Raw genomic sequence first — 235,727 nt, 5'->3', positions numbered from 1 at the left:
CAAATCAATAAAAAGGCAAACAAGTTAAAAATGGCAAAAGACATAAACAGTAAATTCATACAGAAGAGGAAATATGAAAAGATGCTTAGCTCCCTGAGTAATCAGGGAAATGCATAAAACAGTACTGAGATATTGTTTTCTCATCTGTGAGATTGGCATGAGTTTAAAAGCCTGATGTGGGACTCCCCTGGCGGTCCAGTGGTTAAGACACCGTGCTTCCACTGCAGGGGGCACGGGTTCAATCCCTGGTCTGGGAACTAAGATCCCTCATACCGTGCCGCACGGCCGAAAAAATAGAAAAAAATTTTAAAAGCCTGATGCATGTTCGTGAGGAGGTTGGGCCTGTATACTCAGCTAATGGAAGTGTAACCTGGTACAGCCATTTTGGAAGAGAATTTGGCATTCTATAAGGTTGAAGGTGTAATACCCTTCAATCCAACAATTCTCTAGGTATAAACACAAGAGGATTTCTTATATTGATAACATGTATACAAAGAGACATGTACACAAATGCTTATTTTGGTACTGTTGGTAACGCCACAGAATTCGAAACACCAAGTGTCAATCAATGAATTGGTGAATAAATACTAAAATATTCATTTGCTGAGTGTAAGGCAGAGAAAATGAAAGAGCTAGATGTATTTGTTTCAGTGTGAATAAATCTCTTTGGTTGGAGTGATCATGTTTGACTTTTATAATTTTCAATAGGAATGTAATAAGCCAAATGAGAAAGCCTTTGGAGGAAAGAGAGAAAGTTCTGGGATTGCCAAGGGAAAAGCATTTTGTGGATGAAGTTGTTTTTTCCATTAAAATAGGATCATTTAACTTTGCCTCTCCTATCCATAACGCAAATTATCTTAAATTCCATTGGAATGATACCTTCTTTAAAGTAACTTTAAAGAAGTAGTTTAGTAAGTAACTTACTAAAGTTTCTTACCAGGAGAGGTCAGCATTTGCATGGAAATATCTCCTCTAAAGTAGAAAGACGAAGAGACAGAAAAGTGAACTTTTTGTATTTAGATGTATTCCTATCTGAAGTGGATTCTGGTAGTACTGACCTTAACGGCCTTAGTCAATGCAAATTGTAAGTAAGTTATTACTACAGAAAATGGTATATACATATAGTCCTGTGTTAGAATACTTCCTTAGTTCTGAGCAACTCAGCAGGTCCATCCACATTACAGAAGTCAGGAAGGCTCAGCTGGACTTTGGTGTTTTTTTCTTTCAAGGAGCTCCTCTAATGGCTGTCTATGTCAGTTTAAAACACAAGTGATACAGACTTACACCAGGGGGAATTACTAAGTTATGACTATTTCATGAGGTTTTGTGACCTTCACTCTAGCATGTGCTATTTTTATTCATAGCTCTTAGAGGAAAACGAAGCACTTTGCCCTCAGGGCTAGAAGAGGCCTCTGCCACTTGGTTCTGGTTAGACTTTCCACTAAAATGTTTTTTTGCCCGACTCTAGCTTCCTTCCTCCCACTTTGTAAATGGAAAGTCGTGAAGAGGTTCCTGTTTTGATGTCAGCACCAGACCCACACTAAATCGTCAGTGATTGATGGCAATGAATCATAGAGGGGGTGGCTAAGAGAGCATTTTTGTTCAAACGTCTCTCCCACAGTGATTAGCACACTGCCTTGGACTTGAATATCTGCCTTAATGAAAACAGAAATCTGATCAATCCATTCCTTCAGTGGCTCCAAATAGCTTTCAAGACCTAGTTAAATTAGCTCCACATTCAAAGCTATTCATAGCATGGCCCTGCCCAATCCATCAGCCTTATATATTGATATATTCCTATTCATAATAAGTTACTATATGCTAAGCACACATCGTATGCCATCATTGTCTTTTATACTTTATATACATGATCTCATTGATTCCTTTTTGAGATATTGTATGCAAACGAGGAAAACAAGACTCAGAGAATTAAAAAATTCTTTACACGACTAGGATTTGGACTTGAGTGTTTTTGATTCTAAAGTCATAATTATATATTGCATTTCTCTTGTCTCGCCTCATAACCACATACTCTGCAGTCAGACTGAGCTACTCTTAGTTCTTTTTATGTCTAATAACTTTCGTGTACATTTCTGCTTCTTCCGGAATGCCTTTCTTCCCTGCTCTAACTAGTCGAATCCTTCTTGTTTAAAGCTCAGCTTAATCATCACTGCTGTGGTTGACCCTCCCCGATCTATTCAACTGTGTTCATGGCCCCTGCTCTGAGGACAGAGTAGTTTTTCTTAGCATGTACGTGAGGGAGTACGGCAGAGGATTCGGGAGTTAACTGCTGACGTTACTCTGGAAGAAACATTGCTCTGGTTCTTCAGAAAAGAACGTGTGGAAATCCACTTTTAGCTTGCACCCCAGCAAGGAAATGTGTTCAAAATAAGGGAGCAAAATAAGTCCATCTCCTTTGACCCCGAGATATAATTACTAGGAGAGGGAGAGTACTGATTGAGCAGTAACTGAAGTTTCAAGAAGGAGCTCCCAAGGTAGAGTTGCAGGGCTAAGAGAATAGAAAAAGATATTACTCGGGTGAACAAATCAAATGGGCAGCTGTGTTTAAAGGTTAGACCTGAAGTGAACTCTGAGCCTTTGCAAATACAGGAACCAAAAGGGCCTTGAAAGTGAGGGAAAACAACTGCTACCCAAACTACAGGGAGGACTTGTGTGCTCAGAATGGGCAAATCAGGAGGAAGCAACACTCCTTTCTTAAAATTCTTTCCATAAGGTAGCTAATGGCTATTTTGAGCATGCTACCTGGGAACAGAAACTTTGAGGGGTTATATCTCCAACATGCTTTTTCATTTCTTTCTCAAAAATTGGGAGCTAGATTTTCACTTAGGTTTGTACCATGAGCATTGCCTTTCTTATTTCGCAATGGCTTCTTCCTCTTTTTTTTTATTTTTTAAATGTGCATCTTGTACAGTTTTCTAGTTGCTGAGACTCTGGAAATTTCCCGGCAAATTATGGTTCCATTTTCTTAAGAGCAAGGAATTCTTTAAAGATATGGCCTTATTAGTTTCCCATTTCAAGTAATTTATTTTTATCACTCATCTTGAAAAAATATATGAGAAAAGGAAGGGAATTAGTATTTACTGGGGATATGCTAAGTGCCAGACAACTCTTTCACATGCATTATCATAACCCTGCTCCCCCAGGGTTTCCCAAATTTAAATGAAGAATAGACCTCTTTTTAAAAAGGAAAACATTTCCACAGACCCCTTGTAATGATTAAAGTTATTTTATGTTTCTTAAGTGAACAAACATAAAACTAAATACAAACAGCTCATGTATATGGCATTTATGTAACTACAGGACTAAAAGCAAATATACACATTAAATAGAAACAAAACTTCAAATGACATAAATAATAGACAATGTAATTTTGTTAAAATAAAATTGAGGCTTGCAATAAAAATACAATATTGATTCTCATAGTGCAGTTTTTTTTCACTTTGGCATTTCTATCTGCTGTGTGATGATTCCATTTCACATTACTGCTTACTCTTTGAACTACTGTGAAAATCCGAGATTTTTACAGCACATCATGATATGATTTAACCTTTGCTTGGCCCAAATGATTATTTCATTATGAAATCCACCTCTGTTCTTGTTTCATTACAATAAAAAATCAATCATGACAATAAAAATAGAACTATGTCCACTCCTCAAGGGTGGGTCTGCCTTTTTCACTGGTGTATTCTTGGTGTCTAGAACAGTGCCTGTCACATAGTAGGTGCTCAATAAATGTTTATTGGATGGAAGAGTTAATGAACAAAAAACACTTGAGGCCAATACATTATTACCTGTAAGGGCAGTTTCTGAGATCTTATGGTGATAATAGATTGTTCGATGGTCGTCCACATGATTCACAGTGTGCTTATATTGCTGAGATAATATTTTGAGGCATTATTTATTGATTTCTCTCTGTGTTTTCCCTCTCCAGCCCTTCCCTTTCTTCCTGTCCTGACTATTCCAGCAGGTACTTGGTTAAGTCCTTGCTTATCCTCCATCCGTACCTTCAGATCCACTCTCCATTCTTCTCCAGCCTGATCTGTGCCCTTGGAGGCTGCTCATTATGAATTGTATCACTGGTCCCTCTTGTCTTTTGGCTTCTGCTTGGATTTGGCCAGTGGGAGGCACTGGCATGAGACTGAGGGACGTATCTCAGTGGCTACTTGTTTGGACATAAGCCCTTGCTCTCACACAGGCCCCCATGCTTTGGTGTTTGGGGCTCTGTGAAAAGACACAGAGTTGAGACAAAGCCCTGGAGATGTGGGGTGAGGGGAGCAAGGAGACCTGAAGTTAAGTTGTTTGTCCTCCTGGTGGAATGGTAGACTCAGAAATTAAGTTTAATTGTAGAGAATTAAGTACTATATTTATCCCTGCTTAAATTTGCAGATTGAGATTCATACCCTCCATGGTACTTTTTTTAAAGGTTATCATTACAGTGGGAACTCCAAACTTAAAAATTGCCCCAGTGAACTCAATGGACCCCATCCAGGAATCCAGTTTGAAATACACTACACTATGTCATACTGACCTTTGGGTTACAAAATTCTAAAAGCTGGTTTCCGTGTGCATGAACAAATACTGTGACTAAAAGTTACACTCTGGAAGCTTCCCTGGTGGCGCAGTGGTTGAGAGTCTGCCTGCCGATGCAGGGGACACGGGTTCGTGCCCTGGTCCGGGAAGATCCCACATGCCGCGGAGTGGCTGGGCCCGTGAGCCATGGCCACTGAGCCTGCGCGTCTGGAGCCTGTGTTCAGCAACGGGAGAGGCCACAACAGTGAGAGGCCCGAGTACCGCAAGAAAAAAAAAAAAAAGTTACACTCTGGGAGGCAGCAAAACATAGTGGATAAGAATGAGGAATCTGGATTCAGATTCCCGCCTTGCCACCCACCATCTACGTGACTTTCAGTAAGTCTGTGCCTGTTTCCTCATCTGTAAAAGTACACAGAACTTTGAGGATTAAATAAGATAACATGTAAATAACTTAGAAAGGTGCACATAATAAGTTCTCAGTCAGTTTATGGTAATTATTACTCTGATCTCAGTAGTCACTCAAACACCGCTTCATTTCACTGTTTACTTGCCACTCACCCTGCAGTGCACAGCAGAAGGCACTCATGAAAAAATGAATAAAGGGTTTATCTGCTTCCAAGCAGATGGTTAGCCATTCACCAAAAAAAATCCATTTCTTCTTTTTCTTTGGGCAGACAGCTACACTACATTCCTTGCACCCTTACAAGTAGGCATACAATGCAATGAAGTTCTAACCAATGGTTTGTGAGAAGTTTTACATGTCACTTTTGAGCTAGAGTTTCTAAAAGGCAGGGTTTTTAAGTGCCCTCCTCAGTGTCTTGATGCAGATGACAAGGCTGTAGGAGATGACACAGACACAAAATGGATGGAGCCTGGTTCCTGAATTGCCATGTGGAGGAGAGCTGCCAAACAATATCTCCTTCACAGTGAATTCTGGGAAAAAAAGAAACTCCTGTGGTCTTTGAGCCATTATACGTCTTTTGAGGGGCTGTTTATTATAGCAGCTAGTGTTATCCAAATTAATATACTCTTCTCATAACTCTAACCATGATGGAGTACATGGAAAAGGTGGATATTTGCAGTCAAATATGTTGTCTATTTGGATTCAGATTTTCAGGAGGGAGAGGGTGGGGCAGAAACTAGAAAAATGGGATCCTTTTATATCTTGTTTTTTCCTAAAGCCAGACCCCTCCCAGATCCTTCTGGTCTTACCCATGGTGTTTCACCCTGGGCAGTGTTTCCCCCCACCTCTCTATCATTTTCTTCTTTATGAGAGCTTCCAGGCAGCAGTCTCCTCAGCTCAACCACGAATGGCATCTGCAAACAGCGCTGGCCCCTTTTTCTATCTGGGTCATGCTGTGTGTGTGTTTCTGCATTTGTGGGATAAAGAGCTCTTCCTGACCCTTTGGTTCCTTTCCCAAATGATCCACTGGCAATTTGTAAAGTGAAAGGTTGGTCTTCCAACAGCCCATAAGTAATGTGACTTACTAATCAAAGGAATATCATCATACACAAGGCACTTAACCGGTTTCATTGAAAACAAGGTTTATTGTTATTTGGGGAAAATATTTTAAAATTCCAGATTAACTGTGTATCTACTTCTTGAGACAAAATACCTTACTTTCAGTGAGCACTTTCTAGAATGAAAGGCCCACCCCTTCACTAAATGGCAAAACCACGTGGTAGTTTCCATAGTATTTGGTCACCAACCTCCAATCTAAATTATGTATTTGACAGAGACACTTCTTAGGATACAAAAAAACACCCATTGGACAAATCTGTATATGACCCTAGAATGGCCTATCCAGAGTGGGCTCAAGTGGGCTCATCCCGAGGGTGCTGCTCCGATTCTGGGCAGCCCAGGAAGGCCTGGCTTGGGTCAGTTTCAGCGTGGTTGTGCTCTAGGCTCTGTCTGGAGGCCTCCCTAATGGGAGGTGTTGGTGCTGTCCATTCCTCTGCCTTCTTCAGGGCACTGCCAACCTGCAACCTTGGCTTGAACTAAAACACAACTAAAAACAAATTGTAGGCACATTTTTACCTGGAGTTGCCAGCTGTCCTGGGTTAACCATTCTTATCCAATAAGCAAGCCTGAATCGTAGAGAAAAATAAGCACTTCAGAAACATTTGGAAGTTTCTCTCTTTCTCTCTCTCTTTTAAACTCCTCAAACCTGAAACGAAAAAAGGGCAATACTTCTAAAGTTGCCATAGGTAGATTCAAGCTACATTGATAATTTTTGCTATCAGGACTTCATTTTACATCTTAAAACAATATTCCAACTCTGAAAAAAATTACTCTTTTGGCAGGTTTTCAGGAAATAAATGCTTAACCATGTTAGATTTTAGAAAAAAGGAAAGAAAATGAGTCACTCAATACTTTGAAGCATCCAGTAACTTCTAAGTCCCTGGAAAAATCAACACAAGGCAGACCTCTTGCGGATTTCTTAACTTTTCTATTCTCCTAGAAATACCATCTCAGCTGGCTGGAACACAATTTGTGAGCCAGGATTGGCCCAAACCAAATTGCGGTTTTTCATTTTTCTACAGCAATGGCATTCAAACTGGTAATAACAGCCACAGTGTAAAGTGTACCCTCCAAAACTGGGCAGAGTGGGAGCTGGCACATGGATGTTTTTCTGACCTGCTCTGTAGAGGGTGTCATGTTCTGGCCAGTCGCTAGAGTAGTAGTGACCACCCACTGGGCAAAGAACCTATAGGAGAAACTATGTATTCTCCAGCCTAGCACTACTCTCTGGTTTGGCAGAGTGGAGTGCCAAGGAAAAGCACAGACTTAAGCACCAAAGAGCCTCACTCATATCACATTCCTGCCCTGAACCTACCACAGTGGGAAACTTAACCAGCCACCTGCTATCCATTTACCAGCACAGTGGAAAGAGAGATCATGGGATCTTGGTGCTGGATGGAGATGGACTGCTGCCATGTTGTACCCCCTCTCAGGGTGGCCTTATAAAGGCTCACTTTATAAAGAAGGAGAAGTACCCTGAGATACAGATTGATATGAATTCTTGGGCAAGAGTGAATGGCTTGACTGCTTGGTCGGGGCCCAGAAGGAACAAAATTGGAAGGTCCATGGTGAGGAAATCTGGGTAAGAGGCATGAGGATGTATCTACGGTTGTGGGCACAGAGTATGTGTATCTTTGTATCCTACATTAATGCCCACCAGAGAACCCCCACTGCAGAGGGAACTCTCAACCTCAAGGTAGACAAGATGTCTCATCTTGTGGATGTGGACAGCTAGTGATGAGCCTTGGGGAGACCAGACCACCCACTTGGTGGCAGAATGATGTCAATTTCAATTTGTCCTTTCCAGAATTGATATACCTACCCTACCCACATGTCTCTATTAATAGCACCACCCAAGGGCTCACAGAATTCCTGATCTATTAAAGATGGCACCCTGCACAGCATTGTGGCAAAGGGCACATGAACACGAGGTCTACTGGTCTCCCCAGAGATCTGATCAACCAGAAGTAGCTAGTCTAATGGGAGAGTGCAAAGACTGTTGAAGGCTCAGCTAGGGTTCTAGCCTTGGGGTAATAACCTGCGGAGTTAGGGTGCTGTCCTCCAGGGTGCAGTATATCCACTAAGTCAGTGGCTATAGTGCTATGCTCCCAATAACTAGAATTCACAGGTACAGGAACCAAGGGATAGAAATGGGTGTGGATCCTCTCAGGATCACTGCTTATCAAGCTTGCAACTTTAGACTCTGCCATTTTAAAGGTTCTGGTTTCCACAAGGGGAACACCAAGCAGCAGTTGAACTTGAAGCTGTGACTATGTCAGGTCATTTTAGGCTCCTCATGTCAGTGGAAGAACTGGCAAAGAAAAGAATTATCCCCTTGGTGGGCAAAATTGACCCTAATTACCATGAGGCATAGGATTGCTCCTACATAATGAAAGCATGGAGGAGTTGACTGGAACCCAGAGGACTCACTTGGGTGTCTCTCGGTGCTTCCATGCCAGCAATAACAGTAAGTGGGCAACTTCAACAGCTATGGTTTGATGAGGCCAAGGCAACTGAGGACCCAGGGCTGAGGTTCTGGGTCAGCCCATCAGGCAGGAAGCCTCAGCTGTCTGGATTACTGGCCAAAGGTGAGTGAAATCTAGAGTGGGTGGTGGAGGAGGTAAATGAAGGCTTTATCTTGGGATCTGCTTTCCAGGGAACTCAAGAAAGACCCCCAGCTTCTGGCACAGGATCTAGAACATAGTAGGGAGGCCCTAAGAGGTGGACTATATGAATCTTTGATGAATGTATGAATGAATAACTGTGCCTTGTGCTCTGTGGTAAAGATGCTCAAATTAATTCACATTTGAGAAGTGCTTAGGGATCTCAGGGAAGGTCTGTATGTTAACACGTGACACCCACAGCCCCTGTTCAGCAGGGTTCACTCACTGTTCCTCCCACCGAACCAGGGTCTCATGTTGAAAGCTCACACACAGCTTTGGAAGTGCACCAAAGCCCCTCTGTGCTTGCCTCCCCAAGCCACTGTGTCGCCAGCAGGAACTCATTATTCCTCAGAGTCAGAGCGACAGAGAGAAACACGATCCTTAAGGCTTAACCATTTTCTTCCCCCCAAATAAAAAAGCCAAGTCACACGTGGCTATAATTTGGATGCTGTGTCACTTTCACACTTTATTGCTCCACACATAAGCCAGTTGAATGTTTTTTAAAGTGACTGAATGAATTTAGTTTTTAAATTATCCCACGTACCTTACTCTGATAAATTACCAAACTAGATGGCAAGTGTAATATAGTTACAGCGTTGACAGTGGTCTAAGGCTCAGTTCTATGAAAAATTGCTTCCCCTCCGCCCCTTCATCTCTCTCTCCTGGGATTGGTTGGTGGGAGATGAATTCTCCAACAAATGAGCTATCTTCCTTTTTTTTTTTTTTTTTTTTTGCGGTACGCGGGCCTCTCACTGTTGTGGCCTCTCCTGTTGTGGAGCACAAGCTCCGAACGTGCAGGCTCAGTGGCCATGGCTCATGGGCCCAGCCGCTCCGCAGTATGTGGGATCTTCCCGGACCGGGGCACAAACCCATTTCCCCTGCATCTGCAGGCGGACTCTCAACGACTGTGCCACCAGGGAAGCCCGAGCTATCTTCTTGAGATGTAATCGTAGGCCTGGAAGGACTTGGAGGTGTTTTTGCCTAGTGCCCAATGCCAAAAGCAGAGGCTCTGCAGATAGGGTCAGAAATCTATCAGTCTTTCACTCTATTCCCATCTTTTTTGCTTTTAGTTCTGACATTTTACAGCCTGGCTCACTGATTCTCAGCTCTTACATTTCTAGTCCACTCTCGTATGCTAGAATTTTGGTGGCATTTGTGAAGAGATTGAAATACTCAGAACAACAGTAAACAAGTAAGCAATAAATTACCATGCAGCTACTGCTCGGGTTTAACACTTCCTCAAGGTGTTATGTAAGCATCCACAGTCATTGCCTCATTCACCTGGCAGCTTTTCAGGCCATGTTGTTGTTTCAGAAGACCTTTTTACTGTCCTTGCCTTTTGCTCACATGGTTAGCATGGTTAGCATAAAATTTGCCTTTGGTACTAGCCTGATAAAAATATATGCTTTACCGCCTTACAGTAAGTTCCACATAGCTCTATATTGCTTTTCACAGCCTTGTCACCTCTGTGTTTCATTTTTTGAACAACTCTGTAACAGTAAGTATTGTAGTTGTGCCCAAAATGAAATTTATATGTTGATCAGTATTTGGCCACATGTTAGTAATGGATTTGTGAGATGCCACCGTACTATATGTGACCTACCAATTAAGAATCCTGGGTCTAGCTAGTAGTGAAGAAAACAGTATGAGTTATGAGTTATGAGATTAAAGCCTTGAATGTTAAGACCTGAAACCGTAAAACCCCTGGAAGAAAACAGAGGCGGTAGGCTCTTTGACATAGGTCTTGGCAATGATTTTTGGTAATCTGACACCAAAAGCAACAAGCAAAAATAAACAAGTGGAACTATATCAAACTAAAAACTTCTGCCCAGCAGAAATGAAAAGGCAACAAAATGAAAAGGCAACCTACTGAATGGGAGAAAATGATTGCAAATCATAGATCTGATAAAGGGCTAATATCCCAAATATAAAAAGAACTCATATAACTCAATAGCCAAAAAAAATCTGATTAAAAATTAGGCAGAGGATCTGAATAAACGTTTTTCCAAAGAAAACATATGAATGGCCAGCAAGTACATGAAAAGATGTTCAACATCACTAATCACCAGGAAAATGCAAATCAAAACCACAATGAGATATCACTTCACAGCTGTCAGAATGACTTATCAAAAAGATAAGAAATAACAAGTGTTGATGAGGATGTGAAGAAAAGGGAACCCTTGTGCATTGTCTGTGGGAATGTTAATTGGTGCAACTACTATGGAGAACAATATGGAGGTGGCTCAAATTAAAAATAGAACCATCATATGATCTAGCAATTCCATTTCTGGATATTTTTCTGAGGAAAACAAAACCCTAATTTGAAAAGCTGTATGCAGCACCCATGTTTATTGCAGCATTATTCACAATAGCCAAGATATGGAAACAGCCTAAGTGTTCATCAATGGATGAATGGATAAAGAAATTTTGGTATATATATATATATACAGTGGAATATTATTCAGCCTTAAAAAGGAATGAAATCTTGCCATTTGTGACAACATGGATGGACTTTGAGGGCATTAATACTAAGTGAAATAAGTCAGACAGCGAAAGACAAATACCATATGATTTCTCTTATATGTGGAATCTTGAAGAAAAATGACAAAAACCAAAAAACTGAGCTCATAGATACAGAGAACATGTTGGTGATTGCAAGAGGTAGGAGGTGGGGGTGAGAGAAAGGGATGAACTTTTTTTAATAGATTGAATAAATTGAACTCAAAAAGTCAAAAAGAATATTATATTTTCCAAGCTAATGTAACCACTAACATAATGTCAAAATAATGTCTAAATAGCAAAACAAGAAGTAGAGAAGGGGGCAAAACAATATTTGATCCAAAAGAAGACAGGAAAGGGGAGAAAGGGAACATGAGAAAGTGAGACACGAAACACGTGATGCTTGATTTAAATCCAAATACACGACAATCACATTACTTATAAGTGGACTAAATATTTCAGTTAAATAACAAAGATTAACCACTATACACCTTTTAGAATAGCCAAAGTCCAGAACACTGAAAACACCAAATGCTGACAAGGATGTGGAGCAACAGGATCATACATTGCTGGTGAGAATGCAAAATGGTACAGCTACTTTGGAAAACAGTTTGGCAGTTTCTGACAAAACTAAACATACTCTTACCATACGATACAGCAATCATGCTCCTTGGTATTTACCCAAAGGAACTGAAAACTTATGTCCACTCAAAACCCTACACAGTTGTTTATAGCAGCTTTGTTCATAATTGCTAAAACTTGGAAGCAACCAAGATGTCCTTCAGTAGGTGAATGGGTAAACTGTGGTACAGCCAGGCAATGGAATATTATTCAACACTAAAAAGAAATGAGCTATTAAGCCATGAAAAGACATAGAAGAAGCTTAAATGCATATTACTCTTTATTAGTAATATGATAAATAGTAATTGAAAGAAGCCAATAAGAAAAGGTTACATACTGTATGATCCCAACTATATGACATTCTGGAAAAGACAAAACTATGGGGACACTAAAAATATGTGTTACTAGGGGTTCCTGGGGAGGGGGAGAGGGATGAATAAATAGGTGGAACACAGGGGATTTTTAGGACAGTGAGACTATTTTGTATGAAACTATCAATATGATGATGGCTACATGTCACATGAACCCTAATGTAAACTATGGGCTTTAGTTAATGTAGCACTATTTGTTCATCAATTGTAACAAGTGTAGTGCACTAATGAATGATGTTATTAAGAGCAGAAACTGGGGGAGGGGGTGGTTGAGAGGGGATATGGCAGCCCTCTGTACACTCTGCTCAATTTTTCTGTAAACCTAAAACTGCTCTGAAAAATAATGATTAAAAAAATTTACAAGTTACGTTTTTAAGACAAAATTATCCAAAACTTGGAAATAACATAAAAGGATGAATATATATCCGTGCAGATGTCATTCTGTCGCATTGACCAACAAGCCCATCAACGGGCCATCAGAACCTTTAGGGAATGAAACTTTGGCAACTTAATGGCTCAAACGCTGTAAAGCTGGATGTTAATGAAGATAATTGATAAGCTGCCAGTGATTTTTGACCAGTAGAGAAGCAGATGATTTCTGTCTGGCTGAAGACAACTCCAAAGGTTATGGCCCTATTGTCCTGTTAGTGTAGCTTTGTATCTAATTTAGCAACTAAAAAAAAATTTATTTTTATTTTTTATTTTTTCACTTTGTAATTCTTTTTGTAATTTTTATTTTATATTGGAGTATAGTTGATTTACAATGTTGTGTTAGTTTCAGGTGCACAGCAAAGTGATTCAGTTATACATATACATAAATTTATTCTTTTTCAGATTCTTTTCCTATGTAAGTTATTACAGAGTATTGAGTAGAGTTCCCTGGGCTATACAGTAGGTCCTTATTGATCATCTGTTTTATATATAGTAGTGTGTGTATGTTAATCCCAACCTCCTAATTTATCCCTCCCCCCACCATTCACCTTTGGTAACCATAAATTTGTTTTCTAAGTCTGTGAGTCTGTTTCTGTTTTGTAAATAAGTTTATTTGTATCATTTTTTAGATTCCACATGTAAGTGATATCACATGATATTTGTCTTTCTGTCTGACTCACTTCACTTAGTATAATAACCTCTAGGTCCATCCATGTTGCTGCAAATGACATTATTTCATTCTTTTTTATGGCTGAGTAATACTCCATTGTATATATATACCACATCTTCTTTATCTATTCCTCTGTCGATGGACATTTAGGTTGCTTCCATGTCTTACCTATTGTAAATAGTGCTGTAATGAACATTGAGGTGCATGTATCTTTTTGAATTATGGTTTTCCCTGGATATATGCCCAGGAGTTGTTATTGCCCTGTTAGTATAGCTTTGTATCTAATTGAGCAACTTTTTTTTAAAAATAGACTTTATTTTTTATTTATTTATTTTTTAAATTGAGTTGGCCAAAAAGTTCCCTTGGGTTTTGTTTTGTTTTTTACATCTTTATTGGAGTATAATTGCTTTACAATGGTGTTTTAGTTTCTGCTTTATAGCAAAGTGAATCAGTTATACATATACATATGTTCCCATATCTCTTCCCTCTTGCGTCTCCCTCCCTCCCACCCTCCCTATCCCACCCCTCTAGGTAGTCACAAAGCACCGAGCTATCTCCCTGTGCTATGCAGCTGCTTCCCACTAGCTATCTATTTTACGTTTGGTAGTGTATATATGTCCATGCCACTCTCTCACTTTGTCACAGCTTACCCTCCCCCTTCCCCATATCCTCAAGTCCATTCTCTAGTAGGTCTGTGTCTTTATTCCCATCTTACCCCTAGGTTCTTCATGACATTTTTTTTCTTAGATTCCATTATATATGTGTTAGCATACGGTATTTGTCTTTCTCTTTCTGACTTACTACAAAGAAATTGAATAGATAGTACAGAGGATTCCCTTATACCCTGCACCCAGTTTCCTTTATCTTAACATCTTACATTAGTATGGTCCATGTGTTATAATCAGTGAACCAATATCGGTCCATTATTATTAACCAAAGTCCATACTTTACTCAGATGCCCTTAGTTTTGACCTAATGTCCTTTTTCTGTCTCAGGATCCCATTCAAGATACCACATTACATGGAATTGTCAGGTCTCCATAGGCTCTCCTAGGCTTTGACTGTTTTTTGTTCCTTGTTTGTTTTTGATGGCCTTGACAGTTTTTAGGAGTACCAGTCAGATATTTTTTAGGATATCCTTCCATAGGAATGTGTCTGATGTTTTCTGCACGAATAGACTGATTTTATGGGCTTTTGGGAGACAGACCAAAGGATAAAGTGCCATTTTCATTACATCATATCAAGAGTACATGCCATCCATATGATTTATGACTGTTAATGTTGGCTTTGGTCACCTGGCTAAGGTAGCACTTGTCAGGTTTTTCCATTCTCTGCCCTCCCTCCTAGTAACCACTGATCTTTTTACTGTCTCTATAGTTTTGCCTTTTCCAGTTGCTATTATTGGTGACCTCTTACAAGAGAGGTTGTCGAAAGTGCTACCTTGCTTTTAAAGCTCCTTAAGATGATTCTGTGTGCCCTTCAGACTCTTATCAAGTCACATTAAGGATATTGGTATTGTAGACAGAGTGGTGGGAGAGTGGGGTGGAAACAGTGCTGAGTTTGATGACCCCTCTGCTACTCAGTGCCCAGTCCATTAACACTTCAGCCTCAGCTTCCTCATTTTGTAAAGTAGGAAATGTCATAGCAGCGCAATGATACTATAAGTGATAAAATATCCTAATCCACTGAGATGTTTGTCTGAAATAAAATTATATGTGTGAAACACTTCCTAAGCTCTACAGAAAGATAAATTATTACCATCTAGTATAGGGGTTGGCAAAATTTTTCTGTAAAGGAACAGATAGGACATGTCAGCGTTGTAGGCTATCTGGTCTCTATCGCAACTGTTCAACTCTGCCATTGCAGTTCAAGAGCAACCATGGACAGCACTTAAACCAATGAGCACAGCTGTGTTCCAATAAAACTTTATTTATAAAAACACGCAGGGGGCTGTATTTGGCCCACAGACTATCGCACGCTGACTCCTTGTCTAGAATATGCGTGGAAAGACACAAACCACTCTGCCCCCTTCCTCCTGAAATCTCTTCCAAATATAGTGCTGGTGAGGACATTCAGTAATTTATTGGGAGTCTTGATGCACAGACTACAAAGACCCTAGGTGGATTGAGTCCATACACATATGATATACATAAATAAATGATGGAATAAATTAATAAGAGGGGAGAAGAGACAGATCTCAAGGCTTGATCCTGAGGCCAGATGCACCACTGTGGTACTGCTGATTTTGAGGAGCTCCAGGGAGTGGTGTATCCTTGAACTGAAGACTAGAACGTCAGCAAGGATATACAGTGCTCAGCCATCACATAAGACGCCTGGGGAGAGAATGGTGCCAATTTGCAGAAAATAGGAAAAAGGGGGTGTTCGGGTGAGTTGGTAAAGGGGTTTGAGTAAGGACATCAGGGTGCCCCTATTCCCCAAAATTCCCACAAAAGAGAAGAGCTGAAAGGGCTCCTGCTCTGAAGACAGGCTAACAATTGCCATCATGGAGGAACTCTTTTTTTCTTTTTAATTTTGCAAAGTTTTCTAAGTAGGTAGTGTCAGTTTGCAAGCCCCCCCGAGCTGGGTGCTAAGCATGTGGAGTCTTCGTTATCTCACCCTGGGAGGGCTGGCTGCTGCCTTGTCTCGGAGGACAGATTTTATTATTTTTTTTTTTTTCTGGAACTGCCTCCTAAATGCCTTGTGACAGCCAAGTTCCCAAGGCCAAGGGCCTCACTCTGCTTCATTCCACCTGTGCAGTTGCAACTGGGAGGAGATGTGTGGGAACTGGCTGAACTTTCTGATCAGTTTTTCCCTAAATCTAAAACTGCTCTAAGAAAGTAATGTCTATAAAGATAAGGAAAAAATGGTCCACTTATAAATGTCATCCCCCCTTATAAATGTCATCCCCCCTTTTACCTCCTATCCCCAGATTCCTCCCCACAATGACTAAGAGTCCACCTTTGGAGACACACTTCTTTGGGTGAAGTATCACCTTCCCAGCCTTTCTACCGAGGTTTGTCTCCCTCCCTGTCCCTTCCTCTGTCTCTTGTATTAGTGGCATTGGGTTTTTATTATTGAGATTTGGTTATTCTGGTGCAGACCCTGTAGGGTGAGGCTGGATCTTTTCTGAAGGTTGAGATCTGTGTCTTGTGAATAACTGGAGACAGATGTTTCCAGTGTGGACCCATGGATCTGTAGGCAGGAGAGGGGCACTTTGGGGGTCTAGATGCCTAAAAGGTGCTTCTGGACAGGGGGTTTTCAAGGTGATGTCAGGGGGTACCCTGGAGTGAGGAAGGGAGCAGTCCAGGTGAGACCTCTCTTCCCTGGAATCCTCCATGGCTGGCAAGCTCTGCTTGTCTAGCAACTGGATGCTCTCTGTGACTGTTTATCTTTTATTGTGCTCTAGCCCTGACTGTAAGCTTTCTCCAGAGCTTCTAACCTAGAGAATGAAAGGGAGGGGTTTGGTCAATGCTTGGATGTGAGCATTGACAGAGCAGTGTCCCCCTCCTGCTGTGATGACAGCAGGGATCCATGAGGCCCCAGGAGAACGTGAAGCTTAGGGACACATCAGGCTGTGTGGTCCAGGATGTTATCCTTCAAGTGCTAATCTTGGGGATTGGTTTATTTTCTTATGAGAAGTGGTATTTTCTTATATAATCTCTAATACTAAGTAGGAGATTATTTCTCAAAAATAGCAACAGGGCTAGACATGGAAGGATGAGAATCCAGAGTTCATGCAAATGTTCAGACAGATCAGCCTTGCCTGCTTTTCAGTGGTGCCCAGTGCCTTCCTGCGGGGGTTTCCGGTTGCTGGGAACAGCCTGTCTCTGGCAGGTCTGCTCCTGGGTAGGTTCAACCCCAACCTGTATTTGGGTAACATGCTGGGTTACTGGCCTCCCCTGCTCTGGCCTCACGTGGTGCCCGTTGTGGCAGGGTGCGTGTCAGCGAGCTGAATTAGGGAGGAAAACAGTCCCCATGGGAGGTGGGAAGCAGCAACCCCAAATGCCAGGGCCAGCTGACCAAGCTGCCAGTTCTTACTGCAGACTGTGGAATGCAGTGCATTTGATCCTGTTGCCTGCGATGGAAGACGAAAACAGGAAAAGGTAATGCTGGGGCTCTATGATTTCAAAACACTTTGGCCACAGAGTTGAAAAGTGAGCACAAACGATCTTGAGCAGATGATTTTTTCATGCCTTCAGAAGAGTATGTGCAGTGCCGCTGGCTGCTCCTAAGCTGTCATCATCTTAAACTCAGGTTTCACCTGCCGGGGTGGGGGGGGCAGGCGGAGGACTTCAGGACTTCAGTGGACTTTAAGGCAGTGCTTTTTCCACTGAAAGAACTCTTTCAGATGGACTCTGGGGTTAAAAAAAAAAAAAAAAAGGTAACAGCTTTCTCTTGGCTGATCCTCTTTCTTTTTCTCTTCCATTCTATGTGTCTATGTTTCTGTCTCCTATCTTTCTTCCTCCCTCCCTCCTTCCTTTCTTCTTCCCTTCCTTCCTCCCATCTGTCCATCCATCATTTAATTTTGGGGGGCTTTTTTCTTCTTTCTGAGAAATGCCAGGCTCTGTATGAAGGTGCTGGTCATTATTCCTTGTGCCTGTTGATTTAGGCCTCTTGGTATACTTCACCCAGTGAAGTTGTAGGTATAGGGTTGAAATAGGTGAAGTTCTGGTATAAACTGATTATTTCTTTGCAGAGTGTCAATCAAGTGGCATCTTATAGGACCTGAAATCCAGACTATTTTATGAAATGGACTCCAAACTATACCTTTCGAGTAAAAAGAGCTTATTTTCACATAGTATTGTCCAAATGGAGGCATGGCAAATAGTTGTTTAGAAACAAGTTGTTATTACCATCAATAACAAGGTAGTGTGTGTCTACAATGTCCATGATCATTGTATATGCTGATTAAACAAGAGAAAAATCATTATTCATTTTACTATCTATGAACATCATGGCGGAAGGTTGGAGCTAGGAAATCTTTTGGCGGGGGCAGGATTATAGATTTTTAAGAGCATGTTAGCAAGTCCACTGGGGACTCTTTCTTGCTTTTTGTCTGTTTGAGCAGGATTTCCCACAGCATCAGGCTTCCGTGCTGTTCCTCTTGTGCCCCTTTCCTCCCAGGTCTCAGTAAGTGGGACCTGGAGCTGCCTCATGCAGCTGAGTTCAGCCAGCCTCTCCCATATCCTGTCTGACCTTCAGCTCTCCTTTAGTTGGCCTCTTAGAGTTTGGTTGAAGTTCCAGGAGATATGCTTCCAGTGGGATTTGTGTGGGGCAGAAAGTCATATTTCTACAGGTCATGAGGAAGGAGGTAGAACCTGTGAAAAAACTACTTATGATGGGGCCAGAGCCTTTCCATGCAGCCAAGCATCTGTCCATCCATGCTTGCATCTATCCTTGCAACTATTCATGCATTCATCCTTCCATCTGCCCCTAAAACAAAGGGAGGACACAACGGTATATGAATTCATTCTATTCATTTTGGGTAGATACGATTTATATGCATAAAAAGACTAGTGTATTTCATGCAACTTTTCAAAAAAAATAATGAACCTCAAATGGAACCTCATATGAAATAAATATGTAGCCATCCGGATAGTGATCTGGAGCTACATTTGGTCTGCAGGTACCCTCCTTCCATCCACTGTGGCCCCTTCACAGGATCCCTGGGCTCCCCAGAGCACAGTTTACAGACTGCTGTATAAAACAAAATATTGGTGATGTGGTACAGGTGGTGGGTCTTGGGGGAATTAAGGAAAGAGAGAGCTCACTGGGGGCTTCAGACTTTTGAGGAAGTGTCTTGAAAGAGATGGTGTCCTTGAAAGGGGAGTCATGTTTGGACCCATGAAGAGGAGGGGGGCACACACTAAGTGGCAGGTAGAGGCCAGGGATTTGATGAGCAAGGGCCCTGGAAATGGAGGTGGGGTACAGGTAGGAGGGGTGTCAGTCAGGGTCCAATAAGAAAAAGATGGCACCCTCAGGCTGGAACCAACTGGAAGCCAAGAGCCAATGAAACCCATAAAGATCTACCTTCCAAAACCCAGAGAATGGTGAAGAAGGGGTCTGGAGGGACAAATAGAAAATAACCACATAGAGAGCTGCTGGGTTAGAGCTAAAGGACTTGTATCAGTTAGCTCTTGTTCCAGTAATGCTGTGTGATAAACAGCCCCCAAATCTCAATGGAATATATATCGCATTAGGTGTTTATTCTCACAGGTCTGTGGGGTGGCCCAGTGGCTCTGCTTCAGGCTCTGAAGGCTGGGCTGGCTCTGCTTCTTGCTGCAGGTCTGTCTTGGCTGGGGCAGCTTTGCGCCATGTGTGTTCACTCTAGAGCCCTGGCCACAGGGGCAGCAGCTACCTAGAGGAAGCCCTCCTCAAGGTGATGGCAAATGTACAAGAGGGCAAGCACAGTTACCCTAGGATTTCTCAAGCCTTTGGTCACATCACATCCACCAATATTGGCCGAAGCAAGTCACCTGGCTGAGCCCAAGTCAAGGGGGCAGGAAGGTACCCTCCTCCCAGAGAGGGGAATTACAAATGGGTGGATACAGGGAGGTATGGAGAATAGGAGCCAGTAATTCAATCCACCAGAGTCTCCACAGGAAGGCAAGTTAGAAAATACAGTTGACCCTTCAACAAAGGGTCAGGTTAGGGGCACCAACCCTTTACACATAACTTGTGGTCCTCCCTCCATATATGCCATTTGGTTCCTCCATATCCATGGTCTGCATCTGCTGATTCAACCAACTGTGGATCGTGTAGTACTGTAGTATGTATTTATTGAAAAACATCCACGTATAAGTGGACCCATGCAGTTCAAACCTGCGTTGTTCAAGGGTCACCTGTATGTTGTACAGGAGGGGAATTGGTGTGGGTGGGTTTGGAAGGTGCAACTACTATTTATACTGCTTCCCACCCATAGCCATACTCCTTTCCTTTTATCATAATAGAATTTTTAGCTTGGCATGTGACTGTATTTCACGGCTAAAGCCGATATTTCCCAGACTCCTTGCAATAAATGAGGCTATTTGACTAAGTTCTGGCTAAAGAGATGTGAGTGGAAATGATGTCTGCAATTTCTGCCTTAAAGGGATGCAATTCTCTCTCCACCTCTCCCTCAAGCGTGCTTCCTGGAATGTGGGTGTGGTGCTGAGCCCTCTTGGACCCTGCGAGTGCGGGTGATGGCTTCAGGATGGAAGAACAGGAATATAGTAGGCGGGTGGCTCCCTGGGCTGCTTAGGTTCATATAGTTAGATAGAGGAGAAGAAGCCTCCATCTCATTTAGGCTGGCATTATTTTGGGTCTTCATTTCAGCAGCCAAATCTGTAATTAATACAAACTGATAGGAACCTCTACTCTTATACCTAATTGAAGGGTTAACACAGAGAGAGATACCAATTAATTTTTTTCAGCACTTACTGGACTAAGAGAGAAGAGATGATCACAATTTAAATTTTTCTCCATGTCACTCCTGTCTAGTATTTTGAAAGGCATGATCAGTGAGTTAATTGTCAATGCAAATTCATCCTAATGATAACAGGACAAGCAATACCACTTCTGAACCAGTTCTGGACCAATGCTGGTTCTGTCCATGAGCAGAGGGCCTGGTGGGAAAGAGAGGTGTGGGGAGAGAGCTATTTGTCACTTGTTTGAATATGCCTCACAAGCAGGAAGTAGAGAGGAGGATTCAAACCTGGGTCTATTTGGCTCCCAAGCCTGTCCCCCTTCATTTGATACTAATTATATCAGAGAACTCTGTGAGACGTCCAGTTACTCTAGACTCTACGGTGGTTTCTCCAAACTGGACCTCTTTAGACATCCATGGCATGGGCGCCAAGTGGACTTTTGCCTCTTTGCTCACTGATAACGAAGAGATTGGTCTAGTACTTTTATGTAAAGAGCACGAATCATGATTCCTCCATTATCTCCCTGCTTCTGTTAGAGAGACCTGGTGGCTTGACTGATTTCTTGTGGCAAAGAACAAAATACAACCCAGAAAGCCCAGACTCTCAGGAAGGTTACTGTTGGATCATAGGAGACAGCATGGAGGGGTGGAAGCTAGGTGGCCATGGGTTCAAATCCCAGTTCTTGGAACATTATTTAACCTGTCTGATCTTCAGTTTCCTTGTATGGTAGTTGGAGATAGTAGGTGTTGTTACAGCTACTCTAGAGCCAGCACTTTGTGCTGGTTTATGTCAAGCCTGGCCTAGCTCCCCTGCTCTCAGGCACAGGAACTGTTTTTAAGAATCTTATAATTCCCTGCAGCTTGCAGGCGTTATTTAGTGGGTCACGGCAATGAGTGATGATTAAAGAATACAGCAAACTCTGGCACCAACGGTTGGAAGACTGGCCAGAGAGGACTAACCCTTTTGTTAAAGCCCATTTAATGACCTGCCTGGTTGAGTTGTTGGCGGGAGTCTCCTTGCTGGCAGCTGACTCCCAACCAAGTTGTACGGGTGATCCCTGTTTTACCTAATAAGTCCTTGGAGGAAAGCTGGAGGCTGGGATACAACCCTGCCTATGGCAGGCAGGGCTGGACTGAGTTCATTCATAGACTCATTCATTGAAAAGTTTGAAAACCAGGGGCTCTGCTTCTGGAGAATTAAAGTTGGTTTTCTTAAGCCTGCTTTTCTTTGGACTTCTGCCCACCTGGTGTAACCTGGGCATGCTATGTACTTATTTGAACAAGTATATCTAGGAGGAGAGGAAAAAGCATGAACGGGTGGAGTGGAATCTCTTTAACATCTGCTCTGTGATTCATAAAATAAGTGTGATGCCATGCCACTAAGGGATGCTTTCCAGGAAAATGGAGCTATGGTACAGAGAAATACCTTCTAAAAAATGGCAAAAGTTCACCTATACTTACTTCTAAAACTGTTCAGTATAACAGAAAAGAGATATTTGATTACACAGCCATTTAGAAAAGGTTTCTAAAGCTTTTCCCTGACTCAAGGCCATATTTTGATAAATGAATCTGCTTTGCCAGTTGATTCTTTTCACTCAATATTCCATTCATAATATGTATATTACATATATATCCAAAATAGTGGATGTATAGTAACCAGTTGTTATCAACATGAATTGCTTCATTTCTCCTGCTTGGCTTCTCCCATTCGTCAGTTCTCTTAAGATTTCATTGCTGACTGGCCATATTCACCTTTCTCTTCTTTCTTTCTTTTTTTAAAATAAATTTATTTATTTAATTTAATTAATTTATTTATTTTGGCTGCATTGGGTCTTCGTTGCTGCGTGCGGGCTTTTTCTCTGGTTGTGGTGAGCAGGGGCTACTCTTCATTGAGGTGCACAGGCTTCTCATCGTGGTGGCTTCTCTTGTTGCAGAGCACGGGCTCTAGGCACGTGGGCTTCAGTAGTTGTGGCACGTGGGCTCAGTAGTTATGGCTCATGGGCTCTAGAGCACAGTCTCAGTAGTTGTGGCACACGGGCTTAGTTGCTTCACAGCATGTGGGGTCTTCCCAGACCAGGGCTCAAACCCGTGTCCCCTACATTGGCAGGCGGATTCCCAACCGCTGCACCACCAGGGAAGCCCACCTTTCTCTTCTTAATTCAGTAATATTTAAGCCTCTCAGCTAATCTGTAGATAATCTAACATAGTGTGTGGGTTTTCCTCCATGTTATCTGGAGCACTTGTGTGTAGCATTTGGCATGGAAGAATCAGCTCTTCCTTCAGGGTGCATTTGTTTTGAAAGGATTCAGGCTAGAAGTGATGCTTGAGCTGAATCTTAAAGGAGGTACTTTCCAGGTAACAAAGGTAGGGAAGGGAAGTTCAGGTAAAGTATGGGGGTAAGAAAGAGCATGGAGGAAATTACAGGTGGCTTGCAAGGTTGTTCTGGCACATGGCAAGGGAGGGCAGGGTTGCAGCTGGAGGGGAGGCTGGAGGTGCAGCTGAGGACCTGGTCACGAGGGCCTTATCTCCCCTGCAGGCAACTCAGAAGATTTTAAACTGGGGGTAAGGGTTAGAATGGACTTAGATTTAGGGACATAAGAATGAGGAACCTGATCAGATTTGCACGACAGGGATGTGGGCAATGGGCAAGTCTTCAAATTAGCCTCAGTGTCCTCATTCCTAAAGAAGAGAGAAAGGTTTTGCACCAAGGTTAGAAGAGGTAATGTATGTGAAAGTGCTAAATATATTTAAACTTTTATTATTATTATTGGACTTCTTTGAGCCATGAATGAGTTAACATACTTAGTTTAAGAGATCAGTTTTGTCATCTGAGGCAAAATACACATGCTTAATATTGTTACCTGATTTATATAGGGATATATGATTGATTGGCTGCGTTGGGTCTTCGTTGCTGCGTGCAGGCTTTCTCTAGTTTCAGTGAGCGGGGGCTACTCTTCATTGTGGTGCACGGGCTTCTCATTGCGGTGGCTTCTCTTGTTTCGGGGCACAGGCTCTAGGCACGAGGGCTTCAGTAGTTGTGGCTCATGGGCTCTAGAACGCAGGCTCAGTAGTTGTGGTGCACGGGCTTAGTTGCTCTGCAGCATGTGGGATCTTCCCAGACCAGGGCTCGAACCCGTGTCCCCTGCATTGGCAGGCGGATTCTTAACCACTGTACCACCAGGGAAGTCCCAGGGATATATGATTTATGTAGCTTTCTATTTCCTTAAACATCTGGTTTTTAAAATGGGAGCAGGTCTTACTGTTTGTTGTCTGCTTTAAACTCTAACTGCTAAAATTGGAAGGATATGGGAAGACCTGGTGAACGCTGCTCATGGAAGAGGAAAAGAAAGGGTTTTTTTCTTTCTGGTTGTGCACTCATTCTTTCAAGTCATTTAAAAAGAAAAAGTTTCCATCTTCTCCTAGCAACTCAAGTGCTTGAAGACCTCATGACATTTTACCAAAACTCTCCTCCCAGAAGGGCATCGGTGGTGAGTAGGTGAATAGAAACATGGTGTATAAATAGCTAAATATACAGAGGAGTACATGAGGCATCTGGTAATGTGTGATTTTCATCTGATTTTACTGTGTTATTAAGACGAACCCTGCTTCCTAAAGAAAATAAGAACATTTTCAGAGCTCAAGTCTGAATCCTGCCTCATTCCTTGGTGATGATGTGACCCAGGAAATGACATCACCTCCCTGAGTGCCCCCCTCTATAAAATGGGGAGAGTAGTAAGGCCTACTTTTTAGGGCTGTTGGGAGGATGACATGAGATCATCTGATTGAAGCCTGACAAATGATAAGCACTGGGTAAGTTGTTATTAGGAACACCCTCAGCTGTGGGAGCCAGCACCATTCTCTTCTGAGCATAGCCTCAGACGTTCAAGTTGCTTCGGAACATGAATCTTAACTGACACCTAAGAAACCAGAATAGGATGAAAAAGCGGATAGAGCTTAGTCTATAGAAGGTCTTGAGCCTGAAGAGGTACCAGCGTCCAGTGCCTGTCTTGTGTCATAGGGCCCAGACAACAGCGGGTCCTACCAGCCCGACCAGACTACATGGACCGGACAGGAGGGCATAAAGGTGCTGAGGAGGTGACCATTCCTGGGCTGCAGAGACGGCATGAACGGTGACCAGGGCAAGACAACACAGTCCACACAGCTGCAGGTGTGAAAATCAAACTCTGTCTTTATTCTTTTACCATTGTATGTGGGATAGGTAGCAGCACTGCTGGGGAGCTCCTTGGGAGGAGAGGAGAGGGAATCTGTTGGATGGAAATCTTACCTTTGAGCATCAGTTACATCTAAGCCTGTTTTCAGCACATTTCATGTTAGACTTTTCAATGGCAAGTCAAGGAGTAGAAGGTAGATGGGCTCAGACAAAAGGTTCTTTGCAAGAGTTCAACATAGTGGCCAAGATTTTATTCTTGCATTTCATCATGCATGTGCCTTGGAATTATGGTTTTTTTGGACTCTGACTTAAGAAAATATAAACTTTCCAGGTAGTGTTTAGCTGTCCCCATCTTTCTAACATTTCTGCCTCTGGCCGATGTGATGCCATACTTTCCTGACATTTAGTATCAGCTCTGGTATGGGTCTGATACCAAGTACATCCATACCTCAGCCATAAAACAGGACCTTCTAGATGGCCAGATTCAGGTGCTCCGCCCTTCCCAACAGATGCCTCTCCACCACCCCTGACTCCGCCAAAAGGAAGTAAAAGCACATCCTGAGTTGACCACTTCCTCTGAGCCTGGCAGACACACAGCAAGAGTCTTGGCTGGTGATGGGCTTGATGCATGGCCCACTTGACTGAGCCACATATATGCTCAGGCTTGACCTACACTGGCAAAATCTGCAAGGACACTTCTAGACATTTCAAGTGATTGATTCCTCTGAGGAAATGATACATTAAAAAATATACATATACACACATATTTAATTATTTTTTTAAACCACAACTGAAAAAAATTCTTTGCCACTGTGTAGAATTAAATCTGACAAGAAACCCTATGCGTTTTTATTAGTACCATTATTGTTTTCTTTGGCTTCATGTACTATATTGGTAAAATAACAAAAAAAAAGAAAAAAAAATGTAAAAAGGCAAATATTTTGTACAAAAATACAAAGTTTTAAAAGCTCTTTAAGTATATTTCATATTGTTACTAAGAGTTGACCTATATATCTGTATGTCTGCATATTTTTCCTACATGTGGGATTTTAGAAATGTAAGGTACTGTTTACACAGTATATGATTTCAGTTCTTCCTAAAGCTCAACAACCAATGATAATCTTTTTTCTGATTGGAGCATTCCATACTCTGGAAGACATGATTTGCATAACTGTACGATTACTGGCTGAGAAAAATCTATGTGATTCAGTCCATTTGCATACTGAAAATCAATGTATCATACTGGGAGAACACTTTTGTTCCCAAGTCCTTAAGTAATGGCAGATGGTAAAGAACGTTGGTTGTCAATTTTTTCAGTAATTGGTTTTCATTGCTTTTTTTCAATCTGGTGAGAAGGTGATGCAATGAGGAAGAAGTATCTTTTGCCTTTGAGAACTGTCTGAAAATTTGCTCTTATTATTATATCACAGTCCATTATAATTCAGGTGATAGTACTAAAAGAAAGGAAAAAGGATGGGTGTTAGTTTTTCTTAAAGAACAATGTTAATGTGTAATTCAAAAAAGGAACATGTGTTTTTATAGGAAACATTCCAAATACATCGTTCAATAATTATTTTTTTCAAATAAATGCCTAGAAATTCTTACTCAGATTAAATAAAAGGTAAAATTCACTTTGAAAGAGCCTATTCTGGGGAATCCTAGTCCCAGCTCAAATCCCAAATGGCCAAAGAAGGCTAACAAATGACAAATCTGGGTCACTTGTCACACTCTACTCTAATCTCTTGTTGAGATATTTGTGTTCTTTTCCTGAAACTGACCAGGATGGGAGCTCCTTACATGTCTGGAGACCTCTAGCACTTGGACGAGTGCTTGACACACTAGAGGTTTTCAATACATGACTGTTGAATGGATAAATGCAAAATTTGTGCCCCAGTTACTGTCAAAAATAATTTGAGCAAAATATATTTTTGTCATCAACTTTGTTTTTAAAAATTGAGATAAAATTGACATATAACATATTAGTTTCAAGTGTACATGATTCCAAATTTGTATATATTGCAAAATGATCACCACAGTAAGTCTAGTTAACGTCCACTACCACATGTAGTTATAATTTTGTTGTTGTTGTGATGAGAATTTTTAAGATTTACTCTTTTAGCAACTTTCAGATATATAACAGGATTATTAACTATAGTCACCATGCTGTACATGACATTACATTACCATGCCTTATTTATTTTATAACTAGATGTTTATACCTTTTGAGCCCCTTCACCCATTTTGTACACCCCACCACTCTCCGCCTCTGACAACCACCTGTTTTCTGTATCTATGAGTTCCATTTTTTTCTTTAAGGTTCCATATAAGTGTGATCATATGGTGTCTGTCTCTGTCTGACTTATTTCACTTAGCATAATGCCCTCAAGTTTAATCCATGTTGTCACAAATGGCAATATTTCATTCTTTTTTATGGCTGAATAATAATATTCCATTGTATTTATATACTGCATTTTCTTTTCCCATTCATCTATTGATGGACCGATTGCTTCCATATTGTAAATAATGCTATTGTAAATAATGCTCCAATGAACATAAGGGTACATAAGGGTACATATATCTTTTCAAGTTAATGTTTTTGTTTCTTCAGATGAATACCTAGAAGTGGAATTGCTGGGTCATATGGTAGTTCTATTATATTTTTAATTTCTTGAGGAACCTCCATACTGTTTTTCCATAGTGGCTGCACCAATTTACATTCCCACCAACAGTTCATTAAGTGTTCCCTTTTCTCCACATCCTCGCCAACACTTGTTATTTCTTGTCTTTTCTATAATGACCATTTTGACAGGTGTGAGGTAATATCTCATTGTGGTTTTCATTTGCATTTCCTTGATGATTAGGGATGTTGAGCAGCTTTTCATGTACCTATTGGCCGTCTGTATGTCTTCTTTGGAAAAATGTCTGTTCAGATCTTATGCCCATTTTTCAATGGGATTGTTTGGTGTTTTGCTATTGAGTTGTATGAGTTTTTCATATATTTGGGATATTAGCACCTTATCAGTTCTATGATTTGCAGATATTTTTTCCCATTCAGTAAGCCGACTTTTCATTTGTTGATGGTTTTCTTTGCTTTGCAGAAGCTTTATAGTTTGATGTAGTCACATTTGCTTATTTTTGCTTTTGTTGTCAGATCCAAAAAATCATTGCCAAGATCAATGTCAAGGAGATTATCACCTATGTTTTCTTCCAGGAATTTTATGGTTTCAGGTCTTACATTTGAGTCTTTCATCCATTTTGAGCTTATTTTTGTGTATAAGAGAGTGGTCCAGTTTCATTCTTTTGCATGTGGCTGTCCAGTTTTCTCAACAGCATTTATTGAAGAGATTGTCCTCTCCCCACTGTACATTCTTGGCTCCTTTATCATAAGTTAGTTGATAAATAATCCATATGCATGGATTTATTTCTGGGTTATATATTCTGTTTCACTGATCTATGTATCTGTTTTTATGCCATTACCACATTGTATTGATCCCTGTAGCTTTGTAATATAGTTTGAAATCAGGGACTGTGTCTAGCTTTGCTCTTCATTCTCAAGATTACTTTGGTTCCATACAAATTTTAGGATTGTTTGTTCTATTTCTGTGAAAAATGCCATAGGAATTTTTCTAGGGACTACATTGGATCTGTAGATTGCTTTGGATAGTATGGACATTTTAACAATATTCTTCCAATCCATGAGCACAGAATATCTTTCTATTTATTTGGGTCTTCTTCAGTTTCTTTCATCAATGTCTTATAGTTTTCAGTGTATAGGTCTTTCACCTCCTTGGGTAAATTTATTCCTAGGTATTTTTTCCTTTTTGATGCAATTGCAAATGGTATTGTTTCCCTAATTTCTCTTTCTGATAGTTTGTTATAGTGTATGGAAACACAACATATTTTTGTATATTGATTTTTGTGTCCTGCGACTTTACAGAATTCATTTATTAGTTCTACAATTTTTTTTTTGGTGGAGCCATTAGGGTTTTCTATATATAAAATATCATGTTACCTGCAAATAGCGACAGTTTTACTTCTTCCTTTCTGATTTGAATGCCTTTTGTTTCTTTTTTTTGCCTAATTGCTCTGGCTAGGATTTCCAATACTATGCTGAATGAAAGTGGTGAGAGTGGGCATCCTTGTCTTGTTCCTGATCTTAGAACAAAAGTATTCAGCTTTTCACCATTGAGTATGATGTTAGTTGTGGGCTTGTCACAGACCCTCTATAGAGAGTTTCCCTCTACAGGGAATCCATTTGAGAGTTGGGTTTTTTTTTTTTTTAATCATAAATGAACACTGAATTTTGTCAAATGCTTTTCTGCATCTATTGAGATGATATATGATTTTTTTCTTTCATTCTGTTAATGTAGTGTATCTCATTGATTGATTTGTGGATGTTAAACCATCCTTATATCCCTGGAATAAATCCCACTTGATCATGGCGTATAATTCTTTTACTGTATTGTTGAATTCGGTTTGCTAATATTTTGTTGAGGATTTTTACATCTATAGTTCATCAAGGATGTTGGCCTGTAATTTTCTTTTCTTGTAGTGTCCTTGTCTGGCTTTGGTATCAGGGTAATGCTGGCCTCATAAAATGAGTTTGGAAGTGTTTCCTCCTCTTCTATTTTTTGGAAGAGTTTGAGAAGGATTGGTATTAATTTTTCTTTAAACGTTTGGTAGAATTCACTAATGAAGCCATCTGGCCCTGGACTTTTGTTTATTGGGAGGTTTTTGATTACTTATTCAATCTCTTTACTAGTAATTGGTCTGTTCAGATTTTTTTATTTCTTCATGATCCATTTCTTCATAGATGGTATGTTTCTAGGAATTTATTTCTCATAGGTTGTCCAATTTGTTGGTGTATAATTGTTCATAGTGATCTTTGTATTTCTGTGATACCGGTTACAGTGTCTCCTCTCTCATTTCTGATTGTATATATTTGAGCCCATATTTTTTTCTTGGTAAATCTAGCTAAAAGTTTGTCGATTTTGTTTATCTTTCAAATACCAGCTCTATCGTTAATCTTTTCTATTATCTTTTTAGTCTCTATTTCATTTATTTCCACTCTGATCTTTATTTCCTTCCTTCAACTAACTTTGGGCTTCATTTGTTCTTTTTCTAGTTCCTTGAGGGGTAAGGTTAGGTTGTTTATCTGAGATCTTTTTTTCTTGATATAGGATGTATTGCTATGAACCTCCCTCCTAGAACTGCTTTGCTACATCCCATAAGTCTTGATATGTTGCATTTTCATTTGTCTCACCATATTTTTTACTTCCTTTTTGATTTCTTCCTTGACCTACTGGTTGTTCAGTAGCATGTTGTTTAATCTCCTCATATTTGTGATTTTTCCAGTTTTCTTCTTGTGATTGAAGCCATATCAAGCATCTTTTCCAGTCACAATGATATGTGACTAGAAATCAATCTTCTTCTTAAATTTATTGAGACTTTTTTTGTGGCCTAACATGATATATTCTGGAGAATGTTCCATGTGCACTTGAGAAGAATGTGTATTCTGTTGCTTTTGGATGGGATTTTTTCTATCAGTTAGGTCCACCTGATCTAATGTGCCATTTAAGGCCAATGTTTCCTTATTGATTTTTTGGTCTGGATGATCTATTCACTGATGAAAGTGGGGTACTAATACTGTACTGCTGTCTATTTCTCCCTTTAGGTCTGTCGACATTTGCTTTTTTTACTTAGGTGCTCCTATGTTGGGTGCATAAATATTTACAAATGTTATATACTCTTGTTGGATTGATTCCTTTATCACTATGTAATGACCTTCTTTGTCTCTTATTCCAGTCTTTGTTTTAAAATCTATTATGTCTGATATAAATATAGCTACCCCATCTTTCTTTGGGTTTCCATTTGCATGGAATATCTTTTTACATTTTCACTTTCAGTCTGTGTGTATCCTTCATCTGAAGTGAGTCTCTTGTAGGCAGCATATAGATGGGTCTTGTATTTTTATCCATTCAGCCATTCTATGTCTTTGGACTGGAGAATGTAGTCCATTTATGTTTAAAATAATTATTAAAATATATGTATTACTTGCCATTTTGTTAATTGTTTTCTGGCTGTTTTGTAGTTCCTCTATTTCTTCTTCTCTTGCTCTCTTCCTTTGTGACTTGATGATTTTCTGTAGTGGTATGCTTAGATTCCTTTTTTTAATGTATCTACTATAGGTTTTTGCATTGTGGTTATCATGTGGCTTACATACAACAATTTATATTTATAATAGTCTATTTTAATAACTTAAGTTTTAATGCATTCTACAACTGTGTTTTTACTCCCTGCCCCCACACCATTTTGTTTTTGATGTCACAATTTATATCTTTTAATCTTGTGTATCCCTTAACAAATCATTGTAGTTATAGTTATTTTTATTACTTTTGTCTCTTAACCTTCATACTAGCTTTATAAGTGTTACTCCACTACCTTTACAACATTAGAGTATTCTGAATTTTACTATGTATATGTAAAGGTAAATATATTTTGACCTTTACCAGTGAGATTTATACTTTCATATGTTTCCCTGTTTTTAATTAGCACCCTTTCTTTTCAGTGTAAAGAAGCCTCTTTAACATTTCTTATAAGGCTGGTCTAGTGGTGATGAACTCCTTTAGGCTTTGCTTGTCTGGAAAACTCTCTCTCTCTTTCAATTCTGAAGGATAACTTTGCTGGGTAGAGTATTCTTAACTGGAAGTTTTTTTCTTTGAACACTTTTAATAAAACCATTCCACTCCCTTTTGGCTTGCCAAGTTTCTGCTGAAAAATCAGCTGACAGTCCATAGGGGTTCCCTTGTATGTAACAAGTTATTTTTCTCTTGCTGCTTTTAAGATTCTCTCCTTGTCTTTAACTTCTGACATGTTAATTATAATGTGTCTTGGTGTGGGTCTCTTTGGGTTCCTCCTATTTGGAACTCTGGGTTTCCTGGATTTGGATGTCTGTTTCCTTCCCAGGTTTAGGGAAGTTTTCAGCCATTATTTCTTCAAGAAGTTTCTGCCCCTTTACCCCCCTCTTCTCCTTCTGGGCCCCTATAATGTGAATGTTGGACCACCTCATGTTATCTCATAAGTACCTTAAACTATCTTCACGTTTTTTCATTCTTTTTTCTTTTTGCTTCTCCACTGGGTGTGTTCCACTGCCCTGCTTTTGAGCTCACTGATCCTTTCTTCTGCTTCATCTAGTCTTCTACTGAACCCTACTAGTATATATTTTTCAGTTCAGTTATTGTATTCTTCAGCTCTGTAACTTCTATTTGGTACATTCTTATATTTTCTATCTCTTTATTGAAGTTCTAACTGTGTTCATCTATTCTTCTCCCGAGTTCAGTGTGAGCATTTTTAAAACTATTATTTTGAACTTTTTAATAGGTACATCACTTATCTCCATTAAGGACTTTTTATAAGGTTTTATCTTGTTCTTTCATTCAGAACATATGTATCTTTCTTCATTTTGCTTGACTCTCTGTGTTGTCAAACTAGATAAAACAACCCTCTTTCCCAATCTTGAGGGAGTGGCATCTTGTAGGAATGAACCTTATCTTTCAACCCTGCCCTAGCTCTTGCTTGTCCTTCAAACCACTGTGATTGTTCAAGCAGCCTTTTTTATTTTTAGTGGCTCCTAGCATTTGAGTGTGCCAAGACCTGTCAGTGCCCCAAAGGGGAGGATCTCAGTCAGCAACTAGAGTCTTGCTGATAAGAAACTAGACCTTCAGGCAGCAGCTTTTAAAGTATGCAAATATTTATAGTCTTGTGGGACTGAAATGTATGTCCCACTGGCCACCAGAACTGGGTGACCTAGAGGTGTCTCCTGCACAGTTGTTGCAGAAATCAGGGTGCCAGACAAGTGTACAAGCTCCATCCTGGGAGCTACCTGCACCCTGTCATGAGGCAGAGGGAGGTCACAAAGATGGCATCCACCAGCCTTTGTCCCTGGAGGGCACCTCAGTAGGTCCCTAGATGAGCCAAACCAGAAGCCTACCCCTCTTGCTGAAGCTCCAGGACAAGCAAATAGGCCTCTTTCACAGAAATACTGGGGGTATGATTCAGTTTGCTGTCTGCACAGTCCCCTGGGGATAGCAGCTGGCCAAGAATGATTTATTTGTTATAGTCTCATGGGACCCAGGAATGCAAGCTCACTGGCCACTAGAGCCAGGAGATCAAGGGGTGTTCCCTGGGGGGCAGCTGCAAAAAACTGGGCATCAGACGTGTGTAAAAGCTCCCCTTGGGGTGATACTGGTGCTGTGGAGCACAGCAGAGGGAGAGCACAAAGATAGTGCCTGCCCTTCAACGTCTCCCACCAACTTTCAAAATAAAGACTTTATGAGATAGAATTACATAATATTCACAAGATTGTATAGTTTAGAGCTATCTAAACATGTTCATCATCCCTAAAAGAAACCCATACCTATTACCATTCACCCCCATTTCCTCCTTCCCCCACCACAAACTTTCAAATCTAGTTCTGATGAAGAAAACTTAAGATGCTATGTCCTGAAGAGGGTCATGTATTTAATGAAGCTTTACATAAGTACCTTTTGAAATGAAAAAAAGAATCTCCAAATGCCTCTTAGGCTTATGAGCTTATAAGGAGGCAGAGAAACTATATCCCTACATTATCTAACACAGCATCTGGCCCATAGTAAATGCTCAATAAATACATGTGGAATTGAATGCTTGGCCACCTGAATTATCCGTACATGGAACTCTATGAAAAAGACTTAACACTGGTGCCATATGTTAAATAACAATTGACTGACAATATTATAAGGTAATGACCTAGGCCTTTTAGTCTAATATTTATTGAGTACTTCCTCTACATTAGGCACATTTATTAACTTATTTAAGTCCTCACAACAACCCCATTAAGAAGATACTATTATTTCCCTGAGGTTCATAGCTTGCCCAGCTAGTAAATGGCAGAACCAGGACTGGAACCCGATTACCGAGCCTACATTCAGATCCCTTATACTCATCACCTCTTGCCCTTTAATAAGATATAAGCTCAGAGGCTCTCTCTTTAATCCCCTCTGCTGCTTACCTGTCTCCCTGTCTTTTTCGCAAATGAAGTTATTGAGGTCCACACATTGGAAGTCGTTCCACTGCCCAGCATAAATCAGCCCAGCACAGTCTTCTCCAGGCCCGTGGCCATGACCCCAGTTATCTGGCTGTCCAGCTTTCCAATTTCTTTTAAGAAAACAGAAATCAAGTATTATTTGCAAAGTCACAGAGAAGTTTTCTTTACCCAAGAGCAGCAGAGAAAAGTAAAAAACAAAACCAAGGCCTGTCATTTGTCCGGGAATGAAAATGCACTGTTTAAAAAGCTGTGCACACTCTGATTCAGAATAAGCAGCTGTTTTGCAGAGCACTGTGTTATGCAGCATCTCCCTGCAGCCTTGTTATCATTGCCACAGTGCAATCAGCTCACTGAGCTGCTTCATCACGTTGCTGAGAGAGTAAATCTGTCTCCAGCACAGTTAGATGAATGGCAGCTTTCTAACGTGCCCTGGAATGCTGACTGCTGGGCATGTGGGTGTATATCTGTGTGTGAATGTATATGCATTCTGAGGACCACACACACACACGCACGCACACACATTCTTGGAAGAACCCAGAGGGATCCTTGTACGTTCTGATATCTCTAACAAGTCAGAGTCAGGCAGAGACAGCGAAAGACCCTTGATATACACTTACAAGAACCTACAATTAAACACTTGGTTATGGTTTTCTGGCTAAGTTGTAGATAGTTAATTGCTATAGAAAGAAATAGTAATTTATTCTTACTGAAAATGACTTATACATCTCACTGCCTTTTTTGGGAGAGAGACAAGTTTTCTTTAGGATGAGCTCATTTGGGGCTTAACTTGCATGCTGCTGCTCAAAGCACCCCTTTGCCAACGTTTGCTGTTCCTGACTCTATTTCCAAGCAGTCAATTAGATGTGCTTCCAAGACTCAAAACTTGGAAGACTACGTTTTCTCTGAGAACCAGGTCTTTGCACAGAAGCTTGTGGTTACCTCCTAAGAGGACAAGCTTGCCTCGTGCAGAGGGTCCGAAAAAACATCTGCAGTAGGAAGTGCTTCCCATAAATGATGACTCATTACCCAACCAGCATCATCTAATAATAACTCACTTTGGTCCGTGCTTCATGTTCGTATCAGAGTGGCTGTGGCTTTGGCCGCTAGAGAGAAATCTTCCACTGTACAGACCCTGATAGCAGGAGAAAGTTCTACAGCAAAGAAACACTTCTCACTACTAAGATTTTCCTTTTCTGAGGCCAGGCTCTTACCAGGGTCACCTGGGGACAGAGCCCAAGTTGCCCTACTTCTTTTGACGACAAGACCAGCAAAAATCAGGGCAATGGGAAAGGAGAGTTGAAATTTACAGTTAAAGGGTGTAACAAGGTAGCGTGGACTCCCCCAAACCAACTGTATATTTTGGGATATTTTATAAAATGAAGTGACCTCACTTAAATAAATCTAGTGATGAAGAGATAATTTAGATGAAACCATCAACTGATGAGAGTAAATGCGGGACGATACTCAGGTGGAAGTCAGAAATAGTCATTCGTTAACTCATTCATTCGACAGATATTCACAGAGCACCAACTATGTGCCAGGGATAAAGAATGCTAGCTGATGGCAACATGGCACTGTGGAGAATAGAGTCCCAGCCCTCTCAGAACTTACATCACAGGCAAGAAACAAATGAGGTAAGACTCTCAGACTGTCACAGTGATGCCAGAAAGAGATGAAGTTGGAAGGAAACTTTCAGGCAAGCTTTTTTGTGTGTGTTTCCACCTTGCAGGACCCTCCCGGAAATGTCAACAATGCCTGGGCAGTTTGATGTTGTTGGTGTACACTTTGTTCATTTCTGTAGTTATACGAGGGGGTTCCATTCCAATTTTGTTTATCAAATTTGAGATTGTGATTCTTGATGCATACTGACAGGACATTTAGTATTCTTTATCTCCCAGTTAGTTGGGAAATCGCATAAATAGGAATTCTGATAGAAGATCTGTTTAATATTTTCCCCTTGCATTTCCTTGCCCTTTTGAGTAGATAAAAGGGATTTATAGATGAGACAAAAAGAGAACTGCTTGATAAGAAAGGAGATTGTCTTTATCACCGTTCTCCATTCATTTTTTCCAGGTCACTGGAATTCTTCACATGCAGTGCTTAAAGCAATCCTTCAGGACTAAAGGTAGAAGGCAGCTGTGAGTGGAGTGACTCCAGTGGGACCAGCATGGATGTGCGGTGGAGTAGCCTGAAGCCAGGCTGCAGGAGCAATTTGTCTCAAAGACTAAGTCTCACAGCATCTCTTTGGAAAAGCTAAAATCACATGGAATGATTTGTGGCAAATCCCCCCAGTCTGCATGCTTGTAATAGAGCAGAATGTGTCAGATAAATAGAATGTATATATTTTGGAGAAGAATTTCAGCTTAAATGTTGCCTAAACCTCATTCATAGGTAGATTCTGGAAAGAAGAATGGCTGAAACCTGGGCGCCAGATCCTTGAATGCCACAGTATAACGTACACGTCACAGAAGTGGTTGGGTAGCAACGTGTGTATGTACTTGGACACCGTATTCTGAGTACGCTGGGGACCGTGGAAGCATCTGGAGTCCCTCTTCCAGGGAGCTGGAATCACTGCAAGCACCTCAGCCAGTGGGTGTGAAGCACCCCCCAGGATTCTGGGTTTCTACTTATGGAGGTAGAGCACAGACTCTCAATTTTGGGAACAGCCCCTTCCAACCTCACAACTTAGTATTTCTCATCAACCACAAGATTGACTGAGGCTTCGTGGCTAAGAAACTTCTGCTGGTAAGAGCCTGACCTCAAAACAGGAAAAATCTTAGTAGTGAGAAGTGTTTCTTTGCTGTAGAATTTTCTCCCACTATAGAGGTCTGAACAGTGGAAGATTTCTCTCTAGTGGCCAAAGCCAGTGCCACTGATAGAAACATGAGGCATGACCAGAGTGAGTGAGTATTGAAGTAGATGATGCCAAAGGTTCCCTTCTGGTCCTTACCATTCTACGGTTCTATATTCTAAAAATGTAGTATTTATATACACATTTTTACATAAATACAGAAGGGCAACCCATGTTTTGTCTTTGCAGTGCAGAGATGAAAGCTGTTACTCGTAACTTGACAGCATACTCCCGTTAAATGACATCCTGTGCAGGGGACCAAGAAATGGACAAGAGGAAGAGAGGAGCTTCAAGTGTGTTTTGGGAGACTCTCAGGAAGCACAGCACATCTCTGGTGATCTAAGGTGGGCAACTGCAAGCAGGGTGGGCAGGAAAGGCCTTCCAAGGCTCCCTTACAGTTCTGCTCTGAGCAAGTGGGCAGAGTCTCCATCCCATGTGTGTTTGACTGCCCCGTGCCTACCAGGCAGTCTCCATTGACAGTGATGACCTTTGCCAAATGACACACCGGCATTTATTCCATCAAGAGTAGAAAGACCAGCTTTGACATGCTCCTGATTTCACTGGTCTTCTCCCTGGTTTGTCTGTTTTCTATTTCATGGCTTTCCAGTCGTTATTATTTCCTTCCTTTTGCTTGCTTTGGGATTAATTTGCATTTCTTCTTCTACCCTCATAAAGTAGAAGCTTAGGTCATTAATTTTCAACTTTAAAATATTTTTCTAATATAAGCATTGTAAATCTATAAATGCCCCTCTATATACTGTTTTAGCTGCATCTCACAGATTTTGATACGTTATGTTTTCATTGTCTTTGAAACATTTGCAAATTTCCTTTGTGATTTCTCCTTTGCCCCATGGGTTATTTAGAAGTGTGTCTTTAATTTCCGAATATTTGGTGATTTTATAGACATCTTTTTGTTATTGATTTCTAATTCAATTTTGTTTTGGTGAGAGAACATACACTACATAATTCCAGCACTTTTAAATTTATGGAGACTTGTTTGATGACCCAGCCCATAGTTGATCTTGGTGAACATAGCATATGCACTTGAAAAGAATGTGTATTTGTAGTTGTTGGGTGAAAAGTCCCATAAATATCAATGAAGTCAAGTTAGTTGATAGTGTCTGCTATATCCCTCTTGGGTTTTCTATCTCTTCAATACTTGTTCTATTAATTACTGAGAGGAGAGCATTGAAACCTCCTTTGAAGCCCTGCTCTTCACCGTATCCACATTTAGGGTCAGAGTGTCTGTCTTCTTGATTGTGACAGGGTCCTGGAAATCAGACTGTTTTTACATGAGTAGAAGAACCGTACCTCTCACTCGTATTGTGCCCCAAAGTCCAGAAAAGATCCTCCAAACCAGCACAGAGGCTGGGTCATGGTGGACACTCCAGGATAATTCACTGAATGTTATCATGGGACTGTGGGCCAGTGGATCCCAATGTCCAGTCAGAGGACTGGTGCTGGGCAAGAATGAAGTTCTCACAGGTCTGTGGTGAAAAGAGAAAAATGAGGACAAGTCTGTGTGTATGTGTGATGGCCAACTGTCTTTTCTTGGTTTTCTTGTTGTTTTCGTGCTGAGATTTGTTGATAGGTGATTTTTTTTTTTTTTTTTTTTTTTTGCCTGTGCTGTGTAGCACGTGGGATCCTAGTTCCCTGACCAGGGATCGAAGCCGTGCCCCCCTGCATTGGAAGTGTGGAGTCTTAACCACTGGACCGCCAGGGAAGTCCCTGTTGATAGGTGATTTTTAAAACCCATGTCCTTAGTTGGGCAACTAAAATCTTGGCAACACGAGTCAGCCCTGTAGTCTTTCTCTTGGAATTGTATTGGCGTGTGGACCCAAAGCATTTGGAAACCTGTCCTGGGGACCATCCTGAGACATCACAGATTGCTTCTCATGCCATCCTTTTCCCTAATCGTCATAAGATTTAGTGAGTCAGGTCGTATGTTTCATGGGAAGTAAACCTTCATTCAAGTCCACGTGTGCCCTAAGCTTCTGGCATCCAATCCACATCACCGTTGCTTTTTGTCTGTTTATTCCAGCACTGTCTTTCTCAACCAGCTCTCAGTATAAAAATGGAGTGGGGGCAAGAGGCAGAGGAGAGAACCTTTTATCCCTTGTCTGTTTCCTCTTTAACAGTCCCCTCAGCAGCCTGAAATAATTTCACAAGGGGTGTGTGTGTGCGTGTTGGAGAGAAAGGATAAGAGTAAAGTAGGGAGACTGACTTCTTCTGTAGCCTGGACAAAGTACGGGGAGGTGCCAGGTCCAGAAACCACTGTGGGTGGCAGGGGAAAGGGAAGTGGATGGACCAGGCTTGGAGGCCACAGAAGCAGAGGAGGAGGGTACAGGTGAGTCTGAGTAGATGGAGAAGTACTTGGGGTGCTGTAGCGTGTTGGGGGACCCCTGAGAGCCTAGAGCCCCATCCCCAGGCAATGGCAGGGAACGTTCTTCTTGTCTTCACAAACCTGTCGTGAGTGTGTGGCATCTCCTTCAGGACATGGTATAATACATAACTGCTAGGAAGTGTTATCCTGCAATTAGTGACTAGTATGAAAATGATGACAGTGATGACAACAGGAGTAACAATTCTTGAGCACTTCCCATGGGTTCAGTGTCCTCAATGCTTGATATACATTATCTCATTTAACTGTCACAATACTGACACTGGTCCTTCTGGAATCTTCATTTCTAGATGAGGGCATGGAGATTCCACACACTTGAGTAACTTGCACAAGGTCACGAGCTGTTGAGTGCTGGGTCCGGACCTGGAACCCAGACCTTATTGACTCTAGGGCAGGTACTCTCTCCCCTCGCTACACTAACTCTTTTTCTAGTTTGTACTGTGCTTATTATTATATGTCAAGTTAAATTAGCCTTCGGCTATTGAGGCCTCATAATATGTCTGCCTAATTTATTCTTGCTTTTAAAATGTGATCCCGGGGACGAAGTGAGAGAGTGGCATGGACATATATACACTACCAAATGTAAAACAGATAGCTAGTGGGAAGCAGCCGCATAGCACAGGGAGATCTGCTCGGTGCTTGGTGACCACCTAGAGGGGTGGGATAGGGAGGGTGGGAGGGAGATGCAAGAGGGAGGGGATATGGGGATGTATGTATACGTACAGCTGATTCACTTTGTTATAGAGCAGAAACTAACACACCATTGTAAAGCAATTATACTCCAGTAAAGATGTTAAAAAAAAAAAAAAAAAGTGATCCTGGGGTTTTTTACATGTCTATGTATTCCTTTGGGTGGAAAACTAGAAGCACAGTCTGGGCTGTGGCTGGGAACAGAGCTCCCAGGAAGGTGTCTGGGGATGTGAGCCTTCTCAGGTCCCAGGTACCAATTCTGGCACTCTCCTCCCAAATCACATAATTCCTGCTGGAGCCTGGGAGAGACGAGGAAACTTCCACCTTGGGAGAGCTGGCATAGGCCGTACTGTTCTGTTCCCTCTCAATCCATTCCATGTGGGCCAATCCAGTTTTTGCTTAGAGGAGGGCTTCAGATTGAATTTCTTAGTGAGTCTAACCCAGGCCTTTTTCGTATTTATGGTTGTGAGAAAAGTGGAGGGGACTGAGGGTTTTGTTTTTTTTTTTCCAGCTCCCCACTGACTCGCTTAAAAAAAAAAAATGATCCTGGCACTCTAGACTGTCAGTCACAAATTTCTCTTTCCCTTAGTAGTGTCTGCCTCCCGTCCCCCTCTCCCACTGGTCCGATTTTAGGTGACAACTCTCACAACTGTTTTGACTCTCCTGAAGCATATCTCTGCTGTGCTGGCTCTCGTCAGAAACATGGCTGGTGAGCTCCGACCATGATGGGGAGCCTGGGGCTTCTTTGGCCTTCATGGCAGCATTTAAAGAGCCCGCTCGGCCACAAGTGCCATCCTGGGTGGTTTTATGAGTCTCTGGTGGTTTATTTTGTTTGTTTTTTGTTTGTTTGTTTTTGTAGAAATGAAAAAAATTCACTCCATGAAAAGAAAAAAGAAAACCCCTATTTTTACAGCATATTGATTCTCAACCATAATTTCCCTACATGGAAATAAACATGCAGCTGGTACCTGGAGCCTCAGTTTGAGGAACGTGTAGGACACAAGGTCGTTCAGGAAGAAACTGTAGGAAGTCAGTCTGGCAAGAGGTGAAAACATAGACCAGTGAGAGCCTGACCAGCAATCTGGAAGTTTCTGAGACTCACTTATACTCTAGAGGTGTCCCATCCAGCCACTTCCACTCGTTTTCCTGCTCTGAGTCTGTGAGGCCAATCCAGTAGTTCTCTCTCCCTACCATCTGCTTTTTGATCCATTGCTGAAAAATAAATCAGAAACGGCACATGACTATTTCTTGAACAGACGTTTGGGGGACTTTCCCCTCAATGTTCAGAAAAGAAGGACACTTTATAAGAGGATGTTTATCAGACTTTGACAGAGAAGCATAATGAGATTTGAATAAGATAAAGCTGTCTCAAAAAAAAAAAAGATGTTTGTCAGAACTTGTGCACTGCTCTTGCTGTTCTCTTTTTATTGCACTTGTTTTGCACTGTTTTGGGGGCTTTGACATTTTTTCCTCTTATAAGTTTATAAGCAATATTTAAGTGATGCTCTTTCTCCCCTAAAGTATCCAGACCACTCAATGAATCCCACCCGGCTCCACCCCCTTCCACCACCCCTCCCTCCCACGTTCTAAGAACAGTAACAGCCACGGCAATATTGAGTGCTTCCTCTGGGCCAGGTCCCATGTCCAGTGTGTCACATACAACGTGTCTTTGAGCCATTACAACCACCAACCTAAGACAGATGACAAGTGGCTGAGCTGGGATCAGGCCCAGGTCTGTATGTTTTGAAGCCCAGGTACCTGACTACTGTCTTATGGATGCTCATTCCCAGTCAGTTACTGCAGAAGCGTCTGTTTTCAGGGTCATGTCTGCCAGAGACACTTAAGGAAAAGGAAGGAGGCCACTGGAACAGTGTGGCATTAAAGAAAGAGCATTGGTATTGTTGCTAGTTGGACCTCAGTTTCAATCTCAGCTCTGCATTTACTTGTCTCATCATGTATTAATCATTTAAACTTTGCGGGGCCTCAGTTTTCTTATTTGTTAGATGGGGGTAACATTACACATAAGCTCTAGGGATGTGGTGAGGTTTATAAGAGAAAATGCCTCATACAGTGCCTGGCACACAGTAGCGGCCTAGTGAGTGGTCACCATCGGTATCATGTGTGGGCTCTGCCCTAGGGCCTCCTCTGCTCTTCCTGACTGTGCCGAGGCCACATGTCTGGTCCCTTGCACCCCTCCCCACCCCTACGGTGCTTTAGGCCTCTCTGCCTCTCTCTCCACAGGGTCTTGGTGCCGGCCTGCCAGGCTTACGGCTCTTTCAATGGCCACCGGGAAAAGCCACACACCTCCAGGCTTGATAAAGCAAGACCTTCCAAGTGGAAGCATAAGGACCTAATTCCCATGCCATGAATGCTTCTTGTCACTGGATAAATAGCCCAAATCTCCATAATGCAGCCTTCTGTGTTTATGTGACTATGAATTCTTGATATCTTTGAATCCTCAGTAAGCACGTACTTTCCAGGTGTCATGATCTTTAAATTAAGTTTTCCCCAACTATAAGTATGCTGCAGACATACCTGTTCCTCTCTTGTGTTTATGAAAATGAGATGTGAAGACTTGTCTTCACAGGCAAGTTTTGCGTCCTCAAAAATTTCTTTTTCAACCGAAAAGTAGTAGCATTTGTCTGTGAAGTTCTTCCAGTGAGGCGGGCAGCCTAGGAATGCAAAGTTTAAAAGTATTGATTAAAACACAAACACACACACACACACATACACACACAGAGAGAGAGAGAGAGAGAGAGAGAGAGAGAGAGAGAGAAAGCACTATGCCTTTCCTCAGCTGTGTTTAAGAGGCACAGCTATGGCCCTGCTTCCCCACGTCTGTGTGCCAAGCCAGTGACTGACGTTTGGGGACATGCTGGGAGCAAAGACTAGTCCAGGAAAGTGGCCTGAAGAATACACAGTCGTTAAAACTACATAATCTGGAAAATATCTACCCTGAGCCTTTGTTCCTCTGTGTCTGGATTCGTCTTTACAATGACAGAAATAACAGACACAGCCACAAAAAGCAGCACAGGCACAGATGTTCAACGTCAGTCTGGAATCAGGTGGAACCTGTAAACAAGTGGCTGGGAGAGCCCAGAACTAGAACTAGGCTCACGGAACAAACATGACTGAGCTGGACTGAAGGAAACCAAGTGGAATCGGGTGTGGGTCAAAGGAGAGAAACACAGGCTTGGTTGCAGACCCAACACTCAGGGTTTGACCAAAGGTTTCACTATCAAAGGACGAGAAGGCGCCATAACATCTTCTCAAAAAGAAATACGATCTGGCTTCAGGAACAGAAAGCTCCATCTGCACGTTAACCACGGGTCATCCATCCCCAGGTGAAGGGCATAAAATGAGGACAGGGACGGGTCCGGGGTGGCCAGCCTCGGACTTTCCTGAAGGAAATGTTTGGGACCAGTTTGTCCCCGAGGACCCCACTCAGCTAATCATAAACAAGTGCTGGAGGGCCTGGTGCTGTTTAGAGAGAAACACAAGTGCCTGAGCGCCACCGCCTGGCACGGGGCCATGGGAGCAGCGGGGGCGGAGGCCACCCTGTGCGATGCCTTCACTGCCAATAAAACGCGGTGTGGGGGGGCGCACACTGGGGGGGACACCCTTCCCCGGGTACGAGGGGCTCAGACTCACCGTTGGCCTCGGGTGCTGCGGTTGGCTCGCTCTGCAGGGCCAGGGGCACCACCGCCCCTGATGGGCCTGGGGGACCGGGGGGGCCCTTGGGACCCGGCATGCCCGGCACCCCAGGCAAGCCCGGCAAACCCCTCGGCCCGGGCACCCCAGGCTCCCCCACGGTGCCCTGCAGTCCCTGGAAGCCGGGGGGGCCCTGGGGGCCCGGGAGTCCGTCCTTGCCTGGTGGGCCGGGAGGGCCTGGGTCCCCACTGGGGCCCTGAGGGCCGGGCTTCCCGGGGGACCCGCGGGAGCCTTTGGGGCCCTGCAGGCCTTTGGAGCCTTTGCCGCCACGCTCTCCAGGGGGGCCGACCGGCCCGATCGGGCCCCTCTCACCGGCCTGGCCGGGAGGGCCAGGCTCCCCCTTCTCTCCTTTCTGTCCCTTGTTGCCAGTGGGACCCGGGGGTCCCTGCTGTCCTCTGTCACCTTTCGGACCCCTGGGACCAGGAGGACCTAAAACAAAAAAAAGACAAAAGGCATAAATGTGAAATCCATGACGCCTCTGGTCATCTGGGACCAGCTTGTCACCAGTAGGAAGGCTGTATGGGTTGAGAGCGGGACGCCCTCCCTCTTATTTCCTCCTCTTTCCACTGATGTGATGAATATTTATGAACTACCTGTTATATGACAAGCACCATGTAAGGTGGGGGAGAAGGGGTTGAATTAGACCAAAAAGATGCCATCGAGTGTTGAGGGCTCTTATCCTGTAATTCCTGCACCACACCAGCCCCGGCCTCTCCTCTCTGCTCCTCCACCGGTGCTCCTGTCCCCTTCAGCGGTGCTGCGGGCACACTGCTCTCCTTAGGGCTGAGCCTCACCCTGGACCAGCGTGCAGGGACGGGCGGTCTCCATGAGAAGTGCTCTTGGGGCCAGAGCTGAGGAGGATCAGTTTCATGTTTTCCAGAGAGTCTAATGATGCAAATAGGGAAGGTGGACTAGAGGAAAAAAGAGATGGACCATCTAATTGGCAAGGGAGAAAAAAAGACACCATTTTCCACCAAAGGAGGAAAAAGCAGTTGCCCCTAAAAAAGGTTGGGAGAAGAAGGCAAATACCTGTTCATCCCTTCTTGTTCCAAAAGGAAGTTCACATAACATGGGATTGTTTTGTTTTCTCTGAGCTCTCAGGGGTAGGTAAGGTAACAGGGATGTCACACAAATACATCACAACAAGGATTTGTATAGAAAATGACAGTGTGAGGCACTTTCACATACATTATGTCACCTGACCTTCGTCTATGACATAGAATTCCCACAGCACATCTGAAGACATGCAGGGCCACAGACACCAAGCTCTTTGTTCAAGGTTGCTTAGTGACTCAGGACAGATCTACCCAGGGGAGTAAGACGCGGACAGTCACCATCTGGGAGAAGAGCTGGGACAGGAATTCAGGGCTTCTCGTGTTGAAATGGATGCATTGTGGAGGGCACTGTGCTCAAATATTCTGCTGCCTGGAATCTTAGAGTCTGAGATCTCACTATTCTTCGTGAATAAGTGTAAGAGCTTCACACCCATTCTTTGGACAGAAGCAGAGAGCCTTTGAGGCTGGAAGGGCGGAGGTGCGGGGGGAAAGGCAGGGTTGGTGGGACTCTGCACTCCCACAGTTTTTCCTGTTCCCCTGCACCAGCACACCCCACTGGCTGGTCGGGATGGAACAGTGAAGCAGCCTTTCCCACCTCAGTAGGGGGGATCTCTGCACCCTCCCATCCCAGGCCCTAATGGACATCACTACGCCCACGTACCATCCATGGCCAAGTCCAGCCTGCCATCTCTGCCGTCCCTTAGCAGGAGCCTAGGTCCTGGACTCAGCTTTCCTTACTTGAGGCTACCCATGACGCTGCCCCTGGACTTACTGACAGGACCCTCTACGGAGCTGTAAGCGAGTTTATGCCAATGGCTAGCACTGGCTTCAATGCGTTCTTTCTAGGGTCATCTACCCCATAAGTGGGAGGCTTTGGGATGAAGCACCCTCTCCCTGAACCCATTTCATTGATTCCTGTCCACCCGCTCCTGTTGACTCCTCTCTACCATCAGCTCCTCTGGGCTCTGGGTCCTTATCTCCATCTCATAGTCGGATGGTCCATCTTCTCTGGGATGTCCCGCCAGCACCCGCAACCTGGTGTGTCTACACTGACCTTGTCATCTCTGCTGTTCACGTCCTCCTCCCGCCATCCCTTATCCCACTGCATCATTACAACCATCTCATCACCATCCTAGTGTGAGTGTTCTCTCTCTCCTCTCTCCCTCCTGCCCCTCTCTGTCTTTCTGGTAGATTTTCACAGTAACCTCTTTTTTTGTGTGTGGTACGCGGGCCTCTCACTACTGTGGCCTCTCCCGTTGCGGAGCACAGGCTCCGGATGCGCAGGCTCAGCGGCCATGGCTCACGGGCCCAGCCGCTCCGCGGCACGTGGGATCCTCCCAGACCGGGGCACGAACCCGCGTCCCCTGCATCGGCAGGCAGACTCTCAACCACTGCGCCACCAGGGAAGCCCCACAGTTACCTCGTAACTGCTCTTCCTACCTCTGATTCCTCTCCATTCATCCCACTCTGCATCTTTCGCCTTCTTTACACATAACTCTGGTCTCCACCTGCTCCAGAATATTCAGCCCCTTCTTGATCACCTGATGTCAAGGCTTTCATGACCTGGTCTCACATGTGTTTATTCCATCCTCCCCTGCACTTATGCAAATTTCTTCTCTTAGAATTTTCTCTGCCCATATCCATCTGGAGAATTCCTGTTCACCCACCATGTAATCCTCCCAGGTCACTCCAGATGGAAGTTTTTCCTATTTCTATGATTTTTTAGTCCTTGTTTGTTCTTTGAGGATCCTTCCCCATCTAGTAGCTAGATTATAGGCCATAGTCATTACCCAGCAAGTGTTTATCAAATCAATGTGCATCACAGATCAAAAAGCCCAGTGCACTAATGCCAACATTATGGGCCCCAGCAGAGATCAGAAGGGAGAGATATTGGGGGAACGGTGTCCTGCCTGGTGTCCCTCACCTCATTCCAAGAAGTACAGCTCCACTCAATCTACATATCAGGTTGACCCTGGCTGCCAGTATGGAATCACCATGGGGAGATGTCTTTCCTGACTCTACTCACACTTCAGAATTGATCTAGTGGTCTTTTATCCACAATCTGATTTTTTTTTTCTGTTTAACTTGATGAGGCTTATTAAACAGCCAAGCCATTTAGTAAAGACATGGAGGGTGGGTTTTCATTGCCAGATAAGTCTCCTTTAAAAAATAACTTAGAGGGCCTCCCTGGTGGCGCAAGTGGTTGAGAGTCCGCCTGCCGATGCAGGGGATACGGGTTCGTGCCCCGGTCTGGGAGGATCCCATATGCCGCGGAGCGGCTGGGCCCATGAGCCATGGCCGCTGAGCCTGCGCGTCCGGAGCCTGCGCGTCCGGAGCCTGTGCTCCGCAACGGGGGAGGCCACAACAGTGAGAGGCCCGCATACCGCAAAAAAAAAAAAAAAAATAATAACTTAGAGGCTTCCCTGGTGGCACAGTGGTTAAGAATCCACCTGCCAATTCAGGGGACACGGGTTCGATCCCTGGTCTGGGAAGATCCCACATGCCGCGGAGCAACTAAGCCTGTGCGCCACAACTACTGAGCCTGAGCTCTAGAGCCTGCGCACCACAACTACTGAAGCCTGCGTGCCACAACTACTGAAGCCCATGCACCCTAGAGCCCATGCGTCGCAACTACTGAGCCCACGCACTGCAACTACTGAAGCCTGCGTGCCTAGACCCCGTGCTCCACAACAGGAAAAGCCACCACAATGAGAAGCCCGAGCACCACAACGAAGAGTAGCCCCTGCTCACCGCAACTAAAGAAAGCCCACACACAGCAACGAAGACCCAATGCAGCCAAAAATAAATTTTAAAAAATAATAAAAATTTAAAAAAATAAAGAGGGCTCTCACTTTTATTAAAAAAATAACTTAGTTCCTTTGTGTAGTTGAGAAATAGTGTCTTACAGATTATTAGTGGGTAAGGTGGCATGTGTGTTCCTCCACAACAGATGTAGCATTATGGAAGATTCTAGTGGAACAATACTGACAATAGGCCAAAACGAACACACAATATTCTAATTTATTTAGAATAAGGGCAAAAATAAAAGTAACTTTTTTTTTTCCCTCAGCTACTTCTGTTTTCTTTATGTTCTATGTTTAACCTTAAGAAATCCAAATAATGAGGAAGGTCTGTTGGGAAATTCAAGTGCTTTAGAAATTCTTTATCCTTATCCTCTTCGTGGATTTGCCAATAATCACGTCTGGGGTTGGTGCTATACTTGCAAGTTACGGGAAATGAGTTCACTTGCAGCCATGAAATAGTACCCGTTCCGGGGCCTGTCTCCCGGTTCTGAATGTTCTGACAGGGACTTATATTTGTTCCAGAACACCCTCCTCTGGTTTCCGACAGAATTCCAAAGACATACAACTCTCTTTGCCTCCTCACATGAATCCAAGACCTCCCTTACCTGAGGTGACAGCTTTTCGTGAATCTCATTTCTTTCTGGGGTCGGGTAGTTTATTGTATTCAGCTGTTTCCCTCTGAACCGAAGTTGTGCTTGAATGGCCCTATCTCCTCCACATAGAATCGTGGCTTATTTTAAGAACAGCATAAAAACACGGATCCCACAGTCAACACAAAATACCAACAGATGCTAATTTCCAGATCTTGAGAAAGAAGGGAATAAGACACTGGGAGAAGATGCAAGATTTTGCCTTTGATAAAGTCTAAAATCCTATTTGTGATGGATTTCCTAGCTGGATTAGCATAAAAACTGAATTTTTCATATGAAGCACTACATCCATCATAAATAGGTTATCTGTCTCTCTCTTTAAGATAAAGTTTTATATTCATGGCTGTGGATAAATTCCTAGCAAGCATACTATTATCAATGCATGTCTTCATCCCCAGCTGCCCCATCTGCAGAGCTAGAGCAGGAGGCTGGCGCTCTGCCTACAGATGCTGGGCTATGTGAAAACGTATTCTGTGTGTCCCATACCTAGGGGATTCATTCATTCATATACTTGGCTCATTAAGACAGTACTTTGCTCCTTAAGACCTAGATATTTGCTAATCATTTCTTTTTAAAAATCACTAAGAAAAAGAGCTAAAACCATTTCAGAAGTCAGCACTGGATCACCCTACAAAGCTGATCATTAATGCCATGGGTGTATCTTCCTCTAGGACCTGGGATGTTGGTATTGCTTTTGGCATCTAGATGATCCCAGGCTTTTAGGTATTACTTGAATCTTTTATTAGGCAGCTATTGAAGTGAAAATAAAATGAAATAAAATATAAGCCATCCATAGTGCCTTAAAACTGAGAACACTGAGATAAATGATGAGGGAGTATTTAAGAGCTCATGTGATAACAATTTGAATTCAGAGTCAAGAAAATGTAACACTACATGTGAGGCAGACACGATGTCTCATACAGAAGAGCAAACTGGAGACTTGCCCTCAAGGCCAAGTGGGTGGCTGGCTTGGGATTCTGAAATGCCAGGATACCCATGTTGCTGATAAAGCCACCAAAGGCTCCAGAAATGCCTGTATATAACCGACACCAGAACTTGGAGCAACCGTGTTTACAGTGCCTGCTAGCAAAACCTTCTCCCCAGGTTCCCAGGCTCCAGAGCAGAGCCTTGAACACACGAATCCCCTAAACAAGCAGCTCCAAACAGGACAGAAGACTAAATCACTGTGCCATTTCTGCTTTAACAACCAAACTGCAGGCCTTGAGAAGGGCCCAGCCTGTGTCCTATGCCAGAGATAACTTTCCAATTCGTTTTCCAACAAAACTGCTGGTGCTTAACAGAAAGTAGAGAAACCACTTTAATTCTTACTGCCATTCAACATCTTGGAGAGACTGTTTTAGAGCCACGAGTGGTTGGGTTGGAAGACAGAAGAAAACAGTAATATAATCTGACATATTTTTCTTATTATTAAAAAAATCTACTTTGCATGCAATGAAATTAATCAAACATTTATTTAACACCCACATAGGAAAAAGTGGTCCTGCTTCACTTAGGTGAAAAGGAATATACAAATTAAAAGGAAATTTAAGAGTTTTTTTTGGCAATCATTTTGAAGAAGAATTTGATTCTTGACCTCATGTTCAAGACAGTCAGGCTTCTGGAAAGCCATGGAAGCTTTCTCTCCACAGAGGAGGATATATTTAAACCACTGTTTCTCACCAACTGGCCACCGTCTACATCGATGACTTTGAGTTGCCTACTCTTTTTTTTTTTTTTGCGGTATGCGGGCCTCTCACTGTTGTGGCCTCCCCCGTTGCGGAGCACAGGCTCCGGACGCGCAGGCTCCGGACGCGCAGGCTCAGCGGCCATGGCTCACGGGCCCAGCCGCTCCGCGGCATATGGGATCCTCCCAGACCGGGGCACGAACCCGCATCCCCTGCATCGGCAGGCGGACTCCCAACCACTCGCGCCACCAGGGAGGCCCGAGTTGCCTACTCTTAAGGTTCCCCAGACAAGTGGTCTTGTTTGGGAAAGAGTATCAAGAGGGGGTGGGGTCGACAATGAGAGGAATCAAGGCCTCATGCCTGATCCACTTTGCTCCATGCCCTGTCCTGCTGTGTGTGCTGTCCAGCCTTCCTGTGCATCTTTCAAGGTCCAGATCAAATGTCAGTCTCTCACTGAAGCCTTAACTGATAGCTCTCCTGAAGATAAACTCTCGTGTATTCAACCTCCCCAAACATGCCATCTTTCTCCTGAATCATCCGAGGGCAGCAGGGTACCATGTGGAAGCATGGGTTTAGGGACCAGACAGACCCGAGTTTAGCACTACCTACCACTGACTAGCTGCTTGATCTTGGATTAGTTACTCAGGCTCTCTGTGCCTCAGCGCCCCCCCTGCAAATGGGGATGCTGACGATTCCTACCTTAAGGAGCTGTAACAATGAACAGAGACAACTTATCCAAGTGCTCACTGGCATGACTGGCATGTTGCAGACACTCAATAAAAGTCGATTAGGGACTTCCCTGGTGGCACAGTGGTTGGGAATCCGCCTGCCCATGCAGGGGACATGGGTTCGAGCCCTGGTCCTGGAAGATTCCACATGCCGTGGAGCAACTAAGCCTGTGCGCCACAACTACTGAGCCCACATGCCTAGAGCCTGTGCTCCGCAACAAGAGAAGCCACCGCAATGAGAAGCCCGCACACCTCAACAAAGAGTAGCCCCTGCTCGCCACAACTAGAGAAAGCCTGCGCACTGCAACAAAGACCCAACGCAGCCAAAAATAAATAAAATAAAATAAATAAATTTATTTTTTTTAAAAAGTGGATTAGAAAATGAGTGAAAGCCAGGGGTCGGCAGCACCGAGTGTGATTCCTCTCCTGGGCTGGGCACCAGGAAGCCAGCAGTTAAGTACTTTTGGACCCACATGGTACAACTATAGTCCTTGTGCACATGAAGTTGTTGTTTTCCACGGCGATGTGCTGGCTGGGGCTCCAGTGGAGGGAAGACTTGGATAGGAACTGAACAAACTCACTCTTGGGTATGAATATTAGCTAACCCCCTGCCAGGCACTGTACTATTTTATTTACATTATCTCATTAAGTACTTATAACTCTAAAAGGTAGATGCAGATGGGAAAACCAAGGCACAGAGAGGCTAAAGAAGTTGGTACTCGTATCCAGGGCTATCAGGCTCTAGAGCTTTTGTTCTCACCCACTAAACCTCATGCTTCTTTCAGATCAGCAGGTGCAGGGAACTGTCTGATTGCACTAGGAGGATGTGACTTACACCTGCATGGCTTGCAGAGAATAGCTCAGGATGTGAGGTGAACTTGCCACCCAAGAGTGTGTGTTATGAGTATGAAGTCCTCCATGTGCCTAATTAGGATAAAAAGCATTACATTATTGGTAACAAAAAAAAAAAGGCTTTCTTAAGGTTTGGGGGTTTATGGATGTAGAGATAATTGTTATCAGGATTCAACATATGACTTAATATCTAGTTCCACATTACCATCTGGCTTCAGTGCCATCTAATCAGTCAGCTTCAGCTTTCACTTCCTAATGAGGCAAGTGTCTCCTGTGGCTGAAATGTCCCAGAAGCATTAGGATTCTTGGTGCACGTCACCAAGAATTTCCTGGAAAGCATCAGGGTATTCTGAATCTTGCAGAGGCAAACCCAGCATAAGCCAGTGTTAATCCCATCCTGCTCCTTCCTGTTTTATCCCATCTGTCTCTCATCCTCAGGGGTGGGATGTGCGTACAGAGAAAGAGGAAAGGCGCTAGAGATGCAGGGTGGGAGGAAACGCTTGCATTTGGAAGTGGAGGTCTTCCCCCAGTCTCTGGTTCTCTTGGAATCGCCGGTGGGCATTCCCGTCCTGGAGGAAGTTGAACACATTGAATAGAAAGGGGGTGGCTTGGCTTGAGAAGTTTCTCAGGTCAACTCACAGAAAGCTCAGGTAATGAGAAGACCAAGGATAAATGTAAATGGGAAAGCATATGAAAAAAAAGAAAATACCATTCAGAGACCAAACTCTGAGGCCTTTCAGAGACACTGAGCCAGGAACCTCACCCTAAGTGACTTCTCCCACTTAATACGTCTAAACAGACCTCTCTTTCTGCATCTCCTGGTTGGTACTGCCATCCGCCTAGATGCTCAAGCCAAACACTTAGGAGACACCCATTCCTCCCTTTCCCCTGCCCTCCATGGCTGATGCATCCGTGAGCCTCGTCTACCTGCAGGCAGCAGCCCCTAACCCCGTGTTCAGTTTCTGTCCACAGCACCCCGACTCCTATGATGTACTGGTGCCTCTTGGCTGCCCCTTTGGGCTTGGGACACTTCGGGGAGGGAAATCCAGTGTCCTGTGCACCAAACGTAGTCAAGAAGGGATTGGCACAGACTCCAAACTGCACAGCCCCTCCAGCCCGGGGATTCCTCACCCTGGTGGGCACGGCCTGTTGTCCAGGGAAGGGCAGGGCTGTCCTTGATTCTACCTCCATGATTCCTCCTGACTGAGGAGACCCACCCCTGTCATCTCCACTGCTACCATCTAGCCCACGTCACCCATGACTGGTCCATCTCCCCTCACTGGACCCCTGCCTCCAGGCTCACTCCCCCAGAATCTGTTCTCCCCGCAGAGAACATTTATTTTTGTATTTAAAAACGTAAATATTTTTATATTTAAAAATATAAATCAGGTCATGTCACCAACTTCCTTAAAACTCTCCTTCACACTTAGAATGAAATCCCATCTCCCTGCTCTCACAGGCTCCCTCGGGACGGCTGGGAGGGGGGCGTGCACTTTCTGTGATTATCAATGGGGTTCGCACCATGGGCTTTGCACCAGACACACTGGGCTCAGATCCTGTTTAGCTACTTATCATTTCTGTAAATTTAAGCAAGTTCCTTAAACCTCTCAACGCCTTAGTTTCCTCATCTATACACAGGTGATGATTTTCTGAGTACTTGCCATAGAGAGTGGGTGTTAGGACTCACCAGGATGGTTCATGAAAAGCCCTCATTCCTCTCACACTCAATATCAGCTGATAAAAATAATCAGAACAATGGAAACATTAACTAATTTAAAGCCGGGCTCTGAATCTTCAACCATGAGCTTTTCATACCCTTCCTTAGCTGTTAAGCTGCACTGTCTGTAAACTAAATATGTCAGAAGTTTCTTTGTACAAGAGAAGTTAACAATTAAACCCATGGAATAATAAAACTATGAAATTTATAGCTAGAAAATATCCAGAATACCATGATAGGATTGCCTAAGGTATAACAACTTTAAGAGACAACTAGAAAGTTCTTATTTTCTGAGGTTGCACGTCTGCTGAGATCTGCCCTCATCCTGAATTTAGGTTGAGAAAGAATAGGAAAAAAAATAAATCAAGCACTGAAGAACTTTCTGGTCATTTGAAAGCCCACCTCTTTATTCAGAGTATCACTCATACCTACAATACCCTGATGGGCACTGTCCAACCTCTCCAGAGGTGGGGCATGCCTATGGTTCAGGAAACCCATTATAGTCTCAGGCAACACCAATTTTTATAAGGAACATTATATAAAACCAAAATTTATTTTCCTTTAATGAGTACCCACTAGTCTTTGTTTCACCCTCTGGAGCACCTCAGATGTCATTTAAAATCTCTTCCACATGCTGGCCTTTTGAATAGCTGTAAACAGCTGCCTTATTCCCCACTAAGCTGTCTCTCCTACAGGTTAAAGTTCCCAGGTCCTTCAGTCCTTCCTCACAGCACATCATTTCTAGACCCCATCATCCTGGTCATATTTTTCCGAGCATGATGGTCTGTGAGCACCCCTGTTGAAAGGGGCTCCCCAACATACGCACTATCCTCCAGGAGTGGTTTTGCCATGCTGAAGGGAGTAAGATATCACCTCCCTCATTTTGGAAATCATAGTTTTATTAATACGGCCAAAGATCACATTAACTTCCCTGGAAGACACATTTAGTTGCTTACAGTCAACTAAAATCCCCACGCTTTTCCTGCACACTTCCTCCAAGCCATGTCCTCCCATCAACACTGGTATTTGGTCTTTTCTATGTACGAGCAGGTTTTACATGTCTTCCCTATTTATTTCACTTAGTTGGCATCTCTTTACTATGCCAGCCTCTGCAGATCATTTTGGATTATGATTCTATCACCCATTAAATAGTATATACAGTTTCATGTCACACAAGTATTGGATGACCAGGTCGTCCACATCCTCAAGCGAGTCCCTGCAAAGCTGTTGAGCAGGTCCCTGCCATCTGCCACCCAGATCCGCCTCCAGGCTCAGAGGGGCTCATGAACTATCACTCTTTATACTCAGTCATTCAATAGTATGGCAGTCACACCCCAGGGTGACTCCCAATGACTCATGCCCTCGTATAATCCCCTCCCCTTAAGTATGGAACCTCTAACTTGCTTCTAACCAATAGAATATGGCAAAGGCGATGGGATGTCACTCCCTTCACTAGGTTACATTATATAAGACTCTGTCTTTGCCAACTAGAGTGAGAGAGACTCCCTTGCTGGCTTTGAAGAAGCTGTAATGTTTTGAGATGGTCACATGGCAAAGGACTGGGGGTGGCCTTTAGGACCTGACAGCCGATCTTACAGTCCAAGCAGATGAATTCTGCCAAGAACGTGAAGGAGTGTGGAAATGAGTCTTTCCCCAGTCAAGACTGATGAAACCACAGCTCCTCGCTGAGACAGTAGCTGGGTGAAACCCTGAGCAAAGGACGCACCTGAGCTGTGCCCAGATTCCTGACCACAGAAACTGTGAGATAAGAAGAGGGTGTTTTAAGCTGCTGAGTTTTTAGTAATTTGCTATGCAGCACAGAAAATGAATACAACCAATAAACCCATCTAACTGGGCTATAAACCAGCACTGATTGCTCCATCTTGTTCAAGGGTATCACCGCCAAGTGCCTTGGTGAAATCCAGATATGCTATTTTTCATTCTCCTAGTTTAAACAATATACTAACTCTGTTAATGTGAGGACATAAGATTAGGTTCACCAGTCTTCTTCTTAGTGAATTAATTCTGATGATTATTGCATTCCTGAAAACTCAAAAATTATCCTTTTCATAATCTCCTCTCAAATTTTTCTTGGGCTTGAAGGCAAATTCCCCATTCTACACAGTGTGTAGACTCTACCTTTATCCCCTTTTTTTGAAAATCAGGATTACTTTTGCTTATAGCCAGTCTCTTTTTGCCCTAAAATTCTCCTGATTTTAAGCTACATGAGGGCAAAGACCAACTGGTTTTCTTTGTACACCCCAGAGCGCCGAGCACAGCATCTTCCACTCAGTACTTTCAACTTAAACCCTGTGAAAATAGTTAAGACTGAAAATACTATTAATATATGGTTGCTGCAAATCTTCAGAAGTAGGCTTAATCTAATCCAAAGACTTTCAATTTATAGGGATGATCTGGTTGAGAGCAAAACTCAGATTTTTATGTAAGTCCATTATTCCCCTCCTCTGTGGTGTTAACAGTTACTGTAATGGCCAACCATCCATCTGCTCATGACACTTAGAAGTAGGAATCTCTTAATGGTAACTCCATGATCTAAAAGAATTAATCTTCCTTCCAAAGGAGCCTGATTTATAATGTCACTAAAATAGCTAGGCACTAAGAAAATCCAAGTTAACCAATCTTTCATCCCACAAATGTTTAATGGAACACATTTGAGCACTGTCCACAAATTCTTAGTTATGCTTCCTTTCAAGAAATGGAGCTTAATTCCCTTCCCCCTTGGGTGTGGGATGGACTTAGTGACTTGTTTCTAAATTAGAGAATGTGGTGGAAGTGATGGTATGTGACTTTTGAGGCTAGGTCATAAAAGGTGTCGTGGCTTCCTTCTTTCTGTTTCTCTTGGATCACTTGCTCTGGAGGCAGCCAGCTGCCATGTTGTGAGAACACTCAAGCAATTTCACATGGTGAGGAACCGAGGCCACCTGCCAACAGCTGACAAGCCAAGAGCCGTGTGGATGAGCATCTTGGAGGCAGATCCTCAGCCTCAGTTAAGGCTTCAGAAGACTGCAGCCCTGGCCAATATCTTAACCACAACCTCATGAGAGTTACTAACCATCTAGCTAAGCTAAGCTGCTCCTGAATCCCTGGTCCATAGAAACTATGAGATAATATATGCTTATTGTGTTAAATTGCCGAGTCTTAGGGTCATCTGTTACACAGCCATAGATAACTAATACAAACACAAATTCAGAATTTTCACTTACCTTGTAGTATTGTAAAATTCTTGATGAGCTGACCATGCTTGGAGTCCACCAGCTTCATTTCTTCCATAATCACTGATAAGTTGGCCACTTCAGTGTCCAACCTCGACCTCATCAAATCTTGTTGCATCCTGAGAGAAACAGAATCCAAACGGATGTTGGCCAGTGTGTTATTCAAGGAGGTCAGATCATCTGTGTGTTTGGTCAGCGTATCCGTGCACGTGGTCCTGACTTCATTCAGGTTGCTGGTCAGTGTCCGTAGGTAGTGGGCCGTGTAGCTAATGTTGCTAATGATGTTCACAATGTCGGTCTCAAAGAGCTGGAAGCGCTCCTCCAGCTGACTGAACTTGACAGCCGTTCTGTTCTCTGCATCCCTGTGTACATCCTGCAGATCTTTCAGGTTCTGCTCATTGGCTTGGGAAGCTGTAGTGATGTTGTCCATCTGCCCTGCAAAGGAGCTGAGCTGGCTGTTCATGTCCTCCAGGGTGTCATTGTTGGCTTTGGCCAAGGCAGAGTTATTGGCAGCCAGCGTCTGCAAGCTCTGCACTTTCTCCTTTAGCCAATCCGTGTCCTTCTTGGCTTGAAGGAAAACCTGCTGCAGGTTTTGGAAGTCATTCTTGATTCGCTGGATTGCCTGGCTTGTGTCTTCCAAAGAGCGCTGCAGATTTGTGATGAGGTTCCTTTGCTGCACCTGGGTCAGGTTCAGGTTGTTGAGGTTCATGATGACCACGTTGTGAGAATACATCTGGCTCTGCAGGTTGCCCTGAAGCACACTCGTGTCTTGCTGCAGATTTGTGACATAGCCGTTATATGCCTGGAGGGTTTTGTTTACAGTGGTGATGAGGAAGGAGTTATTCTCCAAAGTTTCTTTCAGTTGACTCTGCTGGTCCACCAGTGCATCCCCGCTCACCTGTAACTTCTCCAGCGTATCTTTGTTCTTGCTAGTCTTTTCTGTAATCTCACGAAGTTGCTGACGAAGATCCAGAATGTCTGACCTGAAGGTGGAGAGTTCTGAGTTGGTGCTGAGAGCTTTCTTCCCAGTTTGGTCCCCTGGAATAAGACACGTGTTACTCAGATTGGTGGCATGGAGAAGTGTTCAGGTGAGGTCACAGATCCCAGAGACCTAACTGGGATGTGCTCTATTTCATACATAAAACTTGTGGGATATGCAGACTGCACTGCAGTAGTAAAATCCATATCTCTGTTAAAACTGGGTCCTCAGAAATTGGAAAGGCTACTGAGTACTAGGACAGACTAACTTGGGTGAACACTTATCTCAAAGGAGGGGGAATTTGCCTGATTCTAGAGCACTGGGAAGGACGTCAAGAAGGCAATAATCTTCTGTTTAATTCACCAAAATTCATTTTTTAAAAATTGAAAAAAATCACAGGATAAGAATAGGCTGGGATCTTTTATTTTTTTAAATTAATTTCTACAATTTTTTATGAGGTTTAAAATATTTCAAATAGGAATTTACTGAGTATTTCATAAAAGAGCTTTTAATAAATGGTATTTGTGGTTCTTTTTGATCAGGATTGGTCTTCAGGTTTTATGTGGCACATAATAATGTTTTCTGGGGAGTGGAATTCAACTCCAAAATTGGTCCTTAACTTTAAAATTTTAAAGTCTTTGAATTAAATCATGAGGAAGGATTCAACACACAACATGAAAGTTTAAAGTCTTTCTGGGTGAATGTGACTTTAGAGCCATGTCATTCTAAAAAGCTGTGGTCATTTACATAGAGTTGAGTTAGGGGATTCAACTTAATAGTTCACTCTCATTGCAGATTACCTAATTTTTTCAGGTCGCTTTCCACTGCTGTGAGCTTGTCATCATAGGTTTGGCGAGATGTCTCCATGCCACCTGTAACACTGTCCATTTTCTCTACAACTAAGATTTGGAAATCAATGGATTAATACACACACCTGCCCATATTTTATCTTTCAGTTTCAACAAGACAGCATTTCATTACAGAATAAAGGAAACAGAGTGAAAGAAAAAGAGTATAAAAGAAATTAAATATAGGGAAAAAGCCATTCTTTTAGAAAAATAAGCAACGTACTTGTCACAAACCCCGGTGGTAGTTTACTTGGTTGAGAACTGTATGTTCTTAAAAGCTGTTCTCAGGATTCTGTATTGGGTTGGAGATTTTAGAAATTGTATGGAACTCATTAAATATTTTTTGTATTATAGAAATCCTCAATCTGTGTTATTTTTTATATTAACTTCCATAGGTGGAGGCATAACACAAAATGTTGTCACTCATCAGACTCCCTATCATTCTTGGTAGGTGTAACTCGATTATATGGAAGGAGATTCCATGGCAAAGAACATCTAGCTCAAGTCTATACATAAAGTCATTGTAAAAGGGATGCAAAGTCAAGGGTGTTTGCTACTCTCTGTCATGAGTTCATCACTGAGGCTTGAAAATCTGCTTCTCTGTAGTGACAAGTGAATGTTTATCAGTTCCCAAGAAGATGCCTAAGTGGGTTTCCAAATAATAATTTACTAAGAAGACTTTTTTCCCAGCATTTTCCTGATTGCACATGATAGGGAAAGTTAGTGATGCAGTGTTAAATTAAAGCCACTGTCATTATTCGTTCTCAGAAGGCAGTAATTCTCCATGGTTATGAATTTAAGTTTAACATTCTAAAATGTCTGGGAATTGTCTCCTAAAGCAAAAGAAACAACAGCAAAAAAAAGGGACCTAATTAAACTTAAAAGCTTTAGCATAGCAAAGGAAACCAGTGACAAAGTGAAAAGGCAACATACTGAATGAGAGAAAATATTTGCAAATGATATGACCCATAGGGGTTAATATCCAAAATATATAAACAGCTCATGCAGGTCAATATCAATAAAACAAACATGCCAATTAAAAAATGGGCAGATTTATTATACAAACACCAAACTTACTGAATTATACTTTATTGTAATTTAGAGAATGAGTATATAACATATATGTATACACACACACACACATATATATATATCTTTTTTTAATTGATTTATGGCATCCTCGATGCTTCCCTGAATTCCAAAGTTGCAGTGTCAGACTCACTTTCATCTATTTCCTTCTCTTTATACCAGCCTTCATCTTTCGTATTATTGGAATAAAAATATGCAGGTCACTAAACTCTAGTCCATAAAGAAGAAAACTCTTACTCTCCCTAACAGTGATCCATCCTATGTCATAATCTCTTTCGTCTTCTACCTTCTCTAATATTGTACCTCTTCATATAAACGAAAACCTGATTCCTTCCCAATAACACCACTTCCCTGGAGGTCCTCCCTAGTGGGGACTGTAGGTATTGACATAATTGTTTACCTCTGGCACATCTTGATCCTTATCTTTGAAATATCTTTTAACCCTTTCCTCCTTTTGAAATCAGCATCACCCAATTTTAATCTACTTTTCTATCTATGAGGCTATAAACCACAGAACTTCAAGACATGGTGTACCTTCTCTCTGATGTCAGCATCTTTTTCTTCTCATTCTTTCAATGCAACATTTCTTGAGACTTCAGTGTTTCCCTATTCATCTGGAATGGAGGCGTTGCAACAACTGTCTCTTGCTCCTTACAACTCAAGCCATGTCACTGTAACTCATCTTCCAGGAGACTCCCCCACCACCAAAAAAAAAATCCAACCAACCAGCCAACCAAACAAAAAAACAGGCACAAGATCTGAACAGACGTTTTTCCAAAGAAGATATGCAGATGGCCAACAGGTATGTGAAAAAAATGCTCAACATCGTTAATCATCAGAGAAATGCAAATCAAAACCACAATGAGATATCCCCTTACACCTGTCAGAACGGCTGTCCTAAAAGTCTACAAATAACAAATGTTGGCAAGGATGTGGAGAAAAGGGAACCCTACTACACTCTTGGTGAAAGTGCAAATTGGTGCAACTACTATGAAAAACAGGAAGAAGGTTCCTCAAAAAACTAAAAACAGAACTACCATGTGTCCAGCGATTGCACTGCTGGGTATATATATGAAGAAAATGAAAACACTAATTCGAAAAGATACATGCATCCCAATGTTCACAACAGCATTATTTTACAATAGCCAAAATATGGAATCAACCTAAGTGACCATCAACAAAAGAATGGCTAAAGAAGATGTGGTACGTATCTATCTATATATATGCATATATATACAATGGAATATGACTCATCCATTAAAAAAGAATGAAATTCTGCTATTTGCAACAACATGGAGGGACCTGGGGGGTATTGTGTTTAGTGAAATAAGTCAGACAGAGAAAGACAAATACTGTATGATATCACCTATATGTGGAACCTAAAAAAATAAAACAAATGAATATATATATATACAAAACAGAAACAGACTCACAGGTAGAGAACTAATGTTTACCAGTGGGGAGAAGGGAGGAGAGAAGGGCAAGATAGGGATTAAGAGATACAAACTATGTATAAAGTAAATAAGTAACAAGGATATATTGTACAGCACAGGGAAATATAGCCATTATTTTGTAATAACTTTAAAAGGAGTATAACCTATAAAAAATTGAGTCACTATGTTGTACACCTGAAAATCAACTATACTTCAATAAAAAAATAAAGATAGAAAAAAATAAAGTGTACTAAGTGAAAAAATAAAAATAAAAAATAAATTTCAAATAAGAATATATCCCTCCAGAAGTAACTCCTGTGAGATCCAACCTCTAGCAGCTTGGGATCAAGTCTGACTGTCCCTCTTGGTATCGATAGCTTTTAAAAAAATAATGACTAATTTTTTAAGCATGAATATGTTTTATATATTACTTATCAGCCAATGGACCCAGTCTATTTTATTCAGCAAGCGTTCCACCCACGTGGGACGGTGTGAGAAGATTCTCCAGGCTCCCATCAGGAAGCAGAAGTATGTTCCCACGCGTATGCGTGACCTAAAGTGAACCAGGCTCCACAGCTCCCAGCACCTTCCCTGGAGAAGCTCGTCGTGCTCTATCTCAAGCTTCTATATAGTCTGGTCATAATGAAATGTGTGCTTTGCACCAAATGCTCTTTCTCCCCCAAGCCTTTCCATGCATGCTTCTCCCCACCTAGAATGTTCTTCCCCGGCCTCTTCCCCAAGTTAAGCCCTCCTTGCTCTTCAAGACTCAGCTGGTCACGTCCTGTGGGAAATCTTTGCTGAAGTTTATGTTGCAGGGGTCTCTCTCCCGATTACAGGACTCTCGTCACTGTGTTGTCATGGTTTCTCTACTCTAAGACCCTTTAGGGCAGGACAATTTGTGTTGGTTTTATCTGCAGCTCTTAGCTCAGTGTGTGGCGCGTAGTAGGTATTCATCACATACTTATTCATTACACCATTTATTTAAATAAATGAGAATCTGCCTGCTGGCTGCTGACGCCTGTGGAAAAAAATCGACTGAGCTAGAGGTTATGCAAACAAACGTATAAACCAACCAATGCAGGGAGGCCTCGGCACTGGCAATGAGTATGGCATTTAGTTGAATAATTATCATTTTTTAAGATGACTATATAAACACAGAGGTATAGTTATAATAATCTGAGGGTTGTCTGATAGGCATGCACATTCCTAAATCCCTGGAAAATGGGAAGAAGAAAATGTTTCATCTGCATTTTAGCAAAGCTACCCTTTAAAAAAAAAAAAGAATGTTTACAAGTTTAGGTTCAGTTTTGATCCTCAAATCAAACACATGCCTCAGTCTGTCCTCAAACCACATACAGGATCTTAAGTCCTGACCTTTTTTCCTGGAAGCCAAAGAAACCTCTGAATATGCTGACAGGCAGTCATTTTCTACCCTCTCTAATTTTTCTTCCATTTTACTTTTTAAAAACACAGAACTGTCGTAGACAGATAATTCAGGTTTGTATAGAGTAAAAGGAATAAATACATTCATTAAAAAAAAAAAACAAAAACCTGTTAGGTTTCTCTTTGGTGCTAGGAAACTCTTTGCCCCGCCCACAAGGATTATGAATCGGTTACATGCACCAGTGCCTGTGTGTCTGTGTTTAAAAACACAGGATCTGGGTATAAAGCTGCAAACTTGAGGGCTGCAAAACTGGCAGCTTGCTACCTGCTTTAAAATACTAGACTGATGGAGATCCAGAAGTAACACTTGCTGTAATAGCACATAGCATTTTCACTGTTTTTTACTCTTAACTCATTAGCACAAATTCTCTGTCAGGAAAATAGTGGCAGACCATCCTCTCTGACCCTGGAAACTCCCCACCTTTGGAGGGAGACCTCAGTTTGTAGATTGTTCTCATATGAGGAAAACAAACATGAAACACAGAAGGGTCACGAGCAGTCTGTTTTTTCACAGGCTCCCCTTTATTGGAAAGTGTTTCTCGACAGATTTTTTCCTTCAAAATATCATTGCTTTAGGTGTCATATCTGAAGTGTTGCCCTTCTTTAAGTACCCAAAACTCAATTCTCTAGGATCATCTGACAATAATACCTTTTCTATAAAAGCATGTTGGTATCATTCCTTGGCCTGGGCCACTAACCTCCTTCTCCCTCGTCTGGATTCCACCCATCCTTTAAGGTCTACTCCAAATCTCACCAGCCCATTGTGCTAAGCCTTGCCTGATGATCTGATTCCACACCAATGGACTCTTTATCTGAATGGCAATAAAAACAGCCTCTATGGATTGCCTACTCTTTGCAAGGTGCACTGCATCGTCACTGCAGTTAATCCTTATGATTGCTGTTTTGCAGATGGAAAAAATTTGAGGCTCAGAGATGTTCAGTAACTTGTCCAGAGTCACACAGCTTATTTTTTTTAATTTTTTGGGGGGGTAAAAATCTGCACTTTACTTTTTTAATTTTAAAATTTTTATTATTTTTTTGGCCACATGGCATGCAGGATCTTAGTATCCTGACCATGGATCGAACCCACGCCCCCTGCAGTGTAAGTGCAGGGTCTTAAACACTGGACCACCAGGGAAGTCCCTCACACAGCTTATAGGTGACTAAGTGGGATAGCAGGCCAGGAGATCTAACTCTAAAATCCATGCTTGCTCTATAATTCCACATTGCCCTTCATCCAGTATTTCTTTTTCCTAAATATGGTTTCTTCCAAGAAAAGTCCCTTCAGGGGAAGGACTATGTCTTCTTTATCTTCCCTTTACAGTCATCATCCTCAGATGTTTACCAAGTATCTGCCAGGTTTGTGGCCCAGAGCTGGACATGGAGGATCCAAGAGACTTAGCTCATGGCCCAGGCCTTGGGGACAGGGAACAAGAGCAGAGCACAGAGCTCCTGCCTGGCGCTCACGAGGGTCTGTACCAGCCTGATTGTGGTTCTGAGGGAGAAACACGCCCCCTACTGGTACCTGGGACTTCCCAATAATAGCAGTGATGCTCCTTCGTGATGTAATAAAGACATTTCTACCTTGAACACTATTGCATATTTCATTACAAAAATACAGAAGATCTGGTTATAGGGTGTTATCCTGGATTCTGACAACAGCTACACAGTGTGATCTGATGCACATCTGAAAGCCTACTTATCCAGCTGTAACTGCTACCTTGGCAGAGCCGAGCAGCAAGGCAGGCATTTATGACTAGGAATGTTGCATCAGAGGAGGTTCTTACTGAAACAGATTCAGATGTCTGTCTTTCATCTTTATCCTAATTACACCTTAAGGTAGATGCCTGCTGGGCAGGACCACAGAACAGGATTTTCCTGTTCAGGGAATGTTCTGCAGGAAAAATGACCCACTGAATTTAGGAGGTGGCTTCTGTCATGGAAGCTTCACTGACCGATGACAAAGAGTCCAGGACAGAGGGTGCACCAAGCTGTAACTGTCTGAGAATGTGCTTTCTGTAAAGTGGCTGACATGCCTCATTGTCACAGCCAGTGTACTGACCTGTCTGGGTGACTCAGCAATCCTCTGACTTGATCAGCAAATTCTCTGGAAGGAGCTTAAGTTACATCCTAACTTGTAGCTGCGTAAGTGACATAAAAGGAGAAGTAAAGAACAGTTTTGAGGAAAACACCATGGAATTGTCTCTGCAAACTCTGATAAATAAAGGAGTTTCTATTTTACTTCCTTCCAACGTCTCCTCCAGAGAAACCTCTTTTTTCACTGAATATTCTTTTTTGTTTCTTTCTTCCCTTTTTTTTTTTTTTTTTTTAAAGTGGAGCGAGTTTCTCCAGACTTCAAAGGGAGATGTGTGAAGGGAGAACTTATCTTTCTGCCTCTTACCATGTTGGGTCACCAGAATCTTATCAGCAAGAAAGAGGAATCACTGTTCAAGTAAAGGGAAAACACATCTGGAAAATATCAGCATTTTAGCTCATTAAGGCTGTGTTTAAAAGACAAAAATTGCATGTTGTGTTACCTTATTTTTGTCAGTAGAAGCCTGAGGGATGGGGACCCTGAAGGAGGGAAAGAGGGGCCTCCAACTTGTCTCACTCCCTCAATCTCTTCGCCCTTCATCCTGGCGAGATACACCCCAGAGCAGGCCAAGTAATAATCTTCAGGATTTTAAGCTTCTAGGTAGGGCCTTGAGTCGCAGCAATTGGCTTAGAGGTCCCTGGGCATTGATTGATTGCCTTTATAGAAGTCGGCCCTAATCTACAATTCAACCATCCATCCATCCATCCATCTTCTCATTAATTCATTCAGTAAACTTTATTGGGTAACTCTTCCGTACTATGAGCCAGGTGCTAGTGGGAGATATGATAAATAAAAGATAGTCTCTTGTCTTCGTGGAGCTTACAGTTTGGGTGGTGAGACAGACCCACTGGCCATAATGATACAGTGTGACAGGGGCTAAGAGTAAAAAAGGATGCCATGGGGACCAGCAGGAGGGCACCCAACTCAGCTTTCAGGGGCTTCTTGCGGGACATGTGTCTGAGGGAGACATGAGAGAAAGAAGGAAGAGAAAGTCATAAAGAGAAAGGTGGAGAACAGGGAAAAGGTGTTCCGGGTGAATAGACCAGCCCACACAAATATGCCAGAGCCGAGAAGGGCTTTCTAATGTCATAAAAATGGAGGAAATATCTGTACTTTAAAAATAAACAAACAAAGCCCCCTATTTTGTATCTTTCTGTATAATTCTTAAGGCATAAAGATCCTAGACCTTATCTTTCTGCAGAGGTAAAAATGACAAAATACCATACAGAGGTATTTCTTCAAACCTTTCTCATCTCTGTTTACTTTCATATCACACAGTGCTAAGCCCTAAAGATACCTATTAAATGACTGTTTGATTTCAAGCATCTCCTTTACCTGAGTTCACTAGGAAAAGTTGTGAAGTGAGTAATGACCTAAATGACCCAGTAAAGGAAGACAACCAGGCTGAATTACCTGGGACATAAAACACCTTCCTTTTCCCCACTAGGTTTCCTCCCCCGCCTCCCTCTGTCCAGCCCCGCCATGATTTAATAGCCTTTCTTAACACTTGCTCTGTTAATCCCAGGTTAGATTAACTCATCGCAAATGGATAAAATGACCTGGTAATTTTCCAAACTTCCATTGCCCAAGTTCATCAGTCAGCCCACTACAGGATGCACACAATTTTCCATGGAAATAGCCTTAGAAGTGGACTTAACAAGCCTTGACTATACTGAGTATTTTTAACATGTTTTGCCACTCTCATAGCTAGAGCTGTAAAAACGCAGTTATGAAGAAGCAAAGAACAGAGATTCAGCCACTCGCTACCGGGACCAACCTTAGTACTGGTGGCTCAGTTACATCATCTTTGCTCATCGCAGTCACCTTGAAGAGTGGCATTATTATTGCCATTTTACAGATAAGAAATCAGAAACACTAAGGGGTTATGATTCATACCCAGGTTACACAGCCATGCAGAGGATTGAGCGTGATGCCCGGCACACCAGCGAGCACTTAATAAACATTCACAATTGCATTACAAATGGTGGACTCAAGAACTGGATCGGGACTGTCTGGCTCCAAAGCCCATTCTTATTCCAGTACATTGTTTTCTCAGGAAACCGATAAACACTGGGAGAGCAGTGGGAGGAGTTACAAGCTGGAGGGAATTCACTTTGCATCCTTCTGTCCCCAGGTCAAGTCTATGGGGCAGGGAACAGAGAAGGGAACATGTGGGAATTCTCCACTGTTAATCTGTCAGTGCTGAGGGAAGGCAGAGCGAAGATCAACAGACCCCATGTCTGCCTCTTGCTGAAACCAGACATCACATCTATCTCGCATGTCTCTGTGAGGCTTCCATGGCTGTTTTCTTTTCTTTTTTTAAGATAAATAAATAAATAAATAAATTTATTTAGGGCTGTGTTGGGTCTTCGTTGCTGCACATGAGCTTTCTCTAGTTGCAGCGAGCTTGCGGTGCACGGGCTTCTCACAGGCTCTAGAGGGCAGGCTCAGTAGTTGTGGCACACAGGTTTAGTTGCTCCACAGCATGTGGGATCTTCCCAGACCAGGTCTTGAACCTGTGTCCCCTGCATTGGCAGGCGGATTCTTAACCGCCGCACCACCAGGGAAGTCCCCCATGGCTGTTTTCTATAAAAGGGTTTATGTAGTTTGTGATTCTGAATGAGGGTGCCTTCAACCTGCAGTGTCTGGAACGGGGGGGTGGGGGGAACCAACCCACTTTGCAGATCTGGAGGATTCAGGCAAAAATCCTCCACTGACCTTAAACCAGACATGTTGAAAGAATGACTAATGTGCCATAAAGTACAGCTGAGGTGGTGGTGCCACCTCTTTTCATTTCTACAGGGTGGTATTTTAAGGGGGTATATAAACAGTGACCACAGTAAATGTGCTGAAGAGAAACAAAAGGGAATTAATTGGCCAGTCCCTAGGTGAAGTAAGTCGCATCTCTTGGAGGTCTTATCCTCTGTCAATACAGTTTTCCCATGTGCTGACTCCAGGGTTTTCATGGGGCCTCTTAGAGATAAGATGAAAAAAGATAGAGGAAGAGGGAGTATTTGGAAATAAGTAGGAAAAAGCAACAAAGAGGAAAAAATTTTATAACTCATAGAGGACCATGATTATGGTTGAAATGACTCAAAAGGAATTGCTACTTCTTTCCTTTCAGATCCCACAGCTACAAGAAGCTCAAGACACAAAGATGGAGCTTAAGATGTTTAAGTTTTGTTGGCAAGAGTTATATTAATGAAATACTTCACACTTGAAAATGTACTTGTTTTTTCAGGCTTAAATTAATGAAAGAAAACTTGCTATTTGGAAGGAAAAAGGAAAGAGTACTTACCTTTGTATCCCAAAATGGCTACTGTGATTGTTAACAAGGCACACAAAATGTATAATAATATGATAGAAAACTTCAGTGCCCAGTTATTTTTACATTTGGTACATTGTGTTCCTTCCTGAATACCTGTAAGAAAAGTCAAATCTTAATAATAGTAACCAAAAACACATTTCAAAAGTATCTTTCTGCATTTTGGTTCAAATACTATAACTAAGAATATAGTTTTTACATATGCCCTACTATAGGATAAGTGGTATTTTAAAATTAAACATACTTGAACAACACAAGCACTTTAAATCTCGCCATTATATTATTATAAACGTATTTAATGACTTGAAAATAGAGAACTTTGTCTCATAGAACAGTTTCAAGATCACATTCCATTATGATAATTATAATTTCAATAAAGATCTCTACATAACAAGAGATTTAAAACACCCAAATCCACTTGTGTCAGCCATTATTGGACCTACAGTAATTCAGACACAACCAACAACAACAAAAAATTGTGACTGGGGCTTCCCTAGTGGCGCAGTGGTTGAGAGTCCGCCTGCCGATGCAGGGGACACGGCTTTGTGTCCCGGTCCGGGAAGATCCCACATGCCGCGGAGCGGCTAGGCCCGTGAGCCATGGCCACTGAGCCTGCGCGTCCAGAGCCTGTGCTCCGCAACAGGAGAGGCCACAATAGTGAGAGGCCCGTGTACCGCAAAAAAAAAAAAAAGTGACTTGTCCCTTGATGTTTGTTTCAGTGGTGTGCTCAAACTAGTTCCTACTGGCTTGCAAGAGTCAACTGTCAAATTTGTAGGAATTTTGGGAACTGGTTGTTAAACAGTTGGCAGCTTGAAATCAACCCTGGAGGGAGTATTTACACCATGGAAATTGGCAAACACTACAAATGATGCCCTCCCACACCCTCAACTGCTTCACCAGCATGCCACTGGCTATACTGTATTATAACCTATAGCAGAAAATATAGGTAATTTTATGATTAAAATGCTCCATATATAACCATCTTTGTACATTACATATATACAGAAAATAGACACTGACGCTTATTTAAGTTATCACAGTGATTTACATAACAACTAGAGAACCAGAAAAACCAGACATTTTTGATGAGAGGTAAATTTTTAGTGCTCACAGCTGAACTTTTTGAAAAACATTCTAGTCTAAGTGGTAAACCACCAACACTTCTGCAAGTGACTCCAGAAACTAACCCATAAAAAGGGAACTTGCCATCGGACTAATGAGAAACACAGAAGAGACTCGACATTTTAATGTGAAAATCACATTGTAAGGAGTATCCCGAGAGTCTTCCTTTCCCTATGTGTGTCTTACTAATAGCGTCTCCCAGGAGCAACAGCACATAAAGGACTGATCTTCTATGATTGTGCTCAATAACTTTTGATGGGTAAATTGTGAAGATTAAGCCACAGCTGAAGTTTCTCTCCTTTGGTTTGTAATTTTACGCATTGTGCCCTTCTTCGGTGAAAAGAGTTCTTCAGCTGTGTTTAATGCAAAATGATGAGAGAAGCAGCATAGAACAATGACTCAAATTAAGTTTCAGGGTTTAACCAATCCCTCCAGTGTTCTGGGCTATACACCCAAGGGGAGGGGGCTCAATCTGTCTGTTCCATGACTTAGAGCAATGATTCTCAAACTCTGAGGTGCACTGGATTCACTCGAAAGGCTTGTTGAAACACATCCTTTCTAATTCAGGAAGCCTGAGAAGGCATCTGAGAATCTGGATTTCTAACAGGTTCCCAGGGGCTGCGATGCTGCTGGTCTGGCCACCATGCTTTAGAGCACCGCTTCTCAAACCGTCAAGTGCTTACAAATCACATTGTTGAAATGCAGATCCTGATTTAGCAGGTCTGAAGCAGGAGCTAAAATTCTGTATTTCTAACAAGGTCCAGGAGATGCTTCATTGGAGGAACACATTTTGAGGAGCTATGGTTTGTTTTAGAAGATGGTCATGCTGGATCAACCTTGGTTAGCCAATTCCTTGAAGGTAAAGCTGTAAAGTCAGACTTATTGATCAAACAGACCTAGAGTTAATCAGCTTCTCAGCATCGCAGTTTTCTCATTTCCTTGACTCTTTTTCCTTTCCATCCTCCTCCTTCCATTGCCGCCTGGATGTTTCAGTGCCATCTCTCGTGTCCAAAACTGACCTTGGTACTAGTCCTGCCAAACCAGATCTCCAGCTTTCACCCAACTTTTTTATTTCCATCCAATCTAAATACTCCTACTATCCCAACCCCCCAGGTGGTCAAACTCAGATACCTTGAAGTCTTCTCTTATATTTATTCTCCAGCTCAATCGGTCATCAGACCCTGCTAATCTTCCTGTGGATATTTTTGTCATGATCATCTCATCCACAGTTTATTGATGTTCACTTACTGCCTACACTGTGCCAGACTCTAATATAGGTACTTTACATCACCTTTAATTCATATAATAACCCTTCAAGATGGCATGGCAGTGAGAGCTGAAATGACATCCCATAGACATCATAGCCAGGATTCGAACCTGGGCCTTTCTGACTCCAAACGGCATGACCTCTGCCCTATGCCACGATGCCTCTCTGGTCAAGCTTTCCTATCCATTTCCACTGCCACGATCCTAGTGTGAGATCTTCTGATCTCAGTGGAAGATTCCTCTTCCATTCCCACTGGAATCCAGCCTCACCCTGTAACAAAATACTGCTGACCTCATGATGATGCCAAAAAGAAAAAAACAAAAACAAAGAAAACTTTCAATCATTCACCCTTAACTAAAGGATGAACAAACACACACACACACACACACACACACACACACACACACACCTACCTGCTCGTAAGCTCTCTATAATCTGGCAGTTTAAAATGAAACAAAGACCCCTATATCCAGTTAGAGTGAGCATATTTTTGGAATTGGGAGTGGGGGAAGCACAGGTAGACCCAGAGATATGCCACATCTCATGTTCAGAAAACAATTAACTTGCTTTGGTGGCAATTGTAAAACACAGAAGGAGGATAGACCCAGGGATGCTGTGGAAAGATTGGAGGACAATTTTATGGTTGATGGAGGGTTTCATTCCTTTTGGATTTTAGGACTGTGGTGGGTGAACTCTTTACGCCTCTCCAGGGCTATTTCTTTCATTCCATTAGAAGAGCCTCAGAAGATTTGGTCAGAGGGCAGATGATGATAGATAACAGAATTTGGGGCTAGAGCATTGCTTAGAGGTCATCCGGTCAAGCATCATTGTGTTACTGATATGGAGAGTGAGGCTGGCGAGGTAAAGCAGAATCAGAAGGAACGTGCCCTGACGTCCAGTGCAGGGGTCCTTTCCTCCCCTTCTCACCATGCATGCTGTTGCTGTGTTTGCCACTGGACATCTTGTGCATGTAGTCTTCATGCAGATCTGCTCCCAGACAGCTGTCACTGCTTCACATGCTGAAGAACAAGGGTCACTTCCTAGTGACACGCATTTCTCGTTGCTGACTCTATCAGCATTTAATCAATATCAGATGGCACCGCCTGGTCTCCAGTCCTACTTGACACAATTTCTCCGTCTTGTTTTTTCTCCCTCCCAAGACTTATTTTTCATAAGAATTCTGTTTTATCTTTCCCTCTCTGCCCTCCACTGGGAGGACATCTGGCCAAACATACGGATGCCTACTACAAAGAGACCCTGCTGGCTCATGGAGCTGGGGGACCCCCTCCTCCTTGAACCTAGATGGTCACAAAAAACATTCAAGAGAGACATCCCCCTGTTACCAGCCTTTGTAGTGTTTGTTTTCTTAGCATTACTTTCCAGAGACGGGGGACTCTGTTCCCATTGCGAGGGGCCGGTAGGAAGGGCGGGGAATGGATCCGCAAGGCTGCAGATAAGAGATTCTAGGTCAGGAAGTGAAGCAGTTTGCCCCTCACCACCGAGAGAGCCAGCTTATCACAAAACCTGGCCCAAACAGCACATCTACAATTCAGCAGGCCACAGGCAGAGAACGTGCCTGCAGGACCCATGCCCTCCCATGGGTTACCCCTCCTGCTCTATCCCCACTGAACTCAATGCTTGGCTTGTGTTCTGAATGCATTTTCCAGTGTCCAAGTCTTTATTATACAAAAAACATTGGGGAGGCCAAAGGAAGCCAGAATCACTCTGGTTAACTCCTTGAGTATTCTACGAAGTTCAGAATAGGCTGACCATTTGGTCCCATCCCCAGTGTGCAAACTCAAAGTTCCCTGTGTTGCCCTGCTTCCAATAACACGTTTTAAGTAAGAAGATGGGGGTCAGTGCGGCCGCCGATCAGAGTAGGGTGAGCTAGTTGGAGAGAATAAGTGAGAAACACTGCAGGAATGACAGTGCAGAAGGCCGGAAAAATTCACCAGCAAAGAGAATTCCTTTCTGCTGTGGTTCTCCATAAAGAGCCCTCCCAAGTTCTGTGGTCCTGGCCCCAATACAGTCTGTTTTGCCAATCATTTTGGAAAACAAGAGTCTCCTTCACTATCATATTTTCCTACCATCACCAAAAGAGGACTCTCTGTTAACATGGATGCGTGCTGATCAGCGCCCTTCCTCCTTAAGTGAAGGCTGGCGCTGTGGGCGAGTGCACGGCACTTCCGGGCTGTCTTAATTATCATAAATGTCCAGAGCTCAGTGGTGTTGCCATAAAGATCATGTTACCATAGAGAAGCTTCAAAAAGCTGATAGACTGCAAAATCCAGAAAACCACAGGTTTTGATCTGAGTTTTGCAGTGACCTTTTCATGTGGGTTTTAAATAGTTATTAATCTACTGCCTGGTGGCATATATTCCCATAAGCCCATGAGAATGATTTGGCTCTAACGGTAAAACTGATGATTCAAATACATTCCTATCATTAAAATGCCCTCAAAAGCAAAAAAAAAAAACAGTAAGAGTTAACATCCTAGTTAGTTATTTGGATGTAGTGCAACATCACTAGAACAGAAGCTAAATACATAAAACACTTTATCCCACGAATAATTAGTTTTTCCTTATTATAAAGGCTATTTACTAAATGATGGGATATGGATTTATTTAGTATTTTTTAAAAAGTATTAATGAGTATTTAGTTCCCCAAATATAAATCCCAGCCCTGGACAACTTATCATGCCAAGTTTCTTAACTAATGTAGAGAATCATGGTAACAGAAAGAGGACAAGAATTTAAAATAAAATCACTTTCTGTGCAAAATAAATGAAGCCTCACAGCATCGCTATATTCATAAAGATGCATTCAAACCAGAAAAATGATTTAGAACAGAGTTTTATGAATTTGAACTCTTCAGCATTCATCCTGAGCTTATATTAATATTCTGCACATTTACCAAAGGTATAGTTTCTTTTGACAAAAATTTTTCATGTATATATTAAAAGAGGCAGCCAGTTCTGGTTTGGTCTTAATGTAAAAAATCTATATTTATTATTTGTTTAAAATTTATAATGTATACCCTGCCTGCTAAAAAAGAATTGTTAGAGGCAAAAGCCAGATAATGATGCCACTCAGAATATATAACATCTGCCAGAACGTATAGTGTCTCAAAAGAACGCCATTACTTTCTCTTTGTGGTTTTTATAATAGGAAATCCTTTATTATATGAACTGTACACAAATGCCTTCAGTTCTGAGGAGTGGAATCCTAGGTCCAGGAGGAGTTCATCCATCACATCTCTTACATATGTCCCTCCAGGCTGGCCCCTTCCCCCTGGCTCTCTTCCTATTCATTTTATTCCATGGGCACAGAGTGAACTGTCAACCATCCTAATGATACACTTCAGCAGCCCTGACTAACTTCATTATCAGCACCACCAAACAATGTCCTTCTGTGATTAGGCGCTGAATCTTTTAATTAAAAGGACACATGAAAATTTGGCTCCAGCTTGGACCATCAAGAGTCTGTCATATAATTGAGCTGGACACTTAGACTGCACAGGTATTTGGAGGAAAGCCACGAGATATTTGGTTAGTGGATGAGAGTTTGCTATTGCTGCAAACTCGAAGAGGAATTGGTAAGGATGGAGGCCAGTCTTGAGTACCTGATGTGTACCACGTCCCCCTGCCCAGCTACTCACAGTCCCTTTAATAACCCTGCCAAGTAGGACTTCTGACCCTGATTTTATAGATTTTTAGGAAAGTGGGGGTCAGAGAGGTTGAGCACCCAAGCTAGTGAGTGGCTGAGCTGGAAGCTGAACCTAGATGATCACACGTTGCTTCCCTAAGCTTGTTGACCTTCAGAGGTGGAAAGCAAAGCAAGGAGAAGGATGCCAAATGAGAGAAACCGTAGAAGGTGAACAGGTTAGACTTGTAGAAGTGTTCTGTCAAAATACAGGAATGCAGAAACGTCCTTTCTAATGTTGACAGATAAACCTTTCTCAGAAATGAGCAGGAAAATTTAGTCTCCAGGAAGTTAACTATTACAGGCCTGAGGTTTCTACAGGCTGTAATTTCTCTTCCTATTCTGTGGTGACATACTTGAGCACCAAGTTAATTCCACCCTAAATAAATCCTCATTATCTCTGTGAGAGGTCACGACTGGCTTGGAGGTTTGGCTGGTAAGGTTTGTTAGCCCCTCAGGGGAATCATCCCCCAATGGTGGTGAAATTTCTGGGATGGGGTGGCCTGGGAAGAGAAGGTAGCTTTATAATTTCAAGGCAAACTATGAGATATGTAAGGGCTTTGAGCTTGAAACCAAAACAAGTTGGTTGCCCCTACTGAGTTTTCTTCTGAAGTTCTAATTCACTGAAATAGGAGCCTCAAAAGTCAATGGTGCACTCATCTATGACCCAAATAATTGTTGGTGGTTCAATCCTGCAGGAGTTGGGAGAGAAAAGTTAGTGGAAAGGAAGGAGGTGAAAGAAGGATTTATTGAGTGGTAATAAAAATTTATCTAGCCTCTTAACCCCCCCCCTTTTAAAAAAAAACCTGCCTGGGGACTTCCCTGGTGGCACAGTGGTTAAGAATCCACCTGCCAATGCAGGGGACACGGGTTTGATCCCTGGTCCGGGAAGATCCCACATGCCACGGAGCAACTAAGCCCGTGCACCACAACTACTGAGCCTGCACTCTAGAGCCCGCAAGCCACAACTACTGAGCCCACACGCCACAGCTACTGAAGTCTGCGTGCCTGGAACCCGTGCTCTGCAACAAGAGAAGCCACCACAGTGAGAAACCCACGCAGCTCAACAAAGAATAGCCCCCGCTCGCTGCAACTAGAGAAAGCCCGCACGCAGCAATGAAGACCCAATGCACCCCACCCCCCCAAAAAAAACCTGCCTGGAGTACTTTGGAAAAAAACAATTCTTTTTACAAATACCAGCTTGACCCCATGGTTCAGAAATCCACTGCAACAGTAACAGCTCCAGGTGGCTCAAAGTAGATACCAAGAAGCTCACTACCTACCATCCTCTGACCACCCAGGTCCTCAGAACCTCACAACCTGAGGACTTCAGCGGTCACCTCAGCCAGTGTCCATCTTACCAGTGAGGAAACTGCAGTCCAGTGAACTTCTCTGCCCTCCAGGCTGTCCCAGGCTTGAGGACTTAGGTCTCTGGATTCTCTGCCAAAGTTCTTTAGACCCCAAAACACAGCCCACCATACTTCTTTCTCGCTACATCCCATTTATTCAAGAAACAAGGATGGAGCACCTAGTTTGTACCAGGAGCTGGGTAGAATGGTGAACAAAACAGACAACAATCTCTGTCCTTATGGAATGTACACTCTGGTGGGAGGATATTTTAGTATGTTGGAAGGTGCTAAAGGCTATGGAGAAAAATAAAGCAAGGACTGGACAAAGGGAACGTGGGAGAAGAGGTGGATGGCAGTGTAAGCAGGTGGTCAGAGAAGGCTTCGGGGAGTAACATCGGGGCCAAAGCTTGAAGGAGCTTGGGGTGCTGGGCGGGGACCTCATGGTGCAGCCTCAGCGTCTGCCTGTCTCCTCTCTGCGTCTTGAGATTTGCCCCCCTTCTCCCTGCAGCACTCTTCTCTCTACCAAACGACTTCTACTAAAAGCCGTTTAATTTCCTCACAAATTTCCTCCTGGATGAACCCTCTTCTAATAAGCCTCGCCCCGAGCCCAGCTGGGCCTGGACCCCTTCGGCTCCTCTGAGGTTCACATTGCATAAATCTATTAGGCTCATTTGTACGGTTTTCAAGTAATTTCAATGCCATCTCCCTGGCTATGACCATGGTATGGGAATGTAATTGTTCTGCTGTGCTGCTTTTGCATTTCTCTGAACAAACCAGACCCCTCTCACACACCCTGTACGCCCTGCAGATTCACGAATATGGGCCTGGAGTGTAGAGCCCGCCACAGGCAGACGGGCTCTGTCACCACCTCAGTCAGTCCTAGTCAAACAAACTGGCAGCAGCGCCAGGTGTGGAGATTTCACAACCTTCTCTCCCACTCTGTGTCCAGCCTCCTGGGTGATGGGTGACACGCTGAGCTCAGTGTCCTGCAGGCCAGGGTGTAGACGTCCTGGGAGAGGCATTCAGCTCAGGGCCTGACAGTCAAAACGCAGACATACAGGACACCTTCCAACCAAACACTCAGGAACCCACGGCTAGAAAGGAAGCATTTTCTTTTCACCACTGGGGAAGGGGTGTGCAGTGGGATTTACTAACCAAAGAAATGCAAGCTGTTCCCAGAGACCCTTCCCAGCCGCAGGGCTACAGCTCTCACAGAACTAAACCTGACAGGGCAGAGGTGAGAAAGCAAACCCACAGTCCAACATTTGCCTTGAGGTGCTTGCTTTAAAAAGTGTCATTTTAGGGCAGCTGAACAGAGCGGGCAAGTCTCAGTTAATGATAGCGTATTTGTTGTCGATTACTGAGGCAGTGTTGGGGCATGTGGAAATTATGCTTTGGAGCAGGTGCTGGCAAGACAACCCACTATCTCTCACATATCTACTTGACTTTCTTTAAACCAAAAAACGAGTGTTTTGATGAAAAGAAAAAGGACCTCAATGTAAGTGAAAATATCAATCAGCCTGACAGACACTCCTCATTCCTGTATAAATATGTGTTTTTTACTTTCTTCAAGTGAAGATGATAGTTGAGGACACTTAAATTAAGGGAAAAGTGAGCCAGACAAGGTGACAGATTTTCCTGTCAGCGCTTTAAAGTAATTATCTATTCTGTGGTGAAGGTAGCCTCCGTTCTGAACCTCGATGAGAAGTCAGTCAATTTGAAATGACCCAGATGAGGGGGGAAGAAAAGCTGGTAAAAATAATGAGGAAAATGAGAAGGCTCTATTTTACAGACCATGGGACTGGGGGTGAAGGGGATGTGGCCCCCAGATTCAGTGAAGAGCATCTGTTCACCAGCTTGGTATTCACACTTGTTATTAAAACCGGACAAAGGACAGAAAGAGGAAGAAATCTTTTCATGGAGCAGACAGCCCTGGCGGTAGAGGTCAAAGGAATGAAACTGAAAAATATAAGTGGAAAATCACTACACCAACAAGTCAGAAGGCATGCAACCAATTATAATTAAAAGTAAAGTAGGAGAGCGGCTTCAAGATGGCAGAGGAGTAAGACGTGGAGATCACCTTCCTCCCCACAAATACATCAAAACTACATCTACATGTGGAACAACCCCTACAGAACACCTACTGAACGCTGGCAGAAGACCTCAGACCTCCCAAAAGGCAAGGAACTCCCCACGTACCTGGGTAGGGCAAAAGAAAAAAGAAAAAACAGAGACAAAAGAATAGGGACGGGACCTGCACCAGTGGGAGGGAGCTGTGAAGGAGAAAAGGTTTCCACACACTAGGAAGCCCCTTCACTGGTGGAGATAGGGGGTGGGCAAGGGGTAAGCCTCAGAGCCATGGAGGAGAGCGCAGCAATAGGGGTGCGGAGGGCAAAGCGGAGAGATTCCCGCACAGAGGATCACTGCCAACCAGCACTCACCAGCCCGAGAGGCTTGTCTGCTCACCTGCGGGGGCGGGTGGGGGCTGGGAGCTGAGGCTCGGGCATCTGGAGGTCGGATCCCAGGGAGAGGACTGGGGTTGGCTGTGTGAACACAGCCTGAAGGGGCTAGTGCACCACAGCTAGCCAGGAGGGAGCCCAGGATAAAGTATGGAGCTGCCGAAGAGGCAAGAGACTTTTTCGTGCCTCTTTGTTTCCTGGTGCGCGAGGAGAGGGGATTAAGAGCACTGTTTAAAGGAGCTCCAGAGACGGGTGCGAGACACTAAGGCTGCTGCTGCAGCCACCAAGAAGCCTGTGTGCAAGCACAGGACACTATGCACACCTCGCCTCCCGGAGCCTATGCAGCCCGCCACTGCCAGGGTCCCGTGATCCAGGAACAACTTCCCCGGGAGAATGCACGGCGCTCCTCAGGCTGGTGCAACGTCACGCAGGCCTCTGCTGCTGCAGGCTCGCCCCGCATCTGTACCCCTCCCTCCCCCCGCCTGAGAGAGCCAGAGCCCCCAAATCAGCTGCTCCTTTAACCCCGTCCTGTCTGAGCAAAGAACAGACGCCCTCAGGCAGCCTACGCGCAGAGGCGGGGCCAAATCCAAAGCTGAACCCCGGGAGCTGTGCGAACAAAGAAGAGAAAGGGAAATCTCTCCCAGCAGCCTCAGGAGCAGCGGGTTAAATCTCCACAGTCAACATGATGTACCCTGCATCTGTGGAATACCTGAATAGACAACGAATCATCCCAAAATTGAGGCAGTGGACTTTGGGAGCAACTACAGGCTTGGGGTTTGCTTTCTGCATCTAATTTGTTTCTGGTTTTATGTTTATCTTAGTTTAGTATTTAGAGCTTATTATCATTGGTAGATTTGTTTGTTGATTGGGTTGCTCTCTTCCTTTAAAAATTTTATATATATATATATTTTTTCCCTTTTTCTCTTTTTGTGAGTGTGTATGTGTATGCTTCTTTGTGTGATTTTGTCTGTATAGCTTTGCTTTTGCCATTTGTCCTAGGGTTCTGACTCTCCTTTTTTTTTTTCCTTAGTATAGTTTTTAGCACTTGTTATCATTGATGGATTTGTTTTTTGGTTTGCTTGCTCTCTTCTTTCTTTAAAAATTTTTTTTATTTTTAATAATTTTTTTCTATTTTTATAACTTTATTTTTTTCTTTCATTCTTTTTTTTTCTCCCTTTTCTTCTGAGCTGTGTGGCTGACAGGGTCTTGGTGCTTTGGCCGGGTGTCAGGCCTGAGCCTCTGAGGTGGGAGAGCTGAGTTAAGGACACTGGACCACCAGAGACCTCCCAGCCACACGTAATATCAAATGGCAAGAGCTCTCCCAGAGATCTCCATCTCAACGCTAAGACCCAGCTCCACTCAAAGACCAGCAAGCTACAGTGCTGGCCACACTATGCCAAACAACTACCAAGACAGGAACACAAACCCACCCATTAAAAGAGAGGCTGCCTAAAATCATAATAAGTTCACAGACACACCAAAACACACCACAGGACATGGTCCTGCACACCAGAAAGACAAGATCCAGCCTCAACCACCAGAACACAGGCACCAGTCCCCTCCACCAGGAAGCCTACACAACTCACTGAACCAACCTGAGCCACTGGGAGTAGACACCAAAAACAACGGGAACTATGAACCTGCAGCCTGCAAAACAGAGACCCCAAACACAGTAAGTTAAGCAAAATGAGAAGACAGAGAAATACACAGCAGATGAAGGAGCAAGTAAAAACCCACCAGACCAAACAAATGAAGAGGAAATAGGCAGTCTACCTGAAAAAGAATTCAGAGTAATGATAGTAAAGATGATCCAAAATCTTGGAAATAGAATGGAGAAAATACAAAAAAACGTTTAACAAGGACCTAGAAGAACTAAAGAACAAACAAACAATGATGAACTACACAATAAATGAAATTAAAAATTCTCTAGAAGGAATCAGTAGCAGAATAACTGAGGCAGAAAAATGGATAAGTGACCTGGAAGATAAAAGAGTGGAAATAACTACCACAGAGCAGAATAAAGAAAAAAGAATGAAAAGAATTGAGGACAATCTCAGAGACCTCTGGAACAACATTAAACGCATCAACATTTGAATTATAGGGGTCCCAGAACAGGAAGAGAAAAAGAAAGGGACTGAGAAAATATTTGAACAGATTACAGTTGAAAGCTTCCCTAATATGGGTAAGGAAAGAGTCACTCAAGTCCAGGAGGTGCAGAGAGTCCCAAACAGGATAAATCCAAGGAGAAACATGACAAGACACATATTAAACTATCAAAAACTAAATACAAAGAAAAAATATTAAAAGCAGCAAGGGAAAAGCAACAATTAACATACAAGGGAATCCCCATAAGTTTAACAGCTGATCTTTCAGCAGAAACTTAGCAAGCCAGAACGGAGTGGCAGGACATATTTAAAGTGATGAAAGGGAAAAAAACTACAACCAAGATTACTCTACCTAGCAAGGATATCATGCAGATTCGACAGAGAAATTAAAACCTTTACAGACAAGCAAAAGCTAAGAGAATTCAGCACCACCAAACAGCTCTACAGCAAATGCTAAAGAACTTCTCTAGGCAGAAAACACAAGAGGAGGAAAAGACTTACAATAACAAACCCCAAACAATTAAGAAAATGGTAATAGGAACATACATATCGATAACTACCTTAAATGTAAATGGATTAAATGCTCCAACCAAAACACATAGACTGACTGAATGGATACAAAAACGGGACCCATAAATATGCTATCTACAAGAGACCCACTTCAGACCTAGAGACACACACTGAAAGTGAGGGGATGGAAAAAGATATTCCATGCAAATGAAAATCAAAAGAAAGCTGGAGTAGCAATTCTCATATCGGACAAAATAGACTTTAAAATAAAGACTATTACAAGAGACAAAGAAGGACACTACATAATGATCAAGGGATCAATCCAAGAAGAAGATATAACAATTGTAAATATTTATGCACCCAACATGGAAGCACCTCAATACATAAGGGAAATGCTAACAACCATAAAATGGGAAATCGATAGTAACACAATAATAGTAGGGAACTTTAAAACCACACTTTCACCAATGGACAGATCATCCAAAATGAAAATAAATAAGGAAAACACAAGCTTTAAATGATACACTAAATAAGATGTACTTAACTGATATTTATAGGACATTCCATCCAAAAACAACACAATACATTTTCTTCTCAAGTCCTCATGGAACATTCTCCAGGATAGATCATATCTTGGGTCACAAATCAAGCCTTGGGAAATTTAAGAAAATTGAAATCATATCAAGTATCTTTCCCAACTATAATGCTATGAGACTAGATATCAATTACAGGAAAAAATCTGTAAAAAAATACAAACACATGGAGGCTAAACAATACACTACTAAATAACCAAGAGATCACTGAAGAAATCAAAGAGGAAATCAAAAAATACCTAGAAACAAATGACAATGAAAACACGATGACCCAAAACCTATGGGATGCAGCAAAAGCAGTTCTAAGAGGGAAGTTTATAGCAATAAAATCCTACCTCAAGAAACAAAAAACATCTCAAATAAACAACCTAACCTTACACCTAAAGAAATTAGAGAAAGAAGAACAAAAAACTCCAACGTGAGCAGAAGGAAAGAAATCATAAAGATCCAATCAGAAATAAATGAAAAAGATATGATGGAAACAGTGGCAAAGATCAATAAAACTAAAAGCTGGTTCTTTGAGAAGATCAACAAAATTGATAAACCATTAGCCAGACTAACCAAGAAAAAAAGGGAGGAGACTCATATCAATAGAATTAGAAATGAAAAAGGAGAAGTAACAACTGACACTGTAGAAATACAAAGGATCATGAGAAATTACTACAAGCAACTCTATGCCAATAAAATGGACAACCTGGAAGAAATGGACAAATTCTTAGAAAAGCACAACGTTCTAACACTGAACCAGGAAGAAATCGAAAATATAAACAGACCAATCACAAGCACTGAAATTCAAACTGTGATTAAAAATCTTCCAACAAACAAAGCCCAGGACCAGATGGCTTCACAGGCGAATTCTGTCAAACATTTAGAGAAGAGCTAACACCTATCCTTCCCAAACTCTTCTAAAATATAGCAGAGGGAGGAACACTCCCAAACTCCTTCTACCAGGCAACTATCACCCTGATACCAAAAACAGACAAAGATGCCACAAAATAAGCTACAGGCCAGTATCAACGACGAACACTGATGCAAAAATCCTCAACAAAATACTAGCAAACAGAATCCAACAGCACATTAAAAGGATCATACACCATGATCAAGTGGGTTTATCCCAGGAATGCAAGGATTCTTCAATATACTCAAATCAATCAATGTGATAACCCATATTAACAAATTGAAGGAGAAAAACCATATGATCATCTCAATAGATGCAGAAAAAGCTTTCAACAAAATTCAATACCCATTTATGATAAAAAACCCTCCAGAAAAACCCTAGGCATAGAGGGAACTTACCTCAACATAATAAAGGCCATATATGACAAACCCACAGCCAACATCGTTCCCAATGGTGAAAAACTGAAACTATTACCTCTAAGATCAGGAACAAGACAAGGTTGCCCACTCTCACCACTATTATTCAACATAGTTTTGGAAGTCTTAGCCATAGCAATCAGAGAAGAAAAAGAAATAAAAGGAATCCAAATCAGAAAAGAAGAAGTAAAACTGACACTGTTTGCAGATGACATGATACTATACATAGAGAATCTTAAAGATGCTATCAGAAAACTACTAGAACTAATCAATGAATTTGGTAAAGTAGCAGGATACAAAATTAATGCACAGAAATCTCTTGCATTCCTATACGCTAATGATGAAAAATCTGAAAGAGAAATAAGGAAACACTCCCATTTACCACTGCAACAAAGAGAATAAAATACCTAGGAATAAACCTACCTAAGGAGACAACAGACCTGTACACAGAAAACTATCAGACACTGATGAAAGAAATTAAAGATGATACAAACAGATGGAGAGATATACCATGTTCTTGGATTGGAAAAATCTACATTGTGAAAAGGACTATACCACCCAAAGCAATCTACAGATTCAGTGCAATCCCTATCAAACTACCAATGGCATTTTTTGGAGAACTAGAACAAAAAATTTCACAATTTGTATGGAAACATAAAAGACCCTGAATAGCTAAAGCAATCTTGAGAAAGAAAAACAGAGCTGGAGGAATCAGGTTCCCGGACTTCAGACTAAACTACAAAGCTATGGTAATCAAAACAGTATGGTACTGGCACAAAAACAGAAATACAGATCAATGGAACAGGATACAAAGCCCAGAGATAAACCCACGCACATATGGTCACCTTATCTTTGATAAAGGAGGCAAGAATACACAATGGAGAAAAGACAGCCTCTTCAATAAGTCGTGCTGGGAAAACTGGACAGCTACATGTAAAAGAATGAAATTAGAACTCTCCCTAACACCATACACAAAAATAAACTCAAAATGGATTAAAGACCTAAATGTAAGGCCAGACACTATAAAACTCTTAGAGGAAAACATAGGCAGAACACTCTATGACATAAATCACAGCAAGAACCTTTTGGACCCACCTCCTGGAGTAATGGAAATAAAAACAAAAATAAACAAATGGGACCTAATGAAACTGAAAAGCTTTTGCCCAGCAAAGGAAACCACAAACAAGATGAAAAGACAACCCTCAGAATGGGAGAAAATATTTGCAAATGAGGCCACTGACAAAGTATTAATCTCCAAAATTTACAAGCAGCTCATGCAGCTCACTGTCAAAAAAACAAACAACCCAATCCAAAAATGGGCAGAAGACCTAAACAGACGTTTCCCCAAAGAAGATATACAGATTTCCAACAAACACATGAAAGAATGCTCAACATCACTAATCATTAGAGAAATGCAAGTCAAAACTACAGTGAGGTATCACCTCACACGGTCAGAATGGCCATCATCAAAAAATCTACAAACAGTAAATGCTGGAGAGCGTGTGGAAAAAAGGGAATCCTCCTGCACTGTTGGTGGGAATGTAAATTGATACAGCAACTATGGAGAACAGTATGGATGTTCCTTAAAAAACTAAAAATAGAACTACCATATGACCCAGCAATCCCACTCCTGGGCATATACCCTTAGAAAACCATAATTCAAAAAGAGTCATGAACCACAATGTTCATTGCAGCTCTATTTACAATAGCTAGGACATGGAAGCAACCAAAGTGTCCATCAACTGATGAATGGATAAAGATGTGGCACATATATACAATGGAATATTACTCAGCCATAAAAAGAAACAAAATTTAGTTATTTGTACTGAGGTGGATGGACCTAGAGTCCTGTCATACAGAGTGAAGTAAGTCAGAATGCGGAAAACAAATACCATATGCTAACACATATATATGGAATCTAAAAACAAAAATGTTCTGAAGAACCTAGGGGCAGGACAGGAATAAAGGCGCAGACATAGAGAATGGACTTGAGGACACGGGGAGGGGGAAGGATAAGCTGGGACGAAGCGAGAGAGTGGCATGGACATATATACACTACCAAATGTAAAATAGATAGCTAGTGGGAAGCAGCTGCATAGCTGGGAGATCAGCTTGGTGCTTTGTTTCCACGTAGAGGGGTGGGATAGGGAGAGTGGGAGGGAGACGCAAGAAGAGGGATGGGATATAGGGATGTATGTATATGTATAGCTGATTCACTTTGTTATACAGCAGAAACTAACACACCATTTTAGAACAATTATACTCCAATAAAGATGTTAAAAAAGAAAAGGTAAACTAAGTGGGGAAAGTATATGCTTATTATCATTTCCATGCCTATGTAAAGAGTTCATAAATGAGTGTTAAATTTAGAAAATTGTGTAAAACTGAAATAACTAGATGAAAAGATACGTAAGTACCTACATTTGTATGTACACAGACACACACACACAGAGTGACTTTCTTCAGATGGTAGAGATGTTTTTGAACAAAGGATTTCTAAGGCAAAATTCAAATTCACGATTTCCCATCATTTCTCAGGGGTGTGTTGGAGCCAGCTTACACTCACTGGTGACAGCCAAGTGTTCTTTTTTTAAAAAATAAATTTATTTATTTATTTATTTTTAGCTCTGTTGGGTCTTCGTTGCTGCGCTCGGGCTTTCTCTAGCTGCGGTGAGCAGGGGCTACTCTTCCTTGTAGTGCGCAGGCTTCTCACTGCAGTGGCTTCTCTTGTTGCAGAGCACAGTCTCTAGGCCCGCAGGCTTCAGTAGTTGTGGTTCGTGGGCTCTAGAGCACAGGCTCAGTAATTGTGGCACGTGGGCTTTGCTGCTCCATGGTATATGGGATCGTCGCAGACCGGGGGACTCGAACCCATGTCCCCTGAACTGGCAGGCAGATTCTTAACCACTGAGCCACCAGGGAAGCCCCAGCCGAATGTTCTTATCTCTTCACACCCCGTGTTCAGAGACTTTAGTTGACAGCTTGAAGCTGGTCATGCTGGGAGTATTTACACCACAGAAATCAGCAAACACTACAAATCAGGGCTTTGGCCTCCTGGAGAACTGGTTGTTAAAGTTGGCCAGCATGCTGTTCAACCTGGTGCAGCTGACCCATCACATTTAAACAAGTGAAACAACTGTTCTGTCCATAGAATCACATGAGAAGTTCAGGATCTCTGGCCCTGTCAAGCTGGACATGGTGGAGTCTGTATTGGACCGTTGTTCCTTCTCTCCCCTCAAGGTAGTAGGGATAGCACACATGCTCCTATTGGTGATTTGTGCACATTAGAAGTTTTGCATTTAAAACTTGCATGGAAAGTTCATAAATTACAAATTCATCATATCAGTGGGACATAATGTCAGTGAGATATTATGAAACTCAGTGAAACTGACAATGTTTATTTTAGGGTTCAATTCCCACATGTCTGTTAACTTCATACCAGGGACACAAGTTTGACTTAACTCTGACCAGCCACCCTGAAAACTAATTTCTTTCTCATGTGGAGGAAGGGATTTCGAATGACAACCCTCAGAGTCTGGAAGATATTCTCTTGGCCTCCTAACATCATGCAGGAATTAAATCCCCACTTGCTAGGCAGAAAAAAATCCAAGAGTCCAAAAGAGCATGAAACTTCTGTACCTTTTTAAGATGCACAAATGTCTGTGACAGCAACAAATGGACACAGAAACAGAAAGAGGAGAACATTAGAAATACACCAGCTGAGCCGCTCAGAGTGGAGGCCAGGTGCCTTTCAAACTTGACCTTTTAGAGCAAAGAACTGCAAAGTTTGGTCAGGGCTGCATCAGCTCTGGTCCATTATTCAACGGATATCAGAGAGGCAGAAAATATATACACAATTTCATCATATGATATGAAATTCTTAGGGTAAAATCACTTAATTGTATTTCATGCTCAAAGAAATGAATTTTATTGCCCAAATGGATAAACAGCTTCTAACTAGGGCTGTAAACTGGTTAAACAGGCTGAAAGAAGAGGCTTTGGACAAGTGCTTCACAATACTGTCCAATGCACACCTAGCTCAGGGTTTTCTCCACTACCCCCGTGAATCTGGAATTTGGAATTAATATCAGGATCACCCACTAGGGAGTCATTCATGTATTTCTGATATGCAACTCTACTGGTTTACATGAACTCCTAGAAATCTGTATATAGTTTAGAACACAGTGTGAGTTCACTGCTTATTATTCTTTAAAATCTCTTGTGGCAAAAGAGTCCCTCTTGGTTAAGAAGATGTAGCTGTCTTGGGTGGCCACTACACAATGGGATGCCAGGGATGGGCTCAGCTTGGCAGACCAAGGACACACCCCCCATCTAGAATGGGGCCTGAGCAGGGCTCTTCCTTCTTGGGGAAGCAAAGCTTCCCAACCCTACTGTTGGAAAAGCCACTTGAAGCTCAGGTCCTAGGGATGACGGGTCAACAGTGCCATCTGGTGAACACAAAGAGAGCACTATTTCATTAACTTCACATTATGCATGCCTCTGGAGAGGAACTGAAAAAGAAAGAGTCAGTGATTCACAAAACGTCTGTTCCTAAATGAGGAATCAGATGAAGTCTGGACTTAATAGCTCCAGCTACTTTGCAATGTTCCTTCCTGCTGGAAAGCAGTTGTGTTATAGCAGCAAAGCTAGTAAAGACAACCAGCCACCTGTAAATACAACCTACTGGTTGCCCTGAAACAATGCGTCCCTTTCTACAGCACTTAGAGGAAACAACACCTAATAAACAACACCTAGAAAAGCAAAGAAACATATACTACAGTAAGAGGAAACATCCCACTTACAACCGTGGTTATGACAGTGCTTATAAAATTAGAAGCACTAATTCATTAGGGTATACAGTGCCCTAAATGACTGTGTGATTGTATATTTCCTAAATTTTATCTATAGGATGGTTGCGTAGGAGTAAATCTTCCTGGCTTTGAGTTTGTTTCCATCCCTGCTTACTTGCCAGACACACATCCTAAACTGGGCACAAATCATCTAAGAGAAATGTTTATCCAAATGGAACTGGAAAAGTCAGGGGCTCCAGGTGGGCCCTGGGGCTCTGGGAAGGGCCCTTCTTTCAGTGACTTCTGCTGTACAGGCCCAGGGTGGGATGGAAAGGACCACAGAGTAGGGGACGGAAACAAGATTTCTTTTTTGAGGAAGAGAGCAAAGCTTGTGATTATCTAGTCAGAACAGGAGAAAGGGGACAGCTGTGGCAACCGGGAAATGAAAGTAAAGCAACAACAGGCTTCACGAAACAGACCGTAAGGAAGGTTCCTACCATCAAGTCATTTGTGTCCCAACGAGCTGGGAAACCCTGAGGTGGAGTGTCTGTGCTTCACTTGCTGGGACACAGAGATGATACAGATTATTGCTGGTAGGAATGAAGAGCAGGCTCTAGAGAGTGAAGGAAAAACAAACTAGAACATGAAACGAATATTTGCCCAACAGTCTTGTTAATTACTTGGACATCTAGGGCAAAATCAAACCAGTATGTCAGGCAGAGAAATGAGTGCCAATCTAGTATCCACTGTTAAAATATGGTGATCCTTATTTATCAAAGGGCCAATCGCTTCCAGTACTAAGGTTTTATAGCTGCACCTGGTCCTCAGAGCAGGGCGGGACTTCACTCCCCTTCCCCTCCCACCCTTCCCCACAGCCAAGTACCTCATGTGGCACGAAAACTGGGAACCAAACAATGGGGCTCCCCCCTCGTCAGATGTACCCCACTTGGGCGCACTATGTCCAGACAATGAAAGCATCCCCCTTTAGTAGATGTATTTCAGAGTCCTTCTACAACCTCAACTCCCCTCCCTCCACGAACTCTCTTTAAACACAAATCAGGTAATAAACTGAAGAGATCAGCCCTGTCTCCTTTAAGTCAAGCACCACAGTGTTGAGATCACTGAGCCACAGCTGTGAGCAGGCTATTCAACCCCTTAAGTTGGTGCAGAAGTTGGTGCAAAATAGTTTCCTACCAACATCATTTTGTAAGGTACGACCAGAAGTGTTATTTACTGACACCAGGTAATAGAATTCACGCAAGGTCAAGCAGTGTGTGATTCAAGGGAATGCCTCCAACTACTTCATGCCAAGGGGGACATATGATGCTGTGACACAGGAAGTGTATCGATGTCTCATGAATAGGGGATCCAAAATGGATGTCTGATCTTCTAGCATAAAAAGAGTCTGGCCTAACAGGTTAAACCTCCTCCCGTCTTTAAAGGAAACAGATTACAGCTCTGTTGCAAAATCTAATGAATCCCTCTGAGAGACTGATATTGTTAAATTAATGAAACAAGGAGGCCATCAGACTGAGATGGCTCTAATCCCGGCAAGGCCTATGGAAGCAAACCAAAACCTGAACCTGAAATGCCTCAAGGTTACGAAATCTAAACCCAAGGACAACCAACCACAAACAGCCAACTAGGCTTTAAGCTACAGCCGATCAATAATTTCCTGTCTTTGCTTCTGCACCTTTTCCTTGTAAGTCTGGCCCCAGCTCTTGTCGGGTAGAATGCTCCAACCACTTCCAGTTTGGTGCCATCCAGGTAGAATCGATTTTTCTTCAAATAAGCTCTTAAAATTCTTAATATGCCTCAGTTTACCTCTTAACAGTCCATTCGAGTTAGAGAGGAGCCCAGACCACGGCTTCCCCGTGACCAGGACAAAACTGAAACGTTGGTGACAGTGGTGGAAAGGCACACAGACTGAATCCAGGGCAGTTTTCATAGTTTTTCTCAATTCCCATCTTGATGAAAAATGTGAAATCTCTATGTGTGTTTCCGACGGTCCCCATTTCCCCCTGCACAGAGATCAGTCAGGGGGCATGTCGATGCTTCTGACCCTGATGGGAGGAGCAGACAACCAGTGAGAGGAACAGTGCGGGAGGCAGTGTGGACATACAGGCCGGATTCAGACAGCACTGGGACTATTTCCTTAGCCGCACTGATGAAGGGTTTCTACCGGGTCCTTAGTGAGGAGAACTGGAACCTGATATCAAAACCCACTGTATGTCCTTTGTAGTTTATTGTATATAATTAAGTACCACCAACTGTGCGGGGTTTGCATTCCAGGGCCTGGGATCAGTCATTCTCAACAATCCTTTTGTTGACTTCCCTAAGTCCCAGCTAAGAAACCCTTGAGGGCTTCCCTGAACTGGGAGGAACTGATTAGCGGGGCAGGACTCTAGCGCCCAGGCCGCCCCTCCCCCGCCCCACCATCTCCGCCAGGTGTGCTTCACGGCACACCTGCAGGGGAGCATCAGACAACAGACACACCGGGTGCGTGCCCTGCCTCCAGATGCAAAAGAGGCCAGCACGTACCCGCGGGACTGGGAACGTGTATTTCTACCATGGTACTGCGGCAAAGTCACGAGGTCTCCCTGTTAAGTCCCTCTCTTTGTTCCCCTTCTGAGACTGGACCTCGTCTAGTGTGTGGGCCCTGTTCCACCAAGGACCCGAGGGGACGTGGCAGGGGGCTTCTAAATACCTCAGGCCTAGGTTTTTGTTTCAAACCACTTGGCTCATGTGCGTGTCTGTAAAGCATTGCTAGAACTGGAGGTGTTTCAAAGGCAATGAGGAGCATATGAGAACAAATGATCTAATACGGCGGGTGAATTCCTGGTAACTTAGTCACTGAGCAAGGAGGCAGAACAGACCTTGAGTGATAGTACACCTTGAGGTCCTCAAAAATACATTCCACACCTTCTCAGGGACCATAATTTATCTATCTTGGGAACACTGTAAGCAATATTTGTCAAATATAGATACTACAGATTCTTAATATTACAGAACTAAAAGTTCCCTTTAAAAAACATGTACATTTTCACACGCTCGCACATAGGTTATCCAAGGTTGCAAATGTGGCCTACAATTGTGACGAAGCCATTCAATGAACACGCAACTGAGCGCTATGACCTGTCCCCAGAAAAATGTACACAGACATCCATTTGGACATGATTTCAGGAGATCCATGAGCTCCAGATGCCACTCACAGACCTGGGGCTCAGAACCTGTGATGCCTGAACTCTCATAGGATGTATGAGGATGTCATAATCCTTTCCCACAAGAATGTACGGGTAAAAGTTGTCTGTCACTCGGACACACATCTGTTCCCCCATGGAACAGGATGGAGGGGAAATTCCATTGACAAACATCTCCTCCCTCACCCTTCCTCCCTGCTGATTCTCTTGATTGCCAGGCCCAGGTAATATTTATCTGTGAGTCCCTGGTCCCAATAACTAATTCAACACAGCAACACATTATGAATCACGAGTGTGGACCACAGTTGTCTATGCAGCCACTTAAGTAGCATCATCAAGACAACCCAATGCAGAGAGACAGCAAAGGAAAGAATCACTCAGAAGAGGGGAGGAAGCTGGACACAGATACAGGGGAAGTTGGCGAGAGTTCATCTGTTGTTAAAAATCAACACGTACAATGTTGACAGTGGAGGCCCAGATGTCCCATTAAGCAATGTCCTACTTAAAGTCTCAAAAAGTTGGCAACTGTCCTTATGGGAACCAACAGCAGGAGCAGCAGCTGTAGTAAATGAATCAGAAATGTCCTTTCTACACATCTGGCCTCCTCTTGATCATGTCTCCCCTCTGCTCAAGTTCTTCTGGTAGCTTCTCATCTCACTGAGATAAAGAGCTGAGACCCACAAAGCCTATCTTCTCCCCAAACCTTCTCTCTCTGACCTCATCTACTCTTCGGATCACTCCTTCTGCTCCAGCCACATTGGCCTCCTTGCTGCGCCTTGAACACACCAGACACATGGCCCCAGGACCTTTGCACTTGCTGTTTCCTCTGCTTAAGACTCTATTCCTCATATACCCTCACAGCTCTCTCTCTCTCTCTCTTACTTTTTACAGGTCTTTACTCAAATGTCACCTTGTTAGAGAGGCTTTACCTGATCAACCTTTTGAAAATTACAGCTCCCCCATCCCCCTTTCCTGTTTTATTTTTCTCTATAGCACTCATCACCATTTAACACACTATCTAATTTACTTATCTTTTGGCCTCCCCCAACAAGAATGTAAGTTTCATGCAGAGGGAGATTTTGTGAGTTGCACTCACTACTCTATGGCTAGAATATGGCTAGCATAGTGCCTACTGCACAGGGTTATTGAGAAGATTAAATGAGTTAAGACAGATAAAACACCTGAAAACACCTGAAAAGCACAGGGCATATAATAAGAATTATGTAACTGTTTGCTATTATTTTGATTTTTGTTTTAAACTCCATGACACACCTAATGAGTAGTTGGTATTGTAATAGCCATTTTACAGATATAAGAGGCTGAGGCTCAGAATAACTTTGCATGCTAGTGGTTGGCAGAACCAGGATTCAAACCTGACTCTATGCTCTGTGCACTCATTTCCCTCGATCTGCTTTGGGAGTGCTGGGATAGAAGAGAGGCAGAAATCCATTCATTCTGGAGCGAGGGCCAAGCCCGAGAAGGCTCTAGCCCAAGAGGGTGGGTGGTAGGGAATCAAGTTTCCAGAATCCAGAGACATTTCTACTGCATGGATCTGAAATGGCATGTGGCATTCTGTTTACTTCCTAACCTCACCAAAAAATGTAGCAGAACCTGCCAATTAAAAAATGTTTTCATGACCCCAGAAAATCCGCGTGTTGGAGACATTTACTTTAAACAGTCATTCCACCATAACAGGAAAAAGAGGTGGAGCATAGGAGTTTATTATAACAGCTGCTTTCATACCCAAAACAAGGTTTGGCTGTTTTGGGCAGGTTGTCCTGTAGTGCAGTTGGCAAGAAGCTGACAGACTGCATGAGTTTCCTTTCAAAAGATCATTTTGCTTCCTTAGAAAAACCCATGACTGGACGATCTCGTGTGACCTGCAGATGTTCCTCCTCTGTCACCCCGGGGCTTCCAGCCTACCTGGGCCTAAACAGGGCACGAGCTTGTAGCACAAGAGGGTGTGGGGTTTGGAACTGCAAAGACCTTGGGTAGAATCCAATCTTGCCTTGACTAGCTGCTTAACTCTGAGACTCAGTGTCCCCGTCCGCACAGGGCTATTGCGAGGATGAAAGTAAGGCAACTGCAGCCCCTAGCACATTATCAAGTACCACTGGCAGCTATTATTAGGATGCAGTTATTATCATGACTTTAAATGGGGACAGGATTGAGTCCCGATTCCTCTGAGACATTCCTTTTACAAAATGCACACAATGTGAAGTACAACTCCTTTCCTGGGGACTTTTAAAAAAGTGACTTATCTGCACCCCCTTCCTTTCAAAACTGCAAAGTTGGCAAGAAAAGGAATGGGGAGAGATGCCAGGGTCCCCCTGCAAGTGTCACTGCTCTCGAGGTCCAAAATAAGAGGAAAGGGAAGGGAGAGAAGGGGACCTGATGGCAGCCTGCAGCACAGGGCTTCGCTGGGGTTGACACTGGAAATCCGAAAGGAAGCAAAGGGCTCCTGACTCCTAGGGACCAGGGCCATGCTGGGCTGCGCCTCCTGCAACACAAGTGCACAGCAAGCGGCTGAAACCGTCTCAACACTGATGGCTTCCAGATGGCAGGAGAGCAACCAGCACACGGCACAGGTCAGTCCAAGGGGTCTGATGCCCATCATTTGGGCCAGTGACCCAAACTCATAAAGAACCCATGTGAATTAGAACCAGACGTCCCGCATGTTCGGACGCCCTGGCTGGACCAACAGTGCGTGCTGGGGATCCCAGGTAATGGGCACACACCCTGTATCCTGCAGGGTCTCCAGCTGCACGGAAGCCACCTCCCTCCAGCAACGCATGCCCTGCCGCATTTGAGTCTGAGACCCACGGACAGCACAGGCCTTGCAGCACAAAGGAAATGAGCTTCCCACAGCATTTGGGAACTGTGGGCTGGGCTGGGTTTGGGACCCATGCTCGAGGGGAGGGAATCCTTGGCCATTGCTGGCAGCTCTGAAGACCTAGTTTTGATTTCAAAAGCCTTTAATCCTGTCTATTCAGAGCCTGAACTTGGAGCACTTGCCTTCCGAAGAAAGAGAGGGAAGCCGGTGAGCAGCACAAGGGGCGTGGATTCAAAGGGGCACCACCAGCTGGCACATCTAAGCCCTCATTCCTGGGCTCCAGCCTGGCGAGGAGTCAGGGTGGGGAAGGTGGGTGAGTGGGTGGGGCCTGTACTCCTTCCCCACTGAGAGGGCTGTAGTTTAATTCAGTGTTAAAACATCCCACAGCCCAAATACCAGCTCAACCGATAGGAGAAGTGCACATCTTCAGCCTGAACTCCACATCCAGGTGATATTCCAAATATTTGATAAATGCCCTGGCACGAGCACTAATCAATGAGCAGGGATACCCCATGGCGCTCCCAGCTAAGTATCTGCCCTGCCTGAATCCGGACAGAGACGTTTACAAAATACCACAGCAATGACCCGTGGGTGGAATATCCCAGCGCAGCCAACACACTTTCCACTGTTGACTCAGAGCTTACACTGCCTGGTGCTTTTCCTGGAGGGCGCCCTGCTCCGCGGTAGCCTGGCCACACAGAGCTGATGGGACATCCGAAGATGGACTATCCGCCCCAGTTGTGAATTAAAAATAAAAGCTGTTATGAAAGCAGACAGGCGGATGGCCATTTTAAGTTGCTCCTCTGTTTAAGGAAAGCAGCCGTAAGGGCAGGTGCCAGGGCTCGGAGGATATCCTTCTGTTCCTGTGAAACTGGGTAAAAACCCCAAGTGCAATGTTTTGTGAAACAAACACTCAGGTGCGATTGCTGCAGGCCCTTCCGCGGGTTGACCAACATCGGGTCCTGCAGGGTGTGGCCGGTGAGGGAGAGAGAATGCGGACACCTGGTGCCCACCCTCCAGGAGCTTGCGCTGAGGTCCTGGCAACTAGTATCAAAGTCGGACATGACCGGCTCCCTCCATGTGGCAGTCTGTACTGCTCTCCACGGGGTCATTCTTAGGGCCAGAGGATGTGCCAAGAGAACCACATTTGTCTTGCCTTTTCTGCACCCTCCTGACACCGTGCACTTCTTCCCAACTGATTTCCCCTTTTCCTTTTCACTCCCAGATTGTTACCCTCTCCATTCTCACCTTTCTCCCCCGGCCCCGTGCACGCTCTCCCCTGCTTTTTTTTTATAGCAGTTGTGCTTCCATTTTTATAGCAGTTGTGCTTCTTCCTCCCGGTTCTTTCTTCCCACCCGTGCCCTTGTGAACCTTACATCCAAACTGTCAGAAAGCAGCCTGCCTGCCCTTGGCTGAGGGTTGAATGGGACATTGGGAAAGTGTAGGATGGTTTCCAACAACTCCCTTTGTTTGGGAGACAAGGGCTGGATGGATCGCTCAACCCTTTTATCGCAACACTAGATTTTCGTCAGAAAAAGTTGTAACAAGCAGAAGGGCTCACTGACTCCTGACTGGGTCCATGCAACCTACACATTTTAGAAAAGCGAAGGAAACAGAGGGGGAAAACCGGAGGGAAAAAGAAAGAAGAAAAGAACAAACAGCAGAAGAGAAAGACCCCACTTCAGAGTGATCACAGCTCATTCAGGTCAAAGTTCAAAATACTCAAACTGTTCCTTATGTCCCACTACGCAGCAGCCTCTCAGGGCCTCTGACAAGTGATTTAAGAGGAGTGGTCTGCTCTCATGGGAGCTCACGAATCTCCATGCAGGATGGTCCGACTGAGCGAGCACAGAGCCGCACAGTGGGGAAGGCAGTGATGCAAAGGTCATACAGACAAGGGAGAAGGTCATCCATCAACCCGGACGTGCGAGCGTGCCCGGGACAGCTCACCGGACGGGAGCCATCTGGCAGCTTCGCTTGCAAGGCCAGATTAAGAAAGCACCAGCACAGAAACCACAAAGGAGAAGATGAAGCTGTATTTCCGGAGGAAAAGCGAAGATTTCTCCCCAAAGCTGAGGTAAGAGCTTTATTGATTTATTTTTCCAATGATGAAGAAAAAATCCTACTTCCCTCTGATTTGGGATTATTTTTAGCGTATGTGCCTCAGCTTTGAGGCCCACACGTCTGGCCGTATCTTTTCCCCAGCGTGAAAATTTTCAGGAGCTTCCCACTGCCTAGTGTATAAAACAAACGCCATGGCATGGCACCCAAGGCTTCCAAGGTGGGCCCCCACCCACCTCTTCCCCTTTGTCTTCTTCCTGCATTCTCGGCTCAGACTTCAGAGTATTTGTGTTTTCCAGAGCACGTCACACTGTCTCACACTTCCCTGGTACATGCGCTTCCCTCTGCCTGGAACACCTTTCCCTGCTTGCTTGCCTACGGAGATTTTACTCTCCCTCTGTAACCCATCTCAAAACTCTAGCTCCTCCGTGAAGCCTGACTTCCCGGGTTCCCTCTCCTGGACTCCACTGCACTTGAGAGCCACCCCATTACGAGAACGATATTTCATTGTAATACAGATAAGAACTGTATCTTTTCATTCTTTTGTCACCAGTGTCTAGCCCACATGAAGTGCCCCAAATGTATGCCAACTGTTCGTGTAGCATTCATTTGGATTCTAAATGTATACACATTTAGTTACACATACACATAACACCCACACAGACATCATCACCTGCATCTCCAGGGTTGTGGGTTTTAGTTAGGACCCTGCCATGAAGTTTCTGACCAGGGCCCCAGAGTTGGGACGGACTGATGGAATGGCATAAGTGGTCTATCAGAAATCAAGTCTAAAACTTGGAAATGAATGGCTTCAAGTGCTTGGAGACCTCATATGCACAGGCCTTAGCTTCAACTCAGGCAGAGTCTACATTGTCTGAGAGAGGAGAGCAGAGAGAGGGAGGTGCAGGGTCTTGTGCAGAGTCTCACACCTGGTCCCCTTCCAGCTTCCTGGGAAAATGGCCCTTATCAGGTCATCCTATGTAAAGAGCCATTTATTATATCAATTTTTTTTTTTTTTTGGCTACACTGCGCAGCATGTGGGATCTTAGTTCCCCAACCAGAGGTGGAACCCATAGCCCCTGCATGGGAAGCTCGGAGTCTTAACCACTGGACCTCCAGGGAAGTCCCCTATTTCCGTCAATTTTAATTCCATTTTTTTGTTTGTTTGTTTGTTTTTGCGGTACGCGGGCCTCTCACTGTTGTGGCCTCTCCCGTTGCGGAGCACAAGCTCCGGACGTGCAGCCTCAGCGGCCATGGCTCACGGGCCCAGCCGCTCCGTGGCATGTGGGATCTTCCTGAACTGGGGCACGAACCCGTGTCCTCTGCATCGGCAGGCGGACTCTCAACCACTGCGCCACCAGGGAAGCCCTAATTCCATTTTTAATTAGCCCTTTCCCAAAGAGCCATCCAACGTCAAAGTTGCTGAGATAAGCACTTGAGATTTTAATAAATGTCAAAGCCAGTGGAACCAGCCTCAGAGAAAGGCAGGTAAGTGCAGGAAGAGACCTCTTGCATTCCAAAGCACACATGGAAAAGCACAGAAGTAGGTATTTACGTATGAAGGAATTTTTTAAATAGTCCATCGTACTGAGACATAATTCTGCTCCAAAACCTTAATTGTCAATAAGCCTGGCGTGAAACTGACAGGAGGAAAAAGGGGTATCTAAATCTCAAATGTTCTGCAGTTCTGAAATTTGGTTCTGCATTCTATTAAAACACTTCACCTCTCATCAGGAAAATAATTGCTGGATTTATGAATGTCAAGAACTCATTACTAGGCATATTTAACAAGCATACCAGGTCTGTGATCGTCTAGGGATCTGAAAAAAGCTACTTGCCACCATGCGGGAGATAGGAATATAATAATCAGCAGTATACTCATGATGGAGGTGGAATAGTATTTTCATCACCATATATGGTATACCATGGTTTAAAAAAGGCAATGCAGATGGCCAGAAGAGAAAATATTATTTCTAGAGCAAAATATATCTTTAAATGATCAAACATCTGCCTTGCAAATCACCTTTCCTGTTCCAAGTTGGGGACTACCTATGTAAATCATTCAGACACACTCAGGGGGAAAAAATCCCTTTTTCTTTCTACCTTTCATGCACAGGGTCAAGAATATAGGATCAATTAGTTTCACAAGCACATTGTCTGACTTACTACTTTACAGAGCAAATTGCTCAAAGACAGGATGAGTGTCTTCTAAGAGTCCTGCATCTCATCACAGTGGAGTAGGTTTTCCGAACCTAGCAAGTGCACAACACAAAGAAAGAGGATTCAGAATGACTGAAAGACTGGAACTCTGGAGCGAACCCAACACGATGAAATGCAGTAGGATGTAGGGCATTCCTTACCCTAGCAAGATGGTGTGGTGGAAAGGGCATGACTCTCACTTTCATCCTGATACCCCACTGATTAGTGCTTAAGTCTCTCTGAGCCCCCATTTTCCTCATCTGTAAAATGGGCATAATTACATGCACATCACAGGATTATTGTATAGGTTAAAGGAGACCATGCATTGCCAATGAATACAGTGAATGTGGCACATATTAAGTCAATGTATTGTAGTTTCTTCTTCTCTCCTTTTAAAATGCAATTCCTCTTTGGAGGTATCTGCAGAGAACACACTTTCTGGTCTGTGCCTTCATGCTGCAGGTTTTACATGGCAGTCCCCACATGGGAAGTCTGTGGTTTTCCAGCACTTCCTGTAACTTCACAGGAAAGTGTAGCTAATTCTGGAGTCCAGGATTGGGAAGCTCACTGCTGTGGCACACTTAAGCCATATCCTCCCACCTAGTCTTTATCAGTATTAAAGGTGAATTTTTAAATTTAAAAACAAAAAGCATTTGCCAAAAAAAGATGGGGGGTAATGGTTTAGAAATAAAAAGACCTAGGAGTTAAAGTGCATAGCAAATTCACCTTGAGTTAGTGATCTGGTGCAGCTCAAGCATCATAATGTAGTGTGATGGAGGGGAGTGATCTCTCAGGAGGGAGATGAATATCTCCCCACATCCCAACCCCCCAAATGTCTCATCAGAGCATCCCAGAGAGCGAAATAAAATATGTGCCAGAAACACGATAAATAAGACATGAAACACAAAAACATGAGCTCAGCTAGCTCAGCTGTGAAACTTAAGTTATGATTATATTGGTTTTGTATCAATGTAAAAAACTTCAAGCTGAGAATCTAAAACCCAAGAAACAAGTATGAGTTCCAGCTTACGGAGAGACCTACCAATTCACCAATAGGCTGTAGCCCCTCCTCGACCCTAACACCCTCTCCCATTCCTTCTCCACACTCAGCCTGGGCGGCCAGCAATGCCTCTGACTGGTAAAGACTTTAGAATACTCGTTCTCAACCTCAGCTACATTTGCTATTTCCCCAGAAGTTTATACAAATCTTGGTGCTCAGACCACACCCCAGGTCAATGAAATCAGCATCTCCAAATGTGGGGCGCAGGCACCGTCCAGGTGATTCCAACACGCAGCCAAGGTTGAGAACAACTGTTCCAGAAGGCCAGTCCCATTCCAACCTGGAGGACGGTACCAGTTCTGAGCCACGAACCTGAGGAAGGTTGGTGAGGTAGGAGCCTGTTCAAAGAGTGACCAGGATGGTGAAGAGTCTGATCTCTGACATAAGGATAACTGGCAAAGGAAAGAGAGACAGGCGACTCGGGAGTATAACTGGTACTTAAAATCCCTGAGGCCCTGTCAGGTGTAAGAGGAAATCATTCTGTTCTGTTTTCTCTGCATTGATATCAAAGGATGGGAACTACAGAGAAATGGATTTCAGCTCCATCTCGGAAGAACTTTTGTATGAAAACTCTACAAAGACTAACGTATAACCTGTGGCTGAACAGCTTCGAACACAGACTATGGTGAAGCCCATTGGGCAGGGAATCTACAGGGAAATCAGGCATCGGACAGGGGATTAGACCACGTGACCCTTCGGGTCTGCTGTAACTCTGTGATTCCAGATGTCTTTGATTCCAAGGGCTCAATGACTAATAATGGACTAAATCACAACTTTGCACAGTGAAGAAAAAAGATTTTGTTTAACTCAAGAGAACAAATCCATTACAAACCTTACCAAATGGATAAACATGAGTGGACTGGGACTTAGGAATAAACCCCGGAAGACTGAAATGCCCAGAAGTTCTTTCCACAATACCATACAGTTCATTAGAACAATGGGAAATAGAGCAATAAAAGAAGCAGCTGAATGGCCCCGCTGTGGCAGCGCTCTGGGAGGCTATCTGCTGATTTAAGAAGGCAGACACTCAGGAGGAGACCCCTGCTGTTTATATGGTTGTCCAAGTTAATTATCCCTATATTTTCAGATGAAATGAATGGTAATCTGTTTATCTAGGTCAAATATTTGGAGCTGTCTTTGTCCCTTGACAGTGGTACAAAATACATAGTGTTGTCCTTTTGGGCATTATAAGAAAAGATCAGGTTAAAAAAATAGTAGCCGCTTCTTTATAGGTTCAACACAGTAAGCCCTTATTTCTAAAGTACTCTAATTAGATCCAACTCTAAACAAGTGGTTTAAAATGGGATTTAAAAAACGACAGAAAGAAAAGAAATTTTGAATTCATGCCATATTTTTGTCTTGAGTTTATGAATATGTTTCCCCATAGAGATTATGAAAATCTGGCCTCTGGCCTCTGCAACCATTCCTAAGAGCAGTAACTACCACTGCACAAGGAAAAAATGCATGGAGCCATCATAGACGGCTAATAAAGTGCTGTACTGTTTACCAGAACAAAGAGGGGTGTCGGAGTGGAGGAAGAAACTTTACATGTCACAGTGTACATGGGGAGGATGTGATTTAAACTGCAAAAATAAATAAAATCTTTGGAAGAGTAAGGTGCTTCTTAATGGTATTTACCAGGTGTCCTTTAAGGTTGGTCTCATTCTGGAACAGGTCAATCAGAGTGAGCTGTGGATAGATAGAGGTAGGGTGAATAAGCCCACTGTGGAGAAAGGATTATCAGGGACTCTGCCATGGGGTGGGGTGGGGTGGGGGTGGAGGAGAAGGCCAGGCTCTGGTTTGGCCCTTGAACGATGGAGCCTTCAGGGAACTGCAGAATCACTGAGCAGCTAAAGTTAAAAACTTCCCTTACTTTGAGTCCCTTACTCTACTAAGCAGATCCAACGTCTCTAACATTATTGAAAACCAAGTATGCAAGGCACCTACCAAATGCAAGCCTGCAGCGGTGAGTGGACGACGTGGTGGCTGCCATCTTGGAATCCCAGGGTGATGATGCTGTATGACCTCCGTTCCTACACCAGCATCAGCATCACCTGAAGCTTGTTAGATGCAGAACCTCAAGCCTCTCCCAGACCTACTGAGTCAGAATCTGCATTTTAACAAGATCCTCAGGTGATTCCCATGCTCATTAAAGTTGGAGAAGCACTTCAGTAAGAAACCTTTGAGTTTCTATCCTTTCATTTAAATTTGTTTAAAATTAAGACTTTATGTTTTAGGGTAGTTTTAAGTTCACAGTAAAATTGAAGGGAAGATACGGAGATTTTCCACGTACTTCCTGCCCACCCCTCCACATGCACAGCTTCCCCCATTATCAATGGCCCCCACCAGATGGTACATTTCTTACAACTGACAAACCTGCATTGACACGTCATCACCCAAAGTCCATAGTTCACATTAGAGTTCATTCTTGGGGTTGTATATTCTGTGGGTTTGGACAAATGTATAATGGCCCGTAGCCATCATAATGGCGTCACACACAGTCATTTCACTGCCCTGAAAACCCTCTGCTCTGCCTGTTCGTCCCTCCCTCCCCCATATCCCCTGGCAACGTCTGATCTTTTTACTGTCTCCATAGTTTTGCCTTTTCCAGAATGTCATATGGTTGGAATCATGAAGTATGTAGTCTTTTCTCATTGGCTCCTTTCACTTAATGTGCATTTAAGCTTCTTCCATGTCTTTTCATGACTTAATAGCTCATTTCTTTTTAGTGGTGAATAATATTCCATCATCTGCTGGTACCACAGTTTATTTATCCATTCACCTACTGAAGGGCAACTTGGTTGCTTCCAAGTTTTGGCAATTATGAATAAAGCTGATATAAACATCTGTGTACAGGCTTTTGTGTGGACACAGATGCAGGTTTTCAATTCCTTTGGGTAAATACCAAGGAGTGTGATTGCTGGATCGTACGGTAAGAGCATGTATAGTTTTGGAACAATAACCTCTTATTTTTCAGATACAAACCTGAGGCTCAGGGAAGTTATGAGACTTACCCAAAGTCACACCATGAACTCATGGCAGCCAGGTCTAGAACAAGCATTTCTTTCTTTTTTTTTTTTTTTTTTTTTTGCGGTATGTGGGCCTCTCACTGTTGTGGCCTCTCCCATTGCGGAGCACAGGCTCCGGACGCGCAGGCTCAACGGCCATGGCTCGCGGGCCCAGCCACTCCACGGCATGTGGGATCCTCCCAGACCGGGGCAGGAACCCGTGTTCCCTGCATCGGCAGGCGGACTCTCAACCACTGCGCCACCAGGGAAGCCCTAGAACAAGCATTTCTTGATGCTTCATCTGTAAATACACGTTGTCATGGGAGAAGAATGGATATGGGAACCAGGGAGACCTGAATTGGGAAACTCTGTGCCTCGGTTTCCTCACCTGTGGACACTAAGATGCTTATACTTCCTCAGCAGTGTAATTGTGAAGACTGAGTGAAATAACAACTGAAAATGCCCAAAGTGCTCAAAAAATTTAACTCCCGCACTTTTTTTTCTGTTCCTACCAGCACCTTTGAGGGACCCAGTACCTCGGGAAGAGGCAAGGTGTATACCTGACTCAGGCTGGGGGTTTTTCTACATAGTAAGGAGTTTTCTTGGACAAAGAATGCAGAACTTACTTCATCTGCTGCAGGGTGGGTGCCACATTGCTGCCCCTGTTGTTTAAGACTGGTGTCTACGCTTTATATAGATCTCTGGATGCCTCCAGCCCTGTTTTCTAACAGTGACATGCTTGCTTTTGGCAGATTAATTTGTAGTGTTGTCAGCACAGCTGCCTTTTATTGCCAATAAACTTGGGCCCCTGTGAGCTGTGGCCTTAATGATTTGTTATTTCTTTTTCCAAGGGGGATAAAGTATATCCTGCTTTAAGCTGGTGTTCTCTTGTATCAGGACATGAAACTGAAGAGCACACTGAGGAATCGATCGTGTAGCAGTGACGAGAAGGGGTGCCTTTGAAAAAGCAAAAAGTGAACTGAGGCTCCAGCACCCTTCCTGGCTCTTTTCCATCCTCTCACCCCCTCTTTCTCCCCCAAATCCATGCTTAATGGAAAGAGGCAGAGAAACTTCTGCTCATAATCTAAGCCTCATGAGGAAATTTCCACCAGTAAAACATTGTGATTTGTCTCTCCCTACTTAAATGTGTGAAGGCTTCTATGCCATAGAGCAATCTCTTGGTGATGTTTTTCCATGTCACACTGGAGTGTGACATTATTAAACATAATGTGCTCTAGGAAATTTCAGACTCCTTGTTGACAACATTTACAGAGTTAAGCAAAGCTCATTTTGATGAGTACAACCACTGTACAAACCATGTGTAATTTTTAAAAGCTTCACTATTTTGTTGGGTTTATCAGTGTTTTTCCTTACAGGTGACAAAATTAATGTCATATAAAGCAGAAGCCTGCTGACTTTACTTTTTACCCTACCAAGAAATAATCACTTCGGCTCATTATTAGCTCTCTCCAACATCAGGAATCCAGGGAAATCAAAGGAAAATTTAATCCACGGGAACACAAAGGTCTGTTTTAGTCAATAGTTTCAGTATCTTCTCCACAAAATAGTTTACCAGATCTGCTGCTAGGCAGAAGGATGTGAATTTTACCTTCTTCCATTCTACCTTCTAGTCAAGGGGCTAATGAACTGTAAAACAGTCTCAACTGGACAGCAGGAGGCATAAGGAACAAAAAGAACTTGGTAATAAGCCATCAACATAATTAGTCCTTGAAGCAAAAAAATCCAGCTTAAATGGTAACTTTTAAGGCTATTAGTAGCCCTCAGCTTCCACAATGGCAAGACCTAGTAAACGACTTATTATACGATTTTATTATAGTCAAATACCACCTCATTTTAAATAGAGGCCTTGTAAAATTGAACTAGATTGATGTCTTAGAGTTATCTGTGTAATCTCTAACTCCATCCGCCTAATTGGATCATCGGCAATGGCTCTTTCGGCCATTAGTCTTAATTAGCATGGCGCCACCATTACTGTGCATGCACACGTGGCTTCCAAGTGGGAGCACGCAATCACCCACCGGCCTCTTTACAAAGAGAGTCACTCGAAGTTTTTGTATGTGTGTGGGTTTCCCCAGATGTCAACCACACATCCAGCGAAGTTTGTAAACGTCCGTTTAAATACACTGAAGTCATTTCATTAACTACCTGTGGCCACTCATGTCCGAGAGAGCCGGTATGTCAGAGACATGGACCAAACAGGGATGTGCAGGGGAAACAACTGAAGGTATTCCTGGCAACTAATTAACGTGACATGAAAACTAGCTTTTGCCACGAAACCTGTTTCCCAGGGAAATTTGAACAGGAGCTGACACATCAGCAGTTGCCATAACTGACTGTGCTTATAAGATTCTCACCTACCTTTATCTCCCTTTCTTTTTGGTCGAAGAACCCTTGGGAGAGCACACACCTTCCCTCCCCAAACCAGGGTCAGCTTTGTTCACATTTTCAACATGAGTAGAAGTTTATCTTTGGAGGCCTCCTGCCTGTATCTCTGCATTGCCCTTCTTTCTTCTGAGCACCCTTTCTGCATCCTCATAGGCTCATGTGCCTGCCAGCTACTGGAAATTCCTCGCTCCAAGTACCTCTTCATCTGACAACATACACTCCCTCTCCCGGACAGCGTGTAAGCCAGGCGTTAGAAGGAAAGCAACATGATTACATTATTCACAATTTAGTGTGAAGACAGACCAACTCACCACAACTCTCCTAAGAGTATTAACAATTGAAAAGATGAGCTTATTGTTATCATTGAATTTATACTGATACACTTTCAGCCAATATAACTTTGGAAAGGAACTTATTTTAGGGAGAATTGGGAAAGAATGTTTGAAAAGCAAGATACATATATCTATTTCACACACACCCCACCCGTACACACACAGAACCATGCTACAGAAAACTATACAGACAATTTTTAAAATGAGAGCGCTGTAGATCCTAAAGCGCCCTTTGAGTTTCTTAAATCCAACCACAAGTCACAAATAAAGTCATCCCTGGTCCTCCTCCACTAATTCAGAATAATCCTCCCCTTCCCTCACCCTACTCCCGGAGAGAATCAAGCTCACTCAGTGCCACCCACAGACTCAAGCCTGAAGAATGGAGCTGGAAACTTGGCATGGTACTTCTGAAAAATTGCTAATCCCCGAGCCTGGCCAGTGGATGTGGAAATCTCATTCGTGGTCAGAATCCCACTCACAGATCAGGCCACAAATGGGAATTCATTTTCCGCCATGGTATCCAGAAACCTCATCTATAGCTTTCTGATGAGTGGCTTTTGTTCTAAGTGAAAGATCAAAGATAAGCTCCCAATAGAATTTTTTTCTTTAACACTAAAAGCACAAATAAAAACAAAAGAAGACAAAACACAGCGCGAACACACTGCCACACTCTTGTTTCACAGGTGCCGCCTCAACCTGTGGCAGTTTCCAGCACCCGGAAGTGCTTTGCCCAGCAGGGGGCGACACTGCTCCCAATCACATCTGCATTCTCCAAGAGCAGGCCTCAGATGCTCCCAAAATCTGGGAAGGGAAGCGAGTCCTGTTACCCAAACCGTGGTTTGTTATGGAAGCAGAGATGGCCTACACCTTTCCCCCTATGAGCTATTTTTGAACAAGAAGCAAGATGAGAAACTTGATTTGGAATTTTTTGAAGCAGAAACTACTTTCTGGGACCCAGAGGTTTTTGGAGATGTCCCATTATCTATTTCCTGGCACTAAGGATCATTCAGCAAATGACTCTTTTCTGTGCTCAAAGATGAAAACGATAACAGAGGCAAGGACTCCTTTGACACATGTGCTATAATCCCTGAGAGTGAAGAAGGCTCTGCTTTCCTAATGCTTTTGTCACTGTTTAGCACCAGGTCACAGAAGGCACCTGGACACCCCTTGCTGCTACACTGGTGGGACAGACATTGTCCCCACAGCAGCAAACTGGTGTTTGTCAGGAAGTAACCAACCGTGCAGGGAGCTGTGTTGACAGGGAACTGGTTCCACTCTTTTTTTCTTTTGTTCTTCTTTCTTTTTTAACCTGAATTTCCAGTTGTATTGCAAAGCCATTTCTAAACAATGGATTTCCCAAACCAGTCTCAAGTTTGGCTGTCAAAGGGTTTTGTTTCCACTGAATTAACATAAACTCTAACAATTTGGGAGGCTGGAGAGAAGCAGGCTCTTTGGTGTGTAGCTGCTTTCCTCTTGTAGAACCAGTAAACTCCCAAGTTTTGAACTGAAAGAGACTCAGGAGATGATGTATCCTCTCATTTTGGGAGTGTGTGCAGGTGCCAACTGGAAAGAGGTAAGTGGTAATGTGTGTGCCCTAACAGAGAACAGGGAAGAACATTCTGGAACATTTCATCCTGATCAATTTGGGGATGGGTTGCTTTTGGGAACCTTTGGCAAGTAACTGCATCAAAAGTGTCTCGGTTTTTTAGTGAATATGTAACATGTGTTGAGTTACCAGGTCCACCCACCATTCTGAGATCTGGAATCTCCTCCCTGGCTATAAACTGGGGATGTTTGGTGCCGTATTGAAATCATCCTTTTGAGTGCTTGTGGCTCTCTAGTTATAAGTAACTTTGCTGATCTGGAAGAGAGTGCTGTCTTTTGGGACCCTAGCTTACAATTTAGTGCATTGTATCAGCAGTGGTATTGATGTCTGAATTTCACCCCCTCTTTGTATTTTCAGGGAGAATCAAGTGAAAACAGTCAATATCCACAAAAGTAACACCAAAGTATATGCACACCAAAGTAACTAGATACGAGTTAGCTCTTTAGATGTTCAATGAATAAGTAGAAAAGAGGTGGCAATGCTTCCACTTAAGTAGAGTACTCTGAAAAGCAATTATTACAACATACAGAGTTCAAGTTCATCCTCATATTTACAATAAGTTAGCTTTGAGAAGATTTGATCACTGGATACCAATAGGTACGATTATTTAAAGTTTCTCCAGTGTTTGAAGCTGCTCTTGCATTATACCGAGAATATACACGTCCACACACTCACGTATGGCAACATGTATGTATGTTTGGTAAATAGAAGGGTGAAAGAACAAATCCTTGGATTGTCTCTGGCCAGTGTATACCTGGGGCCATGCGTGGGGTCCAGGAACTAGAGAGTGCTCATCCTCCCATGAACAGATGCCTCCCTTTAGCATTCCTGCCTAAGGAGTTGAAATTTTTTCTGAGTTAACTGCAGTGAGCCTTCCAACCCTACAGTGTTTGGAATTTTTCCCAACAGGCGCTACTCTAGCCTGGTGGCTGCTGAGCACGGTCAACATAACCTACAGTTCACTGGTCCTTTGGGTAAGTCAGTTGGGCCTGGGAAGGTAGAACAATAACTATACTAAAATCAAAAGACCTGGGTTACAATCCTGGTTCTCCCACCTCACATCCATGCCAACTTGATCAAGCCTCTGTTTTCACATCTGTCTGATGGGATAATCATACCAGGCCTGCTCAAGGTTTTTATGCAATTCAACTTAGATACTGGATGGGAACAATGGGAATACATTTTACGAGTTGTACCATGTTGTATAAATATTTGGGATTGATTTATGTGTGGCAAAATTTACACTTTTACCTTAGATGCTATGTGGTGAATGCCACAGGCCTTCTGAGACGGAAGCAACACACATAACACACACACATCAGCCTCCTGAACCTAGGTTTGCACTTCACACAATGACTTTAGCCGCTAAGGAAAAGAACCAAATCTCAAAAGATGCTCAACCCACAGCTTTACTTCTGTAATGTGAGGACTTTTTATGCTACCACCTTCAACCTAGATTCACAGCAATACACATGCCGGCAGGTCAGGGAACTCTACTTAGCAATCCGGCCTTAATTCCAGGTCAGTTGGAGCCGAGCCATGGGATTGCACTATTAGTCCGGGATAACCAATTACTTTCCTTCCATGATTAAACATCTTTGGAAAAATATTGTTTTTCTTTGTTACATAACCCAAAGTTCAAATTCTTTTGTTCTTGAGGTCTCTGCCGATGAATGGAAGCTCAAGTTCACTGCCTGCTGTCCAATACTTTTTAAGAGCCCCATTGTAAGAAATAATGTTCATGGATGATTGCCTAAAAGATATGAAGAACTTCTATTTCTCTAGATACCCTAAATTGTATCCACACACCAAGCCAAACCATGGAAAAGCTGCAGGCTTAGGCTGAATCGTTCTGGCCCTGTGTTCAGCTGGTTTTACTGAATTACACTTTGGCAGCATGCCACTGGCTTGCATTGAGGGACATTACAAGAAACAGTCCTATAAAAATTGCTAGTGCAGGGAAGATATTTCCACTGTGTCCCCACATTGAGCCTTCGATGAGAATCAATGGAGAAATTTCCCTTGGCTCTTAATTCCAGCAAAAGCCTGTTTCTTTTGAGCAACTGGTGTTTTTTCATATGGGTATAGCAAAGTTCACAGTTCCCTTTTTGCTTTGGTATCTAGGAAGCTCAGAGTCAATTTTTGTCCAACCCCTAACAACTAACAGTACATAAACTCTATATGAACTGTTCATGGTCTTATATTATTTTTCATCCCTTATATTCCCTACACTTTAATTTCTTTTCTATGTAGTGTGTGTTGGGGTAAACCCCCCTGAATCTTTTTGAGAACAAATGTGTATGGAACTCATTGGCCCTGCATAAGCCTCTTCTAGATCCCAATCTGCCTTTCCAGCCTTGTCTTTGGCCACTTTTTACCTTGAATCTGTGCTCCAGTCACACTGAGCCACGTCATGCCTTCACGGTGCTGTGCTCTTTCGTGTTGTTCTACACCTGCCTATGTAGGTTCCCCTGCCTGGAATACCCTCTTCCTGTCTCTCAGTCAAGCAAAAGCCTGGCAGAATGCAAGAGTCCCCGTCTCTGTTCCTGTACAGCTTTTCATTCACACCATCAGCTTATCACATTCATTATACAGTAGACCAGGTACACCCCTCTGTCCTTTGCTAGATCATAAACCCCTGGAAGGCAAAGCCATTTGCACTTGTCTTTGTATCTCCAGATACAAAGTTCCAGGTGTACAACAGGTCCTCCACAAACATTTGTAAAATTAACGAGTAAATGAGCGCTCCTGTTCCAGCACCAGCACGTGGGACCCTTCTGATGCTTGTTACCAAGGTTGATAACAAAATGCATTTCAACATTCGCAACCTGGTGGTGGCTGCTAGAAGCACAAGTGCAGGTGATGCCGTCTTCCAGAGTGTGGGGTACCGGTCCTCAGAGCAGACCCCAATCCTCCAACTCTCTTCTAGAGACAGCAATACTTGGATGCTCCCGCCGCCCCGCCCCACTACTACCTATGGCATCTGCTACTTGGTCAGTTTCAGCTGTTTGCCATTGGTGAGGCTAACACCAAAACAGCAATCATGGGAAGCCAGAAACAGAAAAAAGTGCAGCTGATTCTGGTTTGTGATTCTATAGGCCAGAGGAGAGGGGCCCAGGAAGGGGGATGGGAGGCAGCCTGGTATCCTGGGGGCAAATATCTATGCATATGAGCGCAAAGGAAAGTTAACACCAGAAACCAATTACTCAATCAATTTTCCAAACACTGGGGTGGAAACGATGCTTCTCCAGCCTCCCTTTGTTCTTCCAGTGCCAGAATAGTGTGTTTCTCGTTTGCTCAAGAATCCAGAATATTCTTAGGATGATGAAATAGAACATGAAAAGAGCATCACAGTGTTCTCAGCAGAATGCTGCATCGCGACATATTAAAAGGGCCTTGCACAGCAATGTTCAATTCGATAAGCCATTACTTTCTACCTTGAAGGTTTCCCATTTTTGCCTCTTGCTTTCGTGTTTGCTTTCCTTCGAAATCTGACAATAAAACTGATGGGATTATTACTGTTTCAACAGGAAGCCCACTGAATCCAATGCCTCCATTTTACAAATGCACAAGCTGAAGCCCTGTCAGATACAATGACTCAACCAAGGCCACACAGACCAAGGCGGCAGAACCAAAACTGGACCCCCAGCCCACTGTTCCTCCCAGGACACCATACCAGCTGCCTCTCTGTAGGCATCCAACAAAAAGCAAGTACAAATAACCAGAAGCTCCTGGGAGAATAAGCCAGTCCATTTGTTTCCACATTGATGCCAACTCAGTCCAAAAAACTCTGGTATTAAAGGGCTAACAGACTTAGTTGATGGACCCAGCAAGTGACTAATGAGTACAGGGACTAAGGTTGTAAAGAGATGCTGTATCTTCAAGCTTGGCGTCTGGGACTGGTTCGACAAACACTGGGAGGGCCTAGCACTGACCCAGTTGCTGGAAGGAGATGAGGTGATTGAAAGCCAAGTGTGGAAGAATGCAGCAGAAACCTAAGACTCAGACCTCCTGCTCTGCTGACGAACGTGTTATGTAGGTCACTTGGCAACAGGACATGGCGTGCATCAGCAGAAAGATACTCGGTATTTCTGCAGTTGAGGTGGGAGGGCACAGGGCCCTACAAACAGTTCACAGTTAAGTTGGGAGTGTTACAAAGAAGGCGAGTGTCTGTGCCCTACAGTCTCAATTCTGCCACAACAGGCTGTCTCATCCCCAATTTTAGGGGCCAAGGGTGTCCACGATCTCTCGGCACACACAACACAAAGGGCAGGCTCGTGAGAGGTGTACCAACTCAAGCACAGAAAGAGCACTAGACATTTTTGAGTTTCTGATTGCCTTTTTTTCAAACAGTAAAAACACGGATAATAATCCTTCCCAGAAAAATGTGAGGTTAAAAGTTTAATCTGAGTTCACAGCACACACATTCCAAGGGGGGCACCGTACTTGGGGAAATTACTCACCTAGAGTTTATGTAAGTTCCGAGGCGATTAGAGTCAGCCGACAAATTGGAGCCAGAACACGTTTACATTTAAGGCTTAAAATGTAGATTCCTCTTACGGAAGAAAGAAGGGTGTCGGGGGTTGGGGGGGGGAATCACCCACCACTCAATGTTTCTTGTTAAGGGACCAGACTCCATTAAGTGTCAGTCCGTCATCTCAAAGAGTGTGGAAGATGCCAATACACGATCCCCCTCTGCCCGTCCCTCTTAAAAAGCGCACGTCACATCTGCTTGCAATCAGCATTTATCTCGCGGCGTGCGTCTGACTCATTGGGAAAACTCAAAGCACATGTCTATTCCTGCTGAGGCGCCGGCCATTACCATGCAATTTACAGGTCCTATGCAACCCTGAGCACACAGCCAAGGAGCCAGTCCCGGCTGGGTTTGATGACTTTGCTACCAGCTTCGCAAACGGATGACACCCGTGTCAGCCTCCACGGAGCTCTCTTGTCACTTCCCAGCCCCAGTCACAAAGAATGCTTCTCCTTCTTTGGTGAGGAGCCCAAAGAGAAAGTGTTTGGGAAAGAGTGGCCACATGTAACTAATGGGGAACATGTGGCTTGTTAGTTTCTGGAAGCAAACGGCATGCGTGCAACCCCTCCAAAAAAACCCTTGGTCAAAAAGCAAAATCAAAGTACTCTTTCTTTTTTCCGAATGTCTGCAGTCTCTGGGATGGAGCTTGGTGATTGCAGCACGCTTTTCACCTGGGTTTCTCTCCACCACCTAATCTGATTTCAAGCAGCCTCTCTAACAACACTGAAAGGGAGTGCAGCATGAACCTACTTAACCATGGCCTATACCAAGCCACACTCCGGGTTGAAAAGTGAAAATTCATCAGACTTAGCCTTCTGTCTGCTGGATCTTTTCTTGTTTTTCCTTCTGATTTGGGCTCTAGTCAGCCACAAGTCACAGCAAGGTCATGGCCATAGCGGGTCCACAGAGGTGCCTTTGTGTAAGTTATAAAAAGGTGACCCTTCCAGGCAGCTCAGCCCTTCTGGGAGCCTTTCTGCAAAGCAAAACCTGCACCAATGAATGTTGCAGCACTGGCAGGAGCTCATCAGCCTTTCCTTTCCAGAAATCTTGAAAAGTGATGGACACTCTAAAGTTTGTTCACCTTAACTGGAAAAGGCCACACCAGGCTGTTAAAATGCGAGGGGCCAAAGGCTCGAATAAAAGTCTACCATGTACCCCTGTCTGTGTTCTCGGAATGCTGGACCTCTGCATGGAGAGGCTGGCATGAGTTATCTAGACCCGATGGGCTTCCATCTGGCCAGGTGGCCCTGTAGTATTCATTTTGCTCTAGAAGCACCTCCTAGATGGAACTGGTTCCTTTGGTGAGGTGGCGTCCACTTTCCTTGGGTCCTTCCTTAGTTCTGCGTATCTCTGGAAAGATGGGAGATTTCCTGTCCTCCTGGTTTGCGCAGAATGTCCTCCCTGCTCTTTACTTCTCACCAGTGGCCTGTATCTTCCCTCAGACTTTGCAGGCAGGCCTGTCCTCTGAGGCCACCTCTACCTTTGAACATGCCACCAACCTTTTTTTTTTTTTATTTTTTTGCGGTACGCGGGCCTCTCACTGTTGTGGCCTCTCCCAATGCGGAGCACAGGCTCCGGACGTGCAGGCTCAGCAGCCATGGCTCACGGGCCTAGCCGCTCCGCGGCACGTGGGATCTTCCCAGACCAGGGCACGAACCCGTGTCCTCTGCATCGGCAGGCAGACTCCCAACCACTGCGCCACCAGGGAAGCCCTGCCACCAACCTTTGACCATCAACCTCAGAAGATGCCATTTCCTAGAGCAGTGGGTTCTAAGCATTTTGAACATATATCCTCCAAATCCTTATTTTTTTTTATTCTTTATTTGTTAACATATACATTATCTACACAGGCTATTACCATTATTTAACAGTTCAAGGCACAAAATAGATTTTGAGATTTATCATAACAATTACACATGTAAGTTTCCATCCAGATTCCCAGTGACATTTAAAAATTTTTGGAGGTTTTTTGGCCAACTGCTTATTAAATCAAATTAGATTGCCGGCTTCGTGGGCTCTGGGGTCGAGGAGGTCGTGAGGCCGGAGCTTAGGTCGGGTAGGGGTGGATCGCCGAGCCGTTAACGTCTGCCAGCCTGTACACCTCTGTACCTGTTACTGGTGCCACTTCCTCGTTTGACACTTCCCTGGGCCCTTGAGAGAAAGTAGACGAAAATGCCATCATTGTATAGTTAGGGACCTATCTAGACCCTTGGACCTAGAAATGGACATCAAGTGATGTGTTTAAGTCTAGCATAACTTCCATCGTCTTCTGATTGCCGATTACCTGCACAGTACTTCACCACAATCACATCTAGAGAGAAGGAGTCTCTCTTGATTTTGGAAGAAATATCTGGTAACCAACATGACTGAGGTCTGGCTTATATCAGCTCCTGGGGAGAAAACCTGTCAGCAAACATGGGAGAAATGGCATGCGGCAACTACGAAGAACAACAATCTTGCAGTTACTTCAAAGTTCAACATTCCTGACTTAAAGGTTGGCACACTGGACGTCTTGGTTGGTTTGTCAGATGAACTGGCTAAACTGGATGCATTTGTAGAAGGGGTGGTTAAGAAAGTGGCTCAGTATATGGCTGACGTATTGGAGGATAGTAAAGATAAAGTTCAGGAGAATCTGTTGGCCAATGGAGTCGACTTGGTTACTTATATAACAAGGTTTCAATGGGACATGGCTAAATATCCAATCAAGCAGTCCCTGAAAAATATTTCTGAAATAGTTACCAAGGGAGTGACTCAGATTGACAATGACCTGAAATCTCGAGCATCCGCATATAACAACCTGAAAGGGAATCTTCAGAATTTGGAATGAAAGAATGCAGGAAGTTTGCTAACTAGAAGTCTAGCAGAAATTGTGAAGAAGGATGACTTTGTTCTTGACTCAGAGTATCTCGTCACATTACTGGTCGTGGTTCCCAAGTTAAACCACAATGACTGGATTAAGCAGTATGAAACATTAGCTGAAATGGTAGTTCCAAGGTCTAGCAATGTTCTCTCAGAGGACCAAGACAGTTACCTGTGTAATGTCACCTTGTTTAGGAAGGCAGTTGATGACTTCAGGCACAAAGCCAGGGAAAACAAATTCATCATTCGTGACTTCCAGTATAATGAAGAGGAGATGAAAGCAGACAAAGAAGAAATGAACAGGCTTTCTACCGACAAGAAAAAGCAATTTGGACCACTTGTACGGTGGCTGAAAGTGAATTTCAGTGAGGCGTTTATTGCGTGGATTCATGTAAAAGTGTTGAGGGTTTTTGTTGAGTCTGTTTTGAGGTATGGCTTGCCAGTGAACTTCCAAGCAATGCTCCTTCAGCCCAATAAGAAAACAATGAAGAAACTAAGAGAAGTATTATATGAATTGTATAAACATCTAGATAGCAGTGCAGCAGCTATTATTGATGCTCCTATGGATATTCCAGGCTTAAACCTGAGTCAACAGGAACATTACCCCTATGTGTACTACAAGATCGATTGCAACTTGCTGGAATTCAAGTAAAATGAGCCCCCCAGATAGCCCTGCCCTCATGTCGGTGTCGGTGTTTGCTAACAGACATAGGTTGTAGTATGGCTGTACTTTTAACTCTCTCTTACCCCTTGCTTGCTTCTCACCCCCTTTCCTATTCACGTTCTCTTGTAGTGGTCCATTTGTCAACATTTTGTTTTTAAAAGGAAACTATATGTCTTGTTTCTTTTTATTGATCAGGTCTGTAAATGTGTACTTAAAAAAAATCAGAGTTTATTTATAAACAGAATAGTTTATTTAAAAAGAAGGTCTTCATCGATATTGTGGTATGCATTAATTCCATTTGTTGCTGTTGTGACAGAAGCCTTGTGTACAAGGGAATGGTGTAAACAGTTATACCATTTTGTTCACTGTATTTAGTAGACATAATTGTTTAATAGTTATTGAATCATGATGTAAAGAAATGTGACAATATTCAGGTATGTGCTTTCTGAATGTTTCAAATTACAATCTGTGAGCACTTGACACCCACAGGAGAGAATAAAATTACCTGTGCAAAGGTGGATTGTGGTGTGTGTAACTTCCAAAGATTACAGTTCAAGTTTGAAGATTATTTTTGAACACGTGATGGGTACTTATATTTGGACACTAGACTTTCAGGTCTCTCAATTAGGAGGTACGGCCAATTTTTGAATAAAGTGTAGTAGAACTCTGCAAAAAAAAAAAAAAATTAGATTGCCACTGTTTCTACCTTGTAACACTGTGACCTTGTAGTGTGGTTGGCGAACATTCTGCAGTGGGAGTAGCAGGAGGGCTACTTCTGCCATTTTGTTCGGTTTTCTTGGGAACTGTATGGTTAGAGTGTTATCTTTAATCCGTGGTTCCTTTATAGGAGTCTTTTCAAGCCATGTGTCCCTTTTGTCAAGGTTAAAACTAGATAATACAACTGGTAAATCCATTTAACCAGGCACAAGGAACCAGGCACAGGACACTCCATGCCTTTGAATTGGAAAACTTGGAAACAAAAGACTAAAGACTGGCCCATTCATTCACTCAGGGTTAATACCAGGTCAGGAAAAAAAAAAGCAGAGGGAGCTTTTTGGGGGGCTGCCAAAAAAATGCTACTTTCACAGTTGATTCCACATCTACGTCATTTCTGGTTTAGAGCACTTCCCAACAAAGGAAGGGAAGCGACAGATACCACACGTGTGCCAACGTCTCAAATGCCTCTAAAGGGAAGCAGGTAAGGTATACGACCTAACTTCTTAGGTTTAAAGAAACCCAAATCGGGGCCTGTCTTCACACGCCTTTCCTGACCACAGAAGGTCAGGGAAGCATGGGAACCACGAGACAGTGGAGGGAACCATGCCGTTCCTCCTCCCATTGGCCCATGCTGCCTCTCATCCGGCAACAGTAATATCTACCGTCTTAACACCTCCAGTAAACTGATTTTTGTCACCCCATTCTGGGTTTGAAAAAACGAGAGCTGCTATAGGCACATTCAATCTCAAGGGTCACAACTGCTAGTGTTAGAGGGATGTTGCTACTTTATCCAAGAAAAGCAACCACCGTCAAGGTGAGAGGAACAAGCAGCACATTCCCTTTCCGCCCACTTCTACGGTAAAAACCCCAAATCAGCAGATTTCTCCCCTGTTGCCAGTGAAGACTTTTCTCTAATGCTTGAAAACAACCTGCCCGTCCCACGCAGGCTCCCTGGGACGGTGGGAGCAGCTCTGCTCACTCAGGGGGACCTGATGCAGGGAAGGGCCCTGGGGGAAGGGCGGGTAGCTGCCTGCAGCAAGGTCCAGAAAACCTCAGGATGGGAAAGGAGGGTTCAAGCTAGGGAGGAGTTAGTTAACCATAAGCTAACTCTAAGTTAGTTTATACACTGAACTATCCAACTCAGTGGCATCCACAATGGAATTCACAGAAGTCAATAATTATATAAAGAACGAGAAGAAAACTGACATTGAAGCCAACAAAAGACAGGAACAGAGACAGGCAAAACCTCCATGTTTTCTGGGCCGGCGGGACATATGTGAGCTAACGGCTTTGCTCTCATCCACATGCTGCCTCTCTTCTCGCTACTTGGAGGTGTTCATATACCCGTGGACATAAATAAGACAAGAAGGAAAGAATCAAATGCCAGCCTATATACAGTATCCAGACCTGAAACCTAACCTAAACATATCCAGATTCCTCTGATCTTGTTACTAATTTAAGACAAGAGAGTAGTTCTAAATAATGCCAAGCATCTCAGGGCCACCCATGGAAACCAGGCTACTTTATCAGCAGCTCAAGGCACTGTTTATAAAAAGCAAAACCAACCAAACAAAGCCACCCAAAACAACCCAAACCCGAAATGCCATCCTGGAAAATGCACAACAGAGTCTGAGGTCGAGGACATTTTCTACCCTGCTGGTCTCAGGCCAAGTGTAAGATGCTACTGACAGAGTGAACTTCAGACGGCTGGGGGAGGTTGGGGGGCGGTGACCCCGGCACTAGAGACCTGCTGGGTGTGTGTGGCCACGAAGTGGGGGCTGCGGAGCAGCTCACTCAAAAGGATCCTTCTCCTCTGTCCCCGGCTCCTGCTGCTGGAGTGTCCTTTCTTGTCAAACCAGCCCCGAGAGCAGCCCGAGCTCTGCCACGTCATGTCATTCACTAATTTATTCATCCATTTAGCAAATATTTATTGAACTCCTCTGAAGGGTCAGGCCCTGGGGATACACACATGAATGGGACACACATAGCCTCTACCTTCATCTGAAGCTTTCTCTAAGTCTCTCTGGCAGGTTGTTGGCTTGAGTTTTCACCCTGGTTAAAAGGCAGATGTTGGGGGCAGAACTGTGCTTTGTGTTCAGTAAGTGGAGTTTTTCAATCCAGGCTGATGCCCGCTGCTTGGAAGGAGCAGGCCCCTGCCCCGGCCTGGGCTGGATGTGTGGGGAGAAGCATGGTGGGAAGTTAATTTTCATCTGCTTCACGGTTTGCTTGGGACTAACCCAACCTAGGACAGAGCCCCCATCTTGGCTCAATCCACAGACAGCCCTTGTTAGAGGGCGTCTCGGGGTGGGGGACTGGAGAGGCTCTATTTATTCAGGGTCTATAGAAAATCCCATGACAGTTTCAGCAAGGACTTGCCGTTCTCTCTTAGTGTGAATAGAGAACGCTCTTCACCTCCATCGGTGTCCCCAGCACAGGTCTGCTGGTAGTGCTGGGAGGAATGAAACTGCAAAAAAAGTCTGGGGCAAGTGGGTATCTAGAAGATGGAAAAGGCCCAGATAAGTTCTAATCTGGATGATCTCTGCGTACTGGATGATGATGTGCCCTCAGAGTGGAGCAAGTTTTAGTCTAAATCATGCCAATTCTGTGCTCAACCGTTTACAGGCTAAATGGATCCTTTAGTCTGTCATAAGTTCATGCACTTGGAAGGACCAATAATGTAGACTTAAACATGCCATAAACTTAAAGGAAACAAGGGTCCAGGGCGTGAGGAGAAATGAGCTATTACTCCTCTGGCAGGGAAAGGCCATTGTATTTCATGTATGATTTGACCATGCTTCAGGAAAGCCATTTTGGCTTTAAATGGCACATTTCTTTCTGCTTTATTAGGCTTCCTGAAGGGTTATTTTACCCCCAGGTACTTTCTTACACTGAGTAGTATTTCAGTTGTGTTGCACAAACCCAGAGGTCTGGCAGAGATCTCAGGGATACTTGGTATGTCACTAACGGTCAACAACCAGCAGACTGTCGTTCTGGAATCCTGAGATGCACACTCGGATCTGTGATGGATGTTTATAAGTCTCGGGATGTGTCTTCAATCATTGCAGAAATGCCTGAGCACGTGGCTGTTGGTTGTGCAACGTGAGACGTGACTGACAGTGTCTCTTAAGATGGACATTTGTGCCATTATTTATTATTGTTCTGGTAACATTTACTATTTCGGAGTGCTTGTTGTTCTGTTCTAAGAAATAACAATTTGAGTATGGATTTTTTTCAAAGTAAGTAGCCTAAACCTCCTTTCCCTGAGTTTTGGAGCAAGGCAGCATCTGGGAACATATGGCTACAGCTTCCTGAAAAATAAACTGTCCTTTCTTATTTTGTTAAAATGCATTCTTTATCCCTAGTGAAACCAAGATGAGATTAGTTCATGGAATTTTATTTCCTTGGGACTTATCTACATGGGGACATGAATCTCATTAGAGCCTCTGAAGGCAAGGGCTAACAGGATGCAGACCGCCTTGCACATGGATGTGATCCCCACTCAACAGTTCTCACCTAGGAACTGCATATGCTCGGTTGTGATACTATCTGCATCCAGGCTGGTTTCAACCTCCTTAGTATTTAGGTATTTTAAATTAGTTATTCATCAGTGAAATCAAATATTTTTATTTGCATTATAGTGCTTCAGATCTGTCACTGCTCATGCGCCACACGGCATGTGGGATCTTAGTTGCCCAACCAGGGATCGAACCCATGACCCCTGCAGTGGAAGCACGGACTCTTAACCACTGGACCACCAGGGAAGTCCCCCTGGCAGGTCTTTAAAATAATTCCTCTATAAAATCCCCAGCAACTCTGTCAGTCAAAGCCATGCAGTTACCTTTGGCTTCCTTAAGGGATTCAACCCTTATTCCAGGGGAAACAGACCAAGTTTTCAAAAAGCAAAACTGTTTTCGACTCCTTAATTGCTCATGAAAGCACAATTATTACCAATAGAAAAGATATTTTCTAACTGTCACTAAGGACTTGTCCTCAGTGTTCTGTGATATCTGCAGCTGAAAGTCTCCAGGTGTCATGGGGAGGGCCAGGGCCAGGGCTGGGCTTAGACTCACAATGCATCCTCTTGGCACCCAATGCTCTTTTTTTTTTTTTTTTTTTTTTAAAGAAGATGTTGGGGGTAGGAGTTTATTAATTAATTTATTTATTTTTGCTGTGTTGCATCTTCGTTTCTGTGCGAGGGCTTTCTCTAGTTATGGCAAGCGGGGGCCATTCTTCATCACAGTGTGCGGGCCTCTCACTATGGCGGCCTCTCTTGTTGCAGAGCATAGGCTCCAGACACGCAGGCTCAGTAGTTGTGGCTCACGGGCCCAGTTGCTCCGCGCCATGTGGGATCCTCCCAGACCAGGGCTCGAACCCGTTTCCCCTGCATTAGCAGGCAGATTCTCAACTACTGCGCCACCAGGGAAGCCCCACCCAATGTTCTTGATTATGAAGTTGGGCTCTCTTCTCCCTTAGAGATCCACTAAGAAGTACCTCAAGAGAATATGCTCAAAAATTTGCTTCAGTATAATTCTTGGGGGCATGGCAGTGGCCACACCATGTCATATGAGCTTCACAGCAGGCTTCAAGCCCTCTTTCTTCAGGGTCCAGGGACAGGAAGGCTGAAAACCATCTGTGCTACGTGATGACCTGGAATTCAGAGACCCAAGAGGGCCTGAAAGGGACATTTGTCTTCTGGAGCAGTTAACACTTGACTCCAACAAAGGCCTCCCTCCTAAGACAGCACAAAGAGTTCTACTCTGGAAGGCATAACGAATGGTCTGAGTTCAAACATGGCATCACTGTGGTTAATGGTTTCCTCACCTGTAAAACGAGGGTTTGGGTATATTCAACAACCTTCCGAACCCCTTCCAGTTCTCATTTGTGTGACTCTCTAATTCTATTCTACATAGAATTATACCCTAGCAGACCATGGTAGAGCAAAACTGTAACATAACAGTACGAAAGAGGGTATTTATGACAGTTAACCATGCCCAAACAATACAAAGGCTACCAGAAGTGAGGCGAGAAGGTGACTTCTCATGACTCCTTTACTGCAGAGACCTAAAAGATCCAGGAGAAATCTGGCAGGGATCTAAAAGATCCAGGAGAAGTCTTGCCTTGTGAGATGTTCAACTTTCACATAATAAGGGTCTTAGCGGTAGGTGAATTAGGGCTATCTCCATGACTGGTATAACGATCCCACTCCTCCGCCCTGGGCAGCAGTAATAGTTTGTTCTTTGCCTTCAGGTGTATGTTTGGGAGGCTCTTGGAGGGTGAGGCATGTGCACAAAAACTAGAAGCACATAAATCAGGCACAAAGTGACTAAGCAACCATGGCCTGAGTGACCACTTTGGGAGAGCATCTAATTGATTCACAGGAAGTGTCTGACGGTGTCCCTGTTCCTGACAGTGAGCCATCTGGATTCACTTCTCCTTCAAGGGTTAATTTATGTTGCCCTTCAAATGGGTTTTTTTCAACTTTCCATCTATAGTCTTAGCACTCAGAAGAATGCTAATCCTACTGAGAGGACTTTGAGATACTTGGTTCCTAGGCTTTAGGAAACAAAGACTGAGAGTTATGTATGACCAGCTTAGGAGAGACCTTTTGAAAGTAAGAAGTACAAACTAGATCAGGGATGACACAATAATGATAGAAGGACTCAGCCTGGAACTTCCCTAGTGGTGCAGTGGTTAAGAATCCGCCTGCCAATGCAGGGGACACAGGTTCGAGACCTGGTCCAGGAAGATCCCACATGCCCCGGAGCAACTAAGCCCGTGCACCACAACTACTGAGCCTGTCCTCTAGAGCCCATGCGCCACAACTACTGAGGCTGCGCTCTGGAGTCTGCAAGCCACAACTACTGAAGCCTGCACACCTAGAGCCCGTGCTCCACAACAAGAGAAGCTACCACAATGAGAAGGCTGTGCATCACCACGATGAGTAGCCCCCACTTGCCACAGCTAGAGAAAGCCTGCGTACAGCAACGAAGACCCAACGCAGCCATAAATAAATAAATGAATTTATATTAAAAAAAAAAAAAAAAAAGAAGGACTCAGCCTGGACCAGAGCCACTGCCTAAGGGCAACCAGGTCCTTAACGAGTGGAACTGGTAACTAATAGCAAACCCCACTTTATCTTCTGTGTGGTTTGTTGTATGTACACAGGAGTGGCAAATTGTGTGAGGTCTTCACTTATCACAGAGTGTGATTTCAACCACTCCCAAGAAATCCTTTTGTTGTCTTCATACAGACCCTGCGTTAAAAAACAACAAAAAACAAAAAGACAAAAACACACAAACAAACCAAACAACTTTCAGGGGTTGTTATAAATAGACTTGAACACAGGTGACCATAAAAGACAAGATTCTGATGCCCAGAGTGGGAAAATTCAGGCTAGCAGCACCCACCTGCCCCACCCTTGAATACACAGAACACAGACAGCACTGGGTGTGCTAACACTATACACACTTGCATAGGGGCACTAAAGAACAGTATATTAAGCAAAGAGTGTTTTGTTGGTGGTATTTGTTTTATTTTCAGTGATGATTTACGGTCCAACCTTCTGAAAAGACAGTTTTAACTGAAAACACATCCATCTTATTTCTTTTGGAAATCTCTATCAAAAAGATACATGGGGGCTTCCCTGGTGGCGCAGTGGTTGAGAGTCCGCCTGCCAATGCAGGGGAAAAGGGTTCGTGCCCTGGTCCGGGAAGATCCCTCATGCCGCGGAGCGGCTGGGCCCGTGAGCCATGGCCACTGAGCCTGCGCGTCCAGAGCCTGTGCTTCTTAGCAGGAGAGGCCACAACAGTGAGAGGCCCGCGTACCACAAAAAAAAAAAAAAGATAAATGGAGTTGATGATTTCAATTGTATTTCCATTAGCTAACCAAAATGATGAGCTGAGGAAATTATCCAGTTTGGGTAAAGGTAAGAGGATAGTTATCCTTTCAAATCTAAAATGTCCACACTGCCAATTTCACCAGGTCATTGGGCAGCCTTCTGATTCACCTGAAGCCAGGTAAACATGGCGCAGGGTTGGCTCATCTGTCGTTCTCACATTCCTATAGTATTAAAAAAAGGGGGTGGGAAGAGGTTTTCTTTTGCTGCTCTGGAATTGGAAGAACACCAAGATCCAGCCCAGGTCATTTTCCCTTTTTCCCCAAATGTATTTCTGGTTGGTTTATTTTTTAAATTTATTTTAGGTAAAATGAGAATAGCAAAACCACGTGAAGATTAAGCATGAAATGGAAACTGTGACGTCTTCAGCTTCACACATAGCAGCACCAATGTGCTTGTGTAATACAGTAACGAAAGCACTGCTAGCTGAACTTCGGTGACTTCTTTTGATCCCTTGAAATCTGTTTATTCCCTTGAACTGGAATAATTCCTGTGGCTTTGTTTGTTTATTAGCAATTGTTTTTCAAACTTTGGAAAAATGTAGCAAAAAAAAAAGAAAGAAAGAAAAGCAAGTGATAAAACAGGAACAGCATTCCTCTGCCTGCTATTTACAAGACACTAAAATGAATTAAAATTTACTCTAATAATCTCCAAGAATCTCAAAGTGCCATTTCATATGTTTAAAGATATTATCAGTGTGATAGAAATTTATGGGGAACTGGATTATGGTGTTGTAAACCAAGGCTTCTTTTGACCGAGTCATGAACTTGTGTTCCTGAATGAAACAAAATATTCAAAAGACAGGATGGAGCCACATATTGATTTAAAGTGGGACTAAGGATGGGGCTGTATAAACTGAATGAAAATTAGCTAACACTGCACAGGGCTTTCAACCAGGTGGACCCATTCATTCATGGCCACATGGCAGGCAGACATAGAAAAGAGTCATGGATTGCAACAGTGGAGACTTCTGGTCTACCTTCACATCTGCATCTCTCTTTCATCCCATCCCATCCTGTTCTCCTGGCTACCTCTGCTGGGCTTCTGAACCTTTGACTTTGCCCTCCTCTCTGGCTCCCTGCTTGCCCCTTGGACTGGCATGGGACAGTGCCCTGGCGCTCAGTGCTCTCTAGGACTGGCTTGCAACCCTCTTTGGTTCATTTTTCTCTTGTCTCTTTGGGTAATCACTTCCCCACTCAGGGCTGGGCTCTAGACCCCAAGTTCAGCTTTAGCCATCTGTCCAGTACCCTGAGCAGACTGACCCCAGACCCCCCTGAGATGACTGGACAATGTGAGTTAACAGTGGGCACCTTATATTAAGGTGCCTGTACTCCCCAGGCTGCCCTTCCTGTGACGGGACCACAATTACCTGAGAGGGGTGTCCATCCAAACCCCATTTCAAAGGCATTCCTTGTGATGTCTCCAGGGACCTAAAGTATGAAAAAGCTCAGAGACGGAAAGGTGTCTAGAAGTCTTAGTCAGAAATGGAGTGTGTTAGGCAGGGTTCCCCAGAAAAACAGAACCAATAGGATGCATAGGAATTGGTTCATGCAATTGTGGAGGCTGAGAAGCCCCAAGAGCTGCAGTTGGCAAGCTGGAGACCCAGGAATGCTGATGGTGTAGCTTCAGTCTGAGTCTTAAGGCCTGAGAACCAGGATAATGGTCACTGAGACACTAATAAAAGGTCAGCACAGTGCCTGGCCCCTGATAGGATTACAGCAAATGTCAGTCTCTTCCTCTAACTCCATAAGAATCAAGTCTTATTAAAATCTGAGAAACAGAAACATTCATATCATACATGTAATCCACCTGTGTTTTCAATAAATAAATAATACATCACATACTGCACTTCCTTTAGCAGTCTTTCTTTTCAATCACTATCTTGTACTAAAAACTCCTGTAGTTCACAAACAGAAAAAAAAAAAAGACGTCAGATTTTGAACGTGGAAAGTAATGAATGCAGGATTAAACTTGAATTATTCATAGCTGTCTCAAAGTTGAAACTCTCCAAGGAATTCAAGTATTGCCAAATATCAAGAAAAAGAAAAAAACGGGGAAAGCAAAAAAGAAGGAAATAGATTTAAGCTTACATAAGTCGAATTTCAGAGACACGAAATAGGTCTAAACTCATTAGTGTGTATGGGGCTCATTAGGAAATAAGTTTGCTACAACTTATTTCACACTAAAACAGGGGTTGAAATGCCTGACTCAGAAAGGACTGTGTTCCATAATTATGACCAGCTTATTAACCTTAGACAAAGTCAATGCTTTTTCAAAACTGAAAGAATATTATCTGGATATTCTGCATGCAGACAAATGTTTTAGGCTTTAAAAGAAATGTCTCCTTCCCTCCAAAATGCAAGCATTCCTATAAAGAGTGTTGATGAGTTGCTTTACTTATGATTCTGTAGGTATTTATTTACTACCGGAATCCGTCTATTATACCATGGGCACACTTAACATAGCAATACTGGAACATGTTAGCATTGTGGAATCTCACTAATTTGATCCTATAGGTATTTATTAATTACCTCCTATAAGTAGAGGACTCCTCCCTGTTGATGCAGTTATATCTACATTTATACACATAACCACATATATCTGAATAGGCTTCACCTAACTGATTTGGAGTTGCATGGGATTTACTAGGCATGGGCACACAAAAGAAGCAGGAAAGATCATCTCTGTGTCAGTGAGCTCACAAGCTGACTGAGGCCTGTGGTGGGAGAAAAATGTGGGCAAAACTGGCCTCAAATCCTGGCTCTGCCAATTATTAGCTGTGTGATCTGGAACAAGTTACTTAATTTCTCTGAACTTCAGATCTCACCTCGGTAAGTCAGGGTTAATAATACCCTCCCTGTAGCATTATTCTGAGGATTAAGTGAAATTATGCGTAAAGTGCCAAGCACGTGGTAGACGCTTTTCTTCTTACATAAATCCTAGAAACAAATGTTTCCTGCAGGTGGTTTGGTGCCCTTCTGGTTTGTTAAGTGATGCCGCATGTGCATAAAATACTGAGCTTGGAAAACCAAGCTGGCTAAAAATTAAAGCTTAGGACTCCTGCTTCCAAGAGGATGAAGTGGACACACTTTCTCCCATCTCTCCTGTTAAGTATAACTAAAACCCTGGACATTAGATTTAAAACAAATTTAAGAAGACTCTGATAGGTGGAGAAAAGAAGGCAGACTAGCTAGGGATCTCAGGACCCATGGAACAACACGGTGGTGAGTTGTTCTCCTTTCTTTTTGTTTCACGTGCCCCATAGTTAGAATTGAAGCCAGCAACTCTAACCAAAGTTAGAAACACCAAAGGGCACAGATGAAAAAGGTCCCAACAAGAGCTTGCCCTCTCAAGGAAAGGGGCAGCCTAGCAAGACCGCAGACATTTAAATAATAAAAGCTGTGCTCCAGCCAAATGCCACACACACAAAGATGGTGGCCCTACCTCTCCCCATGCCAGCCAAGCCCAGGTGGGGAGCCTAGACTTCCCCACCATGAGGTGCCCCAGCACCCCTCTGGAGTGGTGTCAGAGAATGCCCACTGGAGAATCAGGACTCTCACCATTGCCTAGTGATAACAAGGCCACCCCACTGTGGGGTCAGAGGAGACCACGGAGAGAGCTGGAACTTTCACATCTGCCCAGGATTGATGCTTAGTGATGAGCTATAAGGATAATGAACAAAATGTCACCCATCAAGTGTCAATGGAGGCTGAGTGGGGGATCTGGATTTTTGCCCCCACTTAAGCAATGAGGTGGTGCCCACCCCTGCCCTGCTGAAGTCCTGTCAGAGAGTCAGCTTAAAACAGATTTCGGTAAGACCCAGAGTCTCATAAAATAATATGAAAATATCCCAGTTTCATTTGAAATCACTGTCATACCAAGAAGCTGAAAAATCTCAAACTCAATAATAAAAGGACAATCAATAGATGCCAACACCCAGAAGACACAGTTTAGGATTCCCTGCCAAGAATTTTAAAGCAGTCATGAAAACTTGCTTCAATGGGCAATTATGAATGTTTCAAACAAATGAAAAAGATAGAAAACCTCAGAAAGGAAATGGAAAGTCTCAGCAAAGAAACAGATGACCTAAAAAAAAAAAAGAATCAAATGGAAATTTAGAAAAAAAAGAATACAGTAACCAAAATAAAAAGCTGATTGGAAGGGCTCAACAGCAGAATGGAGGGAACAGAGGAAAGAACCAGTGAACTGGAAAGTAGAATAGTATTTTATCTGGACAACAAAAAGAAAATAGATTGAAAACAAGATGAGCCTCAGGGACCTGTGGGCCCAAAACAAAACAAAACAAAACAAAACAAATCTAACACTCATGTCATCCGAGTTTTGAAAGGAGAGAAGAGAGAGGAGGTGGAAGAGGACTTGAAGAAATAATAGCTGTGAAAACTTCTCAAATTTGGCAAGAGACATAAACCTACAGATTCAGAAGCTGAAGGAGCCCCAAACAGGGTAAAGCCAAAGAAATTCATGCCAAGACACATCATAATTAAACTTCTGAAAGCTAAAGACAGAGAAAAAAAATTGAAGGCAGCAAGGGAGAAACATTTTACTTGTGGGGGAAAAAACAATTCAAACAACAGTGGCTTTCTCATCAGAAAAATTGGAAGTGGAAACAATATTTTTCAAATGTGGAAAAAAACACACAAACAAATAAAACAACTAACCCAGAATCCTATATCTAGCAAAAATATCCTTCAGGAATAAAGGAGGAAATGAAGACATTCTTAGAGGATGGAAAACTAAGATGAGTTGTAGCTAGCAGACCTACTCAGAAAGAATAACTAAATAATTTTCCAAACAGAAAAATAAACAGAAGAGACCTGGAATGTCAAAAAAGGAAAAAAGAATATAGTAAACAAAAATATATGTAAGTGCAATCAATTTTTCTCTTCCTCTTGAGTTGTCTAAACTATGTTTGATGGTGAAGCAAAAATTTTTGACAACGGTGCAGAAGCCATGCAGTGGAGGAAAGACAGCATTTTCAACAAATGGTGCTGGAGTATCCACAGACAATTCTCACACTTGTATGAAATTTAACTCAAAATGGATCACAGACTTAAATATAAAACATAAAACTTTTAGGAAAAAATTAGAAGAACATCTTTAGGATCACCAGATAGGCAAAAAGTTCTTAGATTTGACACCAAAACCACAATACATAAAAGGAAAAATTGATAAGTTGAACTTCATCTAAATTAAAAGCTTTGCCTCTGGAAAAATGTCTTGTTAAAGGATTGAAAAGACGAGTTACAGGGTGGAAGAAAATATTTGCATACCATATCTCCAACAAGGAACTAAGAGCGAATATAAAGAACTTGCAAAAACTCAACAGCAGAAAAGTGAATGACCCAATTAGAACATGGGTGAAAGACATGAAGAGACATTTCACCAAAGAAGACAGACAGATGGCAAATAATCACATGAAAAGATGTCCAACATCATTAGTCATTAGAGTAATATAAATTAAAACCACAATTATATACCACAACACACATATCAGAATAGCTAAAGTAAAAAACAGTGACATCTCCAAATGCTGGTGACGATGTGGAGAAAGTAGACCACTCATACACTACGGTGGGAATGTAAAATGGTACAGCCACTGGAAAACAGTTCGGCAGTTTCTTAAACAATGAAACATCCGACTACTATATGCAGTGGCACTCCTGGGCATTTATCCCAGAGAAAGGAAGACTTGGGTTCATACAAAAATCTGTATACGAATGTTTATAGCAGCTTTATTCACAAGAGCCCCAAACTGAAGACAACCCAGACGTCCTTCAATGGATGAATGGTGAAACAAATTGTGATGTATCCATCTCATGGAATACTACTCACCCATAAAAAGGAATGAAGTACTGATATATGCAACGATCTTTTTTTTAATTGAAAAAAATATATTATTTTTATTTTTTAAATCAATTATAGTTGATTTACAACATTTCAGGTATACAGCAAAGTGATTCAGTTATATATATATATTCTTTTTTTAGATTCTTCTTCATTATAGGTTATTATAAGATATTGAATACAGTTTCCCGTACTATACAGTAGGTCCTTGTTGGTTATCTATTTTATATGTAGTAGTGTGTATTTGTTAATCTAAATTCCCAGTTTATCCCCCCCCCTTTCCCCTTTGGTAACCATAAGTTTATTTTCTATGTCTATGAGTCTATTTCATTTGTATCATTTTTTTAAGATTCCACATATAAGTGATATCATATAATATTTCTTTCTTTGTCTGTCTTCACTTAGTTTGATAATCTCTAGATCCATCCATGTTGCTGCAAATGGCATTAGTTCATTCTCTTCTACGGCTGAGTAGTATTCCACTGTATACATATGCCACATCTTCTTTACCCATTCATCTGCCGATGGACATTTAGGTTGCTTCCATGTCTTGGCTATTATAAATATTGTTGCTATGAACATTGGGGTACATGTATCTTTTCAAACTAGAGTTTTTGTCTTTTCCATATATGTGCCCAGGAGTGGGATTGTTGGGTCATATGTTAATTCTATTTTTAGTTTTTTAAGGAACTTCCATACTGTTCTCCACAGTAGCTGTACCAACTTACATTCCCCTCAACAGTATAGGAAGGTTCCCTTTTCTCCACACCCTCTCCAGCATTTATTATTTGTAAACTTTTTTTTTTTTTTTTTTTTTTTTGCAGTATGCAGGCCTCTCACTGTCGCGGCCTCTCCCGTTGCGGAGCACAGGCTCCGGACGCAGAGGCTCAGTGGCCATGGCTCACGGGCCCAGCCGCTCTGCGGCATGTGGGATCTTCCCGGACCGGGGCACGAACCCGTGTCCCCTGCATCGGCAGGCGGACTCTCAACCACTGCGCCACCAGTGAAGCCCTATTTGTAGACTTTTTGATGATGGCCATTCAGACTGGTGTGAGGTGATACCTCACTGTAGTTTTGATTTGCATTACATGCAACAATCTTGATGAAGCTCCAGGGAATTATGCTCATGGTGGGGAAAAAGGGTATACATTGTATAATTCTGTTTATATAACATATTTGAAATGAAAAATCATAGAAATGGACAGCAGATTAGTGGTTGGTGGGGATTAAGGAGAAGGTGGAGGGGAGGGAAGTTGGTGTATCTATCTATATAAGAGAAATGTGGGAACCTGTGATAATGGACATTTTCTGTATCTTGACTCTACCGATGCCAACACTCCGCTTGTCCTATTGTACTATAGTTCTGCAAGATGTTACCATTGGGGGAAACTGGGGAAAGTGTACAGAGAATCACTTTCTATTACTTCTTACAACTGCATGTGAATTTACAATACTATAAAACTTAATGCTCCAGAGACGACTTGCAAACTGGTAAAGAAAGTAAGCAAAAGCAAAACAAAACAAGCAAACAAAAACCAACTCTTATGCAAACATGATCTTTAAAGATAAAAGAGTCCTTACTTATCAACTTGTCTGATTTCTTAATCTGAAGTTGGCAAATGGAGGCCCAGAGGTGGACTGATTTGCTCAAGGACAGACCTGGGACTCTGAGCACCAAGCAGTCTTGGTCCCAGACACTGAGCCTGTGGGCCACAGTGAACACATGTAATGTCTGTGTAGTTAAGAGGGGATGCAGGAGCTGTTTCCTTATCTGAGCACAGACTACTTCACTTGAATTATTTCACTGCTTTTCTGCACCTAATAAAGCTACTGTCACAAAGACAAGGGAGTAGCCTTGATTTTAAAGGTTGAGTTCAAAATGCATTTGTGCAAGCTTGGAATGAAGCCATTACTTGTGATCATTCCTCTAGAATTACATACATTGTTCAATTCAAGGTGAGAACAATAAACATTTGCATGAGGTTTTACAGTTCATTAACACCTATATACTCCTTATTTCACTTGATCATAGCAACAACTCTATGTGGCCTAGGAATTATTGCCATCTCCAATTTTTAGATGAGGCAACTAAGGTGCCATAAAGCTATATAACCAACCCAAAGTTAAAAACTAGCAAATGCAGAATGAGGGCGCCGACCTAGATTTTCTATCTTCAGTTACTGTTGCCTGTCCCTCGCATCTGTTGTGTTCTCCCAGATCTAGGGACAAGATATACGTTAATCCTTACAAAGCTAACCCCATCCTGGATGGAAATTCCACTCTCCAGACCCGAAGTTAGGCTTAATTCCTTACCATCCTGGCTCCAGACCTTCTCTGCACCATCCAGTCATTCTACACAACAACATGCTCTTATTTTTGTGGCTAATTGAATTATAATTATTTGTTCAACTCTCTTATACTAATCTTTGTATCTTCTATAATAGATACCCATTGACGTGACTCATTTGTAAAAGTTGCCTTTCTTGTCTTGTTTGTACACTGGTCTGTCTTATCTGATGACCTCTTTGAAATTTAAAAGCTTTTGGATTTAGACTCTAGAAGTTTCTACAAGGCACTGGCAAGCAGGTTATGTGTCATCACCACAGAAAAGGAACTGGCTCTTCAGGAACTAAGAGAAATAGAATAAATAGCAGAGCTTTTCTGGCTACATGTGCAATAACATGGAGATTTATTCAGTTGCCTGTCACAGTGACATATGAACCTAATTACATTGTAATTCATGTCTGTCTTTCTTCAACTACTCAATATTCCGGTGTTGAATATGTTAGGCTTATAGTAAGCTGGAATGAAGAAAAATAAATAAGAAGCGATAGTCAATAGCACTAGTTCCTGGTCAGGCTACTGAATTTCACTGCCCTCAAATGAGTTATCATTACACTAGTAGATGTGGGTGAGATATTTATGGGGTAGAGAGATGACATTTAAACCTTTTTCTGGATTATCCAGTTCTTATTTTCTTCTTAAAGAAACATAAATATCTAACAGACCAAAATTCAAACCTGACCTGTTATGGTGTTGACCCACAAAAAAGTCAATCTGGGAATTGTTTCATCAAAAAGCAAAAGCCAACTGAAAATAGTAAAGGCCAGCCAGGAACGTGGAGTGAAGTACTTATCACATGCTGGCTATGGTAGGTGACTGAAACATGAAACAGGACTGGGTTTTAGGAGATTTGGAAGAAAGGAAAAAAAGAAAAATGAATCCACTCAGAGGTTGAAAAGAGAGTAAAGGAAGAGTGACCGCCATGATATCTATGAGCTGTGGGTCTCACTAACTACTCCCTCAGTATTTTTAGTAAATGTCTTATTATGATATCCTAGAGAAATTCCACCACTCACTTTAAGTGTCTTCTGTGCCGCCTTTCCAGTAGGGAATGGCTTTCCTTACGAGCAGGGAGGTAACGAAGCTTTGGGACTCTTCCAGCTGTGCCCCCTCACACAGCAGGAACACTGTTCACAGGCTTCTCTTTCAGAGAGGGTCATGGGAAGCTCCAGCTCTAGGGAAGATCAAGTTCTGATACGTCTCTGTACTCAAAGTTTTTTAAACTAAGAATAACATTAAAGTTAGAAGAACTGTCTCACCCTGCATTCTCGACAGCATGAGATGACGTTTGGCTAATCAGGGGGAGGTAGAAAAGGAAGGAGGGAGGGAAAAGGCATTCCAGGTAGGGGGTCCAGCAGGTGCAAGGGCATGGATGTGAGGGAGAGTGTGCCAGGTTTAAAGAACGGCAGGAGCTAGGTTCATTCATTTCACACGTACTGTTGAGCACCCGGGCCAGACATTATTCTAAGGGTTACAGTGACCAACACAGACAAAGCCCCTGCTCCCATGAACCTGCCTCTCAGCTGGGTGTAAAGGGGTGGGGAAAAGACGTAAAATAAACAAGTAAAGGAACATGAAATATATACAATGGAATACTACTCAGCCATAAGAAAGAATGAAATAATGTCATTTTGCAGGAACATGGATGGACCTAGAGATTATCATACTAAGTGAAGTAAGCCAAACAGAGAAAGACAAGTATCACATGATATCACTTATACGTGGAATCTAAAAGGAAAAAAAAGACACAAAGGAACTTATTTTCAAAACAGAAAGAGACTCACAGACACAGAAAACAAACTTACGATTACCAAAGAGGAAAGGAGGTGGGGGAAGGATAAATTAGGAGGTTGGGATTAACATATACACACTACTATGTATAAAATAGATAACCAACAAGGACCTACTGTATAGCACAGGGAACTATACTCAATATTATGTAATAACCTATAAGGGAAAAGAATCTGAAAAAGAATATGTCAGTATATACAGATATATATATAGATATATAGATATATAGATATATAGATATGACTGAATGGTTGTGTTATACACCTGAAACTTACATGATACTGTAAATCAACTATACTTCAATAAAAATTTTTTTTAAAAGGAACATGAAAATATCAGATAGTGATCAGCACTATGCAGAGAATCCAAGTGGCTGCTTTGAGCTTGGGTCCTCAAGGAAGTGATTATTAAGAGGAGATTATTAAGTGATTATTATCAAGGTGATTATTAAGTGGAGATTGAATGACAAGAAACTAGCCATACCAAGAACACTGGGGAGAAGGTATAGCTAATGCAAAGGTCCCAACACAAGAAGGAGCTTGAAAAGAGAAAGAGGGTCAGGGTGGCAGTGGCGAAGGAATGGGGAGCTAGGAAACATGTCCTCAGCTCCAGTCAACGTTCAGACACGCTGCTCACATCTAAATGGAAAAGGGGAGGTGTTTCTTAATGCTGTTTCACTTATTCCCTAGTCTCTCTGTGACATCTATAGATGTATGTGAGATATTGGCTCTACCCAAATATTCACCGACACAGGTTCAAACCCAGATTCCAAACCCCTGCCTTGTCCTTCTCGCCATCAGCCTGGCTCCCCTTCCCCAGAGCATAACCACAGATGAGCCACATTCCCAGGGCCACTGTCAACATGTCAATCAAATGACATGAGCAGAGTCTTGCCCTACCCTCTGGCCGGGAGGAGATGATGGTAGGAAGAAAACATGGTGGAGGTGCTGAAATGGTAGAGCCAAGTTCAGTACTATCAGCCTCAGAAGCATGATTAACAGAGGAGAGATTTCACTTCTAAGGCCTGTTGCTGTCAGCAAGTTCCAAGAAACATTGGTCATTGCTATAGCAACTGATTTCACATGCATCAGCAGAAATCGTAACAGTATTAGTTCTTCCTGGAAACAAGTTGAAACTGCCTACAATTAGTGTTCCCCATTTCCTCTAATGGTGCTGGCACTGCCCTGATCTTTTTGCCTTTCTCTAACCACTTTGGGTTACTCAGTTTTCTGAGGCCTCCCATTTTTCTCCTTGAAGAGGATGGTGCCACCCTAGACAATTAGGCCATTTATGTGCTGTTCCGAGCCTTCCAAAGCCAAGGAACCTGGGGTTGGGGAGTGGGGATCAGAGAGGGAGAAATCACAGTATTCAGACTTTAAAGTTCTGGGCTTGGGCACCAGCTCTACCAGTTAGCTGTCTGACCCACAGAAGCACTTTACTTAACCTCTCTGTACTTCTGTTTCCTTATCAGAAAAATGGCGCCATTAGTATTACCTCTCTCATGAGATCAGCATGTAGAACAAAGTAAAAAAATGGGTGTGAAAATACTTTGTAAGTAGAAGAGCCATGTAAGTACCAAGTATTTGCCTGCAGCAAAGGATCTTCTCTTCATTTTAGGAGATAAACATCCAAAATGATGATATGTATTTATTAAAAGTCCTTACCATATACTGATGAACCTAGTGGCAGGGCAGGAATAAAGATGCAGAAGTAGAGAATGGACTTGACAACACAGGGGGTGAAGGGGAAGCTGGGACGAAGTGAGAGAGTAGCATTGACATTGACACTACCAAATGTAAAACGGATAGCTAGGGGGAAGCTGCTGCATAGCACAGGGAGATCAGCTCGATGCTTTGTGACCACCTAGAGGGATGGTATAGGGAGGGTGGGAGGGAGGCTCAAGAGGGAGAGGGGATGGGGGTATATGTATACATATAGCTGTTTCACTTTGTTGTACAGCAGAAACTAACACAACATTGTAAAGCAATTATACTCCAATAAAGATTAAAAAAAAAAAAAGTCCTTACCATAGTCTGTAGCTTCCTTCCACCTCTATTACAGAATTCAAGGAAGCCATCAGTGAAAGTATGCAGCTAACCGAATTCTGGTTCTGCCCCTTCCACCATTAGTAGCTTTGGGATCTGGGACACTTAACCACTCAGAGCCTCAGCTTCCTCAACCACAAAGTGAAGATAATAATACCTAAGAGCTGATGCAGGGAACAGATAATACATCTCAATATTCTTTGGAAAATATCTAATACATTTAAGGATATACATTTGAATATCTGCATACAGGCATGCATATGTTTTAGATAATTATGAAGTCATAATTTGAATGTGAGATCAAAATTTTTCCATCAAAACATTTGCGGTCAGTGATTTTATATAGAAAGAACTCTGAAATGAAGTGCGTTGAATATCTATCTTTTTAAGGCAGGCACAGAGTGAGATAGAAGTAATCTCCTTTGGGGCTTCCCTGGTGGCGCAGTGGTTAAGAATCTGCCTGCCAATGCAGGGGACACGGGTTTGATCCTTGGTCAGGGAAGATCCCACGTGCCGCAGAGCAACAAAGCCCATGCGCCACAACTACTGAGCCTGTGCTCTAGAGCCCGCGAGCCACAACTACTGAGCCTGCGTGCCACAACCACTGAAACCCACATGCCTAGAGCCCGTGCTCTGCAACAAAAGAAGCCACCACAATAAGAAGGCTGTGCACTGCGACGAAGAGTAGCCCCCGCTCACCACAACTAGAGAAAGCCCACGCGCAGCAACAAAGACCCAACACAGCCAAAAATAAATAAATAAATAAATGCATTTATTTAAAAAAAAAGAAAGAAATAATCTCCTTTTTGTAGATACAGTAAATGGCGGGGCAGGGGGGATTTTTGATCTGCCACCTGTGGTAGATTAAAGATGACCACAGATTCTTTGCTATTCCTCCCACTGACACGTGTAATTTATGTTCCTTCTCCTTGAGTCTGCAGGGTAGGATTGGGGGTGTCTCTGTGAAAACTTAACCATCAGAATATGGCAGAAAGGAAGCTGTCTGCCATGTCAATTTCCAAGCCTTAAGAGACTATGAGCTTCTACTCTGACCCTTGGAAGACTTGTTTTTGGAGCCCTGAGACACCACATAAGAAGTCTGACTACCCTGAGGCTGCCATTCTGTAAGGAAGCCCAAGCTGCTCACCAGGGGAGGTCATATGAGGAGAGAGAGTTGCCCAGCTGCCCCCAGGCCGCCTAGCTCTCAGCCATTCCCATCACCCCAGCTGAGACCCTACGATGGTGGTGCAGAGGTGAGCTATACCTGCTGCCCTGTCTAAAGTCCTGACTCACAGGATCAGAGATAGAAGAAGAATAACTTTAAGCCACAGAGTTTTACAGTGGTTTATTTTACAGTAATAGATAGCTAGTAAATCATCCAAACGTGAAATAACAAAATGTTTGATGACCATTTATGAAAGTGTGTCTCACCAAAATGAAATTTCAGCCCCAGAGTTGCTTCAATCTTAGAACAGGGAAACGTTTTCCTATGGCTAGCTGCCAGCGGGTGTCTGAGAAATTATGGCAAATTGGAACGATTCCTCAGTATTTCCAAGTACACTGACAAGGGAAAAAGCCTCATTAAGTTTCGTCGAGCAACAAAATCTACATAGGCTTAATCTCTTTTGCAAAAATACAACAGAAAGAGAAAAAAAGTCTAAAAATCTATAAACAGCCCTCAAAAAGTTTTTGGGTGAGGAGAGGGGGGTTCTTGATTCCCCCCTCCAGCTGTCCAATAGAGGTTAAACTCCTTATTGGATGATAACTTGAGGACTGTAGAAATACTGTACCAGGGGACTTCCCTGGTGGCGCAGTGGTTGAGAATCCGCCTGCCAATGTGGGGGACACGGGTTCAATCCCTGGTCTGGGAAGATCCCACATGTCATGGAGCAACTAAGCCCGTGCGCCACAACTACTGAGCCTGTGCTCTAGAGCCCGTGAGCCACAACTACTGAGCCCGCATGCCACAACTACTGAAGCCCACATGCCTAGAGCCCGTGCTCCACAACTAGAGAAGCCACCGCAATGTGAAGCCCGCACACCACAACAAAGAGTAGCCCCCGCTCGCCGCAACTAGAGAAAGCCCATGCACAGCAACGAAGACCCAACACAGCCAAATATAAATAAATTAAATAAATAAATTTATTTTTTAAAAAAAGAAATACTGTACCATGCATTCAAAATCATGTACCATTGAAGAGAAATTACTTCTAGAACATACTTGGCAAATGATCATGCAACTCCACAAGAGGTAACTAAGAAAGATTCAGACAAATATGTTAAACTCATCTGTATTGTATGTATTTTAAATTTTCTGTATATTATTATGTTTTGACATCTTAAAAAAATCTTTCTGGCTGGAGAGGGACTGCTCCCTCCAGAAGCCAGACAATCCTTGGAAATGGCAAAGGACCCAGGCTGGAGCAGGTCTTTGACAAGCAAACTCATCCAGAGCCACACCTCCTCTGTCTGGTCCGTACACCCCAGGAGGCAATATTCCTCTGCCTTAGTCACCCCAGGCCAGGTACTACACAACTGAGAGCACCGTATGGTCCAAAGCCCTCTAAAATTATTAAACTAGCTAATCCTAAACCATTTACCCTGTCCTGCCTTGCCTTTCCCTGGGAAACCCCAGTAAAAACTGTGGCCCTATTTTACCATAACATGGACATTCTTAGAATATCATTCAAAGGGTTATGTGGTCAAAGACTTAGCTGAAATCAAGAGTAACTGCTGGGAATTCGGGTGGGTGAGGTTAGGCTAGTTTAGTGACCATGGAATTATGGAGGGGCTTTTCTCAGCTTACAAAGGAGAGAGGAGGTGAGAGAGAGCACAAGAGGAGAAACTCAACTGCTTCATTTCAAAATTCAGTTTCTCATGTAATCTAGCAGGGAAAAAGTTATGTAGCTTTATAAGCACCTACTTAAATTAATTCTTTTAAGTAAAAGAGCTAAATGGTTGCATACAGAGCTTTAAATTGCACAGGGCTACATATCTTCTGAAAATGAAGCCTGTCTCTAATGCTGAGTTATGAAAGCCACATATTAAGGTAATGAACATATACTTTAATAGAAATACAAGATGAAATTGAACCTTCTTGCCTGGTGATATAAACCAAATATGTTTTATTAATATGGTAGAGAGCAGATGGTGAAAAATGTAGAAAGGTACGACTCACTTCTACCTTGAAAGGCTTTACTATTCTCTGCTATCAGCAGAAATCAGATTTCATATTTTCAAAACTTCTAAATATGGTGCCTTTATTTTTCTGAGAAAGGCTACCGTGAAAGCCAAAGAATTAAGGTCTTTTCTCCTTTTCCAGATCCTCTACCTTCACCATTGCTCATCTTCTTCCGGTAGGTCGATGAAGCAGGAGGCTAACATGAAGGACTCAAAGGAATGTAGGAGGAATCTGGAGGTGTAATTAAAAGAATTACATGTCTGCCTTTCTGTGCCTTTAATTTAGGAAGTCAGTGGCTTAAATCACCTACTTCACAGCATGAGTAAGGCACAGAAAGTCTGGGCTGTCGCCACATTTAAAAGGACTCTGCCACCCAGACTGCACACAAGCAGCACTTTCTTCACTTAAAATGTTGAAGTGATTCCCACCATTGCCTACGGATGGTACTTTTATCTAGACATTCCTGCCATGAGGATCTTTCTATCAGCTTCTTCAAGTAGACTCCAAGCTGCCATTCAAGCATTTTCAATATCGCCAACTCATGTCCTAAATGAGGGGTCAAGAAAGGGTTTCATGCACTTGGGTCATGTCAGCTGGACTGGGGTTAAAAGCTCTCATTCATCATGTCAGATTCTGGACATCAAGTTGTAGGACAGGCCTTTCTGGTCAATTCAGTCAAATGACTGGTGGTTGAGCCACTGGACTACTGTCTCCCTCCCAGTCTCACTAGTTCTCCAGGTGATCTGGAAACCAGCTGTGGCCTGAACAAAGGCCTTTCAGACCACCATGCATGTCCAGCCCTGTCAGGTGAGCAAGTCGCCAGGGCTGGTGGCCTTTCTTGCCAGGCTACTGGCCTTTGTGTAGGCAGTAGACAAACCCACAGGAACACCTACGACTCGGTGTGACACTATGTTACTATACATAATGCTGTGTTATTTGCCAACAGCAGTTAGGTGGCTAATTTGGGCAGTTTTGTTTCTAAAAGTGGGAAATACGCAGTTTAGCAATGGCGGCCTCACAACTATTCCCTTATTTCTGCTGGCCTCTCCCAGCGACAGAGCCAGATGATGTTCTCTTTCCCTAGATCTTCAGCTCAATTTCCTTATCCTCATCCCACTCCTACCTCGCTCAAAGTCAGGTGTTTGAGTATAATTTTTATGCCACCCTACTGACTGATTCACCTATGTGTTTGCTTAACACTGACTGAATATTTGCTAGGGTTCACACCGTGTATTAAGAACAGGAGATAAATGAATACTCATGATAAGAAGGTTTCAACAAATGAGAAATATATCAGGTAAAAATGTGAACGTTCCCTGTATCTTTTCCAATTTTACTCCTTCCAATTGTATTCCTAGAATGTGCTGTAGATGGGTTTATCTATATTTTCTTTAGCTTTAAAAGTGCATTTATATGTGCACACACAATCTATGTATTATATTCTAAGCATATACACATGGGAGTGTTGGGGTGTATGCATGTTCACACACAATTTTATTTATTTATTTATTTTTTTGCGGTTGCGAAGCACAGCCTCCGGACGCGCAGGCTCAGCGGCCACGGCTCACGGGCCCAGCCGCTCCGCGGCATGTGGGATCTTCCCGGACCGGGGCATGAACCTGTGTCCCCTGCATCGGAAGGCGGACTCTCAACCACTGTACCACCAGGGAAGCCACACACACAATTTTAGATACGGTACTCATGAGGTTAAAAGTATAAATTATTGGCCTCCCTGGTGGCGCAAGTGGTTGAGAGTCCGCCTGCCGATGCAGGGGATACGGGTTCGTGCCCCGGTCTGGGAGGATCCCATATGCCGCGGAGCGGCTGGGCCCGTGGGCCATGGCCGCTGAGCCGGCGCGTCCGGAGCCTGCGCATCCGGAGCCTGTGCTCCGCAACGGGGGAGGCCACAGCAGTGAGAGGCCCGCATACCACAAAAAAAAAAAAAAAAAAAAAAAAAAAAAAAAAAAAAAGTATAAATTATTGAAAATTATACTAAATGTTCTTTTAAAATTCCCACTCTGATCTTTTTGTTTATACACATTTTTCAGAGTTTGCAGAAAGAAGACACCACTGGACTCACAGCCAGCCAGCCCAGAGGCTTTTGCTCTGTAAATATTCTTCTCGCTCCATTCATTCAAAAAATATTTATTGGGCTTAGACCATCTTCCAGACACTGTGCTAACTAGGAGTACAAAAATGAATTAACCTCAAGTCCAGAGTATACAGGATTAAAATGAATATATCTAATTTTTCCAAATAAAATTCTTACGTTTAAAGAAAATAACCTCAAAAACCCTTTTGATTATAAATATTTCTTTTACATTGCATAACGAACAAGTGTTATAATGATAGCTGTTCAAATGCTGGCCTTCCCAAGTAACAAGACAGGCTGACTCAGGATCAGTGCGTGTGAATGACTTTTCAGGAAACTTGAGAAACTGGGCAGCTGTCACATCATACACACACTCACGGGCTGGCCTAATGATAGGACGGTTTGGGGTCGTTCTGATTTTCCCTTGTTTGTAATTATGGTCGCCTTAGTCAGACTGGGAGATGTGGCCCCCGGTTCAGGGGCAGTGGAAGAAGTGCCCAGGAGACAGTTATGCAGGTTGAGAGACTGAGGAGTTCATTCGATTTCAAGCTTTAACGCCATCTTTTTCCTCTCGTCTTAGAAGAAGACGGTCTCTTGCTCCTGCCTCCAACTGGGAAGGAAAAGAAAGTGACTTTGGAATGTTCTATAGATAGGCTTTTATAGCTGCCCGCAAACTCCGTTTTAAGGACAGCATCTTCTAGTGAGAGAAAACATTATACAACAAATGTCCCTGATCATTTTTCTATGGAGAGTGAAAGCCCAGTTATAAATTACACTGAACACTTGAATCATGGCATGACCTACAAGTGACCTTCTGCCTTCATCGGTCCAGCCAGCCTGGACTCCCACATCACTGTCACCATAGACACTGTATCACAAGAGAAGAGAAGACCGTATGGGACTTACGTAACCACAGGCCTGTCCCCACCCCAGCCCTCTGCTCACATGAATGCTAAGCAGTGTATAATTTAGACAGGGGGAGAGGCGATCATAGCTTTTGACCTCACACTGCTATGAAATTCCAGGCTTTTATGTGCAGGAAGCTCCATGTTGATGTTGGCGTCCCCATGGGTTAAAAATCCTGTTTAAATGCTGCAGCCTTAGAATAGTCTTTGAGGTTTTTCTATGTTGTTTTATAAAAGACTCTGCCTGATTATTTACAGATGCTGTCTCTGAGAAAGCTGAAAATAGTCTCACTACGAATGCTGAAATCTGGACCCAGGCTTCCGTAGTATTTTATGGTGAACAGTTCATGAGAGCTCAAGCCCAAGGCTCAACCAGCTTTTAAACGGGGTTTTCTGTCAGTGTCTCTAGAGTTGAGGTTTCTGTTGACCTGACCTCAGCCTGCCAAGGAGTCATTCGTCAGTGCTCTCATTCAGCAAGTATTTGTAGAGCCCTACTATGTGCCAGGCCTTGTTCCCGGGGCTGGGGACACGGAGATGAAAACCAAGGCTCTGCCTTTGAGGAGAGGAAGTCAGTCAACCAACAACTAGAACATGGTGTGACAAATGTTGTGACAGACAAGCAGGGTGCACTGGTCACCTCCCAGGGCACAGGGAGGCGGGGAGGTGAACAAGGAGGCCAGCTCAGATGCTCAAGCTCTCCTTCCCTCGCCCTCTAACTCCTACTAAACAAGGGCTGACAAGCAAGGTATGATTTCCTCATCTGTTTTTTCCTTCTTCAAATGTGAACCAGGCCTCGGCCTCTAGGGGAGCATGATCTGTAATATTCTAGATTAAGAAAGACCCATTCTTGTTCTACAAAATCTCTAGAGAGGAACTTAGTACAGCCTTCATAAACGTGTTTGCAGTAATCATCACCGTGGGCAGAGAGGTCCTTGGTCTCCATGACCATAATCCTTGAGCTGCTTTGCTACTCGAAGCAGCTCAAAGATTATAAGCTGCTCATAATCTTTGAGTTCCTTTGTCCCGTCCCAGCCTTGGGGGAAAGCTGGCCCCTGGAAGCCTCTGTCCACACTGAGTCATGCCCCCGCCCTCTCCTCTCCAGGCCAAGTGGTCCCAACGCCTCCCACTCAGGACTCATTCATCTCCTTCAGTGCATTCAGTGTCAGGTCCTGGACTCACTCCAAACCCTCCTCATCACTTTTCAATTCTAAAACACAGAACTGGGCCAGGAGAGGAGTGTGCTGGGCCAAAGGTTTTCCTTCCCAATTCCTGCAAATTCCTGAGTCTCCACAGGCTGGTTGAATGAGTCTCTTTTAACATGACGACCAGGGGAGACTCTGGGATGACAGCTTCGAGGGAAGGAGTTGAGGAGAGTAAAATACAGTCCTAACAGGCTTCATTAGGGACACACAGCCCCCCAGTCACCAACATTACCACTCCTGGCACCACTAGCTTCTCTCTGGAGCCATCAGGACATGTGGGTGAATACTGGAGAAGTGCTTTTGGGTTAACAGTAGTGCCATTAATCACTGGTACTGAGCTAGAGACTTCTCCATATGATTTACAACCTGCAGTAATAATGACCTGGTGAGTTTGAGAACTCATCACTCCATCTCTTATCCTATAGTGTCTCTTAAAGGAAAACGAACCAAAATCTAAGCTGAGAGCAATAATGTAACCACATCTCGTCTTGGTACAGCATTTTGTATTTCCCCACGTACCACCTCATCTAATCCTCACAATAACCTTATGCAGTGAATCTTACAGACTGACTTATAGCTAAGAAAACAGAGGCACAAAGCTACAAAGTGACTTGCTCAAGGTCACATGAAAGTATCAGAACTAAAATAATATTGTATGTTAATTATAACAATTTAAAAAACATTAAAAGAAAGTGTCAGGAGTAGGACTCAAAGGCAAGTCTACCTCACCTCTCTCTTTTACACTATAACTACTAGTGTTTGCAAAATACATCTTAGTTGTGACAACTTTTCATATACATGATTTTATTGGTCTTCAAAACATTCCTAGGATGTAAATAAGGAATTAGCAAAAATAAAAACTGTGTAGGAAATAATTGTGAAAATTTTTGAAATGCACCAGAAGGGTGAGTGGACATTGCCTAGTTCACCCTTCCCTAGTTCACCCTTGCCAGTTACCTTGTACTATGAGGACTTGGCATGTTTTGTGGTCTTTGAGCTATTTTACAACTCATAAACTGTAGATAACTGAGTGCAAACAATTCTTGCCCACAGACACACAATTGCATTTTGCCCCCTGAAAGTGCAATTGCTTTCCCTCTCCCTGTAGAAGGAGCCAGTTTTGCATCTCTTAAGCCAATTCACTTCAGCATCTTTGGTTGCCTATCTATGCACTTACCCTTTGAATTCTCCTTTGAACTAGTTGTAACATCTTACTTATTCATCAATTAATGAGTTAAATAAATCCTTGACACATGCTCATTTGATATTTGTATGAGATGATGATTTTATCTTGTAAAATAATTATGCTTTAACAACGGCTAACACTTACTGAGCACTTACTATAAGCCGTTACTAAGGGCTTGACATACATTTAATTCTCACAACAACCATAAGGCAGGCACTCTTATTATCTCCGTTTTCTAGATGAGGAGACAGAGCTTCAGGAAGATTAAGTCACTTGCTCAAGGTCCCAAAGGCAGCAAGGGAGGGAATCTCTTCTCTCCTGCTTCCTCCTGAGGCCACCCCTACTGATTTTTCCTTGGGGTCTGTGATATCTAGAACTAAATAACTGAGGAAGCAAGGTCCCTGATGGAGGTAGACGTGTGAGTCCACCTTGAGCAGTTATGGCTGGCGGGCTGCAGTTCATGGTAAGTTTAACACGGTAAGGTTAAAATCATTCTCATTTTGGATGTTGATCAACACCCCACTGCTTGACAATTTGGGGAGCATTCGGTATGATTTGTCTCCCACACAATGTGAGTTGAGGGAAGATGGTGTCCTGGAAATAGCAGTGGCCTCGTAGTTAGAAAACATGCATTCCTGCTCTGGCTCAGCTGCTGACAAGTAGTGTGACCCTAGGCAAGGCACTAAACCTTCCCAGTTCTCGTCTGTAAAGTGAGGAAGCCTGGATGGACAGAAGGGTAGGTAGGATGACAAATTTCGCTGTGCCCACATTGAACAAAGACAATGGGCACTGAGCCAGATGCACATTGTATGGAGGTCTCTGCCCCTTCAGTCATTAATCCTGGGTCTCAGGGATGGCAGGGGGGCAGGGGGGATCCTCGTTTTAAGACTGGTAAAGGAGCAAGTATTACAGGTCATCTGGCACACACAGGCAGATGTGTTCTATATCTTGCCCCTGCTGGGCAGGGCTGTCCTGGGTGATCTCTCAGGCCCAGTCCTTTAGAAGCTTCTTCACAGGGTCCCTGGGCAGTGGCTCAGGGCTGCAGCCCTCTTGGAAGAAAAGTGAAACTCTACAGCTGGGACTAAAAAGACCTGAGGCTTACTTATGTAATTGTTAATCCCTAGAGGCGAAAGACCTTGTCTTACTCATCTTTCTGTCTCCCCAGTGACTTACACACCTCATAACTAGTTCTCAAATGTGCACTGAATTGAGTGGAATACAAGCCCATTAACTAGTTAAATAACTGATGCAACAAGCATTTTATGGGCATCTTCCACATGTCTGGCATTATCCCAGATGAAAGACACCCCAAGCCCACCCCATGGTGCTCACAGTACAATGAGACGTGCTCCTCAGATTCCACTCTCCTCTCTGGCTACCTGTGGGGAGACACTCTCTTCCCCTTTCAAAGTCATCTTTAGTGCTTAACGATCATCTTTTCAAAACATGCAATTCTACACATACTGTTATTTGCTCCCATGGAGGCCCTACTTAAAGAGATTTTTCCAACAAATATTGATTGAATGTTTACAAGGGGTTATGGCTTGTTCTATGCAATGGACTAAACAGAGAAAGTCTCTGCTCCCACAGAGTTTATGTACATTTTAGGGTGAGACAGGGTAGTGAGAGGAGATAGATGAAATTAAAAGAACGTTAAAAAAAGGCATGTAAATTGAAAAGGAAGAAGTAAAACTGTCTCTATTTGAAGATGACATGATATATATGGAAAACCCTAAAGACCAAACAAACAAACAAACAAACCTGTTAGAACGAATAAATGAATTCAGTAAAGTTGCACGATACAAAATCAATATATATAAAATCCATTGACTCTCTATACACTCACAATGAACTACCAGAAAGAGAAATGAAGAAAACAATCCCCTTTACAATAGCACCAAAAAGAATAAAGTACTTAGGAATGAATTTAACTAAGGAGGTGAAAGACCTATACACTGAAAACGATAAGACATTGATGAAAGAAAATGAAGAAGACAAAAATAAATTGAAAGATATTTAAAAATCTACAAACAATAACTTCTGGAGAGGGTGTGGAGAAAAGAGAACTCTCTTGACCTATTGGTGGGAATGTAAATTGATACAGCCACTATGGAGAATAGTATGGAGGTTTCCTAAAAATCTAAAAATAGAACTACCATACAACCCAGCAATCCCACTACTGGGCATATACCCTGAGAAAACCATAATTCAAAAAGAGTCATGTACCATAATGTTCATTGCAGCACTATTTACAATAGCCAGGACATGGAAGTAACCTAAGTGTCCATCGACAGATGAATACATAAAGAAGATGTGGCACATACATACAATGCAATATTACTCAGCCATAAAAAGAAACAAAATTGAGTTATTTGTAGTGAGGTGGATGGACCTGGAGTCTGTCATACACAGTGAAGTCAGAAAGAGCAAAACAAATACCATATGCTAACACATATATATGGAGTCTAAAAAAGAAAAAAAAAGGTTCTGAAGAACCTAGGGGCAGGAAAGGAATAAAGACACAGATGTAGAGAATGGACTTGAGGACACAGGGAGGTGGAAGGGTAAGCTGGGAGGAAGTGAAAGAGTGGCCCTGACATATATACACTACCAAATGTAAAACACATAGCTAGTGGAAAGCAGCCGCATAGCACAGGGAGATCAGCGTGGTGCTTTGTGACCACCTAGAGGGGTGGGATAGCGAGGGTGGGAGAGACACAAGAGGGAGGTGATATGGGGATATATGTGTACGTATGGCTGATTCACTTTGCTATACAGAAGAAACTAACACAACATTGTAAAGCAATTATACTCCAATAAAGATGTTAATAGAAAATAAATAAATAAATAAATAAATAAATGGAAAGATATTTGTGCTCATGGATTGGAAGAATTAATATTGTTAAAATGTCCACAGTACCCAAAGCAATCTATAGACTCAATGCAATGCTTATAAAAATTCCAATGGCATTTTTCACAGAAATAGAACAAACAATCCTAAAATTTGTATGGAACCACAAAAGATCCCAAATAGCCAAACTAATCCTGAGAAAGAAGAACAAAGCTGGAGGTATCACACTTCCTTATTTCAAACTCTACCACAAAGCTACAGTAATCAAAACAGTATGGTATAGGCATAAAAACAGACACATACATCAATGGAAGTAACAGGCCAGAAATAAACCCACATATAAATGGTCAATTAAATATTGACAAAGGAGCCAAGAACATATAAAGGGGAAAGAAGAACCTCTTCAATAAATGGTGTTAGGAATATTGGATAGTTACATGCAAAACAAATGAAACTGAACCCCTATATTATACCATACACAAAAATTAATTCAAATTGGACTAACAACTTGAACGTAAGACCTGAAACCATAAAACCCCTAGAAGAAAATATAGGGGTAAGCTGCTTGACATTGGTCTTAGCAATGATATTTTGGATTTGAAACCAAAAGTAAAGGCATCAGAAGCAAAAATAAACAAGTAGGACTACACCAAACTAAAATGCTTCTGGGAGCCTGAGCCAAGATGGCAGAGTAGAAGGATGTGCTCTCACTCCCTCTTGTGAGAACACCAGAATCACAACTAACTGCTGAACAATCATTGACAGGAAGACCCTGGAACTCACCAGAAAAGATACCCCACATCCAAAGACAAAGGAGAAGCCACAATGAGACAGTAGGAGGGGCACAATCACAGCAAAATCAAACCCCATAACTGCTGGGTGGGTGACTCACAGACTGGAGAACAATTATACCACAGAAGTCCACCCACTGGAGTGAAGGTTCTGAGCCCCACATCAGGCTTCCCAACCTGGGGGTCCAGGAACAGGAGGAGGAATTCCTAGAGAATCAGACTTTGAAGCCTAGTGGGATTTGATTGCAGGACTTCAACAGGACTGGGGGAAACAGAGACTCCACTCTTGGAGGGCACACACAAAGCAGTGGGACCCAGGGGAAGGAGCAGTGAACCCAGGGGAGACTGAACCAAACCTACTTGCTAGTGTTGGAAGGTCTGCAGAGGCGGTGGGTGGCTGTGGCTCACTGTAGGGACAAGAACACTGGCAGCAGAAGTTCTGGGAAGTACTCCTTGGGGTGAGCCCTCCCAGAGTCTGCCATTAGCCCTACCAAAGAGCCCAGGTAGGCTCCAGTGTTGGGTTGCCTCAGGCCAAACAACCAACAGGTAGGGAACCCAGCCCCACCCATCAGCAGTCAAGTGGATTAAAGTTTTACTGAGCTCTGCCCACCAGAGCAACAGTCAGCTCTACCCACCACCAATCCCTCACATCAAGCCTCTTAGATAGCCTCATCCACCATAGGGCAGACAGCAGAAGCAAGAAGGACAACAATCCTGCAGCCTGTGGAACAAAAACCACATTCACAGAAAGATAGACAAGATGAAAAGGCAGAGGACTATGTACCAGATGAAGGAACAAGATAAAACCCCAGAAAGGCAACTAAATGAAGTGGAGATAGGCAACCTTCCAGAAAAAAAATTCAGAATAATGATAGTGAAGATGACCCAGGACCTCGGAAAAACAATGGAGGCAAAGATCGAGAAGATGCAAGAAATGTTTAACAAAGACCTACAAGAATTAAAGAACAAACAAACAGAGATGAACAATACAATAACTGAAATGAAAACTACACTAGAAGGAATCAATAGCAGAATAACTGAGGCAAAAGAACGGATAAGTGACCTGGAAGACAGAATGGTGGAATTCACTGCTGCAGAACAAAATAAAGAAAAAAGAATGAAAAGAAATGAAGACAGCCTAAGAGACCTCTGGGACAACATTAAACACAACAACATTCGCACTATAGGGGTCCCAGAAGGAGAAGAGAGAGAGAAAGGACCCAAGAAAATATTTGAAGAGATTATAGTCAAAAACTTCCCTAACATCAGAAAGGAAATAGCCACCCAAGTCCAGGAAGCGCAGCGAGTCCCATACAGGTTAAACCCAAGGAGAAACATGCTGAGACACATAGTAATCAAATTGGCAAAAATTAAAGACAAAGAAGAATTACTGAAAGCAGCAAGGGAAAAATGACAAATAACATACAAGGGATCTCGCATAAGGTTCATAGCTGATTTCTCAGCAGAAACTCTACAAGTCAGAAGGAGTGGCATGATATACTTAAAGTGATGAAAGGGAAGAACCTACAACCAAGATTACTCTACTCGGCAAGGATCTCATTCAGATTCGATGGAGAAATCAAAAGCTTTACAGACAAGCAAAACCTAAGAGAATTCAGCACCACCAAACCAGCTCTACAACAAATGCTAAAGGAACTTCTCTAAGTGGCAAAAACAAGAGAAGAAAAGGACCTACAAAAACAAACCCAAAACAATTAAGAAAATGGTCATAGGAACATACATATCGATAATTACCTTAAACGTGAATGGATTAATGCACCAACCAAAAGACAAAGGTTTGCTGAATGGATACAAAAACAAGACCCATATATATGCTGTCTACAAGAGACCTACTTCAAACCTAGGGCCACATACAGACTAAAAGTGAGGGGATGGAAAAAGATAATCCATGCAAATGGAAATCAAAAGAAGGCTGGAGTAGCAATACTCATATCCCATAAAATAGACTTTAAAATAAAGAATGTCACAAGAGACAAGGAAGGACACTACATGATGATCAAGGGATCAATCCAAGAAGAAGATATAACAATTATAAATATATATGCACCCAACACAGGAGCACCTCAATATATAAGGCAACTGCTAACAGCTGTAAAAGAGGAAATTGACAGTAACACAATAATAGTGGTGGACTTTAACACCTCACTTACACCAATGGACAGATCATCCAAATAAAAATAAATAAGGAAACAGAAGCTTTAAATGACACAACAGACCAGATAGATTTAATTGATATTTATAGTACATTCCATCCAAAAACAGCAGATTACACTTTCTTCTCAAGTGCGCACAGAACCTTCTTCAGGAGAGACCACATCTTGGGTCACAAATCAAGCCTCAGTAAATTTAAGAAAATTGAAAATATACCAAGCATCTTTTCTGACCACAACACTAAGAGATTAGAAATGAATTACAGGGGAAAAAACATAAAAAACAAAAACACATGGAGGCTAAACACTACGTTACTAAATAACCAAGAGATCAATGAAGAAATAAAAGAGGAAATAAAAAAATATCTAGAGACAACTGACAATGAAAACACAATGATCCAAAACTTATGGGATGCAGCAAAAGCAGTTATTAGAGGGAAGTTTATAGCTATACAAGCCTACCTCAAGAAACAAAAAAATCTCAAATAAATAATCTAAACTTACACCTAAAGAAACTAGAGAAAGAACAAACAAAACCCAAAGTTAGCAGAAGGAAAGAAATCATAAAGATCAGATCAGAAATAAATGAAAAAGAAATGAAGGAAACAATAGCAAAGATCAATAAAACTAAAAGCTGGTTCTTTGAGAAGATAAACAAAATTGATAAACCATTAGCCAGACTCATCAAGAAAAAGAGGGAGAGGACTCAAATCAATAAAATTAGAAATGATAAAGGAGAAGTTACAACAGACACCGCAGAAATACAAAGCATCCTAAGAGACTACTACAAGCAACTCTATGCCAATAAAATGGACAACCTGGAAGAAATGGACAAATTCTTAGAAATGTATAACCTTCCAAGACTGAACCAGGAAGAAGTAGAAAATATAAACAGACCAATCACAAGTAATGAAATTGAAACTGTGATGAAAAATCTTCCAACAGAAGTCCAGGACCAGATGTCATCACAGGTGAATTCTATAAAACATTTAGAGAAGAGCTAACACCCATCCTTCTCAAACTCTTCCAAAACACTGCAGAGGAAGGAACACTCCCAAACTCATTCTATGAGGCCACCACCACCCTGATACCAAAACCAGACAAAGACACTACAAAAAAAGAAAATTACAGACCAATATCACTGATGAATATAGATGCAAAAATTCTCAAAAAAATACTAGCAAACAGAATCCAACAACACATTAAAAGGATCATACACCATGATCAAGTGGGATTTATCCCAGAGATGCAAGGATTCTTCAATATATGGAAATCAATCAATGTGATACACCATATTAACAAATTGAAGAAGAAAAACCATATGATCATCTCAATAGATGCAGAAAAAGCTTTTGACAAAATTCAACACCCATTTATGATAAAAACTGTCCAGAAAGTGGGCATAGAGGAAACCTACCTCAACATAACAAAGGCCATATGACAAAGCCTCAGCAAACATCATTCACAATGGTGAAAAACTGAAACCATTTCCTCTAAGATCAGGAACAAGACAAGGATGTCCACTCTCAGAACTATTATTCAACATAGTTTTGGAAGTCTTAGCCACAGCAGTCAGAGAAGAAAAAGAAATAAAAGGAATACAAATTGGAAAAGAAGAAGTAAAACTGTCACTGTTTGCAGATGACATGATATGATACATAGAGAATCCTAAAGATGCCACCAGAAAAGTACTAGAGCTAATCTTTGAATTTGGTAAAGTTGCAGGATACAAATTAATGCACAGAAATCTCTTGCATTCCTATATACAAATGATGAAAAATCTGAAAGAGAAATTAAGGAAACACTCCCATTTACCATTGCAACAAAAAGAATAAAATACCTACGACAATATTGTGAAAATGACTATACTACCCAAAGCAATCTACAGATTCAATGCAATCTCTATCAAATTACCAATGGCATTTTTTACAGAACTAGAACAAAAAATCTTAAAATTTGTTTGGAGACACAAAAGACCCTGAATAGCCAAAGCAGTCTTGAGGGAAAAAAACGGAGCTGGAGGAATCAGACTACCTGACTTCAGACTATACTACAAAGCTACAGTAATCAAGACAATGTGGTACTGGCACAAAAACAGAAACATAGATCAATGGAACAAGATAGAAAGCCCAGAGGTAAACCAATGCACCTATGGCCAACTAATCTATGACAAAGGAGGCAAGGATATACAATGGAGAAAAGACAGCCTCTTCAATAAGTGGTGCTGGGAAAACTGGACAGCTACATGTAAAAGAATGAAATTAGAACACTCCCTAACACCATACACAAAAATAGACTCAAAATGGTTTAGAGACCTAAATGTAAGACTGGACACTATAAAACTCTTAGAGGAAAACATAGGAAGAACACTCTCTGACATAAATCACAGCAAGATCTTTTTTGATCCACCTCCTAGAGTAATGGAAATAAAAACAAAAATAAACAAATGGGACCTAATGAAACTTCAAAGCTTTTGCACAGGAAAGGAAACCATCAAGATGAAAAGATAACCCTCAGAATGGGAGAAAATATTTGCAAACGAATCAACAGACAAAGGATTAATCTCCAAAATATATGAACAGCTCAAGCAGCTCAATATTAAAAAAACAAACAACCCAATCCAAAAATGGGCAGAAGACCTAAATAGACATTTCTCCAGAGAAGACATACAGATGGCCAAGAAGCACATGAAAAGCTGCTCAACATCACTAATTATTAGAGAAATGCAAATCAAAACTACAATGAGGTATCACCTCACACCAGTTAGAATGGGCTTCATCAGAAAATCTACAAACAACAAATGCTGGAGAGGGTGTGGAGAAAAGGGAACCCTCTTCCACTGTTGGTGGGAATGTAAACTGATACAGCCACTATGGAGACCAGTATGGAGGTTCCTTAAAAAACTAAAAATAGAATTACCATATGATCCAGCAATCCCACTACTGGGCATATACCCAGAGAAAACCATAATTCAAAAAAACACATGCACCCCAATGTTCATTGCAGCACTATTTACAATAGCCAGGTCATGGAAGCAACCTAAATGCCCATCGACAGACGAATGGATAAAGATGTGTTACATATATACAATGGAATATTACTCAGCTATAAAAAGGAATGAAATTGGGTCATTTGTTGAGACGTAGATGGATCTAGAGACTGTCATACAGAGTGAAGTAAGTCAGAATGTGGAAAACAAATACCGTATGCTAACACATATATGTGGAACCTAGAAAAATGGTACAGATGAACCAGTTTGCAGGGCAGTAATTGAGACACAGATGTAGAGAACAAACGCATGGACACCAAAGGGGGGAAAGCCACTGCGGGGGTGGTGGTGGTGGTGGTGTGATGAATTGGGCAATTGGGATTGACATGTGTACACTGATGCGTGTAAAATTGATGACTAATAAGAACCTGCTGTATTTAAAAAAAATAGAAAAAACCTATTTATTAGGTTTATAGACATGTGCAATTTGGAAAAGAAACCCACTACTGTTACCTTGAAAAAAAAACTAAATAAAATATTACCAAGTTGGCAATACAAGTTAGCAGGGAAAGAATGAATTATTCAATAAAGTAGTTTTATTCCCTTTAAAAAAATAAATAAACAAAAATAAAAAATAAAAAGCTTCTGCTCAGCAAAGGAAAGCATCAACAAAATGAAAAGCAACCTATGGAATGAGAAAATATTTGCAAGCCACATACTCACTAAGGGATTAATATCCAAATTACATAAGGAACTCATACAAGTCAATAGCAAAAAACCAAATAAGCCAATTAAAAAACAGGCAAAGAACCTGAATAGACATTTTTCCAAAGAAAACACTCAAATGGCCAACAGCTACATGAAAAGGTGCTCAAGATCACAAATCATCAGGGAAATGCAGATCAAAACCACAGTGAGATGCACCTCAAACCTGTCAGGATGGCCATTATCAAAAATACAAGAGAGGGGGCTTCCCTGGTGGCGCAGTGGTTGAGGGTCTGCCTGCGGATGTGGGGGATGCGGGTTTGGGCCCTGGTCCGGGAGGATCCCACATGCCGCGGAGCGGCTGGGCCCGTGAGCCATGGCCGCTGAGCCTGCGCATCCGGAGCCTGTGCTCGGCAGCGAGGGAGGCCACGGCAGTGGAAGGCCCGCGTACTGCAGGAAAAAGGAAAAAAAAAAAAAAAAAGACAAGAGATAAGTAAATGCTGGTGAGGATGTGGAGAAAAGGAAACCCTTGTACACTTGGTAGGAATGTAAACTGGTAGTGCCACTATGGAAAACAGGATGGAGATTCCTCAAGAAATTAAAAATAGAATTACCATATGATCCAGCAATCCCACCTCTGGGTATACAGCCAGAAAAAATGAAATCATTATTTCTAAGAAATATCTGTACACCAATTCTTTGAAGCATATTCACATTAGCCAAGGTTTAGAAATAACCTAAGTGTCCATTGGTGGATGAATGGGTAAAGAAAACGTGATACATATACATATGCCACATACATATATATATTTATGTACATATATATATACATACACACAATGGAATATTATTCAGCCTTAAAAAAAGAAGAATATCCTGACACTTGCAACAACATGAATGAATCTGGAGGGCAATATGCTAAGTGAATTAAGCCAGACAGAAAAAAACAAACACTGCATGGTATCACTTACATGTGGAATCTAAAAAATAAACATTGAACTCAGAAACAAACAGAAAGGTAATTGCCAGGGGCTGGAGAATGGGGGGAAATATGGAAAGGTAGGTAAAACAGTACAAATTTTCAGTTATGAAATGAATAAGGTCTGAGGATCTAATGTAAAACATGGTAACTATAGCTGATAACACTGTATTGTATAACTGAAATTTGCTAAGAGGGTGGAACGTAAATATTCTCACCAAGGAAAAAAAAAGGTAAATATGTGAGGTGATAGATGTGTTAACTCAATGGGGGAATGCTTCCTCAATGTACACATACAGCAAATCATTATGTACGCTAAAAATATCTTACAATTTTGTCAGTTATACCTCATTAACACTAAAAAAAAACTTTTAAAACTTTACACTATGAAAAAATTTTTAATTATTAGAAATCTTGCCTTGAATTTCAAAAATAAAAAATGCCAGCAATAAAATTTCATACCTTTCATATTTCTCCAAGACAAGTTAAATGATGGCAAAGAAGGTTGATTTCCACAAGATTTTCTAGTATCTCCCATTTTCAGACAATAGAGAAAGCAGATCTTTTTTGTTAGAACTAGTGCTAAGTAATTGGTTACTTGAAGTTACTCACTGTATAACTGGATCAAATGGATCAAACACACATCATGGGTTGCTCAGCAATCTGTTATTATGACTAAAAGAGTAATTGGTTAGAAATTATATCCAACTGATATGTATGGACACATTCTGTGGGAGCTCATTAAAAAAGAATTATTTTAAATAAAGTATTATTCCCCAAGTGAAGCAGTATTGTATTTAATTAGGTAACTAAAAACTATTTTGAGACTTAAAATTTATAAGCCATGTTGCCCCTCCCACCCCCCTTTTTTTCTTTTTTCTGCTGTGGTTTTATTTTGCCTTGTTGCAGTTCTTTCAATTATAATTTTATTTTTCCTAATATATTTTTTATCTTTCTATTTTATTTTGTTTTTTATTCTTTGATATTGTACTGCTCCTTTTTTTCTTTCCTCCTTTTTTTTTTACCACGCCATGAAGCTTGTGGGATCTTGGTTCTGAGGCCAGAGATCGAGCCCAAGCTCCTGTGGTGGGAGCTCCAAGTCCAAACCTCTGGACTAACAGAGAACCTCGGCCCTCAGGGAATATCAATCGTAGTGAGGCCTCCCAGAAGTCCTCATCTCAGTACGAAGACCCAGCTCTATCTAACTGCCTGCAGACTCCAGTGCTGGACATCTCAGGCCACACAACCAGTAAGACAGGAATACAGCACCACCCATCAAAAAAAAAAAAAGAAATGATAAAAAAATATGTTACAGAGAAAGGAGCAAGGTAAAAACCTACAAGACCAAATAAATGAAGACGAAATAGGCAAACTATCTGAAAAAGAATTCAGAGTAATGATAGTAAAGATGATCCAAAATCTCAGAAACAGAATGAAGAAAATACAAGAAACGTTTAACAAGGTCTAGAAGAACTAAAGAGCAAACAAACAGTGATGAACAATGCAATTGCTGACACTGAAAATACTCTAGAAGGAATCAATAACAGAATAACTGAGGCAGAAGAACAGATAAGTGAGCTGGAAGATAAAATGGTGGAAATAACTGCCAGGGAGCAAATAAAGAAAAAAGAATGAAAAGAATTGAGGACAGCCTCAGAGACCTCTGGGACAACATTAAACACACCAACATTCAAATTATAGGGGTCCCAGAGGAAGAGAAAAAGAAAGGGTCTGAGAATATATTTGAAGAGATTATAGTCAAAAACTTCCCTAACATGGGAAAGTAAATAGTCAATCAAGTCCAGGAAGCAAAGATAGTACCATAGAGGATAAACCCAAAGAGAAACACACCGAGACACATATTAATCAAACTATCAAAAATTAAATACAAAGAAAAAATATTAAAAGCAGCAGGGGAAAAGCAACAAATAACATGAGAGAATCCCCATAAGTTTAATGGCTGATTCTTCAGCAGAAATTCTGAAAGCCAGAAGGGAGTGGCAGGACATATTTAAAGTGATGAAAGGGAAAAACCTATAACCAAGATTACTCTACCCAGCAAGATCTCATTCAGATTTGATGGAGAAATTAAAACCTTTACAGATAAGCAAAAGCGAAGAGAATTCAGCACCACCAAACCAGCTTCACAACAAATGCTAAAGGAACTTCTCTAGGCAGGGAACACAAGAGAAGGAAAAGACCTACAAAAACAAACTCAAACAATTAAGAAAATGGTAATAGGAACATACTTATTGATAATTACCTTAAATGTAAATGGATTAAATGCTCCAACCAAAAGATATAGACTGGCTGAATGGATACAAAAATAAGAACTGTACATATGCTATCTACAAAAGACCCACTTCAGATCTAGGGACACATACAGACTGAAAGTGAGGGGATGCAAAAAGATATTCCATGCAAATGGAAATCAAAAGAAAGCTGGAGTAGCAATTCTCATATCAGACAAAATAGACTTTAAAATAAAGACTATTACAAGAGACAAAGAAGGACACTATAGAATGATCAAGGGATCAATCCAAGAAGAAGACATAACAATTGTAAATATTTATGCACCCAACATTGGAGCACCTCAGTACATAAGGCAAATGCTAAGAGCCATAAATGGGGAAATCAACAGTAACACAATCATAGTAGGGGACTTTAACACCCCACTTTCACCAATGGACAGATCACCCAAAATGAAAGTAAATAAGGGAACACAAGCTTGAAATGACACATTAAACAAGATGCACTTAATTGATATTTGTAGGACATTCCACCCAAAAACAACAGAATGCACTTTCTTCACAAGTGCTCATGGAACATTCTCCAGGATAGATCATATCCTGGGTCACAAATCAAGCCTTGGGAAATTTAAGAAAACTGAAATTGTATCAAGTATCTTTCCCGACCACAATGCTATGAGACTAGATATCAATTATAGGAAAAAGTCTGTAAAAAATACAAACACATGGAGGCTAAACAGTACACTACTTAATAACCAAGAGATCACTGAAGAAATCAAAGAGGAAATCAAAAAATACCTAGAAACAAATGAAAATGAAAACATGATGACCCAAAACCTATGGGATGCAGCAAAAGCAGTTCTAAGAGGGAAGTTTATAGCAATACAATCCTACCTCAAGAAACAACCAACATCTCAAATAAACAACCTAATCTTACACCTAAAGAAATAGAGAAATAAGGACAAAAAACCCCAAAGTGAGCAGAAGTAAAGAAATCATAAAGATCCAATCAGAAATAAATGAAAAAGATATGAAGGAAACAGTGGCAAAGATCAATAAAACTAAAAGCTGGTTCTTTGAGAAGATCAACAAAATTGATAAACCATTAGCCAGACTCACCAAGAAGAAAAGGGAAAAGACTCAAATCAACAGAATTAGAAATGAAAAAGAAGTAACAACTGACACTGCAGAAATACAAAGGATCATAAGAGATTACTACAAGCAACTATATGCCAATAAATGGACAACCTGGAAGAAATGGACAAATTCTTAGAAAAGCACAACCTTCGGAGACAGAACCAGGAAGAAATAGAAAATATAAACAGACCAATCACAAGCACTGAAATTGACACTGTGATTAAAAACCTTCCAAACAAACAAAAGCCCAGGACTAGATGGCTTCACAGGCGAATTCTATCAAACATTTAGAGAAGAGCTAACACCTATCCTTCGCAAACTCTTCCAAAATATAGCAAAGGGAAGAACGCTCCCAAACTCATTCTAAGAGGCCACCATCACTATGATACCAAAATCAGACAATGATGTCACAAAAAAAGAAAACTACAGGCCAATATCATAGATGCAAAAATCCTCAACAAAATACTAGCAAACGGAATCCAACAGCACATTAAAAGGATCATACACCATGATCAAATCAAGTGGGGTTTATCCCAGGAATGCAAGGATTCTTCAATATACGCAAATCAATCAATTTGATAAACCATATTAACAAACTGAAGGAGAAAAACCATATGATCATCTCAATAGATGCAGAAAAAGCTTTCAACAAAATTCAACACCAATTTATGATAAAAACTCTCCAGAAAGTAGGCAGAGGGAACCTACCTCAACGTAATAAAGGCCATATATGACAAACCCACAGCCAACATCATTCTCAATGGTGAAAAACTGAAACCATTTCCTCTAAGATCAGGAACAAAACAAGGTTGCCCACTCTCACCACTATTATTAAACATAGTTTGGGAAGTTTTAGCCACAACAATCAGAGAAGATAAAGAAATAAAAGGAATCCAAATCAGAAAAGAAAAAGTAAAACTGTCACTGTTTCCAGATGACATGATATTATACATAGAGAATCCTAAAGATGCTACCAGAAAACTACTAGTCAATGAATTGAACTACTAATCAATGAATTTGGTAGAGTAGCAGGATACAAAATTAATGCACAGAAATCTCTTGCATTCCTATATACTAATGATGAAAAATCTGAAAGAGAAACTAAGGAAACACTCCCATTTACCATTGCAACAAAAAGAATAAAATACCTAGGAATAAACCTGCCTAAGGAGACAAAAGACCTGTATGCAGAAAACTATAAGACACTGATGAAAGAAATTAAAGATGATACAAACAGATGGAGAGATATACCATGTTCTTGGATTGGAAGACATGTGAAACATGTGAAAAGGACTGTACTACCCAAAGCAATCTACAGATTCAATGTAATTCCTATCAAACTACCCATGGCATTTTTTACAGAACTGGAACAAAAAAATTGCACAATTTGTATGGAAAGACAAAAGACCCCCAATAGCTAAAACAATCTTGAGAAAGAAAAATAGAGCTGGAGGAATCAGGCTCCTGGACTTCAGACTATATTACAAAGCTACAGCAATGAAGACAGTATGGAACTGGCACAAAAACAGAAATACAGATCAATGGAAGAGGATAGAAAGCCCAGATATAAACCCATGCACATATGGTCACCTTATCTTTGATAAAGGAGGCAAGAATATACAATGGAGAAAAGACAGCCTCTTCAATAAGTGGTGCTGGGAAAACTGGACAGCTACATGTAAAAGAATGAAATTAGAACACTCCCTAACACCATACACAAAAATAAACTCAAAATGGATTAAAGACCTAAATGTAAGGCCAGACACTATCAAACTCTTAGAGGAAAACATAGGCAGAACACTCTATGACATAAATCACAGCAAGATCCTTTTGACCCACCTCCTAGAGAAATGGAAATAAAAACAAAAATAAACAAATGGGACCTAATGAAACTTAAAAGCTTTTGCACAGAAAAGGAAACCATAAACAAGACAAAAAGACAAACCTCAGAATGGGAGAAATTATTTGCAAATGAAGCAACTGACAGAGCATTAATCTCTAAAATTTACAAGCAGCTCAATATCAAAAAAACAAACAGCCCAATCCAAAAATGGGCAGAAGACCTAAACAGACATTTCTCCAAAGAAGATACACAGATTGCTAACAAACACATGAAAAGATGCTCAACATCACACTAATCATTAGAGAAATGCAAATCAAACCTACAATGAGGTATCACCTCACACCAGTCAGAATGGCCATCATCAAAAAATCTAGAAACAATAAATGCTGGAGAGGGTGTGGAGAAAAGGGAACCCTCTTGCACTGTTGGTGGGATGTAAATTGATACAGCCACTATGGAGAACAGTATGGAGATTCCTTAAAAAACTAAAAATAGAACTACCATATGACCCAGCAATCCCACTACTGGGCATATACCCTGACAAAACCATAATTCAAAAAGAGTCATGTACCACAATGTTCAGTGCAGCACTATTTACAATAGCCAGCACATGGAAGTAACCTAAGTGTCCATCAACAGATGAATGGATAAAGGAGATGTGGCACATATATACAATGGAATATTACTCAGCCATAAAAAGAAATGAAATTGAGTTATTTGTAGTGAGGTGGATGGACCTAGAGTCTGTCATACACAGTGAAGTAAGTCAGAAAGAGAAAAACAAATACGATACGCTAACACATACATATGGAATCTAAAAAAAAAAAATGGTTCTGATGAAGCTAGGGACAGGACAGGAATAAAGACTCAGACGTACAGAATGGACTTGAGGACATGGGGAGGGGGAAGGGTAAACTGGGATGAAGTGAGAGAGTAGCATTGACATATATACACTACCAAATGTAAAGTAGCTAGCTAGTGGGAAGCAGCTGCATAGCACAGGGAGATCAGCTTGGTGCTTTGTTTCCACTTAGAGAGGTTGGATAGGGAGGGTGGGAGGGAGACGCAAGAGGGAGGGGATATGGGGTATACGTATGCGTATAGCTGATTCACTTTGTTATACAGCAGAAACTAACACAACACTGTAAAGCAATTATACTCCAATAAAGATGTTAGAAAATATATATAAGCCAATATAATCTGGGAGAATAATAATTAGGACACCAAACTATATATAAATATAGTGGCTTTCCATTAAGATTTCATTAATTTAATGTTTTTCTCCCTTTGGATTAAATTACATCAGGCCAAAATGAACTTGCCACAGAGCATATTTTCCAAGGAATGAAAACAACATTTACTAGGGGACACAAACACAGTTTAAGAAAAAAAAAATTTTTTTTAAGATATTTTTTTCACTTTGTTATAAAGCAGAAACTAATAAAAAATAAAATATAAATAAATAAATAAATGCAAAGAAAAAAGATATTTTTTAATCAGATGGAAGGCTTTACTTACAAAATGTAAAAGGTCATAAAAGCCCCCATTTTGGGGTAATCATAATTTTTTTAACAAGCCAAAGTGAATATTATTAATATACAAGTGAGACTTTTAGTTCTTTAAAATGCAGTGGGGAGTAATTTTTCCTAAACAGTAAAAAGGAAAATCCCTCTGAGATTGTGAAGTCACAGAATTTGAGACTAAAAATTTGCTCACGTCGAGACACTGTTAGTTAACCATCTGTTCTGCATGTGTTTGTGTGTGCTTTCTTAATGAAAGCATTTTGTCTCCCCTGTGGTAATGATGTAGATTGCAAAATATTTAAACTATTGTTGGAACAATGTGTACCACACCACATAATCGCTATACTTGGCTGATTTGATAGTAAACAAGGCAAGCTCTTTTCTCATGCAATTCATTACCAACACAAGCTAGCAGAGAGCATGCAAGAGTGAAAGGGAAATAGGACCACATGATAGAAGATGTGGATCTGAATGTCTAATTCCAGGCTGGTGTGAATGAATAAAATCTCAGTGAAGAACCAAGTAGGCAGAAGCCCTACAGTCTATGGGAGATTCCCCACCACCCCATCTATCTAATCCAGCTCTTTGTACTGTCTAGTCCTTACTGACCTTATTTTAATTCACAGCTTTCCTATAGCACTTTTTTTTTTTTTGTGGTACGCGGGCCTCTCACTGTTGTGGCCTCTCCGGTTGTGGAGCACAGGCTCCGAATGCACAGGCTCAGCGGCCATGGCTCACGGGCCCAGCCGCTCCGCGGCATGTGGGATCTTCCCGGACTGGGGCACGGACACGTGTCCCCTGCATCGGCAGGCGGACTCCCAACCACTGTGCCACCAGGGAAGCCCTAATTCACAGCTTTTATCACTGCCTGGCATTACAGGTATACTGTTTATTCATTTATTTCCCGCCTCAGGTCAGGGCTCTGGTTTGCTTATTGTAGCATTTCCAGCTCCTGGAACAGGACCTGACACAAGAAAGTTCTCAATAAATATTTGGTGAAAAATGAATACATCCTTTGGAGAACTGCAGACTCTGTACCTGGATAACTCTGCATATTAATTACCCCTGTTTTGAAAAATTATATTTTCTCAGAGCTCTTTCCTAGTTTAATTAATTATTTATTAATAAATGATCAGTTATTAACAGTACATTTTGAAAAATGTTCTCTTTCACTGATATAGTAAATTGGAAACTTACGGGGAATTAAAAATCTCTACGGTTTTATTTGTACAGACAAAACTGCTAAGAATATGAGTATAAATGGACTAAGCTAAATTTATAAATCCAAGCTAGTATATAAAAAGTAGGAATTTTTTTAACTGAAAAGTCAATTTTAAATTCTTTTCAACCTATCTTTATACCACAAAAAAACAATCATTATACAGACAAAAATCTAACCAAAGGACTGAATATTCTAAAAAAGAGGGAAAACTTTTACTGTAAAGCCACTGTTGTGTAAAAGAACATTTTTAGGACCCAAAATGAAAAATATGAGTAATAAAAATTAGTATTCCTGGGGCTTCCCTGGTGGCACAGTGGTTGAGAGTCCGCCTGCTGATGCAGGGGACAGGGGTTCGTCCCCCGGTTCGGGAAGATCCCACATGCTGCGGAGCGGCTGGGCTCGTGAGCCATGGCCGCTGAGCCTGCATGTCCGGAGCCTGTGCTCCGCAATGGGAGAGGCCACAACAGTGAGAGGCCCGCATAACGCAAAAAAAAAAAATCAGTATTCCTGACAAATATGTTTTGTTAGCCCAAGGGGCCAAAATTTTTTAAATACAGGATGACCCCAGGATTATATCCTTCATCAATTTTGCATGTAAGTGGTTGTCCACTTCAAGTGTGTTTAAGTGGGTGGCAACATATTGGAACTATGGTCACATCATGTGGCCTCTTATATAGCTGGTTAACACATTTTATGGTGACTGGTCTACTGTCGTGGGATTTGGATCAGACACTCCATACTTTGTATCTCTGTCTTATGATATCCTGAATATTCTTCAGGACAAGGATCATGTCTTATTCATGTTTATTTCTTGAAGCACCTTGGAGAGTGCCTGGCACACAGTTGGTGCTCAATAAAAAATCACAGTTGAAAGAATAGGGCTTCCCTGGTGGCGCAGTGGTTGACAGTCCGCCTGCCAATGCAGGGGACACGGGTTCATGCCCCGGTCTGGGAAGATCCCACATGCCACAGAGCGGCTGGGCCCGTGAGCCATGGCCGCTGAGCCTGTGCGTCCGGAGCCTGTGCTCCGCAACGGGAGAGGCCACAACATTGAGAGGCCCGCGTACCGCAAAAAAAAAAAAAAAAAATAGAATGGATGACCCATGGAATGCGGAAAAGGAAGGAGAGAGTAAAGGAAAAGACAACTGAGGTTTCCAGTTTGAGTGAAAAGTGATGGTGCTGATGACAGTGGGATTCCGGAGGAGGAGCACACTGGGCGGGAACAAATGAGTTTGACTTTGGACCTTTGAGTTTGAGGTCCTATTACATATCTGGGTGGAGGTGTCCAGTGAGTAGTTGGGAAAACTGGGCTACAGCTCAGAAGTACCAGGGCTCCTTCTCAAATTCACTTTTTCTTGACTCCTTCCAACATACAGAGGGCTATGTTGGAAAAGCAGCAGCAACAGTAGTAGTTGTAAGTGATGATAAGGATGCTGCTGCTGCCATTGCTGATAATAATAATAATAACTGATAACACTTATTGATCCACTGCCATGTGCCAGGCACTGTGCTAATGGTTTATATACATGATCTCATTTATTACAGAAACCCAATGAGTACCCAATGGGTACTCTCCCAGTGTTACTTAGGGAGAGTAAATAACGTGTCAGTGGTCTGTTACAAGGCCATACCCTTAATCATTTTACTAAAATCCAAACCAACCCAAAAAGACTTGAGGAGTATAAGGAAAGAGCACTGCCATCCTTAACTCTAAACATATATCTTCTCTGTAAGTCCATCTACACTCAGGTCTGGAACTGCATCCATCGTGAATCTAGATTTGATTATGTCCATTCATTTATTTCATTAATTTAGTCATTCATTTACTAACAAATATATATTCAGTGCCAGATATTACATTAAGTGCCAACACCTACACTGAAGAGCTAGTTCTGAAATCTACATGAAAACAACTAAGTACTAAAATAATGTTATCACCAGCAATAACATTAAAATAATGATAGCAGGAGTTTATAAAACACAGCGAAAGAGGCAACAGAGTATGTGGACAGTCGTACTGCAAAAGGAGCCTGGGGTCCAGGAATCCACACTCAGCTCAGCTACTAATCTGGCTACGAAACCTCATTGAAACCTGGGTCGCAATGTCCTTATATAAAAATTAAGGGGTAAGATTACCGTCAGTTCTGCTATATCGCTTGTTTTGAAAAATACACATTCCTTCCAACCCATTTGACAGATTAGGGAGCAATCTGAGCAAGACATGGATTTTGCTTTTTTGCTTTTGCACAATTTCTCCTGTGACAGACACCAAGAGAAGGCAGAAAACTTCATCCAGCTGAACTGAGCCATGCTGGAATACACAAGACACACATGCACTTTCAACTCTACATATCTACCAGCTACCTCTTTCACCGAATGTTGTGAGTCACAGCCATCCACATCTGGTGCTAGAACTTTCCATCTGATATCAGATAACCCTCGTTCCGCCCCTTCACAAAAGCTCACAAGCTGCAACCCTTCCAGCCCCTACTTCCTCAAGCAAACTTTTCAAAGTCAAGTGTCATGTTTATTGTAGTATTGATCTAGTTCTTAACCATTTAACATGTGTGAAACTGCACTAACATTTTTATTAGGATCTTATCTCTTTTTTAATATATGTCACTGGCCAAGCTGTTGAGAGTTGTGTCGCTTAGCCTACTTTTACCCTAAGCCTGGGTTTTCGTCGCTTGATTTTACATAGTGTGGTTTTCAGGAAGGCCATGCATTGCATGGAAGCAGCAGTGACTGTTCTCAGATGGTTTTCAGATTTAACATTCAGTTCTGCCTGCTTCACTATGCTGTCCCTGGACTGAACATTTGCCTTTGGTGCTCCTTTAAACAAAACTTAACACCGAATCACATCAATAGGAGGCTGAAAATAAGAAGGACTTATTTAAGTCTGAGCTTAAGGATCAAAGGATCAAGCCATAGCATTAAATGACCACCCACTCCCTCTGCATTTTGCTCCTCCCTCAGGGAGAGCACCTACTTCCTTGCAAATGGAGGTTCAGCCTTTAAGAAGCCTGTCCCTGGGTCTCCTACCCCAACCAAAGATGCTTGGGGCTTCACTTAAGGCAGGACTCTTATGGGCCCAAGAAACTTCATATAGTCTGAAGGCTATTGGAGGGCTGCTGCCAGTTTCTTCTCTGAGACTCTTGTGGTTACTGAACAATTGGTTTCTTAGAAGATTCTGGCATCCCCTGGAGGCCCTGGCATCAAGTTGTTGCTCAGCCCAGAGGCCAATCAGCATTAAGAGTCATCACTTACAGAAGACAACAAAAGGCTTTACAGGCCTGGTCAGACCATCACATCCTGCATCCAGGACTGTCCTGCTTATAAAAAGGCTGGAGAAGAGGTTTGCTTGTGGCAGGTGGTAATCTCCTAAATATAATTATTGTGAGAGAGAAAGAGAAGAAAGGAGGAGGGTTGAGTACCCTGCAAAGCCCACCACAAACATCAAACTCACACCCCAAGAGTGAGTCATTACACAAATATATGAGGCCATTGTTATTATTACTAATAATATAACACTACTGAAATATTATCCATAAATCATTAAGCCATTCTCATTGGTTGGGAAAAAGGTATAGGAATTATTAGAATATATGCTTTCCACTGCTAACAAAATACTGTGAAAGAACACGCCACCAACTGTAAGGAGATAAAAGCATCATGTGAAAATGCAAGAAATAAAAGAAGATACTAAATATTTAAAATTGCAGATATTAAAAAATATATAAACCAATAATGGCTGATAATGATCCAGAAAGATAAATGCAGTACACAATATTTCATGACAAATCTCCGTAATTGGGGCTAATGTTTTGCTTCCATAATCAACTGTGTGCTAGGTCTGGCTTGGTGTCTACATTTCTATCACTCATGTTTCCGTATTGTCTGGCACATCTGGCCCACTCTTCCTCTGCAAGACTTCTCTTGGCCACTCTTTCTCAGGACAGGTCTTTGTCACTGTCATCAGCTCAGGCTGCCACCACCTCTTGCCAAGTGTGACACAACAGACTGTTCAATTCAAATCCTTATCTCAGATCACTCCTCTCTCCAATCACTTCCCTCCTCAGACTGCCATCAAAATTATCTTCCCAAATCTCCTATCTGAAGCTCACTCTCCCCCACAATCACACAGTGGCTCCCTTTTCCTCAGACTCCTTGCCATGGCTTTTAATGCAAACAACATCCCCACTGCACCCCACTGATGTGGCCTAGACTGTTTTTTCCTGCTTCATCTCTCATCAGAGCCATCCACACATCCCCCCAAGTGAGCCAAACCACTTGCCATTCCCAGAAGTGCCCCACCTGGCCCCTCCTCCAGGCGAACACTCACACCATTTGCTTAGCTTGGAGTGTCAATCCCTCATCCTTGCCTATTTTCTCATTGACGTCCCTGATCTCCACTAGCAGCTTTTTGGTGTCTGACTTACTCCTGATATTATAATTCTCTTCACTTATACTTCCCTAGCTGGATTCTGAGTTTCCTAAAGATGTTAGCAGCCAGCACACTCTCTCAAACATAATAAACACTCTATTAATGTTCACTAAAATGTAACTGAGCTGAACTTCAAATTAGGGAAAAGATGAGAAGTTAAAATCTTTGGTATATATATATGTATCTGGCTGATACATATTTGAAGTTTCTTTTTATACACTGTTTTTTTCTGAATATCCAGAGTTAGACAAAGCATGCAGAATTTTGCCAACTTAAAAAAAAAAATCCTTCTGGACATCCAAAATCTGGATATCATATTATATTGAGTAACCTTCTACACCTAAGTTGAAGAAACTCATTTGTTTTCAAAATGCAAAAAGTGTTGAAATATAAGGACTATTATCTTGATGGGTCAGCCTGAAGAATTTCCTGGAACTTTACACTCTTGTTTCTGATAACACACAACAGAAATTTAGACTGAAATCTAGACTCTTTATCTCCTGCTCACAGCAAAGGTCCACAAAAGACTGTGATTGTGTTTCTGGCCGTCAGATATTCTTAATAACCGTTCACCTTTCCCCTTTGGTCTTCATGTGTCTGTGTTGTCTCTGGAGAGAATTTAAGTCAGAATCCGTGACTAATGTGCAGAGTATGTCAGCCAGACTATCCTTCCAGTTAGCCATCAACTCTCTGTCATAACATTGCTTCTTGGTCAAGTTCCTCGACTGCATGAAAAAAAACCCTACTTAGTGATTAAAATTATGCTCAAATAGGCCCTGCACTGCCAGGGTACTAGCCAGAGAAATGGGGTCTTTCTCATGTAGACATGGGTTTATTTTGCAGGTAATAAAGGAAAAAAGAAAGCAGGTTTTCAGTAATTTAGATCTGGGGTCCCACACTGTACACGCAGTTTTGGTCTAGACATTACATAGATCTCTTCTGTGTTCGACTGGGATTCTTAGGCCCTAATACCAGCCTACCTGGGAGTCACCTGAACCAAAAGTCACGACCAGAGGCAGGTATCACAGCAGGTGTATTGTTTTCCTCTAAACAGCTATGGAAGAGTTTTTCTGCATTGTTCTGTGATGATCTGTGTGTTCACCACTCCTTTACACCCAGACTGTAAGTTTCTTGAGGCCAAGGTCCGCGTTTCATATTTTATTTGTATCCCTCGCATGGCTGACAGAGTCACCAATGTTGAAATATTTAGCACATGCTCCATAAATATCTTCAATTAATTGATTTTGCCCTAAAAAGATAAGTAACACAATCCTTGTGGTCTTCAGATATTTCTAGCTCGTAACTTGAAATAACCACACATTTACATAACCCAGGAGCTTCTAAGGCGAAAAGCAATTCAGTGAGGAGAATAAAACTGGATATGGGGGTGCGGAGGGCAGAGGAGGCAACAGTCACTGAGGGGAACTTACAGGGTGTAGTGGGCTGTCGGGCCCCAAACCAGGACCTCTTACCAGGACTGTATATTTTCAGAGAACAGCTCTATTAAATATTGATGATAGGACTATGAAAGGCCTAGAATTAAATTCCAATCCTGTTTTAATTTTATGGGCCATGCAACATAAAGAGCAGGGGAGAACAGCTGGGCCACTGAGCCACAATGCACATGTTCACAGCTGGAAGAGATCGGAGATGACCCGACTTAAATTAGCTTCGGGGTGGCCACCTGCACAACATTTTCATTTCTCTAAAATTCTTTCCCCTGCCCATGTTGACCTGTCCCATGACTCTCCACTTAAACTGGATTTTTTTTTTTCAAGTCTATTTCCGTAGCCTCTTTTCTCCCCTACACTCAAGCTGGTTTTCACTGCGTTGCTGGTGCATGTGCACACACGGAATGAGGAACTTGCAGTCGTTTGCTGAACTGGTCGAGTTCTCTCTCTTTCGTATATTCCTAAGTACAATTAGAAAGGACAGGAAATGACTCCAGGGCTGAAAGTTTTATTCTGATTTGGATAAGTGGCTTGAGTCAACCCAGATGGTGATACTTCATACAGACAGCATTCGAGTTAAAAGAAAAGTCTTTGGAGAAATAATAACAATGACAAGAGTTTGCATCGACTTAGCCCTCACCAGGTGCCAGACACTTTTGTAAGCTCTTTTGCATCGATTAATGTATTTAATGGACTGTTTGAGCTACAAATTGGGTACCAAAGAATCCCTAATATTTCTCTGGCAACAAATAAAATAGACTAAGGAAAGTAGAAGCTAAAGCTCTGACCTGTCATCTGAAAGCACACATATTTCTAAAGAAATACACTTTTTAGATATTTACAGTTTATATACATATGTTACATGTATATAGTCAATTATAATTCAGCTTTGAACTCCTGGGTATATTTTGAGTTTAACTTTTTAAAAAATTATGAAAGGGGTCAGGGGACATATGTGCTCAATTATAAGGTAAAAGCCATGTTCTTAAATAAATGTAACAAAGGAATTAATTTGGCCATAGAGATACTATTGGATATAAAAAGGTAGACATGAGTGACTTCAGATGTTGTAAAGTCAGAGTGCCAGCTCAGACCTCCTGCTATTACAACCCAGGCTGAGAGATGAATTAATCATTTACTTTTCCTAACTCTTTTCTTCTAATCTGATAGCTTAGCCTCCAATATAAAGTGGTACTGTATCATGGAGCTAAAATAATTCCAAATTTTAATATACTCTATATTTCTGCCAACTATTTATTATTTTTAACCATATTAAAATCTTAAGTGAACATTTGTCATTTTATTTCCAATACTTGGAAGGTTTATATGCCAAGTTTAGCTTCACTTTATGAAAAAAGAAGGTATACAGTGGAAGATCGAAAGTTCTCATTCCATAAAGCCCCAATCACCCCACAGCTACAAACTTTCACTGAATGTCTCTGAGAAGCCACGGAAGAAAGAAGAGCAGACCTGAAGTTCGGGGACAAGGCCACGATTACGGGAAGTCAGGTGCAACTGGCAGGAAGGAATGATAAATAAAGGAAGCAGGAATAATAATTTTGCATAGGAACTGGCTGCCCTTAACATGACTTGTCTCTCTGGGAAACTCTGTCAAGACCCAACTCAAACCTCTCTTCCTGCCTCTGGCACTGTCCTTGCTCTAAGAAATCAGCTGCACCCCAGCATTCTTTGTACATACTTCGTTTATAATTCTTTGTACATACTTCGTTTATAATTCTTTGTTTCCATGTCTGCCTTTTCCTCAAAACCATGAACAACAGAAGAGTTTTTTGTGTGTTTGTTTTCTCTTATTCACTGTCCATACGCCTAGACCAGCCAAAATGGTACATTCTCTTGAGTGCTTAATATGTATTTGTTAGATAAATGAATGACTGAATGAACAAATGAATGGGAAGAGGTAGCTAGGCTATCAAGGGAGAGAAAACCTAGAGAAACGAGGAGAAATCAAACTAATAACCACAGCAATTCAAATTTTCTGAACCTCACGGTCTCCAGAAGCACGAATTTTTTTCCATTTTCCTAATTTTATCTATCATCTATCTATCTATCTAACAATCTTATTGAGATATAATTCATATACCATCTATCTGGAGAACAGCATGTGCAGTAATAATACGGAAATAGAACTAATATTATACCTTACATGTGATTAAAGTTTTACATAAAAGCACATACACATAGGTTAATGCATTGGATTCTTTCAAAAGTTCTTTGAGTTACATACCATAGATTTTATCATCCCCATTGTACATATCAGGTACCTGATTCACAATTACAGATGATTCTGGGAAATGCTGGCTTAGTTAATCAGGGTCCCTACAGTGGTGCTTCACTTTAAAGTGTTATGCACATAGTACATCTCCAAAAAAGGTTACACTAGGCAGCTTTTCCTGCACTGATATGATCAACAGGCATTTTTCCAAGGATCACCTTTGGAGACTATTTTGAAAGAACACATTTTGGGAAACACTGTGCTTAGTCATTCAGCATTCAGTTGGAAGTGTCTGTCATACTATATGACAACGGGTATATAATGGTGAACAAAGCAGACACAGTCCTCTGCCACATCAGACTGCAGTTCAGGCATCCATGGGGATGGACACAGGCAGACTGTCCACACGCCTGTACCAACCACAGCCATGTCTATTCTACCTCATGCTCATATTTTCCTTTTACCAGTGAATGTGCCCCTATAAAAACCCCAGGGAGAAACTTTGGGACAAACAAAGTTACTTTTCTTTATAGAGTACTCAACAGGAAACTAATAATGTCTCTTGGTCTAATGTAATTGGTCAAATGTTTTAAAAAATCATATCAGGGCTTCCCTGGTGGCACAGTGGTTGAGAGTCCGCCTGCTGATGCTGGGGACACGGGTTCGTGCCCCGGTCCGGGAGGATCCCACATGCCGCGGAGCGGCTGGGCCTGTGAGCCATGGCCGCTAAGCCTGCGCATCCAGAGCCTGTGCTCCGCAACGGGAGAGGCCACAACAGTGAGAGGCCCGCGTACCGCAAAAAAACAAACAAAAAAAAATCATATCAGATCCAGAAGATCAATTTCTTTCAGTCAATAGGTTTAACTAGGAATGTTCCTTACCCAGATTTGTAAGAAAAAGAAAATATTTGGGGGTTAAAAGGACACTAAGTCAACAAACGTTTATTGACCATCTACTCTGTGTGGATGAATGAGACAAAATGTCTCCCCTCAAGCTGTACAGAGCCTGCAGAACAGAAAAGTCTAACAAACATTATCATCCTATGCAATGAATGCCATAATAAAAGAATGGAATGCATGATACTGGAGCACGAAAAAAGGGACATGAAAGTCAGCTGGAGGTGGGGAAGAGGGGATAAAGTGGCAGAGGAATATAATGCTTAAATGGAGTCTTGAACTGATCCTTCTGATGACCATCGTCAAGGCAGGGATTCTGAGACTGTATGCCAACCTTGTGCTCCTCGGTGCTGGGGATGTCCAAGGAGTAAGTCAGACAATGGTGCAGAGATGGAAGAAGAGGTCACGAAGCATGCAACGTAGGCTGGCATTTTCTTTCCTCCTCATGCCTCCCGGGGCTCACTGATATTCCATTTCCACAGTATTTCCTTCAGAGATGGGTTATAAATTCAAGCCTTTGATTATGATGCGTACGCAGAGGGCATTTGAATCTTTAACTTCAGTCCTGACTTCTCTCCTGAGCTCTTCATGGTTGGGTCCAACTCTCTGTAGATACTTCTACTTGGAAATCTTCTCCTCACCTCACCTGTTGACCTCACACTAGGTAAGAGAAAAAGATCACCTCGCAAGTGTTCCTGATTTCAACCTCTCCTTTTTTTCAATCCATTTCATACACTGCAGCTGACCTAATGCTCCTAAAACAGAGGTTTTGTGTGCCTTCCACCATATGACAGCATCTAGATGTTCTACAGGGATCTCCAGTGACTCCCCTGTCCCACTCAGAACAGGGTCCTGGCATAAAAGACAGGAGCAGAGGCAGGCTTCCTGCCTCTGGGTCTGGACTGCCATGACCTTGGGCAAATACCTAAGCCCGGGAGGACTGAATAAGAAAACCCAGGCCAATGCTTAGCACAGATCCAGCACTTAATTCCCCTCAGTAAGGAAGGCTTTCTTATTAAGTTCTGCTTGTTCCTGCCTTTAGCTCTTTGAATATACTGCTTCTGTTATGTGCGTTCATGTGTGTTCATCCTGCTTGTGAAACTTGCCGTCAGCACTACAGCCCAGAGCAACCTCTGCTATCTCTAAACTCCTAGGACCTTAACTACCAGCCCCTCTACACAATGTAGAGCCATTTCTCTGAAGGCTAGAAGCCCCTGTAAGAGCTCATCTGGTCCACTCACCTGCTGGCGGGAGAGGCATCTCTTTTTCCTGATGAATCATGTCTCATATAAAATCCTGATTGTTCCCTAATTATCTATACATGTGTTAACATGGAATATATATACATGAAAAGAATATATATGAATATATATATGAATATATATGATTATATATATTCTTTTCATATATATGAAAAGAATATATTCTGTATGTGCATATTCTTTCCAACTATGTTGGAAGCTCCTGAAGAACAAATTCTTTTCTAATTTTTCCCATGGCACCTAAATATAGTATGTACTTAATGAGTATTTAACTGACTTTAAGTATTTCAGATTGGAGTTAAATGATGGATCAGAACCTCCAAATCTGGAAAAAATAGATACATCAACTTTCTCATGGTTTTAAGAAACCAAAGGTCAAACCTGAAAGAACTCAATTACCCTGTTCTGTGTCTCACTTTCATGTGTTCTGGTTGGTAAAGTGAAACCACTCTAACTTTTTGTTTAAATCTCCTTCTGGCCTTCTATTGAAATGGTGGTTGAGAATAGTTGTCTCTGGAAGTGAGGCTGTCCTATCAGGTTTTCATGGGAATGTGTGTGTGTTCGTGTCCCCTAAGGTGCTCTTGGCTCCAGCTCTGTGGCTGTGTTCCCTTTGCCTAATGGTGCAGGCAGAGGAGAAGGGGAACAGTGGAAATGGATCGTGAGGCTGGAGCATAAGGATAAGGGTCACGTTATGATGAAAAAGAAAAGGGAAAGAAAAAAGGAGCATGCTCTCCAAAGTTTTTGATCAGACGCCCTTATCAGAAACAAAGCAATGAGCAAGCATCCTTGAGTATATGTATTTATTTATAAATGATATATACCTGTGATCTTTATCCACCATTCAAGAGCATTACAACTTACATGTCTTTCTCTTTTCTCAAATAAAAGACAAGCAAACATGGTTGTCACTTTGGAGATCACTGGGGTAGAATCTAGAATCCCTAACTAAGGGCTGGTTCCGTAAAAAGCCTGCGGCAAGGTGAAAGTGCTGATGTAATTGAAGCCACACCTAAAAATAACACACCATCTGTACAGTTAATAAAGCCATGTAGATAGAAACTATAATAAGCCCATATTTACATTTCAGTGTAAAATGTAAGAAGCAGTTTTGATACGAAATTAATTTATTTTTGAGACATGATATTTCCAGAAGTGGCTTCTAGTCCTGTCACTCAACATTTTTTAGAGGGATATTCCTTCGTTTCTTTGGTGTTTTTTTTTTTCTGGTGGGGGATGGAATAGAGGGGGCAAAGTGAAAGTTAAAATATAAGTACAGGTATGAAAAACAAGAAAACTCTTTCCCCAGTGTGAAAACCACTCATTTGAAAAACATACATCTCTATGTAAATGAGATAGACACATGATATTTCCACATTGCCTTAAAGCAAGAAATTTAGAGTTGTCAGAAATCATATCCTGAAATCATCTCACCGAGCCCCAAAACCAACGGTGACCACAGTTCTCACAGTGGTATGCAAGATTTGACAAGGCTTTTCCAGATCTAGAAAAATACTTCCTCCTTGATTTGTTATGTTTCGTTTCTACTTTACCAGTTTAAGCTATTTTTATTTATTAAGATATTTTTCCTTACGGATTATTTTACAACAGAGGTCAAATCTGACTCATTACCCTCCTCATATGACATTTACAGTTTGTTTCTTGCAGTTGAAAATGGTTTTCCCACATGATATTTGCAGTCTGAGGTGAACATATAATAATCAAACCTGACCGGGGCAGTACTTTTCACTGTGGCCAAGTATGTGTCAGCAGATTCCATTCAGTGGGGATTTCAGAGCACCCTGGAAGATACATTATCAGTCTCACCTAGGTGGTAGCTACTGTTTCTCAACCTTGCTCCTCTTAACTTGCAGATGTTGTTTACATTATAATGTGAGATCTTATTCATCTAAATGCCAATTATTCTTATTTATGAAAATTCTGATAGGGATAAATGGACATATATCTTTTTTTTAACAGAACAGCTTTATTGAGATATATTCACATATCACATGATTCAACCATTTAAAGTGTTCAATTCAATGGTTTTTAGTATATTCAACCATTTAAAGTGTTCAATTCAGTGGTTTTTAGTATATTCGTAGAGGTGTGCAACCATCACTATAATCAATCTAAGAACATTTTCATCGTCCCAGAAAGAGACCAAATACCCACTAACAGTTCTCCAGCTCCTATACCTGCCTGGCAACCACTAATCTACTTCCGTCTCTACAGATTTTCCTGTTTGGATGTTTTGTATAAAAATAACCCTTTTGTGTCTGGTTTCTTTGATTTAGCAAAATACTTTCAAGGTTCATCCATGTTGAAGCAGGTACTAGTACTTCCTTTTTATAGCTGAATAACATTCCATTTTATGATTATACTATATTTTATTGATCCATTCATCAGTTGATGACATTTAAGTTGTTTCCACTTTTTGGCTATTATGAATAATGCTGCTTTGGACATTCGTGTGCAAGTATTATGTGGACACGATTTCATTTCATACTTAGGAGTGGAATTGCTGGGTCATATGAAAAGTCTATGTTCAACCTTCAGATTATTCTGATATTTATCTTTTTAATCTATGTATACAAGTTTTGTGAAGAAATTCAAGTGCAAAATGCAAAAATAAAAGTCCTGGGCCTGCTTCTTTTCTAAAACAATCTCCATACCTTTCAAAATGTTAGCATTACTTGCATAAAATATTTACTGTGTTAACTGCAAACTATTCTATCTTATTAGAGCAAGGCCAGTTGATCTTAACGCACACTGCAACATTTTGTCCGCCGTTCATTTGTATTACTAAACACCTTGAAAAACAACCAAAAAGGCATTCATTTCATTCGCATTTTCCATTTGACTTCTCCCTAATCATCCTGAATTATTTTACCCATTTCTCCTCAGAATACAAGGGTCTGGGGACATATAAGCACATCAATAGACTTCTGAAAAAATAATGCATTCATCTTTGACCTTGAGTGGGCTGTACCACCTTCATAGCTATTCTTGATCATTTGTACTGGTTTATCTTCCCATGTTCAAGATGCCGACTATCGGGCTTCCCTGGTGGCGCAGTGGTTGGGAGTCTGCCTGCCGATGCAGGGGACACGGGTTAGTGCTCCGGTCCGGGAGGATCCCACATGCCACGGAGCGGCTAGGCCCGTGAGCCATGGCCACTGAGCCTGCGCGTCCAGAGGCTGTGCTCCGCAACGGGAGAGGCCACAACAGTGAGAGGCCCGCGTTACCGCAAAAAAAAAAAAAAAAAAAAAAAAAAGATGCCGACTATCTATGGGCTCCTCTGGCACATGTGATTGGAGGGAATGACTTCCTCCTAGGAATTAACATGGCTTTAAGTCAGATAATCACATGTGGAGTCCCTACCTGTGAAAGGCAGTTCATGCTGTGCAGATGACACACGCATTCAGGCTTTCTCCTGGGCTCATCGTAGCCTTTGCTAACCAAAAAAATGGTATCTTTTAGTGCATCCTATTTTTCTACCCATAATTTGGGGTCAGCCACGGTTGTACCATCTAAGAGATACTCGTATCAGAGATCTTACTTCCTACATGGGGAGACACCTTGCTCAGAGCAGGTTCTGACTTCCTCAGGAGGCAATTCCAGGTCCCTTCAACTCCCCCTGGGCAGCAGAAACCTCGTCCAACTTCTCACAGAGGGTAGAGGCAAGGCAGAGCAGCCTACAACTTCTGGAAATTCACCCACAGTTCTTGCCTGGCGTGCTGAATGGAGGCCACCCAGTCTGGCTTATTGAATAGAATGTGACGACTTCACCAGACCAAGTGAAACAGATCCACCGTAGAGGCACTCCAGGAAAAACAGCAGACCGTAACCTTGGTGTGCTGAGAATCTGCTGCACCGCTCTTTATGGGCCACTGTCAAAAGTGGGAGGGGATAATTCCAGTTTCTCGCGTTGCAAAATTCACCCCAACACATATACTGGACATACATTAGAAGCAGTTTCTAGTGCTTGTTATCTTTTACTAATATGTAGGAAACGTACAAGTAAAACTGTAAATGCAGGTCCTGTCCTCTCTGACTTCACTAAGTATAAAGCTACAGACCACATTTTCCCCCTCTCTGGCAAAATATATCAATAGTGTAATCACACAGAGAGGAAAAACTCTAACCTCTATTTTTTATAATTATCAAATATTTTTAGAACTCTTTTCAAAAATAGCCAGCAGTCAAAGTATGTTGTAATTGGGGTGTGGGTGGGGAACCTGACTTGGGAGAATACTGTGCATTGAAAATATGTATCTAAAAAGGTCAGGGTGAAACGTAGCACTGCCTTGACTGGAGAACAATAATTATGCTGCTTTCAAAGACCCAAGTGGTAGCCACAAAGTTTACCTTTTCTCTAAAGCCTGTCTGTATCAGTGCCTTTTGTCTCTCTTGAAAATATTACCTCGTGGAGTAATCTTCCTTTTAACCACTTTGTCACCATGTGGGATAAACACAATGGAGCTTCCAAGATGAACTGGGCAGGCTGGGGTTCTCTAGATAAAACAGGACTGACTCTGTTTGGCAAACAAGTGCTCACAGAGAGCTTGATCCAATAATCTTTGTGTTGGCAGAGCTCTGCTGTCGTATAACTCGGTTTGGCAAACTTTGTGTAAAAATAGGACCCTTGACTTAAGACACAGTGTAAACAGACTGACTTCCCTCAATGGGTATGTGATGAATGAATGCTTAGGCGCAGACTCTGCTATGTAAAACCAAGTTAACTTGAAATATAATTTTTCTCTTCTCTCTCTGTTTTTCATAATGTATGGGCATCCCAACCCCACCCTCCCACCAAGAACTTCACAATTATTGCCCAAAATCCTGTGGAGTCCACAGAGGAGATAGTATTCAACTAGTGGAGACATTGAATACAATGAGATTGTCTGTGAGGCCAATTAGGTTGTCAGTGGCCAAAAATAAGCATAGGTTAGAATAATTAAGTGAACGAAAATGGTCAAAAGAAATTTGCGGGGAGATATGTTTTTCACAGATTCTGTTTCCATTATACAAGTAAAAACACCATTTTTAAATGAGTTTAAAAGGTTTTTTAAATGACTATACTGTACCTAAACCTAACCGAAGTAAAGTGATGCCTTTTGCTATAGTGTACAGAGGAATAAATTCAGTAGTTTCTTTTGAAAAGTTATTTTTGTTGAAGGAATATTGTACATTCAGTATATTCACAAACAAGAAAAAGAATATGAGGTCATTTTTCTGCTCCCAAAGAAACGACACCTGAGGGAAGGAGGGGGGAATAAATACTGTTTACTTGAATTCATCTCTTTCATTGAAATCAATCGTCTTTTTAAAAAAGTATATCACCAGAAATTACATAACACACAGAGGAGAAGGCAACATGACCACAGAGGCAGAGACCCAAGTGATGTGACCAAAAGCCAAGGAATGCCAGAAGCTAGAAGCAGCAGGCAACAGACTCTGTCCTGGAATCTCCAGAAGGAGCTAGCCCTGCTGACCCCTTGATTTCGGCCCAGTGAAACTGATTTTGAACTTCCAGCCTCCCAAACTGTGAAAGAATAAATTTCTATTGTTTTAGGCAACCAAATTTATGGTAATTTGTCACAGCAGCCACAGGAAACCTACAGAGCACTGTGCTAACAAAGTACCACAAACACAGTTACCTCAACAACAGAAATTTATTCTCTCAGAGCTCTGGAGGCCAGAAGTCCCAGATCAAGGTGTCAGCAAGGTTGACTCCTTCAGAGGATTGTGATGGAAAAATCTCTTCCATGCCTCTCTCCTAGCTTCTGATGGTTTTCTGGCAATCTTTGACATTCCTTGGCTTCTGCCGCATCACCCCGATCTCTGCCTTCATCTTTACGTGGTGTTCTCCCTTTGTGTGCCCTCTGTGTCCAAATTTCCGCTCTTTATAAGGACACCAGTCATACTGGATTAGAGCCCATTCTAAAGACATCATCTTAATTTGATCACCTGCAAAGACCCTATTTCCAAATAAGATCATATCCACAGGTACTAGGGATTAGGACTTCAACACCTTTTGGAGGGGATACAATTCAGCCCATAACAATTACCTCAAATTGAATGTGTACAAAACTTAATTCATCTTCCTTCTAAAATGTTCCTAGACTCTATGTGTGAGATGGTGCATCACCACCCCTGAGCCAGTCAGAAGTCTTGGCGTTATCCTGGATACCTGGCTTTTCTGACCTCTACCCTCAGTCCTGCTTTTTTTTTTTTTTACCTCCTAAGCATGTATGTATGTATGTATTTTTTTAGCTTTTTAGGTTTTTTTTTTTTCTCGGAGTATAGTTGCTTTACAATGTTGTGCTAGTTTCTGCTGTACAACCAAGTGAATCAGCTATACATATGCATATATCCCCTTTTTTTGGATTTTCTTCCCATTTAGGTCACCACAGAGCATTGAGTAGAGTTCCCTGTGCTATACAGTAGGTTCTCATTAGTTATCTGTTTTAAACACAGTACCAATAGTGTATGTATGTCAATCCCAGTCTCCCAATTCATCCCCCACCCCCCTTTCCCCCCTTGGTGTCCATACGTTTGTTCTCTACGTCTGTCTCTCTATTTCTGCTCATCTCTCCACCCCTCGCTACTGAAAGGGACTCTTAACTGGTCTCCCACCCTCAAGTTTGCCCTTCTCACATTTGCCCTCCTATTTTCTGAGCTCTTTGACTACAAGGACCATGTCTCAGTCATCTTGGAATCCCACTGACCTTGCACAGAGCCTGCCACGTAGAAGACCCTCAGTAAATGAGGATCATCAAACTCATTCAAGAAACTGTGTTTAGACACACAACATCAAAACCATACCATTTAAGGTCTTCTGTGGGATTTACAGATAAATTCCCCTATTGAAACAATGTTATAATAGTATTTCTTTTTTTTTCACACTGTATTTTATTTTTACAAGAGATAAATAAACTGACACCAAGCATTGTAAATGGATGACCACAACAAAAGCAACAATGATTGCAATTACCAAACACGAAACACACTCATACTATGTCATAATATTGACATTCAGTCCAGTGATCCTCCACTGCAACAGCTCCTTTACTTTGCAGTGAAAATTGATTTGTATATTTTTTGCCTCTGAGTCCTTGTGGGATTTAAAAAAATTTTTTTATTCAAACAGAAAGTCACAAAAATTGTAATCATCCTCATCAGTTCACTCAGTCCCATGTAATTAATTTTTTTCATCTTGATCTTTTGTTAGCACTATTATGAATTCATCCGAGTTCTGAAAATGCTCATTCATTCAGTTCAGCAGTATAGTCAGTTACCAGAAACCTGTACTTGTCAGAGTCTTTTCCATGAATTCCTTGAAGATGTATAATAGTATTTCATAAAAGGGGATTTTACCAACAAATATTTCATTTTCGTAGGCTATTAAGTATTACTTTTTACATTAGTTTAAAAAATAGTTATAGGACTTTCCTGGTGGCTCAGTGGTTAAGAATCCACCTGCCAATGCAGGGGACACGGGTTTAAGCCCTGGTCCGGGAAGATCCCACATGCCGTGGAGCAACTAAGCCCGTGTGCCACAACTACTGAGCCTGCGCTCTAGAGCCCGTGAGCCACAGCTACTGAGCCTGTGCTCTAGAGCCCATGAGCCTAGAGCCCTTGCTCCGCAACAAAAGAAGCCACCGCAGTGAGAAGCCCGTGCACCACAACAAAGAGTAGCCTCCGCTCGCCGCAACTAGAGAAAGCCCACACAACAACGAAGACACAATGCAGCCAAAAATAAATAATAAAAATAAAATTAATTAATTTAAAAAAAGATAGTTATATCATAGAGGAGAGGTATCACTCTGACCTTTGTAACTCACATTGTCTTGCTCTCTCTTGAGCATCTGCAATATTAGTCTATACCTCTGATTAGGCACTTGGTTCCATGCTGCCTTATACTCATCTATTTTTTTTAGACCATGTCTTCTCTCAAAGACTGTAAGTTGCATGAGAAAAAGAATAATGTCACATATATTTGAATGTCCCCCCATGCATGATCTAGTGTTAAACAGAATAGATATTACTGAGTGAATAAATTTCACTGGCATCCATTATCACTCACATAGACTCTGTTAGAAAAGGAAAACCAACTTTAACTGTGCACCATTGTTTCCAATATATATGGTTTAGAGCGAGAGCTTGGGTTCTGAAATCAGAGACTTGGTTTCAAATTTCTCCCACCTACTAGCCCGTAATGTTGGGCAACTTATGCAACCCACTGAAACCTCAGCTTCCTCATCAATAAAACGGGATCCGCCTCCACCTTTAGTTCCTGCTTTGTGAGACTGTAGCAAGTATGAGGTAAGACATAATGTACAGCACAGTGCTTGGCACGTGTAAGCGCTCACTGAATGGTGGTTATCATCATCATTATCATTTTTTATCCCTTAAGGCTTTGGTTGCTGCTTCCAGGAACTGCCTCTTCAGCAGCATCCTCCTCCTCCTCACTACCACCATCAAGGAACATTTCTTAAGAATCTTGGAAGAAACCTTATGCTTCCAGGTGTTGGCTCTGGCAGGGTTCCGTGGGAGTGTGGAAGATCAGCCGATATCACCCCTGACAAAACCAAAACTTTCCCCAACCCAAGGCAGGACCCAAAGATTGGATCTCCAGGACTGACTTGCAGGTTTATTTTTTTAACTACTGTGTTCTGCCAATATCGTTTTTTTGCCTTGCGTGTCTTTTCTGTGGAACTTCACATCTGTTCCTCTTGCTCCACAAACACCTTAGTGCTTTGGCAATGTGCACTTCCAATGGAAGTGCGAGGTGGCTGGGGAGGGAGTGAAGGACGCTGCGTCTGCCCCACGAAACAGTGTCACTTGGGGACACAATGTCAGAAGTCCTAACCCATGGGAATTTGAAGCTAACATTCTACAAGTTGAAAGAATGTAACCAAAAGACATCATCCTAAAAACCAGCAGGAAACTGGAGTTATTCTTTATTACACACTGTCAAATCCATCCTCTGATACACAGAAGAATTTCTGGACAACAAAGAAGGTCTCTGGAGGTTGCTGGTTTGTTTTTCTCCTTCCCCCACCAGAAGTCCAACTTCCCCTACTTAAAAGCAGCAGTGGATTTAGCAAGCAAGAATTCTGAATTACTGACACATGATCAGTGTCACTGGACTTGTTCTGGGGATCAGTAAGGATAGGAATGTGCAGTATAAGCCAGAAAGAAGTCCACTCCCGGCCAGGTTGGGAAGCTCTAGAAGTTGGGAATCAATCAAGAGAGGAAAGAGGAGGGAGCAGGAAGGGGGAAAAACAGGGAGGAGAAAGAGGAAAAGTAGAAAGATGAGGAAGAAAGAGGAGGGGGGAAATGATGAGGACCTGTCTCCCCTGCCCCCCGACACACAGGAAGAGCACGGAGCTGTCCCCTGGGAGTGAGGAATTGGTGTGTACAATTTAGGTGTCAGCGCTGAACTTTGCAGAACAGAATGCTTAGCTCTTCCTCCTCTTCTCAACCTTTAAATAATACCGAGGGGCAGCCCTTAGCTCCCAGCTTTCCTATCGACACTCTCTCCATATGTAATTGCCCCTAGTCCCTTGACTTGATGTTGAAGATCCCAATTTCTATCTGCAGCCACAACTTCTCCACCAAGCTCCAGATTCATGCAACTATATCTCACTGGATGTATAATCTCAAAATTGACATGTTTAAGACAAAATTCCAAATCCGCTCATCCCTTAGGTTCCAATGTCAATAAATGCACCACTCTTCACCCAGATGCTTAAACCAAACACCTCAATACCCTCAACCTCACTCCGTTACACCCACATCAGCAAGCCGGATTAGCTGTGCCTCTAAAATATACCCCCAAAACCATCACTTCCCATCATCTCCACCATCTCTCCATTCCAGTCAAAGATACCCCCACCCCCATCTAGTCTACGGACATGACCCCCTACAAGCCTCCTGCTTTCACACCTGCCTCCCCACCCTCTGTGCCCCATACACACTTTGCCATGAAGGAGTCAGAGTGGCTTACACTATGAGGCGTAAGCCAGACCATCTTACTTCTCTACTTGAACCCCTGAAGGCTTTCCATAGACTCCAAAGTCCTCCCCATGGACCCCAAGTCTTAACATATTCTAGTCCCCCCACCCCATTTCTTAACTTCATATCCTCCATCTCCCCTTCACTCTATTCTAGCAACATCTGGCTTAGTTCTGCTCCTTGTACACTCCAGGCTGTTTCCACTTCAGGCTATAATGTTTCCCCCAAATCACAGCACCCATCAGTTTATTGTTCCAATGTCACCTCCTCCGAGAGGCCTTTTCTAATCATCCTATCCAGAACACCATTCAGTGCCACCATGCCCTAGACCCTCATCCTGGTTTTTCTCCACGGCACCTATTTGAATTGTTTTTATCTCTCCCACCTGCCTAAGGACAGGTAATCTCTGTCTTGCTCTCCACCGTAGTCCCAGAGTCTACAACAGAGTCTGGTGTACGACAGATGCTCAATAAATGCCTGACTAAATAAATGTTGAGCCATGCAGATTGGCCAGAAAGGGCTTCCTAGAATCAGATTTTTGAGTTTTATTTTCAAAGCGATACACGCTGGGTGGAATTATCCTTGAAGATCCCTGAGGTTCCTGATCTTACTGATGTCCAAGCAGCCCCCCTCCCCCACCAGCAGGGACCCCTTTGATGATCACAGACCACACATCATCGTTCAGACCATGCCTGTGAGCCAGACAGAAACCATGTGAAAAATCATTGTTTCCCATTCCACGACGGTGTGGTAGCTAAGCGGAAAGCCCCACTGGAAGATAAATAGAAATGAAAGGCACGGTGATGGGATAATGTTATAAAAATAGTGTGACGTATTTTAAATGACACAATACTTAAGTGTATCAGGCACACTCAAGCAGGGTGTGAAATCAGACCATGTGTCAGCCCTCAGGTGGGATTACAGAGCACGTGGCTGAAGCCTGGCTGGTTTAAGAGGGCCCTGCAATCCATTGCATGGAGCATTTTACTGCTTTTCTGAGTTGAACGTAGCCACAGAACTGAGAAAAACCATCTGACACCCACATTTACCCCATCTCCTAGAGGCAGGCACGACAGCACGAACATCCACTCTGTAGCTACGCTTGGTCCGAATTCCCAGTGCAGAACTATGAGCTTGGCGTTATGCTGCATTGATTTCCATCCTGCACATGGCCGAGTTCTCCAACCTTCCTACAAAACACAAACCCCTCACTGGTCAGGAAGCACTGGGGGTTTGGACCAATCGTGTCCCACGAGCAATCTGTGCTCGGAGCCAGGCCCACACAGCTGAAACATTTTGCACAAGAAGAGAAAAGCTGTCTAGAAACTTTCTCTGAAGAAATACTCAGTGTGGGTCAGGATCTCCCCTCAGTGCTGGAAACAGCAGCGTAACTTCTGAGTTACCAGTGATCTGTTCTCCACACTTCACTGGGCCATCCCACACCTCGGCTCAAGACGGTCACAAACCCACTTTGGGTTAAATGCTCTCACAGCTTACTGGAAAGCCACTGGCAGCAGATGCCATGTTTCAAGAATAAACTATGTCATCTTCAAGATTTCCAAAAGGCACATTTTCTCTTCCAACAAAGAGCAGCTTCTGACTGGGCTGTGGGCTGTGGGCAGTGGTCACCCCTCGGCGATTCACTCCTTAGATTCTGGAGGGATCGCACATGAGGATCAAAGACTTTGGGGACGGCAAGATCAGCTTCCCAGCAAGAAGGTAAAAATAAAATACAGGTGGTAGGCAAGAGCCGTGCCCACATAATGCACAACCCTGAGAGCGTTCAGCCCTGCTGCTTCTCCACGGATGAGCCTGGAAAGGTCTTAGGGTTCTGAAATATTTCACTGCTTTCTGGTGGCGTATTCATGGGCATTTTGTTAGGATGGTGGCTTGCTGGTGTCCCTGCGAGTTTTGTCTTGGCAAGGATCCGTCCAGCTAGGTGACGGCTCTTCCTCCTAATGAGTCTTAATTAGATTATGATTAACAGCAGGGACTGCACAGCAAGACCCGCTGATCTGCAGACAAGGAGCAGCTTACCCTGTAAATTAATAGGCCTGCCTGGGATTAGGGAAGCTGGTTGGGTAAACGCGCGAGGAGCCCCGTAAGCCAACAGTCCTTGGCCTGCTGACACAGCTGCGCCCGGGTACCCAGTCACCGGAGCGCCCAAGGATATTCAGTTACAGTGAAGAAATCATAACAAAGACAGGAAACAGATCAGCACACTCTGGATTTCACACCCTCCCTGGGGAACTCTGCTGATTTCCAGGCTGCAGATGTTTTTAACCCCGCCTTGAAGAATGTCCACGTCACAGGCTCGAGCTGATGGAGGCAAGGAAAGTATTTAAGCAAAGCACACATATTCAGCAAGTGGACCGAGTTATGTCGATCAGAGGTCCTCATCTCTGAAACAGAGGCAGGGCAACTGCTCCAACCCGCAGAATCCTTTGGTGGAGTTTGCTGAGCTGTCGGGAAATGGACGCCGGAAAATTCCATGGTTTATTTACTTAACGTAAGGTGTAAGTGAAGCCAACTAGCGCCTTCCATGAAGATCTGAGTCCCTACACTTGTGGGGTTTCTCAGCTGTTTCCTCATTTTACTCTTCTCCGCATTCCACACCAAGGGGAGTAGAAGGAAAACAAGGCGTCTTCATTCAGCATTTGGAAACATCACTGCCAACAAAAACGGGATCCTTGACCGTTTAGAGCGTATGATTAAAGGGATGGCATATCTTACTGGCAGGATACGGGTCATTTTTCAAAAGTTACAGTAAATTTATCTTTTAAAATTCTTCTAGGCTACATAAATATGTCGAAGGCTGCATAAAGATGTGGTTGGCCAGAGACACCACATCTTCTTTGGGACAAAAGAAACCAACTGGACCTGCCAGAAAAGAGTTCAGGCCAGAGGAGACTATGAATGTGAGATGAACCTCAAGCCCAAGAGATGGAAAAAGAGAACAACATTCAGCTCACTTGTGATTTGGGGGGGGCGGGGGGGTCACTTGCAACTTTTTTACTGTTTGTTTTAAGTTTTCTTATCTGTTACATGAGTAAGTTTTAAGAATGCTCTCAGAGAACTCTGTTAGGACCAAAAACTCTATCACTGATTTCCTAACTTACCCTTGAAACATCCCACTGAGGATGTATTTTTGTTTCTCATGTTAAGAAAGCAATGATCATTTCAACTGCTACTGAATTAAGCCCTGTGTTTGAGGAGACACAGATCTCTGGTAATTTAGGGCAATTCTCCTTTCTCCACCTGAGTTTGAAGGCTTATCCAAACAACTGGGAAGACATGAAGGTGGGTGGGGAGGGGGAGAGGCTGCCTGAATTACCCAGGCCGGCCCTCCGCCCTCACCACAGGCATCGGGGAACAGCTGTTCCTGACCGCACAGCCCCACTTTCCAAAGGCCAGTCTCGGCTTCTGTGAACAGGTTGGCAGTTCAGGACCTAGGAGCTGACGGTGACCTATGGAGAGGCCTGGACCACTGCTGGCCAGTTCCACCTGTTAAAAAGCCCCTCCTTAATTTTGGACCTCTTCCGTCTTATGATCCCAGACTCTCACCCCATACAACCACTTCCCAAGATTTCTCTCTCCTGGGTGAAGCCTTTTCTCCCAGCTTCCTCTCTGCTCCACCACTACACCTGATGGAATTCTCACTTCACACACTGGGTCCTCGGAGCATTCTTACTTGCTCTCTACTTAGCTGGTGGACAGAGCTGAATCACCCAGATTCTGTGAGGAGCTTGGACTGACTCAGGACAGGATGGCCTTAGCTGTGGGCAGAAAAATCCCTCTAAGGTGTGAAGGGTGCCAACAAAACGGCCTCTGTCCCATCAACAGGCCCTAAGTCTCGTAAGTCATGTGTTGTGTTCTTTTTGGGGTCAAGCAGTGCCCTAACACAAAGGTCTACTTTTGAATGAATGATCACTTGGAAGAGCAAGCATGCACAGTGCCTGGTACGTATGTGCTGAACGAGTTTATAAGTGAAATCATAAATCAGACAGCTTTCTCACTGGGAGAGCTCGCAGGAGTGGAGGGATATGTATGTAAAACCTGAGTGAAGATATGAAGGGCGTTTTAAGATAGTTCTGTCTACATAAAACTCTGCTTGCTAAAGACAGGTGCGTGTCAGGAGACCCCAGATCAGCTTTCTCTATACACCCAGGGCAGCAAGTACCATGCATGTACCAGAATGCTTTTGTATATTCCTTTCTCCACTTTCCAGAAGCTTCATGGTAGAAGTGAAGCCAGAGGCAAGGTACAATCTCCTGACTCGCCCATGCCTCTCAGCTATAAGGTAAGGGAGTACAAGAGGAAAAAAGGATGCTGAGGACCTTCTCAAAGGAGGATCGTTGCTCATAACGTTGGCCCCGAAATCAACCTGGAAATCCTGCAAAACACATGTGTGTTCATTTATAGGATTGTTGTCTCTCTTTCTTAATTATCCCGTTTTTCAGTAAACCATAATGACCTCTCAGTACTTCCCATGGGGACTGCCCTGAGGTTCTTCCTTTAAAACGGGCAAGTGATGAGTGATGACTGATTAGCCTGCCAAATCCTTCACTTAAGAACTCACCAAGAGAAAGAAGAAGAAAATGAACTCAGCTATTTTGATTTGGCTGTGAGCTCAAGTAAGCAACATCCATAAAACAGTAAGAATATTTTTGACAAGAGACATCATTTAAACACACGTGGAGTCCCTCTGCTGTCATCCAAAAATAAACTCCTGGCTGGCTCTTACCTATTTTTATTCTCCTTCTTCCACAGTCACTTGGGATGGGCCCCAAGAGAGATCAGGATTCTTCATTCACTCTATGCCCTAAGGTTTTATGGACTTTGTCTCACCTTCTGAATCCACTCCCATCCCAAGTTTCATTTTACGCATCAGTGAAAGTTTCAGCCAAATGGCAAGAAGTTTTCTTCCTATTGGAGTGGAGTTCAGGAATGTATCTGTCTTGATGTCTGGAGTCAAGCTAAATTATGTTACCTGAGGATGCTGCCAAAATACAGGTCTGTTCTCTGTTTTGAATCATGAAACAACTAGTGGTAACCTTATGTCCAGATATTTGAAATTAAAAACACCCAGTACCTAATGTGTGTTTTACGAAAAAGGGTTGCCAAGGATGTTATGCCTTCCACAGAGCTTTCCTGGTAACCTGAATACTGTTCTTCCAACAAAAAAGGCAGCTGAGAAGCCCCGGACCAACCCTCTCTATTTATAGCTACGTGGTATTCACACGTTAGCTGAAGGACGACTCAGCGATCAACGCCCCAGCATCTTCCCTATCATTTTCCGTGTGTGCCCCATCTTCTCTTCTGTAGTCTGCAATGTCCACCAGGTCACACAACAGAGAGGGGCATCGTCTCAGGCCAGCCCGTGACTGGGAGGGTCAGGGAAGGAGCTGTATCCAATTATCACAGGATTTTGCTTTAACGTCTTCATGGCCATGTTTCTGTTCGTCAAGGCCTTCTCTTATTTTGTTGGGTAGGCAATGGGTTAACTTTGAAGGATGGTTGGCTGGTTGGTCAATTAAGGCCCTACGGCTGAAAGCTGACCAGAGCTCATCTGATTTGCTTCTCTCACTCAGGGAGCAAATGGATTCCTGGTGATAAAAAAGTGATAAGAAGATTTGCTAATAATCATCTGAGTTTTACCCAAAGGGTATTTAGATGACATATTTTTCTTTTCCAGGAGCTCAAAAACAAGCCTTGAAAATATTAATAGTATGTAAAAACACTGTCCAATAGAAATACAGATCACATATGTAATTTAAAATTTTCTAGTAGCCACATTAAAAAGAAGTAAAAAGAAACGGGTGAAGTTATTTTTCACAGTGTATTTTATTTAACCCAATAGACCCCAAATACTATCCTCTTGACATGCAGTCATATAAAAAACTATTATGAGATAGTCTACCTTCTTTCTTTCATAGTATGTCTTCCAAGTCTAGGCAGAGTGTAGACTGACAGCATATCTCAGTTTGAACCAGCCTCATTTTCAAGAGCTCTGTAGCCACATACAGCTCAGGGCTGCCACACTGGGAATCCAGGCACAGCACTGCCTGCACCCTCACTGACTTAAACAGGGACTTAGAAAAGAGGAAGAAGAGGAATGTTAACCAGACCACCTTTTCCACATGGCAGCAAACTGAAGTGTATCAAAATGTATAGATATTGAGATGGAATGCCACCGTATCTAAAACCACTCTCACGTCATTTCAGTTCCTTTTTAGTTAATACATATCATCCCTGTATGATAGCAAAATAACCCCAGCTGATTTTTTTGTCTTTTGGGATAAAAAAATGGGGATACTCAGTAATGGAATGGTGCAGCCACTTTGGAATGGAGTCCAAAAGGTAAACGTAGGGTGACACGTGACTCAGCAATTCTACTCCTAGGTACACACCCAAGAGAAGTGAAAACATATGTCCACACAAAAACTGGTACAATAAAGTTCACAGCAGCATGATTCATAATAGCCAGAGAGTAGAACCAACCCAATGCCTGTCAGTTGATGAATGGGTAAACACAATGTAGGTAGACTATTATTCAGCAATAAAAGGGAACGGAGTACTGATCCATGCTATGACATGGACGAACCCTGAAGACATTATATCGAGTGAAATAAGCCAGATACAGAAGACCCCCATATTGTATGATTCCATTTATATGAACTGTCCAAAAGAGGCAAATCTATAGAGTCAGAAAGTGGCTTAGTGGTTGCTGAGGGGTTTCACAGAGGAGCATGTGGAAGGAATGGAGTGATGACTAATGGATACAAGGTTTCTTTGTGGGGGGATGAAAATGTTCCAATATTGTGAGGATGGCTGTACAACTCTGAACACACTAAAACCTATAGAACTGTACACTTTAAACCAGTGGATTGTATGATATGTGAACTCTATCTCAATACAGCTGTTATGAAAAGAAAACAGTGAAGAAGCATTGCTACCTGATGGATGAGGCCCCTCCAAACCGCACACAGTTTATCAGGTGGCTGTATGATATGGAGCACTTGACCACAGGGATACAGATAGAGAAGCATTCTACCAGCACAAACAATGGTTGAAATGTTGAAGCCGATATGTTTCTTTTACTGGAAAAAGGCAAAGCAGAGCAGCCCCAGGTTAATTTCTCCTTAGCCAGAGTTTATTGAGAAGAGCCAAGTGCAATATCTCAGATTTAAGCCCTCCCAGCAACAATGGAGGAGCCAGCTCTTTCTATCTCTGTGCTTTCCTGAGGATGGGGTGGGGAGGGGAGTTTGGGGAAGGGGTGGCCGGTTCTGCAGAAGCTCTGGCTCCAACTGAGAGGCCCCGCTTAGTCCCACAAGCCCACTGCCTTCCCAGTGTGTGTGGCTCAGCTCCCCTCACTCACTACTTCCCCCTCCTTGACTTGCTTCCCAAAATGAGCTTCCAACCTCAGAGCCGGCTTTCGGCATCCACTCTTCCAGAAAGGGATTTACTTACCCTTGGCAGAGGATGAGGCTCGCTGATTTTCGTTTCAGACTTCTTTTACAATGTTTTGTTTTAGGTCTGGTTTGTTGTTGTTTTGTTTTCCCCCAAATCAAAGATCTCCAGCATCACACTGGCACATTGTGAAGTAGTAGCCACTTAGTAAAACGTGCTTATTAACTGTACTTGATGGTACATGGTTGCATTTAAGACATCTGGCAACGACCAGCCAAACCAAAAGATCTATTAAAATCAGGAAAGGAATAAACCACACACATACAAAGAAAAATAATTAGTTGCCTAATAGTCTCAATGCACTGAAAAGTGGCGGCCTGTGTCATAAACATTGAGTGTGCCTGGCGGGGCTGTGCTGTGGCCACTGCCTCCCTGGCTGACCTCTGAAATCTCAGTGGCAGATAACTATCAGTGAGCACGGTAAGAGTCAGAGACATCCTGGAGTCACAGATGACACGACTCTCTCACTTCATTCCCATCGTCACAAGCACATTATCAGCTTACTCACCAGTGACAGAGACAGCTCACTTCCCCTCTCCCCTAAATTCTACTTTCTCTTCTTTCTGTATAAAACTATGTAGTAACAGCACATCAGTTGCTCCCGATACTCCTTTTGCTACACAGACGGATCTGTTAAAACACTTTGAGTCCGGTTACTTTAATTGGATCAAATTGAAATTCTGCCTAGTTGTCAGCTCCCCAGCCCAGCCCAACCCCCAACACGCAACCCCAGCTCCAGGCAGGAAGGTTTACAGTTTCCCTCCCTGGCAGCCTTTTCTCCCCAGCCCCACAGGCACCCTGAGCTAATTCCTGCCCCTCCTCACTCAGAGCCCCAGACCCATGCAATGGTTTTCCTCTTCCTTTCCTGATTTCCTCTTGTCTGGACTCATCTTCGGCACAGACCTCTAGGATATAGTGGCTTGCATTGTTTGCTCTGGTTTCATGTGAGTAACTTCTGTCCTGTTAACTTGGTGGTGATATCCTGACAGCAGGGACCATGACTTACCATTCTGAATCCTTCCCAGCCCCTGAAACATATCAGGCGCCTAATAGACACAGTATTTAATGACCATCGCTGGATACTGGATCCCAGCGGCAGGGTGCGCCTCTGCCTGCAGGTGTACACAGGCATACCTTGTTTTATTGTGCTTCGAAATTGAAAGTATTTGTGGCAACCTGCGTTGTCAGATGATGGTTAGCATTTTTTAGCAATAAAGTATTTTTAAATTAAGGTATGTACATTGCTTTTTTTTTTTTTAGACATAATGCTGTTGCACATGGAACAGACTACAGTATAGTGTAAACATAACTTTTACATGAGCTGGGAAGCCAAGAAACATTGTGTGACTCGTCTTATTGGGATATTCACTTTACTGCAGTGATCTGGAACCAAACCTGCAATATCTCCGAGTGTGCCTGTCTGTGTCCCCTGAAGACAGGACTTACTGCCCCTTGATGCTACTGATGCTATTGCTCTAATTTCATTCTGTTTCTTCTGCCTTGAGGATCTCGCCCACTGACTGCCAGGGGACTTCCTCATTTTAATGTCCCACCCTTAAACCATCATCCTTCTCTATGGCTTCTCTGATCACGGGTTCCTCCCTTCCCTGCAGAATTAGTAACTTCAGAATCTGGGTCCTCTATTACCTTTTAAGGATCTTTCAAATTATAGTATGATGATGTAGATGTTCTTTCCCCTTTGTTAGACCATGAGGACTACACACACTGGTGACATGTCTTAGCAATCCAATCCCAGGGTCTAGCACAGGTGTAGATATAATAGGTACATGACAGATATTTTTGAATTTCTTTCCCAATCCCAAGTGCCTTAGATCCAAAGCTCCTTGAAGCTTTCATATCTCTGAAAGACGAATCTCTTAAAAACAACCACTGTGCTGATTTCAGCTAGATTTGAGGAAGAAAGCAATCTGATTAAATAGTTCACCCTGAAGCGCAGATGACTGAGTAACCATCTTCCTCTCTATAACTTCCTAGAGTATTTGCACTTCACAAGAGCTCTATAATCTTAACTAAGTTTAAGCACAAAAGAAATTCAGATGAAGCCAGAGGACCTTCCCAGGGTCTTTCTGAAGAAGCAAACAGGGACGTGGGCCCACCTCAGCTAGAGAATTTCAGGTGCTCAGTCTCTCCCCCTAATACACCGGGAACTCTGTGCAACCCCCATCCCCAGGGTCGGCTCTAGCTGTTGTTCTTCCTTCTCAGCCCTAGTCCCAGCCGTGGGGCATCTGTCTTGGCTTTGAGTCTGTGCCGTGGCTGGATGCTGGATTTGGGGTCCGCGCCTCTCAACTTTGGAAAATGTTCTTGGTCCACACACAGACGCCGTCGGGGAGATGCCCACCAGGTCATGGGCACTGATAAGATTTAAGAAAACACCCTGAGTACAACACGTGTTATAAGCACCAAAGCATATTACTCTTCCGTTCTCAAATGCTTGTTGAGCCGAGGACCTGTCCTAAGTTCAATGACGAACAAAATGGACACTATCTCTGTCCCCAATGTATTTACACCAGGGCTGGGAAAAATACATTTTTTAAAAGTAAGAAATTATCAGAATACAAGGGTTTGCTCCGTTCCTTCTTCCTGTAATCCCTGGCCCTTGAGAACTAAATCCGATTGTCTGACTCCCCCATCCCACAGCCTGCGGGACTCTCTGCTACCCCCACTCTGCTCTCTCTTCCCCTCCCCTGTGGCTTTTCCTTCTTCCTTCTTTCAGCCCCAGGAAACCCAAATCCTTCAGGTCTCCAGCTACATGCATATATACCTAAATCCACACAAGCGCCCAGCAGGGAAAAAAAAGACTCTCAATTTATCAGAATATCATTTCTAAGTGTTTGCAATTATAAATAGGAAAAATAATTTAATACTCTTCCTTCTTTCCTTCCTTCTTTTTTTCTTCCCTTCATTCAAATGCTGACTCATTCACGATTTTCAAAGCGAGGTTAACTATTTACAAAATGCCAGAGAGGGAAGGAATTGACTTAATAATTTCCCAGCTGGGAAAAAAAAATCTAGCTCACAAGCTTTTTAAATATACGTGTTCCCACTTTACATAACCATAACCCCTGGTTCTCTCTTTTTTTTTTTTTTTTTTTTTTGCGGGGTCGGGGGAGCGGTGTATTCTAATACTTGGTCACTAACCCAGGAAAGTGAGAAAGAGCTCCCAGTGGGCCTTCTTCTCAATAAGGGGCATGGCTAAAGAGAGATTTTTTTCCTTTGTGGATAACCAGTAGATTTAGGTTCTCATTCAATATGTCTTTCATTAACATGAGAAGCACAAAGAAAAAATTCATAATATGATAAATATAAACAGCTCACTGAATTGAGAGAAACTGCCAAATTTTCTTGGGGATTATTAATGGAAGCATTATGCTTCTTATTAAATCTGCAGACACGTGTATCTGAATAATTACCCACTGATTTTATGAAGCTTGGAGGGAACAGAATCTTCCCTTTTTGAGTGTAGAAATCTAGAATAAAGTGAGTTCAAAACACTTAAGCCTAGAAAATGCTTCAATACTTCTAAAGTTATATGAAAGGAACATACAACCAAATGGAAACCCAACAATCATGAGATCGTTGACATGTTGAACAAAACTAATGTGAAGAGAAGATAGTTTTCCATCTGCCATTTTTGCTAAATTTTGTATCAGATACCTGGGAAAATATGTCTGAAATAAGGGTACCAAAATACTTATTCTGAATTGTTTGAGTAAGTAAAAGAAAGGGTGAAAAATAACATATATTTTTAAAAATCGCATGTAGTGGCAGAATAGAGCCTAGGATCACAATATAGTTGCAAACCCATAACCCAGTATGGCCTAAAGAAGTCTTTGAAATCATCTACCCCAACCCCCTTCCTTTGCAGACCAGGTTATTTGAGACCCAGAGAGTTTACATCATTTTGCAAAATTCACACAGTTAGTTAACTGTAGGGAAAAAAAGACTACAATTCTGATCTCCATGCTTCCAATTCAGAACTCTTCAAATACCCAGTGATGCACACACATGCACACACACACAGTATATACAGACATGTGTGCCTGGGTAGACAGAGAGAAAAAGGAGTTCAAATGAAGTACTGAACTCACTTTTTTAAAAAAAAATCTGGTTCTCTTTCCCCGATGAGCACTTATGGAACAGTTTCTAAGTGTCAGGCAATGAGCTAAGCATTTCACTTCCCTTAAATAATCTTCGATGTGCCCTCTCTCACGGGTAGTGTTGTTATCCCTCTTTCCATAACAAGCAAACAGGGCTTCCCTGGTGGCACAGTGGTTGAGAGTCTGCCTGCCGATGCAGGGGACACGGGTTTGTGCCCCGGTCTGGGAAGATCCCACATGCCACGGAGCGGCTGGGCCCGTGGGCCTGTGCGTCCGGAGCCTGTGCTCCACAATGGGAGAGGCCACAACAGTGAGAGGGCCGCGTGACGCAAAAACAACAAACAAAACAAAACAAAAACAAAAACAAAAAAAAAAACAAATATGACCATAACAAGCAAACAAAGGCTTAGTGGAAATGTATGTGCTTGAGGTCACTCAGGTCCTCTGTGATCCTTATTCACTGTTTACAGGAGGTACATTTTGGTCCATCAAAAGTGGGCCAAATATGGGAATTCCCTGGCAGTCCAGTGGTTAGGACTCGGTGCTTTCCCTGAGGGGTCGTGGGTTCAATCCCTGGTTGGGGAACTAAGACCCCACATGCCGCGCAGTGCGGCCAAAAAGTTGAATAGTGAAGGATTCTAAACCAAATTATCTTACTACACACTTACTGAATTGTGTTTTCAACGCACAAAGCTGCTGTTAATAAGCAGAGCAGGTTTACGTGGCAACAGTTTGGTAACAGCTGGGTCCACAGCATGTACACCATCTGGAGACGGAAATTACCTTCCAACCTTCTCTCACCGGCTTATATCAAACAAGTTCTCACATCTCGTCCTGAACCTTTTCTGGGGGGCAAAGGACAGGGACTCCACATACGCCCTCTTCCTGTGCACAGATGGGAGAGGCGGCTGCAAAGGAGAACCCCCAACCTCATCCGGAAACCACTGAAGTCTTGCCAATACTAAACTTAGAACAGCAGAAAGCAGAGGCGGCTTGCACTCTGTCTGGCATGTGGTGCCCTCTATTGTGCCTTTGGAAATTCTGCGGGTGGGAGAGGAAGCAATTCGTAGGGTTGGTTGATATTTTTCTTTTATGCAAATACATCCCTGTTGGAAAACTCTGCTTTCCATTATACTTGAAATTCCCAAAGGCAAAAGGCCATGTCTTCCTTCTTTATTGTGCATGATACCCAACACATTATGGGTGGTTAATAAATGTCACATCACTTTCATTCTGCATTGACTGAGAATGACATTTTCCCAGGAGTTTTGCTTGCTTCAGTTTCTCAGCAAATCTCACAAAATGCGTACATTTCCCAGAAAAAGGGCACTGTTTAAGGCCAGTGTTCCTTGCTTGAATCTCTTCCCCAGATTCCCATCAACGTTTCACTCACCTTATCCCTGGGCCAATGGATTTCCCCCCTGTTCTCCAGCTGTTTTACTCTCTTTTTCTATGCCCACCTGCAAAATCTCTGACACCCTATTTTATATCACTTCCATCACAAAGTGGCAGCCCTCTGTTCTATGTCTACCTTTTGACTCTTTGTGGGGAGCCTTTGATGAGGCTTATCATCTGGGCTATTCCTAGTATAAACATTTTTAGGAGAAAAATTTTGTTTTCATAAGGACTTTTATACCTGTTGTTTTCTGAGAAATTTTTTTTAATGCATTATAAATGCTGATAAGGAATAAAAGAGTCAAGAGCAGAGACCTTGTTTATTCATCTTTGTACCCCAGTTCACGGCAGTCAGTGAATTCTTCTCAGAATGAGGAGCATTCCTATTTCCCCTCAGTGGTTTCCAAACGTGATTCAACAGTAGACTTCTATGTAAACCGTGAGGCAGAACAATCAATACATTTTGATATTCCTTATCAAATGACCCCGGTCAAATATTAAATGTGAGATATCACGAGGACGTCCTCTTACAAGTACAAAGTAAAACCCACAGGGAAAGAATATGGTTCTCTCTCACTCATACTGCTTTGAATACTTGAGCTTAGACTGAAGATTCAAAATCGAAAACGTCAGCAATGATTTTTGTCTATACAATTTCCTCCTTCACAGAACAAGATGGACATGTTAGAACGGTTATGTCAAATATTAGAGAATAGAGGGCATCTTCAGGCATTTGGATAAGAATGTAGTCTGGATTTTTTGCCAGAACTTTTGCAGACTTCTAGTTCCATTCTCCTGTTTCCCAACAAGCCTAAAATCCTTCATCCTCATCTTTCAGCATGTGAAAGAAATTGATCTGTATATGGAAATATTTACACCAATGAAGAAAAAAAAAACACCCTAGTGTATAAAAGAGAAGACTGTTTCAATCAGGGCCAAATGTCAGTTTTCAAAAACGTATAAAAAGGATAAAAATGAAATATCAGAAGAAGCAGAAAGTGTTTATAGTTATGACTCAGAACAGAAGACCAATTTCACAATGTTTCCTGTGGCAGGAGTTGTATTCACTGAGATTTGGGACTGTCTCCTTTTTTTTTTTTTTTCAAGTTCCTGTTCTAAAAAAAATTGTTTCTTCCAAATCTGCTGAACACTACTGAGAAAACTAAGTTCCAAGAAAGCAAAACAACTTTTGTTCATTCATTTATTCATTCCCTTCTCTATCATACTGATCTCTTGTCTTTTGAAGGTTTCTCTTTTTATAAACTGTCAAAAACTACGAACTCTTGGTGCTTGAGAGTTCAGCACACGGCAGCTCCACTTATAACAAAGTTCCAAATCATAAAAAGAAACTTGCAGCTATTTTGTGAATGAACTGAATTTTTCAACATGTTATATAAAACATGATAATTTTATATGTGGAACAAATTATAAATAATAATTGGTCAGATTACAATTAAATTACATTGTTATTTAATAATCATTTATCATCTAATTTAACATTAAATTATAAATGTAACAATATTACATGTTATACATATTATGTATTTATAATAGTCTATATTATGGATATTAACTTATTCATAATAACAGCGGTCAGAGTGCTTAATTCCTCACCATACATTTTGCCCCAAACGATGAGCCCAAGCCACCCAAAGCCAGCCCATTCCCTTTGTCCGTTACTGATTTAGGAAAAGACTGACTCAATGTTGGCCAATGACATGAGAGGAAAAGTCTCTGAAGGCCTTTTGGGAAAGCTTCCCTGCTTCCAAAAGGACATAGGAACCCAAGACTGTCTGTCACCCACCTGGAACTGCCACAGCCACCTTGTAACCATTTATGTGACTTCTCATGATGCACCATTTGTGTGTCTTTTTGTGTGCAAGGTGCTGCTCTAAGTACTAACTTCTTGAGTTCTCACGAGAGTCCTACAGGCAGATACTATAATTACCCCCGTCTTTTTTTTTTTTTTTTTGCACATGGGATCTTTATTTTTTTTTCTTTATAACAAATTTAATCAGTTATACATGTACATATGTTCCCATATCCCCTCCCTTTTGCGTCTCCCTCCCACCCTCCCTATCCCACCCCTCCAGGCGGTCACAAAGCACCCAGCTGATCTCCCTGTGCTATGCGGCTGCTTCCCACTAGCTATCTACCTTACGTTTGGTCAAGTACACTTTTAGACAAGTACACAGAGGCCCTGGGAGGTTAACTGGTTAACTGGTCTGAGGCTATCTCACCAGCAAGTAGCAAAGCTGGAAGCTGAGCAGAGGCAGCTGACTCTGGGGTACATTCTCTCAGCCAGGAGGCTGCTACGTCACCTCCTGCTACGTTACCTGACCGTGATCTTAGCTACCCCCCGTACTCACGACCTTCCTTACAATATATTCTTTGCTGGTGGCCACCAAGACTTTCAATTAAAAAAAAAAAAAGCCATGCAAGAAAACAGACTCTTTTGATATTCCCTGAACAAAGTATGGCCCTTATGCAGAGCAGAGAATGCAGGAGTGAGGGCAGCAAGATTTCTTTTTCCTTTTGTTTTTTTTCCCTCAGACAGTCTCTGTATTTTACTTTAATTTTTAAAATTAATTTTTATTGGGGTATAGTCGATTAACAATGTTATGTTAGTTTCTGCTGTACAGCAAAGTGAACCAGTTATACATATACATATATTGACTCTTTTTTTTAGATTCTATTCTCATGTAGGTCATTACAGAGTATTGAGTAGAATTCCCTGTGCTATACAGTAGGTTCTTATTAGTTATCTGCTTTATATATAGTAGTGTGCATATGTCAATCCCGATCTCCCAATTTATCCCTCCCCCTGCCTTACCCCCTGGTAACCATAAGCTTTACCTGGCACATATTCAAGAAAGGATATTGAAGAAAAGATGCTTAATGCTTTCTTTCACATGAAAATAGAAAAAAAACATAATCACGTGGCCATGTGGTGTTGAACAAATTTTTACTGATGAGCAGAAAGACGAGGCAGGGAGGATGTGAGCTGCCCATTGAGAAGCTCTTGATGGAAAAGAAGGGAAACCCAGGTGAACACTGTTGGCAGGGGAGACTGTGAATATTATCTCTAATGATAGAAAGTAGGAAATCTCAGGTTATTTACAAGAAGTAACAGCCAGCAAACCCTTTTTCTCAGGGCTCAGGAGCCCCACTGCTTGAGTGGAAATATGGGGAGAGGGGCCACGTGAGCTGTTCTGAATCTCTTTGGCATCTACTTCTCCACATGCCGTTTGACCCCCAGTTCTCATAAAACCAGAAATATCTACTCCATTAGGATTTGCAAAGCCACATAAAGAAGACTCTGCCACTAAGGAAGCAAATAGCTTTGAAGAGAAACCCCACAGCGGCACCAATTCAGCCTCTCATCCTCACTTATCTCTCTGCCCAGGGTCAGTCCTTTGCCTGGCCTGGTACCCTTTCCATTTAGAGATGTTTAGAAAAGGTGCTGTTGAAAGGACAGCCTCACGCTGGGCTTCTTTAGTCATTCCCCACAGGAAATGATGGAAATTCCTTGCATTCTTATCAGGGAAAGGGGTGAACTCTGCCGGTGCCGGTCTGGAAGGGCCGTGCGGAGACGAATGCATGGAGCCCTCCTTTATGGCTGGAGGTAGATGACTTCAAAGCGGCACCTTCTCCAAATCCAAGATGAAGCCAGGCTTCTGGGAAGAGTCCGGGGAAAGCAGAGACAGGCAGCCTGGTCCCCAAGCCCAAACATCCAGAAGAGGGGGCGGCCAAGTGTTTATGTTGGGCAGCTTCCCAGAGAGAGTTCATCATCCTCTTGGTCAACTCTTGCAACCCTCTCTACACTGAAAGCAGAAACTCACCATGTGCCTCAGAAGGAACCTTTCTTTCTGGCTAAGCATACCTGTGTTGCTATTTTTCAGAGGCCCAAGTGGTCCTCTGCACTTTCTAGACATTCACTTCCTCAAGCCCTCTTGGGAAGACACAGCTCCATGATTTAACTAGCGCCCCTGATTGGAAGTTTCATATGTTATCTCTTTGGAAGGCGGGTTGGAGGGGTGGGGGGGGGATGATGAAAAAAAGGAGCAGGGTCGGGGGCGTTCTGGGGCAGGGCTGTGTTCTATTCCACACAGATCTCTCGGGCTGCTCCCACATGCCCTGCACTGTGCAGGTTAAACTGTTAAAAATATTCTTGCTAAGCCAAAACTGTTGTCCAAGGGAAGAAAGCCTGTGTGAAACTATAAATAGAGGGAGGCCTGTGAAGTTGCAGGTAAACAAAACTCACTTTTTCTTAAAAAAAAAAAGTCAAGAACTGACTCCAGTGAATACACTTAGGAAAAGGCATCTGGTGCCCCTTTTTGGACTGTTACCCTTATGTAATTTTTCAGTAGTTCTCTTAGAATTTTTCCACTTCGTTTTTTACAAAAGATTTGAGTTCTACTCCATAGAATACGGTTCCTTGTACTTTTTGCTACTATTTCACAGTTTGCAATTTTTGAGATCTTATTCTCTCATAGCTATTAACATTCCCTTATTGCTGAGCCCCAAGGAAGCACTTTTGTCAAAGCTTTGTTCATCAAACACAAACAACAAATGTTTCCAGCTGCCCCCAGTTGCTCACTGTCAACCCTTAAATCTACCCACGACGTTCACAAATGGAAGGAACCACATGCCTCTGATTCCTGCATCAGTCCAACTTCTGACATCCTATTATTACACCAGGTCTTATTCCAAAGATAACACAAGAGAACCCAATGCAACCAATGAAACAAAGTCAGTCTTGTCCCCCCAGCACAGAAAAGGGGCAAAGCAGGCTCCAGAGGGAGGGTAAGGGACACCCAGAGTGGTACTCGCCATTAGGCTCCCACACTGCCCACCAGGGTGCTGGGGCAGAGAGCCATGTCCCCAAGCCTTCTCGCCTCTCCCAGCTTTTAGCAGGAAAGCAGGGGGTGTGATGCAGCCAGAATCCACGAGGCTGCAGGACATCAGAAGGTCCCAGGGGCTTACGAAACCCTAGTTCCATGTCCAAGCATCAGGATCAAAAGGTTCAAGAAGGAATCTGATAATAGGATACTGGTCAGCGTTTATGGGATTCTCACAGTGTGCCAGGCACTGTGCCAACCCAGCAGCATGTTTAATTCCACAACAGCCCTATGGAGTTGGCCTGTGATGATGCAAACGTTACAAGTGAGGAAACGGACTTCACAGCTTTGGATAATCACGTGCCCAAGGTCACATAGTTGGTGAGTGCTGGAACTTGGATCCAAAGCCACCCACCTGGTTCCAGCATCCACACACCCAACCACTGCACCCCACCGCCTCCCGAAAAGATGACAAGAAGCCATCAAATAGGAAAGATGGAGCCTGGCCTGTTGGCCTCATGGAGTAGTGGTGAGTGAAAACTACATTAGGACGTCCTTTGGGAAGATAAAAGTGATAAGCAAATGTGAGCTGGATTTGTTGCAATCGTTTGTACGTGGGTTAAAAAGCAGGATCTGGAAGTCACCCCTCTTCCCACACTTCTCCCCTTCTCTGGAACTGTGATGCACTTATCCCTTGGGGCTGAAATGACATTCTTCCTTCCTCCTACTCTATCATTTTAATGGAAAAAAAAATTTTTTAACTTGAATGCACTCATGTTAATCACACGACTAATCAGAAGATTTCAGAAGACATTTTTGGAGCAACTTATCGCAAATTCCAAATTTTATGAATTCATATTTGTCCCGTAGAATATGAATGAATTCTCTTTCCCTTTCTGCTAACTATAATAATTAAGGATACTAGAGCCATGTGTGATATTTTTGAAGAAAACAGTAACTGGGAAATAAGTAGAAAGATATCATTGTAGTATAGATCATATTCTATCCGTAGAAAATAAAACTTTATATACTGGTACCCTATGTTCCAGAGAATGAACTCTGCCAAACTGTAACTATAGTTACATCCCAAATTAATTAGCTCTGCACACTGAGGCCAAGAAACGCTGACCTGCAGAGCCTGATGAAAATTTGAAAATGCTCACTTCCTTAACCTTTCAAAGTTTCCCCTCATCAAAACTTTCATCAGAGGAGCAGATAAGTGCAAACCCGCCAGATTTAACTCCATCTCTTCTCCAGACACCTGCCCAGAACCTTGGGAAAGGGGCTAACAAGCAGGACATATAGAAAGATGGAAGAAAAATAGAAGCCTTGGTTGAGACCAAAATGCAACAATGAATTCTTGACTAGACAAGGGATGACCATCTTAAAATAATACCATCACATACTAGATTACTGGAGATGATCACCCATTTTGCTCTTTATTAAATATTATACTGAATTTGAAAAAGGACAGTATTATTACATAAACAAGCCTTGACTTTATGTAGCATATGTTTCTGAATAACTAATATCAATAACTTTGGAAACAAGCTACCAATTTGCTAAAATAGTGGCCCCTTTGCCCTGCAAATAATTAATCTCTGGTTCATCTGCAGCCTAAATTCAAGCTGTGACCACTGTATTTGCACAAACAAGACATACCTAAAATTAGACAATAACTAACCCCAATATGTTATCCAGTCTATTTTGCAAAAATAAAAGCCAGTGATAGTACCATGTTCATCTTTATGTCTCTCTTCAGGAATGAGACTTCAAACCTGTCACATTTTGATATTTGGCAGTGGCTGGACCAAAATGTCTGAAGAGTGATAACAGCCTCAAATCTCAGGAAAGTGGCAACACCACCCTTGTTTTCACAGTGCTGCAACTTCTAAGCATTGGTCCATTTGCTATCCTTCTCAGTCTCACCAAAGGCTTGTGAGGTAGACTTACTACCATGGCAGGTGTCACTCTGCCCACAGGGCAGATGCAGCACTGAGGCCCACAGTGTGGAAGTGACTGGTCTCAAGTCACAGGAGTAAGTAGGGGCGGGGCCGACAGGACTGCCTGGTCTCCGGACGCCTCCCACTCACCACCTTTCACCAACTTTGTCTTCCTTTAATGGTTAAAGTTGAATCATACCTGAAGGAATGGGTTCTTGGGTCCTGCTGCTTTCAATGACCAGCCTTGGCCACACCTTAGGAACTAGAAACCCATTTACCTTCTATAAAACCAGGTGCAGAGTCCTAGGCCCTGTGAAAGTGATGAGGTCTCCCTGGTGGAGCCAGACTGGTGTCCAGCCCACTTTAAGATTCCAGAACTGCAGGGACACTTCTAGGACACAGGAATTGAGAGGTCACCTCAATGTCACTGTTGGACCCTTCCTCAAAATTACGCTAGCCTGAGAGTTAGAAGACCCAGCATCCAACCCAGCTCCGGCTAACCTGCTTGAGCAAGGACTTGATCTATCTGGGCCTCACCTTCCTTATCTGTAAAAGTAAAGGCTGAGGGACTTGCCTGGTGGTGCAGCGGTTAAGAATCCGCCTGTCAATGCAGGGGACATGGGTTCGAGCCCTGGTCCGGAAAGATCCCACATGCCGCAGAACAACTAAGCCATGTGCCACAACTATTGAGCCTGCGCTCTAGAGCCCTCAAGCCACAACTACTGAGCCCTCAAGCCACAACTACTGAGCCCACGTGCCACAACTACTGAGTCCACTCACCTAGAGCCCGTGCTCTGCAACAAGAGAAGCCACTGCAATGAGAAGCCCGCGCACCGCAACGAAGAGTAGCCCCCACTCACTGCAGCTACAGAAAGCCTGCGCGCAGCAATGAAGACCTGACGCAGCCAAAAATTAATTAATTAATAAATCAATTTTTTTTTAAAGTAAAGCCTGATATAAATCATCGCAAAGCCTCTTCCATTTCCAAAATTCTACTCCACCCCTATGCTGGATATCCATCACTGTGCCTAAGAGCCGAATCCAAGAATCCTCAGCCTCGGGATGTCTCTCTCACAGCTCATTCCAAAGTTTCTCTTTTAATTTCATTCCTCTCTTCTTCTACTTGTGCCACTTGGTATCACTCTCTCCACGTCTCCCTGGTTCTCCAATATTTGTACGTTGCTATCATGTCTCCCCTCTGAGTCATCAGTTTACGGTTTCCACACACAATTTAACTACCATAAATTAAATCCTTTCAGCAACTTACTATGTTTTTGTGTTTTCCACCAAAGCCTGCCCATCTAGCTAGTTACAGGATCATGAAATTTTAAATAAAATTTCTCACAAGGTCACTCTTTTCTCTTGGTTCTTCATATTTCTACCGATTTCCGTGTAGAGATTTGAAATCTGCTGATCTCCAAAATACACAGGCACGTCAACATTTACTCTGCCTTATCTTTACAAGTTTGACTTTCCTCTTTATTTCTGCCTTTTAATTTTTGTTTTGTTTTTTCTTTCCTTTATAATGTCTGGTTTCCTCTTCACTCCTATGACAACCTTCAGTGAACCCACGATGGGAAAGCAGAATAACACATGGTACCAATGCAGAAACATGTCATTGTGCAGATAAAGAACAGTAGCATGGGAGAGGGGAGAGCATGGTGGGCAGAAGCCTCTCTGCCAGCACGTGAATGGAGGGGCCGTGGGCTTCGTGCCACTGCATTCTCACTTGAAAGCCCTATTTTTTTCCCAGAAAGAAATGCAGAAGTGTGTATCCAGAAGAAAAATGCTAAAGCAATGAGGGAGCCAGAGCAGCTGGGGGATGTTAAATTTAATCAAGGTCCAGCCAGGATTTTTTTTAAGCAACAGGAAGTAGATTTATTCCCTTTCATATTCTCTCTCTCTCTCTCTCTCTCTCTCTCTCAGACACACACACACTCTCATTCTTTTCTCCTCTTTCCTCTATTCCTCATTTCCCCTGACCAAGGCACAGAAACGGGCTGGACAGAAAAACCTCAGTTCCCTTGAACTGTCCTTGGAACTTTGTAATGTTTTCACTGGCAGTTTGAGGTCCAATTGCAGATCCCGGGAAGTGTGGTCAAAGACAGAAGAGCATCCGTGAGTAGGCAGAGAAGCGTGGATTAGCTCCCTGTGGCTGCTGGGACAGGTCACCACAAACAGGGTGGCTTAAGAGAACACAGATTTCTTCTCTTACGGTTTGAGAGGCCAGAAGTCTGAGATCAGCTTTAGTCGGCTGAAATCAAGATGTTGGTGGGGCCGCATTCCCACCAGAGCTCTCTGAACAGAAAATGTTTCCTTGCCTTTTTCAGCTTCCAGTGCCCACCTGTATCCCTTGGCTTGTGGCCCCTTCCTCCACCTGCACAGCATATCACTCCAATATCTGTTCCCATCATCCCATTGCCCTCTTTTCTCAGCAGTCAAATCTTCCTCTCCCTCCCTCTTATAAGGACAATTGTGCTTCCATTTAGAGCCCACCCGGATAACCCAGAATAACCTCCCTTGCTCAAGCTCTTAACTTGATCACATCTGCAAAGCACTTTATGCCATATAAGGTAACATTCAGGTTCCAGGGATTAGGATGAGGATATCTTTAGGGGTCACTGTTCAGACTACCTTGGAGCACCTGTGTCTAGCTGGGTTCTGAAAAAAGTCTTCCTCTCATTTCTCCACTGACACTAAGCTATGAACATGGGGCCTGAGGAAAAAGGGAAAAGATGTTTTCTAAATCTCAAAATAGAGAAATGCCTATCTTGTCACAGATTTACCTTTCCTACCATGTTTTGCCTGTTAAGCCATCAGGTTTGTATTCAGCCAACCCCCCTAAGCATCCCATCACTTCCCCATGCCTGGGCGTAACTCCTGTCCCACTAGCCTCAGATTCTCTGAGAAATCATCCACCTGTTATACAGAAACTCAATTTCCAAACAAAATTGGGCCTCAGAGCCACACGTGTTCATGTGTGTCAGAGGTCCAGCCATGGTCATGTTACCATATCCCAGATCAAGCACAGAGAAGGAACAGAGCTTTGCTAGAACTCACCAAACCGCTTGTAACCGAAGGAATGCACCTCCTCCTCCTCTGCGAAGTCGTCTGCGGGAGAAGAAAAGACAGAGCATTAACCACAGTGAGGCTGGAAGTGCAGGGTCAGTGCTGGACTCAACTTCAGCCGTCTCCACCTGCTCCACCCTCCCCTCGCCCACCATGCTCCGCACAGTGGCTGTCCTTCTTCTCCTGGAACATACCACGCTTTCTGAGAAAGACCACAGTGTCCCTGCGCTGGCTGTTCCCTCTGCCTGGAGTGCTCCTCCTCCTGTTCCTCAGGCGACTCCTTCTAATTCAGGTCTCAGCTGAGGTATGGTATCTTCGAGATGCCTTTCCAGACCACCACCCAGCCACTCTGCGTCAAACCATCCTATTTTAATATTATTCTCTGGTATCATCCTCATTTATGTGTGTGTGCGTGTGTCATCATGCATGCTGTGAGCAGAAATTCCTTTCTGTCTGACTTCATGAATGAATCCCATGTAGCTAGAATGGTGCCTGTCAAAGAGCAGAGGCTTAATAAACTTGGGTGAATGAATGACTGAATAATCAACTGTCCAAAGGGTCAAGTTATCTTCACGTAACTGAGTCTAAAGCCCTCCTTTGCAGACGCCAGGCTCTGGGGTCACCTCTTCCACCAACTGTGGCATCTCAGGAGCCCAGCATGCCTCCTGCAAGGACGGCCAAATCCTTCCCCACTCTCCTTCCACTGGATAACTGGGACTGACGGATGATTTCCCAGTAAATGCATTTCAAAAGACAGACTTGCTTGGGAATTCCTAAAGGTAGGGAACTGGAAACAAGGGCAATGTTATGGCAGCCACGCTTTCTACCAAAAGCCCAAATCCCCCTCCTCACATGGACACGATGCAATTCCTATGACTGCAATTCCTATGACGCTGATAATGAACTTGTCATTTCACACATCTGCCAGGTGTGGGTGTGCAATTAAAGGGTACTTTTGATGACAAGTCAAAGTGTTAAGACCAGGCCTTTCCAGTGAGACCTAACCAATTCTTCTTCTTTTTTTTTTTCTTTTCTATTATGGTTTATTATAGGATATTGACTATAGTTCCCTGTGTTATACAGTAGGAACTTGTTGTTTATCTATTTTATATATAGTAGTTTGTATCTGCTACTCCCAAACTCCTAATTTATCCCTTCCCCACCCCCTTTCCCATTTGGTAACCATAAGTCTGTTTCCTATGTCTGTGAGCCTGTTTCTGTTTCATAAATAAGCTCATTTGTGTCACATTTGAGATTCCACGTCTAAGTGATATCATATGTTGTTTGTCTTTCTCTCTCTGACTGACTTCACTTAGTATGATAATCTCTAGGTCCATCCATGTTGCTGCAAATGGCATTCTTTCACTTTTTTTTATGGCTCAGTAATATTCCATTGTATACATGTACCACCTCTTCTTTATCCATTCATCTGTCGGTGGGCATGTAGGTTGCTTCCGTGTCTTGGCTATTGTCCAACCAGTTATTCTTGGGTTGGTCACCATCACTGCACCAGCACCCAGCTTTCCCCCCACATGCAGTTCAGTTCAAAAGCGCTGACTCAGCACTCACTATGGACCAGAGATTGCCAGGCAGCGGGGTGCACAAATGAGTGAGCCATGGTCCCTTCCCTCAAGAAGCTGACAGGCTTTCAAAGAAAAGAGACACGTAGGGAGGAAATAGAGCCTCTGTGATCATCTTTTTCAGCCCACAGATGGGACACAGGGCCTGGCTATAACCGAACCTTGAAATGTGGAAAAAGCCAAGATGTGTGATATCTACCACACAGTGTGTTGAACCTCAGCACACTAGCTTGTTATGAAGTGTTAAGAAGACATGTGTGAGAGAACAACTACTCCTAAGACAATGGAGAAGTCGGAAATCTTTGTATTTTACTATGTTTCCTTATTCAGAGAACAGCAAAGAGATCTTGCTTGGAATCTAGAAATCCAGGTTTTCATGATTCAGCTCATCTTCTTCTGGCAAGGATTAAAGCTTTAGTTCTTTCTAGATGGAAGAACGTGCTTACAAGCAAAAGAACAGCACCTTTTTCTCTCTGACTCGGTGATTAGTTAGTTCGACAAATACATATTAATCCCCTAGTCTGTGCTGGCTTTCCTAAGTAATTCTCCCATTAATGCCTGCGAAGTCCGGTCTAGTCTCAGTTAAAGAGAAACCCTTATCTGCTTCTTCTGCTTAGAAATCCATGCATTCATTTATTCACTCAGTCAATAAACAGGTACTTATAGACCAGTGGAGTTGAGGGGACATGAACATAGGTAACGATGCCACCCAGACGTCAGCTTCCCCTGCCAGCTCCAGCCCCTCCACTGCAGAGACACATCCGCAAAAGAATCTGCTCACATGCACACGCTGTGGGCCAAGGAACCATCATCACTGAAGAACTCACAGTGGAGACAAAAAAACAGCTTACACTGTGCTCCCAGTAGCAAACAGCTTAAAAAATTAGTATTCTCCCTAAAGCTTCTTTTCAGCAGACCTACCATTAGTTTGTTTGTTTGTTTTCTTTTTCCTCTCTGGTCTTTTTCCCATGCAGCATTTAGTCTGACTGACTCCTCTCTCCTTCCTGAAATTTCCCTGGGAACTTCAAATGTCTCATATTTTTGTTATTAAAGCAATTCAGCACTGCCTCCAAATTAACCTACCTAAACCCATTAGGGGTTCGAAGAAACAAAGGCTTTACAGGTGACCCCTAATACAGGACTCAAAGAGGATGTCCTGCTTCTTAACCCTCATCCCAAGAGGACGAGAAATTCTTATAGCAGCTCCTAAAAGAACACAAATCTCTGTCTCATCCAAGCCTATAATTAGATACTAAATCATATGAGACATGAGGGGTACAAAGTACCCCAGAGAACGTCTTACTGGGATTATCAGGGAAGGTATCACGGAGAAGCGTCTTAATCTTTCTTAGTGTTTATTCTTTGGAGGGAAAAAGAGAGTTACTGCCTACCATATCCCTTTCTTGGAAATTCATAGCAATTTTGGAACCATTAGACTCAGGGAGGTGCTGAAAGAGAGAGAAAAAGATTGTTCAACTCTGTTTCACTCCATGTTTTCAAGAGTTGACTTTTCACATCCTTAAAAGCTACGTCGAGTTGGGCAGGTAACGCCTAGTAGACATTCCATTAGTGGAGGTGTCCCCAGAGCCCCGGCCAGATTCCCCAGCTGTGTAGATTAGCAAACAGCTGATTCAGGCTGGTGATGCAGTGAGACATTTCAGGAACTGAGAAAGAGAAAGGGGGAGGAGCTGATGGGGCTTGTGGCTGTCTGGACAGCCACATCAGACTACAAGAGTCACAGGAGGGCCTCCCTTGTGGCGCAGTGGTTAAGAGTCCGCCTGCCGATGCAGGGGATACGGGTTCGTGCCCCGGTCTGGGAGGATCCCATATGCCGCGGAGCGGCTGGGCCCGTGAGCCATGGCCGCTGGGCCTGCGCATCCGGAGCCTGTGCTCCGCAACGGGAGAGGCCACAACAGTGAGAGGCCCACATACCGCAAAAAGAAAAAAAAAAAAAAAAAGAGTCACAGGAGATTGGAGGAGAGGTCAGCGGTTCCCAGTGCCTGAAAGTTTGAGAGGGTGAAAGACTCCAACAGGGCCCACATGGCTGGCAGATGGGTTTCAGGAAGACAAACAGCCTGATATTATGTGCAAGGTTATACTTTGTTCTCAAAACCTTTTCCTCACACTGAGTGGACCCAGGCTAAATGCATCCTGGATTTTCTTTATAGTACCAGGGGCCTGCAGAGATGATGGGCTCAAATAAGGATATTATCCCTCAAGGATATCCAGTCACCTTTGCAACCTGCCAGTTTTCAAAATCTGTCTCGGACACAATCTACGTCACATAACTGCTACACTCCAACACGAGCAAGGATTTTGTTAAGATTTAAGACCTCTAAGTTCTGCAGTGGCCAGAACTTGATCCCTGCTTCGGACATCAGTTAGTCTGCAGGGAAGAAGTAACCTTAACATCCTAAATAACAAAACGTGTTTAACTGGAGATTTATGTCTACAGGCACGTACTTTCTTGGCTGCCACAGCTGTACTATAGCATTTTTGTTGTAATACCTATGGGCTATACTGTCTTTTGCTTGCCTATTTCAAAATGTGATTTTTATTTATTTTTTTACTTTCCTTGGTAACTGGCACAGGGCCACGCTGGCCAGAGGTTTCGTGATGGAGAACGCAAAACAGAATTCTGCTGCTGATTTATTCTTTGAGCTTAGCTATTTCAGAGTACCACGAGTTCAAGTGAAGTTTAGTTTAGTTGGCTTGGAGAGTTGAGAGTCATACATATTAATATGTTCCAATCAATCTGTGGACCAAGTTGTGCAATATCCCTATGGGTAGAATTCACCTCTCCTTCCCCTGCACTCCCTTTGTATCAGTGTGACAGCAATTACTTCCGTCTGCCTTATATTCTAGTTCTGTTTTTGGTTTTTTTTAACATCTTTATTGGAGTATAATTGCTTTACAATGGTGTGTTAGTTTCTGCTGTATAACAAAGAGAATCAGCTGTATGTGTATATATATATATATCCCCATATCCCATCCCTCTTGCATCTCCCTCCCACCCTCCCTATCCCACCCCTCTAGGTGGTCACAAAGCACCGAGCTGATCTCCCTGTGCTATGCGGCTGCTTCCCACTAGCTATCTATTTTACATTTAGTAGTGTACATATGTCCATGCCACTCTCTCACTTCATCCCAGCTTACCCAGTTCTGGTTTTGACTTCACCAGATGGAAAGCCTTTGGAAAACAGGAAACTTATCCCACTGTACCCTCAGCAACTAGCACATTTATGCTATGCGGCTGCTTCCCACTAGCTATCTATTTTACATTTAGTAGTGTACATATGTCCATGCCACTCTCTCACTTCATCCCAGCTTACCCAGTTCTGGTTTTGACTTCACCAGATGGAAAGCCTTTGGAAAACAGGAAACTTATCCCACTGTACCCTCAGCAACTAGCACATTTATGCCATGCTATAGAAACTCAGAAACTGTTGTTAAAAAGTAAGTAGATTATAGAGTTATACATGTGTCTCTCTCTCCCACTAGTGGATGAATTCCTGAAGGAATTCTTTCTCTTTTTGCATATCCACCATGTTTGAGGAAGAGAAGAGAACCAATACTTACTCAGATCTACTGAATGTCAGTTACTTCCCATTTGTTGTTTCTCTGTTTTATAGGTGAGAAATCTGAGGCTCAGAGAAGTCATGTAATTTGATCCAAGGTCCCACGACTTGTGAGCAGCCAGACCAACACTAAGACCCAGGTCTGGCAGACCCTCAAGTTTCACACCATGGTGGTTGCTGACCCCACAGACCCAGGAAACTGAACTCTGTGCTAGCAGAAGAGAAGGCTGAAAAGCGATGATTTATACCCCAGAATCCTGAAAAGGCTAAGGAATTTGGGACACAGGCCACTCTGAAAGGAGAATAAAGGTGAGGCTAAAATAGGAGGACTTGTTGAACATATGTTTAAGAAGCAACTGCTATAGGGCTTCCCTGGTGGCACAGTGGTTAAGAATCCACCTGCCAATGCAGGGGACACAGGTTCGAGCCCTGGTCCAGGAAGATCCCACATGCCACGGAGCAACTAAGCCCATGTGCCACAACTACTAAGCCTGCACTCTAGAGCCCATGAGCCACAACTACTGAAGCCCGCACGCCTACAGCCGTGCTCCGCAACAAGAGAAGCCACTGCAATGAGAAGCCCGCACACCACAACAAAGAGTAGCCCCCACTCACCGCAACTCGCACACAGCAACAAAGACCCAACACAGCCAAAAATCAATAAATAAAATAAATAAATTTTAAAATAAAAGAAGCAACTGCTGTAATCAAAAAGATAGACAATTAGTGTTGGCAAGAAGATGGAGAAATCAGAACCCTCATATGCTGTTGGTGGGAATGCAAATGGTACAGCCACTTTGGAAAACAGTCTGGCAGTTCCTCAAAAGATTAAACATAGAAATATCATATAAGCCAACAATTCTACTCCTAGGTATATACCCAAGAGAAATGAAAACATATGTCCACACAAAAACTTGTACATGAATGCTTATAGCAGCATTATTCATAATAGTAAAAAAGTAGAACAATCCAAATGTCCACGAATCGATGAAGGGATAAACAAAATGTGAATATAATATTATTCAGCAATAAAAAGGAATGAAGTACTGATACATGCTACACTAGGAAGGAACCTTGAAAATATTATGCTAGTGAAAGAAGCCGGTCACAAAAGACCACATCTTGTATGGTTTCATTCATATGAAATGTCTACATTAGGCCAGCTCATAGTCAGAAAGCAGGTTAAAGCTTAGGGCTGCGAGTTTTGGGGGGAAATGGGGAGTGACTGCTAATGGGCATGGGTTTTTGGGGTGGGGGAGGGTGATGAAAATGTTCTAAACTTGATTGTAATGATGGTTGCAAAACTTGTGAATATATATATATATATTTAAAACCCTCTTAATTGCACACTTTAAATGAGTGCTCTGTGTGGGATATGAAAAATAAAGCAGTTTGACCTCCCAGGCCCTTCACAGAGCTGGATGACTGTCCCTCCCTGACCACAGCATAAGATGGAAGATTTATTACTCAGAGAAATGAAAACAAAAGAACACAAATGGTGTCCTCCTCCAGAGGAGATGAGGGGAACTGTAATGGAATCAGGGGAAAAGGGGGAAATTTTCATACTGAATGTTCAGACACTCAGTTCTCTTCTCCCACTCAGCCAACAAGACTGTATCCTCCAGGCTAATGACTGAAGGTTCTTCCTGGGGAATCTGGCCAGTTAAGAGAAAAATAAACTAATGATTCTCATTCCAGGAGGTCCCCAATGGAACAGCCCAGCCAGATCAGCCTAGAGCGATAGTCACAGGTCACAGAATCCACCAAAACAAGGAGCTTCTAATTAATGTTTATAATACTCTGCTCTTATATGTGAGGAGACACCAGACACGTGACACAGCCTCTAACATGAAAAGACAAGATGAAAATAAAGAAACCAGGTAAAGCAATTTGGAGGAAATACACATTATGCAGAATGATAAAAATAGAATAAAAAATCCTACCATTAATATCCTTGTAGAGATAAGAGAAGATAACGTACCCATAAAAGAAGAACAGGATGCTATAATAAAAAAGAGACCCTCAGAGAAAAAGAAAGAACTCTTGGAAATTAAAACTATGATCACAGAAATGAAAACTTAATAGAAGAGTTGGAAGACAGAGTTGAAATATTCCAGAAAGCAGAAAAAGGGCAAATAAATAGAAAAGAGTAAAGACGAGAAAAAAAATTAGACAACCAATTAAGTGGGTCCAATATTCAAATAACAGGTGTTCCAGAAGAAAAGAACAGAGGGAATCATCAGAGGAATAAGTAACAGTATTTCTAGGATTGAAGGACATGAGTTTCCAGAATGAAAAGGCACATCACTTCCCAGCACAAAGAAAGGAAGAAGATCCACTCCGAGGCACATCATGATAAAGTTTCAGAACCCTGTGGACAACGAGAAAACTCAAAAGCTTCTGGACAGAAAAAAAAAAAAAAAGATTACTTACAAGAATTTTTTAAAAAAGGAATGTCTTCACATGTCTCACCAGCAAAACTGGAGCTAAAAGAGAAGAAACCAGTGCCTTCAAAATTCTAAGGCTATATTATTTCCAACAGAGAAATCTCTCAACTAAATGAGTAGGTAATATAAAGACCTCTTCAGACCTACAGATTCCTCAAAAATGTACCTCTCATGCACACTCTTCTTGAGAAGTCACTGGTGAAAGCATTCCACTGAAATAAGGAAAAAACCCAGAAAGATGTATGTGCGTATATGTGTGTGTGTGCACGTGCATATGTGCACCCTAACCTAACCTTAACCCTAACCCTGAGTAGGTCGGAAGAGTCCAGGAAAGATTTCTTCAAGAAGATGAAAATGCGGTAATACCTACTATGTTTGAACACACTACACAGAGATGGAGGACAGTGGAAGAGACTTTGGGGGTGAGTGTCGATGTAAATATACATGGGAGGCTAAACAAACAAAATAACAAGAGGATTACCAATTCCAGAGGAAACACAGTTATGCAAGAGAGAAATATAAGTCAGCTGTGAATAGCATTGACATCATCTTAATAATATGAACACTGAATATTGATCTAGGCCAGACTGTGATATAACTATACTGGGATGATGGGGGCAACAGGAGGTGTCCGTGATGGTTGTCAGGTGGAGGTGAAGGGTAAAATAACTAAATCCTCATCTGCTATAAAGGGAAGTCAATATATAATGCCTAAAACCAAAATAATAATAATAATAATAAAAACAAAAGCATGGCACTTAAGGACATGGGGCCGTAGTAGCTCATCCGCGTTAAGAACCACCAACAATTTTTCCATCCCTCCAAGTGCAAGTCCGTTTCCACTCTTTTGAATCTGGGAGGACCTTGTGACTTGCTGTGGCCAATGGTATTTGCCAGAAGTAGCAGTGGGTGACCTCAGGGCCTAGGTCTTCTCCAAGACCTTTGCCTTTCAGCTTGTTTTCACCCCCTCGGCAGCTGGCTGCCATGGGAAATGTCCAGGTACCCTGCTGGACCAGAGGCCACCTGAGGAGAGAGGAACCCTGAGGGATGAGAGACTCTGAAGGAAAGGAGAGAGCCTGGCCAGCCCTCGGCCCTTCCAGCCACCCCGCTGATGCTCCAGCCGTGGAGCGAGGCTGACCAGCCTGCCCAACACCTCGGGAAGCAGAAACCAGCCATCCCTGCCAAGCTCAGCCCGAATTGCAGGGTCATGAACAAATAAACATCTGTTGTTTGAAGCTACAGGGTTTGGGGATGGTGTGTTCTAGGTAGAGAACTGAAAGAAAAGTCAATGCCAAAAGAAAATGCAAAAACTGTTCTCAGGAGGTTGCCTCTGGGGACTGGGAAATGATGAAATGAAGTGGGTTGGGCAGGAAATTGCTGTTTTTCATAATAAATGTGATATTCTTTGACTCTTTAAACTATGCGCATCTCTAACTTTGATAAAAATAAGAACTGAAGTCAAGCAAACAAAACAAGGGAATGTGTAGGGGAGATAAAAGTCAGGTAGACAAAAAGAAAAGTGCTCGGGTCCAATGGATGCTGACCACCAGAAAAGGTCCCCTGCTCCAAAGAGCCGGCGAGCAGAGTTCACCCTAGAGCAACAGCACAGAAGGTGTGGACTCGCAGCCTTCACTAGATGGCACAGAGTAGGTTCTGACAAATGTCACACTGATCAGAACAAGTTCTGGCGCTCTTTGGAGCCAGGCTGAAGGACCGTGGACAGAGGCGAGGCTGAATTTAAACTTCTCTTCCAAGCCGGGCTCAGCACTGCTGTCCACTCGGTATTGTCTCCACCCTGATGCAGCCCCAGTTCCTGTAGCATCACCACTGCTAGAACAAAACAGGGTGGTCCCACAGGCTGCTAAAAATATTTGTAGCTTATTCCAAAGAGTACAAGACATTTATTTTGATCACTCAGCTGCTTTCCGAATTTTATGTTTTACAGCAATAGGATCCCTTTTTTGGTTCAATGGTATAGGATTTTTTTTTTTAAGTCAAAATTGTAAAGACATAAAGTGACTCCAATTTGTGGCACAACTTGTAATTCTGATGCTTTTCAAAAACTTGCTTTTCTGATAAGGAGATACGATACCCTTTTCCTTCCTTTATCGTTCAACAAAATTGAAGGGATATTTTTGGTAACTTTTACCACTAAATTGGTAGTGGAGGCTAAACCAGATTTCCTCCAGCAGGCCCACTTCAACAACTTAAAAAGTAAATAAATATGAGACTCAAAATGTTGACCCCCACATCTATCATTCACAGTAACTACAGGGGAGGTGACATGTCTCCCCTTCTCTTATGAGGGACCTTCTCATCTAATCACCTTGGTCAAGTAGAGTCAGGATGAGGACTTGAATCCCTGCCCCAAATTTTATAAGGACCGTGGAAAGGTGTCAACTGCATGGGTCATTTGGCAAGAAAAACCAATGCCGTCCGTTTCTCTGGAGACACACACACAAAATAAGTAGTCTTTGTTTAAAAACCAAACCAAACCAAACAAAAACTGATATATCTGTTTTGTTCCGAAATCATTTAACTTTATGTTTAGGTTATCCAAACAATTATACCAAAGTAACATACTATAATTAATTACGAATGATGGACCAAAATTGAGCCTAGGAGACAAAGTTCTAGAAAACTTTGTATTTGATTCTCTCTCATCTCCCACATTGAAATGTCCTACCTGAAGGTTTCAGGGTGGCCCTGATGTACCATTTGCCTCTAATTACTATTAGAGCAATGTAACCTGAAACATGAAATATAATTTGAGATAACAAATCAGCTTGAATCTCCCCTCCAAAGGAAAATATCCCTGTCCTCAGCCATCTCCTCCTGTGTCCTACAGCAGCATTTATCTGAACCTCAAATAAGGCACTTTTCACCTTCTATCTTGAATGCCAATTGTTTATGCATAAGTCTTACCCTGTCCATCAGACTGCAAGCTCCTTGAGGACAGGGGCTATGTACATACTAAATATCTGACTATATTTCAATAACATTCTAAATGAAGAATATTTAACTATATTTAATATAAAGAATATTTGAATATATTTAAATAATATACTACATAAAGAATAAGTGAAAGCTAGTTAGGACTTGGTGGTCTAATTTTAAATAATGAATAAAATAGAAACATGACAGCTTGATAGAAAATTAACATTATCAATGAAATAGACATGATGTCATACGGTTAAAAACACATACATACACATACACCTGTCCTAAGACTTATGTACAGATAAATTTGTTTTATGTTTTGACTCTTTGATGTCATATCCTTACTGGACAAAACTGGACACTGGATTTGAGATACAAATCTTTAAAAACATTATGTCACCATCAGTAGGTACCTGAACAATAGTACTCCAGGAAAATTAGTGCTCCTAGGTAAACTAAAGGTATTTACATATATTTTCTGATTTCCTAGCATGATCATAACAAATGAGAAAATGGTACCATTTTCACTATAGTTACAAACTTCACTGTAAATATGGTCCATGCATTTTCAGTAGGGCTGATTTCTGACTACATGACAATAACACGAGTGATGGCAGCTGGAGATGGACCAATAGTAAAACTGCTTCCCATAAAGAGCACAGTTTTCTCCCATCCCCCAGGTCTTTGTACCACACATTTGTAATTTGAAAATTACTTTCATTTCAAAACCAAGCTTTTTTCTTCGTGGTAGAAACTATCACTTGATTAACTTAACATAAGATGGTTCATAATTGGCAATTACGTTCTGCCTGGAGGAAGCAGCAGGTTATAACTAAACAGTATCCTAACACCTAAAATGTCTTGAGTTCTCCTTAGGTGCTAGACACCATTCTAAACAACTGATCTATACTAACTTACTTAATCCTCAAAACAAACCAACAAAACAAAAATAAAGCAAATAAAACCCCAAAAAAGGCATCCAGTAGCTCCCCCATTTGACAGATGAGGACACTGGGGGCCCCAGTAGGTTAAGTAGTTTGCCTGTGGTCACCAGGCCCTCTGATTTCAGAGCCCACACTCTTCACCACACTAAAATTGTCAGGTTCAACTCCTGGGAACACTACTTATAATTACATTTTATGAAATGGTTACATTTTAAAGTATATATTATTAACTATAAATTTGGATTATTTTGCCTTTGAATAATAAAATGTTTTATATATATATGTATATATATATACATCAGCTAGTTTCCAAACATTTCTATGTCACAAGGAAGTGACTTACACCCAAAGAAGTGCATCTATTTCCACAAACCAATGACAAGTTAGTTTTTTTCACACAGAAATGTCAAATGTCTAACCTCTTAGGCAAGTGCATATGACTTCACGTGATACAAGGCTATAATCTCAAATGACTCAGGAAGTATAAAGGAGTCATTTAATATATCCAAGTCCAATAAATAAATGTTTAAATTTCCTCCCATGCTGAAAAACATATTTCCTTCATATTTTTTAAGAGTATTGGTTGACTATTTGTGATAAATTCAGGGGTTAAGAAAGCTCCTAGGATCTCTTTGGAATTTTAAATTAGATTACTAATTTCTCCTTTCACTGCTATATAATTACGAAGGTCCCTTAAGCAATCAGTAGGACCTGTTCAAGGTACTATTTTGGTTTGGGCCCTTCAAACATCATTCACTTAAAAAGAAATCAAATCACTGCTTGATTGAAAAGTTACCCCCTGCAAGCTTTGGATTGTTGGTGTGGTTAGAAACTGTGTTATCAACAGTGAACAATAAAATACTTTCTATGAAGAATGTCAGTATCTCCCTATCCCTTGTTTAAGATGTTTACTTACTACTACTACTACTATTTTTAAATTATTATTATTTCTGATCACATACTGGTGGTTACAGTCTGTTCTTGAAAAGCAATTCTGACAATGTTTCATTGTCTCACAGCAAACCTGTCAGCAAAACAATGCAGGGGCTGTTTCCAGAGTCCATGGCTTAAGGGAGCCATTCACACTCATTCAATCAATCACAAGAAAACCTCCTGCAGATAAATTCTACAAAAGGCAGCAACCCTGGAATCCGCCTTATCTCTGCAGGAGCTCCAGCCTAGAGAGACTCCTCCAGTGACTGGCTGAAGAGCACAGCAATTTCTTCAGACCTTTGATGCCAGGTTATTAAAGTCTAAGCCCAGACAGTAGGACCTTTTCTACCTTGCTCACTCAGTATCTATGGATTGTGGCACACAGTATGTACCTAACAAAGCTGGGTTGATTGAATGAAACATTAGGGTGTGGCTAGGAGGAAGCCTAAATTAGAGGTGTTACATGTGGATTCTGGAGTCAGACTGTCCGAATTTGCATACTAATTTCCCCACTGACTAGCTTAGTGCCCTTAGACAAGTAACTCAGCCTCTCTGAGTCTAAGATTTCTTAACTGTAAAATGAAGAAAAAAATAATGCCTGGCATGGCAGGTGCTCAATAAACGTTAGCTATTACTAAAGGGAAAAATGGTAAGTGGGGATATTAAATGGCCCATCAGTCATGCCTAAGAAGTTGTTTGCAGTACTAACCACGGTACAGATCAACTTGTCCCTGGCTTTTATCTTCCAACTCACAACACTGTTCCCTGCCTCCAGGCCACAGTCAGGAATTCCAGAAGCTGAGAGAGCCTGTGCCTTCAGAATGGCATAGGAGCAGAAGATGGAAAGGCAGGACCAGCCTGGTAGAGCCAACCCCACAGTGCGGGTAGACTTTTTTCACAGATGATCACTTTGATGACCTAGAACACTGTCCCCTGGCCCCCAACTGCCTGATTCTTTTCACTCTGATTTGCCCCCAAAAGTAGAAAGACTGTCCTCTGCCCACTCTGGGCTCCTCTCCTAGCACCTGACCGCTTTTTCCCATCACGCGGAGACATGTGGACCAAACTGTCCCCCTGAGAGATCACTCACGTGCTGGGTTTACCCGAGGCAAAATAGACTTTTTCTATCACAAAATTTAAATGTCTATTTTCCCATTTGAAAAGTAATACTTCAAAGGCCATTTAACTTACTTTGGCAGCAGCTACATCAACAGTTTTGAACTAATGTTTTAATGAGAATAAGCATTAATTCAGAAAATTAGACACCTAGTTATGCTACAGCTTTAAAGCTATCATACTCCAGCTTTTCCCATCCACACCATTATTGCTGGATAAGCCACATAGTTGGGGTGGGGGGAGGAGTGGTAAGGGGATGGGAACAATCTTGGAAAATTGCATAGGAGACCACAGGGAAGATCTATACTTAGCAATAATTAAACCTCAGACTAAGAATGTCAAGCATCTTCAAACTAACAGACAAAAGTGTAATTGGATTGCAAATTTGTCTTCCAGAGGAAGGGCAGCCCCAAGTCCCAAACAGTGAAAGGAAAAAGGTCTCACTTTGTTTCCATTTCCCTGCAGAAAACATGATTCTTTCAATGTTAAATGCAGTCAGCCCTTACACGCGTGCCTGCTTATCCCAGTTAAGGACCAGAAATTTTAGACACTGGGAAAGCAAAGAGACCATGGGTCTGGGAAAACAACAGGCAGTAGGAGAAGTATACTGCTTACTAGTGCATTTTAAAAGTATTATTGCCAGACAGCATTTCAGAAATATTTACATACAAAAGCACAAAAATAAGCAGCTGGACACTATGTTTTGATGGCACCAACCTCCTCCCTGTGTTAAATTAGAACAGTGGTTTGAACCACTTTGGTCCCATGGTTGTTTCCAGCCGTCTCTTAGGCAACAAGTGCTGCTGCATTAAAGCTCACCAATATTCCCAACTTCTAGGACTAGAAGTGTGACTTCTTAATGACACACCTAACTCTAGAGGAGTCAGATTCCTCCATAAAGAATGTGAATATTTATTAAAAACCATGAAATTTATGGTGCAGTACAGCTAATTGAAAATGTAATTAGAAATAAATTAAAACCAGCTTCATGTTTTAATCAGTTTGGAACACTTCAAGTATTGCAGCAACAAGGCAAGTAATTTTCTTCTGGAAAATATATAATGATGTCATTATTTTGGTACTTGTGACTCCAGAGATGGAGGAAATAGAACAGAGACAGATATTTGCTGAACGCAACAGATAGGTGGCGCTGTGGCTCATGGCAGACCTGGAATTAGACTACAAAGGCCTGGGTTTTTACAAAGGCTATATCCCAGGTTTAAACATCAGAATTAGAAAGTCAAACAGGCACCCTGAAAAGGTATCTGTCTCACATAGTAGCTGAATTTCTACTTTGGCAGATAAACTTCTGTAACTTCTAAGATGTCCACTAATTTTCTATTTGGCTAAAGAATGTTTTAGGTTAATACTTTAATTTTAAGCATTCGCAAGGCTTGTCACTGACTTCTATTATTTAGGGAGATCAAATTCTAATGAAATGTTGGCTTAAACATAATGATTTAATAGCTATACGACGTAATCACGAACCCAAGGAAGACTCTGCGTTGGTTACCTATGGCAAATCATCAAAATAATTCTACTTGGTAAAGGCAGCTTTCCTTTTTGGCTAAAAGCATACTCTGCTTGGCTTCAAAAGTCTTGTGTCCAATTTCTTGGTTCCACCCCTTCCCGGCTGCTGCACCAACTTCGAGTTACTTGGCTACTTAATTGCCTGAGATTCACTTTTCTTCTAGTCCAGAGATGATCGGATCTGGTCTCCTAGGTCTCTCCAGGCCTCACAGGGAAATTTGGCAAAGCTTGTCTTTAGATGCCTACCATCCTCCTTGTGGCTGGTTTCTATTTCTTCTAGACTCCTTTTCCACATCTATAATGTAGGGGTTAAAATACCTACCTCACAGGGTTGTTGAGAGGGTTCACTGATGGAGGGCTTATAGAGAGTGGAGCACAGGGGCTGGCACTTAGTAGGTACTAAAGAAGTATTACTGCTCCCTCCCTTCCGCATCTCACAAACCAGACAAATAAATGCAAATTACATGGCAATAGTTGGTAAGCAAACCTCTCACAGAATATTTTGTTTTAAAAGAGGCCTTCAAAGTGACTAGTCTACCCAGGGATTCAGTCCCTCAGCTCCCCTCTCCCACTGGGGCAGAAGGTAAGAGGGGCCTTTGAAGCAGTGCCCAGACCACAGAGAGTAAGCAATAAGCCTTCTCCAGGGGGTCTGCAAGCTGGTCTAGAATGCAGTGTAAATCTCACACACACAAAAAAAATATGTTTAGAACTTGTAGGTGTGTCTTCCTCTGCAGATTTGAATTAACATTGGAAAAATATGCAAACTGTAGTAACAGTCATTGACCCAGTCAAAAGCATAACAAGATTTTCAGAGTTTCAGAACACACATGGGAGCTGATGAAATGAGTAGCTGGCTTATCTTTCCGAGAGTTCAAAACCTTCTGGCCTCAGTGACCAGCAATGAGAAGATTAACTGGCTAAAATGATGGTAACTGAGCCCCAGAGTAAAGTTTAGCCGCGTGAACTGTTTCCTTTCTGGGAGGATCCTTCAATCAGTGCTAAGGAAAGTGCTCCTTTCCTAGAATGTATCTGAGAGCAGAGAAACCGAGATGGAGAGAGAAGGAACACACACCACTGCCTTTTGAAATTCTCTAGCCAGAGAGCAGTATCCTGTCTTTTGTTTCTCTGGCCCTGGGGCGGGCCCCATTCCACCTGGTGTTCTGTCCCCTGCCTACACTGGGTCTCCAAATAAGGACACAGAACCCCCTTGGAAGGAGAGCTAACTGGCATTACCGCTCCGGAGTGTTCAGCGTGAACTCCGTTTCCGAGAAACCTAGAGCCAAAAGTTACTTTCCAAGTCTGTGGGGCTCCCGGGGCGCCCGCCTCGGTCAGCAACGCTTGCAAGTCAAAGCGGTCGCATCGCGTGGTCTCGGGCGACTGGAAACTCGGTCCCCGCGGGTCAGATGGCATTTCGCACCCAGCCCCCTCACTCGAGCCCGGCCCGCGCGGGGACAGAAATGTGTTATCCTAACGCAAAACCAGGTCTCCAGTCTTGTGTAAACACCACGCCGGCCCATCCCCAAACGGCTCCCTTGGATGCCTCCGCTGTAATTATTTATCTCACATATAAATCTGGATTCTGCTGACAGATCGTCGGGTTTCTACTAAACACAAGGCTGCCCTGAGAAGCCCTGCTCCTCGCGATTCCGTTTAAAGGTACGATAACATCTGACACTTCCCTAAACCGGCCTGCAGAGGATACCGCCCGGGGGGCTGTGTCACCCCTGAACACACGTGGGCACAACAACTCCGCAAGCGGGCACATGGAAGGGACGCGGAACCCAGGACAGTTATTTTCCAGTCAGTGGGTCTGATGGAGAAAGATGCCAAACGCACTTCCCAAGCCAGCTGAACTCCGCGGGCACCTAATCATTGCCAGATGTGGGGAGGGCGCACCGAGAACATCCCCGACTCCCAGAGAAAACTCCCGGCCAGCAGCCCTTCGACTTCTTGGACGGCGAAACGGCAACAGCGGGGAGGGAGAGGACGCTGGGGAGAGGGGGGGAGTGCTCCAGAGCGGAGAACCGACTGGGGGGCGGGGGTGAATGATGATGCCTCCACTCTCCTGGGCATATTTTTTCAATTAAAAAGTTGGGAACTGGAATCCGTAAACAATAATTTGGGGCTTCAAACTACTTTGTAGAGACAAGATGGGGAGGGGAATACTCACACGCTTCAAAACCCCAACCTCTAGGTCTCCGGCGGTACCCGACTCCGGAGCCGGGGGCGCCCCCAGGGTGCGCGCATGAACCAAGCACCGGGTGTCCCCCGGGGCTCCGCGCAGAGAAAGTCCGCGCCGGATGCACCTCGCCCCCTCACGCGCTCCCCGAAGCCCTCCCTACCTTTCATGGTGGCCGAGGAGACGCACAGCCAGCCGGGGAGCTCCGCGCCGCCGAGAAAGTTCGCGCTGAGCAGCGGGTCAGTGAGCGCCCATGGCAGCTGCGCCGTGCGTCGGCCGTCTGCGCTCCAGCCCTCCCTCCCCGCTTGGCGCTCTGTGCCGCGGGGCCGCCGCGCGCGCCGCTCACCCCGGGCGGGAGGCGCCGCTCCCGCCAGCGCCCCTCCCCCTGGCCCGGCCGCCGGGGCGCGCGGGCCGCCGCGCCCACGCCCCCCTCGCGCCCTCCCGCGCCCGCCCCGCCCGCCCGTCCGCAGGCCGGCGCCCGCCCGGGCCCGCCACTTCTTCGCCGCGCTGTCGCTCGCCCGCGCTCCCCCGGTTCTCTCTTTTTCCCATTGGACCAGAAGCGGGACGAAGTCGGAGGAAAACGGCTCCCGAGGGTGGTCAAGTGCTCACCCTCGGGGTGCACGGAACGTGCGGCCGCTGGGCTTGTTTCTAGACCCCTGACTACCTAGAGTGTGGGGTGAGAGGGCTGGGAGCAGCAGCGTCACGGGGACGGAGGAGTTAGCTCGTCCCTTCCCCAAAGGGCTCTGGGCACGGAGGATTAGAGGATCAAACAGGGGGCGAGCGCTTCCCCGAGGCTCCAAGTTTCCAAGTGCGCTTGTTGATGCCCCGAAGGGACACAAGGGACAGTGCACACTGCCACCCGGGGAGAGCTGTCGCTAAGTTCGAAGTCACCATTAGATGATCTCCCTGCAGAACTCGGAGCAGGATTACAACTCTTGGACCTTCAAGAAGAGAGAGACAGAGACTAAAAAACCCACCACACTCCCCTGGGTTGGAAAAGTCCCCCTTCTACCCACAGCCCCTGAAATGATCAGGTTGACTCCAGTTTTACCAGGAAAGGAGGCTGGGCTGTTGAGCAGATTCATAATGAGTTCCTTTCATTGTGGCCCATCCTCTTGCCCCACAGTGTTTATCTTTCCTTTTAGAAACCCTCCTAAGCAGACCCATTGCTTTATTGCTTTACTGCAGAAACTAAGTGGTGAGTGGAGCTGGTGGGGGGCGGGGCGGGGGGGCGCTGCGGAGGAACTTTCTTCCACAATGGTGAAATGACATTACTTGCGCTCTTGTTAGCATACCAAAAGCAATACAATTCTGGCACGGGCAGTGGTTGCAGCTTTTCCGATTTCCTCTCCTGAGTACTTGGTAACACAGTGTAACCAGCCCATTGATTCATTCTAAACAGGGAACTCTTTGCTCTAGTAAAAGTCGGTGCCCAGAAATGAATACATTCTAAAATATTTCAGACTCTCCATTCCAGAAGCTTTCTATTTAGAACGTTAGGGGAAAACTTGTACATGACTGGCAAAGAAAAAGACAAAAACTGGCAATTTTTTTTTTCACTTTAGGGCTTGATGAAACTATAGGGTCCCTGAATATTACTCTGGAGATTTGCTCCAGCTCTCACCAAGGTACCTGCCTTGTTTTGCATGTCAGGTGAGAGTCCCTGAAGAGGCCAGAATATGGATTCTCAGCCCAGAGTTTACTAAGTAATGTTGGGATGGAATAAGCCCATCAGTTTCTTTGCATAATAGTTTCTCCAACTGAAAAATGGAGAGAATTTTGGCCCCAATATTTTAATTGAAGAAAATCATTGATAGCTAGTGGGAAGCAGCCGCATAGCACAGGGAGATCAGCTCGGTGCTTTGTGACCACCTAGAGGGGTGGGATAGGGAGGGTGGGAGGGAGGGAGACGCAAGAGGGAAGAGATATGGGAACATATGTATATGTATAACTGATTCACTTTGTTATAAAGCAGAAACTAACACACCATTGTAAAGCAATTATACTCCAATAAAGATGTAAAAAAATACATTCACGTCTTAAATACAAATAGATTCCCATTATGAAAGCAAAAAAAAAAAAACCTAAATTATAGCTGTGACACCGAAAAGTCAACAAAAGAAAAAAATAATAAATTGGATTTCATCAAAATTCAAAGCTTTTGTGCATCAAAGACACTATCAACAGAGTGAAAAGGCAACCCACAGAGCAGGAGAAAATGTTTGTAAGCCATATATCTGATAAGGGGTTGACATCCAGAATATGTAAAGAACTCCTACAACTCAACAACAAGAAAACAAATAACCCAATTTAAAAACTGGGCAAAGAACTCAAATAGATATTTCTTCAAAGATGATATACAAATGGCCAATAAGCATATGGAAAGATGCTCAACATCACTAATCATTAGGGAAATGCAAATCAAAACTACAATGAGAGGGACTTCCCTGGAGGCCCAGTGGTTAAGACTCCACGCTTCCACTGCAGGAGGAGTAGGTTCAATCCCTGGTTGGGGAACTAAGATCCCGCAAGCCACGCAGCATGGCCAAAACAAAACAAAAAATTAACTACAATAAGATACCACTTCATACTCACTAAGGTGACTATCATAAAAAATAAAAACTTTTCAAAAAACAGAAAATAGCAAGTTTTGACAAAGATGTGGAGAAATTAGAACACTTGTGCATTGGTAGTTGGAATGTAAACTGATGCAGCCACTATGGAAAACAGCATAGTGGTTTCTCAAAAAATTAGACATAGAATTACCATATGATCCAGCAATACTGCTTCTGGATAGATGCCCAAAAGGGTCAGAAGCAGGGACTCAAATAGATATATTTGTACACCCATGTTCATTGCAGCATTATTCACAATTGCCAAAAGGTAGAAACAACCAAAGTGTCCATTAACAGATGAATGGACAAAATAAAGGCAGCACATGCTGACAATGGAATATTTTTCAGCCTTAAAAAGGAAGGAAATTCTAGGGCTTCCCTGGTGGCGCAGTGGTTGAGAGTCCACCTGCCGATGCAGGGGACACGGGTTCGTGCCCCAGTCCGCGAAGATCCCACATGCCGCGGAGCGGCTAGGCCCGTGAGCCATGGCCGCTGAGCCTGCGCGTCCGGAGGAGCCTGTGCTCCGCAACGGGAGAGGCCACAGCAGTGAGAGGCTGCGTACCGCAAAAAAAAAAAAAAAAAAAAAAGGAAGGAAATTCTGACACATGCTACAGCATGGTTGAACCTAGAGGGCATTATGCTAAGTGAAATAAGCCAGTCACAAAAGGACAAATAGTGTATAATTCCACCTATATGAGGTACCTAGAGTAGTCAAATCATAGAGACAGACAGTAGAATGGTGGTTTCCAGGTGGAGCGGGGAGGGAATGGGGAGTAGCTGTTTAGTGGGGACAGAGTTTGTGTTGCAAGATGATAACAGTTCTGGAGATGGATGATGGTGATGATTGTGCAATGATCTGAACGTACTTAATGCCACTGACATGCACACTTAGAAAGGGTTAGGATAATAAGGTTTGTGTTATGTGTATTTTGCCACACACACACACACGCAAAACCTAACAGAAGAATTATACGGTTGGAAAAAATCCCACAAAAACCTGTTAGCTACAATGGGCTAGACTCACAGACCTGGTGATGAGAAAACAAGCTCAGCAACTCTTTAGAGGACAGAGCTTCTGGAACATGCATCCTCCCTCCAGCCCCGCCACCTTCAGCACCAAGAACTGATTGAGCCTCTGCAGGTGGGTCCCAAAAGTCCCCGGCCTGGTGCCTCCTCTGAGCCCCACTCTGGAGGATACCGGGGCTGAAGGTTGTGGTCGCGTGCAGAACATCAGCTGACCAAGATTTCCCTGGTCAAGAGTTCCGGGAGGAGTTGAGTTGGGGCTCAGGGAGAGGAGAGAAAGGCCCAGAAGAGGAGGATCGTGTGGTTGGAAAGGACACCGGTGAAGATGCCTTGCACTCCTCAGGGGAAATGGGCTGCCGGGCGGGAGCTCATACTCAGCTCTCCCCGCTCCAGGAGCAGCAGCTGTGCCCTGCGTTCATATTACCTTTATAACCGTAGAGAAGGCATCATCTCACTTCATCCTCACACCAACCCTGTGCTAGTAGTGTCGTTTTACTGATGAAAAAGCTCAGTCACCCTTGCCTCCTCCCTTCCCCTCTACCCTGCAACCTCACCAAGCTCTGCTTCTACCTTCAAAATAGATCTCATAGTCCACTTCTCTCCGTCTCCCCCGCATTCCCCCTGTGGAGACCACGATAGCCCATCTGGAATTCTGCAATCACCCTCCAGGTGTTGCTCCCTCACCACCCACCTTATCAGATATGAACGCCCTCAACCTCGCTTTCCATATGCATCTAATTTTTGCTATCATAAACACCTTTATCTCCTCCTCTCCCACCTCCGCAATTAATCTACTCATATACTTGATCTCACTCCCTCTACCTGGTCTCCCTGACTTCAATCTCGCTGCCTTGAATCTACCCACACCAGTACAGCCTAAATATTTCTAAAATGCAAGCCTGATCATGTCACTCTCCTACTTAAAATTTAAGTTCAATGGTTTGACATTGTCCTCAGGCTAAATTCAAGTTCTCAGACCCAGCTTACAAGGATCTCTATGACTGGACCCGTGTTTATCTCTCTGGCTTCAGCCCATACTCCCCTCTGTGCTCTATGCTTTAGCCCCTACCTTCTTTTTTTTTTTTTTTTTTCTTTTTAACATTCCATTTCTCTATCACCTCTTAGCCTTCAAATATTCCATTCCTGCCTGAAGCACTTTCTCCCAGGCCCATCTTCATTACCTAACTTAAGTTTCTGGCCTCAGCTTAACCTCCCTCTTCCTGACACCTAAACTAGTTTAGGGTCCCCCACCCACCCAACCGGTGCCTCCATAGCAAACTGCATTCCACACTCTCTTGTGGAATAGTTACTCGTCAACTGTGTGAATTCCCACTGGCTACAGCTCTATGAAGGCAGGGACCATGTGGATCCTGTTCAGTGCAGAACCACAGACAAACATGTATGAATAAGTAAATGAAGTAAGTCTTCCTACATTACATGTCATAATTTGTGCCCTTTCTTAAATCTTCAAACCTTGCCCTCACTCCCTAAACTTCCGCATAAGCTCGAGTCTCCCCATCTTATAAAGTTCCTTGGATCCTATTTTCCCTGAAATGAGCCACTTTCATTTGACCTCTGATTTACTACCCAACTCAAGGCAATTGGACTGGTGCTTTATGACCCACAAAAATTGCTCTTGTGGCTGTCAGAGACCTCCAACTTACCAAATCCATGATTTCCCTTCCAGATCTTTTCCCACCAACTTTATCCCACTGCCATGCTTGTCTTGCTGATCATCATTTTTTTATTCATTTACTTATTTATTTCTGCAAAGGCCTCTCTTCACTTCCATGATCTCTGTCTCCCTTCATTTTCCTGTTCCTGTTTTCTCCACTTGCCCTAAACACTTGGATTTCATCCGTTGCCATCTTGTCTTCAGCCTCCACAACCTCTCTTTGGGTGGCCATCTAAACTCTCCAAGGTGTCAGCCATACTGCCTCCCACTGGGAGTTGGGGAGTGAAAAAGGTAACAAAGCCTCAGGGAAAACCTTTCAAACCACACTTGGGCCTCCTTCATATTCCAATTTAATCCCTGTCATCCACATTTAAGAGTAACTGAGTCGCTTCTGCTTGCAGGAGTTAGTTGTATTAACTCAGGTGTGTTGGGGAGAAACTGATATGTATCATTCACCTATATGCTGAAGACACCCAAATCTCTCTCCTGTTAGACATTTCTCCTGGACTCTAAGCCCTTCTTTCCATCTGCCACCCTACTGACAAATTCTTCCCGGATAACCTACAAGCATCCCAACTCAGTTTCTCTAAAACCAAATCACCTCTTCCAGGCACGTGCCTTTCTATATTTCCTACGACCCACAACCCAGTTGTCTAAACTTGAATATGAGCATCATCTTAAAGCTTCTCCTTTTCCTTCAATCCCACTATTCACATCCTCTCAACTCCACCCTGATCCAACTGCGACCTCATTTTTATAAAGTGCAGAAGGTTGGGCTTCACTTCAGGCCTTGGAATCAGAATCTTTCAGGGAGAAGCGCAGTTGCTCCTGTTTTCTGTTGCTCCCCGGTTGATTTTCGTGTTCACTAAACTTGGAGAATCATTATAGTAGACTATGAACTTCTTAAGAGAAGGGGCATGTCTTCTTCACCTTTCGAATAACAGTTTCTAGCAATTAACATTCAGTGAAAGACTGAATAAATGGAGAAGGGATAAGCAATGGAGGGAACTGCAGAGCAGGGAAAGCAAAATGCATGGCACATCCCTGAGGATTGCCATCAATGGGTGATACCACATGCTCTGAGTCAAGCCTTTGAGTATGGCAGGAGGATGAGCTGGTTTCTTGAGAAGGATGTTGCCTTCCACAGCTTGGTCATCTGAGTCACGTCATATTCTCTTCCACACTTGACAAAGAATAGACCTTGTTTGCCAGAGGAGCCATTGTTGTTATTAAGCAAGTCCACTAAAATATTACGACCCCTTGAAGAGACTAATGTGGTTGTAATGGACACCAGGTGTTTTGTCTCCATCCTTTGAGATGTGATTATGCTTGAGATTTACATGAAGGTTTTGGGTTTTTTTGTTATTTTGGGTTTTGTTTTTTGTTTTTTTTTTGGATAAAGAAATAGCTTTTTGGTCTTTAAACGTTTATGGTTTTTGTCAGTGAGTGTTTCTATTTCTTTCATTTTTAAATAAACTTAAGGTTTTTGAAAGGAGGCTCTGATTGAGAGCTGCTTTCCCTGTTTGACCAAAAAGTCAATATTTATTCCATGTCATGTTTCACAGTTCAGAGGATCAGTCTGAAATTTTTCCTCTAATCCACTGCAAGGCCACTGATGATTCTCGAGACTGGTTCAGGAGCCTCTTTTTAATTTTAGTGAAAAGGTAAGGGCCGAGAAAAAAGAAATGTGACCCCTGAGCCTCAGTTGGAGACCCAGGTACGTCGCAGGGAAGGCCAGAATTCTCTCATCCTGACCTGGGAAGTACAAGGTAGATGGCCAACTGCAAAATGCTGATGATTCGTTCCTATTAGGTTTCAGGTGTATTACATCTGGACATTGCAGACAAGTGACTTATATGAAAATAGTTTATAAAGGGTTTTTTTGCCCTTAATGTGTGTCTTTTGCAATGGCATAGATGAGAGGGACTTATTTTGGTTTTATCTTCCATTTGGTCTTGTCATTCATTTGTTCTGGTGGAGATGAAGTGTGTTGAGCCACGCCACCATCTGGTGATCAGTAGAGTTTGACTCCAGGCCCTGTTCTGTTCTTAGGGGTCTCTCTCACTAGGGCTGGCCTCTGACACCTCGAGACCTGAGTATTCTTACAGTAAAAATGAAAGGTTTTAGACTAATTTCCAAGGTCTTTTTTGGCTCAAAAACCTTAACATGAAATGCATGTAAACACTATTTGAGGGGACTTCCCTGGTGGTCCAATGGTTAAGACTCTGCACTCCCATTGCAGGGGCCTGGGGTTCTATCCCTGGTTGGGGAACTAGATCCTGCACGTAAGCTGCAACTAAACATCCCTCACATGGCAACGAAGATCCCGCGTGCCACAACTAAAACCTGGGGCAGCCAAGTAAGTAAATATTTTTTAAAAACTGTGGAAGTGGGAAATTCAGACATATTTTGGATGTGTGTGTATACATATGTATATATATTATATGTCCAAATTATGTCTGATTTCCAACTTTCACAGTGATCAGCTACAAACATATATATATTTGTATACATATATTGGTAGCTGATCACTGATTTGTATATATATTATATACTATTTATGTATGTATATATTTTTACTTATGTATATTTGTATGATATATCTGTAGCTGATCACTGATTTGTATATATGTGTATATATATACATTTGTGCATATATATATATATATTTGTAGCTGATCACTTTTTAAAATATTGGACTAGCTCAGAGGTACACCTTTGTCCATATATTCATGCTGGTGTTCCCATTACCTAGTAAGTATCCAGTAGATGACTAAATGAATGAATATGCAGATATAAGTGAAACAGAGAAGCTGTTTCATCTGTCCATCAATTCTCACCTACCTTTAAAATGAGCCTCTTCTTTATGGTAATAACAGTAACTATTGCTGACGTTTACTGAGTGCTTTCTATGTTCTAGAGCCTATGCTTCGCCCTTGACACACAGTATCTTATCTATCAGATTCAGAAATATGTGGGACTTTAGGGAAACCACTTAACTTTTGAGTATCAATTTCCTCATCTAAGAAATGAGGACAGTACTATCCATCTTGCAATATTTGGGGGAGGGATTAGAGGTAATGTTTTAAAATCCCTCATACACTACCTGTCACTTAGGAGAAGCTCAGTAAATTGTGGTAATTTTTCTCATAATTAATTAATTTTCTATCTTCTATTTTGCTTTTCAAGGTAAAACAGAAGACCAAATTGAACAAAGGCAAAATAATTTCATTAAATTATTTTATACAAAATAACAATTTGGCTGGTTAAGGAAGAGCCTAGTAAATTTTATTTAAAGTCTTAATGATGAATAGCTTTAAAGAGACAGTTTTATTTTTAAGAGCAAACAAGTACAAAAATAGTAGAGATCCCAAAGAGGACTACCTTAAGAGATAGATTAAAATGTTTACAATTCACATGTACATTGTTACTAAATGTGGTGTGCACAAGATATTTGAACATAATTTGTTCTCTAAAGTAATTTAAACATTAACTTTATGAATTTTGTTTATACTATAATTTGATTAATAATGGTGAAAAGGTAAACTTCTGCTAAGCTTTTGTCAAAATTGTTACAAATTCCAAATAAGTATATCAAGACTGTTGAGGTTTCACAGTATGGCATTATTCCTATGTGATATTGTCTGTTGATACTATATTCTTTCAAGATTGGCAGAATTTTATTTTACTCTTTACTTCTTATAAATAACTAGCTATTTTCACTGGAGTTTTTGACTCCTATAAATAACTTACACTACATTTTTTATTCAAGGTCAAGATCCAGTAATTATTTTCACTTTATTTATATTTTTCATTGAGACAATACATTATATTTGAACTTAAATATTTCTCTACCTTGAATGTGCTTTCTTAGAACATAAGAATAGTGCATATCAATATTCTAAAAGATTTATTTAAAAATAAAGAGCATCAGATGTGCAAACAATTTATTACATAAAATATTTTCATAGTTTTTTTCTGTTTGTTTGTTTTTGCAGAATTTGAAAGATGTTCTTTGTGGATTGCTCCCATGGTGCAGTGAATTCTCACATCATCCATTAAGTTGATCTGCTTTATAGATTTTAAAAGTTGTGGATTTCTATTCTACACAATTAAAATGTTTAGTATTCCTTGTAATGGAAGCTAAAGCCCAGAAGGGTTCCACAACTTTTCTAAGCCCAAGACAGTCAAGAATAAGGCTCCACTAAGATTCTTATTGAATGTGTTCAAATCAAGCACATCTCAAATTGAATATGATTTTTCCAATAATTGCAGTTTAGCTGAGTGAAAAACTTGAGACTGAAAAGAAAGAATTGGAATTTTATAACTAAACCTATAATGCTGCAGAAATATAGGAATGCAGATAGCTGAAAGGTCATTCTTACAACTTATTTACTATCTCCTATGAAGAAAATATGGCTAATGAAATCTTTGTAAAATATTAGAATCCTATCCTTGCTCCATTTGCAACATAAGGACATTAAAGTAAGAAAATCCAATTAAAGAAAACACTGACCTTACCAAGGGCCTCATCAGTGTAATAGATAACTTTCTTTTCCACGGTTTTCTGTCCTATTTTTCATATCTAAAATATACTGGTTTTTCACTAATTATTAGTCAATGAGAAAAATTTTGAACTGTGAATAATGTTATTTCTGATAATTTATTGATTAAGTGCTCATGTATTACATTAGTAAAAATATAATTTTGTATTAGAAAAAAAATTAGAATCCTAGATTCTAATGTGCTGTAAGGAAAATGCCCACAGGTCAGAATCCAGGGTCCTGGTCATAGCTGGCTCTGCTGGGGCCTGACAAGCCTTTCCGTGTCCTTGTATGTGCTCTGGGCAGCTCACTCCCCATTTTCCTAGCAATTACTCCTGACTTTCTTCTCAAGGACTCTGCTTGACGCCTACCCTCTTACTCTGAGCAGATGACCTCATCGCCTTCTCTGCAAAAAATCAGAGGTTATCTGACAGGAATCCCCTGGAGTTCCTGCACTCTTTCCTCCGCCCGGCCTGCTATGACTTATCTCTCTCAGCACCTGGACTCACCACTTCCCCTCATCATCACTGAAAGAGACATATCTGTCCTCCAGGGCTCCTTCCACCTGAAACCTCGCCTCTCCCATCCCCATCTATTATTTTTGCCTCTCTCTCTTCTTGTAGTTCCTTCTTTTACTTCCTACACTCTTCTTCCCATTAGAGACAAACTCTTGAAGTCGTCTACACTTGAAGTGTCCATCCACTTCTAGAACCTGTTCCCTCTACAGACGTGGCCACACCTGTGCTGCCACACGGTGGCGCCGGCCCTGCTATAACCAAGGTCACTGGAGCCATTCAGACCGCCAAATCCAGTGGGCACTTAGCTCCATCCTTGGTTCCTTTAACTTCTCTCTTATTGACAATCAACTTTTTTTTTTTAATAAATTTATTTCTTTTTATTTATTTATTTGTGGCTGAGTTGAGTCTGTTGCTGCACACGGGTTTTCTCTAGTTGCAACAAGCGGGAGCTACTCTTCATTGCGGTGCACGGGCTTCTCATTGTGGTGGCTTCTCTTGTTGCAGAGCATGGGCTCTAGGTACGCAGGCTTCAGTAGTTGTGGCACATGGGCTCAGTACCTGTGGCTCGTGGGCTCTAGAGCACAGGCTCAGTAGTTGTGGCGCACAGGCTTAGTTGCTCCGCGGCATGTGGGATCCTCCCGGGCCAGGACTCGAACCCATGTCCCCTGCATTGGCAGGCGGATTCTTTTTTTTTTTTTTTTTTTTTTTGCGGTATGCGGGCCTCTCACTGTTGTGGCCTCCCCCGTCGCGGAGCACAGGCTCCGGACGCGCAGGCTCCGGACGCGCAGGCTCAGCGGCCATGGCTCACGGGCCCAGCCGCTCCGCGGCATATGGGATCCTCCCAGACCGGGGCACGAACCCGTATCCCCTGCATCGGCAGGCGGACTCTCAACCACTTGCGCCACCAGGGAGGCCCGGCAGGCGGATTCTTAACCACCGCACCACCAGGGAAGTCTCGACACTCAACTTCTTGAACATCCCTCCTCCCTCTGATAAGTGTCATCACGTCTCTGATTCTCCTACTAACTCCATCACTCTTTACTCTTGGGCTTCACTGCGGCTCCTCTTTTTCTGCCTTGCTTCAAAATAATGACCCTCCTAAGGATCCTGCCATCAGTTTTGCCTCTAGTAACTCAATAATTTTCCATTTCTGATGATGGCTGTTTCCTGACTGGACTTCTCTGAGCTCCAACTATCCAAAAATGCTTACCATTCAAATGTATACATACTTACTATATCTCAAAACGTTTCCCTTTCATGTAGAGTTTTAAATTTACTAGCATAAAGTTCAAAGTAGTTGCTTTTGTTTTAAAAAAAAATCTCATCTCTGTATTTATATCTCTTCTTGTTCCTGACATTATTTAAACCTTCTATCTGCTAGAGATGTGCCTATTTTAAAGAAACAGCTTTTAAAAAATTTTTTTTATTGAAGTACAGTTGATTTACAATGTTGTGTTAATTTCTGCTGTACAGGAAAATGTTTCAGTTGTATACATATTTTTTTTTCATATTCAAAGAAACAGCTTTGATGTTGCTCATCTCTATATATCTTTGTTTTGTTTTATTTCTCTATTTTATTTCTGCTCTTACCTTTATTATTTTTTATTATTTACTCTCTGGTTTTACTCTGTTGTTTTTCTAGTTTTTGTTTTTGTTTTTGTTTTAGTTAATGCTAACTCATCTGCAATTTTCTAACTTTTTTTTAATTGATGGAGTTAAGGATTGTGGTAAATACTTGTTATTCTTTTGGGGTGTTTAGCACCTGAGTCCCCCTACTATGTTCAGTTAATTCCCCACCACATGAGTATTGAAGGGAGGCAATGGTTCTTCCCAACATAGAAGCAAAAAAGCCAAATATTTGCTGTCTCCACTTATCAAGGTATAGAATTATAAATTACCACTTACTATCTCTCAGCAATTTAGCTTCTGACGTATATTGCTGCTGAAGAGAAGTTTGATATCAGTCTAACTGCTATTTCTTCACGTTTGACCTATATTTTCTGACAGCTTTTTAGGATTTTCTCTTTCTCTTTGAGGTTCTGTGGTTCCAACTACGATGTATTTAGGTATTGACTTATTTTTATTTATCTTGCTTGATACTAGCAGTGCACTTTCAACGTAAGCACTCATGTCTTGCTTCTCTCTGGAAAATTCTCAGCCATTTTCCTCTTTGAATATTGCTTCCTCACAAATTCCATCAATTCTCTTCTTTTGCAATGTCTACTCACTGCACATTGAAGGCTTACTCTCTATCTGCATATCTCTCAGGGCTTTTTCATATTGTTCATGGTTTTGTCTCCCTGCACTGGACTCTGGGTGAATTCCTCATGCCTATCTTTGGTTTTCTTTGTCCATCTAGAGTTCACCTTTTCCACTGAATTTTACAAATTTTAATGAATACATTGTTCAGTGTCATGATTTCTAATTTTCTTCTTCATATTTACCTATTTTGTTTCATTTCTCTTGTTTTGATTTATAATATCTCATTCTATTTTTATGGCTGTGATTCCTTCATTTACCTTTATGAGCATGCTAAGTTACTTAGAGATTTTTTAAAAGATTATCCTGTACATTTAATTTCATCTGGAATGAATGCTTGTTCTGGAAGGTGATCTTGTTTGTTGTCTGTGTAGATTCTTCTCTTCCCTGGGACAGAACTATATGTTCACACCTTTACTCTGTCCTGGTGATGGGTGGAGTCTATCTCCCCACTTCTTGATTTTGGGCTTGTCCATATGACTTGCTTTGGCCTTATCTGAAGTGACTTGAAATATTCCTATGCTCTTGGGCCTCCCCTCCTGCTCTCTGATGATCTGTGGTGAGAGGAACATGAACCAGATAACTGCTGTCTCTCCAACCCGGGTCCCTGAATAGGAACTGTGAAGCCAACCACATGCCCTAGATAGCATTTGGTCCCAGAAGGAGGAGACATATGGACCAGACCTGAAACCAACCTGGAGCCTGGAGGCTGGTTCCTGGAACCTGGAGTCCAGCCAAGCCCAGCCCAGCGGCAGATGCCAGCAGCCCCATGTACTTGAGAATAAATGGCTATGTTTTAAACTACTGAGTTTTGTTACACAGCATTGTTGTGGTAATAGCTGACTAACACATTATGCTTTATTGCATTCGTTTTCTTCACCTGTTTTGAGAGTTTTGGTTTGCAGGCTTGTTTTGAATGGGAGGGTTTCTGTTTATTTTCCTCTTTCTCCTTCTCTGTACTTATCATTACCTGTTTAGTAAACTTCAGAAACCTCCACGCAGCCCCTCTGGGCCCTATGTCCAGAGCCAAGTCTGATATTGATTCTTCAGGTCCTGTTCTAGGGTAGTATTGGAAATAGTCCTCTCTGGTCCTTGACCCAGAGGGTGGCTTGGCCCAGGGACTGGTTGTAAGCTGTGTCTGCATCTTCTATTTCTCTGGATATGAAGCCCACATAAGGCAGAGGCCCCAGCCTCTGGTTTCTGGGAGTGAGCCTGGCTCACTTTTTCTACCTCGCCCAGTGTTCTTTTCATTCTTGTTACCCTATAGGTCACAAATTCCACCTCCACCTGCTTTTACACCTTTAGCCCAGCAGGCCCAGGAGTTCAGTTCTGCTTCTCATTTTATACTTGTCTTCCAAATTTGGTTCAATGTCATATTTACCTGGCTTTTGAGATAACAGTGTCTTTTGAAGTGTTTCTAGTATACTTTTTCCATCACTGCTGTGTGTTTGGAGTGGGGAAGGGGTGCTTCAGAGCAAGAACTCACTGCTGTCTTTTTTTTTTTTTTTTTTTTTTTTTTTTTTTGCTGTGCGCGAGCCCCTCACTGTTGGGGTCTCTCCCGTTGCGGAGCACAGGCTCCGGATGCGCAGGCCCAGTGGCCATGGCTCACGGGCCCAGCCACTCCGCGGCATGTGGGATCTTCCCGGACCGGGGCACAAACCCGTGTCCCCTGCATCGGCAGACGGACTCTCAACCACTGCGCCACCAGGGAAGCCCTCACTGCTGTCTTAACCAGAATTCTCCTGGACATTTCTACTTGCATGTTCATCAAGCACTGACACTTCATACACTCAAAATAAAACTGAAATTCCACCATCCGTTTCCCGTAAAACCACTACTTTCTGTATTCCCAACTCTGGTTCACGTTACCATCATCCATCCATTTGCTCAAGTCAGAATCCTCATTCTTTCTTTTTTCTCACCTTCCATGTGTATCTGCTTCTAGTCTGATTACCAACTCCTTCCCATGCCACTGCTGGATCCCATCTGTAAAGTCAACTCCCTAAAATGCACATCTTAATCTATTACTCCATACCCTAAATGTTCTGTTAGCTCAAGGATAAAGTCCAAACTCCACAGCACAGAGGGAAGCAGAGACATGATTCTCTCTCAGCCTCAGCTCCAGTTACTAATCTATTAACAGTTCCCTGACTCTGTCCACCTGTTTCTGGCTCCAAGACTCTTTTCATACCCTTTGCTCTAACTGAAATTCAGTTTCCTAGACCATCAGCCCAATCCATCACATCCTCTACTCCTCATCCCTCCCCTCCCCAGGCTCATCTGGCAAAATCTTCAAGACTCAAGGACATATCCAACCCCCAGAGTGACTGATCCCTCCTTCATGACCTCAAGGAATCTGGTATTATACCTCTGTTATAGAACCTACCACACTAAGTGGCATGTGTTTGATTACATTTATTTTCCCAACTAGGCTGTAATATCCTTGAGAGAAGATATCATTTTATTTTTCAA

The 235,727-nt window shown here is 42.6% G+C and overlaps 2 protein-coding genes across 3 annotated transcripts; one reads left to right on the top strand and one right to left on the bottom strand.

Moving 5' to 3' along the window:
- Positions 1-25,905: 25,905 nt before the first annotated feature.
- Positions 25,906-220,907, bottom strand: COLEC12 (collectin subfamily member 12). Of its 2 annotated transcripts, XM_060118788.1 has the most exons (10): positions 220,785-220,907; positions 203,366-203,416; positions 67,552-67,674; positions 58,146-58,244; positions 56,358-57,404; positions 43,583-44,071; positions 42,467-42,603; positions 41,034-41,143; positions 33,954-34,099; positions 25,906-26,358 (listed from the first exon to the last, which is right to left on the bottom strand). In XM_060118788.1, exons 1-10 carry the CDS (start codon positions 220,789-220,791, stop codon positions 26,339-26,341), a joined length of 2,229 nt encoding a protein of 742 aa, XP_059974771.1. In that variant the 5' UTR covers positions 220,792-220,907; the 3' UTR covers positions 25,906-26,338. The 2 variants fall into 2 exon arrangements, with proteins under 2 accessions (XP_059974771.1, XP_059974772.1); XM_060118789.1 differs by lacking the exons at positions 203,366-203,416; positions 220,785-220,907 and adding an exon at positions 109,954-110,138.
- LOC132502790 (V-type proton ATPase subunit C 1-like) lies at positions 112,352-113,718 on the top strand. The gene is given in 1 exon segment (XM_060118948.1): positions 112,352-113,718. A coding segment is annotated over 1 exon segment (1,149 nt). The 5' UTR covers positions 112,352-112,386; the 3' UTR covers positions 113,536-113,718.
- Positions 220,908-235,727: the final 14,820 nt, after the last annotated feature.

Source organism: Mesoplodon densirostris, chromosome 15 (assembly GCF_025265405.1).
Source record: "Mesoplodon densirostris isolate mMesDen1 chromosome 15, mMesDen1 primary haplotype, whole genome shotgun sequence".
Lineage (NCBI taxonomy): Eukaryota > Metazoa > Chordata > Mammalia > Artiodactyla > Ziphiidae > Mesoplodon > Mesoplodon densirostris.
Note: the sequence above shows the minus strand (reverse complement) of the source record. Positions and strands in the feature narration are given on the sequence as shown.

What these genes read in the sequence shown, in the direction of transcription:
- COLEC12 (XM_060118788.1), bottom strand. An exon ending in CGCAGCACCCGAGGCCAACG is followed by an intron (nt 42,604 to 43,582) that starts GTGAGTCTGAGC and finishes TTGCATTCCTAG; the next exon opens with GCTGCCCGCCTCACTGGAAG. An exon ending in TAAACACAAGAGAGGAACAG is followed by an intron (nt 41,144 to 42,466) that starts GTATGTCTGCAG and finishes TTTATTTTTCAG; the next exon opens with CAATGGATCAAAAAGCAGAT.